At 37.8% G+C, this 242480-nt stretch overlaps 1 protein-coding gene across 4 annotated transcripts; it reads left to right on the forward strand.

The window, feature by feature from the left end:
• The first annotated feature begins 5692 nt into the window (after positions 1 to 5692).
• DLC1 (DLC1 Rho GTPase activating protein) lies at positions 5693 to 221056 on the forward strand. 4 transcript variants are annotated; one of them, XM_071432311.1, is made up of 18 exons: positions 5693 to 5955; positions 20235 to 21381; positions 57359 to 57508; positions 59994 to 60134; positions 91535 to 91568; positions 195633 to 195704; positions 198797 to 198878; positions 205748 to 205811; positions 208576 to 210002; positions 211097 to 211273; positions 213190 to 213349; positions 213591 to 213789; positions 215702 to 215915; positions 216317 to 216431; positions 217338 to 217559; positions 217998 to 218215; positions 218384 to 218557; positions 219094 to 221056. In XM_071432311.1, exons 2-18 carry the CDS (start codon positions 20347 to 20349, stop codon positions 219212 to 219214), a joined length of 4605 nt encoding a protein of 1534 aa, XP_071288412.1. In that variant the 5' UTR covers positions 5693 to 5955; positions 20235 to 20346; the 3' UTR covers positions 219215 to 221056. The 4 variants fall into 4 exon arrangements, with proteins under 4 accessions (XP_071288412.1, XP_071288411.1, XP_071288413.1 ...); XM_071432310.1 differs by lacking the exon at positions 5693 to 5955 and having other exon boundaries at positions 20144 to 21381; XM_071432312.1 differs by lacking the exons at positions 5693 to 5955; positions 20235 to 21381; positions 57359 to 57508; positions 59994 to 60134; positions 91535 to 91568 and adding an exon at positions 122105 to 122415.
• The last annotated feature ends 21424 nt before the right edge of the window (positions 221057 to 242480 follow it).

The raw sequence follows: 242480 nt of genomic DNA on the forward strand, positions 1-242480 counted from the left end.
ATGAAGCTTTAGATTGTGACAGGTTTTATTTCCATGGGGCCTTCAGTAATTGCAATTTTTGTCATCAATTTGCCAGCATAAGAAAAGGTGTGTACATCAACCAGCATCCACTAAAAGGTACACTTGAGACCTAGTTTGAGAAAAGTTTGAACATTTAATTGCTTCTATCTTTGGTGTTTCTAAAATGTTTCACTCTACTAAAACAGAGTAGTCTGAAAGGATTTCATATGAATATTTAGTGAAGAAAAGCTTTTTTAAATACTGACACAGAAATTTCTACCAATATTTGAAACTTGAAAACGAGTGACATTTGTTTGGAGCAATGGCTAACAATCCATGTCAAGGAAAATGTAACCAACCCTGACAGACCCACTTCAAATAGACTACTATGCTATAAACAAAATCCTTCTTTTGATTATTCAAACCTGAATGTTCATGATCAAAAATCCCAAAACAGGAAATGGAACAAACACTTCTAAAAATAGATAATCTTCCTGAGTGTTATCATCTACTCATTTGGGAAGTCACTGCGTTCTTTTAATCCATGTTAATCTTCATTTGGCATATTACTTTGGTGCTTGGGCCTGACTCAGTAGCAACCTCAGATTTGAGAGTTTATCTTCTGTGGAAAAGTTAGAATCTTTGAATAATAACCAAAAGGGCCAAAAACTTTCTTTTTATCTTTTAATGGCTTAATAATAATTTTCATTAATACATCACTGAGAACAAAAAGTTCCATTAATACATGCAAGAGAAAGGGTTCTTTAAAAATTATTTTACTATTTCTGTCCAAATTATTAATTCCTTGAAAATTAGAATTCAATATTCCAAATTGCAGAAATGTAATTAGTAAATTCCAAATAACTTGTTTATTGGATGTTTATTTTATTTGGAATGGGTTTTATAAAAAAAACCCAACATTATTTCTCATAGTGATGCACACAAATATTATTCCTTCTCCTAGTGATTTGGATGATGTCTTTTTCAAGCAGTTCCACTTGTATCCTGTTCATAAAGTCTTGGCAGTGAAGAATTGTGCATATAGATATAGTTTTAATATATTCAAATTAATTTCATTTTGCTGAAATGGTCACTTGTAAATTTATTTCAACTGGAAAATCATAAAGAGCTTTTTTCAGACTTCCTTGTGCAGCACATTTATACTGCAATTCAATGCACTGAGATCTGTCAAGGATATAGGAAACATGGTCATGTCCCTGAACAGGGCTAGTACATGAAACCCATGTTTCTCCTATGCCCGATCCCAGCCATTCTATTATACCAGTCTGTGTGTGGCTGATGGATGCTGCTCTTTCCCTCCACTTGCTTCCTCTTGTGTTCTATAATGATTTCATCACATCCAAATCATCTTCGTAAAATGTCTGGGCAAGAACAAAATCATATTCTTGGTACCTATGAAATGTGAAAGCATGGAATACCTCATGAAATCAGCTAATTCCACTGTGAAACAAAAGCAAACATGGCAGTTTTGAAAATAGTTTTAAAAATAGAGCTGTTTGTCTCTGTCTTGCAGTACTTTCGGCAGTTCCAGGTGTATTTAAACAAAATAGGGCTGTTTTTTATCCTATCCTTCAGTTTTTAGGGGAAATATATCAGGTTAAATATGCTCTTTAAGAAAAAAGAAAGATGTTAGTGAAAGCTTTCGTGTTTTTCTGTAAGGGATATGGCAACTTCTATTTCTTAAGGCAAATAAGAGTAGGACCTCAGGTGTTCTTTTTCCTATTTAGCACATGACTTTCTCAGCAGGATTGCTTTTTAAGCATAAAAACAGATTAGGTCTGTCCACAAACCCTGAGGATACTGTTTCACATAAGTTACTTGAATTTTGCATTCAGTAAACTATAGCTATAATACGTTAATAATTTCCTATAAACCAACTGCAAGATTTGGATAAATTCTCATTGCTTTATGGAGGGATGTGACTGGGCAACAACTAAATTAAGGAAGATCATACCACCATGCATAGTTCGAGGTCTAGAAAAGACCATCAGATCTTCAGACAAATAAAGAGTGTCTGAAAATATCCACATCTGCATTATATTAATGTCTGTGTACTGCTACAACAGAAATTGCTTGACTACTTTGAATTCCTCTTAGTTTTTTAATTGTTTTGGTAGTTCACTTTATATAGGATCATGGAAATAGCATATTATTAGTTTCTTTTTCCACAATATGTCATGGAGTGTACTCAGCTTACACTAGTATGACAAAAATGTTTAATGTTTGTGAATAAATAATATTATATATTATTTTTTTGATTTTTTTTCTACATCTTTCTTATTTAGAAATAAAATGTAGTCATAATAAGAATAGATTACAACTCTTCAACTAACATTACCTAAATGAACATTGGAGTTCTTTGAATACCTGATTTATATGGCCTAGCTTTGAGACATATGGTTTTCTGAGTTACAGATGTGCTAAGAAAAAAGACCACCTTTGTGTTTGACTTAAACTTAGAAATAGCAAAGAGATAAATTCTATCATTTTAGTATAGTCTGTCTGACCACAGTGGAAGTGCTATTAACTGGTCTTATTAGTGAATTTCCTTGTTTCTCATTAGTACTCCATTTCTCTACTACATTTTCCCATTCTGTTTATTGTTCAAGATCAAACAGAATTATCAAGATTTCAGACTTAAATGTTCTGATTTCACATGTTCTTTCTATTCTACCATTGTAAAGTTTTATTAAAGCAGCTTTTGAATAAGTATTCAAACTCTAGTTATTCCCCTCCTTTCTGCAGATGTGATAGCAGTAAAAGATATTTTGGAGACAGTCTGCCCTCAGTTTTCTTAGACAGGAAATGCACAGACAATGTTTATAATGGTCTTTTTTCCAGCTCTTTGTCAAGCCCTAGAATAATTGAAATAAATTTTCTTTTTGAAACTGTTTCACATAGCAGATCATGTTCTAATAATCTCATACCTTTTAAATATGTCCCCACTTATAAGTTTTTCAATGTCTTATTCCTTGTGACTGGCTTCTGCAATAAAAGAGAGAACACCTTATTTAATTAAAACCAAAGGTTTATGATGGAATATTAAGTGAAGTTTAGCTAAAGAAAAATAATTCTTAAAAAAATAATTAAAATTCTGTCTTGAAATATTTGTTTACTTTTTTGGAACAGTGTGTTTCAAATTTTCATCACTTTTTTTTGGGTATTATAAAGTCAAACAGTTTTAGTAAATTTTAACTGCAAGGAAACTAAAAGCTTTTTGTTTTATTTTTATTCCCATAAACATAAATTTTAAAATTGTGCAATTTGTGCAATTGCATAATTGCAAATAAAATGTGCCCCTTCACAGCTTGTAACTTATTCACTAAATTCCAAACTGAAATCTTGCAGGGAAATAGTATAAATCACACTTCACAGTGGAGTAAAAGTTATGGATTCAGAACTGAGAGTAGTCAAATGTAGTTAAAAATAATCCTGAAAAGTTATTTACCTCTGGGGCTGTGCTTCTGGCTGTTCTGAGTTTACCAGCACATGTGCTGTTTCCTTTTATGGGCTTCAAAGACCTCCGCCTTCGAAGATGCAGAGGTTAGGCTGGGAAGTCATTCCACTTAAGGCTGTCTACCTCCACTATCCATGCACATGAAAGCTACTGGGAAAAATTTCAAACCCACTTCCATTTGGGCCTGCATAACTTTGCAACTAACTTTTAAAGGTAATACTGTAATTTTAAGGCTGAAAACTGTATATATAAAATTACATGTGTGACAACGAAGACCACATTCCACAAATTTAGCAGATTTCAGCACAAAGTTCCACATGCTCAGGAACTAAAGCTTGACAAATTAGCTCCAGATATGGCCATATTACTGGGAGCTGGAGACAGCCCTACAGGGCTGGCTTTTCTTTGACTTAAGAAATGCCCTTGAAAAGATTTAATTGAGCTAATGAAGGCATTATATAAACAGTTAAAAGCAGTTGTTGGAGGCTGGTAGAAACTCATGTATCAGCAGTTAGTAATTAAGAAGATCTTCTATCTCCTTTCAGAATAAATATCCTGTCCCAGTGTGGCAGGCCTGCTGAATGCAGACTTTCTGGTCAGTAAATGTCCAGACTTATTTTGTGTGCAAAAACATCTGCAATGTGTTACCTCTGTAGCTCCCTCTCAAAGCCAGACAAAGGCCAAAGTTTCCAATGAATAACCTGATCAATAACCATAAAATCATTTACTCAGACCTAGTTTTTAATAATCAATAAAGAAAGTTTACACCAGCTGAAGGTGTCATCAGAGAGTGTGATGTATGACTGACCCACTTGGTAAGATGAATAAACTTAGCAACAGCACTACTTTCTGTCTTAAGTGTAAAAAAAATTTAAAATTATACATGTTGATTACTATTATGAGTCACACTGACTTAAATAAAATAAATACTAAGTAAGTTATTTCACCTAAATATGAAACCAGTGGCCAAAGGTGGGGGTTTGCATGTGTTTATTAGTAGAATTTGTTATGTGAATAGCTAATATTTATTACTAATAAATACACTAATTAAAGCCATACTAGTAATTTCCATTAGCTTACCCTCAAACTTCCACGGAGCTGTCCGTCTGGTTTTAATCAAAACCAAATGGTAATCCAAGTTCTCAGGCTGGAACAGCTAAGAGGAAGTCGTTCAGAGAAGGCAGAAGAAAGCAGAAAAGATAAACAGACGATAGTCACTAAATTTGTATAGAGCAAAGGATGTAGATGCTGTGGGTTACTCTGAAGACATGATTCAGGCACCCTGTCAAACTGGAACGAAGTAGTTACAAGTGTTTTATGTCAGCAAAATACTAATATGATCAAGATGGAGTCTGTCCTTTTGCTTTTGCAGAGCTGGATTTGTGTGACTCTGGAGGATTCTCAATAGAGGTAAAGCAACATATTCCACTGCCTGCAACATGACTGTGTTTAAACTATAGCATTTGTTTTCTAAGATCCTGCTTATTCTCTTGAGTAGGAATGCAATTTTAGCATTTTTCTTTAAATGGAATCTGCCTAACTGTGGATATTTGTTCGACAGAGTAGTACTAGACCTTTTGTCACTGTGGTGTGTTAAGTTTAGACCATGTTTCTCACTACCTGACGTCAAAGACCAGGTGTTTCAGAAATGTTCTTGTGTTGTTCTGGATAACTGCTACCTTTGCATGAGCGTTAGAGAAGCATAAAGTATTTTTTTAAAAGAAAAATCTAGGAGGGAGAGGTTTAAATACATTTTTACATTATGTAGCTGTAGTGCAGATTTTTTTCTTGGGCAGAAATAGCCCAGCAGTGTATGAAGCTGACTGCCTTGAAACACTCAGTCTTGACGTTTTCTTTTCCCTCCATTTCTGTGCTCTCTCCCTGGCGCAGGCAGGCAGGCTCGCTGTCTCTCTCCCTCTCTCTCTCAAAGGCAGGAAATACTTTTCAGGCAATCTGGGCCTGGTTGTTGAGGCCCCCTTTCACAAAACATCAGTCTGAATTTAGTAGACAGAAGTCACTGGGAAAAGCTTGACAGGCTCGTGCTTAGCTAAGGCTCCCTCCAGCTGCAGAGGGTGTTTTTGTTAGAATCACACATTGAGCAAAACTGCTCAGAATAGAGCAATGATCTCAGTAGCGAAATCTGAACTTTTATGCTAGCAGGAGCTAGCTGGGACTGGGCTCTTTTGTTTGTTTGTTTGCTTCTTCGTTTTGTTGTTTGGGCTTTTTTTTCTTTTAATGGCCAAAGATTTTAGGGAGGTCATGTCTGAATTCCTGATTCTCTTCATCTAGGTAAGGCTGTCTTGGAATCTCTCTGTACTTTTAACTATAAAAAAAAAATTGTTTTTGGTTTTTTTTTTTTTAAAAAAAAGAAAAAAAAGGAAAAAAATAAAAGAAGGTAAGAAAAACCTCAGGAAAGGAACAAGCAGTATCCAGCACTGGAGTGTTCTGCGTTCAGGATCTCAGCACTAGAAAGAGAGGTAAAAAAATTTATAATCTTTAAAAATATACATTTAGTTGTAAACTGTGACAACTCTGTTTATCAAATATGCCAGACCTATAAAAAAATTTCTGTACGTTTTTCTTCATCTTTTAAAAATATGCTTGAAATGCTGAACTTTATTTGCATTCTTATAGAAATAAAGCTGTATGGTATTGCTTGCATATTTTTTAATGTACATTAAATTGGAAAGTTAGGTGTGAGTGATTTGGGTTTTTTCACCTCATTTAACAACAGGGAGGGCATTTAGGGCTATGTTTTTTTTTCTCTCTCCCCACCTTCCCCTCTCTCCACTGCAGCAGTAATGATAATGAGGAGTGTTTTAGGTAGATAGATCAGTTATACCTCGCTGGGCTAGGTCTCTAGCCTTTTCTCAGTCCTAGATGAAATTTGCAATAGAAGTGGCAGTACAGTCTTAAAGGTGTATACTCTAAATCTGAAATTCCAAGGTTTATTTGTTGGCTTTAGCTAAATTGCATTTTTAGTAATGCCTTATTAGATACAGAAGTTGCTGTATGCTGTGCTAGCATTTAGAAGAGGTAAAGTAAGATTCAGTAAATGTCAGCTGACTATAATTTTTGGGAGGATGCATGGATTTACTCTTTTTTTCTTCTTAAGCTAGTAAACATGTAACTAATAAAAATAACAAGAATCTGCTGTTAAAGAGTTTATGGAGAAAATCAGGATAGTATCTTTCACTGATATATGACTGCATTTGTATTTTATGTAAAGATGTGATTTAATTATTAATTTGTTCTGGATATGAGAAGCATTTTTTTATGTGAATCTGCATAGTATTCTTTGTCTTCCTGAAAATTGTTGCCTTCTCTCTCCCTTTCTCTCTTTCTCTCTTTCTCCCTCTCTCTCAGATTGGTAACTAAAGGGAAGTCATCTGTTCATCTATTTCAATAATATTTTAACTTTGCTTTTAGTATTCTTCCAAATGATTGTTGTGGAAGGAAATGACTTTGTGGTGTGAAAAGACATAAGGATATTCCAGAATGGGGTCAAATATCTCCTCTGCTATAGACTGAGAATTGTACACTTTACTGCCATTTGGAGGAAAAAAATTGTTCAGGGTGTTCAGAATTGGCTCTGAGTTGTAAAGAGAATGCATCTTAACTGGACAGGAAACAACCAATAGGCAGTAAATTGTTCCTGAGTATATTCTGGGGTGAATTTTAATATCACAATTTCATATTTCCTTATGGACAAGTCTACTCCAGTGTTCTGGTTTGGGAGAGCTGTGAGCTGAAAGTGGTGGGACTGGGAAGTTGAGAGGAATTTGACTGAGTCTTTTTGTCATCCTTGTGAAATTTCTGCTGGAACATTGATGTCTCAAAGGATTTGGCTTTAGTGGCTTTTACTGCACTGTGTTCCCATGCTTGCTGCTGCAAGTATAAGTGCACGTATTTAGTATTAGTGAGTGCTCCAGTTAAACAGGAGAAAATTTTCCCTCTTAAGCAGTTATCTTCTGCAGCACCACTTCTGGGTTTAAAGCATATAATGACCTCATCTGACCTCACTTGCAGATGCAAATACTTGACACCTGAGGCAGTTGAACTACAGGGTGGACAACAGAAGAGAACCCAGAAAGTATTTTCTCTTTAAACTCTGAAGTTTCTTGTAGACCATAAGAAAATATAACATTGATAAATGCCTGCATTTTTGATTTAGAAGGTTTAAATGAAAGTCCTGGAGACAAATCACTATTCAGCTCCTGGTTCTACTTAGTCTGATTTCTCTGTTATGCTTACCTTGTTTGGATTTTTAAGATATGTTTGTTCAAGAAAAAGGATTCACAGAAAAGTTACAGTCTAAAAAACCTCTGAAAATTATTTTATAGATATATAGCAACAATGAACATGGAAAATGAGCATCTAGAGTTTTTTGACCTTGCTGTATTCCTTCAGGAATCTTAAAGTTCTTTGTGTGAAACAAGAAAATAGCCCAAGTAGTTGGATCAAATGACTCCCTTGAAGGAAGTAATGAATTTATGTCTGCAACCTTGAGAAAAATTAAATCAAATGGTTACATCCATGTAATAGGAATTATTCAAATAGCTTTTCTTCACATAAATTTATGTGCCTGAAAACTAATTTTCTTTTTAACTTGTACCTGTTGACCTTCATGTCAAATGCCATACTCAGAACAAAATTTTTATATTTAGGCCTAATTACAAACACCTCTGTAACACAAAGCAATCCCTCCTAAAAGAAAATTAAAAGTAAAGACAACAACCTGTCTATGCAGTTTTTAAATAGGCAAGGCTTAGAGTAATTCTTTTAAAGTGCTGGGCTAAAAATCAATTCAAAAGTTGTTCCTTAGGTGATGGAGCAATCTAAGGATTCCCCTTTTGGCTTTTTCATTAAGTCTCAAAAGTTACTTAATTTTATTTTTCTTGATTGTTAGAAGAATTAAGCCACATTTTATATAATAGTTTTCTGTTGTTCTTAACATTAATTTTGTTGCTGGAATGTATCTTCTTTGTTATAAAGCTTCCCTGAGGACAGCAGTAGCAGAAGGAGGAAGAGAATTTACAAATGTTTTCCTCTTTTCTCAAAAAGAAGCTATATTTTACAGTATTCTCCTCTTTTCTTTTATTCATCTGGTTCCATTTTCCTTTTTTTTTTTTTTTTGTCTGGAGAAACAAATAAAGCAGGGTGGGTTGTTGGTCTTCTGTTCTTTTTACAAAATAAAAAGCAAAAAGACAAAACCAGAGTAACATAAGGGCCAGAGCAATTGAAATAGCATATCCAGAAGTGTCAGATCTTGATTTCTTTCCTATTTGGAGAGAGCCTCTGGAGGTCTCTGATCCAACATGTTATTCAAAGTGGGCTCAACTAGAGCCGGTTGCTCAGGTCCTTGTCCACTAGGTCTTTAAATATGTCATCCAAAGAGGATGATCACTGTGAATTCTTAGTAAGGACTTTAAGACTGGCTGGATTCACAGGTGTATTTTTAATATATGTGTGTGTGCTTATGTATATATACATGTATACAAATGCATGTATATATGCATAAATTATACCTCAAACAAAAATTATCTAGAATTTTTACATGTCAATCCTATGTATGTCATATGTGATTATTTCATTTTAATAACTACTGATATTGAATTTCACAATGTTTAATATTTCACCATTGATATTTGTTGACGCTTTCAGGTATTATTTATTTAAGAATAGTCTGTTGGTAGATAATTTCAAATCCATTATTTCCATAGTTGCTTGTTTCCCTTTAATGAGAAAAATCACTTATGTTGAGATAAGAAATGCCCAGAGTTTTATCTTTGGTGTATTTTACATCAGTCACATCCCAAATACAGAGTTTGTTTAGGCTGTGTGTATCATTAAAACCAATTTCACTCATACTGTGTGCTCTTTACTTCTACCCTTCACTTTTATCTAGGCTCTTCTTTTTCTTACAGTGATTTTTGATACTTCCTGATGGTTATTCCATTCAAAATCTATTAGCTTTAGATTAAATGCCCTTGAACATTAGGAAATTTTACAATTAATTTTCTTACCTATGAATTTCCATTGGTTCTCCCACCCTCTTGCTCACTCTTTATCACTTGTAGAGTTTCTGGGTAGATAGGTCTTATTGGTGAGAGTTTCACAATAGGATTAAACCACTAGAAATTGTCTTTAATGCTAGAACAAATAAATGTTCCAAGTTGATCGTGGTACTTGTGGAAAGTTCACCTCTTGATAAAAAATTTTGGGATAAAAGGGAGTCGGTGGTGAGTTTGAAATAAATATCATTAGACTAAGAAGTGAGGAAAATCTGGAGTAGAATGGAGGATTGTTGCAATGTATTGTTCTGCTAAAGGAGCTAAGAGAAGATGGAAGGAGCAAGAGGAACCAGTGACAAATATGCCAGGCCAAAGGAATTGGGGTTACATTATTAAAGCTGCACCTTATTAACGAGCTTTCATAACCTTAGTATTGTATTACTAGCATCTTTGCTAAGACTATCACAAAATATCAACCTTTTTTGACCTGCTCATGAATTTTCTCGTAAATGACACAGACATGTAAAGGGCGAGGAGAACTTACTTTGGATTCACTTTTTCAGTCTGGAGCACTTAACAGTCCAATTCTTAGCAGTCCTGAGAGGCTCAACATACTAGAAGTTGTACTGTTAAATTCATTACACATTTTTTTGTCTGCAGCTAAATTGAGATATGCCTTTTCGTTTTGCTTGAATTGTTTCTCTTCAGTTAAGACTGTTTTATCAGAGAAAGTTGGTAGCTTTCAATAATGACTACAATGAGAAGCTTTTTCTGAAAGGACAGTTTCTAAGAGTTGTATCCTCCACAGCAAAATCTGGGTTTTGAGGATTCCATATACAGAAACAATTTTACACTCTAGTGCCATCAAATACCTATGTTCAGATGTCACTAACAACTTCCACACATTGAGTCACTGTCAGCTTAATTGGGTATACCATACTGGATATTAAGATTTTTTAAAAGCTTTTGCATGTTGTGAGAGAATTGGTAGGCAGTAAAGGAAATAGATCTGAATCAGTTTTAAAATCAAGGGAAAATCTCCATCTAAGCTCACAAGTCATCTGTTTTATTTTTCCTGTAGTTATGTACTCAGAAACAGCAATTTCCAGGGCTGAGCATATCTTTCCAGGCAGGCTACAGATGCTAAGTAGAAGAATATCATTATAAAATCAGGAGACCAGCTGATGAGTTTGGAATTGAGGCACTCTGGAAAATACTGCAGAGAATGTCTTTTGACTGTAGGAGATGTATTCACACTATGCCTATGAAAGTCAGAGAGAAAGGGGATATAGAGGTGAGAAAAACATACTCTGTAAAAGTCCTTTGACAAACAGGTTTCCTGAATTCCAAAATAGGAATCTTATAATGAAAAATAATTGATTTCAGAGTTAGGTTTGAATGCTGACTTTTTCCTCCCAGTTTCACCAATCTGGAGGATAAATTAAATTTTTACTTTCCCTTCCTTGGAGGAAGTGGATTTAATTAGGCCCTCAAGTGCATTTACAAAGCACTCAGTGTACATTATATGTTATTTCTCTCTCTAGTTTCAAAGAAATAGTGGTATACAGCTGCCATTTTGAATAATTTTTGCTTTTCACATCTTCAGCTACATTCCATAAATACTTGCTCAGTTTGCTCTCAGTACTTTTTCACAGGTGCAAAAAAATGGGATTCTGAATGATTCTTCTGATGGCTCATTCCCACCAAAAAGCACAGTCTCTTCAGTAGTCATTCTCTGTAGACTCTCCCTGATAAAATATTTGTCTTTCTCAATGGGAGAAAATAATTTTCAGCTCTTTAAGTACAAAGTATAGGCAAAATAATGCCAAAAATATTTTTTAGTGTCTACACTAGGAATGAAAACAGGACCCCTACTATTCAGTAAGGAGGCTGGTTGCCAAAAGTCATTGTCCGTAGCTCCTCATACTACAGAGGTTTCATAGCTCATGGCTGTAATGAGCACCAGCAACATTTTTTTTAAATAAAAACAACATATTAGAACCTTAAATCTAAAAGGCAACAGGAATACAATCTGATTAATTTATATTGTTTTCAAAAAGACCTCCTGTAGCTAAATTATTCATTTTTCACTTGAGTGGGCAAGAAAATGAAATGTCCTCTATTTGGGGGAAGGGGGAACATATTTGTGGAAAAACATTTCCTTAATTCAGGACCAAAAATAAGAGCCACAGTTTTCTGGGTTGCCATGTCCCATGGGATGAACTTTTCTCATTTGATGTCTTTTCAGGATGCTTCCAATTCAACCAGGGAGTGAGGTGTAAGAAATCTATAAATTATATTATCTTTTCTATTTTCTGGGCATAGAGAGCCCAAATGATTTGGGGGGGGAGGATTAGCAGAGCGATGAATTTTCCACATAAACCTCCTATGGAAAAAGAAGACTTTAAACCTTTACACCTTAGATTACTTTTATTACAAAGAAACAAGAAATTTAAATTATAGAATCAGGATAGTATCTATAATAACCTTCACACTACTAAATTTTTAAGACCAGCAGACTCACAGATCCAAATAGCTAGATGGGTCTAATTTTCTTCTTAAAAAGTCTATGCTTAAAACCTTTTTACTTTTGCTTAAAACTTTTTTACTTTTTAGTGGGCAGTAATAAATTTTATGGCTGTTTTCACTTTGGAATGATACTGTGGTAAAGGGGATGGATGTTCATAACTGCTAAAAAGACTTTAATTCTGATTATTACTAACCTGCCACTAACAAAATTACAGTAAAGTGGTACCATTGTGCTATAAATACTTGAGAAAATAATATTTCACTGTTGGCTATTCAAAATAGGACAGAAACATAAAGTTGGATATTTTAAATGCAGTGTTTAATTGGTTTTTATTTGATAATTAAATTGGGCGCAAACTATATAGATCTTTAGTAAGCCTGGATAACAGTGGATCAGTTTGGATCCAGTCATTTCCCCTTTCTCATCCTTGAGGAAGAGCTTTGGCTAATCTGAGGCTCAGCACTGGAAATGAACCAAACACAAATACAACCAAGCTAAAACCCACTGTAATCACATGTTGGCTACAAGTAAAAGCTCTTCATTGTATGATGATGAGCACTGGTAGTGCAGCTGCTTTTTGAGGAAGAGAAAATAAAAGAACTCCATGTTGTTTTATGTTTTAAAGCCATACATTAAGGCATATTGACAAAGTTTGGGCTCATATCTTAGGAGCCAATAATATTTTCACAAAACAAGCAAGACTTTTGAAGTCTCTGAATGAGTAACTTGCCAACTTGACTTTACATTTTGTGGTGTCTAATGTATTGAGGTCTTATAATGCCGCTGGACAGTATCAGTTTTTGTAACATGTTAAATATCTTCCAAAAGAAGGATGTTTACAAACTTAAGTGTGTTAGACATTTTCCAGTGACAATAAACTGTAATAAGCATATATGACATATGTCAGAATCTGTGAAGAAGAAAAGAAAATAGTTTGTTAAGGTATAATGAAATTAATACCTGAAGGAACAGGGAAATCCTTATCAAGTCAGAAAAACTATTTCAGGTACATGGCTTGATTAATTTCTTGTGTTGTATTTCTTATATCAGAAATAACAAACAAAAAACAAATAGAAAAAAATGAAATGTTTTGCAGTATGATGTATATTTATTATATATTTTATCTTCTATTTACTTACATGGACAAGCAAAGAAAATATTCTTTGGTGTATTTTAATATTTCTGCTTTCTATTTCTACTTTGCACTTCTGCAAATTCCTGCTGCATAAGGTACAATGAATAAATGTTCTCCTTCTTCATGATAGTATTGATTTTTATATGGTTCTAAATTCTCTCTTTCCCAGACAGGAAACTCTCGTGTATTTCATGGCCCTTCAGACAGAAGCTATACCATACTTTTTAATCCTTTCTGTTGTTTTTTGCTGTATGTGTTCCTATTCTATTTCTGTTTTTGAGATGGAATTGCCACCATTACATGCAGTTTTCTGTTCATTGCATAACAAGAATTTAGAAAATATTTTTTATGATGCCACTGTATGCTCAGCCTCTCCTTCACCTATTGTGCTACATATCTTTTAAGTATCACTGAGCTTAAAATTCAATTCCAGATTAACAGCTGCAGTGACTTAGTTTTGGGTTTGTTTTCTGGATTGGTAGATGATATAACAGAGACTTTTAATATTTTTTTTTAATTTATAATTAGAAGTATTTTTTAATCACTGGACGCCATTTTATTTAGTACAGAGAGTTTCATATGCAGTTTAATCTCCTAGTTCTCCATTTCAATTTGGTGACAGCAAATTTTATCATTTTACTTATTTTCTTGTTCTGAATAATCTAAAAACACAGTTTTTAATACCTGCCTTCACAAAACTATTAATAATCTCTCTCTTTATATTAAAAAAAAATCAGTCACATACTCTCACTTCTGGTTTCATATTTAGTTTCTGGTTTTTGTTAATTTATATTTTCATTATTAATTAGATTTTTTAGCCAATTAACTGTATATGGAAATCAGGTTTGCATGTATGTCATTCACAACCAAGTTGTCTTTTTTTTGACTTTAAACCAGCTTTTGTTTCATCCAATCATTGCTCACAGTAACCCAAGGCTAAGTGTGCAGAGAGCTTCCCCATTTCTGCCACCTTCTCACTCTGTGGAGACACCGCTCATGAGGCCTAGTAGGGAGATGGCGGTTTGAGGGCCAGAAATTCCTCTGCTTTGTCTTCCTTTTAATGATCAGAGAGAGGGGGATTGGAAAAAGTCTCTTATCGTAGAGAGGCAGTACTTCCCCTGTACCCCTACTCCAGCCCCTGCTCAGGATCCCTTTTGGCTCTGTGGCTCTCTCTCAAGTAAAGCTCATCTCTGACCCCAAAGGCATTTGCCATTAGCTTGGAAGAATGTCCCTTTTGCAGTTCCCCAGATCTGCCCTCTCTTCATGTGAATCCCCTTTCGTTCTTTAGAGAAAAGAGGGTTATTTGGACACCTTTTAGAGTTACAAGTTCAGTAATATTTCATTTGAGTATTGTTATGCAATTCTAATATTTGGTTCCCAATCACTTTATGTTCTTGGAATCTCTCCTAACAGAGGCTTCAAGAGGAGTCGGTTCCTCAGACTTATCAGGGAGGTGTTAGCAGTTGTGTGCTCTTTGATCTATAGCTGGGCAGCAATTTTAAAATCCTGTGCGGTAGGGTGTGCTGGAAGGAATGTTTGTATGTTGGACTTAGTACTGCTTGTGTCTATTTCTGTCCACTGATTCATTGCTGGAAACCAACAGTAAGATCTCATCAAAGAAAAGGACAAGTATCCTGTGAAAGGACAATATTGGGATGTATTTGTGTTTATCTGTACAAAAATCAGCAACACCTATATTAATAGTCTGTGTTCACATTTATAGGTACAACACATGCATATACATGCAAACCTGACCATTAAAAGTTATAGAAAACATTTAAATTGTTTTATTATTTCATTCTGAAGACGTACTTGTCTTATGAGTACTATACTATTTCTAATTTTTAGAATAAAGTTGTAAATATTTTTAGCATTTGATTTCAAATATTAAAGAAATCAAAAAACCTGCATCTGGTATTGACTAGATTAATACTCCACAAAAAACAATGCTTATATTTCTACTCTATGACAGCAGGGTTTAGCATGGTCCAAAACCCTGCACTGCAAATGTTGCTTACATAGAAACTGCAGACAAGGTAAGCCTCCACTTCAGTGAAATCCAAAAGGTGGTCTATGTCCAGGAAATAAGAAATGAAGGATTGCTTTTTAAAAGCAGGAGATCTTTTAAAATAAATAGCTGAGTGAAGACCTAGAGGCTTATGTTTTATCTCAAATTATTTGTAAACAACATTCTGTGTCAGAGATTGGTATGGAGTTACTGAAAGAGCTGTATGCAAGCCAGACCAGGAGATGTGAGATGAGTTTATAGGAAACAGACCCTGTTCACTTAGACTTCCTTAAACAAAGTTTGCTGACTGGGGTCACAGACTAATGAAGATAAAATAATGATAACAAAATAAATATTTCTGCTTGATCTCCATTGCTCACATACTCCTGCTATGCAAAAAATGTAATGAAACAGTCTTTCATCTTTGTTTTTGATGCTTTGCCTTTTTCTTTTTTTTTTTTTTAAGAAAAATTTGCATCCCATGTAAAACATTAGCAAAACTTAAATTCCACTGGCATGATGGTGGGGCTGTACTGCCTGGGGTGCCCTCTCAAAAACTTTCCTGCCACAGCCTTTGTGAGCTGTTCCGTGTTCTCTGCAACTTCCTTCCTTCCTTCCAAAGGTTTTCTATTTATTGCAAGGTGGCTGTTGAATATGGTGCAATGAATTGTCAAAATGGAGGAATTGGTGCAGGCAACAGAGATGTCACACCTGGGTCAGTGGCAGTGCTTGCTTTGGCCATACAGAGATGCCATGAAGTGTTCTGCACAGCAGTGTCTTACTTAGGCCTTCTTTGCCAGAGTCCTTCGCTCCTAATGGCTTGGGGTTTACTGCCTGGGCTTGTGTGGTTGCTGCTATTGCTGCATGGCCCCATGTTTCTCTTCTTATCTCTTTCTTCCACTCTGGGAAAAACAGGGCTCCACTCCGGTGTTCTGGAAGTCTGAGGGGCAAAGATGTAGGACCAGAGAGCCCTGGTTGTGTGCTTCTGCCCTTGTATTCTTGTAACTGGGATGTTTGTGTGCTCTGTCCTAAGCCCCAGAAGGGAAGCTGCTCTGACAGGTCTGCACGGCCACAGTTCCACATTTAAGTGCCTTTCCTTCCCTTTCCATTCTCCCCCTAGCTCCAAGACTCATTTCTTCCTGACGCAGCTTTCACAGGTGTCAGTCCTAGTACTGGGTTTGTGTAAGGATAGTTCTTGTAAAGTGTCATTTTTCCTTGAGGAAGGAAGCAAGAGAAGGTAAAACATATCTTGAAAAATGTGTTGCACAGACAAATTTGAATGGAATTTCATGAGGAAAAAGAAATTCTCTGTCTGTATTTTGAAAGCCTGCTGCAAGCAGTTTAATATGAGTTTTTTCTGAAAAAAGAAAATCACAGGAATTCTAATTGAGGGAAAATGTTAGACTGTCTAATTATAGAGAACCTACCAGCTCATCATTTTCCGCTTTATCAGTTGTAAAGTCACCCCGTTCTGTGAGACTAGACACAAAGTTTCCAAAAATAAACTAACCTAAAGGTTTGCCCTATTTTTCATTAATATTGTACTTTACAGTGAGATAGGCAGTAAATTATTACAAAATCCATCTAAATTAACATCTAGTTTTGTAAACAATATGAAGCATCATAGAGGGTTCTTGACTGGGCTTCTGCTGCACTCTGATGACCTACTGCTCAGTTTCACTTTCTATAGGTCAAGAATTACCTTCATTGGGTCAATGTTGGCCATATTCCTTAATTCAAACCCAGGATCAAGAAATTTTCCCAGAAGTTTTATCCTTTGTAATTTTGTTTCAAAACAAAGATTTGTTTTGTTCTTCAGAAAGTTAATAGTACTAAGCAATACCAAACACCGCTTGAAAAGTAAAGCAAAATATAAGTCAGAAGTATAGCAACAGCTGAGTGGACTGTATCATATTGATAGATGTTTTGATCAGAAGAAAAGTTGTTTTCACTCTGCAAAACATTTCAACAGACTGATGATGGTCCATCTGACAGTCTTAAATTCTGCAGAAATCAGATATAAAGGTTTCTAGTTGTGGCATGGCAAGAATAGTAAGAAAGGGGGATGCTTCTTCCCTTGGGTAAAAGTACAAATGGACTTGAAGGGGCATTTCTCAGATGGTAAAAGATGCTGCATGTCATGGGAAAAAAAATGAGTAGCAATAGCAGAAAAGCAGTGATCGAGGCAGGAATACTTTCTTCTGCACAGTGGCACTTGGTTCTCTGGCAGAGAATCTTTTCCAGAGGTCTGGAGCAGTGAACCCTCCAAGATACAGCTTATGTGCTTGCATATGAGTGAAAGGAAATAAGTTGTCCTGAACAAATAGGTAGAAAAGAAATAAATTTTCTTGTCAGCCCTTAAATGTCAAGCAATTAGAGCAGGAAAATAATTTCTGAGCTGAATTGTTTAACATGGTCTTTGAGGAGTGGAGAGGGAGCAGAAGAAAAGTAAGCTGTCACCAAGCTCTGAGCTCCTTCATGCACCATGGGAATGAAGGGATTTCAGGAGCTGCTGGTGAAGCTGCCTGGGGAGGTGACATATGTACTGTAGATTTTCATATTGAGTGCTAATACACACTCATTTGTTAGAGAACAATAAAAGTGCCCATGTGATATATTTATTTGTCTTGTATTTCAAGCTAAGTATTTTATATTTCTCTGTTTAATAATTTTTCTGCAGTCTATGAGGCAGTCAAAACTAGTGATAATGCAAGTAAAACAGAAAGGTTCCTAAAGTAAAATTTGGTTTTCATCCCCCATGAAATATAACTCACCACATCAAAAAAATGAAAAACAGTAACAGATCTGTTCTTCCACTTCCGTAAGTCCATGTAGCAGCAGCAAGATTAACACACTCCCATCAACTCAATGAGAGCCTGCCTTCTGTGCATTAATTAGGTAGGTGGATGTATGTATATCATTAGGAAGTTGCATTTTTTAGCTTTGTACCCTTTACTTCTACTATCTTTATCGACTGTTGTCAGAAATGTCCCTATATGGCTGTAGCAACCGTGTTTAATTTTCTCTGAAGTAGATTAAGGTAGTGTTCTAGTAGGGGAAGAAAGGGAATCTGCAAATGAGTTGTATCCATGTGTAACTCCAAACATTGCTCATGGAGGACAGTAGAAATCATTGAGCCCTTTCTAGTAAACATGCCTCTTTTCAAAGTTCAAAACAAAACACTATGGTGACTGTAAAATTATTTTAATTGAAAAGCTTTAGTGTCCATCAGGAAAAGGTGCAGCAGAAGTTGAAAGTATTTTCACTATTGATTTTTCACTCTGGTAATTTTGAACCCACGCACTTAGAAATAAAGATGAAATCGGAATAAGAATGTGCTGCAAATTTATACAACAATTTCACTTTATATTTTAATATATAGGGTTAATTTCATATTTGATCAGGAAAGAAGAGAGAATTATAAAATTTTATTAACTTTTTACTACTAAAATTTGCCTCTGAAAGCAGATAGTTTTTTGGCCTGGTTCTGTGTGTTATTTTCCATTTTGCTCAGCCTCCCACACACTAATGACTTGTACATGGAATTTCATATATTCTATGAATATATGTTCTTTTTAAGCAGAGTCTCCACAGAGGTGGAAAATGTGAATGTGAAATGAAGCTTGCCATTCCTAAAAGAAGGTTAAAGATCTAGGACTGCGTACAAGCCTATCCTGAAAGTCAGTTTGTCAAGGCATAATTTATGGAGGTTCAGTTGCCCAGGCATAATTCTACATTTCTTTCAAGATAAATACTTTTATACTTTCAGGCATGTGATTTGTCAAGGCAGCTTTGTGACCTGGTGGGCAATCAGAATTTGCCTTAGTGGACTGAAATGACCCAGAACAGACTCACTACTTAATCTTCTTTATTGCTGAAATCAATAACCAGATCCATGCTAAGTGCTGACAGTTCTTGTGTAGGGAGTGAAAAGGAGAAGTGTCTGCTCCTTGAACTTCTAACATCTTATGAGACAGAAGTTTTGTTTTCTTCTTTGACAGTGAACTTGTTAATTTTATTTTATGATTCATAAATTAATATATTTTCTTTGTGCTAACATACACATGCAATGACATAAGATTAATGTATTATCTCAAATGCCATCATACAGAATGCCTAATGCAGCAGTCAGTGAAAATTCCCACATAGAACCCCAAGCAGGGACAGTGGCCTCTGGCAGAGCCAGGCAGTCCAGGTGAGTAGCAAAGCTACAGCCAACCACGCTGGCTCACAGTCTTCCCTTCTGGAGAGCCCCATTCCAAATAACAGTTTTCTCCATGCCTTACACCAGAGGATCATTAATATATTCAGCAAGGGAGGGTGTACAGGGTTCAGGTTTTATAATGCATTTGAATGAGAAAATACACCAAAAACTTAAAGTGGTTTTCCAAGTGTTGTATAGGACTACATGACCTTTAAAGGTCCCTTCAAACCCGAGCTTATCTATGATTCTATGATTTATTTTTTTTATTACTACACAACAACTGATTTACTCTGCAGTTTCATGTAACACTTGTAATTACAACTTGGCCTGAAGAAAATTAATAGTAACAATAAAAATAAGAGCTACTGAATGGGCCAAAGATACTCAGAAGATAAGTAGTTTATACATTTGGTAAATTTGGAAAAATTGTTCTCTACCTCTTTTGGTAAACAGCCAGAATTCTGCACTCCACAGGTATCCATGGATGAGGAAGAAATAAAGTTACAAAGCAACTATAAGTTACAATGTCATTTATACCCATTGAAATTATTATGAGAGACACAGTTAAGAGGAGCTTGTTGTAAAATTTTGGCTCTGGAGCTACTTTCTTGTCCATGTGCCTGTTTGTAACATTTTTGTTTACTTGATATTGGAAAGTAATCAAAAAAAATGTTATACTGAATTATGAGTGCCGTCAAGTTTTGTATGAAAAGTATTAAAACTTTAAACAAAACAGTCTTTTAAATTCCTGTCCTTCTGGTCCCACAGTCTTATCTTGTTTTACACTTTTGTTTAAACTGTTCCTTCCCTTTTTTTTTTTATTTGGAGTTGATTCAATAACACAGTCTTTTTTTATTTCTTGCAGATGTTAAAATGATGAAACCTTCTCTCCCTCAGGAGCAGTGCACAGCAGCCATGACTTCTCCTCTGGTCCTCTGTGGAAGGTACATTGCAGTCTGCTTCTGAACTGTTATGACATGTCTCTAGCAATCAGAAAGAAAAGCTGGGAAGAGCATGTGACCCAGTGGATGGGATTGGCTTTGGAGCCTGAGGAGTATAATACAGCATGTCGTCACGGACTTGTAGCTGATAACTTGCAGACAAGTATGGAAAAAGATGAGGTTTTGAGCATGGACCGGAAAGAAAAATGTGCTTCGTTTCCAGAGTGCTGCTATAGTGGAGAGGTGACTGGCTTCCCTGAAAAGCAGCTGGGAAATGTTTCAAAGGAGGTGGATGAAAACGACAACCACGAGGATGAGGAACATTTTCTGGAGGCAAGCACAGAAACTCTAGTCCATGTGTCTGATGACAATGATGACTATTCTGCACTCAGCCTGGATAGTGTTAATTACCACATCACTGCTGTAGGAAGTGAACCCAAAGATGAAGGGCACAGCTTAAATGGAGCAGGCTCCTTAACACAGATGGTACCAATAACAGAGGGTAACAAGGCAGCTGAATCATCTGGAATCAGTGGAGATATAAGTGAGGAACCTAAAGAGGAGAGGAAAGAAGATGTTTGTGGCAGTATTGGCCAAAGCCTGGAGCTTTGTAATTATGAAGTCTTAAATGAAGTAGTAGATGTAGAGAAGGAAAATTGTATCAATTCTACAAATGTGAAAGAAGTTATTATGTCTGGGAAGCAGCTGCTTCATACTGCTGTAATTGCACAACAGCGCCGGAAATCTGATGCTTTCAAAGACGGGCTTGGAAAGTCTGAGTGCAATGTGGTAGAGAGTGGGATTTCTTCTGAATCATACACCAGTAGTGATGGACAGCTCTGCTCAGCAGTGCAGCCCAGCAACGGCCTTATGCAATCTCCTCCTTGCTCTTGCATCCCAGCAGTGGAAAATGGTCTGGATAAAAGTGGTGTCACAGAACCTCAAGTGGCCCCTGAAAACAAATGCCTTTCGAATGTCAGTTCAGCAGAAGACATTCAGTGTTTACATGTAAGGAATCATTTGACCACACACGAACATTCAGACAATCAAGTGAAGCTGCGCAAAAGAAAGGTAGGATGCTTCTAGACTGCTGAGTGTTTCTCAAATATCTTCCCCCAGTTTCTGATGATGGTGATACTGTGCCTAACTAACTGGAGATAAAAAGTGGTTGTTTCATTAATTTATCAGGTTCAAACAGTTTCAGGACAAATATATCTATACGACAACTAAATTTTAGGAGCTTTTTTTTAAGGTCTGAAAATGGCCAACCTATGAATTTTGATGGTACCTTATATTCACTTTATATATACTATTTTATATATTTAATATATGCTGCTCAAGGATAAATGAGTATATGTCTTCTTTTCTTCTTTCTGCTTCTATTATTATTTGATTCATCTTAGGAAAATTATTGTGTCCAGGGGTTTAGAAGCCTTATTGAAAAAGACAGTACAAGGGAAAAGTGCAACAAGATTTTAAAAGACAAAAAAAGGAGTGGAAATATTTTTTATAGTAGTTCTTTGGTCTTTAGCTCAGCCCCATGAGCATATGTTCTTGCAAAAACAAGTATTGCTGACTCTGAAACAATATTTTGTAATTTTAAAGCAACCAGAGGGTTTCACTGTCTTCACTGAGTAAGGAAGGGTATCATTACAAAATTTTAATGGAGAGATTCCTTGGCAATAAAACTCCCTTTGGCTTAAATGGAAGGAGATGTGGTGATTGTAGCACTATGGAATTTATCTTAAAGTCTAGCTTTCCCAGTTATGCTGCTTATTCTAGCTAATAACCAGTTTGTAATTGTTTACTTCTCTCTGACTTTTTTTATTTGACATCAACCAGCTTCTTTTGTCTGGGCTTTTTTTTTTTACATCTGGTTTCTTTTAATTGTGTGGGTTTCATTGTCAGCTGCAGTGCCTCAGTAGCTGTTTCACTGAAGAACAAATTCACATATCTGAAGTACTCTGTGCCCACACAGCATCCTGAGCTGCTGGCTGTTGCTTCCTTGTCTAGATCATTTGGTAACAGTAATATTAGGTTAACATGGTGAGAAGATGTAAGCAAGTTTTGCCAAAGGTTTCAGAACCCCTCCAAGCCAGTCTTCTTTTGGTAGTTTATGCAATCACAGTTAATGCAGTAACTGTTCAAATATCTAGCAGTAAGAATATCTCAGAGTTACAAACAAGAAACAAAAATATGACTACCAGTACCAGAAATGAGAGTGAAAATAGTTCAAGTTTAAAAAAAAGAAAACCAAATTGGCATTGTAGTTGAGAACTAATTGACTCTGATAATAATTTCTCAGCTGCTTTACTTTGGCATCAAATTTTCTTTTAAAGTATATCTGTTGATATTGATGTGTATATTTCATATCATCAGCAAGATGAAGCATGCTATTGTTTTTAATAGCTCTGATTTGATGCTAGTTTCCATGGATCTTGTTTTGAGGTCACATACTCAGCTTTTAAATGTACAGTCATGAGAATAATATTTAAGAATGTGTGTATGATTTGTGTTTGTGCCATTAAATATTTTAAAGGACAAATTATAAAAATTCCACAGAGACAATAGTGAGAAGAACTAAGGAAGGAGATGAGCATAAAAAGGAGCAAAACAAAGAGTTTCTTCAAGGAATTTTGAGCTGCAACAACTGCAAAATTGTGTGTAATATAAAAGGGGATGGAGTCTGTAAATCTCAAGGAGTCCTCATTGTACTTTGGTTAAAGAAATCTTTGCCAAACACTGTAACATGAATGGCAAAAGTGAAGAGATATTATCTGCTATTGTTTGTGGTATTATTTATCTCTAAGCTCACAGAACACTTCTACAAGCAACATTCCTTCATAAGGGATTTTCTCACTTATATCTAAGCATGTACTATTTTACAAAAGCCTATCTGTGTTGGTAATAGTGTGCAATAAAGAATGTGCCTATGTTTACAAACTTCCCCCGAAAGCCACTTTTGGAATTTTAAGAAAGCATTAAAAAAACTGCAGACTTGAAACTGAATCCATCCATAAAAGCCAAGTATTTGCTTTGCAGTGACAGGAAAACTTAAAGGATTGGGAATGGCATATAAAACCTTTTCTCTCAAGGTCAGCAGTTCAAGCAGTGCAGTTAAGGCCTAAAACACACCACTGTCTGATTAATGCTCAGTGTCAATTATAGTTGCACACAATCATGTGCCCATAAAGGTCAGAATATGGGAAAAGGCACATGGAAATGAATTGCTAAAGGTATTTGGGCACCCAAATCTTCAGGTAGCACCTTAGGTGATTATGGAAAGGTGCTGATCTTCAGACATTTTCATGACAGTTAAAACTTAGAACCTTGTTGATACTAAATTCTTTTTCAAATCTGTTCCTCGTTAACATATTTTAAACTGTTTTTAATTGTGGCAATAGAGCATGACCTTCCCTCTTATCTTTAGATCAGCTGTCTTCAAACCAGAGCTGAGGTGAGGTGTGGATCTGATATGCTTGCTCTGCAGACGGATGCAGGTTTGAGGGCTTAAGGGCTTAAAGTTTAGCATCTTTGACCAGCACTAACTCCATTGCAGTAAATTGCTTTAGTCATGATGGATGTACTGACACTGAAGATGCTTTTTGCAAACACATCCAGCTGTTGCAGCATTCTTTGCTCCCTCAAGTCAACAGGGTTCAAATGTTCAAAGCACAGCACCCTCTTTGCCTTCACTTTCTCAGAAAGACTTCCTAAGGCTCGGAAATGGGAAGGACCTGAATTTAATTGTGAGAAGTTAATGATATTAGGTCCAATTAAAATAAACAAAATAATCAATCTTTCCTGTTGTTCCTGATTTGATAATCTATTCAGTTCATCCACATCATGAAATTTATCGTTATTAATGGTTCCAAGTAGCAGAAACATAAACGGATTAACTGTATGTGGCTAAACCAGCTAGACCCTTCTGTATGCTTTCCTAGGTTAAATAAATTTAGATGTTAAAATAGTTACTTTGCAGAATTGTACATGAAATAACATTTGGAACTAAAGAGCAAACTGTAGTGCTTGGGGTATCAAAACAGCTCACATGTATTTTCATATGTAAAAAGCAACAGAGCTTTTAGCAAGCAGTTTTATATAAAACTAGAAGAGCACCAACTATTAAGAGAATACCCACAAAGGAGACTATTTAAATATTATGCACTGATTTGAAAATGTGAAAAAATGGCCATTATCTCATATAGAATCTGTCAAACTTTTGTGTGTGCTCCATTTATGTTTTCTCCAAGCTGCTCATCTCATCAAGCTTACGCAAAGACAGGAAAATCCTTGCTGGGGCATATTGAGAAGGTTCACAAATGCAGCAGAACTCTAAAAAATTAGTTTAAGTTCTTTTTCAACACAAAAAAGAACTACTTTATTCAGCACCAGTATAAAAAGTTGGGTTGAGGCATATAGTCTCCCAGTAAATTCTCCCCACTCACCTCCCAAGCACAATTACAGCTGTGCTGTTGCAGCCAGTGATAATCAGTGTTTTGTAAATGCAATTTTTAAAATAAGGCTCAGAAGCTCTTTTAAATGATGGATCAGTAAAGGAGTGGAAAATCAACATTGTAAAGTCTGGCTCTAAATAGTTTGAATAAAAATCCATGGAGTTTAAAAAATGTGAAATGTTTACAAACTCCACTTACAAAACAAATCTTGGCTTGTTCTGTATATTTCATTGTCCTTCCACCATCCTCTCCTCTAAAATTTTATTCCTAAAGATCATTCAACATAAATAGGAGGAAAACAGCAACAGAAACAATGGTGACTGTTCATTTCTCTCCTGTAGGACAGTGTAGTTCCTCACGGCGGTCTGCTTAGAAGCTTTCAGTTTCAAATAGATAATGTAATCTCAAAGTCATTCTTGCAAAGCCAGAGAATATAAGAGTCAGGGCTATTCCTAATGCTCATTATAATTGCTGCTACTTTAATCCAGTTTTCTAGATCAAATACTGTGTGATTTGCAAGGGATACTTAAGGACACAACCAATGTCAGCATAACAACAGCTGCCAGTGTCAATAAGAGGAAAATTAATTAAAGAGTAAGATTAACAGGAGACTGGCAGAAATGTCAGAGGAGACGTGGGTAGAAGGTTACCTGAATGATGCATGTCTTTGGAACAGTGCCTTTTACCCACAGGAAAGCTGTAAGCTTTTAAAACATGGTTTTACATTTCCTGTTTTGTTGCAATAAATTTTATTTCTTTATTTCAACAATTATACTAATGTGAGAAAGCAAAGAAAATTATTTACTTGAATTCAGACGTTTCCATCCATATTTGCCTCTTGATTATTGTGCATGTCCATGAGATGTGAAGCTTGACTCTTCCATTACAATCAGAATTACATTTTGTTTCACAATGCTAGGGCTGTGATTTTGGGGCAAGTTAGGAAGTTAGGCTCTTCCAGGAGCTTCTATTTGTATCACCATAAACTAATTTCACTGGAAACTTAGGGAGCTTTGCTTGCTGGCTCATACTAAGGTACATGAGAGAGGCAGTAGGAAAACTTCACAAAAAAACCATAAGAGGTACCTGTTTTACTGAAATTGTTTCTTTGCAACTCTTTTATGTGCCATCTGTTCTCATTGCATGATCCTTTTCATCTGAGCACTTAAAAGTAATATGATCTTCTTGTGAGCAATAATATCAAACATTGTAGGTATTTTTCTTATTTTATTGCTGTTTGTACACCAGAGTTTCCAGCCCTATCACCAGTATGTCTCTCCAAAGTCTTAATCTCCCTTTACCTCAATTCTGTCTTTTTTGAATTGTGATAATTTAATGATTCAGTTTTTTTCCTTTTTTTTAAATTAGTTTTAAAGATTCTTACACTGGTTTTGTTATTTCTGTTTTATAGAAGGTGGTTTCATAGGGATCCAACCTGTACTGTATTACTACATAAGCAGTGGGATGTAGGTTTGTTAGGGTTGCACAGCAACAATAACTCAGATCAACATAGGAAAAAAAGCATAGAAGACAAAAGCAATAAAAAACCAATAGAAATGTGCAGGAAGTATAAATTAAAAATGGAAATATGCATTTTGTTGTATTCTGATTTTGCAACTGGGAATTAAATTTACCTTTTTCTGAGATGCAGTCTGTAAACGTGTCAGTCAGAGTAAGATGACAGCTTTAAATGTTGGTGATTTTCCAAGTCAATGATCTTTAATTATTCGTTTGCAAAATATGATAACTAAATGCAGTCACTTCTCACAGTTTGTTTTCCCATTGAGTATTTTTAAAGATAGTTCTTTTACAAATATTCTAGTGGAGGAATCCAGCAACCAGGGAAGAAAACTGTCCTCTAAAATAATGATGATCTTTAGAAATTCTGAAAGTGTGGACAGTCATGAGTGTTATTTGGATGGTTGTTGGAAGACCAAAGTTTCTGTGCTTCATTATGGTCATGGAAGACCAACTCCCAGCTGCTTAGATCTAGACATTGAAAAAGAATTAATGGATGTCAGTGGAACTACTGTGTTCTTAGAGTGTGCTTAAGCACCTTGCTGAACTTGGGTGTTATAATACTTTGTAAATTTAGAGACAACAGAAGCTAGTTAGTAACTAGAGGTAATATCATAGTAAAATTCCCTTCAAATCATAGGGTTCTCTAACAATATTTCCTGTACAATTCAGACCTGCACTTATGCCAGAGTAGCTTCATTTTCATATACAGAGATAGATAATATAATCTTGGCATCTAGGACATCATTTTTCTTAGTCTTGTAAAGGACAATGGCAAGTGCAAATATTGGAAATGTGATTATCTCTTTTAAAATATGATCTTTCAAGCAGTGGAAATCTATTTTATCAGGTGTGGAATGTGGATTTGTTTTTGTTCCATTTCTGCATCTCTTGTAATTTTCAAACTTTGTATAGGTTTTTTTAAAGATTCTCAAACTTTCTAAAGGTTTTAGAGAAGAGCATGGATCTGTTTATCCAAATTCATAATGTGAATGTGAGCACCATCAAAAATTGGTGAGAGATCTTAAGCCAAAACAGTTTTTTGAAAGGTTAACTCCTACCCACAACTCAGAGCTACAGTCTGTAGTATTAGTACAGTGGGCAATTATTACTGAAATCCACAGTTGCTTCACCACAAGGAATTTGCTGCATTTGCACATTGCTATTAAATGGTCATGGTTTTGAAGGGATTGGGAAGAATCTGGCAAGAGATGCAAGTGAAGCAAAACAAATAGTAGGATTTCTTTGAAAAAAAATGAAACCTTCTTGGCTGTCATGAATATTTGTTTGTCTTTTCTGCAGTGAAAACTTGCTTTCTAAATTTACCATTTAATAATGAAAATGTGGTTCAAAACTATAGATGACTGAAACAGTTGGATTTACATTTTTTAAAATTATATGTATTTTCTGTGGTAATTAGTAGAAAGTGGTCATAAAGCACTCCTATTATTGTGGTAATATGACCACAAATTTTCTCTATTACTTTCACAAAAATATGTATCATAAATATTATCTCCATCTGGGAAGCTAAAGAATGCTTTCCGACAGACTTCCTTTATGTTTGGACTGAAGTATGATGTATTTCAAACAATGTGAAAAGTATTTAAAACAAGTTCAGAACAGGATGGGATGATTGCCAGGCCAATACAGTATAACCTTTATGCAAATTTTACTTTGGCACATTTTTGTGACAGTGTTCAGCAATAAATTTGCAAGGCAGTATTGTCTAGACTGCAAACCAAGAGACTGTTGCACATCAAATTATGCTTGGAGCTGAGCTACCTAAAATGGTCATGAAAGTATTTGTATTTATAAGCAGCTTGTAGTCACATGCTACTGCTTCACCAAAATCATCTACATGCTTCTAAGGACCAGTCTAGAGAGCTTTAGTTTCATGCAGTGTGTACTCAGAGATTTCTAGTTATGACAAGTTCTGCAGTACTGATTGGAAGAAAATTTCTAAAATATTTTTTGCTTTATTTTTAAAATTAATCTTTAAAAACTCCTTACTGGCCAATTATTTACCGTGCACTCCATAAATAGTCAATGGTAGGTCATGGTAAATGGGCCAATGACCACTTGTTAAAATGAAACTAGATTTTTAATTAACATCAAACTTTTTAGGGAAGCGAATGAATAATACATAAAACCTTTAACAAATGGGAAGTGGAGTTAAGACACTTGGACAAAACACCCTGGATTACATGACATCACTGTCCACAACACATAAAAAATTTTTAGAAAAGGAATTTGTTTCCTAGAGCTGTTCCTCTCACACTTTCACAAGAATAATGCTCACTTTGAACTAACCTTCAAGTGAAAACAGAGAGATCTAAGAGGCACACTGAGATACAGCTTCCATCCAAAAACAGTACTTATAGCAGTAATCAGAAAAGACAGTACTAGAGCACTGCTGCCTATATTAAAGGGCCTTTGATGCCATAGCAGTGGCAGAACAGCTTTTTTAAACACAGTTGTTTACTACAGACGTGACCTGTGCTAAAAGTAAAAGGTTTTTTGTGTTGCTGTGTCAAAGAAGGCGATAGAGAAGAACAGCCTACCCTGGCCAGCTCTGGGAGCTGAGGCTTTACAGCAATGTAGTCTTTGCCACTGCTAGTGGAGTACTTGACCATGGCAATTTGGTGGTGGGTTTGTCCACAGGCATCCAACCAGTTCCCGAGAACCTCTCTTGTGAGCTGAACTGCAGCAAGATTGAAGCCATCTGCAAAGCTTATCGGGGATTTTTTCTTGGTATTTTATTTTGGTTGGGGTTTTTTGTTGGGTTTTTTTTGGTTGGTGTTTATTTTTATTTTTTTGCTTCCCACCATAATGGTACCAACAATTAAAACACCTAAAATGTGTTGCCCACACTTATTTCCTTTTACTGCTCCCTCTCAAAGGTGACATAAGAGGTTTGTAAAGGCAAAGAGGTTTGTGCCACAGAAAATACGCATGGTGTATTGAATATAGCCATACAAAATGAAACAATACTGCTTCTGCTGCCAAAAGCTATTCCAAGCTCCAGTGGATATGGCCAAAAATGGTTATGAATTCAAATTTAGAGGGATATTCTTCCTCCTTTGAAAAAAATCTAGGCAGTAATACATGTGTGAGCATCTGTGTATGCTGAGGTAAATGTATGGCAAATATATACCAGATCCTTGCTGCTTTTCATAACTGTCACAGCTGATGTCTAAAGCTTTTACAACAATGGACACAAGAACTTGGTTTATGCACACAACACTAATGAGAAATTGGCTCACTGCAACATGAAGATGTCCTTCAATACTACAGCAATAACTGTCATATCTGAAGTTTCACACTGTCTTTGAGGGGCTTTTCTGCACTCTCACCTTATGTAAGGCTTAGAAGAACAAACAAAATATGTATTTATATTAAACAGAAGTTTTCTGTAAGTTGCCTCCTTCCTATTTTTTTTCACGTAGAACATCCAATTAAACAAATGTTTCCATTTAAATATCCTGAATATTTTGAGAATGAATTATCTCATCTACCCAACAGAAAAGATCCTTAAGGAGCTGATTATATTCTTGCACTGTGCTTTAATCTCTTGGGTGTTATCCTCAACCTTCTTAAAAAAGATGGTTTGCATGCACTACTAATCATTGATATGTGATTCATGTCTGTTTGATATGAAGGCATAAAAAAAAATCAACAGTGCTAAAGCTCATGGCTTGTGTTGCATGTAATTTTAGTTTCAAAATATTTTAACAGCTGACACATTTATAGTAGAGAAAATGAAAAAGCACAGCCAGAAGCCAAACTTTGGTAATCTAAATCAAACTACTTTCCTACACCCAGATTCCCTGAAAAACATTTTCCTTCTGATAAATGCCAAATTGTATTTATCCCACACAGATTTACTAGTAATTCTATGTGCATATTACACCTCAATACATCTACTGAATTTGTTCCAGCAGGTTTAACTCACCTCTTTACAAATGCTCTACTGCTTGGTAGATGATGAAAAGATGATCTAGTAGTAAATGAACACTGTACTGTTTTGGCTTTTTGAGGAAGCAAAATTGCCAGAGAGTAAATAAGAGAAGAGATAGTCTCTCAAGACCTGTCTTTTTAGACTATCTTAGAGGTGGGATAAGACTAGAAAATAAAGATGTGAAAAACAATTGATTTTCTATGTAAAGTGAGAATTCAACTCTTAATTACATGACGATTTCTCAGCTCATGAAAACAACTCCCAGTAAACCACTCTGTTCCCAGGTCTTTTTCAATATTACTAGCATCGAAGATAATTTGGGAAGTTCTATATTAATACCTTGTAGTACCTTGATTAATATTCTTGTGCGTAAGGCTTCTTCAGGACTCATAATTTATCACATTTCACGAACATTTTATTAAGCTTTTAGAAATGTTGTGCTTTAATTTTTACTTCAGCTTCTTTTGCAAGGTAAGTTTTAAATTGATGGATTGTGCTTTTGCAGACTGAAGCCAAGTTATGACAATGGAGAAACCAGCTTTCATCAGATTCAGAAGAAATACATATATTCCTGAATTTTGCTGTCCTGAGAATAGTAAAAGTAGCCTTAGATTAGAATGTCCATAATTTTTTTTCTCTAGTTCATCCATACTCTCTAGCAGACACGAAAAAAATCCTTTTTCATACGGAGTCTTCTAATCAGGGTGTTAAGAACATTAATTCTTCCCTCTATTCTTGCCTTTTCACAAATGCTTTGCTGTTTGGGTTTTTTTCCCTACTTTATGTACAAACCTGAGTGAAATATTGAGAATTTTAGATTTTGGCCATTTGGAGCTTATGTGCATGTGAAGGAAAGATTACTTGGTGACATGAAAATAATGTGTATTTTATTCCTTGCAAGTGTCATCATTTCACAGGGTTTGATTTCAAGGGAGCAGCCAAGCAGAGCTCTGTAGTCACATGCAGAGATTAGGAAGGGATTTTGAAGCTGTTGGCGAAACCGGAGTGGCTTCCATGACTCTGCTCCACTTTGGTGCGAGGGGAGAGTGGTCCCAAACACTCTCAAATGCTAGTTCTGTAGTAGTAGGAGTGGTTCCTAGACCTGTTGTCCAGCATTTATTCAGTTGCCTAACATGTGTACTCAATCCTAAATATTGTGGTTTTTTCACTGCTTCTTTAGTGGGTGGAGTCAGCAGTGACTTTGTCCCTGTTTCTGGTCTCTCTCTCAGTCCTTTCCATTACACCTCGCTCATGGAGGACAAACTCTCCTGTGTCAACAGCATTGCCTCATGAAGCATAATAATGACAGCCTAAATGTCAGCACTGTTAGTCACCGATGATTGTCTTAGGGTTTAAATGGAAATTTCTTACTTTTTAGCCACTCTGTTCAGAGGGAATGTTTACCAGCAGAAACATATAATTGTGGAGCTTTGATCTTTGCTTTGAAATGTCTTTTTGAGTGTAAAGAAAATTCATCTATGCTGAGAACAACATTAGAAGCTATTTCTGGACTTAGACCAGGATTCTGAAGGTGAAAGGACACTTCTCCAGCTCTCTCAACAAGTCCTTGGGAAAGTTAAAAATAAGTCTTGCTGAAAAAAAAATTGGCACTTGTTATTTGAGAAAATTTCTTTATTCCAGGAACTGCCTCATGTAGCAGAAATTTATTTACCATCTGTGTAGACTTGAAAAATTTTCCATCTACCAGATACACAACTGAAATAGCAACAGATTTTCCATCCCAATGGTTTCCACCAGCCTCCATTTTAAAGGAGTGTTGTAAAAACATGAAATTTTTGTGCTCTCGGAAGAGGGGTAGCTCTAGCTCACTTAATAGACCATCTGTGAAACTCTGAGCTCTGATTGTGACCTCTAATAACATCTCCTCACTGTTGCTAAAGCATGTCACTTGGGGAACATGACCTCATAGACCTAATAGCTGAACATTTATTAGGTTTTTAAATTATATTTCCATTATTAATTAATATTACATTACTGGCTTTTAAAAAAATAGTCACTTGAGAAATTTATTTACTTTGAGTACAGATGTACTTCCTTAATTTCACAGCTCTGCAACTGCAAGGGGAGAAAAAAACGTTAGAAAAGAAAAAAGGTGCCACCACCAAAAATATCCTCACTGATTCTTGAAGTAATTCTAGTCCTTTAAAATATGAAGCAACATGTCTGTAAATCTGAATATCACTTCTGAGTATTCATATCAATACACAGGCTGGAAACCAATGCAAGCAATTAGACAGAAAAAGAGCAAAGAGTTCAGGAACAGATGTCAGGGTACGCAAGCTTAACTTCTGCTTGTTGCTTCTGCATTGATTTCTTTCTTTCTTTCATGTATTTGGTGGATTCATTTTGCTTTTGTTTTTAATGCACATCAAGAATCCTCAAGAACTATGGGAGCCGATTCTTAGTTGATGCTTAGGTGGATTTTTTTTATCCCATCTACCAAAATAATATTTGTGTGATTAGAAAGCCTGGTGTTCAAGGCAATTGTCAAAAGTTTCCTCTCAATTCAGAGGCCTGATTTGCTGAAAAAATTAAAAATCTCTATCTACCATTCTTATTATAGTTGAAGGGCTTTTCTGCCTTATCTATTTTTACCTTTTTTACCTGCTGCTCTGTTGAAGGTGTTTGACTAAAGGTGCTTAATCCTAAATAGGCCTATCAAAGATGCTTTTGCTTTCATAATTCTGAGTTTCTGAACTAGCAAAATTTTACAATATACGATGTTGGTTTTTTTTTAACTAGCATTCTTATTGAATCCTTTAATCTGCAATCTGGTAATTCAAATCTGCATTTTAAACTTATTCTGTCTAATTATATCTATTTTGGATATCTGTATAACGTTTCTATTTGACTGCATGTGGTAAGGGAAGATACTGGTTTTTTATCAAAATCATATAATTGTGAAAATTAATGGATCTAAGTTTTAAACCATTCTATATTCCTTCCTGCTGCTGCTAAACTGCCTACAATCCCAAAAAGAGGAAATTACAACTTATATTATCAGCATTCAACTGAATGTTATTCAACGACCTGACCTTTAAAATGTGAGTTGCAGTTCTCAGGGAAACAGATTTTAGTTAGATTTGTGCTAGTGGGTTAAGGTACATATGCACTGTCATGCTTTAGTTTGGTCCAGGAGCATTCTTTTGAGGGGACTTTGCTGAGTGCTGAGTGACATGATATAAATCATGAGAGATGAATGATATCAGATGGTGAGATTAGTGCACGCTCTCTGATTTGATAACTGCAGGGCAGATTTTATAGTTCTAATGCATTGACTCACAAAGAAAAAATGTATTTTGGAATTATCAATAGTCAGTGAAAATTTTTCAGATATTAGGAAAAAAATGTACCCTGGAGTGTAGCAGATTCATATCTGCAGTATGTAAGTATAAAATAAAAGACACAGTCATAGCGTTTTACATTCCCATCACTTAAAATGTGAAAATGTCTAACTCTGTCCTCTACACGAAACAAACTGGTTGCAAGATACATAATTGTTATGACTTTGAGAACAATGACTACAAAAAAAAATCTTCAGAAGACAGATTTTTAAAATAGATCAGTACATCACAGTTTCCTTTTAGGTGAATTTGAAAAATATTCCTTGCTAGAAAAATATAGATTTCTAGCTATAGAATAGAGAATTAGCCTCTAAACAGATTGGGCAGTCTCTTGAGATTTTTATAGGTTTTGCTTTATCTGTCTGAAATATAACAGATGCAATGTAAAACTAGTGAAGAATATTTTCCTCCTGTCCTTGTGCTTTCTAGTTCTCTCACTAATTCCCAGTAGTCTTGTGGTAATGTGTTCATTCTGTTGGCCAGCTGTTCAGCTCTCCATGAATGCATTCTCCTGATCTGCATGTCCCAGCATTTTACAAGTCAATGTCCTTTTCCACTTCAGTATAAAACTTTTTTGAAAGCAAAACTGTGTACCATTGGGAATGTAGACAGGGAATCTAATGTAAACATAAACTCAGTGAGGAGTGAAGAAATATATATTACACAGCATAAGCACTAAAGTGCTTTTAATGTGTGTTTGAAATAGAAGTAGCAAGTGTGTTTTGTACTAGGGTTTATGTTGTTTGGCTTTTGTTGTTTTTTTTTAGGTGGGGGGTTTTTTTGTGTGTTTTTGGTGGGTTTTTTTTTGTCTCTGACAAAATTACCTTCATTTTGTTCTTATTGCCTATAGTAGAAAGGAACTCTTTGGTTCCTTTCTCTGGGCCCTTGGTAGTAGAACCCAACAGTAAAGCAAATAATATCTCCCACCATTGCCATTAACTTTGGTCTTCAGTAAGGACAGAGTTGTGAGCATCTTGTGAGCAAAAGTAAAGTTTGTCTATACAAGGGGAATAGAAAGTGTACAAGCAGACTAAAACAGAATGAACGGATTTCTTCCCTCTTGGAACATGTTCTTCACCAAAAATGGCTTGTGGGATTATTAAAGACCAAGTGTTAAGAGAACTGAAAATAGGGGTGGTTTTCTCCCTGGTACTGTTGCTAATTCTTCAAGACAAAAGAGAAATTTAGCAGCTAGAAATCACTGTACTCTCTGGTCATCCCAAGGCAGTTGGAGGTGCATTGAGTGGGGCTGTACTAATCAAAAATGCAAAGGAAATGTTTGTGCACAATGTATTTGATGAATCTTTATTTGTTTACTGTGGGGGAGCCTAACATTTCATTCATTGGTATACAGCTCTTTGATTCAATTTGAAATTTAATTCAGTACAGACAGAGAAAAACTGTTGTGTGTAGGACTCTGTAATAGTATAGTGTAGTTTTTAGTGGGTATTTTGAATTTGGGCTATTTGTCTAATTTGAATTGCTCCTTCTCATTTGACATCAAGTGGGATTTACACCCAGGCCACAGTTTCAGCAGGCAGAGAAAGTGTGGAGTGTGACTTAACTCAGTAATGCATGAGGAGGATCTGTGTCAAGAGGAATCTATGGCATCTACTTGATAACATTGTTGTTCATCCTCTGCTTGAGTGATTCCCATTACTCCATGACAAATAGTGAGATTTTTCTTTCCTACCATGACCAAAGCATAATACTTTGCCTTTCTCTGTGAGTATCCAAGTTGTATGCACACATATTATGTGGCAGTGGTTTTTTGATCATTTTTGGCAGTATGTGCAACAGTTGTTGCACATATGCAACAGTTGTGATTTTATCACTTCAAGTATTCTGTAGGGAACTAAGATAAGTGGTCACTTGTTCTATTTTTTTCTGTTCTGTATAAATGATATCCATCTGTATATTATTTGTGTTTTAAAAGGCAGCATAAGAATTGCAAGAAATATTCTTTTTAGAAGCTTTTTGTTAAAAACAGAGTATGATAGTTTTCATATAATTTCCAGTAAAAACCCTGAATTTTTTGATTTGTTGCTTAGGGAATATAAGGAAAATTTAGCAGTCTGGAAGAAGAGTTCCTGATAACGATATCAGTACAAGTATGAATAAATAGAACAAGAGAAATTGCATATTCTCAGTCAAAAGCAGAGCTGGTGTTAGAGCTGGCAGTTCCTCGAATTCCAATATTCAATGGGCTTTAAGAACATAACATTCAGGCAAAATAATTATTTTGTTATTATGCATATTTTAGGTAGTCAGTAGAATAATATTAAATATGTAACTTATAAAAGGAATATGTCAGTTGAAATAATGTACATAAACTATCACAAAGACAGTAGAAAGATAGTTTGGATGTGTTCTGGAGATTTTTTTTCCAAGTTTCAGCCTATTGACTGACCTTTTGTAGCCAGAAACTTAGGTCCTGAACCTGGGTCAGGACAATCACAAGCACAAATTTAGAGGATGGATCGAGACCAGCCCTGAGGAGGACTTAGGAGCACTGGTGGGTAAGAAGCTCAACATGAGCCAGCAATGAGCACTTGCAGGCTAGAAATCCAACTGTGTCCTGGGCTGCATCAAAAGTGTGACCAGCAGGTCAAGGGAGGAGATTGTCCCCCTCTACTCCACTCCCATGAGATATCCCCCTGGAGTACTGCATCCAGTTCTGGATGCAACATAAATATTCCCAAAATAAGAAGGACATGGAGCATGTTCAGAGGAAGCCAAGAAAATTCTCAGAGGTCTGAAACACCTGCTGTGAAGACAGGCTGAGAGGGCTGGGACTGTTCAGCCTGGAGAAGAGAAGGCACCATGGAGACCCTGTAGCACCCTTTCAGTACTTGAAGGGGATGTGCAGGGAAGATGGAGGCAGATATTTTACAAGAACATGTAGTGATAGTACAAGAGGAGTGGATTTAAATTTAAAGAGTGTAGGTGTAGATTGGGCATTAGAAAGAAATTCTTTAATATAAGGTTGATGAGGTACTGGAAGAGGTTGCCTAGAGAGGCTGTGGACTCCCCATCCCTGGAGGTGTTCAAGGTCAGGTTGGACGTGGCTTTGAGCAGATGGTTCCAGTGGAAGGTGTCCCTGCCCATGGCAAGGAGTTGGAACTGGATGATCCTTAAGGTCCCTTCCAACCCAAACCATTCAATGATTCTATGATATGATCTTTTAGGAGTGCTATGATTACTTCTGCCAGATATTTTAAGAGTTGTCTTGGCAGTTGCTGGAGCCTTCCACATTTCCTTTAAGAGAGAGTCAGAAAATATGCCTTCTGGGCAGTGAAGGAGATATTTCAGATGGGTTGTATATCTAATGTCAAATGTCCACCTTGCCTGGACAGAACATGGCTTCTAGCCACAGCAGCACAAAAACTGTATATTGGTGAGGAGGATATGGACAAAAAATTAAAAATCTGAATCGTGCCCATTTATTGCCTACTACCATACCTTGACCATTCCCATTAACATAAGTCATACAGAAGAATCCTATTCTTTGTCATTTGCTGGATTCATTGGGTATGACAAATGGTCTACAATCTGTGTATAAACAGTGAAAGGGTTTTGTGACTATGGCAACATATACTGATAGAAGGACAGAGAAAAATTTATTAAGAAGGAATGGATCTCCAGTTTCAACAAGTAAAAGTTTCATGGTTATGACAATATATATTGATAAAAGGACATAGAAAAATTTATTAAGACTGATCTTAGCATTTTATTAAAATGAGCTGCCTCATGTAAGCCAGAGTTCCTACAATTTAGGCAGTCTTTGCTAAAGTACACTGCAATGGAATTTACTAACCAGAAAGATAACGCTTGTTCCTTAAAAGAAAAACTCAAACGATTTGATAATTAGCTCTCAGAGGACTCCACTGGTTATTTTACAGCTGTGGAAAAAGCAGTAGAGACCTATTTATTGACCTAGCTATCTGATAAATCAGAAAGAGATCAGTGTCATGGAATCTTTTTGAACAGGCCACCTCCTGACACTGGGAAAGATGCAGATGAGGTCAAAACCCTCAGTTTCCTGTCTCAGAGAGGAAAAGGAGAAAAAAAAATCTGATAAACATAGAGCTAAACAGAGTTGCTTTGGAAATCTCTAGAGATAAAGGGAGCAGGGGAAAACATGAAAAAAACAAACTTCTCTTGTTAAATGTAGCAAGACAATACATGTATTCAATAAATACAAAAAAGACCCTTCTGATTTATATTTTTTTCCAATTTGATTGCACTGTCAGAACTGAGCCTGAAACATAAAAAGCAGTAATGAAACATCCCCAGCAGTCAAAATCATAGCAGACACAGTCATTACCTCACTGACCAGAGCATTAAATACACTTTCAAATATTACAACTCCATGCGTGGATCAGAGAAACAGGGTTCAAAACAGAGGGGTACTCATCACTATTACTTAGGTCAAGTTCTTCTTTAGCCTTGGGAAAATACTTGTCTTGCCTGTCATTTTCACATCTTTAAAATGGAGTTAATAATTTCCCTTGACGTGTAATGTGAGTTTAGCTGTATTAAAGATGAAAAGAAGTGTTGTAATAAGAACTTTGCAATTATCTGAGATACATACCAGGAGCCTTAACATCTTTTAGAGCTGCAGTATAACTTGTTGCACTTCCTTCTATTCTGTATTAAACCTCATGGTTTGTTCCCAGTGAGGACACGTCTCCTGTTTTTACAGTGCCTGTGCTTTAAAATCAGATTAAATTTAGCAGTTCCATGTAAAATATCTTACCGGTGTGCCCTTACTTACTCGCATGTGCTTTCTGCCTCTCTGAGGTCTTCATACAGTAACTTGAGGAAACTGCATTTTCCAATGCCTTTTTCTGTCATTCTCTGCATGAGCAGCTCCTTTCAGCTCTCTATATGTCTTTCTTCTTTTCAGAAATAATATAAATACTCAGCCTTTTTTGAGGTCGTATCAATATAAAAATTCAATTTAATTGCACATTTAGAGATATTTTTTTTCTTAAGCATAAACATCTGCAGAGCAACTGTGCCCTGGACATGAGAAAAATAAAGTTGTAGAATGAAAAGACTTTTCCAGTTTGCCCTGGGTGATAAACATAGCAGAAGGATGCAAATCAGATTGGTGACATCCTAATTTTGTTGCTAGCAAAATGTGGGTAAAACGTGGGTTATTTCACAGGGTTATTTCATAATCTATTTCTAAAAAATAGATTTTTTTCAATAGTCATCAAGTTGCCTAAGCCTGATAATAATATTTATCATCTCATGTTTTAAACAAAGAAGAGCCAAATGGTATTTTACTCCTTTTAATAAACTGTTAATGACTTAGTGAAACAGCCACATTGTCATTTATGTCTCATATTGTCATGAGTCAGAGGAAGCAGGATTTAACTAAAACAGTGATGGAACTGCAGTTCCAATTTTACTGGAAATTCTGTAACAATTATACTTTTTCCTTTCTCCCCTATGAAGAAGGATGTGTTTGATAGTAGTGACATTCATTTCAACATTAACTTTCTGTACAGGAAGAAATACTTTTAGATTACAAATGTCCTACTCTTCAAATTGAGCAATCACCAGCCCCACTCACCATCAGATGCTTTGAATACATTTGAACTCCAGAGTGTTCTCAGTGCAGCTCTTCCTTGGGGAGGCCAGCTGGTGGTGGCCTAGAAATTCACTACAGCTGGTCTCAGGGCTGGCTGTGGCCTGAGTCAGGTCCTTTCTGCAGACATGTATTTCTGCTGTGTGTTTCTGAGACTCTAGTTTCACTCTTTTGGCCTCACTAGTGAATCAGTAGCCAGAGTTTTCATGTGTTTCCTTCTTCCCCTGAGCTGATTTTGTCATGGTGTGTTAAGTCAGTAAAAGTTGGCTTATACCAAGATAAATATCAAGCCAAATAACCTGATATTAAATATATATATATAACAGTGTAGGTTTGGTAATTCTTTAATTCCTCTGGGATAATGCAGTCATACCTCATGAGATAATGCTTGATTAAATTCAGAGGAAAAAAATACTGGAGAGTACTTAAACACTCTCAAGCTGGTTATCTCAAGTTCTCTAATAGAAACATTTTGATTGTATGAGGACATATGCTAATCTGTGCCAGCTGTTCTGCAGTTAACTATTCCAAAAGTCTTATTCTCCCTTCTCAAACATTTTTTTTTTCTCTGCAGACATATTTCATGCAAAAGCTATGCTGACCTTTAAAGATGTTTTATGTTTTTGTCACAAAATATAGTGACAGTACTTACTTCTTTTAATATTAAGAAACCTCACATCTAAAATGGTTCTTTAAAAGTGTAGCAAATGTTATTTCTAGCTTTGTGAAGGGTAAATAACCATAACAGCTCTGTGGTTATTTTATATAGGGGAATATAAGAGAAATATTAAGATAGTAATGTCAATGTTCTATTAAATAGAAAAGAAGTATTATTTTTTAAGTCAGTACAGCTTCAGTCAAGAATGTATCCATTTCTTTAATTCCTCACCACATTTACTGGAAATGATGGCTATTTTTTACCTTATGGATATATGTAGAAATAATAGGTATAGAAAAAGTATTGCTCTCCTGGCTTAAGCAATTTTCAAAGATCCAACCAGTAGATATACTTTTCACAAAAATGTATAGTGTTACTTTTGCACCTTTAAGTACAGAGTAGGAGATATATGTACATGTATGTTTGAAAAAAAAATCTGTCCAAGAAATATCACCAAGGGTCACTATGTTGCACTGGGAGTCTTCTAATATTCATTTCTCTGAGGTGTAAATCATAGTAAGATCAGTCAGTTTTTAACCCAAAAAAGTAAGGGAATAATTCTAAAATTAAGAGGGGCATTTCAACTTATTAGCAACAAAACATTATTTTATGATAAAGGAAAAGCTAAAAAAATATATAACTGCTTCCATTTAGGGTATATTTTTAAACAAATGTGTATACTCCATTCTATGGTGGCTGTATAACTTTTGGTAACACAGGCTATTGTGACTGCATCCTGTCTTCTTTTCTGCATGTGGAAGCAGACAGTGATATACCCTAGGCTGTCTATTACATATCTTCAAAAGGCTATGAGTCACCTGGAAAAATCCAGCTGAAATAAAAGTATGTAAATATCATCTTTGTCTTACTTTAAAAAAAGCTTAATAATTACAATGGCATGTGCTTGTGCATGTTAAGATACTGAAAAACAGAATGATCAGACATTTCCATGCAAATATAATTATAAAGGCAAAATACTATCCAGACTTTGACATTTAAGGATATATGAACATAAAATTTTGCTTAAAATATTTAATATTTTAAGTGCATTTTACTTTACTGCAATCTACCTAAGCTGGAATATGCAGATGGGAAACTCTAATGTATACAGGCTGCTTCCTACCCCATGGCAATTCTTCATTATTCTTTGGTAATTCAGCTTACCAACAGTCACTGAATTAGTTCTACAAATAGCTGTTGTGTGTCTGATCATGATAATATCTCCATTGTCAGTACCTAGATTCCACAAACTTGAATTTAATTCACCAGCTCATATTCAGTGACTAGTCTCACTAATTTCAGTAGCACTAATGGGGAGGAAATGGAAAGCAAATTATTTTTCTATTGACTTGAAGGGTTGAACTACTGAAAATGCAGTTCAAACAAAGGCTGAGGATTTGTGAAAATCAGACCAGGTAAACTGCTGGACTTTTAAATCTCGCTTCATAGTTAAAGCAAAAAAAAATCCTTCTTACCATCTTACACTTTAATATTATAAGATAATTAGGGTATCATACTCTTAAATTAAATAGTTAAGGGCCAGGAGACATAGTTCTTAATATTACTGCTAAGCCCAGAATTACAATAGTGTCACCACTTTTACATAGCACCAGTCTCTAAATGCTTTAAATTTCTATAGTGCCATAATTCTTATTTAATGCTAACACTATATAAGCCCCCTAAAGATCTGAAACTATAATATTACAAATCCTTGGAAGCTGTGTATTTGGATTTCAAATAGCTAGTAAGGGCCTTTCCCATAATGCTCATAAACAGCAGAGAAAATATTTTTACATCCTTTACTTCCATCAGTTCTAAGATCTACTATAATCTGTCTCATCCTTTTTTAGTTACAGGAACTTTTTGCAGTGCTTGAAACATAAGTAATACTGCAGAAGCCTAAATATTTCATTAAATACCCTGGTCACTGATTTACTCACTGATTTTCCACTCAGTTTTTAATCAGCTGAGGTTTCAATCAGACACTAACTTAGGAACACATCTTGCATATTGGACCTGGGAAGAGTTTTCCTCCTGTGCCCACAATGCCCATGTTTATACCCAGCCCAGCATTGTCCATCTGTGGACAATGCTGACCAACCTGTCCTTCTCAGTCTCCATGTTTCCCTCAGTCCTCTAGTTGCCTTTGAAAATTGGCAGCGCTTCTCAGAACAAAATTTTTCTGCTTAAATCTTTCTGCAATTAGATAATGAAATTACTAATAAACCACAAATGACAGTAATACTCTCAATGACACAATACAGACTTTTCCTAGCACATATAACTCAAAGATACAAGGAAGCAAAGTAAAAATAGAAAAAAGATTTTCCTTCAGCATGTTGAAAACCGTGCTCTTGAAATTTTGAGATTTTAATAGTGATCTGCTTCATGAGAAGCATTTATTTTGCAGAAACTCTTTTGTATTTCAAACTGAAAGGGAAGTTCATTGTGCAATTCTCCTTACATTTGGGATCTCTTCCTTCAAAAGAAGAACATTGTTGTGGAATTCACTTGAGGGTAGGAAGGTTGAATTAGAAAGCCACAATTTGTGATTCACTGCCTATTAGTCTTAGAGCTTTTGCAATCAAAGTTACTCCTAGCCCAACTGGCCCTTCAGCCAGACCATGTGGATCTTTAAGGATTTTCTTAGTCAGGTGGGCTCATTTCAGTAGGAGATGTTAAAGATTTTTTTTCTACTGGCCTGAAGCATGGGTGAACTACACTATGGGCCATCTAGAATTTCTGAAAATGCCTGAAAAGAATATGTATTTTTATTTATTTACTTCTCTTGAGTTGAACTGTTGATATGGCTTTCATACCATTAGACATGGCAATCACACAATGCTGAGTTTTCCAAACAGATACAACTAAATCTAGAAGAATAAACTAAACTTCCCCTGCAACATATTCAAGCTAACAGTCTTATTGGATACCTACTCAAACCAGTAATGTTCACTATTTTTAAAATATCCCTTGCTCTTTGATGTTCATATCTGAACATTTTAACACTTCATTGATCACAGAAAACGTCAGGCAACTTGTGAAGAATAACAGAAAACCCAAAATTATGTATTTGATATTCTTTTTTTATCTTCCTGTGTTGAATGTTACTTTCTATTAGGCCTCATAAAACTGAGTTTATCCCAGTAACTGTTTTGGAGAAGAGTTTGGAATGGAATCCAAGTTTGTTGAACATTGCTTAAAATATGTGATTTAATCCTGGCCCAGATACGTTTATCTTTTTTATTTTATTGCCTCTTTGTGATAACTCTTGAACTCAAACCTTCTATTTGACTTGGTAAAGTCACACTCGGAAATAACATTGACATCTGAATCTATTTTTCCATCTCTTATATGCCAGTATAAGAAGTGTTTGTGTGCGTGTGTGTATGTTTATCTCCTGCAGTGCTGTGGGCATATTTACAATATAAATATGTTGGGTGTTAGTCAAAACTAGAACTTGTAATCAACCTCACCTCCCATTCAAATTGCTCAGCTCCTAATCACCATCTGCTGCTTCCTTTGTGGACAGACACACTGACACTGATCGACTGAACCCAGTTTGAGCAGCATGGCCTTCCTGAGCTGCAGGCACTTCTGCTGCTCTATTCCTGGGAGACAGCAGCTGTGAAAGGAAGCTGTCAGTCATCAGCTCACCAAACAACAGAGAGATGTGCAGGCATGTAGAGGGGCTGTAGGCTGAGCTGGGAGGGAAGAACTCAGCTCCCAGCTGGGTCCAGAGCAGGGCACAATGCTTTTCCTTCCTCCAGGCTGTCAGAGCTGAGCACTAATGCCATTACCTGCTGCAGCCTGGATGAAAATGTCAGAGACAAGAAGAAAAAGGAAAAAGCTGTGGCCACGACCAGGTCTCAGCTGGACTCAAGCCCAGGTAGGGCATCTCTAGTTAACTTCTCCCTGGGGGTAGGGGCTCAGGTTTCAGCTCAGGCTGTCATTTACTGCAGTTGCTCCTCATTACTCCCTTGATTGACAGTGTTAACACAGCCTATGCTTTTCAGATACAGGTTAAGACCTTAGGTATGATACACAATAATTTGTCACATCAATATTACTTACATGGTTATTTTCCTTTAATATCTTTTCCTCAACTCAATACATCCATGTGAGATATTTTCAGATTTTATAGTAAGAAAATCTGAGTTTTCCTTCTAATTCTGGTGCATACAATTTGGAGTCATATGTTTTGGTTACTGGTGACAGAGAAAGTGAAAATCATCAAACAGTCCTAGTATATGTCACATAATACTGATCATATCTGAGCTATGTTGGGAAAGAAAATAATAAGGTGATAACCCCAAGGAATGCTATTGGTGCTGAATTTTCACTTTAGTCACCATAAATTATGGGTGCTTTTAAAAAGACTATAGCATTCTATTTGGTTTTGAAGGTATTTTTCTTATCTTCCAAATAAGATTATTTGTCATATAATGTAGTATAATTCATTTGCTGGAAGGAATGGCTCCAGGGTATGACTGGCAAGTATACCCTGTGTGTGAAGGCCATAAGCAAAAGCAGCAATATCTATCCAACAGCAATACAAGCGCTAAGTGGAATAAAGAGGTAAATCACTGAGCAAAATGCTTAGCTGCATTCAGTTACAATACTTTCTACCCAACCTGATTTCACCAGTAATTTCTGTAGATAATAATTAATTTCCATCCAGAAATGAAAAAATTCAAGACAACCCTAGTATCTGGTTGGAAGGGTCCTCAGGAGGAGTCTACTGAAGCAGGAATAGATTTGAGATCAGACCAGGTTTCTCTGAACTTTATCCAGTTGGATCTTGAAAGCCTCCATGGATGCAGCCTGTAGAACTTCTCTCCAAAGAAAGTTTGGCTATATCAGAGTCATTCCTGGCAATCAATCATTCATCTCACCTGCTTGTTGCTACCTGCATGTCTCAGTCAGCTGCCAGCAGTTTTGACCTCATTAATGCTGTGAGGTGAAATGGCTTCAACTGACATTTATTTGCTGTCACAAGAGAAGAATGCCCTGAGAATAGTGTGCTTTTCTACTCCTAGAGATGTGCTTTTTACATCAGAAGGCGGAGGGTTTTGCAAGTTGCTCTTCAGGAGGAGAGTCCAAGAGGCACTAAAGAATTGATGTGAGAATGGCCAGAGATGGAAGAATGCCCCTGCACTTGCATTGTAGAGGGAAAGGAATGCACCCGAATGTGAGGATGGAGGGAACTCAATATCATTTCCAAGGAGAATAAATTTTTTAGGTTCTGCATTTCCATGCAGAACAAAAATTGATAAAAATAGGAATTGATAAGTTCAAGCTAGAGAAAGGTTGTAATTCCATGTTAGAATTAAGCTTTTAGTACTAAGGAAGGCAACACTGGAATAAGACTTTTTTGCTTGAGTCAGTTTTGGTGGTTTGTAAGCAGAGCTGAAAAACTATATATCAAGTATGATAGCCTTGTCATTGAAAGACAGATGACATGACATTTCAAGATCAATTCCAGTTGTATATTTTATGATTCTATGACTTTCTGTTGTTAGCTCATGAACAGGGTATGTGTAATATTTATTATTGTGTAATATTTCAAGCAGTTAGCGTTGATGATTTCAGATTAAAATAGTCACTAGTCTTGAGAAGCTGAATTTACTGCTGAAAAAAACAGTGAATGTTAAAAATTATAATACAAAATGTATTCATTGAAACATCTATGGAAAAATTGCTGAAGTAGCAATTATGTGGTGCAACTTTGGGGATTTAGGATCCTCCTGAGGATTTAGGATAGAAATGAAAAAGGAAAATGAGTACTTAAAATGAATGACAGAAACGTATAAGCCTCACACTTTTAGGGGAGAATGAATTCAAGGATTCAAAAAGGTAGTGGCAGAAGAATGAGGCTTTCAGACTAGCTTTGTCTTTTGGTTCTGTGTTACATGGGTTCTCTCCTTTGATGTGAATGGAGAGTGAACCCTAAAGGCTCCTCAAGGCTGTAGTCTACAGGCCAGGGTGTGTGTGTCTGAGCAAGCTCTCAATGCTGGGCACTGTGCACAGATCAGTCCCCTTGAGTAACATCTAATAGCTAGAATAATTCCAGTGTGCATAAACATATTTCAAAGGCATACATGAAATAGCTGAATATATTATAAAGAAAAGCGGAATTCCTTGTCTGAACCACAGACTTCTCCAAAATTCCAGTCAACCGCTTACCACATGGTCACTTAGCTTTGATGAATTTCAGACAACAATATCCAGAAGACAGATGCTATTAAGGGGTCTCTGAGGTAAACAAGGGAGTTTTGGTATTTTTTAACTAAATTTGGGCCATTATCTGCTCTTCAGAATCATCTCTGCAGAGATGATGCAGTAATTGTTGTAGAATTTTAGAAAAGCTTGCGTGACTACAGCATCTTGTTTATTTATTTTAGGAAACATCTTAATTGTAAGATATGGTGTGTGACATACAAAGGGTGATTCAGCTTCCTTTGATTCTGTATTTTTCTCAAAACCTCTAATTATCATTCATTACTATTTGCTAAGAATTCAAAGTGTGAGAGCAAACTTGCTTTTCAATGATTTTTTTTTTTTTTTTTGAGCTATCTGGATTCTGTCTAAATGTGGCTGAAAAGCAATAACAATTTCCTTGATCAACATTTCCACTCCCGACATGTTTGATCCCAATCCCAGTTTTGGGGGGCTTGTTTTGTTTGTGACTAACCTTTCATGTAGTTAAACTAAGTCTGATATGAACATCTAATTTTGCAATCCTTTTGTTGAAACCCTTTTATTGAGGCAAGTTCTGAACATTCAAGTTTATTGGGCATTAACCCAAACCTGAATGTCTTATTCACAAACTAAAATGTTATCCCCATTCAAGATCCAGAGTTTTGCTACCACTTCATCAGTAGCCAATTAAAGCTCTCATAAATATCAGTGTGCAGTGAATTGTGATACAAAAGTAACCTTAGTTTAAATCTCACTGTGCAGAAGTAATTTAGTAAGAAGGTGATTGTCACTGAGACAATCCAATTTTCACATGGGAAAACCCGAGCTCTTTCCCAAGAAAACAAAGCACTGAAATTTCTTCCTCTGAATATACAAGATTAGCAAGGGTTTTTCTCATGCTATCATGTTCTCTTACAAACGTCTGACATAAAAAAAAATTTCTGGAATTTCTTCAGCTTCATAGGCCAGCAAAGCTAAAGAATAAATGGGTGAATTAAGAGACAGAGAACAGCAGTTTGCTGCTGCTTTTTGACAATTCACCTCTCTTTCAGACCCTCAGCAAGTTACTAATGTACACACTCCCTAAGTTCTTTGTTTTGGTATACTGAAGAAAAACATTTGAGAAGATGTCAAGACCCTACAATATCTGTAAAATCAGCTTAACCGCACCAGCAAAAAACAAGATTACAGTTAAGTAATCACTTTGCACTTCGCAATTTAATTACAAGCTTTTTGCAAGAAAAAATAAAAGTCAGTACAACTTTTTGTCCTGCCTTTTTTAGTCTTCCTTGGCCAGTACTGATATTTTGGGGTTGCACAGGAGACCCTGATAGGCACTACACCTTTCCCAGGGACTGTGTTCAGCTGTACCCCCAGTCGCTTTCTGGAACTTTCTGGAAACAAGTACTGATACAAGGAAAGCTAAGTGATAGGTTGGGCAAATAGATGAGAGAACAGGAGTTTGTTAGAACCAGGAATTTGGGGAAAATTAAAGTAACCATGTAACCATGACTTGTATCAGATAATGATTTAGATATCTACTTTTTAAAACTGAATTTGGAGTACAGCTATAAACAGACCAAAATTCAAAGTTGCTAAGGACTTATTTTCTGATCACCTCTGATTTTTGAAATACTAAATTGTTATCAATATCATGTAAGGTGAAAGTATATTTTTAGTCTACTATAAGATTTTATAGAGGATTTACTATACAGTAGCAAACATCCACTAGAGTTTGTCTGGCAATAAGAGAGTGGGTTGATTTTCAGTGCCTCATAGCAATAATTTACAGCTCTGTAATCTCATACACCCAGGATGCTTATAACCTAAGAGTATGAAACTCTGAATATTCTGATAAAAGTGCAGAATAATGTCTGGCTTATGTGAATGTTGCCTTTGCCTGATATTCGGTATCTCGGAGAATAAGCAGAGTAACCTGAAGTAGCTTAGGGGATTCAAGAGACCTCACTCACTCCTCTATGTTTGGGGTTTATTTTTCCTGTTGTTTTCTCATCCCTCTTAGTTCTAGTGACACATGTACTTTATGGATAAAGGATGTATTTTTCTCAGATTCTTGTCTTTCCCCTCAATATGCTGTATGCTTACTTAGGTGTTTGTGTCACCATCCCTGGAGATATATAAAGGATGTGAAGATGTGGCACTTAGGGACATGGTTTAGTGGTGGACTTGAAGGGGTTGGGTTTATAGTTGGACTTAATGATCTTAATAGTCTTTTCCAAGCAAAATTATTCTCTGATTCTAACTAAACCAATTGTGTCATTCAAGGTCATATGCAAGGGTAAGTAGCATTCTGAGAATCTGTTATGGTGGTTTTGTGGCAGAAAACATTCTGCCTCTGAAAGAAACAGTGCTATTTTGAAGTTCACTGTTTCTAAACAAATTCAGTTATTACAGAAAAGTTTAAATTCTCATCTACTCTATATGTTATGAAATGTCTGCACAAGGAAAACACAACTGTGCTATAACTTCTGCAAGTTTGCAACAACCTTTATCATAAATTGCTACATTTGCCACAATAAGAAATTCTTTTAACAATTCTCCTAGGTCTCTTACATGCATTTATAAAAATCTTCAGTTAGTGCTTTGTTTTTGGATCAAATTAACCAGATGTAGCACCAAAATATTTAAAAATATTTCCAAACAGCTCTGCATGGAAACAACTGTCTCTCTACACAGGAGTGCACGAAAGTTTTGCAGCACAACAAAGAACTAAACAAAACAACCACCCCAAATTATGTCTTACATTTTTTCCACCTTGACAATAGGATCATAATCTCATCTTGCCATACATAGAACACCCCCCATTTCATCACATAGACTCACCTCTTTTAGGCTCCATTCTTAATATAACTCTTAACACATTTAGGCATTTTAACCATCTAAGACAATAATTTCTGCTTCTCACCTGAAAGAAGGGAGAGCGCTGAGTGCTGAGTGTTATGGGTTTTGATTTTTATGCTTTGATACTTTTCCCACTGAACAAAGTTGGTCCTTTCTACAGTAGAGCAGATTAACTGGTGGCACATTAAAGTAGGTCTTATGTACCTAGTTTGATACTTTTTCTTCCTTGATCTTGTGTGTCCCTTCAGACACAAGATTGCTTCAGCTCCCTGAGATTCAATATGGTGGTATATACCTTTCTATATCTTCTAGATTTCCATACAAGAACTTATCCCCTCCTTATTTTTTTACCACCAACTGTGCAGTTCCATTTTTTATTTTTTGCCTCTTTACAGAGGTGTTCATAATCTAGTCATGCTTCAGGGTACAGGGAGGAAAAGATTCCTTGTTGAATGCACCATATCTTAGCTTTCCTTGATTCCTTTTTTTCTTCTCATGGCCTCCTCTAGATATGAGATGTATTGGAAAATGTTATGTTTGGCACAGAAACCTAGTGAATCTCTCATGTAAAATGCTAACCTGAGCAAGCTTACTAAAACCAGAAGGATAAATGCAAACTTTTCTGTTTCTACTTAGATAGCTAATTAACTTACATAAGCACTGGCCTGATTTCAATATGTTGCAGGCTATGACAAAATCTTCCTGCATTTTATCATTCAAGGTATAAAAATTCTCAATCAACTCCTAATAATGAGCCGACCAATCTCTCTGGTTAAGTAACCAGCTAAACCCATTCCTCTTGTATGAAGAATTTTTTATGAAATTTTTATAGGACAAAGAAAAGTGAATAAAGGAAATTTTCTGTAATGTGTTAACTGAACTTGAAACACTCAGTGGTGAATCTTCCCCTTCACCTCACCCCCACACACTCCCACACATGAATAATATTGGACCCTATTGTTAAAGTATGAGTATTGTTAATAATCAAATTTTTAAGGTATGGTTAACAGGGGCATTGTGTTATGTATTTTAATAGGCTGTTTTTTTTCATTTATTGATGTCACAATCATATGAATGAAAAGATATCTTACCTAAAAAGACAGAGTTGACAGTGCAACCTGTATTCTCAAAACTCTTCATTTACTAGGGTGGCATGAAAACCATTTAGGACAAGAACTCCTATTTCTCACCTATTTAGAATGTGCAGAGATTTCTTTTAATTCTCATGTCTGTATTAGGCCTGATTCAAAGTCCATTGCAATTGTGGAAAGAGTTGGAATTGTTTTAAGAGGCTGCTCAGTACTAGTCTTGCTCTGTCTTCAGGTATTTCAGGGTAGAGTATCAGTAATAGAGTTTACATAGATACCAAGCATTTCCTAGATTCTATGTTTTCACTGGTAAACTGGAGGACAAACTAGGCTTTGTATTTGTTCTTCTTCCTCTGCTCCCTTTGTGCTGTGTTCAGTGCAGTGCAAAACAGAAACTATTTGGTTTGCTGTCCATTTGTAAACAATTCCTCACTTCCATGTTTGAAATGCACTGAATTATAAAGACATATAAAGTGTAAGTACCATTCACTTATTGGTGTATGTGTAACACATGCCAACAAAGATGTATCAAAGCTAAGTTTCATGTCACTGATGCTGATTTAATTGCTGATTAATAGAATGGTCTCTATTTTTCCTTGTTTCAGTCCTTGATTTATAGTATAATAGAAAAGAAACAAGATCACTGAAGCATTTTCTTGCTGATTTTTGCACAAAATTTCTAGATCTGAGATACTTTTTCAATAATAAAAAAATGTACCATCAGTTATCTATCACTCACATTCACATCACATTTCTATTTAATTACAGTGTTTCTCCAGTCTAATAATTAGTGTTCAGATTACTGTTAAAATATTCTTCACAGAGGAGTCTTTCCACTCACAGCAAACAGAAATAGGGTCCAATAAAGGTAAAGATATGATTTTTTGCTTACTTTGTAAGTCATAATCATTAAATTATAGTCATAAAAGATGATTTTAGAATAATTACAATGCTAATTTAGAGAATATCAAGAAAAACAAAGCTCAAAAGTAACCGAATTTGTTTATGCTGGAAAGAGCATGATTAATTACATTATGTTTACTGATACTTCTTTCCACCCAGTGAACAGAAATTACATTCATATTGTGCTCTATGTCTCTATGGAATTTGATTTCGGCAAATTTCTGTAGTCTTAATCCTGGTATGATGCAAAGTCAAGGATGCCTGCTGGGAGCTGGATGTCATCAGACTGGCTACTGTAATCAAGTGTAACTCCAAAGACTGCAGGATTTCATATATCATTTATACTTTATGAAATTATAGTGAAAGTATAAGATAATTAGTTTCTACATTGGACAGGATTTTCCATTTTGAGTTGGTTAACTTTGCATTTGTTTTTGCTTCTCTTAGTTACTGGAACTAGTGCCACCACTTATTTACATTAATATTACAGGAAAATTGGTATAATTCTAGTGTAGGAATGGCAGTCTGAGAAGTGCATGTTTTCCATTAATAGCTACCTGTGCTAATAGAGCATTAGCTAGAAAATCATCCTGATTGAGTTAGCTTAATACGGAGCTGTTCTGCTTCAACAGCCACTTCAGGAGCGACTGCCACGCCATCCCTGCTGAGTTAACACAGCTGTGCAACAATGATTCCTCAGATTGTTTTGCACCAAGGTTTTTGAGTGGTTTTCCATTTCATCAATAGCAAGTTGCTAAATTTCATTATTAAAACAACATCTCTGCTAGACAGTTTACTCTGCTGACATGAAACATGGAAAACTAGAATGCTAAAAAACCCCTAAAATTAGTAAATAGTCTATGGGTTGTGTATGTGTCTAGCAAAAAAAACAGCTGTAGAAAGGAAATTACTACAAAGGAAAGCTTTTGTTTGGATTAAATTGGCTTTGAATATGAAAGATGTCAAGTTTTTGCAATGGAAATCGGGTTAAGTTCAGGAGACAGTATCTGTGAAGAGCACATGAGTTTGAATGACTTCAGAAAAAGTTAGACAAATTGAGATGCTGCACCTCACTTCTAGTGTGGAAATTTCCTTGTTCCTATAATTTACCACTTGGGCATATTTGGATTTTTTGTTCTCTGTCACTTTTCAGCATATTTTATTCTTTTTCCAAGAGTGCAGCACTATCACTGCAAGCACTCTGCTCTACAGAAGGAGACATATTTTTTGCTTAGAAGTAGAAAAGGCATTGGTTTTCTTGAGACAACATATTGTTCAGAGATTGGTTTTCTAATGTGGTTGTGTTTTTTACTTTTTTCTGAGGATACAGTAGTGAAAATCAAAATTAGGTCCTAACATAGAAATCAAGGTCCTCTGAAGACTTCACTTTTGCAAACATCACTTATTTGTGTGTTTAACAGAAGTGAAAAAGCACAGGTATACTAGTGCTGTAGAACACTTTATATTTGGAAAGACTGATCAGTGATCTAAAGTTCTTGCAAGGAAAATGAGAAGAGAAGCTTTTTGAGAAGAAAAGCTATTCTCTCAACAGCAAGTGTGACTGTGTAGACGAAGAGCTGCAGGAATATATGAGCATGTCTCCTCACCTTTGGTGTGTACACAGGTGTAGGCCTATGTTGTTGGTTCCATTTTCAGTCTGCTCTATCTATTAGTTCAAATATTATTTATAATAGTAATCTTACTGTGATTTTTCTGGTTTCTAGGCTTGTATCTCATGTTAAAAAGGAAGAGAATGCTTTACCATGGGTTTTAATGTTCTCTGCCTGCAATCCCTCCATAATGAACAGGACTCTAATCACAGAATCATAGAATGGTTTGTGTTTGAAGGGATCTTTAAGATCCTCTAGTCCCAAATCCCCTGTCATGGGCAGATATATGGTACAATATAGCATAAAATTTAGAAAAAGATAAAATTCTTAGGTACTTTTCAAAGTTTGTAAACTCTACAGTTCTTAATGTAGAAGGATGAAAATTACAAATTATTTGCATATCTGCTAGTAAAAAATCATCAGACTAAATTCAAAACTGCATATTTTGCATCCTTCAATTGTTTCTTCCCATGGAAACCTTTATAGGATTAAATCAGTGATATATAATAAAATTCTCTTTTTTCAAGAAGGATTTTTCTAGCAAGGAAAGACAAGAATGAGTAATTTAATGCCATCTGAAATATATAGCATTAATATAAGATTTTAACTCAGTCCAGCTGGGTGCAGATCAAGAATACCAGGCAAAACTCAGCCAGCTCTTTCCATAAATGATCTCTTTCTTTTGTGGGTACTCCAGCTTGCCTTGTCAATTGTGTAAAAATCTTTCCTCTGAAATCCAAGTTTTCCGTTTCAAAGCAATGATGAACATCTTGACTCAAGAGTGTCAGGAAGGAGGTGGTGCCCTGATGGTCCTAGTAGGGGAATGTTTGAGTGGGATATTCTCTCCCCTCCTTAACCACAGAGGACTGCACTGGCACTGGGAGGGTCTGCTCAGTGTGGAAATCAGCAGATGCTTTCAGAGGGAGAACCTCCAGGGAAGGAGGGAGTGACTCAATCCCCCTGAAGGTAACATCAAAGAACACAAACTTAGTTTTTGAGTACCAATTTTTTTCTGTACAAAATTTTTGCTATGAAAATTAAAACAGGTTTTGCACTTAACAGTCTACACCCTTTTCAAAAGGTGTCCTTTGCTTCAGCTCTAGTCAGCCAAAAGAGGTGTGTGGGAAAAGAGACTGCAATAGGGACTGTGTGTGTGATGTAAAACAGTGGCTAGAGGGGGAAGGCAAAAAACACTTGGAGAAATACATGGTTTAAGACAGCAAGGAAGTGAAATACATCCAGCTCCATTTTCCCATGCCTGGATAAAACAGAATAGATGTATTAAATCCAAATTTAGGGTCATACCCTTTAATTGGTTTCTTCTGTTTGAGTTGGTTAAAATAATTGTAATGTATTGCTAGTATGGGTATGAAATTCTTGAAACCATAAATAAAAAGGAGGGAGTAACTTCTTTCTAGAGATACTCTGTTTAATGCTGCCTTCATACAGGGGTTTTTCTTCATCAAGTGTTTAAAATAACAATTATAGTATGTGTAGAGAATATTATATTCAGAAATTTCCAGGTCTTCTCACATTGCAACTTGGTAGTAAAAAGACACACAAGCACTTGAAGATATGGGAGTACATAGTGGGAAAATGTAGTGTTATTCTTGTCAATAATGATATGAGCTCCAAATTCACAAAAGCTAAAAAAACTGGCTAAATCTCATTTGCAGGCATGTTCTCAAAAATATTTTCATTCTATCAACATTGTTTACTGATGATAGCAACAGGACTTATAGACTGTTTTCCTCCTTGTAAAAACATTTGGGGTTTTATAATTTAGGCAATAATTCAAGTAATTCAAGCATCCTTCATTCTAGAAAGAGTTACAATGTTTTCTGTTCTAAACATATGGATTTATTCAAATTTAATTAGCTTCTTTATCACACCAGTGAGGATACAGATTAAAAGAAATATTGTTTTTTCCAGTTCATGACCTAAACTATTTCCTTCTTGTGTGGAGACATGTTAAAAATAAAATCTCCAGACAAATAACATATCGAGTTTGACCTACTGTTTATATTTGTTCTTCATGCCTGAATTGCCCTATGCAAATGTCTTAAGGCAGAAATTAAGGTTGTAAGGGCTTTCTTTGATCAGACATCTTCTAATGGCCAAGGTTTGACTTCATAATGGTAAAGGTAGGATTTCTGTATAATTCTATAAATGTAATTTATATTTTTGCATTCTAATTTGCAAGGTACATAGCTACCAGTGGGAAATAATGTGAAAAAACTGGAAGCAAAGGAAATACTGTGTTTTCAAAAGAAAACAAATTATTGCTAATACCTTGCTGGCTATTGATCGTATCATACATCAGTAATAAAATCTCAGAATATACACAAAAGGGAGATACAAAAAAGATAGGAAGGTTATAAAGCTCATGGAAATTCCTTGGAGACTATCAAGGCTAAAACTGTCTAAACATAAATTAATGTTATAGTAAGATTTGTTCTATGTGTTGTAATGAATTTCTAACTCAGGATTAGCCTTTTTTATTTTATGTGTTAATTGTTTTGTATGATGCTTAGACTTGCGTATAAACAAATTGATAGTGACCCAGCAAAAGAGGTGTTTAGTAAGTTGTAAAAGCAGAAAGTACAGTAAAAATGTTAATTTTCTTATGTTGATGTGAACATCAGCCAGAACCACAAAGTTAGGACTTCTAAACAGAATACTTAAATTCCATAATGATAATAATATTGTTTTCTGAAAGCAGTGTTTTCCTGCAAGGCCAGCACGTTATGTCAAGACTGAGTATCATTTTCAGCAATATTTTGCCACCTCTTCATTTCAGCAGATTCTTGTCCAGCACTCTCAATCTGCTGCATACAAAGCAAGTTTATACTATTTTGGCAGGATGAATCAAACAATTTCCTAGGGGAAAATTCCAGAATTTTTTTTTTTTTGTCTTTGAGTGAAATACCTCATATCTCTCTAGCCTGAGAAAAATCAAAACCAAAACCAACCACAAAACCAACAAACTTAAAACCCCCACCCAGCCACCACCACTTCTTTTGTTGTGGTGTTGCAGTGAATTTCTGGTTTTTAATTCCAGTGTCAATATTAGGTTGATTAGCCTTTACAGTGGTGTATTTCCAAGCAAAACCAATAGAAATAAAAACACCGCGAGGCGACTGTGTAGGAAGCCATTTTAGTAACAGCACTGGCATCCTCTGGATGTGTAAACTGGCGACAGTCTTGCTCACCATGGAGAACATGGCCCCTGTCACAAAGCAGATCATGTCTACTCTGTTAGCAGACACTCAGCTGCTCCACTGGGCTTTCTGTACACACTTGTTCTGACATTTGTAGACCTCAGGTATCAATTTAACATCAGTCAAAATGAAGATCCATGCAGTGGCAATGAATCATTTGGGATATTGCATTTTCAATTTGGAAGAAAGTGAAACTTAGCCCATTTTGGTGATTTCTGAGGTATTTTTAGGTGATATTCTTTCACCATCACTCTAAACTCAGTTCAAATTCATTGGAGGCTCCTGCAAACTCAGCAGCTTTTTTAGAAACCCTTTGCATTGTACATTGTTTAAAACTCTGCTATGGACTGACAGATTTGTATTTCTACTTTTCTAGGACTTGGTTAAGTAACCATCACATCTGTCTGGACCTAAAGATCATGTAGAATGTGGTTTATATGACTACTTCATCTGTACATATCCTTTAATTCTAGCAGGAAATACCTAATTCATGTTTTGCAAGGCCTTTGAAGCAGTCTATGAAAATCCTGCTAATCCTACCAAGAGAAGTCTCTATATAGTCTGAAAAACAGTTTAGTGACTATAAAATAAAAGGCTAATTTGGACACTTAAATTGCCTACTTCTTGGGCACAATGATGCAATTGTAACATCTTTGCATCCATTTCTTGAGAAGGATTTAAAAAATATTATCTCAAGTTAATGAAACTTCATATTTTCTAAATTCAAATTATGAAAATCCATAAAGAACTAGTAGGGGTTTTCACTGTCCTGAATTCTGAGGCAGGCTAGTTATCTAACTTTTGTGTTAAGTCTCTATATAAAAGGGAAAGCGAGGAACTCCTTGAGAGCATTATTTAGTCCATCTAATTTAAGATCTTGCTTTGAGTTGCACTTTTGAGGACCTGCTCTGCCTCCTTTTTCTACAGAGTATAGGGAAATTAGCCACATAAACTAGGTGTTTGGGGCTGTGATGTGAATACCCCCCCCCCCATCCAGCTCTCTTTCCAATCAGAGGATGTCTGATGCTGTGTTCCCTATTACCCGGATGTACCTCATGTATATCAAGAATTTCCAACTAAGAAAGAAATCTCTGCTACAAATCAACAGAACATAGTTACACTACTGAGTTCCATGAAGAAAAGAAGTTGGGGTTATTGTCAGCTGGAAAATGGCCTCTTGGAACTTGTCTCCTGTTTCCATCGCAGATTAATCATCATCAATTGTAATCATCATTCAACAATTTGTACTTGTACAATCAAGTTAATTAATTTGGGGTGAATATTTTGAGGACTGTTTAGAATCCACAGCTGTTTTGAAAGTATGTGTATCCAGGTAATGATGCATTTATTCCAAACAATTGTGCTGTTAAAAAATTTAATTGCTATAATGGATGTATATAAAAAATTAGTATAAAATATTTTTTCAGCAGTTCATTCCATCAATACTCAGTAAGATGGTTACAAAAAGCATTATTAAAAAAAAAAAAATTCTGCTCATTATTTAGTGTGCTTTCCTGGTAAATAAAGAAAAAGAGCTTTCATAATTTAAGATTGTTCTTTCCAACGAGTACCATTTCACATTTAACAGTTGTATTTTCTGTTCCATAGGAAATAACAGAGGATCGGGATCGTTCACGACTGGATTCAATGGTGCTGTTAATTATGAAACTGGACCAGCTTGACCAGGATATTGAAAATGCTCTCAGTGCAGGCTCTTCCCCATCCAGCACCCCGACATACAAACGGAGGCATATACCTGTAATCAAGTTTTATTATTATTATTCTAAATAGAATCTCTTTTTGCTTCACCTTTTTCTTTCAGTCGTCACATTTTTCAGCTCCTTAATTTAGAACTAAAGCTCTTTTTGTGAAGAATTTGACTTGTATTTTTTTTGTTTGTGTGTATGTATGTACCTGTTTTGAAGGCAATAATATTGCCATCCATTATTTCCTTTTGGCATCCTCTCATAAATGAGAGCTTCAGAACTCCCAGATAAAACAAAAGGAGATCAACAAGAGTCAGAAAATGTCTGGCTCTCTAATTATCACCTACTACAAATGGAGAGTCAGCACAGGCTCAGGGTCACACCAGTCTCAGAACATGAGTATGTGTCATTTGACATTACATAGAATGAAAGTAAGTCTGACCTACAGGTCTTGTTTTTCTGATAGGGGAAGGAAAAAAGCCCTTAGTCATTCAAAGTAATATTCTGGGCAGAACTTGAATTATTTAATGCAGGGGTTTTTTTATTCACTTAAAAGGATCATTCTTTGCTGAGAATAATTCAAAAGGGGATGGTACAGCTTACAAACATGACCGATGCATTCTCTTTTTTTCTGTAAAATGTTTATACATGTAACTCTGAAGAACATGAAATGGCTGATCCAAGGTACTCTTGTGCAGGCTTCTTGTTAATTTCACCCACATGTGCTGCAGCTGTTTTTCAGTTCAAGAAACTTGAGAAACACTGCCCCAAGATCTCTAGACTAGCATTCATATAATTTTTTTTTTGTTAGTGATATTCTCTTTTAAATAACAAGGAGTTTTTCCTTTGAAAGCCAGGCTTCATTATTGCTAAGTGAGTGGTCTGTAGGTGAGAAAAGCTGTATTTCACTGGGTTTGAGCAGCTGAAAATTACATAATGTGTCATTTTTAGAGGAAATCACATAATTTCACTTTCCATCGTTAAACATTTTCCCACTGAATATCAATGTTCTCACAGAATCTCCTTAAACACACTGATGACACAGGAAACCTGAAATACAGTGTTGACATCTGTTCTCTGTATCTCACCAATCCATGCCAGCACTTTAGCTAATTTCTTACAGCAGTAAAGGGAGCAGAGGTAATGTGTATGAGTAACCCTGCCTGACAATCAGAGGTGGTGCCTGCTCCCATGCTGCAAAGCCCCTCTGCAGAAAGACTGCTTGCATCAAACATGGAATATATGCTATCTATGGACAGTGATTTGCTAGGAATTTTTGAACCTTTGATTGTTGTGGACCAGAGGATCAAAAGATCTGTTTTTCAAGATATATAGGTATTGAGTTCAGGTTTATATTTATATTATAGTAAGAAATCATTTGAATATGATGTAAAAACCTGGGTGATGCAGCAGAGATCGTAGTTCTGCACCATGGCAGCATAGCTCTGCTAACTAGAAATTTTTGAGAGCAGCTGTAGCCAAACTGACTGCTACAGAGGCTGCTCCATGGCTCTGCTGCATTTCCCAGTGCTTCACATTGCAGATGACTCACTGGCAGGAAATATCTGACTCAAATACATGGTCCTACCAGGAGTCCAGCCTTGTCCCTGATTTCTATTGCTTTTCAGAACACCACACTCTCATGTACATGGCATATAGGCACCTGTCTAAATGGCAGCTTTGGCTTGGCAGACCAGAAACTTAACAGGAACTAACAAATCAAAGGGTGCTGAATCTTTGCAGATGAGGAGCAGAACCCCTGAGATGACTCTGCCTCATATTTCACCTATTCTAGGAACCTGGCATAAGGAAACTGAGGCTTTGTCTGCAAGGAGCTTTCTGGGATTAAGGGTTCAGGAGATTTTTTGCATCCTGTGTAGCTGCATTCATGCAGGCTGCACCTCATCTAAAAATCCTGACAGCATATGGCTGGTTCTACACATAGCCAGTGTCACAATTTATCTGCAAACAGTATAATCCCTTGCCCTCACCCTATGCAGTAAATCAAGCATGTGCTAAATTTTTACTTCCTCAACAATAAAATATACTGTATATCTTCTTTTTATTCTCAGAAAGAGGAATGTAATCAGTGTCATTAAAAGTAAGGGCATTTTAACCAGAAATGGTATTTGGGTGATAAGTGTCTGGTGATTCAAGAAAACTGAGGAGCTGTACCTCTGAATTGTATAAACTGCTGGAGGGTGAAGTCATTTCGTCTGCGTAATGGCTTACAGATGTTCACTAGCCTGCAGTGCTGCAGAGACAGAAGGTGGGAGCACACAGGAAATACTGAATATCAGAGAAAAATGCCAAACTTCCGCATCCCTTAACTGATTTTTCTTACCTTGCATTCTACCATTTAGCTTTGATGTTAGTAGTGATTTATAATTTCAGAACAGCAACTAATGCAAATCACCACATTGAAAAATACAGCAAGCATATATATTTAAGTGAGCTTGCCTAAATATTTTCATTATTTAGCAGAAATATGATTTTATTTCACATTTACTAAAGAGAGTTGCAAAATTTTTCTACAGGACGTTGAATCTGGTTCTGAAAGTGGAGTGGATGTTGCTTCAGTAAATCACTCACAGACTAACTTGTCTTCTAATATCCATGCTCCTGACCTAGCATCTCCCTCTTCAGTAGCCAGCTCTGGAGCTAAACCAAAGGCTGGGGTGAGTACAAAGGTTATATTTTTTTTTTTAAACTTCTCTCATTATTCCAGATTGGAAGTGAAGTTAAAAAATATTACACTATTCATTACTTGGATTGTACAACAGAATGTGTGTGACACTTAGGAAAAAAATGAAAGAGGTCTCAAAGGGCCATTTTAGTAGCTAACAATACTAGAAGTTTCACATTTAAATATACACTATTAACAGCTAATGATTACAATAAGCTGTGTTTTTACATGAGAAAATAATTTAAGGGAGCAATGCTGTTTAGGAAGGTAAGTTTTTCTTGAAGTGGTATCACTCAAAACATTTCCTAAATCTCATGAAAGGTTCTGCCAGAGAAAAATTGTGGCTGATTTATGATGTTCAAACCCAGTCATCCTGGTCCTCTTGAAGGTATCTACTACCCTACTGATCTGAGAATGTCATTCTAAGGCAAAATTTGGTGAGTGGTTCCAGGTGCTTCCTTGGGACAAAGGGGAACCTCTGAGCCAGCAGAGACTTTTCTGCTAGTCCCAGTGCATTCTAGGTGGTGAGGAAAGGCTGGCCTGAGAGTTCAGATATGGCAAGGAACCTCCTTCTATATTCATTCATAGATACACAAAACTATTAGAAGCATGGTTCTTTCTTTTGCTGTTTTCTGTCTTTTGAAGAATTCTTCTTCATAATGTTTCAGCCATCAACATGTGCAGAAATGCTTGGATGTCCTAGGAACTCCTGGTACACTGTCTGTTCCCTCTTGAACTTGCTGTTTCCACTGCTCAAGAAGCATAGAAATCTAGACTTCTAAGTTTTGCCTATGCTGAAAAGTCTTAGCATAACTCCTACTCCATCTGTTCACTTACTGAAATGTTTCTGGTTACCAGACCAGCAGAAAATCTAGGATAAAATATTAAAATGAAAACGTAGCTAGCATAAATATATGTTTAGAGCAAGTCTATAAAAAGTAAAATAGAAGCCACCTGCCACTTATGCTACAATAATAGCAAGTTAACTAATGCCTTAGATTGTGGCTAACAGAAGTTCTAATAAACATTTACATTTGGGATTGTTCACTTGTACAAAAATAAATTCACTTGTAATTTATCATCAGTGCATAACTATAGCAAATAGAGAGCTCTGCACTCTGTCACTGCATATATAGCAGCAAATTCTCAAATAAGTACATATGTTATTCTGCAAGGTGATATCCCTTTTTACCAGACCCTGAGAAGCACCCAGAAACTTTTTCACTTTTTAAGGTATTAAACGTCCCTTTTGAATTTCTGTGTTTCTGCTAGTATTTGGAGAACTCTTGATACCTGGCTTTGCAGAAGTGTGGGTCACTTCCTGGGAGTTAGATATTATGTGTTAATTCAGCTTCAGCAAGTATCTTTCTGACTTTTGCTCTGATTAATATATCATGCTGAGCATATATCCTAATGTTATTATATAATTTTATAATTTTTTATGAGTGAAATTAAATTTTTTCCAAACACAGCTCTCTTCTAAAGTTTTGCATTCTGCAACTCCTCCTACCCTGTAGCAATCCATGTAGTGATCTCCTCTGAAAATCCACAATGTGGTGTTCTGTCTATAAAGGAAACTTTTGGAGTTTGGGGAATTTTTTTTGTTTTGTTTTTGTTTTTCTAGTTTTGATTTGGATTTTATTTGGGGATTATTTTGTCAGACTAGCTATAGGAATAAAATTATTCTGCACTTGAAACTCAGTGAGCTACTTTTTAATAGGAATGGGCTTCTTCAAAGATTTTGCTCCCTTTTTGGAGTTTGTAACTGCCGATCTCCAAGAGTTCCAGATGCTTAGACTCCAAGGACAACTTCTTTTGTTGTGTTTATTAATAGTATGTAAACAGGAGTGCAAGGGTGATTAGTTATATTATGGAATGATTTGTGGTATTTTTAAACAAACTATAACAAACAGTTGACTGCATCAAAGTCAGACTGTAAAGTTAAACACCACATCATATCCAGACCTGGGTAGTGGGAATACCAAGGCAGGGCAGGGGGACATGAATCTGGATCTAGTTCCTGATAAAGAACTTGCAAAAGATATTAACTACACAGGATACAGTAATTTTGTGCACAGACAAACCATGTCCATTCATGTTCATTCAGCTTTATATGGATTTAAACCAAACTGTTTCAAACAGTGTGAAAATGTGTTGGGATATCTATAAGCATAATTTGGTTTGATAGTCCTAGTGGAAATTATTGACTCATTGGTTTATGGAAAGCAGGATATTTTAAATTTTCACGAGAAGATTTTATAAAATGCTAAACAAGAATCGCATTTAAAATACAGTGTCAATTAGAATATTCTATGCAAATTAGTAATAAATATTATTTTAAATAAAACTGAGGTTATGTGTATATATTTTCATGCACAAGTTGTTTAACATTTTGTGAAGGTTCACTTTGGATAGTCAAACCCATTCTTGTCAGTGTAAATGCCTGTGAACTGTACATATCCATATGTGCAAGCACCCACCTGCATGCTCACACACACAGAGAAATCCTTACTGAATACAGGCAACACAAGGAGAAACAGGATTCTCCACAGAGCATGGTGGAAAGGCTTCTCTAGGAGTCTGCAGGGTGCAGCAGGAAGGCCTTTGATATGCAGATGTACTTGGTATTTTGGGCTTATGAGAAGCACACCGCTGAATAACCTCCATCCTAAATTCAGGATGCCACTGTTATATCTCATGGTCAGGGTGAAATAGCAACAAGTTACCAACAGGGTGTTTGAACCACAACTCGTACATGTTTGGAAAGGTGCTTATATGTCAATCCTGGCAAAAATAAGGATTCGTGTGACTGAATAGATACATTTCCTACATAATTTAGGATGGGAAAGTAAGAAATGGTTTTGGCATCCTTATGTTACTTACATTTACAGAGTAAAAAAAAAAAATCATGCTGCTATAATAAGCACATCTTTATGTTCTGGGGATTTATTAATCAGTCTCCAAAATGAACAAAGATTTTTGTATATTAACATTGAGGATATACACTTGGCTAGCACTAATCACATGAGAGTTGAAATCAGGCTAAAAAAAAATAAGAAATCAACAGTCTTTTGCCCCAGTGGCCATGAGAAACACTGGAAAAAGAGTGTCTTGTCTGGATTTGGAGAGAAAGGAATGTAAATATTCTACATGCCATTGCCTTCCACAAACCAATGCTATACATTAGGACAATTAAAATATTCTTAACAATAAAGACCAGAAATTATTTATTTTTAAATGTGGTTTTATTATTATAGAAACAACATGGGACTACAGTACTTAGAATGTGTTTTAATTACTAAAAGCAAGTTACCATATCCTTCTCCAATGCCCAGTTAAAAGCTAATCAGTTAAGGAAAACTTGAATCAATTATCATTGTCTTTTTTTTTTTTTTACTTCCTCTGTACAAAAAATTGGCTAAAGGACAACAGCAACTAAGGCCTAAAAGTTGTGGCCAAAATCTTGTCCTTGAACATCTGCTCTGCAAAGCCTGTTTATTTTCTGTTCAGGTGAAAAAAAAAACCAGCCATGACTATTTTCTACTCCTTGTCTTGGCAGTTTTATCCCTCCTGCTTCAACAGTGTCCAAGTTAACCTTAATCACACTGTACAAAGGTAATCAGGCATCTATTATCACCAGAATAGCTGGTACCCAGGAACAGATTGTTTCTCAGATTAGCTATAATGACTCATTTAAGATGCATTCAATTCTCAAAGTGATTTAAGACATCAGTTGTGCCTGCAAGTATAAAATTACCTAGTCTGGCTGAGCACTGGAATGGGCTTCAGGCATAGCTGCTGGTATCCCTGAAGCCTTGGCTGAGCTCAGGACTCCACTTTCACAAATCTTGTTACTGGACTGGGACAAAAACTTGTATTATCTAGATGACAGATTTGCAAACTTTTAATTTATATACACTAAAATAATTTAAGCAAGTGTGCTTTTGATCCATAATCATGTATTTTAAAATTTGAGTCTTTTAAAAAAAACGAGCTCATTTTGTGAAAAATAATTTTGAGATTTGTAGATTAAGAAAGAGTTCAAGTTTCCTGCTACTTAACTACACTTATTTTTAATTATGAAAGAAGATAAAATTTATTGTAGGTACAAGGGAGCCTTGATTTAAAATTAAATATTAATGACAGAGAATTATCAAATTATTCCAAGGATTGAAATGTTTACATTTCCTACTGCATTAGGCTATACCATAAATTCAGTGAACTATGAGGAACATACAGAATATGTCAGTGCATTTGTGCTGACAAATCTTTAGCAGTGGGTCATGCAATTTGAAAAGTGGTAGATTTTGGTCTCTGAATGATACTTTTATGCTATATTTGCTTATTTATCCAAGTCCTCTTATAACTTTTCTAAATTTTCTACCATTATAGCATTCCTTGAATTCTTATTTTACTCATTCAGGCAAATGGAATTAACTGAAATTTAATCTGGTAAGCATCAGGGAGAAAGATCCTTACTGTGCAACATTAATTCAAATACTCTTTCTTTAAAACTTGATTATTTTATGAATACAAGATGAGAAAACTCTTCTCAATGCCTGATCAAGTTGATTAATTTAGTATTGTCTTTCATATCTATGTTTAAAACAAAGTGTTTTAGACAGCCAAGGTAAGGGAATTATGGAATTAAGTTTTCACACAATCACAATTTCATTTGAATGCTAACAACTTGTTATTTTAGCACACAAAAGGTAAAAATCCATGAAGTTACATTTGCCAATCACGTATAAGAAAACAGCAGGATTATACTGTATTTGCTGTATGAACTTCTCAAAAATTTTCTTTGACTTGGTATTGTTCCCCAAGGAATCTGTATTCTAAGTATCTCTTCCTATGATAATCCTAAGTGTACTTATTTTATCTCAAATGAAATGACAGAGCTTTTTGTTCTGTGGAGTCTTTTAAGCACTGTAAATCTTAAAGGTGAGCTTTTTTTTTGGGAGGGGGTGGGGGGGGGCTGGTTGGGGGTTATCCTACAATTTGAAGGAACATCACTGAATCCAGTTATGACATCTTTGACAAGGTGTCACCTTTGCTTTGTTCAGGGACAGTCTCTCTCTCTCTCTCTCTCTCTCTCTCACTGGTCACTCAGGATTCAATATTGAGGTTTCTCTCAACCTCAGTATTGAATCCTGAGTGGCCAGTGTAAATTCACAATGCAATGAAAGGTTTGCAATTTTATCCAGGTACAGCATAGCCCAGGAAATACACGTATTAGGCTATCTGCTCTCGGTTCCAAGTTCAACCCCAACAAAATATTGGTAATCTAAATAAATACCCAGCTTCTGAAGTGCTAAGCATGAGAACTTCTGGGACTTTCCAAGATGTCAAGTTGTACATTTACAGTTCTGTCTCTTCTTGCAACTTGTTTATAGCAGCTATGCTTATATACCGGGGTTTTTTCTCATGTTTTCTGGCTTTTGTAGAGTTGCTGACACTGTCTTCAACACTATCTCCATCTGGTTGGTTTTGATAATAATTTTTTATAAACTGAAGAAAAAGTTTATGACTTCTTCAGCTGTAACACCACTAATTGTGCTGTTAGAAATGTAAAGTACATTTTTTCACTGTCTGCTGCCACCTGGTGTTTTGCTCTTTTAGATGAGGGGCACTGCACAGGGGACATCAAGCACTTGGGCATAGGCAGGTATGTTTTTGCAGAATTAGGATATTATGCCACAGTTAAAAGGTTTAATGATCAAAATTAATTAACATAGTCTATTTTTAGTTTATATTTAGAAATTACATATTGCAACTTTGATAACAAAATGCTTCGAAGTGAAAATTTCTAAGTCACTTACTGACTTAGAAGTTGTTCCAAAGCAATATTTATATTGTAAAAGTTAAGAAATATGCAGAGATCAATTTGCAAGTGGGGAAAAAGGTTTTTTAATCTACTATGCAAGGATAAAATAACCTGTTTAGTTATTTGCACCTCTTTCCAGCAAATAGATGCTTCTCATGATGACACATAGATAAGTCTGCTGGCAGCCTTGTCTTCTTCCAGTGGTTTGTGGATATGCCTAAATCTCCTTTAATGGAATCTGTCTCATTTAATGGAATCTTCCAGGTGAAAATGACTTCTTCTAAAAGCTATTTTGAACCATTAGGTTAAAGGGTTAACTTAAATATTAGGGTATTAGGGTGATGTTAACAGCGGGTGGACAACGATGTTCCCTTGGTTTAAGACAAAGAGCCTAAAGAGCTTTCAAAGCACAGCAAATAGCAAATTTTGGATGGGCCTGCATTAACACTATGTTGAATATTCTGTTTTATCACACACACAGTCTGATTTTGCAGACTAGCATTGTTGAGGACAGGCATTCAGCCTCCTACATTAGATATACACCTGAGAAGGAAGAAAGCAAAATTATGCTGTGTATAAACTTAGGTGTACTTGCACTTAAAAAAAATTTAATTATTCTTCATCAATAAACCCTCTCCTCTTGTGAAATCAACAGCAGAAGGCTCAGTTTCTCTAGACATGGTAGGTTTGATAGAGTGTCAGGATATCAGCATTTTTTTAGTTAAACAACTCTCATATGAAGCTGGTCAAGCCTGAATTTTAAGAGTTTGCTGGACTTTATTTTCCATGATAATACGTTCTGAATGCCAGACACTACATGAAATGTTCCCATTTGTTGTCCAATTTTAATGCCTGATAAGTTTAGTTCAAGTCTGTCTTCTGTGCTCTTCCATATGGATTGAGTTGAATCCCTACCAAGTTTCCTTTTTTCCCTGAAGTTGCTTAAATGTGTTTAACTGTATGTCAGTATGAAATTTTAACTCTTTTTCAGCACCTGCCAAGAAAAGCATACATGACATTTATATCACTACGTTTTTTTAAAAAATACTTTGTAAATTTTCCCTGTCAGTATGTAATCTATATAGTGCATTTCTGCATTGAAGAATTTCAATGGCATTCTTGTTGCATGCATGTGGAAAGATGGGCAAAATTCTTAAATCATTTTCAATTAGAAGGCTGTAAGTGCAAAATTGCTGAAATTTATGTAAATTGCTTCTTAATGTCAGTGGCATTAATAATTTATTTCTCTGAAGAAAACCAAAATCCACTAAGCACTGAAAATTTTTATTAACAATTTGTTGTTGTTTAAATTGCTACAATGCAGAGGTGTATACATCTGTATGGAATTGCATTATTTTTAGTATCAGCCAACACTTGTAAAAATTATCACATCAGGAGATGGTGATTGGAAAAGTGAGGTACACAGCAAGTAATCTCTACTTCTTAAAAACAAGGGACAATTTTTTCAAGGATTAAATCTGTGAACATCACTGATATTTTGGAATTTAAAAGTAAATTGATCTCAAAACATGCTCAGGGATTTTTCTGGGAAAAAGTTTATAACCCATCAAAACAACAGATGGTGCACATTATCATCAGTTATCAGTTTGTCATTGGGATTTCCATGGTTTTGTTCACATCTTCTAGTCTACTGCAGGTCTGGGGAGTGGGAAGTAGCCTACATGGATCCAACACAGCCACAGACATGCTCTGAACCACTGACAGCTGTACATGGAAGCCCTTACTGGGCTATTTCTCTTACATGGAAGCTGTTTCTCTTGCACTGAGTTTTATCTCAACATAAGTTCTCCTAGTGACACATGCCTTCTCTCTTTCATGCCTGATAGAGCCTTTCACAGCAAGTAATAAATGCCAAACATTTCTGGGAAACTGTTGAAAAGAAGGAATCTGAAATTCCCTGTTAAAATTGTACTGAGATATATTGCATGAGTTATTACATCTGTACATCTCACTTTTTTTAGAATTCTACCTCTTTGAAAGGAAACAATTGGAGGATATAATGGGGGGATTAATTATACCACATGCAGAATAGCATAAGGATTTTAATGATGTAATTCCTTGAAACAGCATTGAAGATCTGTGCCGAAATGAGAAAAAAACTGTTCTGTGTGAAAGCCTTTCATAAACACCATAGAAAAAGAAGTATGCATACATTTGTGATTGTTTCCATCCTGTTCAGAGATAGCTCAAGATACCTTCAAAATCACCCGGAGTAGGCTTTCAGAAAGGGTCAGTAAGTCCCCTTGCAGGACAGGATAAAGGGATGGAAAGCAAGAGAACTTGGAGACTTGCAAGTTGCAGAAGCTAGGTTACAAATTTACTGAAAACTGAGGATAAAGGGCATTAAAGCCATGAAAAAAAAATGAATGTTTTGCCAACAGACCAATAGGTGACGGCTGCAACTTTATGCAGCCCAACAGTGTTGCACAGCACTTCCAGCTAGGACAAACTGTTGTTGGATGCTGAATTGTTCGTTACCTCATAATTTGCCAAGGACACCTTTAGTTTTAATTTTGGGTTGCTCTATGAAGAAATCCATTGTATTTCTGTCAGACTCTGTGAGTATTATTTATTTCATCTCCAAGGACTTAGATCACTGGGAGAGAAGTAGTCAAACTAAACAGCATGGATTTAAGACCATCTTGTGACTGACCTTATCCCTGAGCAATTCAGGAGAACAGAAAAATCAGAGTGTTTTGAAGATGGGAAAAAACAGTGTCATTTCAGGAGTTGATTTGTAAGATAATGCTTAGGTTCAGTGGTGCAGTTGTTTCTGTCTCCTTTGTGTGATTCGAGGAAGGAGTTCAAACCACCCAACTGTCCCATGCAGTACTGCCATGTAAAGCAGGTGAGATACACAATGACAACAGGCAATCTTATCTGAGCTGCCAAAAAATTACTGAGAAACCTACTGCTTTGAGTATCTGGTGTGCTAATCTCCAAAGTGTTATCTATTAGTGACCATGTAAACTAATATTAAAAAAGTTGGCATGACAAGATAGGAATTGTTCTATTTATTATAAAGTAGTGTTACTGTAAAAGTCTTTTTAAGTAATCCTCTATTATTCATATCCAAAAGTTTGGTGCTTGATGGGATTTTGGCCTATATTGAGATGTTATGAAATTTAAATCCCTTTTGGCATAGTTGTATATATAAAAACAGGAAAGATCATAATTATTTTAAAATTATTATTTACTTAAACTTAACTATGCTCCTGAATCACTAAAGCGTATTTTTTCCTGTTTCTTCTTTTTGTTTTTTTTTCCCTTTTTCCTTTTTTGGTTTCTTCTTTCTTTCTTCTTCCTTCATCCTTTATTCTCTTTCTTCTTTTTTTTTTTCATTTTCTCCTGTATTCCTTTTATTTTCTTCACATTTTCCACCTTTCTGACTTTTACTCTGGCTCTGCATCTTGCCTAAAGTCACTATAGTTACTTTCACCAAATTGTACCAGCCCTGCTCCAAAGTACAGTTTGCCTCCTGCATATTCCATGGCTGTCTTTCACCAGATCACTCCCAATAAGGTCACTGGAATGGTTGTGGAATGAGCAGCCACAATCTTGCTTATTTCTATAAGCATCTGAATTTCTTCTCCTCTAATATACAGCTGGACAACCAGCCTACCTGTGAATTGAACTGGGTGGAATATTGGCACTTTGTGCAAAGATGGGTATGTGATGTTTTCCCAGCCATGCACTGAGGACCAGCGCCCCTGGGGGACAAGTACACCACTAATAATTGTTTACACTGTCAGTCTTGCTGGTATTGAATTCAGACTCCATAAATTCACGTCTCTGCTTGCAGTTGTGGTTATTTTAAGTGTGATTTGGGGAGGAGGAGAGGGGGAGGGGAATAATGTGTATTTAGCTGAAGAGAGAATATGCAAAACCTCAAGAAAGGAAAGCTGTATTAAAGGGGAAAGAAACAATGTAATATGTAAATATGTCTTTTGTGAGAATTTCCTGTGTTTTATCTAAGAAAGAATTTCAGGCTTGAGTCCAAGACAAATAAAGGAGCACAGAACGAGGGAATAAAGACAGAATTTGAGTAAGAAAAACAGTGACAACAGTTTAATCTTTCTGCCAGTAGATGGAGAGCACAGGAAAGCAGAAGCACTCACATAAAGAAAGAAGGAAAAAACCTTGCATCAGCTTCTTTAAGGGAGTGATAGATGAGAGAAGAAAAAAGCAAGAAGCAGGGTGGGGGGAGGGAACAGATTGTAAACCAGGAGGAAACTGGGGAAAAAAAATGGATTCTGAAAAGTAAAGAGGAAATGACAATTCCTAAAGTGTCAGCTCAGCTTGGTCAAATCAGTTTGTTGGTGAATAAATAATTATCTTCTTTCATGCCTTGTACACTGTACTCTTTACTTCTGGAACATGGTTTGAAAACGTGGCATGAATAGTTTGCATTACTGAAATGAAATAAATCCATGTCTGCCTTTTCAAGTACTTTTCCAGACACAGACATGCTGTGAGTGACATCATGGAAAACCTTTTCTTTTTGTCCTTTACATATACCTCTCTTATAAGGAATTTTCTTCCTCCTGAGCTCTCCTTCTTCCTGTCTCTCTCTCACTCTCTTCCATGTCTCACTTCTTGCTTGCTTGCTTTCCCTTTTTCTTTTCCTTTTCTTTCCTTTCCTTTTTTCTTTTTTTCTTTTTTTTTTTTTTTTTTTTCTTTTTGACTTCAAAGCCAGGGTGGAAGCAAGGAATTTGGTTAGCTCTCTGTTTAATAGTTGAAAGAGCATGGTTTGGGGTTTTTTAATGCACAAAATTCCTCTCAGTGAGACATGCCACACATTCTGATCCCTCCCCTTCAGGCAGTTACACACTATTAAATATGGGGTTGGAAATGACATGCGTCTGGAAATACAGAAATGAAACAACCTTCCACTTTCTGCAGTGCACTGTACAATGAAGGTGTTGTAAATTGTTAATTGAATGGCATGGGCTTCTAGTTAGTGGGGCTTTCTATAAATAGAAACTGTACATTCCAGCGTGTTGCCACTTTTTTATTTTCTTCAGACTAACTGAGGAACCTTTCTATGTTACAAAGAGATTAGCAAAGTTTTATTTTGTAAAATACATAGTTTGTGCTCTGAAAGTTTGTTCTATTTACCTTCTCTTACCAAACTGTCTTTATGACATTTTTGTACTATCCCCGTTTTAAAATAGAAGTAAAATCAGGCAACCTGTAATGGTACTTGATACTCCCTGTGTCCTACCACCCAATAAATGGTGAAATATGATTACTGTATTTTAAATAATACTCCACATATTACATAGAAAATAAAAGCAAAGTATTGCCATGAAGAATACAAAAAGGCAAGCAAGGTACTGCTTGAGATGGAAAGATGAGAGATCCTTTGACCTCCCAAAGTTATGAAAGTTTTGGATTTCCTCTCTGAGAAGAAAATGTTGCCTGTATGTGAATGGCACTGGACTGGGAAGCTTATTCTTCCACAGTAGTTTGATAGGTGACAAAAAACTGCACATGGGAGATACCTAGTGAGGAATTATAGGCCATTGAGTCTGAGGAGTGCGATGTGAAACTGAAATAGGGTTTAATTTCATAGAAGGGAGTGGAGTAGATGATTGAATTAATCACTCAGTGGTATGTGATCCTGCAGAATGCACTTTCTTTACAAAGCCATCACTCTTAGTCCAGCATATTTTAACTGCAGTGCTATAGCCCTAGGAATGTGAACACAGCTTACTAGTATCAATGTGTAAATGCAAGATTATGTGGGATTAAATATACTGCTCCTTTGAAATGTGATGAGTTTCAAAACATCTCAAAAGATTGACTGAGATAGGTGTCCTTGGAAGACTGATTGAACTTTCATATAGCAAAATCTTAAATTTAAATATTTAATATTTAAAATTGTGAATTTTCTGCTATTAAATTCAACAATGCAGTATCTGGCTGGAGAATCCATGGGTTGATAGTTTTAAGGCAGATAGAAAAAAACATGACAGAAAGTGATAGAGCCAATTTCATATCCAGCTTTCAAACCATTAAAACAGAACTGTGTTTGCTCATTTTAGAGATTTGTTACACAGTCACATGTAACTTGTCTAATTCTACTTTTGCTGCTTTGCCAATACAAAAGCAATTCAAGAAAGTTCTAGTTTTGCTGTTGCCAGCACCGAGTGATGTTTCAACATACTTAGGGATTTCAGGGTGTATTAAAACCTCTATTCTTAGGAAAGGAAAAAAAAAAACTTAGCAGATTTCTCACACAGTTTGACCCACCCTGTGGATAATGTCTTGGAAATACAGAAATTACAGAGAAAAAATTGGAGCATTTGGATTCTGTATGAGGAAAAGGTAGACTTTTTTTTTTCCCTAATTCAAAGAACCTGTCTACCTAGAAGCCATTCTGCACTTCAGGAAGACACGTGATTGTCAAATTGTGAAAATATTGCCAAGAAATAAAGGAATTTGGGAATTTATATGTTCTCTTCCTTGCACTTTTAATAAGGAAGAATTTATAATTTCTTCCAAGAGCCTTGAAAACACAACAAAATTTTCAGAAGTCTAGTTAACTTTAAGCTAAAATTTCTTTTCTGTAAGCAACATAAATGTTTGGGAGTCAAACTTCCAAAAAGTATGTTGCTCTTAGTTCTTTTTCTTTTCGTGTCCCAAAGGTATTTGCACTTTTCTGAAGTATTTGTTCCCTTCATCCATCTGAACATAACACACAGTACTGAATTCAGTATAGTTTTTTTAGTCATGGGCTGAATTTTGTGCATACACAGAATGCAGGTAGTTTTTCCAAAGTGCTACCACAGAGAATCTCTGATAATTTTTCCCATTATATTTATACCTCATTTTTTATATAGTTATGCAGATTTTTTTTTTCTTTTTTTTCCTTTTTTTTTTTTCTGATGGGTCCTTTGACAGACCTATTGGAAAATGTTTAGCTGCTGATAGATGAGATTATTTGCCAAAGGAATTTTGAAGACCAAGAACTTTTGAAGACCAGGACCTTGAGTCACTGAGACAGAACCGATATGTCCTGTAACCTTATTCAGAATTTCACAATCCTTGCTAAACTGCAAGATAAGGGGCCAAAGGCAACAAACCAGCAGGAGCCAACTCAGAATGTGCCAAAGTTCATAGAACAGTTGCTTCAGGCTAAAGTTTGTTGACCCTTAATCACCGGGGGTCATCAGTGGTGCTGCTGCAGGGCCCTGCAGAACGTGAGCCCGCTCAGATCTCCCGCTGCTCCTGCCCGGGCGGCCGCTGGGCCACGGGGAAAGCTGGGATGGGATACACGGATTCCACGGCAGCGCTTCAGCCGTGCCTCCCTGCAAGAATGCTTCTTTGGGTCACCATCCTTCAGTAACACACACCCCTGCAAGAATGCTTCTTTGGGTCACCATCCTTCAGTAACACACGCCCCTGCAAGAATGCTTTTTTGGGTCACCATCCTTCAGTAACACACGCGTCCTCTGATTCTAAACTTCCTTAATCTCTTGCAAATGGTGTGGGTGGGGTTCATCACAACACAGGCAAAATATTCCTTCCAGTTAACATACCTTGTATGCTTTAGGTACTGTGTTTTGTCATTGATTGGTATTAATGTAAGCACATACGTGCACAGTTTGAGTTTTAAATCATTTTCTGTTAAGTCACAGTGATAACATTGTTGAGAAATGCCCTTTTCCTGTTAAGTTTCCTTTGTTAGTATTACCTTCAATAGCTGCACTACAATGAGTATGTTACATTGCTGCATAATCCTGTGAAAGATGTAGAGAAACAACTGGCATTTCACACTCTGATCTTTCAACAAATTCAGCATGCAAGCGTTCACTGACAAAAAACATGATTTGGTCTTGTGGTCTGTAACAAGATACCCAGTAGCAGCTACTAATGAGTAAACGTAGCAATGATGCCATCCATGATATAGTAAAATCTTTAATGCATATTTTTATGAGCTGTACTACATATTTGGACAGTTCACAATTTTTCTACAAATGTAATCTTTATGACAGTGATAGAACTTTAGAAAATATCTCATTCTAGCAAGACAAAGGCATTTCCATATAGTCCATGAAGAACATAAATTGCATTAAAAAGTTCTTCAAAAGCTCTGGAATTGTCAGTGATTCTCATCATTCTTTTGTATACGAAAGTAGAAAAAGAGAAAGGGCATATGTACCCCTGGAGCAGCAGTGCGTTGAAGGGGCTGAATATTTTGGAAATGATGATCCTCTTTAGAAGGAAAGTGGAAATGGGGAAATGAGAAGAATAACAGCAGTTCATGTTTCACTAAAAATTAAAAGACTAAACAGTTGATGAAGAAAAACCATCAAAATATTTTAGATCAAAAAAATTCGGTATTTTGTAATGTTCAGGATTATTGAGAGCCTAGATGCTTCAGAAAAATACTCTTAGGGTAAGATTCACAATTGTGAGAAAAGCCAAAACACAGGAGGCTGGAATCCTTCCCATTTTCCTCATGAGGGTCATGCCCACATACATCAGCAAAGTTTTCTCATTGACTGTTCCAAGTGCTTTCAGGACTGTACTCTTTTTCTGGGGTATCCGAAAATGTTTGATATCAGTCAAGATCCCAGTGTTCCCAGAATAATTAGAATGTTATTTATGTGACACAAATGATCATTTTCCTTGTACTCCCACATCAGTGTGAATGAGGACTGTTGCTTTATGCTGGTTGCATTCCTTCTGGTGTATGGGTAATTCTTCTGCCCTGTTTGTGCAGGATCTTGCACAATGAGGTTGTGGTCCCAGTCTGTGGCTTTTGAGTGCTTCAGTAATACAGATAATGTTGTCACTACTTAAAATACATTTGTGAAGTGTAATCATGTCTGCTCTCGATGAGAACTAAAGCAAAAACACTATCAAGCTACCAATATCACCATTATTTTTATTTTTTCAATTGCTGCAAGTATGGTGTTTGATTTCAGTAACAGTCCTGTTTGAAGAAGGTTTCAGTCTAAAGACCAAGGTAAGGCAGCTCACACTAAGAGAGACAAAAAAACCCCCACAGAATTGTTAATGAGTAAAACATTTTAAAAAATGCTCTCTCATTATCTTGTCTTCAAACAACAGTGGGCTAGGGGCAGCATTTGACATGGGCAGGGACACATAAGTCTTTGGGGAAATAATTGTTGGATGTAATGACTGACTGTATTTGACAAAATAAGCCTGTAAACAAGGCATCTATGGGCATGTTTTTGATCCAGGAAAAAAGGTATACTGTGAGAAAGAAACAAATAAGCATGGTCACAGCCTTTGTCAGAGTTCAGATCAGAAGCAGGGAATAAAACAATAGCAATGAAGGCATGGATTTACACTGTGTTAGGTGAAATATGAAGGTGATGATTGATAAATTTTATCTGAAATTGGTGGGTGTTGACTATCTCTACAAATGAGAATCAAAACAGTTTTAGACAGCAGATACAATGAATAATTTATATTTAACATTATGGAAGTGGCATAAATATATATAAAAGCATCATTTGAGAAACACATGTGATATGTGGCTGTGATGGGAAAGTGTATATGAAGAATTAGGTTAAAAGTTTAAATGCAAGACTTTTTATTGATACATGATGGATTGAGAAATTTATTTTAAAAAAATGTCTGCACATAATTTTCCTAGTATGAAGGGGTTTTTTAAAGATTCCCTCTCCAGCAATTAAAAAGTGGATTTTTTTCATTAACCTATGTGAATAAATTATGCCTTTATCTTCTTCCACACATCATTGTCATCTTCTGGCAGATAGTCTTTAAGATTTACTTGGAAAAAAACCCCACAAATTTGCATTTTTTGCTGTCTGGTGATCTATTAGCAAATTATATCCCAAAAACACTATCAAGATCACCTTTCAAAATGAGAAATTGACTCAGTTCTTCCCACTGGTAAATCACCCTCCTGTGCGAATCCACATGGAATATGCAACTTCCATAAAAATGCATGGGAAATTCTTTCTTAATTCCTGCTGAGGTCTGTGTGGTTATCTGAAGTTCCCACAGAAGCTGTATGAGCTATTAAATCTCTCCTTACTGTTTTCACTGAATTCCAATAGCTAGACTCAAAGTGGTAATCACACTGTTGCTGTGTTTTTGTCCCATGGGTTGTGTATGTGCATGTATGAAGTTCCCACTCTTGCAAGCATTGGTGCAGGTCAGCTGTAACATCCAGCACTAGGAGCTCTGGTGTTTACCAAGCCCTTCCTTTCAACCTCTTCAACAAACACATCTGCTCTGTCAGTTTTTAGATACTCTGGAACTGACTGTCTCTCAGCTAAATAAGATTTCCCCAAATAGTGCAGCTGCCCTTCCACTAAAAGGCAGTACCTGAGGAAAATTTTCCCAGTTCTGCCTCTCACTCTCCCAAGTCTTGGCCCCATCAGCTGCTCATTAAAACCACACTGATCCCACAGTGCTAGAGAGCTGTGTTCCTCACCTGCAGGAGGAATTCATCCAAATGAGAGAGACATTTAATTGTAGGATTCCTGCTCCACTGCCTATTTTATTTTGGACTAAAGTTATTTTAAAAGATGTTGGTAATTTCATTGATAGATAATAAGTAAGTTGTTAACGCATATACACATATACAACATATGTGTTGTATAAAATATAGAAAATAATTCCATATAATGAGACCTTAAATTACTCTGAAAAAATTACTTTCAAGTAGAATAATAGAATCATTAAGGCTGATCATCTAAGATTCAACCAGGAATCTAACATTGCAAGTTCCCCCACTAAACCATGTCCCCAAACACTGCATCTATATTTTTTTTGAACACCTACAGGAGTGGTAGTTCCACCATTTCCCTGAGCATCCTGTTCAAATGCTCGATCACACTTTCAATGTGGATTTTTTTTCCTTTTCTTCAATCTAAACCTCCCTTGGTGCAACTTGAGGCCATTTCCTCCCATCCCATTGCTTGTTATTTGGGAGAAGAGGCTGATCCTCACCTAGCTACAGCCTCCCTTCAGGTAGTTTTGGTATCAGAAGCTGTATAATGCTACTAGGCATTTTAAAAATAGCTTCAAGATTTCTTTTAACCTGGTTCCTCCAACTAAGCACTACAAAGGCTAATTAATTTTTTTATGACTCCTTTCTATAGCTGGCAGTAGGAAATGTACTTTGTCTTGTTGGATTTGTGACATATGTGACAGAAGTCTTTCTGAGTATGAGGTGGCTCAACAGTTTGCTTCCTTCTCACATGAGGTACGACATGACACAGGCATATCATGACCCTTGTTTGATGGGGTACATTCAATTGGTTCTCAGGCACCAAAATTGGTTCTCAAACTTTATTTCAGTAGCAGGCTGTAAAACTGACAGGGCAAATAAAGCATCTAATGAAAGTGAGATTGAATGGACCAAAGAAACATCCACTTCTTTAGCATTTGAAGTCAGAAAAGATATAGGAAGGTAGTCTTCAGTGATCTAGGAAAGGATTCGGTGCTTGCTGAAGTCAAGGAAGGCTTCCCATTGGTTTCTCTTAAGTTTAATTAACAAAATTACTGTGGTAGATCTGTGTTCAGGGTTTTACTTGGGATCATGATCAGTGATAATTCCTGGAAAAGTTCATTTATCCACAGTAATTCAAATTAAATAAATACTCACAGATGGAATTGAGGTCAATTCTGTCACTTCAGAAGTAAATGCTTTTATAGTATATCATATCTCTCATTCCTGGCAAGCACTTGGGAATCAGCCCAAAGTATAGCAAGTGGTTTGATAACTGTGTGTAGGAATGTGGAAAGGATATCTAAGAGTGACTGGCTTTTAAGTCTTGCCAGCAAAGGCATAAGAAGATTGACTCATTTGCTACGGAATGCAATTGAAAGTTCAACCTTGTATTACCTTAATGGCAAAAGAACAGTTAATTGTGACACCATATATAAGGGAAAGTTGCAGATTGGAATCATCTCGAGTCTTTAAAACAAATTAGGTTACTTACTAGGGAACGAGATTGGATCCATCTTTCCATGTCTTTGGAAAGATGCATGATGATTTCAGAAGTCTCTCTTGTTCCAGCAGTTCCCATCCACAGTAATTTCTTTCTTAGGTTGTGAAAAGTTTGTTCATGAATCAGTATGTGGGCAACTTCCTTGCTTTAGTTTTTCAGGAAAATAAGAACTAAAATAAAAGATCACACTTTATTTCATCACCTCTAGGCATTGGAACAGAATGATTATCCCTGGCTAGTCAAGGGTTTCCAAAGCACAAAAGACAGGCTATACTTTTGTCTGGAGCATTCATCACAAATAGAAATACAGTACAGACCAGAGAAGCCCTGGGATGGTACGAAGACTCTCTTCTGTTTAGCATGCAATCACATTATTGAACAAATCTACAAGATACTCACTAGATACAACCAGCTGAAATACTGATTTATTTTTCTTTCCCTTCATCATAATGTCCTACACAAAATTTTCTTTCTTTTTTCTATCTGGCTTATTTAAATTAATTTAATAAATTAAATTAATTTAAATAAAATAAATTATGCCAAATACTTTTGGCCTACAACCTGAACCCTCTCCTGAAGACTACTTCTTTGATATGCATGGTAGATATTTGTCTATAGGACGTCAGAATAGCTGCTCTCTTCTACTTTGTTTCATGCAATTTTTGTGAGAGGGGAAGAAAAAAGGAGAGGAGAGGAGAGGAGAGGAGAGGAGAGGAGAGGAGAGGAGAGGAGAGGAGAGGAGAGGAGAGGAGAGGAGAGGAGAGGAGAGGAGAGGAGAGGAGAGGAGAGGAGAGGAGAGGAGAGGAGAGGAGAGGAGAGGAGAGGAGAGGAGAGGAGAGGAGAGAGGAGAAAGCTAAATACATTGTTGAAATCCTTTAAATTTTACAATACATGAGTATGTTAACTTGAAAAAGAAATAGGAATAATAGGAAGTAATAATTTTCAGCACTTTCAGTACTTTTTGATCAGTGATGGTCTGAACAGTATCTAACTGCTTTCAGAACATTTTTCTTTTTAATACAAGCCAAAAATCTGTACCTGCAGCAGCTTTTCTAAAGCTTTATATGAGAGAACAGAATAGTTGTAGAGGCTATTCTGAAGAGCCCCTCTAGTAATGAAATACTAAACCAATCTTTTGTGACATATTTTCCTTAGTCTCAACTTCCTAATAACTTAACTATGGAATTTTCAGTATAGGACAAAAAGAAATATCAGGAAACTTGCTGCAATATATTTGTTTGTATGCCAGGGTTGTTTCTACGTGTATAGGAACAACTTATGGTTTCTCCAGAACTAGATGCTTCTAGTGCCAGGATTTCAGGACTGCTCTGTTAGGAATATTTAGGTTTCATAACACTCACACCAATCAGGAGAGCAAGTGTTAAAATATATGGTATTTTGTGTGGTGTTTACTAAGCTGAAAGTTTGGATTGTTTAGTCCTGTTCAAATGTAGCTTTGAAGCTATGTACACTTGTAAATACTGTCACATTCTCACAAACATAAATTTAACAGATTGCTTGGAAACCCATGGAAATTTCTTATTACTGCTTATGGCAACATCATCTCCTTCTGCTACCATTATTTGTTTTCTTGATATCTGTGAAAAATACTTCAAGACAATCTGTCACATCTGCAGCAACTGTAAGGTTATATTTTGAGCCACCCTCTTTTTCCTGCCTGGATTTCAGGCTTGAATTTGTGCATTTCTTTGAAGTCTTCACAAGAGATTCTTACACTTTGTAGGACTCGGTGCACATAGTAGGAGATTTATCAGCTTCCAAAGGTTCCCAATCCTTGGCATTTTAGGGAACTCCCTGAAATATCACTGATTCTGGTTTTCATAGAATTTTATCTTTTCTTCAGGCTGAGTGCAGAACTGCTCTTCTGTGTTCAGTGATGTTTGGCATTATCTTTTCAGCCATTTTGTCCTGCATCTAAAAGGAGCATCCAGATTCCATTAGGAACTCAGAAAAAATTTGTTCTGCCACATTCTAAAAACTCTAAGAGACAAGCTGGTTTTGAACTAGATACCTTAGCTAAAGATGTCAGTTTTAATGTATTGGCAATTTTGAGTTATGTTAGTCCAAACTGCTTTCAACCCATTTCACCGTCTGTTCTTCCAGCTCATACTTCTAGTTTTCAAATGAGGCTGCTTTGGGAGACATTGTAGAAAATCTTCTGAAAGTTAAGGTATATTATCTGCTCTCTTCTTGTCCACATAGCCTGTGATTACATCTTGAAAGATAAATCAGGTTGGTCAAGGATGATTTGTTCTCGATAAATTGTTGTTTGCTCCCAATTGCCTTCCTGCAACTCATGTCTTTGGTAATGGATTCCAAGGTCTGTTCTGTGGTCTTACCCTGGTCTAAGATGGGCTTACAAGGTTAGAGTCATTGCTTCTTTGCTTCCTTTGAATAGAGGTGTAAGTCTTTACCAGCCATCAGGAGCACCCCAGAGCTGTCATGGTTTTCCACTGATGTAGGTTTCCTTGCGATCATATCAGCCATCTCTTTCAGCATGCCTGGGTAGATTTCCTTTAGTCTCACAGGTTAGAATACATTCAATTTCTCTAAATAGTCCCTAGCCTGTTGAGTCCTCACATCTGGATGTTCCTCTCTTTTCTAAAACATGCTGAGATTGTGAGGTTAGGGAGTAAGATTGGACTGCGAAAAGTGATCAGAGTGGCGCAAATTTTGACTAGACTAGAAGTACAAAACATTGGAGAAATAGGCATTAAAAAGGCAGACTGAAAAATCTTGATCTAATTTGTCTGTGGGTTAGCTTATCACAGCTATCACCAAATTACTTTAAAAACAGGCAAATATAAATAAAACTTTCATTTTATACTACTGTTTTGAGAGACACAGCAAGTTTTGCAAGCTGCTGCATGTACAGCCCATTCCTTCCTGAACTGAGTTCAGGTCTCAAACACTTAGTTTGAAGGTCTAAAGTACATGGGTGGCCAGGGATATTGCATTCTCCCATTCTTTCCAATGAAAAACAGGCACTCATACAAGAATTGGTACAGTATTGTTGTTTTGTTTGTTGGTTGGACAGTTTATTTTCACTAAGCCACATTTCTGCTTACTCTGCTGCCAAGACAGAAATTGGGTTTTTTAAAAGAGGTATCTACACTTCCTGCAGCCAGCCTGTAACTTAAATTTACATGCAAAAATAAGAATTAAGATGGGTGGATACAAAATTTTATATTTATTTTACGCATATATATCTTCCCACAAAATCTTCCTTATAAGAAATACAGCACTTTTGTCATAAATCTACTCCACCAGCCAGCAGACTATCTGCTTTTTAGAAAGAACCTCTTCTTTTTGTGTGATGAAATGGGATTTACAGACTTTTACAGTTTTTTGGACTATTGTAATGGTTAGGAATTTTAAATGCTTGTGAAAATTTGGTTCTAGAAGAGTTGAGTGTGAACATAAGATTCAGTCAAGAGTGTATTGGCAGAAAATACTTCATATTTGTAATAGTCCCTCTTAACTAAAATACAGAATAATTCCAACTCTCCTCAGGGAACTGGTATTAGTATGAAAGCAAAAGTATACTTGGACTCATGTGTGCTGTTTCCCTCTGGAAAGTTTTGAAATCTTAGAAACTGTGAACTATATTTTTGTAATACGCCACACAAAGTTTGGGAAAGTTGGAAAAATTCAGGAGGAAACTGTACTAGCAAGGCATGATCCTGGGGAAACACAGGAAATGCTCAGCACTTCACAGAATTGGACCCTCTTCATACTCTCAGGATCTGCAGTGCATCTGTCTGCACGCCTGAGTGAGATTTTCATGGGAATAGCGTGGGAACACAGACATTGATGAGATACTTCTTTGCTCAGAAACCAAAAATAAAATTCAGAACAAAATAAATAAAGCAATCCTGAAAGAACAATTTTAGAACTTCTGGAAAAGAAAGGAGTTTAAAAGGGCTCTCTTCATAATAAATTTAGCAATTAGAAAAAGTTTTGATAGAAATCCTGTGTTTTTAGAGTAGATTTTTACCTTTTATTCCTATCCATATGTGCCTACCCAGAACTGTGTCTTTAAAAAGGAAACAGACACAACACAGACAGGAAGATTATGAGCCAGGTTGCCCCATCTTGAGGCTTCACTTACTACAGTTCTGTATTGTGCTCTGTATCAGTAACAATTTCTTTTTCCCCATGAATTAGAATCTATATCTGATATTTCTATATCTATATATATGATATTTCTATATCATGTATAGAAAACAAAAATGTTTTGAATTTATGTTAGATAAATGAATGGCAGTATTGAATCATCTCCAACTTTTGAGTACATCATAAAAGAGTTTATAAAATAAGGATTTTTCAGATAAATCATATCCTTCACCAGCTCTACTTGGCCATTCTTTAACTACAATATTATTATACCTGTTACATAAAATAAAAATTGCAATATCATTTTTATACATCACAGTGATATATGGAGCTGTGTCTACTCTAACTCTCCCTGATTTTAAAAATCAAAGTCTTATAAACAGTTGAACTAAAATATGGAACTTCTTACTGGAAAACATTTTGATATCAGAATGCAAGCTACAGAAATACAAAGCATGCTAGATCATTTAGAAGAGAAAAGCTTAGTTATTGTAAGAAAAAGGTGTATATGTTCAAAAATAAGATTAATTAACTTTCTTATTTGTAAATCTTACAAAATACTACACTTTTATGCATGAGACATAGAAAAGTCTATCATGTCAATCAGAATATTTGCAGAATTGTTTTTTAGGCACTCAAAAGCCCCCAGACATTCCTTTTAATGTTAAAATATTATTGTTCACATTTTAAAGATGAGAAAAATTAGATGTTTGTAAGATTTTTAAGTGGCAAAAAGGATTGTCAGACTATTGATGTATTAGGGGCAGACCATGACTATCGCCAGTAGTCCTGCTTTAAGAAAAGGAATAACTACTCTGCCATCTTACCCATGCAGTGAGCTCATCCTAACTTTACCCTGCAGCACATATAGCTGATTATTAAGGTGTTGAATGGAACCCAGAATCCCCTGCAGTCTGTTGCAAAGCTCCTCCTTCCTCCCAGATTTTACAGTATGTCAGTAGCATGAGCAAAACTTCCCAGATGTATTTCTCTTGGTTTCTGCGGTTTTATGGCAGCAGAGATGCCGGTTTGGCAGACGGTGCCTGAGAATAAAATGGAATGACTGCAGAGATGGAAGACATGTAGGGTGTGTGTTGTCTGGGCTGGGGTCTTTCCATGTAGGTATGTACCAGGAGAGGTTGGTTCAGGCATTACTCAGTTAAACAAGGTGTTAAAAGTCCCTGAAGACATGTAGTAGGACTGATCACATCACAGACCTGGAGTAGTCATCTCACAGTAGTACTTCCTGCTGAGGAAATTATATGGCAGATGAAACATATATTTCTCTGATTTATTAACTGTATCAGAAGAACCAGGTATTGGGGGCTTTGAGCAGAGGAAATTTGATACTCAGTTTGACCAGAGTTTAGATATTAAAATAAAAATGGCTATAATTGGATTTTTTTTCTCACAGAAAGGAAAGGAGATTCGTTTTTTAGCATACAACCGCTATGCTGATGAATAATTTGTTTTTCCAAAGAGGATTTTCAAGGGCTTGGGGTATTTTTTAGGAGTTTCATTTTTATATATGGATTTTAAAAAGCTACTTTGCATCCTTTCCACAGGCTCTCTTTGGAGTCAAAGCTCCCATTTCTTTTCAGAAAAATATAGTTTTCATGTTTACTTGTTACATGATTTTGTTTCTTTTTTTCTGTCATTGGGCTGTTTTCATACATTTCTACTTTTCACCCAAAAACTGTGGATTTGATTTACTGACTCTGTTCCCCAAAACCTTGACAAATATTTAAATGTTAACAGAAATGGTATGCAAAGAGCTAAAGAACTCGTTTCATTTCATCTCTTTTTCTCTTGAATGACCTAGAAATATACTGACTTAGTAAGGTCACAGTATTGGTGTTTGGTTATTTTTTAAGCTTATGCTTGTTACATGTGCATGTTGAAGCATGAACAAGCTGAGATTCCAAGAATATGGACAAATATGTAAATAAGGTCCAGGTAACATGTTTTAATTTTTATTCCCCTCCTTTTTACCTCCACCTCCTGCCTGAGATAAAACCATTTCCATCTTGTGTGCTTCTTGTTCTTGTCATTTTTCTTCTCATTGTAAAAGAAAATAGGGTGGTTTATGTTAATCTACATTTCTCTATCTTTTAGTAAACCAAAAAGAAATATGATTATTATCACATTTATCAGGGTTGGTGATAACTTACTCGCTTATGCTCAGCCCTGCCACCTTGCAAAGTTAGATGTACTTTTTTCCTCAATCAAACACTCTCTTGATGCTCCCAAACCCATCACTGTTTCTGTCAGCCATGCTCCTCCTTTTCTGTCTCTATCATCCCACAATTAGCATCGCATTTTTGTGACTCTGCAGCTTTCTGACCAAAGAACTGTGAGGCTCTGCAGAAAGTAAAGGTTTCATCATCACAGAAGAAATGTAACTTTTGTAGTAATTTATTCTTTTAGGCCTGAAATAAAGCTCAAGATCAAGAGCTTCCTGAAGGATCTGCTTTAGATCCTTTCCCAGCTGGTCTAACAAAAGTAATATCACAGTGACTGAATACCCATGAGACTGTAAGCATCAAGATTCATTCCAAAACATACATATCATGTTTTAAAAGCTACCTTCTTGGGATTTGCTTTTTTTATTTAGTTAGTTAGAGAACTCCAAACAGTTGTAATAGACTGCTGTAGCTAAAAATGGGAAGAGGCTCTGCAGCTGGGATTATCTGCAGAGATTCAAGAGCTCAAACTCACACAAGATGAATCTCAGTAAATCTCAATAGATGCTGCTCTCCCAGTAGGTGTCAGCTGCTGCAATGCTCTACAACTGATTTTCTTTTGCAGAACTTAAAGCTGAACACAGTGAGGTCTCTTAAATACCAATCCTTCATACATAATATTCCAGAAACTATTGCAGTTATGCCACTAACCTCAGTGATATCTGAATCCAGGAGAAAAACATTAGTGGAATACAAAAAAGTAGATAGCAATCAACCACTGAATTTGGGCTGAGTGTCAGAAAGATTATTAGAATCAGATTGCTCACTTACATCCCTGATGATTTCTACAGCTAACCTTTTTTCAATTAGCTCATGAAGATGCAGCATTGGTGTTATAGATTCTGGAACTTGCAGCCACGAGGTGAGCTCCCTCATTTTCATATCTGAACCCTTCAAAATTAGTAAGAGTGACTTGCTTTTATCAGGATGAAGGGCAAAGGACTCCTTTGTTTTCTTTGAGGAGGCTAAGGAAAGACAGGAATTGCAGGATTTTAAATTCTATTTATTCTGCAAGTAGGTGCTCACAGTTGATTTGTGACTTGGACTCATCATGTAACAGATTTTAGCTTCTATCATCACACGATACTATGAATTTTTTATTTATATGAAACATGTTCTAAGGTTGTAAGTATTATACATAAGGGGATGAGTAAAAACTGAAATCACATGGGATTTTTGTCAGCCACATAGAAGCATTCCTCAGACTCCAGGGCTTTAAGACAAAATCACATTTGTAGACATTACATGATGTTGAAGTTAATGTGAAACTTGAGACTCTAAATATCTTTTACTGTTGTCTCATAGAGCTGCATGCCTTCTGGTTCAGTTTTGCCAGTGTTGCAGGGTTTATTGATATGTTTGTTATTGTAAAAGGTTTTATAAGATAAATATTACCCAAGAAGTTACTTGTGAGCTTGGGAAAAAGCTCTCTGTGTAAATGAATCTTAATAGAACAGCTGGTGATTGATGAAAAGCATGAGCACTCTTGGGGCCGCTCCAGTTCTAGACATAGTGTGTCCCATCTCAGCTTTGGTGTTAACATTCAAGTTATGGGTTTTTTTAGGGAAGAGATACCTATGTTTGAGGGAATGGAAGGAAACACAGATTTTTGTTATTACCAAAAGCTATATAAACATTCCTTAACATTGAGTTAAAATGTAACTGACCCCATTTTCAGGTATTATATGTCCATCCCAGAAATTAGAGGGCAGTTTAAGTGGAAATCAAATTCCTTATTTCATTAACTCCTGTGAAGTTTAACCTTTGCTTTTATTTCAAGTTGTGTCCTTATATATAAAGAACTTGAGGTTTAGAAATTGCTAATTTGAAAAAAAAAATTGTTTCTCACAAAATGTGACAGTAACTCTTGGGCTATTCAGGAATCCCCAGATGTTGCTGTGAAGTCTTAAGTATCCCTATAAAGAAAGAAATTAATTCTTTGTTATGGCCAAACTCTACTTAATCGTCTGGACAAGGTGCAGACAGGCTTTTGGCTTATCTGTCATATGAACCAGCTTCGTGTGGTCCTGGCAGATTTCAGAGCATTGGGAGCTCACCCTGGCCCTGGCAGATTTCAGAGCATTGGGAGCTCACCCTGATCTATGGGAAGCCTATGATAACACCAGACAGAGCACAAGGCAGTTATCCTGCATGGTTGTTCTGTGCTTCCAATCCAGCAAGTCACACTCTGCCAGCTGAATGACAAAGGCAGAGGAAATTATCAGACCACCCCAAATGAAGCCTCTTGGCAATTGCCTCATGGAAGGAGAACTGCCAACCATCCAGCACGAATTAAAAGTGGTCTCTGTGCATGACCTGAGTGGCATAAAGAGGCTCAAGCAAACTGAAATATCTAGGCAGAAGAGGAAGTATAGGGAGACTGGAGGACAACACATGCAGGCAAGCATACAGCTTTGCACTTCAACTGGAATTGAATTCATAGTGTTGTCATAACCTTAGCTAGACACATCTGAATGTGACATTAATTTCTTTTTAAAATGAGATAATTGATGCACCTTTATTGCTGGGTGGACTTTAATTTCCTTCCGTTCTACTCTTCTTCGGTAAAATTAAAGACCATAAAGAAAGAACTTGCTAAATTCCTCTTCTAAAGCTATTCTATCCTGAAAGTTGATGGTTTTATTTTTTCTTACCTCATCCAGATGGAAAAAAAATAAAACTTAGTTTCAAAAACTGACAGTTTAATAAAATGTTTTGTAAATAAGTCTGAATGATAAACTAATCATTACTGGGTTTTTTTCCATAGTGTTTCTACTATTTCTATTCAATGCAATACTAAAATATTATGGCACTTTAAATTAATTAGAATTTTTGATAGGGTTTTCTACGTGCTTACTCTCTTAATCTGATTCATTAGCATGAAAGGCTTTAGTTTCAAAATATCAGAATTTACCAGTAGAGATACTTATTCAGTGTTTTGGTGTAATGGGGATATATTACTGAGAAAAATTCTGCTTATGGACTGCAGTATTTCCCAATTCCAAACCATCTGATGACCATGGATTTTTTTTCTTTTGTAAAACAGCCCAGTTAATTTTTAATTGCTACTTATCCAAATCTTAAAAATTGGCATATACCTTCTAAATAAAATAAAATTAAAATTCTATTAATCCAGAACATACTCTGTTTAATGATAAACTGAATAATGCTTAATTTTCTTTTTTCTGTCTGAACATTTTTGACATCCGTTTTCAGCTACAAACTGCATCTTGTTTACTGAAATAGAATTCTCTGTCTGGGGAATGGACATATCAAGAGCAGTCCTGCCAAGAAGGACTTGGGGGTGCTGGTGGGTGAGAGGCTGGACATGACCCAGGCATGGGCACTCACAGCCCAGAGAGCCAAACGTGTCCTGGGCTGCATCCAGAGCCCCGTGGGCAGCAGGGGAGGGAGGGGATTCTGCCCCTCTGCTCTGGTGAGACCCCAGCTGGAGCACTGTGCCCAGCCCTGTGGTCCCCAGCACAGGAAGCACATGGACCTGCTGGAGCCCAGACCAGGGCCATGATGATGGTGAGAGGGCTGCAGTACCTCCCTGTGAGGAAAGGCTGAGGAAAGGCTGGGATTGGTCAGCATGGAGAAGGCCTCATTGTGGCCTTAAGTACCTAAAGGCGGCTTGTAAGAAAGATTAGGAAAGATAAGGAAAGAAAGATAAGGCTTATAGGAAAGAGGGCACAATTTTTGGCAGGCATTGAAAAGAGGGTGGATTTAAATTAGATATGAGGAAGAATATTTTTAGAATGAGGATGGTGAAATACTGGAGCAGGTTGCCCTGAGAGGTGGTAGATGCCCCATCCCTGGAAACATTCAGGGTCAGGTTGGCCTGTGCTCTGAGCAACCTGAGCTAGTTCAAGATGTCCCTGCTCATTGCAGAGGGGTAAAATCTAAATGTCCCTGCTAGCCCAAACAATTCAATAATTCTATAATTCCATAATTCTATAATTCTATAGCATTTTACATACACTTTACAGTCACATTTGCACTCACAGTACATTTTCAGTGACACAGTTGCAATACTGCAAGGATTGCACACAGTGACACACTGCAATACTGCAATACTGCACACAGAAATTTCACATAGTGTTTCAAGTAGGATTTTCATAATTTAAAAATCCGATCCTCTAATTTGGAAGAAAAGGCTGAATATATTTCAGCAGTGGTCTAGTTTTTTCCTCTTTTTCTCTCCTTTTTTTTTGCTTTTCTTTCTTGGTGCTGCTAAGAATGCATACTATTAGAAACATAGAAAGGAGCCTGAGTTTGGGAGATGTTTGTTTAAATCTTTGAAGGGTATGTGTCTGTTTTTTACTAAAACACATGTGATCTGATCATACAGAAATTGTTAGTCTAGTTCTTCAGTTCTATGGGGAGAGTGAGAAATAATGTGAAGTTACAGTGAACCCATCTGGTCAAGCAGGAAAATCCGGTTTAATTGCTCTATTGCCAGAAATGTTAAATCACTTCCTGGGAATGCAATTCATTTGGAACATATGGAACTCATTGGAAGGTCTCCAGTGAATTCAAAACTGTACTGAAGATGAGAGCATTTCTCATAAGTAACAATCATGTTTTCCCACTGGGCAGCATGTAAGCAGCATGTGTAGCTGTATTAACAAAAAACTAAACAATAGGAGGACTGTCTGAGATCTTGTTCAACAAGATTTACTCATAGTTTACTTTAAATTTTCAGGAGATGCTATGTCCATTTAGGCTTCTTTCGTTCAGCATTTGAGCAGCAAAAGAATGGCCTGATGAAACTTTTAGCTCATTTTACGTCTTAATTGAGAAGCACTGCACTCTAGAAAACAGATGTTTCAAAGCAATCTACCTCACTCTGACTTTCAATTTTCTGGTAAAGTGCTTCTTCATCCTACTAAACAGAAGTAGAAATTTTGTGACTTCCACATCTGTCCTGAGGCTTGATGATTTTATGTATTTCCTCCAATTAAACCCTGGCAACCTTTAAGACTGCCATTTAACAAATTCGCTAAAATGTATATTTCATTGTACATCAACAGGTTTTAATGATCATCAATTATAAATACTGTATATTTCCAGGAAATAAATAGATGTGACCAATGGCATTATTAACAATATCTAAATCTGATATGCCAATATGAAAAATCTACATGTTGATGTGAATGACAATGACAGCATTTTAGGAACAGTTCATTCAGGCTAAAGGCACTGCCAGGGACTCACAGTGCAGTTATAAACATGACCAAAGTCCATTCAAGTCTATCATAAAGCCAGCAGAAAATTATCTTTTTCTTTGTCATTACCATATCCCCATGAAGTCCTGAAACTGCTTCCCCTGAGCTGTTCCTCTTGGCTTTGCATTTAGAGCTTCCAGAGGCTGTCCCCATCAAATTGTTATCTCTTTTCCATGACAAAGCTTATGATTTCAGTGCAGACACTCTTGGTTGCCACATCTTCAGCCACTTCAGTGTTCTCTAAGCTTTTCTGAGAGGAAGCCATCATACCTTTTGTAGCTAACAAAACTCAACAGTAAAGTGTGATGTTAACCTGTTCCCATCTTTCCTCCTTTTGTCCTGACCCTCCCATTTGATTCACACTAATTTTTTCTCTTTCTTTCTTGTGCCATTAAGGGTTTTTTTTCCTGTTTGCTTGTTTCTTTCTCACCTTCTTCTCTTGACAGAGTTCTGTCTTTAGAAATTTCCTTCTTGGACTAATGTGAATAGTAAATCTCAGATTTTCTTACTTATCTTAGCCAGTGAAACCACTTAAGTGTGAAAAGAGAAGAAAAATAAATACTCATTTTCAAAGTTATATGAACATTTTGTAAAAATTCGTATATTATACACTTTTTCTTTCTTGAAACTAAGACCTTGATTCACTCTGATTTTATTGTTTCTTTGGCATGTTAATTTTCCTCAGTCTGTGTTTCCTCAGATTTAGTTGCATTACTCATTCTTTTTCTGAACAAATATATGTTTGTAAAATGCAAGGAAAATGCTTTGCCAGGAAGAGAATATTTTTGGTTTGAATAATATTAGTCTGGTTGTGTAATATTTTTGAATGTCAAAATCAACCAACACACATTTAGCCAGACAGAGTACAGGTGAAAGAGAAAAAAATCACAAAAGGCATATATTAATGTATAGCATCTAGGACATGTTCTAGTAGAAATTCTGCTGAAATTTGATCCAGAAAGTTGTATGAAGCACTATTGTATATAGCAGGACAAATCAAATGAAATTAAAATTGCGAAGTCTGTTTTGAGAAATTCTATAGCAAGTCTGAAGCTGGTTGCTTTATTTCTGTCCATCTCTACTCTTTTCCTTTTTCTTTGAATCTGCAGCAGGAAAATCTGCTGAATAAAGGCTAGGATAACATAAGTGGAAAGGAGGTAAAATTGATATGTTAACTCAGTAACTCGGTGTGCAGTTCTGCACACATTGTATACCCAATCCAATTTCTCATCCAAACTTTCTTACCTGTATCCTATATGCACATTTCAAAATTCCTTCTTTTGACATATAATTTTCACTTTATAGTTCATTCAATCTATAATCTCATTTTTTTAAGGAAAATACACTCAGAAAGTTCTTCTATATTAGTCTGAAAGAAAATTATAATATGAAACAAAATTGGCATCAATTGCAAAAAAAGAAGTCTCATACAATTTTCCAAGTCCAGAAACAATTACAGCCAATATGAAAACAATTCTATTACTTGTCTCTGAAAATTTACACAAAAAATAAGAAATTGCTATATTATAGAGCAGCACATATTTGAGCCTACAGAAGAGAAATTTGGCATTTCTGTCAAATCCTCAGCTGCACAGATTTTGTCTTCCTCCCTCAAAATTATGAAGTAATTTCCCAGTGGAATTTTGTGATTGTGTGTTCTTGGGATGATTTTTTCAAAATGTAATCATAAGAATATCTTATTAACTCCATCTCCTCCCTTCTCTCCTAGCCCTTTCTAGTGGTAATTACTTTTACAATAGATTGTAAGACACTCAAATGGGAACTGTATGTTTCTCTCCAGAATGCTTAGCACGGTGAGACTGCAGTTTTTTCCAGATCTTCTAGACACTCACAAAATTTACCTAAGGATTTCATAATGTTTCCCTAATATTATTTCCCTAATATTCCCCCTGGTATTCCCTAAATACTCCCTAATGTTTTTTAATAGTGGTATTTTTTTTTTTTTCTTTCAGGCTATGCCAGTTATTTCAGAGAAGGAGAAGGCTGGTGAGTAAATATTTACTCATTTTCTCATTTCCTTGTTGTATTTGTTTTTGGAATACCCTGTTACTTAACTAAGTGATAAAAGACAGGCTTCAACTGTGGGCTTTCAAACGTATAGGATTGCAGATTTGACCAATGTCTATGTAAAGGCTATCTGTTGTTTCCTGACTAGGGTAATTTCTCTTTCTAAAATGCAGTCCAGTTTTCTGTGTCATATTAATAAGGATGTTTGAGACTGTCCTACAAAGTTGAATTGCAGCTCCTCCTTACACGTCAGTATTCCTGTAGTTACTAACTTGTTATTTGGTGTTAACAGGTATTATGATTTATTAGATGTCTCAATTAACAAACATGGGTGCAAACAGGTTTTCTCAAGTCAATTGAATTTGACTTTTGATTTGGTGTAAGCTTTACTGTCTATCTTTATATATGGCAAGAAATTTCAGTTACCTGGAGTATTTCACTGGAGATAATAACATTTGTTTTGGCTAAGTACTTCTAGAATATTGAAAAATTGTTTTTCTGTTCTTTTCTGTTACACTATGTGCTTTGGTGTTGCTACGTGAAATCTATTACTGATTGCCTGCTAGACACTGTCAAATTCTTGTGATAAACACTAGGGAACTCAGCACTATTGCTCTCAAGAATCTCTGTTGGTTGCTTGTCTTTTAATTTAATTTATAATTTGCTACTGTACTTTGAATATAGCCTGAAAAATACCTCAAAATATCCATATGCCACATGGCATTCAGATTTATGTCTGATTTTTATTGTTGATGTTTTCTTGTATTACCCTGGTTCAGATTGTTTCTTTTCTTTTGCTTATTAAAGGAGAAGAATAGGTTAAAAATGTTTCAGAGAAAGTCCACAGTAACAGTCAGTGCTGTAAAAGCTATGGAGCTGTCTGCTCAGCATGTTGTTACTTTAGCTGTTGATGTTCAGAAGAAATTCCCAAACTCTGACCATATTTAATAAGATTTACTTTATAGATTTCATAGGAAGCATTATTTGGTGTTTCTTTTTCTGAGGTTGTAAATTATGTCAAAACATACTAACTGATTATAGTTATATATAACTGACCATACCATTTGTAGCTATTTTCAAATAAAACTCAAAGATCTATGCTTCATCTTTTGGCGTCAAAACTACTATGATATAAGTGTTGGTAATAATATAAAATGAATGTATTTTTTACATAGAATTTTTAACCTCTACATATGCATATAAGCATCTCTCTCTTTTCCTTCTTTCTGGTCAGACTCCTGCGCTATGTTTTTCTGTGGACAGTATTATATTCAATATTAAAAATATTAAGTGGAAGTTCATGCCACATGATGTCAGTTTTTTCACATTTCTGTGCATATGAGCACAAGCTAAACTGAGAATGAAGATATGGTTGCCTTTTAATCAGTTTTGGCTCTCATTTAACTCTACAGCTCAGGAGATCCTGAGATTATGATGGGTTATTTTGCAATATTGAGAATTCATGAGGGAGATGATTATTAAGATCAGACCTAATCACTTGGTTCTAGGAGCAGGAAGTGTTATTTTATTTAAGTGCAATTGGATCTTGATTCAGACAGTCAGATCCCACGTTTTGCAAGGTAACTTGCCAGTGTTTGATCATTGCTGCTTTCACTTCACCAGAATGACATTATCTATAGTCATGAATGACAAAAACATACCTAAGGTGTGAAAACCTTCAAAATAATATAACATATTTTCTTGTCTGCTGTAAGAGAACAAAAGAAATACTAATTTTGATATTTATTTGGAAATACCAACAATCTAAAATTTTCTAGTTTATATTACCACAAACAAACTAAAATGTATCACAAAATATTAAAGAACAAAAAGAAGTTGTTTATTTTATTGCTGGCAAAGCTAATAATTTGCAAGTAAAGAGACTGAATGGCATTGTAATACAATTGGATAGAAATGCACTCAGAATTTCTAGCAAAACATCTTTTCTCATTTTGAGAATTTGAACTAATATTCTCTTGTAAGTCTCTCTTTTCTACTTACTATTTGATTCCATCTGGGGCTGGAATAAGTAATACAAAAAGTAAAGAGGTTGTTATTACAATGTTTCTGGTTTAGAAATTTTATATATACAGAAATAAACCCCTGTTTTAACAAGACTTTTTATTCTGTAGACTCCAGATATCTTGATATTTTCAAATGTTTTTCCTATAAGCAACAAAACATTTGGATTCTTAAATGGACTAAGCTGCCTAAGCAGCTTAGAAGTTCACACATTACTGATTATGTTTATAGCATTTTTTAATCCTTGAAATGAAATATTTTTTCAATTTTATATATTTTCCAACAAGCAGTAAATTTTGACATCAAACGCAAACTCCATAAGATGGAGTGCTTATCAAAAAAACCAAAACACTCACATACCATTTTTAGATTTGGAGCAAAGCCAAACATCTGAAAACATTGTTGCTTTTGTCAATTAATAGCTCAAGAGTTGCATAACAATTTTTTTTTTTTAATAGTGGAAAGTGCTGTAAAACATGCAATTGCAAAGTGCCTTTGGCAAAAATCTATAAATGATCAGTATATTGAGCAGAACATTGGTCATGCCTAAACACCAGCCCAATTGCTTCCACTTGTGTGAATTGGGGCATTGTAAATGATGTACTGTGGCATCAGCTAGGTCTGAGTAATGCATTTTTAAGAAGTCTCAATATTGTTGACATTTCTGGCAATGTTGAAAAAATAAATCTTTCAAAATAATATTTTGAGGTAGAAGTTAAGATCAAGCAGTATGCACAGTCAGAGAAAATGGTGGTTCAAGCCAAGAGATGACTCAGGACAAGTAATGCTGGCACCTACATTAAGAATGCAAGCCAGAAACCAAATTCAAAACACTATTTTTTCAGATTCATCTGTTTTTCTTTTGAGTAAATTACATATTTGCATGCCTTTGCTCACCTTGCTGACTGTTGTGATTTATGTTCTCCAATTCTGTACAAAAACTGTGAAGATATTTGAAGGATGGAGAGTTTAGCACACCTGTCAATAATGTGTCAGAGTTTGTAGTGTTGACTCCATTTATAGTCTAAAAATAATCAGCATCTGAACCTTTGGTTCACATGACTGTAAATCAGCATCTGTTTTACTGATGTGATTCACATATGAGACTTCATGAATGGTATCAGTTAACTCTCCTCTAACTGCAGGCTTGAGACAGCTCCTGACACACATACCAATATTCAGTACAATGAATCCACTGTGAGCTTCCTAATTCAGGGCTAACTTCTGTTTCTGGAGTAGTGTTCCCAAAGCAAAGGTGAAATGACTTTAAGCCAATATTAGAATTATTGCCTAAGCCTCTTTGTGTACCTGATTCATGCTTTCCCAATTTATCCTCAAATATTTGTAGGGAATAGTGAACTCTGTGGCTTAGAAACATTGCTACAACAGTGGGAGAGGCAGAGCAAATATCCACACCTGGTCACAGACTAGCACAGCTTATTTCTCTTGAGGTGATGGAGCTATGTGCTATCAATAAACAGGGCAGAAGGTTTAGTCTAGCCCTAAACAAATTTTAAGTAAATATTAACACCATTGGTCCATAATGTTCAGCATTATAATAAATAATTTTTTTTTAAGTGAGAATAGGAATTGAACATACTTTTGAGTTTTCATGACTCTATCAAAATATTCCCTTGTGCTTTAAAAATATACTGTGGGAAAAGTGCACAGCCTTTTTGGGTAAATCTCAGTATTCTCTCTAACTATCAAGTTAGAGAGATCTACTTCAGCACAAATAAAAGTGTCAGACCATGATATGTAGTACAACAGATTTGATAGCCCATTTCTCACTGTGTTTTGATGATCAGCAAGACAAGAAGAGGATAAAACATGAAGCACAGTAAAAAATAGCAGCATCAGTAGATCTCTTGCCAGCATACAGTTCTTGAAAGCTCCCCAGTGTCAGTATTAAAATATGGGCCTAGCAGTGAACTACTCTTCCTTTTTTTTTTTTTTCCTTGCATCTATTCTAGATTTCTGGCAAAGACACTATTTAATGAAGTACAGGCTCTATTCTCCTTTGGTGTTAATTTTCCTGGTTGTCTTTTGATTCAGAAGGAAGATAATACAGAGATGATTAAAGAGGCCTTAATGAGAGGGTTTTTCCTCTCACAGGCTCTTACTGTCAGTGTCAGGCAGCAGAGGACACTGGGTGCCCAGCCCCATGGTGAGATGAGCTGCAGAACAGGAGGTGATGGAGTGATGACAAGGTGGGTCGGCTGTCTGTGAGAACTCACAGCAGGAGGACCTGGAAAATCCAGTACCACGGGTTCACTATCATGTAACCAGGCACATAAAAGACCAAATGCTTGGCTCATTAGGTAGAGGTCTTTTCATTCCATTTCATTTAACTGCAGTTCTAATCAAAAGGAAAAAAAAAATTAAATCTTCACTAGATTTTACAAACTTATTCTAGATCCAGAGAAAGCAATTCTTTCTGCAGTATTTCTGAGCAGTATTCACTAGATGCTCTGTTTTCATTAAGTCATTAAGAGCTCATGCATATTATAAACTGTTTTGAACCTAGAGCAAACATTACAAAATTCAATTTGGCTACAAGATATCAATTTCTAAATAAACTGGATAGATATACAAGGTAATTGGCACAGTTACTAGTTTTCTGGCTGCCTTACAATAACTCTAGCCAGTATTGTAAAATAAACTAGGCAAAATGAATTATTAATTGTTCCATTTAGCAAGTGTTTTATCTGGTTTTAGAAGAACAGTCTTACTAGAGTTTTTGTGAGACCTTAGTATGAAGTACTAGCTTCTAGTTAGGTAATCCTTTTTTATTGTCAATGTTGCAACAGTTTTAAAATTTGGTGTTTGTTTTCTAAATAACAATGTCAGGGGAGCACTCATACTTCAATCTGTCATAGTGAAAAACAGTTATAGAAGCTCTGCTAGAAAATGCATGGATGGCTGCCAAACACTAATAGATGTTAATAGATATATTTTTATTCCATTGCTATTCATTTTATTACTAGAAAAAATGATGATGCCAATAGATACTGAAAGCTGACCTTTCATGCTAATTTTCCTAATAATTTTTGGTTCTTTGGTTTTCTTTATTTTTTCCTAGATGCAGTAAAATAGCTGATGTCAGGATTTTTGGTATTTGATTTTTAGTGGTTTATTAACCACACACTAGTGTAGTTGTTCTTCTGAATAAATTACTTCACTTTTAAAAGTCATACCATATGAACTGGCATGTGGACATAAACATACAAACTTCAAAATCCACATAGAACTGTGCGAAGCCAAAGGTGCTGTTGCAATTTTCTTTATGTTTTGGAGGAACCAGGAGGTCCTAGGACTGCAGCTTTATAAAAGCCTTTAAACCATGCTAAATGCACTAGAAGCAGGATGATGCCTAAAACTCCTCATGGTTGCCTCTAGTATATCACTTTTGCTAGCCTTAAAGACTGTGGGTTAGGGCCAAGTAGTGTGAATGTGGTCTGAGGGAGCCAGTGAAAAGAAGGCTGTGTACCATTGGAGAACACACAAAAGTTCAGGTACCAGCCTGGACAGGAAAACAGGTGTTTTGTGGAATTTAAATAAAACTATTTCCATTAAAAAATTTTATAATGATTAAGTCCATCTGCAGTATCTGGGAACAAGCAGAACCTGTTGTGCATAAAATTCCTTAGTAAGCTTCTATTTTCTTTTCCCACCTGCTTTGTGGAGAAAGTATGGGCCATTAGTATGGACCTGCATTCACATTTTTTGGAAGAGCTTCTTAAGTCAAAATATGCTGTTGCTATCTTCAAAGAAGTTTAGTTTTTTCATATCTTTAATATAATCTCATTTACTTATATCTTTAAATGCTTAGAAAAAGAAGCTTAACTGAATTATTTCTGGCTAGTAACAAGACTAGGCCATTATTTTTACATTGTATTATACATACATATATTTTATCATATTCTTAAGAGATTTTTTAGGTATAATAGCTTTCCAGGCTCTTTGATGATTTCATTAATTGTGGAAACAACTTAAAATATTTATTTGATAAATATTCATATGTCCTTTTTCATTTTAGAGGAGATAAGCTGTGCCCAAGTGTCTTATATTCCTGTGGTGAGCAATCAAATCTTGATTTCTCTGCCAGTTTAATGTATTTTCTTAAGTAACAAAATTACCTTATTCAAATCAAGATAGTTCCCTGGTAGGAATAAAACTTTATATAATACCAGCTGAATGATTACTGCTCCCAGCTATCATGCTAAACCTTTCAATCCAATGTGTTTCTAAGGCAACATGTGCTTCCCTATTTAATACAAGTAGTTTTTATCACAGAAATTACGTGACTATAAAAAACTCCAAGAATTAGCATTATTTTAAAGATATTTGATATTAATAATATTTAATCACAGATTGATATATTGTAAGAACAGACTTCATCACCTATTAGTGAAGCACAGTTAAACAAAGAATAACTCTCTTCAAGGAGTTATTCAAATAACTCTCTTTGGATATTCTTTCTTCAACTGTCTGTTCAAGCAGGCCAGCCCTGAGTTCAGACCAGATTGCTCAAGTCTTAGTCCAGTCCAGCTTTGAACACTTCCAAGAAGAGAGCCTGTGCAACCTCTGTAGGCTACGTGCTCCTCTGCTGTCTTGTCTTCACTGAGGAGTCATTCTTCTTATGTCCAGCCTGGTCCTTCCTGGTTTATGCCTCTTGTCTCCTCTGTTGTCATCCTCACATGCACAATATGAAGAGCCCAGCTCCATCTGCTTGTTGCCTACTGTCAAGTCCTGGGGAGCTGCTGGTAGGACCCCAAAAGCCATCTCTGCAGGCTGAACAAGTCCTGCAGCCTTAGCTCATGGGCCGAGCGATCCAGACCCTGACCTGCTTGGTGGCTGTCCCCTGCATGTCCCTTTTATCAATGTCCTTCTTGTGTTGGGAGGATCCTGAAACTGGACTCACTGTTACAGGTGGGGTCTCACAAGCACTGCATAGAGAGGGATAATCCCTTCCCTCCACCTACAAGCCATGCTTTTATTGATCCATCCCAGGCTGCTGCCAGCTCGTTTTACTGCCAGGGCACACTGCCGGCTCATGCAAGCTCAATGTCTGCCAACACCCCAGGGCCTTTTCCATAGAGCTGCTCTCCAGCCAGTTTTTATCATTTATTTATCCACCCTTACAGACTGTAAAATCCCAACTTACAAAATAAAAATATTGTGGAAATTGTGCTCTTTGTTGTCAAAACAGAAAATAGAGCAGGAGACCCACAAATTTGTTACTTGCAGCAAATTCAATTTTGTATTATATTATAAGTAATTGTAATATGTTCAGATTTTAGAACACCATCAAACAGATTGTAAACTGGTACTCAGTATATTCTGGCTAGTGTCATATAATTAATTTTAATCAAGTAGCTTCTCAGTATAAAGTTAGGTATCAGTTTCACAGTGACTCGGTAGAATTTATATTACCCAGGCCACATTGTAGTCTCTTTTTGACTTGGACATCAGAAACATTCTAAAAGAGGTAGTCCCTGACCAAAAATAGCTTTTAAATCAAACATGATCAAGTTGTTCTTTCTTCCCTTTTTTGGCTATAAAAAGTGTAACAGAGAATGCTGATAACCAATTAATCAAGTTATTTCTAGGCTAATTTTCTTCAGACTGAGTTCATGGCAAAGACATGTGTTGATTCAAATGAACTATAAACTAGTTCACTTGGTCCTAATTAATTCTGACATACAGTCATTAGGTCATGGTTTCTAAAGTAATGATGTGACTGTTGATTTGGAAATCAGGTGATGGTCTTTCTTTTTCAGTGTCCTAAAACAGAGGCAGTTTCTGAAAAGATGAGATGCCAACAGCCAAATCTTAAAATTAACTTTTGACTAAATTTTAATAGTTATTCAGGTACCTGAATACGAAAAACAAGCTGCTAATTTTGCAACAATTTCTTGTCAAGGTTACTTCTGGCAGTAAAGCCTGCATGTGGCACAAAATAATGATGACACCTAGTCATTTCTGAAAAATGTAAGATGCTCTTCTTTGCTTCTTTGGATTCCTAGACAACATTCAAAACATCTGGAATATATTATGCTCCTGTGTTCATATTTGAAAGTAGGACTTGAACTGCTGAATTGTTTCATTGTTGAAGATGAACAAAAAAAAAAAAAATTTGAACAATTTTAAACCACATTTAATATGAAGAACTTAAAGTACTTAAAATTAATTTTTACAAGATAACTTCTTTTTTTGTGTGATAAAAAATAAGGGAAAGAAATGGTTTCAGTTCCAAACACTGGAACATGAGCTTGTTTTTTGTTCCTTATACCCTTGAGGTACTTAAATGCTCACTTTACTAGAATAAAAAGTTACTATTCAAAAATTCTTAGGGAAAAGAGGGAGGCTTTCATGTCTGATGAGAAGGCATGATTATTTATCTGTGATTCTGTGACATGATTATTTACATTTCTTTAAGGACATCCTGAAAACTCAGGTGAGAGGCACCCAAAAGCACACTTTGGACAAGGCACACCTGGAGGCAAAGTGAATTCCTGATGCAGAACCATCCTTGCCAGGACAATTGTAGGTCTGGATGTAACTGCAGTCTCACAGGTGCCTCAGACTGGGGTTTCTTTTTTCCTTGATGGAAATGTCAACCTGTGCTCTGTCTTCTGCTATAAAAATTCATGTTTGAGAGAATTGTGGCTTCTGCCCATAGTGTGTTCAGCCTGAGCAGCTAGACCTTTTATTATCTATAAACTGAAAGGTACCAACTACACTGACAAGAAGTGTTTTTCATCATCCTGAAGATTTTAAATAGCTTGTAATATCTAGTCATCAACTTAAACCATTTTTTCAAATCTTCTCCCCAAACACTCTTGTAAAATTAGATTGCTTTTGCACATATCAGGAAATGGCAATTAAATGAAATGTTGGTTCTCTAATATGTGATAGATTCCTATGGTCTTTAAAATGCACCAGTGTACAATTCTTATATGCAAAGTCAGTCACTTGCCTCATGCTTTATTACCTCTGTCAGTCTACCTCTGTGTTAATTTTGATTGTTAGTGAATTTCCCCTCCATGACTTTTTAGGAAAGAATCAGATTACTTGAAGTGGTTGCTTAATTTATAAGTATTACAAATCAAGAAGTAACTGGAAAAAAAAAAAGTTTATTGATAGAGAAAATTGCCAAATGGTTTCAAACTATAAATCTACAAGGAGTTATTCCTGCAGATGATCATTCTAATCACATGAGTTTGGACTAAGCTTGGAAGCAGAGATTTGCTAAATCCCAGTCTAAAATGATTTTTCTGAAAGTTTCTCCATGTGAATATTCTCTTTAATTCAATTGTTAGGTCATTAATTTATATCCCAGCCAATTCTGGATTGAGTTGCACCTGCTGCAGTATGTTGGCCTAAAAGAAAGGAAATATTTGGTAACCAGTTTCAGAGTGTTAGCCAGGTATATCACATGTTAGTAGCTGCCTATGAGCAGAATTGAAAGGCAGAGAGGAAAGTAACCATGGATTTTAATACATATCAAAATACAGGCTTGAAATTAGAGAAGAACAGTTGAAATATCTGTTAAAAGGCAAGGAAAAGAATTAAATAAGCCATGACATCTTCTAGGCAGGTGTCTAATTTACAGAGTTATCCTGGAACATGTTTTCAAATTGCACATAAGAAAAAGACTGAGATTTTAGTCAAGAATTCACCTATCAATTTGTTAACATAGAAGACTGTTTACAGAACAATCCATCAATACACCAGAAATATTTTTCTCATGTAGTTACCATGGGAGGCTCTCAAAACAGGGATGAAACCACAGAATGCTCAGAGAATGCCAAGGCTTTGTTTTGGTGGTATATCTCACATTAAGTCTGTGAGTGGGATAACATTTTTTGTGTCAGCACAAGTGTGCCTTCAGCAAATGTCTGCGCCGCATTTGTAACCCATGTACCTGGTCTGGTACAACTGTAGAATGTGTATCAGGTTAATCAATTCTATCAGCCATAAATTCATCATTGTCAGTGAAACCAAAGCTATATAGTTTTCTTAAAATTTCCTTCTTTCCCCCTTCTAGAAGATCTCAGACTAGTCCTTTTAATACAGAATGCCCTTAGGACTTAAGTCTGGCCCTGTGTTTTGAGCCATGGATCCAGCCTAGCATTTGTAGGAAAATGTCTTTTAGCAGTCATTCAATGAGCTGTTGCAGGATCGGACAGTAACAATGGATGATGAAGAAGACACTGTTCCTGGCAAACTAGAGTAGGATTTTCTTCTCCAAGCTTGGAAGTAGGACTGGCTTTTTTCAGTCACAGATTTAATACCTGCTGTTCCTTTCAACAGTTAGTTTTTTGCACCTCATCTTTTTTTGTCTCCCAGTACAATAGATGTCCATGTTTTATCACTCTGTGTCAATAAACATTTGAATTTTATGTGCAATTGCTTGTCTCTTCCTATAAAAGAATGAGAGGACATCAAACAGAGGTGGCAGATTCAAAACAAACAGGGGCAGGCAATCTAGAACTGAGCTGTGGAGCCCCTCACCTCAGTAGATTGCAGATGCTAAAGTTGTACACAGCTTTAGAAAATTGCTAAACAAACTAATAACAGAGAAATTAATTCATATAACCCTTTCTTCAATAAAATTAATAAAAGTTCTTACCAATGACTTTTGCAAGACTTAGCCAAATCATATCCCTCTATATAACAAACCAAAACTCGCCTGGAATGCCAAATTAGTAAGGCAATACAGTCTCTAAGTATTGAGTTTGATTTTAATGAGTCAAAACTGGTATGTTGTAGTAAAAGTATACTGAATATTCAGTCCTAATATGTACATTTAATATACTTTTATTACACGAGTGTTTCTTTGTTTTCTAAGAGGCATGGTTTTCCCCCAGGAAACAGTACTGATTATCCATCATCAAATTAAGAATACTATATAACTTATGCAGCAACATCAAAAGATGTCCAGATGTTAGGAAACTTTCTATCAAAAGCAAGAAGGATCTTAAAATTTGCAGAAAACCAACCAATGATCAGAATAAAGTAAGTCAATGCAATTCTTCACCTTAGTAAATAGCAAAGAGAAAAATATGAGTGCATGTCATAAGAATATAAAAACACAAACATAACCAAAGAGCATACTAAAAACTGTAAAGACATACATGTTACAGTTGTCATCAAAACTTGGCATCATTTTGTCTTTAATGAGGAAATGGACATTGGAAAACCAACCAATAAAGTTTCAATCTAAGAAGTTGCTACATGTATTAACTTTTGCAACACATTTCAAAGGCATTTCCAAAGAGGCAATGTATGCCACATTAGGCAAACTAAGATGAATAAGAAACAGACATCTTTTCATAAAGCAAATCTAGATAATAATCTTCAGCAAAGTAAATTGCATTTATTTCTATTAAAAGACTGAGAGATAAGAAATGAGCCATGTTTTGGTTTTGGTTTTTTTTTTTTTTTCTCAAAATAATCATTATAGCTTAAGTAAGTTAAGCTAACTCTACTGATCCATAGAAAAAATTCCACATCTGGAAAATCTTTGCTTCATCTGTGTTGGGGTTTCATGCTTTTTGGTGCTTTGTTCAACAGCTCCCATGACTCTAACTTAAACCTCTCCCTTGGGAGCATTCCAATTCCAATGGAAGAGCATTCCAATTCACTTAAAGATATAGTGACCATTTCATTCACTTAAAGATATAGTGATAATTTCCTTTCCTGTTATTTAAGCTTCCTTACCTGTTTCCCTAAACAAAGCAAAATCAATCCTCAAAAATAAAGCAACTAAAAAAAAAAAAAAAAAAGAAAAAAGACAATATGTCTTTGTAGTATGCTGCAGTATGGACAGTTATTTTAATAGATTGAAGTGAGAACAAAAATTGTAATTGTCAAAGATAACACAAAGGTACATTTTTTTTATTGTAGACTTCTAGCTGTTTTTAGCAAATAGAAGTAAGTTTAGACACACTCCAGCACCAAAATCCTCTATTTGCCATGAAGCAATCACAAGCAGCACTGCTGAAAATCTGAATTAAGTATCCACCAAATGCACGCAGTGCAGGCAACCAGAAAATAATTGCCTCCTGTATTCCCTTCTGGCTCTTTCCTGTATAGTGCTACACAATTGCTTACGAGTACTGTTTGCCTCTCTATTTAGAAATCCAGGAGATAGATTTAGAAATATAATTATGACAGAAACAAAGTAGCACAACCAAAGTACTTCCATAATTGGGATTTTTTTCTCTCTTAAAGGAGCTGTGGGCTGAGTCACAAAGGTTTTTTTCATTGTCAGAAGAAGATATGGGCTAAATATCAAAATAATTTGAAGTGCACACATCCAGTCACTAAGGCGTAAAGGGCACCTGTTTCAAGAACACAGTCACACAGCAGCATCTGAAAAAACAAATTAAACAAGAGAAGAACTCAAGTACCAGCACAGAGTTGTCACAATTCTTTAATTATTCTTTCTGCTTGAGTTTTGGCCCATGTCATCCAGTAGTTTTCTAGAAAAGACCCATGAATTCTTGGAAGATAAGAAGATCCAGGGAGTGTGTGAAACCAGTAGTGGTAGGAGATTCACACTTACTGTCACTGAGTGGTCTTGATCAAAAAGGTCAAAGAGATCAATTCATTCTGACATCCTTTGTCTACCCCAGACTTCTCCAGGTTTAGTCCTTTCTTAGAGGATTCAAATCAAAATTTAGGAGCAAATCCTTCTCTCAGTGTAAAGATCTTTAGCCTCTTGTAATTCATGGAAAATACACTTCAGTGAGATTCTAGCATAAGAACTTGAACCACTGCTTTCACCTACCTCTGCTCTCTACTTTCTCTCCTTCTGAAAAACTGCCTTCAAGAATTTGTGTTTGAACTTCTGCTGCAAAGGAGATTTGAGAAAATAATTTTTTTCTTTACAGACAACTGGATCTGATAACTGCACTTTTGCCTTTTAATTGTTTACCTATCATGCAACAGTTACTAGTTCAGGAGGGAAAAAAAAGAAAAACCAGTGAAAATAAGCTATATTGCTGCTCTGTTACAAGTACCTGGAAAGTGGGGCACAAATGATTTTCAGCTGCTTGTCTAAATGGCAGGGCAAGGTAATCCCTGGCATAACTGTAAAGAAAGGTTTAGCTGACAGTGAGCTGGTAGGCATTAACAGCTGTCCCAGATTATGCTCCCTGTAGAGCAGCTTTTTGTACCCAAGCTTGCTGCTCCAACACTCCCCCTCCTCTGGGACAAACCTGTGCAATGGGCAGAGTCGTGCTGAGCTGTGCTTAGCCCTGCATACTCATCTATCACTCCCAAACCATGCTGAGTTATTGGAAGGGGTAAGTGGAAGTCACTGTAGCCATAATTATACCTTGCATGCAAATTGTTATCTGCATGAATGCTCACTCTATCAGCAACCTAACAACAAATTGATGAAAGTTGAGAAAGCCTTACATGTGTGTGACAGAGAATAAAGAAGCTCAGGTACAGGGCTCCACATTAATTCAGTAGAAAACCACCCCACTTTTAACATCCTGGCCCTATTAACATTGAGGAAGCATTGCCTTGCCAACGGCCTCACACAGCAGGAGTCAGGGTGGAATTTGCTTTTATTTCTAATGGACCTTTGAATGGCAGATCTCACTGATAAGAAGCAGAAGATTTCATTGATTCAGTCAAGTGACTTGTCAAGTGAACTCAAAAGCATATTACTTTCCTGAGCTTGCAGCAATTAGACACTCATCCATTCATAGAACAGTCCTTAAAGAAGCAAGGAAAGTGTGCTGTGTTCTGTGGTTTATGCTATAAATAGTAAAAATTTTGAAGCAAGTTACCTTGATCAAGAAAAAGTTAATTTATATTCCCAGACATTAGAAATATCCCTATGCTAACACAGAGACCATCAGCTGACCCTGTATAACTGTCACTGAGGGATAAAATAACTTCAGAGGAGCACTTAAGACCAAACTGACATTTAAAAGCTGCCAAAATTTAAATTAAGGTTTATTCCTGAAGAGCATCCAAGTAGATTATGGTAAGAAAATCAAAGAGGCATATTTCTGCTCTTCAGTTACATCTGAAAATAGGTATACCATTATGATTAAACTAGCATCATTTCTGTAATATCCAATTATCTTTACCTGATTTTGAAAATGCAATACAGTATTTCTTCTTTGCTAGTAGTGTGTGTCCTTTCAGGGTTAGATATCAAAGGATAGACACTACTTTGTAGCTTAGGCTGAAGTGCTTCATGTTGAGAGCAGTATTAATTCATGAAGGAATGAGCTAAACCTTGTAGGTCACTAATTCATTTTTATTGAGACTTGGTTACATTTCCTATGCACCCTTCTAATTTATTCTGGACATTTTGGGACTTTTTGGATTTAACACCCAAAGGCATTTCATGAAAAATAGGGACTTTGTTCCCAATTTCCACAATCAGGATTGAGCTGGACTCCTGTTCACAGGCCCTTCAACTCTATGCTCCTCTCCAAGCCATTCTGTCTTCATTGTCTTGCCCCAAACATCTCCTGATGGATTTTCCCAAGGAAGGTCTGTGCTGTTTCCAGCCTCCAGTTCCAAAGCTGACCCCAACAAGCTTGCCAGACCTCTGACTGTGAACTCACATCTTCATTCTAAGGGACAGTTAATTCTTCTAGGCTAGCTAAAGTTTTTACCTGAACCAACCAGTTTTTCATAGCGTGTCCAGTATTTTTTAATAACATTCTTTTTTGTTAGCTTACACAGAAACAAAAATAACAAACCCAGCATTCTTTTTCTTGAATCACTTTCCTTACTTTTGTGATATATACTTCTGGCTTAACTCCAGTCATCTTGAATAGCTCAGGATCTTACTGTAAGTCATGTTGTGGCACTTGAATAGGGCAGTTTTTCCAGCTCATTTTTCAGAGCATTTTCATATTCACTAGCACAATCATCAGAAAGCAATGACTCAGTCTATGATAAACTGTCAAAGTAAGTTTGTCTCTACCATCTACTGCTAAAGTTTTCTTGACAACTATTCAACAATTCATTTCATTCATAGTTTCTCTTTGACAAGTTTCCATTCCTTCAAGCCTTTTCTTCAGAGCTAGGAAAGAGATCTAGTTCCCCTGGGGCTATTTGTCATAAAGTCTCCACCCAGCAAGAGCTGACCAGAAAGCACACTTAGAGTCTGAACCAGAGCCTGGAATGAAACTTCCTCATTCAGTAGCACCTACAAAGGCTCACAAGCATGTTCCTCTGTTAGCATAAATAGCAAACAATAGTCTACTGATTCTCATAAAGTGGATGTCTTGTATCCCTTGTCTACCTTTCCTCTATGCATTTTTTCATGGTTCTTTTAGAGCGTTCATTCAACAGGCAACCAGGTGAGCACACTTAATTATCTCATATTTCATATGGAATAGCTCACCAGTTGGAGAACATGCAGCTCTTCAAGGGAAGTTGAATACTTTTCTCCACATTCTTGCAATGTCTATACTTCATTTTTCATCTCTTGGTGTTACAGCAATCAGCTGTAGTATGTTCAGTCACCACTAGGAAGTCTATCTACCTTAAATGTTGAGATAGGCATCCCTAAAAGTTGTCCTAATTGTTTAGCTACATATCTCAATGTGGATTTGTGTTCAACTGCATGCTGTCAGTTTTTAAATGGAATTTATAGTCTGGCTCACAGTTCAAGCAATAATTCCTGGGTTTCATTATGCATGAATCTGCAATGTTTGCAAAATAAATATATCCCTCTTCATGTATTCAGTGGGCCAGACTGTGATTCACCTGAGCACAAATAGATTGAAAGTTGTAACTGCCTGAAAGAGAGCTTTGTTTTGAAGGTGAGTCACAGTGTTGCATCCCCAACTTTATTTCACTGCCTTCTAAGTTCAGGAATTCAACCATTTGCTGTAAACTGGATCATTGAAATGATTCATATTAGGTCTATTTTTTAGCCTATGTTGTTTTAATGAGCTGACTTTCAGCAAGCTGTGCAAACATTTGCCCCAGTACCATATGAGAGGACAGTTTGGTGCAATAAGGGACACAGGCAAAAAGACTTTGAAGAATTAAATATTTCTTGTAGCAGCCTTCTGCTGCTAGTGTCTTGGGAAATAAGTGCCTTAAAGAGGCTGCAGAAGACTTAGAGAATTTGGTATAGAAAAAGTATTTAAAAACTAAAATATGCAATTCTAACTGACCAAGAATTAGGACTATGTGTCTACACAGCCATTCAGATGATACTACAGCAGCCTCTGCTATTTAGCAGAAACTTTGGAGTCCCTTCAGAAATTTGAGACTGTTACAGACTGTCCTTTGCAGACTAAATATCTCCCCTTCTACCCTTGTGTTTGCTGTGCTGGCAAACACAAGGGTAGAGATGCACAGACATCTTCATCTGGACTCTTGGTACATGGGACTTGCCTCTGTTCCACTGCCTTTTGTGACTCTATGACCTGTAATGTGCCCATGGCATTGGTCCCCCAATCTGCTCCAGCTGAACTGATTTTTCTGTCAATCCTTTAGGATTTCCAAAGTTATATCACGCAATCAAGCTATGTCTTTACACAGACTGTTGATATATTACCATGCTCTTGTCCTTCCTCTTCTTGCCAAGGGCTACCATTCCTAAGAGAATCCCCACCATTAACATCTTTTATTACCTTTCAGGCACATAAAGATCATGTAACCTTGGTGCAGAGAGTGCTCTGCTGGGAACTGTAAAAGCAGTGTGTGTTTACAGTAACACTAGACACTGAATTTCTGAATAAGTCAGCATTTTTTGCCCAACAGGAATCCAGCACATTGGTTCTCAGGCAAGGAGGAGCAGAGTGGACCTAAGGTCAGCATGTGCTTGCTGTTAATGAATAGTTCAGTTCTTTGTTTCCAGAGTCAGCCCCACACTTACCTGGCCTTTTTTGAGTTTCCTTGCTTGGTAGATGTTAGGAGTTAAGAGCTGGTCTCCCCTTATTTTTCTCAGAGCTCCTTTCATGGGGCTTTCAATGATAAAATAAATATAGTAACTTTAAAGGTTTGCATGACTTTTTTTGAGTTCCATGGATTCATTCATATCTTTACAAACCATGCACAACAATGTGATGTGGTCCATTTTTCCATATAAGGGTACAGAAACATCTAACTTTCAACAGATTATGAAGTTTTGCAACTAGCATGAAGTTAGATCTGACAAGTGAGCAAGGCATTTATAGAAGAAATTACAATGTTTTAAAAAATTGATACAATCTAAACTTCCTTGGTCAAATAGAGAAGGCTTCTTTTAGATATATTTACATTAGCTATGTATTGCCTCTTAGAGAGAAAAACCATATCTACTGAGGATGAAAATATGCAGGGGATTTTGGTGAGCTGTATATGTTTAATACATCATAGGTAACTATGACACCTTGTTTTGGTTGATGATCAGTAGTACTTTACTGAAAACTGTACGAAATGCATGGCCACAGATGGACAATGCACATATGAAGGTCTTCTGTTGAAATTAGAGTGAAAACACTTTCTGAAGTCTTCTCATTCCAATGGTAAGCTTTAAAAATGGCATTATTCCTCTAGATGAAGACTAATATAAGGTGTTTAAACTTTGAAGGCCAAAATCTAAAATCTAACTTATCTTTGATCTAAAATAATTTTCAATATCTGTCGAGGATGTATTTAAAAACTTTCTTGAAATGTATTTTACATGATACATTATTATTAATCCCGGGTGCTAGAGTTTATTTTTTAGTAATTTGGTTGTCCAGATGCTGAAATTTTACAGTTGTTACATAGAGGAGGAGGTTTTCAGCATAAAATAACCAGGTTAATTAGGTTGAAATTAAGTTAATAAGTAATAGGACTGAATGGCAATTAATAGGACTGAATCTAGTCCTCTTAATTGACATTCAGAGCTATCATGACTTGATAGGGACAGAGTTTTTCAAAGTTTAGTATTGAAGGACTTAAATTAAAACCTGGGTTTTAGTTGTCCCTTTGGTTTTTCTTATGCATTTTGATACACAGTTTAGATTTAAGTCTTGACCTTTTGAAATACATTTGTTTTATTCCTGACTTGTCCAGGCAGTTACCGAAGCTCAATTTTTTTTATCAGTATACTGATAGCTGCTCACTTCAAATTTCAAGTAGTCTATTATCATTCATTTAAGAAAAGTACATCAAGAGTAGAAGGCTATACTTGCTTGTTGTACAAGAGTACATTTTTTTCTGTAACTTGTTGTGGAAGTTTTCATTGAATGTAAAGAAATATTTAATGCCTCCATAAGCAATTTTTCTAGTACTTGACTAAAGAGTACTAAGTTTGGATTGAAAAAATTTAGCAACATCTAAGTTTTGACATCTAAATATACCATCATTTCATTGCATCTTCTGATGAATTTTAATCTTTCTCCTTATTTTGTTTCCTTATGCATAAAGTGCTACAGAGCACATTAAAAAAAATCTGGATATCTTTCAAATGTCTCCTAATGTCACATTTATTCTTTATGCCTTCAGAAAGCTGCCAGTATCAGCAAACAGGGCTGAGCTGATTTAAACCATGAAAAAACATCCAATGATGCTGTAATTAAACTTCCAGTTATGAATGAAGTTTTGATATGACAAATTTTATGTCTGAATAGCAGGTCCTTTTCAGGGAAGGGGTAGCAGGTTATCAGGGAACTACAAAACTTTCTGAGCAAAGCAAACCTACTTTCAGAAGATGTTCTTTCTAAAGAAGTTATGTTCTGTGGTACTGATATATATTTCCCCTAACATTATATTCTGCTCATATGTCATATTTAATCTTATTTTTCAATTTTTATCTTTCTGACTCCTATGTTGAAATATATACTTCATTCAAGACTTGCACTGCAGCTGATAGATGTGTCAGTCTGTTTTACATTTCCACAGGATTTTTTCCTTTGTTCATACGTAGTTTTTTTGGTTGGGTTTTTTTGGGGGTTTTTTTGTTGTTTTGGTTTTTTTTTGGTTTTTTTTTGTCTGTACATAAACTCCACAGATTATTTAACCTTAGTTTGGAGGAAAAACATACACAAACACAATACTCTCCCCAATACCAAGTCAGTGTTTTGAAACCTTGCACCACTTTAAAACACGTCCACACTTTCCTTGATGTTCTCATGCTTTAAATACTTGTTGGCTCTTATCATTACTCTTCCCTTGTGTTATTAGCTGTCATTTTGCTGAGCAGAAGAGATTTTCATCTTTTCTTGAAAATCAAACTCTCTAGCCCCTTAATAATTTTTGTTGCTGTTATCTGAATTCCTTCAAGACTTATGTCTTTGTGGTACTTGAGAGACTAAAACTACATGCTGCATTTGAGAAGCAATTCATTTGTGCCAAACAGAGTATGGCTGGTTGTTCTTTATGGAAATACTGAGAAAGTAAATAATAGTTATTTTTTTATAGTATAGATGCATAAAAAATTATGATGAAAACTTCAGAAATAATAAAGAAGAAATTACATATATTTACCACACTTCTCAGTCAAATATTTGACATCCTTTCCCCACTACTGCAATGCCTTACTTTTAATAAATATGCCTTTAAAATATTAGTTTAACCTATCAATCTCAGGTGTAAGCCTCGTTTTCTTGTCTGTTTTCTTCCTCAGCATCTTTGGGAGTGTTTTATTCCCTTCTTCCAAATACCACATTTTTCCAAGGAATTTCTACATCATCTACTCATAAATATGAAGTAACTTCTCCTATATTTCACCAGGTCTTTCATTGCTTCCCTCCCCCCTTCTGCTATGAATCACTTAAAGAACCACTTGTACTTACTTGATTCCAGTGCACATCAAGATCTGTAAGTAGTTTTTCCATGTATGTGTTGCAGCTGCTATTTTAAATACATTTTTTCAAGGCCTAATTTGGACTCTTTCAGAGCCATTAATATCTTTCATTGAACCTGAGTACAAAATTCATATTTCTTATTTTATTTAAGAACTGCATAAATTCACTATTGTAATGACATCTCTAAAAACTTTAAGTTTACAGAAGATAAATAGAATTTTGGGTAAATAGAATTTCTCCTATAACCCACCTCATCAACTAGACATATTTTTAACAAGAAATTACAAAAGTATGTTCAGACTGCAGAAGAGCAGAGCAGATAATTTCCATCATATGGGGATGCCACCATATATGTATATTTTCAAAATTACTTGACAATAGAAAAATATTAGGTCAGATATAGCAAAATACAAATCGGGCTGCCAGCCCTACAAACACAAGGTTCACATTTCACCTTGCTTTTGAGACTGTGAAGTGCACAGTTTGCTAAACATATACCGATAAAATTACTTACTAAAATAATTCAGGGGAACTTGCCAACCAGTAACTAGTCTCAGGACATGAAAGACAGACTAAATACTGCTGTGTCCTGTCAAGCTCCTTTTCCCCAAACCATCTAATCTGAGCTCACTATTTTTCTGCAGCCAGCCTTCAAATACAAGTGTCATAACCTGAACTCTAAGTGAAGATTTTCCACGTGCTGCAGTGGGACTCCAGAGTGCAGCTTTGTCATGGCTGAAAAGAGATGACAGCAAGAACAGCAAATTTCATGCAGAAGCAATTTTCAGTGATTAGTTGTGAAATAAATTAAGTAAAGATATGGAGAAATCCAATTCCCAGAATATCAAACCAGAGTGTCTTATTAAAACCTCATTTAATAGTGTGGCTAACTTCATGGAGTAAATTTGAAACATTAGCATCTAGTAATACCTTTAGCTACAGTTTTAGATTTCCTTTGTTATTTGTAAGTTTTTATGGTGTGCTGTGTACATTCAGTATTCACAAGACTTATGGAAAACAGAATGTATGTTTCAGTTGAAATGATGATTGCTTTAATCTTCCAGATAATTATATTTGACATAGTCCCCATAAAGCTTCAGCTTGCATCTGTGATATATTAAACTTAGAAAAGGTAAAGCAAAATATTGGATTCTTTATCTTTTAAAGGCTAGGCATTAGAATTTGTAGTCAGCAAGATTTCAGTTGAAATAACAAACCCCTGAAGAAAGACAAAATCACATTAAATACTTGGAAAAATCATGGATTTGCTTTTTGAATTATTTTTTTTTTAGAAAAAGTAATCTAATTGCAGCCAATTTTCTGAAAAAAAAAAAATCTGTTCAGTGCAAAAAAGCCAATTGTTTGAAATTATGTTTATTTAGTTCCATCAGAGCAGAACTCAAGGATAAGTTCTCACTAGCAATGTAGTGGCTGAATTTTAACTCCCAAATAGGAGCATGCAATTAAACTACAGTAGATGACAGATATTCTCTTCCCCTTGTCTCTTTCCCTGTGTTCTTGTCTCTCCACCAAGCAGTGTGTACCCATCTCCCTCTTGACCCTAGCAAAACTTTCTCATTCTGCATTAACATTTCATGAGGGACCAACCCTTTTCCAGCCTTCTGTGAAGTGAAGGTGGGGCAAGTAAAAGTCTGGGAGAGACAGATTCTCTCATTCATTTTCCAGGGCTAGCAGCAGCCTGCACCTGTGCTTACAAATACTTCCCAGGTGAGGAGAAAAAGTATCTTCTGGAGAGAAAAATATCTTCTGAGCTGTTGGTCACTAACATCCAAGGTTGCAGAATTGCTGTGAAATATTATTTCTCAGAGGCTTGCCAATGGCTACAACAAATGAACTTCCAGAAAACTGAATGTGTCTGCAAAAAAGCAAATTGTCTTACCAAATAAATATCAAGTATTTAGGGATAACTTGCTGGAATTTCTCAGTGTCAGGAAAATGACATATCCTCACATTCATTTCCCAAAAACACTGCCTTTAATATGAATACACAGATAAAGTACCTCAAAGAAGGCATGCCACAAACAACTCCAGGACAGAGTTAAAGCATGGTGGATTCCTCAAAGAGAAACCCAGAGTCTGAGGAAGTCCCTTTAAAAATAAATTCCCAATTTAACTATGTAAACAAACATTTACACAAAAAATGACACAAGGAGAAGTTACCATTAACAAACTGTCCAGCAGTGCATTAACTAGTGAAATCTTGAAATTTATTGAAGGTTTTGTCCAATACCTATTTGAAAGTTTAGATTCACTTTACATTCAGATCCTACTTTCTATGTCATTGCTCCCTATGAAAATTCTATTTTTTTCTGCTGTTTTCTCTACCAATGAGGCCACAAACCAGCAATTCAGGGATGGTTATTACATCCTGCCTGTGTTCATAGTAACAAGCCTTCTGTAGAGATTGTGTTTCACAGTGCTGCAGTGGCAGCAGCTGGGATGAGAAGGCAGGAAGACAGCTCTGCCTCTCTGCATCACTTAATAAAACACACATTACACAGGGCAGAGATAATTGAAGATGACTTACATGAGACCCCTAAATCTCACTAAATCTTCTCAGGAATAAGCATTTTCCATCTTTCCCTGCAAGCACTGAGACTTTCTCTTTGATTTAAAATTTCTTGCCGCTCTTTGATCTGTCTGTTCAGAACGATCTCTGAATTATCTCCCTGCTCACCCTCTGACTTCCATGAGTCCAGCTCACATAACACTCCTCACTCTCCCCTTCTGCTCCCTGCTCTCTGCACAGACACCAGTCTGCCACCATTAGATTATATAGAACTCATTGAACCATATCTGCTCTGTTCACAATCACTGTTCATGCTGGTCACTGCAGACAAGCTCAAAGGCTTTATTTCTTTGATATTTTATTGTGCCATTTTGTACGAGAGATGTCTGAAGAGGAAGATTTTTAATTGAAGGAATTTACCATCTTAGTGGTGACCAGGTAGACACCATCTTAGTATGACCAGGAGGGACAGAGAGAATGGAAAAGAGAAAAAAACAGAAGAGAGGGAAGGAAAATTTCCAATTATGAAAGAAGATGGTAGAGAAGATTTTAAATAGGGAGCAACAATAGTGAGTTGGGGGGTTTTTTGGAAGTTTTGGGCTATTTGTTTTGCTTTGGGGTTGGGGGATTTTTTTTTGTGGATTCTGCACTTTTCTATTACTGCAATTTCACATACAGCCTAATTTGCATTTCCACTGGAAAGAAAGAAATACCTTCTGCCATGCCTTTTATTCTATGAAATTGCACTCATCCTTCTCTAATTCCAGTGATGGGACCAGTGAAGCTGTAATGTATTACTCAGCTAACAAAAAGCTATGTATGGGCATTTTGCCTGTCAGGCCACTGAAGGAAGGAGGAACAATGCTGTTTAATACTCTTCTGCTGTGGTGAAGCATAACGCATGGCTAATGCTAAAACTAATCTCAGTTCACAGCTTATTGCCATCAACCATTCTATAACCAAGACAGTTCTGTTGCTCAAGTTTAGATATTTGGAAGTGTTTGGACACTCCCATAGATTAATACTCCCATAAACTTCTCTAAGCAGGTGCCTCACATATGGCTAAACAGAATGAAGCTTTAACACTTCCTTTCTCATTTGAATTTTAAACTATGGCACAAGCACTAATGTATCTTTTTTTTTTTTCTTCAATATGCAGCACTTCAGAAAAGATTTGGCTGTAGGGGCAGAACTTGTGGGTTGTTTTTTTGTTTTTTTTTAATAATGTAAGAATAGTTTATAATCAGCTACATTAAAAACAGGTTAAAATGGAATGATGTGAAAATGAAACTGGAAGTACATCTTTCTTTCATGTTATTCAGTTAATTATTATTTTGTATTTATGGCTGTGATTAGGAATGCTTTCTGCATTCCTGTGTTGGTTTATTTATTATTCTTGGAGCACACAGTGATAGTGAGACAGCAGCTCAGAAACAGCCAGATAAGCTTGCACTTTGAAGTGCACAGAGCTCTAATTAAGCAGTGGGGCTGTTTACAAAGCAGGGCCATAATCACACCATGGAGATTGTTAATATTTATTTGAGATCATGTTTAATTTGAGACTCATGGATGTGTATTAGAAGGCTACACTACTCAGTTTATATAAACCCATTAGTATGTATTTGACTCACAACAAGAGCTAATTAAGGTAGATATTTTGACAAGAGCTTCTCAGTGTTCCACCAGAAGAAAGCTTCAAGGTTAAGACAGTTAAAAGTTCATGAAAACAACAACAGCTGTAGTTTCCATCACGTACTGCTGCTGGGGTGAGTGGATTTTGAGCATTTCCTTTCTTAAAATTATACACCCTTGTTGTTCAGAAATGCAGATCTGGACCATGGCATGAGGTTAAAAAGCATGTACATCTTGCAAAAGCAGTGTGTACAGAGGCAATTGTGGTCACCTGGAGAGGAAGTGATTGTCCTTGGAGCTTCTCCACCCCTCTCCTACCACAAGGAAGGAGAAGGCAGAGATGCCTGGCAGTGCACCTTGACATCATGGAGGGCACTCAGGAGACTTTCTCTGTTGGTCTATTATCTCTTCTCCAGATTGCACCCATTTAGCCCCTAGGCTGTTCAAAGGGTAACACCAGGGTGTTGACAGGAGTCAAAGGGGCACTTTCCTGAATGCAAAATATGGTGGGACACATAGGATTCAGTTCATGGACTGATAAATTGCCCAGATATTTGCACAAAAGGACACCTATGTGCTAAATGAAACTTCTGGATATTTTTAATTTACCTAATTGGAAAACAGAGATTTACAAAAAAAAAAAAAAAAAAAACAAATCCAAGTGAATCAAAATGTGGCTTTTTCATATGAAGAATTTCACTGAGATTTGTCAAGCTTCTACTGAAACGTTTATGTTCAAACAGAATACATTTTATTTCCATGTCTTTCCATAGGAATTTCTCTAAACCTTTCCAGTTCACTCTGATTGGTGGCTGCTTCTGAACCTGCTACATATCAGATTTCTCAGATACTGCAAAAATTGCAGAACCAGATTTTCTTTTGGAAAGCAGCACAAGTAAAATTCAAAATTCAAAGTGCTTCTTTCCCAGCCTGGTCTCCTAGATAGCACTTGGAGACATCTCCTGAGACAGGAACCAATGACATATGTCATGTGCCCGGCAGCCTTTTTCAATTAGATCTAAAATTCTGATTCTGAATAATTCTTTTGTTTTCTGATACTTTTGGAGAATTATGGAATTGGTTTTTTTGCTTCTCTAACAAGGGGAAAGATGTTTTCATGCATCAGATCAGGCAGGCTGCATAAACCACTCAGCAAAGGAGCTCTGGATCTGCCACACTATTTGTTGCAGTCTGTAGATAAGCCACAGCAAAGTTCAAACTGGCATCATATTTAAAAAATATGTATCTCTGATGGCTTGTGCCTTTTTTGCATCCATACATCCTTCCAGACTCAAGGGGCCAGAATCACACAGAAGAGCCAGAGATATACATCAGAATTTGCACATTGATGAAGAGTCAGAAGGGAAGTTGTTGTATTTTAGAGCAAGGTTTAAGAGCATGTAATTTATTTCCTGAGAGCTGGACTCAGTTGCCAGAACTAAAAACAATATCACCATTCCTGTCCATCCTAGTACCCAATGCATTTTGTCTGGTCTTTGGTACTATGTTTGCAGACCAGAGCATGGATGGAACCACTAAAGGACAAAAAACAGATAGGTTTGACAAGTGTAGGTCCTTCAGCTGGAAGTGCTGAGCAAGGGTAAGGTTATAAGGAATTAGCCTCTGCCTCCTGCCCTTGGCTGGTTTGAGAATTATGTGTTCAAGAATGACAAGCAGCACTTTACAAGTAGATTCAGCCTTGAAAGGAAGATTGGAGAGGCACAGCTTTGCTTATGCTGACAAGAGGTTTCTAAAAATATTTCCAAAACAAGAAGTGGGAGAAGTCAGTGGTTGCAGTGGCAAGGCAGGCTAGGCCTGGGGGACAGGAAAGACACAGCCCTGGGAGAGTCAGGGGTGGAGCTGGTCCCAGCTGGTGGGAAGGCTGGCAGGGCAGGGAAGGTAGGGTCTGGTCCCTCTAAATATTTGCTTCTGGAATTACACAAAGACTCTTCCTGGGCATGCATGATGCTCCTCATGCATGAAGTGGGCAGCTGTCTCTCTCCTGAGGGTGTACTATCACCTCATCCCCCTAACACCAGCTGCTGCAACCCCCTCGTGTCTGCAACAGAGCCCTCTCCTTCAGATTCCCCTCATATTATTTTTGGTTCAGCACACATCTTTGTTGACCCATCCCCTTTTTAAGAATTTACTCTTTTGGGATTTTTTTATCTCAGCTATTAAATAGAAAACACTAAATAAAACGAAATTATCCTGGAAGATAGCTGGAGTATTGACTGTGCTATGACTGCGGTCAACCCAAAATTATTCACATACAAAATTATTCAAATACAAAAACCTGCGTCTGATTGTGGTCATTCTTAAGTTTCCAGACACAGGAAAGTCAAAAGATAGAGCTGCATCATAGACTTTACCTAGATGGTTGATGATTTAGGACTTTGCTTATTTTTGCATGCATTTTGCTGTAACATCTGTATCCAACTAATTGAATTGCAGATGTAAGACATGGAAGGGTGTGTTTTCCCTTTATAGAAAGGGTATTTGTTTTCAGGAGATTTTCCAGTACACTGTCAAATAGAGCAGCAAAACATTTTCCATTTTCTTTAAAAATACATTCCTTGCCAACCTGTAAATCTCAACATTAAAACCTTTTGCCCTTAATGTCATTCGCAGTGCTCCAGTTTAGCTGTCTGGGTTAAGAACAAGTTAATCTAGTGCACTCATGTTGATCAACATCAAAGATTCACCTGGTGAGGTCTGTACTGTGTGTACTTGGTACCAATGGCCCCCTCTCTCAGTTCAGACTGTAAGCATGAGTTTACCAGAGAAATGGAGGAAGTTCTTCCACACAAAGAATCTGCAAGTAACTGCAGGCCTGTGATTCAGGTAGATGTGAAAACAGCTACACCTTCAAGGGGAGCAGGAACAAGCCTGAGCTGAAATGGAAAATATCTCCACATAAGCAGACATTGTTTGGGCAGTAGCAACGGGGAACATGGGGGGAGCTCGCCTGAGATTCAGAGTAGGGCTCTCAACAAGAGTATCAAATAATGGCACAGTAGTGGTGGCAGCTCAGCAGCTTTTCCCTGAACACATGGGTGTTTTCCAGCACAGAACTCCTTGTCACTGTCCCCCTAGTCCTGCTGCCATCAGCTGCCTGTACACTGGGGTCATGGATGTTTTTCAGTATCACATGGGTATTGAGAGGAGCTGAGCAAAACTGAGTGTATTGTTCTTCAAGGGGTGTTTTTAAATGATGCAAGAATGGAGATTGCAGCACAGCTCTGCCCTGATACCATCTTTTAACATGATTTTTAAAATCCTTTAAAATCATGTGCTTTCTTATTGCATGGCAAATTCTTACCTCAATTTTTTGACTGCATTGGATATCATTAATCTCAGATTTCCTTTGCTGATCATATGTATTTGCTTTTAACTGTATTCTCCATCTATATCTCTGTCTACTCTTTTCTAAAATTAATGTCCTTAATTTTATATCCATATTTCTAGCATATCTATATCTAATTATTTACATGCACATGACCCATTAAAAATTTTCTGACATTTAATTCTTTACACAATCTTACTTAGATTACCTATTTATTTATGTTGAAGCATCACACAAACAAACACTTTTAGCAGTATTTCTCTGCTTCATTGCAGTTTTGCCTTCCTTTGCCCTTTACCATTTTCCGGACCATTTTGTTGAGCAGATTGTAAGAAATATTTTAAATATATTTATGTCAACATGTGTAATATAACTCACAGTAACTCTCAAAGAATCAAACCCTAATTAGAAATATATGTATGTTGCTGATTTTATTTTTTAATTCTTTAAAGTTGTTTTAGCTTCTAAAATGAATAATGGTCTACCTGTTTTTATTGACATTGTAGCCTGGACTAGGCACATGATTTTGAAAAGGTTCCCCCAACACCACTCTTTGGTTCATATCTCCAAGCAGTCTTGGAGCACGTGAATTGGATGGGTTTCAAATGAAACCAAGCCAAAAGATGCACCCTGGTAGTGTGCCAGTGATCTCCAACCCACTCATGAAACCCCAAGGATTCATTCAGGTCACAAGATGCAGGTAGACATAGTTCAAAGTAAGTCTACTTTGAGATGTGTCAAAACTTTGGTACCATTTATTTTGCTGTATAAATCCATTCTTTCTGGGCCATGTTGCTGGTAACGTAGACATGGCCAATAGTAGTTAAAACCATGTTGAGACTGTGTTCACCCTTGTTGCCTTCTAAAATAGAGAAATTCAGCTCCTGATTAAGTTATTGCTTACTGCATCTTCATTTAAAAATGAATAATGTTCTTCTGAGCTGTTCATTAATAGCAACAACAGCAAATCTCATCTGAACAGAATGTACGTGTTTCAAAACAGATACTCTGTGCTCTGGTCATTGTGTCACCATTTGCCTATGTAAGCCTATGTCAGGATTTGCCTGTGCAAGCATTGCATTTGCTCTACCAGGAATTTTTTTAATAATAATTAAGAAAAAAACAAAACACACCAAAAAAAAAAAAAAAAAACAAAAAAAAAAACAAGGAAAAAAAAAAAAAAACAACAAAAGAACCACAACCACACAAGAGTGTGTTATCATATTGAATTTCTCTGGAGAGTTGGCTGCTTCTTTCTCCATCCGGTCTCAAAAAGAAGGAGGGGGATAATGAGGAAAGCAACAGCAAAATATAGAGATCACTCACTGCTGTTTTGTTCAAAGACACACACAGGACATTAGTGTTTGCAGATGCTCTATAAAGATAAAAGACTAAGGACTAGATGGGAAGAAATTATGATCTGCATTAAATGGATGATGAGCCAGTTATTCCCTCAGTTACACTATGGCAAATCTAATAAATTTCATTTCATTGTCAGAACGAGATAACAATTTCTCTTAAAGGAAATGATGACTAGTGAAAATGAAGGGAACTGAGAAGACACCAGAAAAAAAATTACAACAAATAAGAAATTGTGAGATAAATTATCTAATGTTATGAAAAGAAAAACTGTTGCAGTGTGATGCAATATCCTGCTTCAGTTATCCCAGTTCCTTTCCCCAGGTGTGCCAATACCTTCTCCCTTCCCCTCCCCTTGCCTCCTGCCGAGAGCTGTCCGTCAATCTTAACATTTCAGAAAGGGCGTCGTGTGATTGGCAAAGTTCAAAAGATGCCTCTCAGCCCTGGGGGGCATTGGGTCATTCAAGTGCCACTTGTCCCCTGAGCCTTCTCCCCTCCTACCTGGTTGGTGGCACACCTACCCCTTCCCTCCCCCTCTCTCCTGGGCTTAAAAGACATGGGACCACGCGGTTCAGGATTCTGTTGGAGCTGTTACAAGATTCAGAGATCTGTGACCTTGGAATAAAGCTCTGGATTAAACCCTCTGGCAGAATCCATCTCCTTTTCCCTTCAACATCGCCTATGGCCTTTCCACCAGAGGTAAAACTGAGTTCCTGCATGCCTGGACCTGTTCCAAGTGCCGAGCTGCAGCATCCAGCCAGCAAAAGGTGTCTCTGAGGTGAAACACCACAGCTGCCACCTTTGGTCCAGCAGCAAGGGTCAAAAGAGCCCAGGCAAATTCCATCTGGTAATATTGGGATCGTATTCCAATAAAAAACTGTTTTGTTTTAGGAAGAAATTCAAAGGGAATGAAAATCTCTTTGTTAAGGGTTAAAACTCTCAGTTCTGTAATTTGGTCTCTCTATGCCAATCTTGCAAGAAGTTAATCAATTCTAATGATAGTACTTCTAAAGAAAATAATGGTATCTAATATTAATTACTGTAGTTGCTGTAAAAAAAAGTTAAGGACTACCTGTAGAATGAACATGTAGACAACTTTATTTGACAGGTTTTGCTTTCCCATATAATAGAGGGGATTAGGTTTTTAAACTGGTATCTCTCATCTCTTCACACATTACCACATAGTATTAAAAAGGGAAAGAGAGTCTCAGGCACTCCTTTATTCCTCCCTTTCTCCCTCAGGGAAGCCACAGGACACAGTAATCAATTAAAAAGGTCAAAATAAGCAAGGTCAAATGGCTTCATTTACTGTGACTATTAATCTCAGTTACATTCGTAAATATTTTTCATATGGGAACTTATCTTTCCACTCAGCAAAGTGTGGGGGCTTAGTTCCCTCTCCATTTTTATTATCTCCCCTCTTCCTCTCATTTTTTTATTTCCTTTCATTAGTGTATAATCATGAAGTACTAAATATAGGGAACTCAGAATCAGGCCCTATTCTCTGCCTTAACTAGGGTAAAATGCCAAAAAAAATATGGTGACAAAATAAAATACCTGATCTCTAGATATTTAAAATTACTTTATCTCTCTTCTATTTCTTACCTTTTTCATGTCCAAACATGAAAGATTACCTGAAATATCAGCTAAGCAGGGAAATATTATCCTAATAAATGAGCATGCAAGTATGTGCCTGGTAAGTTATTTGATTAAACAGGAAGCTAGAATCCTATAGATATCCACAAATAAAGCCCCAAATCTAAATGACTGTATCGTTAGCTCATTTGTAAACTGTTCCAGATGTAAGATTTTGGCAGCTTTCCAGTAGGCTGGCTGCAGTCTGAGCTTTCCTGCATCCGCAGTGAGAACTGCAATGCCTGACTCTTCAAGGGAAAGCTCCACAAGGCTGATGACAAATTATATAAAGTAACAACCTGCCTGCCTGGCAAAGAGGAATCCAAACAGATCCCCGGGCAGAGAATGCCCTTTTTCCTGGGGCTAAGCTACAGCCGTTTGACCTGGATGTGTGATCGATCTGCATTATGCATCACCCGGTGAAAGCCCCTCTGAGGAGATCATTTAGTGATCATATCAGGGACTCCACTGCTAGAGCCTTGGATGTTATCTGGAAAAACACGAGAGACAGACGACTGGCAGGTGAGAAGGACATTACATAAATATATTTTAAAATTCATAAGGGATCAAAATCTATGACAGTAATTAGTGGTATCATTTGCATATGTGTCGATGTAGCCTCTGAGTGCTTCTCCAGCCTTTTGTTTGTGTGTCATGTTACATCTGTGCTGTGCCTAGGGTGGAACTGTGTGTGCTCCTCTAACTAGATGAGACAAACTTCGGTTAAAAGAAGAACAGCAGTGAATTTTGGTTCAGTATTATGGCACAAATTCCTCAGACTAAAGTGTGCTGAAGCATTTTATTTTGCTGTTAGGTCAGACCTTGTGCTTCACTGCTGTGATGTGCTTCAGTGAGTTGCGTTACGGAGCGTTTTGTAGCCAAGGAGTGTGTCAGTTGGAATATCTGGGCTGTGCACTGAGCAATTACTGGTATTTCCTCTGGCAAGGATTTCAGTGCTGTGAGCTCCAAGTGAGTATCAGGTATGCCAGAGCTAGGCTTCTGAGATATAAATTACCAGCCATCTATATACTTTCAGTCCACATTTTTATTTTGACTTGCAAATATTCAAAAACTGGGGGGAAAACATAATAGAGGACTGGAGAAGAAGATAATTTAACTCACTTTATTTTTCTCTTCTATTATTGTCTATTAGAGGAATGCTTCTCATTCACCCTGCTGAGGTTGTTACTTTTATTTTGCAGCATTTAGAGGTTTCTAAAAAGGCTGCAGAAATGCACAATGGGTGTGACTGCCAGAGGGATTGTTTTGGTTTGTTTGTATACTTACAGTGGGGGTGGTTTATTCCAGGGGGAAGGAAGGAGGGAGGAGAAATGTGAATAATGATAAGATCGGATGAGATGACCAAGAGGCAGACTTTATGGCTTACTAATGTAAACTGAACTTTTACATCACTCTCCTGAGTTTACGTTTTACAGAAATAAGAGTAGCTAAGTGCATAACAGACATTTGGTTGAGTACTGATTCCAAAACTGATTACATTGGGTAATCAGGCAGTGAGTGGCCATTGCCTATAAAGAAACACGTGGGCAAAATCTGCTCTGAATTAGACCTACTCATAAAAACCTTGCTTTACCCACGTGTATAAGTGACTGGATTAATTCTGTGCCTATTCCCATAGATGGCAAAGGAAAGTGAGTTTCCTAGGCAGAGGAATTCAGCTTTTCACTCTTTTACAGTAAAAGCTCATGGTCACAGGAGATGGGGGCATCATATTTACTTCAGTGCTCTGTAGGTGGCCATAAATATGGCAGTGTCATAAAAGCACTAGACTTTAACCTCTCTTCACAGCAAACAGAATGGGGCAGACAGTCCACTTCATCTCTCAAAAGTGTGTTATAAAACTGGGATTCTTTTGTAGCCTTAACCACTGCAAAACACATTGCAGCAGTCACAACACAGGTCCTGATGTTCAGGGCAATGCTGGAACTCCACTGGAAGAAGCACTGAAAGGAAAGAAATTCTGAGAGAAAAGGCATGCATATTACACAAATCTATAAAAGGGAAGCCAGTGGGGCCAAGTCAGCCTTTGTTTAATCTGCATGTTGCCTGGTCAGCTGGACACTTGTTTATCCTGAGATTCTTTGCCATTCTACCTGCTGGAGATGTTTATGTGAATGCTTTGAAGTAAGCTTTTTAATTTATCATTACGTTCAGAATGGCATTTGCATCAACAGACTCCAAGTACCTCTGGCCTGTGTCCACATAAAACAACTGCTACCAACTGTCTTCTATAAAATTGTTTCCCTCTCATCAGCTGACATAGGAAAGCATTTAATGATATGTAATTTATACCTTCAGAATGTGACCTACATATGAAAGTATGCAGATTTTATCAGGATACAAAGAGAACTTGATAAATGTATATATTTAACCTTGCATATGATTATCAAATATTTGGAGGCTAAACAGCTGCTAATTATATTTCTGGAGACTCTGTCACATTCCTAGAAACGGGGAGTGAACGTGAACCCTTTAGCCCCTTTAGCTGCACTGATAAGGGTCGGCATGTTTTTATTCTACTTGGCAGCTGGTTATGAGCCATCACATTTTTTATCAATACAAGGCTTAGATGTTAGAGGACCCTTAAAAACTGTGACAGTTTCATTTTCCAGGCTGTGCTGTTGATGTAGACTTGTCAGTCCACTAGTATATTTGGGCTGCTGTCAGTCAGATAACCTAAAAATCAGGCTAAAATCCCAATAAGAAGTATGTCGTTAGAGTAGATATCAGGGTGTATTCCAGAAAATACTTCATGATTAACAGAGATTCAAGGAGAGAAACAAAACAGCAAGTTGTGTTGCTGTTCTGTTTGTTCTCTGGGATATCAGCAGTTTAAACTGCTGACTACCTGAAAATGGTCATGAAGGGTCATGACACTGAAAGAAGAAATCCTCTTAGATCAGCAATTTGTGTTATCAGGACACGCCTTTAAAAAAACACATTCTTTGCAAAAGAAAGAAGAAAATCTGAAATATGCATTCTTCACGACATATTCAAGACAAAGTAAATGTTTTGCCTTCAAAAAATCCTTCTAGCCTGCACACAGAAATAGCACTTCATGAAATGTAATTTGATATAATCATCAAACAGGGAGTACTATCTACATCCTAAGTAGAAAATATATCATAGAAAACGTTTTTTCCATTAGATAAGAATGGCTGGAGAAGAGAAGACTTTGGGAAGACCTTGTAGCAGCCTTCCAGTATTTAAAAGGGGCTTACAAGAAAGCTGGACAGGAACTTTTCACAAGGGCATGGAGGGAAAGGACAAGGGGTAATGGACTTAAACTGAAAGACAGTAGGTTTACACTAGATGTTAGGAAGAAATTCTGTACTATAAGGGTAATGAGGCACCAGCACAGATTGCTCCCTGTCCCTGGAGGTGTTTGAGACAGGGCTGGATGTGGCTTTGAGCAGCCTGGTCTAGTGGAAAGTGTCCCTGCCCATGGCAGGGGGCTGGAACTAGATGATCTTTAAAATCCCTTCCAACCTAAACCGCTCTATCATTCTAGGATTCTATGATCATATAGTCTTACTGACACAAAAGAAAGTCAGCAATAGGCCTGTACAAAAGGTATCCGAAATGTTTGAGATGCTGTTAAAATTGCATGGAATTAATTGACTGTAGCTAAAAACACTTTGATTTTGAGTGGGTGCAGTAAAGGAATGCAAATGAATGCAGACTGCCTTCTCAGGTCACCTCTGTGTGCTCTCCCATACTGGGCACTGTAGAGCAGCATCCTGATGCTGCTTTCAAACCCCAGCACCAGGCCTGAGTTGCTGCCTGTGCTGTCTCATCACATGGCAGGGCAGCCTGTGATTCAGCCTGCTGGGGTGGAGCACACTCATATAAATATGGTATATTATTATACCATATTATGGTACATTGTTACTGTTGTATAAATTTGGTATAGCATATGAATATGGTAGACATTTATAAAATACCTGTCCTGAGGAGCGGTGAGCTGCAGCTCATCGCAGCCACATCATAGCAGCACAGATCATGGTTTTCCACTCTGTCTTTTTTCCTCCTTGATTTACAGAGAAAAAGAACCTCTAGACAAATGTATATAGTCATATCTGGAGATCTTAAAATGTAGAAAATTATTCACCAGGTAAATCATTAAATATTTTCAATTTCTGGGACATCTAAAATGCCCACTAGAAGTGAGAAAAAATTTGGGGTAACAGATAATAGAATAAACAGCAAAAAATAAGGACTAAGGAGAGAAGAAGACTTAAGTTGACAGAGCCTCTAAATACCAATATAAAAATGGTAACTTTTCCTGTTACTGCATTCACAAGAAATAGATTTGGAGTTCCCAGTTAATTCCCCTTGCTAATGTCAGACCACATCCTCAGCTGGGAAGGAAAGAACATTCTGGCTTCTTCAATGGACAGACCTCCCAAAGAGACCAGGATTTCATGCACAAAAGGTAGCAGCACAGAATGAGCTTTCCCAGAACAGGAAGCATCATTCTCCGCTCTCAGATGCACACACCCTCAAAACATTTCAGATAGATTTCTCCTAGTGCCTTCACTGTTCTCTGAATTTACATCACCCAATGTAGCAATTATCTGCATTGTACTAAGAGCCATTATGTGCACCGTACAACGTCACTAAAGATCCTGGTTTTTACATTTTCACCGGCATATTTTGGAATGCATGAATACAACTGACTACTAATGTGCCTGTCTTTTAAATAAGGGGCTTTTTTTTATGGTGCAAAAGTTACATCATCTTCTGAAATTCTGGTATTATAGACAAAAAAAAGAATGTGTAGGTGGTCTGAGGTTGGTGAATTACTGATAGTTTTGCTGCAGAAGCTTAGCCATTGAAAGCCTGGGGTAAAAAATTTGTTATTTGGTATTTTAAAAATAAACTTTCAGCTATTCTAGTTAAAATTATATTGTTTATTTACCTACTTACAATGTCTCATGTTCGTCTTTTTTTTCTAATTTAAAGATCACTAAAATTTCTCAATATTGTATTTACCCCATGAATGTATTTAATTTGTACCTTCTAGCCTACTTAAGTGGGCTTTTGCCGCCGTTGTTTTTATTGGTTTTGTTTTCTTTTCATTGCCAAAGAAATTAAAATTACTCAATTTGCAAGATCTGTTGCAGACCAATTCTCATTATGCCTACTTTGCTAGTACTTGAGTCATCCAGAAAGATTCTGTATGTCCTTGTAAGCTATTGCTAAAGATATAGCCAAAGAGGGAACTCTGGGGTTGGTTTAAAATTAATCCCATCAAACAATTCATTTCCATTTAGATTACTTTTAGAAGATTATCAGTCAACTTTCATCTAGTTTTCATGGTTTTGATATAGGCTGGGTTATTTTTGAGTCTCTTAATGAAAAATTTTCTGCAAGGCCCTTTGGGTAGATCTTTTATTCTTTAATTTATGATCATTAGCTAAAACTATACCACTATTTATTTTTTTCTTTCTACTGGCCATTATCAATTTGTTGGACTTGTCAAGGAACATTGTGTGCATCTGCTGCATACTCTCTCTTCTTGTTGATGCCTAATTTGCTCTCCATTATCAACATCTCTGTATTTCCAGTGGATTTATAATTGCTGTTTTCTCTTACACTTTCCTCTCACCTCTGATGCCTTAAAACATACTCATGTACAGATTGTGAAATCTGTGAGTATATATATCTAATAATTCTTAAACATTTCTCAGATATTGCTTATACTTCAAAGCATGTCTGTAGCTGTCTATAGCAAGTAAAGGAAGGAAAGAAAGGAATTTTTATCCTTTGAAATTTTTTTAAGCCCCAAGTTAAGTGAAGAATTTTGCACTACATTTCAACTGTCCTCAAAATTTATGCTCATGCAGAAGAGAAATTACTTCTTGAGGTGTTTGCTTTGTTCTGAGACTGGAGAAAGATTTACAGTGTGTGTAGGTGAAATAAGGTCTTAGAAAATGGATACTTTGCAGAACCCAAGACCACTTGAAATATAGCTTCAGATATATCACTGTTTGTCTCTATCAGCATTTTTAGAAATTACTCACCCCCAATCTGGAGAAAATCTACAGGTTTGGTACTTTACTCAGGCTATTTTATAAATACTAAACCTAGACACCTACCATGATGTAGAGCATAATCAACTATTGATTTTATACATATTTGTAAATAGAGCATAATTTATGGAAAAGAAATAGGAAAACAGTAAATAACAATTGTCTGATAACTGAAGGAGCTGCATCTATAATAAAGCAAGAGTAGCACATCCAGTGCAAAACATATGAATAATTTATTTTGGTTGAATGGTTAAATATCATTACCATATACAGTTTCCTCCCTTTGAGAGTGCTCATAAGCTTTGCTGCTATCAATATAATTACTACAAAAGCTGATATTGTAAGCATGTTTTTTGAGAAAACATCAGTTTCATTCTTGTAGTTTATTATTCTTCACATCTTTCAAATTCAGATATCAAATGCAACCAGAAGTAATACATGTCATAAATAGTACATGCTTGTCTAATTTTTGAAAATATTGCCACACTAAATTCCAGTAAGATATTTGGAGCATTGTATGCCTTTTTTAGCACTGGTGTTTTAATCATGGAATGACTGCAATTCATTTAAGGCAAAGACCTTCAGTCAAAATACTCACTCAAAATGGCATTGGGAATTAAATGCATCATTGGGTTCTTATTCCATATTGTTTCTCAATTTCTTATTCTCCATATGAAAATGTAGAGAAGTGCCAAAAAGGTTGTAGGTGCCTGTAGTGTGAAGCTGGTGTTTATTTTCAGCTACTTGTTTCCAACCCTCTCACACTTCTAATTTGAAGTCTAATGCCAAAAGAGGTTGAAGCTCTCAAAGAGAAGAGTATGTGTGCATACTCTGTCACCTTGTATATTTGTAATAGATATTTTCATACAACTGAGCTAAATTGCACTGTTGGGAGACTGGACAATTGGAAAGTTTTATATATGACTTTCCCATTTTCTCCATTAGTGAAATTTTAAACATTTATCTCATGGAGCTCCACCATCATTTCTGTAATCAGGCAACAACAATGGCACTGTTTAGTCCAAGTTTACAATAAGAAGAACACAGTATACTAAGCATCTTGTAAAAATGGTTGCTACAAAATCCTCATGCATTCAAACTACAACAGCTGGAGAGGATTATGGAAATACACCCTTTTTTCAGTGTTCTGGTGTTTTTTTGTCATTTTTCTGGTTTTTTTCTGCAGTCATTGTAGTCAATTCTAGGACTGCAGCAATCAGCCATCAAGCCCATGTCCTGTCCTGCCTCAGATTTTAGGGATGTGCAGAAGAATCCATTCCCCAGACACTTCAGCAATTAGGAAGTTTTAGAAATAACTTCACTGTTTTTGTGGGGACTCCAAACTGATTCTTTATTAGCATGGGTCAAGGAGGAAGGGAGCACACCCAGAGCCATCCACAAATCGTGTCCAAGAGGAACTGAGCAATTGTGTAACTCTGCACATGGAGAATGAGCACCCAAATGAGAAAAATGTCACTGTTCCATCAGGCAGCTCTGACAGGAGTGGAAGGAAAGATGCAATACACCTGGCAACCACCTGTTAGGAAACCAGCCTCATCATTTATATTTTTCAGCATGCAGACTTATATGTGGTACACGTTGTCAAATGGGGATTAAAAATGAGTGAGAAAGATTAAAATTATGGTCTGCTCTCTCCAGGCCCAGTTTTGTAATTCATCATTGTGGAAATTGTTAAACTCTAGTCTTAAACACTGGATAGCAGAAGATAAGCAGCATTGTGTCTCTGCTAGAAGTCTGTGCTAATGACAGACAACCAGGAGGCCTCATCCTCTCCTGCTCTTTGAACATTCATGTGCACTTACCAAAAGCAGAGGCTCACAATCCCCAGACCCAGCTCCCCAGACTGTGTGTTCTTTCAGCACTGAGCAGGCCTTTTGCACATCTAAAAGACCACTATGTATTTGAAACATTCCTAAAAACTGCTGAAAGTGCTGGATGCTTTGTATCTGATTGTTTGGAAGGAGTCTTGCTCACAAAATATTTCAACTACTACAGTTCTGCTAACATCTGGACATTTTCCTTACGTCAGAGGTGGATGATGAGATCCAGATGCTATGACTTACTGATGTTTTCATTAACTTCTTAGCAGTTTTGTCTTTGTTTTGTTTACCAACTGCAACTTCTTAAATCCAACTCACATATGTGAGTGTTACTGGGGAGATGGGGAGAAGAACTGGAAAGGAGGGGGGCAGCCAGAAAAATTAAATTAGTTTTTGGCCCAGATCCAAAAGAACTGATTTCTCTTATTACAATACTCTGTTCCAGGATATGCAGTCTGTGGGAAGGTCAGCCCCAGATTATAAGAAGCATTTCACGAAGCTGCTATTTTCAGTAAAAACGAGCTATATGATTTGCTAATTATGTTCTATTTTAAAAGTAAACATGTTAAGCTATGAAGACAACAGGAAATGAGGATGTAAGATAATACTAAAGGCAACCTTGTGAACTTTGCATTTACAATCATGCCTAAACCTAATTACGATATAGAGAATATTTATTACTCTGAGGGAATGCCACTATTGGAGCAGACACAGGAAGGAGCCTACTTATATTGTAGGCTACACATAAGAAACTCATTGACTCATTGAATAATTCTTTAGCAACAAACAGTGTAAAAAAAAAAAAAAATCCAAACAAAAAAACACAGAAAAAACTCCAACATACCCAAGAAGCTGTATAGTATCTCTGTGGATACAAATGCCTTATATTTTCTAATTATACAAATTATTATCCTCTACATATTACAGAATTGCTTTTATAAGAATTTAAACTATTTCCAAAGACTTGTTCCTTCAGCTTTTTATCACTGAAAATAGAACTAATGCTGGCAGAACAGCTTTCTATTCAATGTACATCCTATTAAGAGGTTGAAGTGAATTTTCAAAAACTGGCTAAACTTGCATTTGCATTTTATGTAGCCATGCACTTAGTTTTTGGGATTGAAACAGAGAGAAACATCACAGCACATTGATTGCCTGACTGATCAATATCCTTAATAATAAATGTTGCAGCACTGTGAAAGAAATTGAGATCAAGAAAATCCTGTTTTGAAGAGATTATAATCTGTTAAACAATCACTGTCAGTGCTCAGTAGGAGAGGGTAACATCAGAATCCATAGAAGTATGTATTATGTATGCCAAACAAAAAAGCAGCAGCCACTCAGACCAGCACAGTCAGAGACCTTATCAATCCACTGAGCTTCCTCCTGCACTGCCATGTTCACAGCTTGCAGGAATATGGGAAAACAAAAAATGGGCCAAATTATTCCAGTGCAGGAAGTATCTCCCTGTATGGAGTTTGCTCAGTGATATCAGTATTTCCAAACTTTAGAAGATCAATTAGCAGTATGGCTTCTTTTTTGAGTTATGGATGTGTTTGTTTAAGGGTGCACATATCTGTGTTAATCTTATACAGAGGCAGCTAATAAAAATAATAGGAGAGAAATGTTTAGGCAGATTCTACTTCCAATTGGTAAATTAAACATACAAAAAAAAGAATGAACAAAAGAAATTTATAACAGCTAGCCAGTCAGTCAGTTAGTTGGGCAGCAGAAAAAGATACAATAACTAAAGTAGGTAATAAGATCTGAGAAGCTATTTTCAAAGCAATATATTAAAAAGTTGTGACCAGATGTGCAAAGATGTAAGATTTTTTTTTACTTCATCCTACTTCACACCCATGTCTCTTGTGATTTGACTTCAAACACATCTTTGATTTCTCATGTTCTCTTATGTGAAAATAGAATGGAGCCTATCCATTGCTGTACCTTTTGGATTATACTGTATTAGAAATTAGAGTGGTTTATGCTTTGCAGTTTCTCACAAATAGGGATGAGAGTTTGGCACATCTTTCTGAGGGACCTGAACTAAAAGAAACTGATTGCAGGAAAGGCATAAGGAAAAAGGAAATCTGCATTCTGCTTTTCTCTTCTTCTTTCACATTTTGAGGTCTCTCTTGTGTACCAATACAATTTCATTTGGCAGAGAGAGATAAGACAGAACCAATACAATTGACAGAACCAACCAATACAGGGCTGTTCAGCTTTAGATGATCTTTTTGTTGATGGTCCAAAAGGCTCTTAGTCTCTATCAGTATTCAGTTCAAATTTCACAGCATTCTTTCAGAGTTTCTGCAAGAGCTCCTTGATGATGAAGTTCTGTTTTGGCAGCCATCCTGCAGTAGCAAAGTATCTGCCATGTCAGCTGAAGGAACAACTGGCCTGCCCTGATGAGCCATGGGCAAGGAGAGCTTGGTGGGTAACTGCCTGTCACTGCCAGTCACTGCCAGCAGAAAATATCAGGGCTTTAAGCTGATGCTGGTCCATAGGACTGAGGAAAACAGAAATTTGTATTGTCCCATGTATAGTTCATATATCATTGAATGTACAATGTCTTTTTTGCTTTTACTTTGCTCATTAATCTGATAGTCTTCCTATCAGATTACGTATTTCACTATCTGTGAAATACATAAAAGAAAGTATGATTTCAAAAGGCCAAGTAAGCAGTTCACTTCCACCCAAGGCTTTTATATGACATCCCATGCTTTGAAATATTATTTGTCCATCTTTGCAGTCAGTATTCAGAGCTGAGGGACATTTCACATGACTGTGAAATGTTCCCAGAAGGCTGGTGCAAAAGAAGCCTGACCTCAATCCTCTATTTTCTCTCCATATCTGCTACTTGTCAAGACATCTTGATTTTTCCCTCTGTGAGGTACACAGGTGCTTTGTGTGTTGTGCTTTCCTTGATACACTAGCTCTTTCCATGCCTACTTCTCCTCATCCCAAACACATTAATTTGAAGATGGTAAGTTAAACCTTCAAGTATGTGATATTCATCTGCCATGATGTTACCTCTGATCAGTAGTTAATCAAATATTCCTGTTTTTTGAACCCCACACAGAGACAAAAAGCATAAAGTTTTTCATTGCAGATGAAAACAACTTTACTGAGCAACCTGATGGAGAGAGTGCTTACTTTACCTTTACTTTACCTTATTAGTTGTTAAGAGTGCTTAATATCTTGGGGGAGATATAAATTTGAGTGATCTTGCTATAAAAGAGTTTAGATTAAACTGAAAGTTTGGTAGGTTTCAAGAAGCTAAGAAACCCTGGATAATAATTTTGAGGACGGTTGCTGAAGTCAAGCAGAACACTGATTTTGTTTCCTTCTGCTTTTAATTGATGGCACAGTGAATTAATTTCATGTAATGGATCTGAAGAAGAAAAACTCTTCTCTTTTTCCTAACACGAGAAGGTGCTGCCTAAAAAGGTCCTATTGTGCAGAACCAAGGCAAACAGGATTGCAATCAGATATTTATGTTGATGAATTTGTTTGTTTTTCTGTGCAAGAATTTGCTGAATGGACATATCCACAACTCCAACTTCAAAAACAGAAGTGCTGACCATACTCCTCTGTGCACCACACATTTTAGAAGCCTGAGAACCTAATGAGGATTACAGTATTGATAAAATCCTGACATTCAATCTTTTAGCCAGAATTGGAGTGGTTTTGTTCACAGTTGCATCGACAAAGAAAAGGAAGATCATGTTTCCATATGATTTTTCAATTAGATATTTTTACATACACTGCATGCATACATACAGACACACACATATATATGTTTCTTGCTATGTTGATTAATCTCCTGGATTTCTACAATAAAGTGAATGAGATAGAATGCTTAAGCAAAAATAATCTCATAGTCAGAATTTCTCTAAATATTTCTAATAAAGTTCTCTAATAAGACTGTTCCTTGGCTTTAAATCTAATGTTGGGGTCAATCCAGAATTCCCGGAGAGCTGTTTACTAGTTGACTGCCAGTTCATCATTTTTGTGTCTCAGATCATATGGAAAAGCCACAGTTCCTTTTCTGAGCCAAAAATAATATTATGACCTGCAGTTCTAACCTTCTACCTTATAAATCTCATAAAATCTCACACAGTAACTTGCACATTTGATAATTCTATATGGTTCATTTTAATTTTTAAGTTCAGATATCATTTTCTCAATTTTCATACTCTAGTAGTAACCTCTATAATTTGATTTTGAATCTTTTGTTCACTGGAAGATGAAATTATCTGTAGTCTGTTAAGACCCTCAAACAAGCACTCAGATACTTCAAGCAGGAAAGAAAATTACTGCACAAATATTTATCACTGGCATCAGCACAAGTATTGTAGAAACACAGATTCCTTGGCTCACTTCCCAGCCATGGAAGCTTTTTAATATAACTTGAAGCCACTTTTCAGTTTGGGTCTGTCCTTTGAAAGTACTTGATAAAATCTGTTCCATTTCTTATGGGCATATGTTGTCATCTATAGGCTTTAAGGGTTTGGCCTGCAACCTGACATAGTAAAATATTACACATGTACACTTTGTATAATTTCAAAAGAAACTTCCTTCTGTACCCCTTAGAAATGTGGTAGTGCAGTGAAGTATATGTGCAGTTATGTTCCATGGTGTGCTAACCTTACTGAAGCTGGCTGGTGCATATCTGTGTTATAATCCTCTGGAGATTTTTTTCTTCAACTTAGCATGCAGAACAGTTAAAACAATGGACACTCAGTGAAAGTGGAAAAATGAGATATTAGGTTAGAGATGAAACCTCTCAATTTGCTGATCAAATATTACATATAAATGTAGATATTACTAATGAATTTAATTTGGGAAATTTCTTAAGTATCTTGTAATAGGTTATTGTATGTGAAGCAGTAAAATTAGATGATCTCAAATTGGAATACTTTCTCATTACAGAAAATTTAAGTAGCTTTTTACTTATGAGGAGTAAGGAATTTTGCTGATGTGAAAGCAACAATAACTTCACTGAGGAAAGAATGTAGTCCAACAGAATATCCATGTATTGAAGATAGGTATTTTGATGAGATTTCAAAGACCTATAAAAAGATAGTCCACATATCTCAATCTTTCCAGCTACCATGAGAAGTTGAAATGATTTAGCAAACCTAAGTAGAAATGCTTGTAACATGTTCCCTTACACTTTACTGCCATTGCAACATTTATGGATAACTATAAAACCTAATTCCTTTCCCACTATCCCACTATCTGAATTCCTATATTGTTCTATCATCCATCAGGTCTTTGTGTTTAAGAACAGAAATAATGACAATCTCCTTTCTTTATTTTTTTCTTCAGACTGCAGAAAGCAAAAACGATTGCTAAGAAACTTCTCTTATTCCTTTCATGAGTTCATCTTCTTCTTCCATGTTTTAATTAGTACTATTTATAATAGTTCTTTTGCTCATAAGACATCTTATATTGTAATGTCATTGGGGTTAGCATCCTCACACAGCCTGTTTGAAAGCTGAAACCAGTAGTTTCTGATCCCTGAGAGCCCACCACTGCTTTTAATAAGATCTACTGAAGCTGTTAGGAATTAAAGGTCATTACAGCTTTGTGTATATTTGGGCTATTTGGCAAAATTAGCTTGCCATGGTGGCCTGATGGGTAATGATGAGCACATCTGGTTCCATTTCTTCAGAGCTACCACAGCAAGATGTAATTTCAAACATGAGGTTTCAGTATTTACCACCTGGGGAAATCCTCACAGGGATTTAACTCTTCTCTGCCCACTTTAAGATCATTTACTCTGGTTCTTCCTTTGTCTTCAGAGCATCAAACCATTTAATTCCCACCATTTCAGTTTTCTGCCAGGGGCCAGTTCACAGTATGAAGTAAAAGATTGTTTGTGACAAGGGTAGACACCACCATATGTTCATGCAATGCCTGGAACAGGTGCTGGGCACACTCTAACTTATACATCTCTCCATAGAGTGACAGTGCTGAAGATGAAATTTTGCTTTAGGACAGAGGGTTCACAGCAATGAGCAAACCTGACTTTTTTTCTAAATGGCAGAAGGCTTGCATTCTGTCTAATATGTTGTAAGAAAGAGATCAGAATCAGACCACCAGGAAAATTTATCTTTAATAAGTAAGAGTATTTAAAGAAAATATTTCATTAAAAACATTAGAAACTATGATTTTTCTTATGTTTCAAAGACAGTTCAATTAAAATTTTAAGTACCGTACCACAAAAGGCATAGCAAAAAAAAAAACCCCACAGATGATTATAGTACAGTTTCTTAGTGCTAGAAATACATGCAATTACCTTTATTACAAAAATTTTATCATATTTAAAATATTACTAAAATATACTTTTCTGTACATCTTTTTTTTTTTTTTTGTTATTTATTTTGCTGGTCATAATTCATTAATTTCAAAGGACATGAGTGGAAATGAGGAACAGCTAAACAGATGTTTAGCTACACACAGGAGTACACCAGACCTTCCATTGTTATTTTCCTGTATTCTCAAAGTAGATAAGGTTAGATTACACACCTGCCTGTTTTACCATTAATGCTTTCTAGAAAGGATGAGAAATTATAATAATATATTATTCAGAGGTATAAGAGGATTTTATAAAACCCAGGAATAGTTCCATGGGACAAAAATTATTTTATAGTTATAATTTATATTAATTTATAGTTGTTAATTTTCATTAATTTATGGTTGTTCTTGAAAAGCAGACTGCATCTTTACATCCAGCAAGTGTGGGCTTTTTATCTTTTGTCTCAATTATTTGCATCTTTCTAAATCATCATGAGAGCTGAAGAGTGGAAACTCCTTCTCCTGTAAAAAGTCTCTACATGGATTTGTTCTCTTTTTCTTCCTGTTTGTATGAAAGCTGGCATATAATGAAATTAAAGGCAAGACCAAAGCAGGTGCTTGGTCTTGAAGCAAAAAGCAAGTAGGGTCATCATCACTCTTAGGCGTAAGCCCATAAAAATAGATTTGACTTCAGGTTCTTAATTGCCATCAGACATCTGACTGCTTCTGGAATGTGGCAAAAACGTGGTGCTTTTAGCAGAAAGGTGCCCCAGCATAGCTTTTGAAGAAAGCTAGAACAGAAGATTGGTAACTCATTAAAAAAAAAGGAAATGGAAATAAAATTCCTGTACTGAGACTGAATCTTATCTGCCTGACTGAGACTTGCTCTCCCATTTGCCTAATACTTTTCAAAAAAATTCTCATGAAACATCTGCAACCTGTTCAAAAAACTAGTCTGGAGGAATTTGTGTCATCATCCTAAAAACACTTCATGTACTTATGACTAACACAAATAAATCAGTATACCAGAACTAATTTATAATGAGAAAAAAAATCACACTTCCCCCCTCCCCTGATGTTTAACTTGTTTACTAGATGAAATCATTCTACTAAAAACCAATACATTACGTAAAAGTACTTATTTTATGGGTACAGAATAATTAGCACTTGGAACTGGTGAACTGGGATAAGCAGGAAATAAACTTTGCCTTTTCATTAGCAGGACACCAATTTCAATCATATTTGAATTTTCTTCCCCGTTAAGGGATTTTTAATACAATTTACAGCTTAACTGAGGTTGGGAATATCATATGATCCAATATGTTGTGTTGAATATTGCAGGGAAGTCCTACTCCAAAATATTTTTCCTATTCCCACAGACTCAATCTGAAGCATGCCATGCACCATAATGTGGCTGAACTGGTTTTCTTGTCAAAGAGAGCATTGTTAATTTTAATGGAGTTACCACAAATACTCAATAGCAAAGCGATACTAACACCAGAAGAGACCCAAAATACATGCACAAGTCTTCCTTTTCTCTTGTCCAGAACCAATACAGAAAGCCCCTCCATGTTGGGAGCCCCATGTGTAGTTCTGCTGCCATTCCAGTACTCCACATCTGTACACAGTAATAACACTTCCAACTCTGAAATGCAATTGTCCAAGGAAAGGTAAAGAGAAAAATCTGCATATTCAGCAGTTTTGACCTTTTAAAGCTAATGTAAGCCCACCCTTTCCAGAAGAGTGTTCCTTGCAAATTCCACACTGTTCAGCAGGACCTGCTTTCTCAATGCTTTCCCTGCAACATGCATATGTAGTGACATCAGCCCATAAAAATTCCCCTGGCTCAGTCTGCTCCCAGTGTAGGTGTGCAGGATGTGAGTACAGCCACAGAGAGCTCATCTTCTCACATGAGGGTAGAGGAAATTTTGTAATGCTCTGTCCTTTAGTTACTGTCTGTTACACAAATTAATTCAGAGGCATTTTCGTGGGCATAGTGGTAAAAGGATTCAAACTTTATTCTCACTCACACTTGAGCCCTTGTAGCAGTGCTTAATACCCTGCTTCTTTGAAGTCCCTTTAAACTCAACAGGCTGATAGAAATAGCAGTGAAATTCCATGCAGCTTTAGAAACCATTCTTCTCTCTGCTCAAGGTGAGGATAAGCAGTGCAACAGTGGCTGAACTGCAGCTTTTTAGGCAGAGTAACTCCTTTTAAGAAGAAAATAAAACTGCTGAATCTCTACAGCCAATCACAGACATGCTCAGCCGGTAGAGACTATGCCTCAGTCTTACCCTATTCTTCCCCCTGTGGGGACAGACTAATGAAATTCTGGTCTCTTGGTCTACAAGCAGGCAAGCATGAAGGTGGGTTTTCTGCTTTTTTCCCTGCAAACTCATGGTGAGCTGATGGGTTTACCACTGAATTTCTTGCATGCAAATGAATGCATCCACACTTCACTGGGTATAAGAGCCTTAAGATGGAAATAGCCTTGCATAAAAAAAAAAGACAGTGGAGGTCAAAATCAAATTTTATAGTCAAAATATAATTCCACTCTCTAGCAAAAAAATAGACTTCCAGGAGAATCAGTTTGCCACTTGTACCTTAATTTTACTTAAAGCACGTTTTAAATATTACTGTAGTGTTAAATAATTTGTAGTAAATTGGAATGTCACTATAGGTAAAAAATAAAAACAACAAAAAAAAATCTGCTGAGACATACCTATTAGGCAGTTTTGATAATTAAGAGTGAAAGGAGAAATTCAAGAGCAAAGCTCAAAATGACATGCACAACACAAGACACAAATGGAAATCATCCAGCATTGACATTCATTGGAGGAAAATTAAAGGAGCTCACTATTTAACTTCCTACTTTCTGTAAAACCTTGTGAAACAGCAATAAAACCAAGAATCTAAATAACCCATCTATTTCAGCAACAGCTAGTAAAGTAAACAAATAGCAACATGGATGAATCTTATTTTGTCTGTCTTTGGCATGACTCTTCAGTTTCTTAGCAGCTGCTACATGAAAGAGCACTCCTGAGAGAATGGCCTTTGAGTCTCTGCAAGTGTCTTTAAAATTCTGAACTTTAAAATTGGCAGACTCTCTTCAAAAAATATTTTGTATGCATGTCAGGACTGTCATGAGTTTGAGACACTGTGTGTGGTCTTATAGGTCTCATTAAATCCTGTGACTAAGTGAGCTAACTACATGCAATATACTATACTGATAAGTGTAATTAATAGGAGTAAATGGGACCCCCTTGACTTATGCAAATAAGGCAGCATTAGTTTATTCAGCCATCTGTTCTGATTTGAGGAGGCATTTCTCAGTATGCCAGAAATTACACTCACTTTAGTTTTCCTCATAAATTATTATTAGTAATTCTGACTCATTCTGAAGAAAGATTTCTTTCTTCTCCCACCTGAGTTCATTCCTTACAGATAAGTAAAGATCAGCTCTTCTGACAGGGGATTACCTCTGTCCTCACCATTCACACCCTTAAAATGTCATCAAGAAATCATAGCAGCTGTTTCCAAAGGTATTGCACTTAAGGCAGTAAGTGACACGAGTGCTTTATAGCTCCATATTTACAAGATATCAAAGTGGTTTCTTAGAGAGTAGTGCAATTTCCCTTCTGCTCTGGGTGCATAAAATCAGTGAACCTAATAAACCAGAAAAGCCTCATTAATGGAATCAACTGTCCTTTGTAAGTGAGCAGCAGAAGCCAGCAGATCAAAGGTGCCCCACTTCCTTCAGTAGTGCCTGCACATCTGTTTTTGTTAGATCAAATATGTGGTTAAGCTTTCTGGTTGACAACAACAAAGCTTTTTGCTATTACTGTTTTTCTAATATATGCTGACTTCAGTTTTCAGCCCATCTTTTTCTATAAATACTTAAGTGTTTTAACATGAAGTTATGGGTCTGATTGATATGAGCTGTGTCTAAGTTTAGCTACAGAGTTAGAAGAGATCTGATGCCCCTCATCTGGCTCATGTAAATAAAAAGATTAGACGTCACTTTGCTGGATTTAAGTTTCCTTCAAAATAACACCAAATGCTGATACTTTTTGCATCTATATCCTGCTACAAACAAGCCCAGGACTGGATCTGCTATTCCATCAGTAGGTGTGCTCTTGCTTTTGAAAAACAGATAAAAATCATTAAGAATAACCTCTGCATAGTTTAAGAAAAAACAAAATAAAATTATCAATTTTTAAGAACATATTTAACTGGGACCAAATTTGAAGAGCTGAGTACTAGTAGATAAAAATCAAATTGGTTTCCTTTTCTTTTTAATAGGAGAGAACCTGTTGAAATACTAAATACTAAATTTCAAAATATTTTTTTTAACAGCAATCTCTAAGAAATGTTTTCTTTTTGACTTTTATCAAATAGAAAAACCTTAACACTATCAAATTAAAACACCGCCTACCCAACACCGTCCTTACTCTCTTTTGTATATTTTTCTACAAAAGATTTTGCAGTAGTCATGCTTATTGAATAGCACCTATATCCTATAAGCCTAGACTGCCCCATCATATTAGATCAATAATTGGAAACTACTAGAAGCTACTTTGTGAACAAATGTTTCAGTTCTGAAAGTGGCCATGTATATATATGTGGCTAGCAGCCCACTGAAATTGTAAAACCCTAATCTGATTGTGATTAACAGGGACAAAAAATGTGAGGAAAAGGCTAATCTAGTAATATCCTTGACAAAATTTTCTCCGAGAGGACACTAATGGGAGTCCTTGAAATTGCTCACTCTCCTTCCATCTGGCATGCAGAGCTGAGGAAGTTGATCAAAGAAAACAAAAAATGCCACATATTTTTGTGTGGTACCACACGCAAAAATGTCTGTTTAAAGGCAGTGCTCAGTGCCTGATGCTGGTGTGACCCAGCGCCCATTGGAATGCAGTTGACTCCTTCCTTCTGCTTTGGAAGATAGGTGAAACAGTATTTATAAAATAAAGAATACTGCAAACCCCTGAGTTAGTCCAGCCTCCAGTCCAGGAGGACTCAGTCATGATCAGGGTGATTGCATTACTCACCAAAAAAAAAAAAAAAAAAGAAAAAAAAAAAGAAAAATTAAAAACAAACCCTCCTGTTTATCTGTTAGAATGCAGGAATGATCTGAACAACTTGGAAAAAAAAATAAAACGTCAAATCTCATGTAAAATATGTCAAGAAACCCTTCTCTCTACTCAGGAAGGAAAACAGATAATTTTAATTCTAGTGTTTCTATTTGTAACCTAACATATTTCTTTAGCAAAAGGAGACAAGCAGTGACTTTAAATAGGTCTGCTTGTTTCCTCTTGTTCATATCACTCCTCAAAGTGCTCTCCACCCTATCCTTTTTTGAGTGATATCCTTATTCATTCTTATTTATGAAAGTTAGGTTCTCCAAGTCACTTATGAAGTCAACAAGGCAAGTTAATCAGGGCTTTAGACCAATAGCAAGTGTTACATTTAATATACCCTAAGTAAAAATTAGAAATAGCATAAAGATAGATTTATAGGTTTATAAAAGAAAATAGATTTATAAAAGGGTTCAAGGAAAATGGATGTATGAAGAACGCTTTTTGTATGCTTGTTTATTTTATTTCCTTTATTTATTTCCTTTTTATTTGTTTGCTTTATTTATTTCCTTTGTTCACAGATCACTTGGTATTTGTTTAAAACTATACAGTGGTTTGATTCTTACCAACTTCAGATAGCAGAGCAAATATGTTTATATAAAGCTGAATTATCCTCCCCAAAGATGGAAATTACAGCCAAAGATTATCCTAATGGAAAACTGAGCTTTTACAAGATTTATTCTTTACACTAAGAACGAAGTATGGAAGATAACAAGCATGCAATCCTAAATTTTCTAACTGCACATAATTTTGCATGCTTGTCTGATAGTGAGTCCAGCAGGGTCTGGGCTGTGTGAATCTGTATATAGAATTTAGAGCAGGATCATAGAATATGTTGAGTTGGAAGGGACTTATCAGGATCATTGAGTCCAGCTCCTGGCCCTGCACAGGACATTCCAAGAATCACACCATGTGCCTGAAAGTGTTTTCCAAACACTTCTTGAACTCTGCCAGTCTTGGTGTTGTGACCACTTCTCTGGGGAGCTTCTTCGAGTGCCCAAACACCCTCTGGTTGAAGAACTTTTTCTTGATATCTACCCTAAATCTCCCAGAACTGTTTCATGCTGTTTCCTTGAGTCCTGTCATTGTTCATGAGTGATCAGTACCTGCCCCTCCATTTCTCCTCTAGAGGAAGTTGCAGACTTCAATGAAGTCTCCCCTCAGTCTCCTCTTCTCCAGGCTGAACAGACCAAGTTCCCTCATCTGCTCCTCATGCAGCTTCCTCTCAAGGACTTTCACCATCCTTATGCCCCCCCTTTTACACTGTCTGAGAGCTTAATGCCTTTATGTTGTGGCACGCAGAACTGCCCCCAGCACTCGAGGTGAGGCTGCCCCAGTGCAGAGCAGAGCAGAGCAGGACAATCCCCTCCCTTGTCCAGCTGGTGATGCTGTGCCTGATGCACCCCAGTACAGGTTCACCCTCCTGGCTGCCAGGGCACTGCTGGCTCATATTTAATTTGCCATTGACCAGGACCCCCAGGTCCCTTTCTGCAGCTCTGCTCCCCAGCATCCCATTCTTCAGTCTATATTCAGTCCAGGTATGCCCTGGCTGCAGAATCCAGTACTTGCCCCTGTTAAACTTCAAATGTTTGGTGATTGCCCATCTCTCTGATTTGTCAAGATCTCTCTGCAGGGCCTCTCTGCCCTCGAGGGAGTCAACAGCTGTTCCCAGTTTAGTGTCATCAGCACAATTACATAATATTCTTGAAGTATTCCTTCAAGTTTTGTGTCCAAGTCATTTATGAAGATGTGGAAGAGCACAGGGCTGAGGATGGAGCTCTGCTGAACCCCGCTAGTGACCAGATGCCAGCCTGATTATCACACCATTCACTAAAACTCTTTGTGCCTGACAACCTTGAGCCAGTTGCTCACCCATCATATGATGTGTTTATTCAGCTAAGTGCCAGATATTTTGTCCAGAAGAGAGAGACATTATCAAAAGCCTTACTGAAGTCCAAAGAGGTTACATCTTTCTTTTCTACATTATCTAGGTGGGCTAACCTGTTGTAGAAGGTTCAATAAGCAGGACTTTCACCTCGTGGAGCTGTACAGGCTGTGACCAATGACTGTGTTGTACTCCAGGGGCTTTTCAATACTTCCCAGAATAATCATTTCCATTACTTTGCCAGGCATTGAGGTGAGACTGACAGGTCCGTAGTTTTCAGGGTCCTTCTTCATGCTCTTCTTTAAAATTGGGATAATGTTTGCCAGTTTCCAGTCCACTAGGACCTCTTTGGTCTCCCAAGACTACTCAAAAATCATGAAGAGAGGTTCTGGGACAACATCAGTTAACTCATTGAGGATTCTCAGATGAACCCCATAAGACCCCAAAGATTTCTGGGGATCCAGCTGGAGAAGCAAATCCAGGGTCTGGGATTTGATCATTCTTGCAGCAATGATCTTCCAGCTCAGGGCACTGAGACCCCCTTGGTCCTTCATGGAATGATGTTTGCTGAAGACAGAGGCAAAAAATGCATTAAACACCTCTGCCTTTCCTTGTCCCTGTTTATGAGGTGTCCATCCTCATCCTGTAACAAACTGATGTTACTTCTACCTGACTTTTGCCATTAATATATTTGAAAAAAACTGTTTTTATTGTCATCCACACTTCTGACTAGCTTCAACTCCTGTTGAGCTTTGGCCACATGAATTTTCTCCCTACAGTAGCAAGCAGCATCTCTTATTCTTCCCATGTCAGCTGACCCTGTTTTTGCTGGGTGTACACCTTTCTTTTTCTTATTTCCAAGAGAACATCCCTATTGAGCCAAGCTGGCTTTCTGCCTTGTCTGTTTGACTTGAGAAATTTGGGAATTGCCTGCTCCTGTGCCTTAGGAGGTGTTTAAAAAGTAAAAAGCACTGAAGGTAGTGTCTTACAAGCACAAAGCTTACCCTACAAAAAATTTGAGCATGGCCTACATGTATCAAATTGCTCACAAACAGCAATTTTAAGTCATCAACAAAATTAGACCAGAACCTAAAAGTCAGTAAACTAATTATTGATGTGTTGAAAGTACACATTTAACAATCTGAATTATCCAGTAAAGAGCATTTATTTTCAGCTATAAGTGTTAATTCAAATCCATAAAATTTCTGTAATCCACTTTTTCATTTCAGAACTGACCATTCTTATTTATACCTAAGTGATGGTGCTAATGGATAGTTATCCTTATAGCAGACTAACAAATAACAAGACATTGTTTTCATGAGGATTTTTATGTAATTGTTTCTTACCCAATTTAGGCTAATCCCCATAACAGATTAGCAATATGTCTTGGATAGCAATGTAGTAACATGTGAGAAAGAAAACATGAAGATTTTTGGTGTAACATAAGGGTATTTCTAGAAAGTAGCTTGTGTTCCAGTAGTGGTACTCAGGACAAAACTCTCTGTTCTCTCTTAGAGATTTTCTTAGGATCTTAAGAGAACAGACTCCCTGTCTTCAGTCTTCTCCAAAAAATATTATTCCAAAGTAGTCTAGTTCATGATTTTTATATCTATCAGTGTGGTTTAGCTGAAACCCATTCTCAGCAAGGGAATCTCCATATGTCATCTACTTCCACAAATGTGCCAGTCTAGATATTGCCTGGCAGCACTGATTTTAGATGCCAAAAATTTCCATTCTTTCTCTAATGAAACATTTAATTTTAAACCCCGTTGCATTGAAGGAAGTGGGAGTTTTGCCAGGACTTCATCCTATCTGCTTTCTGAAAATGTGCTACATCATGGGACATTCCCAGCACAGCATTGGGTAGGCTGTATCCTGCAGAACGACATCTTTTGTAAACATGATTTAGAAATCTTGGAGGGAATTTCCTGCTGCTGGTCAGATTGTTTTGAACACCATTGACCTTGCTGCAGATTTCTATTCTAAGAGCAGCTATTCATCTGTGTCCCATCCAATTGCTTTGATGACAGTAACTGCTGGGAAGGTGGATAAGGAAATCTAGAGACACTCATTCCAGTTGTGAGGCCTGCTGATAACCCGGCCAGACTGTGCTCTGGCTGCTCTATACCAATTTAAACAGTTTGGAAGGAAATAACTTCACTGAGGAAGGAAGCAAGGGAATGCGGAAAGCAAACCAAAAAAATTCCAAGTACAGTGCTAACCTAGACCACATGATTTGCCATCATACTACCAACATTCCCCATCAAAACACAGGGCCACCATGCCTCAGACTGCATCAAAAGTATATTTCTAAAATGCACTGGCGCTCAAGGCATTCTCAGACACTCTTCAGACTGCTAAGCAGATAAATCTGCACCATTTGTTCCTCCTTCACAAAAAATGTTACACTCCTTAACAAGAAAAAATATTTCATGCCCTTCGAATTGTAATGACCCATTCATGGATTTTTTTTCTGAATACAAGAAAAAGGCACAAAAGCCAAACCACAGGGAGAAAAACTGATTTATTTAGCTTCATATCTTCTAAGTCAAAAAGTCTTCTATCTTCATCTCTCCTCTATAAAAATGTATTTGTAAGAATTATGTTTTAGTGGACTTAATTTCTGGATAGTATTCTTTTCTTTGGTCTCTTTTGATGGTATGACTTCACAATCATAAATTTGTTTTCATGTCTCAAATAATTCAGAGGTCTCAACAACTGAGGCCTCTCCAAAAGCAGTACCTAATCAGATCATAGAAATTTAAACTAAAAAAGAGACAATCAAAAATTGAGTTGATCACACCGCACGAAGAGTATCTACTTAGCAGGGATGGTTTCCCTAGACAGTCTCAACATTTAATAGGAAATCTTTCCATTTTCTGTTTTACTATATAATAAAGAGCAGATGTAGTCTGAAATAGCCTGAAATTATTAGAAACATTAAACAATTTCCATAGCCTACATAACGAGGATCAAAGATTTAGTAAATATTACATATCATCATTTGATATTGAAACCATCAAGTGTATTACATAATTTTCAGTACTTTGGATTTTTATGGGAAGAATAAAATTATTTCTATATGGCGACTTACTAATAGGTCTAAAAGAACAGAATGGAGACTCAAGGTATCAGTCTATGTAGGTATCTAGAACTGGAATCCTGATTCATATAGACTAAACTTCAATTTAGTATGTTTTGTTTTATGTTTAGTGCATTCCTGAATGCAAATGATTCATTAGCTCTTCAGGTTCTTGATTTCAACAGAATTATATGTCTTCAAACAGTTGCAATTTTTACTGGTAAAACTTGCAATGTCTTCAGAAACCCTCCACCAAGAGTTATGTAATGACATCCCAGCTTTAATATCATATGTAAGATATGGCTCAAAGACTCACTGAAATAACTGGTCATATTTCCACTGACCTACAATTTAAGAGAGTGGCAAAATTATGTTCTAAGTTTGCACATCTATGCAACTTTGGCTGAAACAGAACAAGAAGTTTTACAGAACTATTTATGGTCCCAAATGATAGTCATCTCTGAAATTAAAAGTAAATAATACAAACAAAACAGCTTAGATATAGCTTGAAACTTATAGGGTACAGCATGCAAAAGGTAGGTAAAGAGAAATTATATTTGATATCCATCCTGAAATTAAGTACAGAAGGATAAGGATAAAAGATTACTCATAAAATGAAGGAGAATATTCTTTTATTCAAAAGCAGGTATGCAGAATTTATAATCTGGACTTCTTATTCTTCTCTCACATATAAGAATACTAGAGAAATACAAAACAAATTCAAGATACAAACAAGAACATGATTCAGAGCAAGAGTGATGGAATGATAAAGGACAGCACAATAGCAAACAGCCTATTCCATTGTCATCCTAATATTTCAGTAAAGAGTCAAACATTGAGGCTGTATAATGTTTTCCAGTTTTGGTTAGGAGAATAAGTACCAAGTTCAAGCCTGTATCACAGTTGTCCCAGTTGTTAAACAAACAACAGGTCAGAAGAGTTCCTTGTGGATGCAATACAGATTTTCCTCTTAGGTCTGCAGAATAACCAGTTTCTGGTGTGACTGAGATTTCTGTGCCCGTGGACCACATGCTTTAAGAAGAGTGCTTGACTTCTCTCTATACAAGTTAGTGGAGCCTAGGCCTTAGGGCATGATTTTGGTCTGCATTTTCTAGAAGGTTTAGCTACACAGTCAGGGGAACTCATTTAAGATCCCTGACTAATAACTGGGTTTTGGCTTGCTTTCTCACAGACAACTGCACTGTCCTATGGCAGATACAAGAGATTATTAGTGTATGATTTTTCTGAAATTACTGTTTAGAAAATTTGATTTTCTATCAGTTTTCATGAATTTTTTGGAATGGAAGCTGAGCCTGATCTTGTCCTGGTTGTGCATTTAGCTGTCTTTGTATTGGGGTTTGTATCTTAGGCTGAAATTAATTTAATCTAATATTAGAAAAAATAACTGACAGTGCACTCCTTGGATGTAACTGCATCAAGCAGGTCCCCACCACACTCTTGAGCACGTCTAATCCTCCCTGTATCACCATGCCATTTACAAGATATGATTTTTTTTTCCCCTCACAAACCCTTATACTAAGAACAAATGGCTTTCTAGACATCATTGTTCCAAGGAACCTTTTTTATGGTAGCCTTACTGAAAAAAACCTTTTTTCAGTAGCCTTACCACAGTAAGGCTACTGAAAGTTTAACCTGTTTTGAAATATCTTCTACTGTTAGAATGCTGCACAAGCAGGACAGAAAAAACCCCAAAAAACACTTTCTACACTTTCCTCTATGATGTTTCCACCCCAATCTGAAGCTCTCTGTTAGGCTTACATAACAATCAGCTATCACCTTGCCTTGTTTCTGTGTTTCATCACTCAGTGTCCCTCTGGTCTTGCTGACACTCCTGACACACCTTCCTTGCAGTCACTTGCATGTCAGTCAGCAGCTGCCTTCTCACACATCCCAGCCCTGATGATGTGCTTGTGAAGTACTAGCAGATAGTGCTGTGGATGAAATTCAGTAATATAATCAATCAAAGGTTGATCAAACGTTGCAGGGCTGTAAGTGTTAGTGATGTCGGGTGCTGAGCTGATGTAGGAAGAAGAGTTTGCTCAAAATAAGGGTTATTGGACAGGGAGTTGATTTTTCTTTCTTTGTTTGTTTGCTGTCAGATTAGGGTTAGTTTTTAGCCATGGTAATTCCTGATCCAAGTCTTTGTGTAGTTTCGTGATCTTTTGCGGTAGAACAAAGGCTGGAATAGGAGTGCATATGTGGGGATGGAAAGCAAAGGGAAGATGCAACATTTTAATTCTAGCTCTCTTTTATATCAGCTTTAAATTACTTTGAAACCACAATCACCTTTACAGAAGTAAAAAAATGTCCAGGACACGAGCACCACTGATGAAATGTTACAACATTTGTCAGAAATGCAAGCTAAATAATCCTTCCCATCCCTGGCCTCACCACTACCCAAAGATCAGTATCAACATTTGTTACCAGGAGTCAGGATCTCCTGCATCCTATGTCATCCTCTTCATTCTTCATGTTATCCATATATATGCATTACTTAAAACAACCATTACAAAGAATAAAATCTATGCTACAAGAAGATCCACAGTTACCCTGCCTTAAAGCTACATTATTTAAAGTAGATGTTGTAGTCCTGTTGCAAATATCTTTGAAATGGATTTTGTGATGTAATACAATGTATGTGGCCTGTCATGAGCCCCTGCTGCATGAGCCTAGGGTTGGGAGGTTTTTTGTATGACTTTTTTAAAATGTTCTAAATCAAATAAAGAACCCAAATAATTCCTTTTCTTTTGAGAGTATTCATAAGTCATTTTTAAGATAATTTGCCAGGCAAAAAGGGTAATATAAGTGGATAGAAAATAAGATATTCGTCATTTCAATCCTCACTCCCAAAAGTGGTCATTAATCAGTTCTGTGCTACACAAGCACGTTGTCCTCGCATTAGAGAAAATATTACCAAAGTTCCTCCAATGTGCACCAAACAGTACAAGGCTCTTCAATTTTAATAAACATGCACAAACACACTTGATATGCCAAGACAGGAGGCCTGGAGTATTTGAGACAAGGCGGCAGCACCACCAACAATAGTGCAGTTTGTACTGCTGGCAGCACTGGCATGCCACTGGCCAGAACTTCAAAAGTGTCCAAAAGACCAAAGAAACTGCTGCAAACAGAGAGCAACTTTAAATGCTGATGGAGTGCTTTGAAGTGATTATTAACAATGCATCCCATAGCCCAAGGCATGCACAATGTCTGTACACCAGGCTGCTGAATGGAACAGGATTTGTTTATCAGCCCCTCCACCGAGACCACAGAGGCTCCCTCTGAAACCATTTATTCTCCCCATCTCCTGCAGCTGAATGTGCTCACAGGCATTTTCTCTGGGACAGATTCAGCTCATAAATGATTGGGTCAGTGCAAGTGGTAGTAAGTCCTATCTGGAGAAAGCTGTAGACCATACCCCACACCAGAGGAAAAAAGGCCCAAAGACAATATTGTGTGCTTGTGTTTGTGCTCCACTCCTGGCAACACTGATTTGACTTTTTGTGGCCAAATGCAATTTCTGTGCAACTGCTGGCTCCCTGGATGTGTTAGGTGGGCACAGAGGTACCGGGAGAAGTCATCTGACCTGTCACAAAGGGAGGAGCAAGGGACTTCCACTAATTACTGTTAAGACTGGTGCAAACCATTTTCCTTCTGCAGGCTTCTGTTTTTCTGCTAAACTGTGGCTGTTCTACTGCTGTCATGCAAGCTAAAATTGTGCCTCCACCATTTGTCTGTATGGGTTGTCTGTCTCTTCCTGGGACAAATGGCTTTCTGGGCATGAATGGCTGCTTTGTTTCCCTGCTCTGAAGAGATCTTAGGCAAATGTAGTCAACTCCAAGTTTGGTAGAAAAAAAAATTTCTGGCCAGGTTTGTAGCCTTCAAACCCATGGTTGAATACTTTGAAGTTAGGATAGAATTTTTCCTCATGTCTTCTGTTCTCTGTGAAGAAATTACTTTGTAGCCACTCTTCACTGTGTGGCTAGGAAATAATAGTCAGGCATGAAATAAGAAAATTACTATAAAAAGGATGACTTAGGACCTCATTCAAAGTGAATATATCCTTTAAAGTTCAGTGAAGCAAATAATGAAACTAAGAAATAGGATTTATTGCAGAAGCTGAAGTATAAAAGACTCATTAATGACAATGTCTGGTTTTGTATGTCTGTCAAATATGTATTCATAACCCAGTTGCCCTATGGATAGGTACTGTATCAATATATTTTTGGCTAGAAGATACAACCAAACCACAGAGCTGCACTGCATATTTCAGGAAAAGAGGAATTGTTTGCATTTAGCTTGCAGTGTCTCTTTATTCTTTAAGACTCTTTTAGCTGCCTAAAAGCAGAATCAAGTTTTTTTATTAGAAGACTAAGTTCAGCTTTTGCCCATTTATTTCAACATATTTCCAAGAGAAGCCAATAATCAAGGTTTAAACTCCTTTTTATTTTCCTTTAATAGAAGAAGTTTAGTTAAACAAATATCCTGTTTTAATATGTGCTGCTACACTGAGGTCTGAGCACCTGAAAAGATTAGCTAAAATAAAATGTCAGCATTTGGTTTTGTTCACTGGTTACTAGTTAACAATCAGGAGTATAAACTGATTTCAGCTGCATGCTCTGGCTAAAATGAAGCTCTGACTAAGAGGAGTAGAAAAGATATTACAATCCAAATTTCTCAACTAAATTCTTTCCAAGTAGGGGAATAACAACAAGAGGGAATTCATCCTGTATCTAGTGAAGTATTTTGTTCTAACCCCAAATAACTGCTAACTCTTTCTAAACAGTAGCATAGGCCGTTGTGAAGCTTTACTCCCCACACCACTTTTCTCATGCCTTGCCTAAAATCATCGCCCACCATGTTTTTCACGGTTTCCCACAATCTTGCAGACTAATATGGTTTTTAACTTTCAAAGAAAAGCAGCAGGAGGATGGATTTTGAATAAAACAAAATAACAGTTTGGGGAGAAATGTCTGGTTTATGCTAAAACAGAAAGACTTCCTTCACTTTGAATCAGAAAATGATTTTTGTGTACCATAGGCATTTCTAACCATGCTTGTAAAAGCTTCATATGAGGCATCACAAGAACGAAACAGAAAAGAAGGCAATGGTGGCATTAATCCCAAGTGCTTTTCATCAGTAGCCCAGCAGTTATGGTATTTATCTAAGATAATTAGGACACATGTACGACTTCTTGCACTGCACTGTGTGGTTATAGCAGCTCAGGGCAGCACAGCTCACACCTCTGCACCACTTCCCACCGGCTTCCCAACTTCAACTCCTCACCTTCCAAGGAGGGCAGAGATGGGTGTCAAGTTTCCAGAGCCAACAAGCTGCAAGTTTCATCCTCCCATGAGCCATGCAGCCCCCAGTGGGATCACCCAAGCTGGCTGGTGTGGTCTGAAAGCTGTGGGTCCCAGTCCTGTCAGGTGACAGAGTGAGCAAACTGACACAGTCACATCACATTCTTTTTAATGCACAGGGGTGTAGGTGAGCACTGCTCGGCTGAACTCCTACTATGCACCTCCATAAAAAATTGATCAAATATCTCTCCTGAGATGTGGAGGACTGAAACACAGCTACGTATTCTTTTGCTTAAATCAGTAACATCAGAGGGCCTATGACTTATGACTTGGGTTTACAGGGAATTTGCAGCAGCTGCAGATACTGTATTTAATTTGGCTGTTTGGGACTATGTGTAAGGAGCATGTACTTCCTCTGGCCCCCAGTGCCCACAACAGTGTGCTGTAGTATGGATGAATCAATACCTGGCATGATAATATTAATACCATTCACTAACCAGTGAAATTCCCTGTGGGACTGACTTGACTTTCCTACTTTATGTTGAGGCTGACAATTTTTCCTTTGAAAATGGGTATCAGGCAAGTGGCAAGTAACAAATTCTAGGTTAAATTTGCAGCTTGAAAACAGCCAAATGTAATAGCTAGTTCTGAGCTAAGCTTGATCATCTACTCACCCTTTTCAAAATGTGTTTAAAGAAAGTCTCGTCCCAAATTTAGCTCCTAACAAAGCCCCTGTTCCTTTGAGTGGCATACTTTTATTCATGGTTCAAGTGTGGCTCTAATTCTGCTAAATGATTAACCACCACAGGGTTTAACCATATGAACATAAGTGTGTGGAACCCTTCAAAGGCCTTCCAAGTTGTCTTCATCCTCTGGACAAACCCTCAAGGGCCAAGTCACCAAAAGATGTTTTTGTCTTTCCTTCCCCACCCTTTGCCTTTTTTTCCAGTTCTAAGCAACCATAAAATATGTGCTACACACTTCTGTGATGCAGGGAGAATAATAAGTTGCCCTGGGCCAAGTCACATACAGAAGCAATAGAAGAGTATTTTAACTGAGCAGGAAGCTATTTAAAATTACTTATGTTTAAGCACACTTTAAAAAATCTTCTTCTCTTGACCAAATCAAAACAAACCTCCAAACACAGATGTTCACTAAGTATCCAAACATGAATAAAAAATATTCAGAGAAAATTGTGGGAAAGAACTCAGAATCCAAATCCGAAAGTCCTTACACAGATTTTATTCAGTCAGAACTTGCTCTTAATTAATTGAAGCTAAGCAATGAGTAAAGCTTTCAGAATTTAACCATCTCCTTACATAATTGCATTTTTTTAATTAGGCTTCTGATACTTTCATACAGCATTACACCAGCAAACTCACAAACTATAAACTGTCTCCTAAAAGCCATGAAATTGAAACCAAGAGCTTTTGACTAACTTGAAATTTGCTGTTGCAAGGGATAAACATGCCAGATCCTAGTATGTGGGTCACTTGTTTTGCCTGACCATTCAGTGTATGAACAGATTTGTACTTCTTATCCTGAAGAGGGCAGAGAATAAGTGTTTTCACCATTTTACAACCTTTTGTGTTTTACAAGTAAATGCGCGGTAATAAAAAACTGGAATGTGGAATTAATTATATTTAGATCATAACAGTGAATTTTGTCTTTCTTAACATCCGTGCTGTCATTACCCATCCTAACACTTCAGTATGCACATTGCAACATCCACCTACTGCTAGAACTGGCAAGAGTTGGCTGAAGAGTATGGATCAGTAAATTGAATTACTGCCAAAGCACATCAAAACAGGCTAAAAGACTGTTTGGAGGGCATTTTGAACAAACTTGCAGGGCATTTTGAGCAAACTTGTATAGCCGCTGCCTCTGCTTTTCCTCTCCTGTCAGCAAATGCAGAAATTCAAATACCAAAGCTCTCAGTAAATTTCACAACTGATAAAAAAATCTCATAACTGTGGTTTTAACTCTCTGTGCACCACAATAACACACAGTCTTATCTTTGCAAAAGGAAATTTTCTTAGGATCATGAACCAACAGTATCATTTCTTACTCATGTAATATGAGAGCACATCACATAAATACATGGTCTGGAAAGTATGAATCTGAATCAAATAACAACTAGGCTAAAATTCTCCATAGCCCAATTACAATAGCTAATTTTGGTTTTTATTTCCCATTTTCCTTAACAATTCATTCTGTTGAGCATTAAGATTGCACTATAGAAAAGGCTTTCTACAGTCAGACCTTAAGAAAGCAAGATAGGAAAAGTTATGGAAGAATCTGGTTGATGTAATGAAAGAATTGATGAAATTTGAGTTCGTTAAGCATACTTTTGTAGAAGCTTGGTTTGTTTTGGTTTTTTGGTTGGGGATTCGTTGGGTTTTTTTTTGTGCTTTGTTTGAGTGAATTAGTCCTTTATTGCCTATCATGCACAGGGCAGCTGTTCAGATTAATAGTGTTGAGGCTGGGTTATTCAGATATGCAGGGGTTTTGTTTTCAAGTGCAGTGTTTCTGTGCTTTAGTTTTTGAATGTGTAACATGTGATTTTTGTTAAAACCCTGCTGTGGAATGCTGACACACACAGAGGATTATTTTCCCTGCCAGGGGTTCATATAGATTTATATGAAACCTGAAAAAAATGCAGACTCAACTTTTATTTTCCATTCAGAAACACAGCTGTCATGTTGGTGACAAATAGCTTTTAATTTTAAACTTTTGGATGAAAGGAACAGGCATCTTTCCTGACCACACTATGGCAGGATAAAACTCACTACATCCTATGAGTTACAAACCACGTACGGTATCTGTAGGAAACCGAATATACCATTTTGCCAAAAACTTCAGACAAGAGCTATTCTTAAGGTCAGCTTTCCTAAAACCAGGCCATGAACACTGCTTCCTCCTATAGTGGGGATTCACTGCTCCTCCAAACCTATCTGTCATTTCCATCAATGAGTACAAAGCAAAAAGGAATAAAAACGAAGATTTACACAAAGATTGGGAGTAAGGCATGGCCGTCTAGGTCAGAAGCGAGTAAAAGCAAATGATTTCTTTGGAAGAAAACTCCAGGCTAAGATATTGTCAGTGGGAACATTTCACAGGATAAATACTCAAGGGAAGGAATTGCTTTCTCAAGCCTTGTATTGCTTGCAGGGCCCGTCAACAAGCCTTGCAGAAAATGGTCTCAGTTGCAGGGTATGCTCTCTCTGAACTAACTGACACGATTTCTGTAGTAATCCCCTAAAATCTTGCCCTTGCTGGAGGGTTTGCACCTGTAGAGTGCCAGATTTCCTTCTTTGTTCCTTCTTTTAAACCCCCACCCATTCAATTTGCTGAGACAATGCAGTGGCAAGACAGCCACAATAGAGCACTAGGGTGGGGAAGAGAAAACCATGTGTGAGCCATCTGTAGGGCACTGGGCTCCCCAGCATCTGCTACCCACATTCCAAGGTTATATGGCCAGATCATCTCCTGAGGTCCATGAATGGGATGTTGCACAAGGAAGGGAGTGCTGCTGCTGCTGTGCTGCTGCTCTGCTGCTGCTGCTGTGCTGCTGCTGCTGCCTCTGCTGCTGCTGCTGTGCTGCTGCTGCTGCTGCCTCTAGCTGGGAGGCTGGATGAAATAATTCTACCCTTCTCACCACAGGGAAATAGGGTTTCTGTAGCTTTTGTTGTTTTCTGTTTTGTGGTGCAAACCCTACTTTGATGTGGTTTTGGGGTAACCACACAGGCTGTTTCCCTGTCTGGGTGGCTCTGGGGGACCACAGCAAGAGGAGGCATCTGGGCATCAGCCCTGTGACTCTACACAGAAGAATCCCTTGCTGGGGTTCTCTTATCCCCAAAAAATCTCTCAGTACTGCTATAAGGAATATTTTTCTATCTGCCTGTCTGTCTACCCTCACCTGTACTTAAGGGTCTCTTGTCACTGAAGGAAATCAAAGAGATTTCCTGGCTCAGAAAGTTAGTCATTATAAATAAATGTGTTTTCTTTTATGATGCTGGCACTTTGCCACTTCACAGCAGCTAAGATCTGTGCCTACTATTCAAGACAGATAGAAATGTTTACACAGTTTATTCCCAAGCTAAAATTTCAAAATATAAATAAATATAAGTAAAATATAAAATTATTCCGAATATATTAATATATTATTGAGCCTGAGCCTGAGCAAGGAATTGCAGGGTATTTGTCTTGTGTTGGCTGGAGAGATTTCTCTGTAGCACTTGTAAATACTATTTTTGCTATGTGGAGTTAGGGAATTTTCCTGCACAATAGATAACTTTAATTAATGAAAATGAAATTTAATTCCATTGCCACCACACTCACATCAGGGGGACCATCCAAACACGAGACACAGTGAAGTGCAAACAGTTTCTTTGGTCTTTTTAGAAGTGCATCTGCCCCCATCCAATCCAATTTCATGTTCAAAATCAAAGCTTAATTTCTACAATAGAATGCAAATTAATTAATTTATATAAATAATCATAGTAGTTTCCCTACCTCAGAAAAAAATTACAGTGGGAATATTATCTATCAAAAACTATTCCAATCTTTTGTGGGACTAATAAATAAGTTAATAATATGAATGAGTGAATGTGGTAAACAAAGCATATCTAATAGCCCTTTAAAAGCTTTCCAATTGTCTAAAATTCCATCTACCTGAAATTTTATTTTACTCAAAAAGTATTCTATCTGTAATGTAATAGGAACTTCAAATCATTATACTTTTTGAGTAATCCTTTTTTTTATTAGCTCTAGGAACTGAGCAGAGTATCTTAAATGAGAGGAAAATATTGCTCTGAACTTACTCCATCTCTGGCTATATATTTCTGGGTAAAAAGTCAAAGGAAAGGAGTTTGAGCTTTAACCTATCTAAACTTATCTTCAAAATATACTCAGATGTAGTTTGAAAGACAGAGACAAATAGTGTGTTTAACCTTAGGAGGTGCTTGGGTTTTCCCTAATCTCAGCCTGCCACTAGCTGAAAGTGGAAGCCTTTGAAATGTTTTTACAAAAATATTTACTTTTTTTAAAAAATTAGGGATGGAGAAGATTAACAAGGCTTTTCCTCTCCCTTTCTTTTTAACCTTGCAAACAGTTTAGTCATGAACCTCTGCAGGCTAGCATGTTCTGTTGTGTTTATCTGATAGTGACAAAACAAACTTCAAATACCTCAAGGGCTCAGTTTAATCCGTTGAGCACAGAACAGACTTTTATCTAAAGATGTCTAATTAATAGATCAGTCATTCAGCAATGAGCCCTGCATCATGTTAGTTTCTCTAGGAACTTCTTCATTACAATTATACATTTAAGTAAGAGTTTATATACTAGTATAGTTTGCTACTTATATGTACTACTCATTATACTACAAAATGAGTCAAAACTGCAGAATTTGACATCCTGAAATCATGTACGGCTTAAAGTCTGAATGCTAAATACACTGTGCATGTGCTCCCCTTGCTGATATATTGACTAACCCCATGAGCTGTTGATGTTGAGTATTTGGGTCCATGTACTGGGAGAAGGAGCCAGCACCCCAGCTCAGCAGTCTGAACCACACAAAACTCTCCTTGATCCCAGTGCTGCTTTTCAAGATCCTCAGCCTAGATTTGCTGCCAAGTCAAGTAAGGACAGGAAGAATGAAATTCTCAGGACTGAAAAGGGCAGTTACCTTGGTAAAGAATAAACTGGAGGGAGTATGCAGGAATTGTACAACTGGGTGAAAGAGTAAGAGTGCCAGCACTGGGGCACAACCTAGTAAGGACTGTACGACTGCCTCTTTACACAAAAAATATCTACAGCTTACTGATTCTGTGTTGTGAGCATTTTTCTAGCAAAAGGTCAGTTCCTATTTAGTGTGTTCAATTGTTAGTAAAATCTAAAAGTGCCAGAACTAAAAAAAAAAAGACAATGCAGGCTGAAAAAAGGAGGAAAATATCTTTTTTCTTTAAAAGAAGAAAAATCTATTGACAGCAAAATAAAACAGAAATTTGACACTACACTCAGTGCATCTTCATAGGCAATAACCACACCACAAATTAATGACACATTGAATATTTTTGGCTATTTCAGTTCTTTTTCATAGCCCCATTGACACTTCCATAAGCCTCTTGGCAGCAGAGTCAATTTTTCTGCATTCCAGTTTGCCCCATTTTAAGAGTGCATTTTCCTGTTCCTAATCATCCATAATCTCCCATAACCCTCACTCATTACATCAATCTCACAGCCAGCACAAGGAGCTGATGACAGTGCACAATGTCTGACATCTTCATGCTATTCCTAGATGCAAAAATCATCTTTTATCCCAGCCAAAACAACAAGTACTAAAATGACTGAGAAACAATTAAGTACAGGATTTGATACCCAAGTAGATGGTAAAGCTTCAAAAGTGTGGAGGAAAGCTTTAAATTTCTAAACAACCGTGGTTTATTTTATTCAACATTCTTTTCTTTCTGTTTTAACTCCTATTGAACCATGATGATACAGTTCTTTATGAACCAAAGAAAGTACTGTATTTGAGGCTTTCTTTCTCACAGAAAAACTTCATTTTCTGTTCAGTGATGAACACACAGGTGGCTTGTGGAACGATTCACTTGGAAGCACCATTAAGTTGGCCCACATTTCTCACAGAACCCTTGACCTGAGGACTCCCTGCTCCAGCAGCTTGAGAGGAATGCATTTTCTAGTGCTGTTTCCTAGCATTCATTTTGTTGATGAGGCTCTTGAGCTATGTGGAGGACAACTTGAACTGCAAGTCAGCCATGGATACACTTGTCTTAAACACGTTAACTCACTCCCACAGTAATGACAAAAGCCCAAGCCAGCTGCTAATACATATTAAATAAAGACAGGTGGTTGAGTTTTATATTCAATTTACTTACTAGTTTATTATGTGGCTTAAAAATCTGAGAAGAAATTTTTAAAGGGTTTGTCTCAATTACATAGGTTTAAATACCAAATAACACCCCTTTCCATCAATAATAGCAATCATGAAATATTTTCAAGCTTTTTCTACATTCTATTTTTACAAAATATACTTAAATGTAACTAGTTAGTCTGGACAGATACAGAAATAAACATGAATTATCTAATAGGTGATAGTAACAATAGCAGTAAGCTTTAATCAACATTATTTGGGCAGAAGGCTTTGGTTGCCAATGGAAGTTTTAAGGGTATACTTTTTCAACACAATTTTCTGAGGAAATGTGGCTTATGGGAGAACTTTGGTCCTTCGTTCATCCATCCATTTGTATCCATTTCTCCAACTGGATATTAATCTCAGAGCTTACATGCAATTTGTATAGCCATTATTTTCTGTATTTAGGAGTACAATATTTGAGTCATACTCTCAGACACAGCTCCTCTCTTTACATAATCCTCCTACTCCTTGTTGCATCCCCCAGTGGAAATGATAGCCCATCTTGGTGGGTTATTCACAAACATTAAGAAGTTAGTCTTGTTCCAAACAGGACTCAATATTTCTCTTAGTAGATCGACTTCAAGTCTTCCTCACTAGGAGGGTGGTCAGGCTCTGGAACAGGTTGCCCAGAGAAGAGTTTAAGGCCAGACTGGATTGGGCTTTGAGCAGCCTGGTTTAGTGAAAGGTATCCCTGCCCATGGCAGAGGATTTGAAACTAGATGATCTTTAAGGTCCTTCCAACCCACACAATTCCATGATTCTAACTGATAATATATTTCAGGTCTTTCACAGGGCAACGTTTCTACATTTTGTACACTAACATGGCAGATGGGTAGTAATCTTAGAGAATTAGGTATCAACCACATGGCCAATATTGCATCTAAGGAAACTCTGAAGAAGTTGTTGTTTGTTTTTCTAAAAAAATATAAACTAAAGCTGCATATTTATTTGCAAAGCAGTAGCATTGAATTGTTTTGAATAAGTAGGGGACTCTTCTCTATACTTTTGTTATTAACTGCTCTGCTTTTTAATTAATTCTGTTTTGCAATATTAGATAATAGGTAACACATGAAGAGTTCAAGATCTTCCACTGGCTTTGAAACATGGAGAGCATGGAGAGCATATTGCTCTTGTCCCCATTGTGACCAATTAAATGGGAGGATACAACAGTGGGAAGATACAGAGCTTACTTGAGTGGTTTCCTCCGTACCTTGGGCAGAGCTCATTTGGCAGCACCTCCTCCTGCACCAGGACAAAGTGCAAAACTTTATTGTCAACCACATGCCAATAAACAAAATTTTAGTGGCTGCTTCTATTCATGGCTGCTGACTGTGGAGGAACAGGTAGCTCAGCATTTTCAAACCACCCTGAAAATGAAGCTATCTGCTGGTTATAGCTAGATCTGAGCTGTGGAATGGGCTATGCTTATTTGCACAACACACATAATGCTACCCATGCTTCACAGCCTAACAACAGTGTTTTCAGTGGGATTTATATTACCTCTATGCTAACTTGTGTTATTGTACCACAATTCGCACCACTTCCATTCTGTAGAAACTGGCAGATAATATTTTAAGGTCAGATAACCAAAGTTATTTGATTCTTCTTTGTTGTGGAGTTAAAATATACTCCTCAATTAAAATTCTCTTTCTGCTATATGTATATTCAAGAAATATCCAAAAACATGGGTCGAGCCCTGCAAGCCATTATTCACATGAGTTAATTCCCTAACTTTATGGAATTACTCATACGAATGCTTCTTTTCCAGAACGTAGTCCTACAATCTCTGAGAAAACACAGCCAATTAAAAAAAGATTAAAAGACTGTTTTTTGCCAAAAACACAGAGTTTATTTGTGTTTGTAAAAGTAACATTTATTATAGTTTTCACAAGAAACATTAAAATTTTAGCTAAAGCAAGCAGTGGTTTTACTTTCTTATTTAATATCTTTTGGGGAAAAAATCTTGAGATCCTGAAAAATTCCAATAGCATCTTGTATTAAAAGCGTTAAAACCTGAATTAAAGAACATAATTCAGATGGAGTTCTAGTGACTGTGCCAAAGATTACATCGTTGGCTGCTGACTGCATCCAGATTTTTAGAGCAGGTGTGTTGACTCATTCTCTGAGAAGCTGAGAAGAAATGCTGGCTTCACTCCAACCCCTTAAAACAGGGCTAACCCAGCTCCATCGCTGCTTTGGGACAAACCATTGCTGTCAGACAGCACAATCTTCATGGAAATGCAAAATATGGCTTTAACATGATATTCCAGAGAGATTAGCAATTCTCTGTATGAAAGCTGGAGAATGATTTACATCCCAAGTTTAGTCACTCCACTGCTAACAGCTCTTGTGTATTGGGAGGTTTATTGTTATTGCAAAAGCAGCAGCCCCTCAGATGGCCATTTTTCCTGAGAAAGTTGCTGAATGCTTGGCCTGTGACTCTTAGCTGGTTTTGAAAAACACATGCCTTTTCCAACACATTTTGAACATTGTTGCCATTTCTATTGGAGGTTGTCCATGCTCACTTTGGTATTTAACATGGCCTCTGTTACCCGGTGAATTGTCAACATCACCACATTTTTCATCTTGCTGGCAGTTCCCTGCTTACCTTTTCTTACCCAAATAATGTGTGTTACAGGACACAGAGATAGTAAGCATTTTATTTTACAAGTTATTTTTGTTTAATAAAAAGATGCCTTTTCAGCAATCTGAGGAGCATATTCGTATGCTGAAAAAAGAGTTCAGAGATAATATCTGCCTCCTGTCCCCTTCCCTCCTTCCTTGCAATGTTTGGAAGAACCCATAGGCCTTATAGAAATATCTCAAAGCAAAGAAGAATAAAGAAAAAGATGCCTTTACAGAAAGCTTTCCCTACAGCTAGCTCCCACATGATTAAATACAACTGCTATTACTGTCACTGCCTTAATTATTTCTAAAAGCAGCAGTTGTATCTACCCAAGGTGCTAACATTTGGGATATCCAGTGTCATTACAATTAAAGCCTCAAGAGTTCAACAAGTACATCCAGTTGCACAGAGAAGTATGGTGGAAACCAGAGAGCCATTCTCTGGACTAGCTGAAGTTCATGGTGTTTCTTTCTACCTATTTGGAAAAAAAACAGGTAATGAAGTAACAAAACCCTGTATTACAATGTTGTTCACATTTGTGTATAGGCAACAAAAGCATGCACTTGCAGAGTCTGTTGGTACGTGGCAGACTAAAATTGAGCAAATAACAGCTCTCTCACCTTCACTGACAACCATAGCTGACAACATCCTGGGTCTGCTCTCTAGTTTCATTAAAAATATGGAGAACTTCAATGAAAGTCAGGAGAATGATGGCAATCATTTAGAAAACTAAATTTACTTTAAACAGGGGAATTTGTTCTAGCAGCCTCATGATAGCAACAGAGTAGGACTCGGTTTTCTGGGCAGATTTACACAGCCTTTGCAGATCTGTCAGGTAAAGAAACAAGACTTTGTGCAGAATTTGCAAGCATTCACCTTTCACCCTTAATCTGATTATAAAAAATAAAAGTGCCTGGAAATACATCACTGTTGTCCTCAGTCATTCATTTTGAGAGTTTTGAATTGCACAGAGGAAACCGCCCTTTGAAATATATATTTTAACTGCTGAATATACATGATTATTTTATTCAAGGTATCTACTTGCTCAAGCAGTGCTTTCCAACAGTGTTTTACTTTTTTTTTGAGGACTAGTAAATTAAAAAACAAACAAAAAATGTTTAGTAGGCTGATTCTACATTAGGCTCACCTTCTATGCTTGCTCTGAGTCTCCTCTCCTTTGCTTTCTTTTTCTTACACAATTCATTTTCCAAACTCAACAGGGGTATTTGAAATGGGAAATCAAGACGTGGGAGAAGATGCCTGGTGTGGTCACTGCATGGCAACCCACATTCCATCTCACAGCTAATTACAGGCAATGCTGACATCTGAGAGCTGGGGAAAACTGGGATGGTAAATCTGCTTATTTGTACAGCAAAATCTTTTCCACAAAGTATTATTTTACTCCATGGAGCCAAGGGCAGTCTGCAACATCAATGCTAGCAGAAAGTTAACGTTGTGTTAAAAGGGGATGGTAAAAGACAACGTAGCTTTAATAACTTAGCATAGAGATAGACCATGGACCAAAACATTAATCATAAGCATTCCTCTATTGACCTCCTGAAAGGCCAGACTCCTCTAGCTAGGCTTATTAATCCCCATGAGAATAATAATATCCCATTTCAACAGTGAGAACAGAACACTTGTCTTGGTTTTAGTTGACGGATGGCTTTACTATTTTTACTTTTTTTTTTTTTTTTAGAGACAAATAACATCCCTCTCCTTTTTTGAGATCAGACAGCATGGTTACAGGCAGAGCCTGAGAATATCTGGTAGATGGGATCATTGCTGATGTACTGAGTACTCCCTCTCATTGATACCAAGTTTTTTTTTTTGCTGGGCAGTTTATTTTCTTGATGCTATTTCCAGCATATGGAAAGCTCATTGTCTAGTACAGTGGGGCCAATACTTCTCCCTCCTTATGTTGTATCCAAAAGTGATCTAAACATGGTGAAATAATAACCCCACATTTAATAATATTGTTAGGCTATCAGCCAGCTGCAGCAGATTTTCCAGAGGGTATATTGACATCTTGCATATGTGGTTGCAAATATACCATTTTCAGCTTCTCTAAATTATATGCATTCATGACTAAATCTTGTCAGAGAAAATACTCATAGCCTACTTATTTTTGCCAATGTTTAAAAGAAGTGAGTTCCTGGGTTTTCTGGAAATGTGGGAGAATCAGATTCTGCTTCCTCTAAAGCACTTAACTGATATATCAGCAAGGAATGGACTGGCACAACTCTTCAATAAGTCATTTTCTGTTCACTTTTTCCAGCTGTCTCTTTCATAAGATAAGAGAGCAAAAGAAAAAGAATACATGCTGAAGCCTTTATCTTCTGACATTTACATTTAAGCAGTCTCCTTGTTGCTTTTCTAGGATCATTATTCCAGAGAAATAATTTTTTTGTTACTTCATCTGTTCTTGTAAAGCATTTCTGGTTGCCCTTACAAAAACAACAAAACTGAGCACAGGCTACAGAATAATGTTAAGATCAAGCTTTCTTATTAGCAAGTGTATTCAGTTCATTGTTTATGAGATGTGACAAACAACATAAGTTAGATCCTCTCCCAGGCCAGTGGGACATAATAATGAGTTTAAATTATTCCTTACTTCTGGACATGTTTAGAATTATTACAGCTATTAGAAAGCTTGTGTGCACTTTGCTCTAGCCCTCAGAAGCTCACATCCCTGTGATTCAGGAACAAAAAAGAGATTTCTTCTCTTTCCCCGACCAATTACCATTCAGTTTCTAACCCGTGGCCATCTCTTGGCTGGTGACAAGGGATTATTGAATGTGACCCTTACCTAAAAAATCTCACTTTTAATCTAAATTGTTTTGGATATGCAATAGACAGTTCAGGGGTTGAACCCAGCATGTTGCCCTGAATAGCAGAATAATACCTGAATGTATTTTATTTACTCTGCTTTTTCCTACTCTTTTATGCATGTGTCATATCCTGTTACATCCAGTTGGAGAACAGACATATTTGCATCAATTTTCATGCATCCCAGCCCTAGCAGAGACTCTTCATTTTCTTCTCTCCCCATGCAGAAGGCAGTATTTTAAAAAACATTTAGCTAGGTGCCATGAGATGACTTCATGGAAATCGCGTGGCTTCACTATAACCCTGAGCACAGACGCAGCAAGGGAGAAAGGCATTCCTCTTGCTATCCAAGTCTTGGGAGGGTGGAGAGTGAAGGCTGGAGGTACAAATCCAAGCTCCAGGATCAGTAAATCAGTCTGCTGTGCAATATCCCTCCCTCCTTTCTACGCAAGCCTTCTGGCTGAAGTAGCGCCCAGAGCTCTCGGCCAGTTCTGTGGTGAGAGGACCCTGGGCAAAATTTCAGACTCCCGCAAGGGCTCTGGGGGAATTGCAGGCTGTCAACAAAGTTTCCTTGGAAAACAAAGCAGAGTATGAATAAGCCACTTCCCTTCTGACAGCAGAGGTCCAGAAAGAGAGAAGATTTTTCCAGCAATTAGGCTGTGAGAAGACTCTGCAAGCATGACAGCAAACATGGCTGGGAAGCAGTGCCTGGAGGGGGCCACTTGAGTCTGGAGCAAATCAAAAGGCAGGTTCTTAAGTCCATGGTAGATCATGAGAGCAAAAGACGCAGAACCTGTGTTTCCCTGCACAATTCAAAGTAATTATTCATTCCTATGTCTACTCAGTGCGTGTGCCCATCCCCAGCAGATGTTGTGCATGCCATGAGTGTGCCTGCTGCCATGGATGACCCTCACACAGAGTTTCTACAGGCTATGAATTGTGAAATGAATTGTGAAAGCCTTTTCCTCTGTTTGTCCTACAGGAAATGCTTTCAGTGTGCTTCCTCATGTCCTTTAAGCTGTCATCTAAAGTTCTTTCTGCTGTTTCCATCATTTTGTTACCCCTTCTTTCACCCCAGAGAGTTTCTGCAGTATTATTTTTACTCTGTTTTGGTACTGCATCAAACAGCTAATTTCATTTGTTACCACAGGGTGCTTGATGCTTTTTTGTACAAGCTCAGCTCTGAGAAAAAACAATTATTTGCACTTTCACAAAAATTTTTGCAATACCTTTTGCAAGTCTTCACTCACTTATTCGCATAAGAACAGCCCAACCAAATACTGCAACATTAAACGAAGTAAAAGTGGAAATCTTGGAAAGGAAATCTTACAGAAAAGTCAAGTGACTTCAACTGACTCCTTGAACAAAATAACAGCTGCAAAAAGGGAATGACACAGACTTTAAATGTTATCATTGCAAAACCATGAAGAAATTGTAATTTAATTATGTTCAATTATCTTTCATTAGAAGAAAAAAATATGTGCTACACAGCATTTCAAATGTAACTGCCTCAGTAAGGCTTTTATTTTGTGGAAGTGTCAAGATGTCAATTACACATTCATAGGTCTATGATGAAAAACTGATTTATCTATGCTTAATCATTCAAGATGATATGTGTGTTCAAAATCAGTCAAAACATATGAAAATGTTTTGCTGTCCTACTCTCGCAAAATGGAGCAATTCATGTTTTCCTAATACTTGATGTCACTGAAGTTGTTACTAAAAAATCTACTTCTACAGCCTGTGCTCTTCCCAGTTGACATGGGTGAGTAGTGTATAACAGGAAGGTTTCCAACACTTTAAAGTCTTCTTCAGCCATGCCTCAAATGAAGTTCTTTCTGTTCAGTTGTCTTCCTGAGAAATACTATAATCAAGGCAAATTTGAACACCTCAGACAATCCTTATTTTATTTCAAAACCAGTCCTTGGCACCAGAGTCTGCATATAGGTATTTAAAAGAGATGCAGCTCAATATATAAGCAGTCTGGTTTTGAGTTTGAGAAAACTTAGCTCTAGGAATCTGAGTTATGGATATTAAGTTTAAACTAAATGGACGTACAAACCTTTTGGAGATTTAGCCATTGCTGAATGCCAGAAAATATGAAAGTGATCTATCTTAGAGTACTTTGTGTTCCTAACAGGGAGTTCTGGGGACTCACTGTCTTATTGCATAATATTGAACACTAGTAACCAAACATCTGTTAGCAGAGAATGGAAGCTGCAGATAACTGTGGTTTTAAAAAGACCAAGAAATAGATATCCTTGGATATTTAAAATTACTTTGGTTAACTGGTACAGAATAGCTACACTGGCAAGATTCTGCCTTGCATCAAGAATTGCAAATATCACAGCATAAACACTAAGGTTATCCCTAGATAAGAAACTACAAAAGTTATTGATAAGGTAAGAGAAAACCAGGTGAGATGCATACTTGAATACATACCTTGCACCAGATACTAGTCCATACATCAAAATCATTCTGTATTTTCTCCTTCTATAAAACAACACAGAACTTGAATTTTTCATGGCATACTGTATAAAACCATTATATTTAATGGTACCCTCATGACACTGTCTTGCATTAGAAACAATGTGCAGTGGAAGTGTCAGAAGCAGACTGAGCACAAAAACTTCAAGCAATTTTGAGTCTAGTACTGGATCAGTAGCACTTTCTTTCTTGCTACAAAGGTGCAAAAGTGAGGCACAAGCCAGTCCTGGAGTGTATGGGATGCTGTGAGTGGTACCTAAGGGTAAACTGCAGAAAAGGGCAAAAGACTGGCAGGCTTTGTTCACAATTTTCTCAGCCAGTTCAGAATGTAGCTGTGGAAAATGCCCATATCTTCCTGTATGCTTCAGTCTCTCTAACTGTAGAGTGAGAACACCTGCATTAAAATTACTTTGAGACTAAATCATTGTTTGCAGCATGCTTTGCAAACCTCTGTTGAAAGTTGCACAGTAGTGCAAATGTGTGCTTTTTTCATTTAGTTCTGTAGGTACCATCATGAAGGAATAGCACAGACAGAGAAGCATGTTTTCATCATCTTTTGCTTTTAAATTCCTAATATACAATCAAACACAGAACAACTCCCTTTTCTGAACTAAAATTTTAACTGTAAACAAAAAAAATTGGTTTTTTTTATTTTCTTTTCCCTAGGGAAGCTGTAAAATACTTAGGTAGGCAATAGCATTTAGGCTGCTAATGATCTCTAAGAAATTACTGTCAGTAATTATAAATTAATGTTTTTCTGGAACATATAATCAGCAATCAGAAACTGCTAGGAAAAACAGTGGTGACTTGAAATCAGTCACCATAATGTGTTTTGACAAGTCTCCTAATTAAGAAAATAATTACCCAAACCACTAAATATGTAGGGAAAAATATATCTTGCAAGTCTGGCAAAAGATGAGCATGTTCCTTCTAATTTTCATCATTTTTTTCTATGAAATGGAAGAATCTTCTGCAATATCTGTAACTGGAACTAAACTTCCAAAGGGAGGTTATCCAAGATTGTTATTTCTAGTGCCAAAAGAAAACAGATAGTTGGCAGTCAAAGCACACCCGCTTATAAAGTACATTTTGGTCAAAAGTAGGCAATTCCATTTTGACTCCAAGGCTCACATCCCATCCTTAGCTCATCACAGATGGGCGCCTCATCAGTCACAGCTGGCTGAAACACCCAGATACCTCAGGCCCAATGGGAGTGAGCAGATTGCATTGTTTTTTGGTCAGCATGAGCTTGCTTTTTTTGATATCTCTTTTCTACCTTCATATAACACTAACCTGATTTCTAGCATTGTTCGGGATTTTCCTATTTTAAATCTCCAGTGGGAGATAATCCCTAATTTTCACTGCAGAGTCAATCACTAGGCAAGGGAGTCCATGTAGTTTAGGATTTTTGTGCCATTCTTTTATCTCTTCCTTCTTCCTTTTCCCATGTGATTTTCTACATATGTAGAAGTCATTCCTCACACTCTTCACATCTTGGCACAAAAAACAAAAATCAAAGTTGTATCTGACTTGGTTAATCCTGTCCTTGGATTTTCCGAGGGCTCAGGAATGAGTGAAATAGACATCAGTGTCATCTAACAAAATAGAATTAACTTGGAGCTGTACCTCTTCCAGCTGCAGATGCTATCAGTCATCCATATCTACCTGTAGCATGTTTCTGAAGATCTTTCACATGCACAGATGTGATGTTTCACCAGGTCTGGCTCTTCTTGTTTCCTCCCGGCAGCACTCAGCCATAAATGCACACAGCAGCCCTCTCAGGTGAAGTGTCTCTCTGGTATCCTATTCTGGATATCTTTAAATGCTAGTAAGGAAAAAACACAGCCACAAAAACAAAATAGAAGACAGTAACAAACTGGGAAACAATAAAAATGGTAACATCAAACAAACAAAAAAGAAACCAACCTGGGATCAAACCCTAATCAGGGAAAAAAAAGCCAGCTGTGTCAAGGTTCTCCCTAAGAGTACAAAAAGATTCCCATCCATCAGCTTGCCATTAAGCAGAAGTCAATCCTGGAAGAGTTTAGAAATGGAAAATTATTGGGCAAAAAAAAGCTATTTCTAAGAAGATGAAATTTTTATGCCCAAATGTTAAGTAAAAACTTTCCACCTAAGGCAAGGATTGATTGTGGGTTAAACACATGCAAGACTCAGGAAATGGGATGCACGTTCCTCTGATATGGATGGCCTCAGGCAGTGCTGTGGATATCCTGCTTGTTTTTGTTCAGAGGGTTATAGCAGTACACACATATTTTTTACACATTTTCCTGCTGGTTTTGTAGAGGGCAAGAAGACAGTTTTAATCACAGTTTGTCATTTGGCTGACTTACATTTTAGATATTTTCATATTGGCTGTATATAAAGGTGTTGACAGGTTACAAATTTGCACAATTCAAAGACTGAGAGGGTCTACTACATTGTCATTTCCATTCCACCTGAAAGGCAGGACCATCTCTCTTGCTCATTTCCCAGCAACTTACCGGGTATCTTGTTCAAAAAACTCTTCATTCCACTTTCTTTGTGAGTTCAATCCATAGTTGAGTGGCTAACATTGTCAGGAAGTTAAAGTGAACACAAACTGGACCTAACAAAACCTCTTCTTGAGGATCAAAATAGTTCTTTTTATTTTCTTCAATATTCATGCATCTCTGACTTGCTGATTATCTCCCAAAAGCAGAAGTTCCAAATTTATTTCTAGGACTTTTCCTGATCCACCAAAAGCAGAAGATACAGGAAATTATACAAGAAATGTCCATGTATCTGTCACCATGTTTTCCAGGCTGGGAAATGAGAAGAAATTTTAAGAAAATCGAGTGGTTTCTCTGAATGGTTTTTCCTCAGTCTCATGCATGAAAATGATACTCTAAATAGCTTTGGATATGAGTTTTGCAGTTAATGTTACAAAGGAGTACTTTGACATTTTTATGGTCTATTTTAATTAAATGAAGCAAAATCTGCTCTTCTGAGTGATTCATTTATCCTATCAACCTTTCTATTTTTGTAAGATTAAATCAGGAAGTTCGCATTAAGCTTCCTTTCCTGGAATTCCAGTTGAACATTATTACCCTTTGTTTAGACTGTATCACTTACTCGGCTGATAAGAGTAGACTATTCCACTGGAGAGACAGAGATTCAGCAATTTAGATCCCTTAAAGAGCATTCTGTATTTTACAGTAAATGACTATATTACATGTTTCAGGAAGCTACTGAAAATTATAGCATTTTTTACATCTGCAGACATGAAACTGTATACTAATGCAATGATGTGTCTCAGCAAAGCACACATAATATTTTTTGTCCTTTGACATTAGGAGGGATGTTACAGCTTTGCATCATTTAGTTCTCATTGCAATCCCACAGCTTGATTATGATCTCCAGGACAATACAAAAGAACACTGGTGAAAAACTAGATTCTAAGGGGATAAAAATTTGTATTAAGACACAGATTATAAATTCTGAAGTGATTTGTCATGTTTTAAACCTTGAAGTTGTCATTTGAAATCTTAAAATCAAGGGGCATTCCTAAGGGAGACAGTTTAAAATGCCAGAGATTAAACTTAAAGCAGGAAACCTAAGCAAGACTTGTGGTTCAGGTCATTACAATGATCTTTAAAATCTATGATCAGTGACGTAAAAATATATACACACTTTAATTCTGGACTGTTTTCTGAAATTATGATGCCTACATTCTTTGACTATTATGTTTGTTTTACTCTGTAGTATCCTGAATTCTGGTGAAAACTGCCTAGATTTAGAATGTATTTAAATATTCTTATTAATTTGTTTTAGTTTTTTGTGGAGATGGTTTTTGGTTTGATGGGTTTGGAGTTCATTGGTTTTGTTTGTTAGTTTGTGTTGCTTTGGGTTTGGATTCTTGAGGGGTTTTTTGCCTAGTCTCATTTTGCAAACAAATACATTTGTTCTTAAACTAACACCTGAATTTCTTGTTATGTTTGCACTACAAGCAGATAACAATTAAGTTATGCTTCTAACTTAGTCTAGCTGAATCTCAAATTCTTATTTCCCGGTGTTTCCCTTGGTGCCTGGATCTAATTTGCCTTTCAGCATGAATTAGAGTAAAAGGCTGCATCTCTCCACAGCCCGACATATTTACTGATATTCATAAATGAGAGCATTAATCTATACCCTTAATGCAAAGTGCAGATTTTCCAAAACATCTAAACTAGAGGGAAGCACAGTGTGATGAACATTCCTAAATTGTTAGAAATAATATATGTATATAATTATATAGTATTTATACAATGGAGACAGACAGACAGAAAACAGATCTTTATATCTTTTTATGTATTTTATGTTCTCACATTTATAAAATATGACGTAAAATTAAATCTGAAGAAAAAAATACTTTTCATCTTCCCCAAATCTATCACTATCTAGTTCCCTTGCATATTAGGCAAAATCTCCATAAATTAAAGCAAATAATAAAAACTTATTAAATGGGGTTGTTTGCTTAGGTCAAATAGCTCATATTCATATTAACGAAGAGGGGGCTAAACCTGAAAGGGTTCATAAAATAACTTAGTGTCTAACCCTAATTATTGCAAACAAAGATCAAAAGAAAAGCTTATCAGAAGTGGAGACAGTTTATTTCCATCTTGGAACAAAGGACAAAAGACACAGTGTCTTGTCCTTCCTTTGAGGTTTCTCTGTCAGCTCCTTTCCACTCCCTTTCCTGATAGGTTGAAATATCTTGATGGCTGTTCTGTTGATTAAAACACAATAATCAATTCTGGGGAACATGTCAGCTACTTATTTTTATAACAGGAACAATGGAAATAGCATCACATTGTTAATAGAGGTAAAAGTGATTAAAAATACCCTTTTGAGTTTTCCTTTCTAGTTCCTATCGTCACAATGCATTGGAATTGATCCAGAACAAACTAGGACTGTAGATACACACATTTTTACAGGAATCAGAGAACTTTGATTCATCTTTAGTCTATGAAGGAATGCTTGTTTTTTAAAGCTGCTGCTGTATGAACCAAGAATAACTACTTTGCTTTTTTAATGTATATATTTATTTTTTCAGATTATTATTTCAAATCTATAGCAAAGAAGAGGCATTTGTCTCAAAATTAGTCTTAGAGAGCATATTTATTTCTTTACAGTATATGCATAGACAGTTGCAGCAGGTTGATCACTGGCCCTTTTTCCTCCTCACCAAAAATTCAACCAAGGCAAACCCAGGACAACAGTCTATGCCAAACTGCTACAAAGAAAACTGACTAAAAGCCTTTATTTGCCAACACTGCAAATTGCAGAGCTGCATTCTGGGGCATCACATGGAGTTTGCATAGTGCCATGTACTCAAAATGATACCTAGTAATTAACTTAGTAATTAAATGATACTAAGTAATTAAATAAAATGATAATTAGTAATTAAGTACTGACTGAAAAGGACATCATGTTCATCGATAGCATCTTCAAAAGATATATTAAACTCATGCATAAACTTCATATTTGCCTGGCTTAAAAAAGTTAGCATTAATTTCTCCAAAATTTTAAACAGGCACAGAAAAATTTGTTCCCTGTGCAACAGAGAAATGCTATTGAGCACACCAATGTAAATGTCCCTACTGTGGTTTTATTTCTTTATTAAAAAAATAAATCCATGTGTTGAAATTCAGGATATCATATCCTGAATAAGCCTCTTGATATAAAGATGGCTAAGAAAAAGATCATTCAAATAGGTGAACTCTATTTCAGAGTTACAAAGATCAGATAAGCAGGGCTTGATGCACTCCGTTGAGACAAACCACTCATTCAGTGCCAAGTATTATTAAAAATTCATTTTCTTAGCTGACACATGGAGTTTTCATGCAGAGAGACAATTATGAAAAGCCGTGCTGTTCTGATAATCTGTACTTCGATTTCTGGCATTATCAGTCAGATCAGAAATAGTGGGTACAAGTGCCCAGAGGATAAAGCATCAGCTTTTCATTCTTGAGGAGATATGCTTAATGGAATGAGTTTAAGAGTTTCAGATGAAGAGAACATAGAAATAGAGTGGCTGAGAACATAGAAATAGAGTGTTAAAGATCCTGGAAATCCATCACCAAAAAACTAAGCACATGATCATGCAAGCATTTATGCACTTCAGTTTCAATATACCCTTCAAACCAAATCAAATTGCATACACGAATTTGTAAAAATGACATTTAAATTCCTTTCCATTCTGAAATAAACAAAGTCCTTTTTAACCAAGGAAGGAGATCTTGTAAGCAGACAAATAATATTGCATGTCAAACAGAGCAACCCATCACAATTGTCTGGGCTTTCCATAATGCTCTGCAATACATTCTAGAGCAGCTATAAGATGTTAGGTAGCTCTCATATTGGTTTAGGTTATACTCAGTGTACTCTGATAATGTTTGTCCTAACATAACTAATTGCTATATAAAGCAATTTTAGCAGAAATTCATCAGGATACTTGAAGGCTATTCTCCTTCCTCCTTCATTTAGTACATCTGTTCATATCCAAGGGTGCTGAGCACTGGGTATTAACTGGCTCCATGGAAGCATTAAATTAATTGCTAGATTTGTGTTACTACAATTGCAGATACACTTGGTCACAATTCACTCTGTGTGGCAGTGATCTTGTCTCTCAGTCTTCCAATATTCACATTTTGAATTGTAGATTCTCACTTCCTCCTAGGGAATCTAGAAACTCATTTGTCAATTCCTCCTTTTGGTCTGTATGCCTTTCCCTCATTGGGGATAACTGTCCAACAGCTCTGGACCTAATGTTCTGCCTGCTCATTACCTGGGTTGGCCAAAAGAATAGAAGATAAGGAAAAGATCTAAGGGAGGCATTTCTGCTCCTTGCAACTGCTGTTAGTAGAAGCTATCTATAAAAGGAAAAAGAAGACAAAGACAGAAATGGAAAGGAAATGGAAAAAAGGAAATGGAAAGGAATTTCCAAAAGGAAATGGAAAAAAAAGAGGTGGAGAAGCTGCCAGCAGGTGAACTAAATATCCAGCATAGGTGCTACAGACATGAAGATGAGAAATTCTTATTCAAGGTACAAAGATTTTTATATGGCTTAGTGGGGAAAGGGTGCTATCATAAGGCAATGCAGGAAGTTACTTGGCCCTTTATAAACAGATGGAGCACCAAGAATCCCAGGTTAGCTAAAAGGTTACCTTGGTAGGCAGTAACTCACCACCTCAGAAGCAAATCTAAGGATGAACTGCCCCTGTTCTCATTCTGTATGCTAGCCAGAAAGTTTCCTTCATGGCTCAAATCTCATCATGAAGTCAGCTAACTTTGTGAAGTGCAACAGAAATAGCAAAGGAGATAAGCTACTGAGCCTTTCAGATACCTGTCTAACATAAAGGTGAACACCAGTTTGGGGATTTGGCTCATTTCTTACATATTTACAATCATATAATCTTCTCATATTTGATATAAAACCACATGCAAAACAGTATATGATTTTGGGATATCAGGCTCATATAAGGCACATAATTTTTTGTCAAGTGGGATTCTTGCACCCTAGGCCAGGTGACATGTGGCTTTTATTTCCAAATATTTCCCAAATACTTCAGTTCACTTGTTCAGCTCAGAAATTCCATATTCTAACCTCTTAACAACTAAATTTTCAGGATTTTTTAAAATGGTTTTTCTTAGTGGTAACACTGGTTTACATTAAGGAGCAAAGAGGCAATCTTAGTTTCTTAGATCTTAAGTTATTAAGGTCAACATGACATGCATGACAGATTATAAAAATATACTGATAAATCAGATGGAAAGTTCTGCCTTTACACCTTTTCAGTCATTGTTTATACTTCCTGACTAAAAATCAAAGGCCAGGAGCAGGGTTAATCTTGAGATTCATGGTTGGAAAAATAAAGATTCCCCCACAAAGAAAATTGAGAATATTTCTTTACTCCAGTGCTGCTCATGAGAAATACAATTCTACTGAGTGATGTAAAGGCTCTTGTTTCAAAGGAGGGAAAGTTCTGGTTTAAGCATGAAAGGTTCAGGATGTCCTATCACTGTTAATCACTTGCACCATTGATCCTAGCACAGGTATGTCCCTGGCTGCCTTGAACTCTCTGAAGCTGTGATCAAACAAAAAGCAGATTAGCTCAATGAATTTTTTCCCCCATATTACTTTTCTCAAAATGGATCCTTATCATTTTCAAGTACTAGACCAGAAATAATCCAAACCCTTGTTACAGCATCCTGTAAATAATGTTGTTCATAGTTTTAACTTCATTTTCCATGAAGAAATAATCAGGTTCCATATCTACTTCAGGATTATTATTTTCTACCACCCATCATGTGTATTAATGAATCTTCAGTAAAATCAGTGGAAACGAAAGTTCCAGAAAATCCAATGATAAAACCAATTTTAAACCATCAGAGTATTTGTTCCACGTATGTAACTTTTCAGATGCCCAGAGAGGGCATCATATCACTGGTGCAGCTGGCCACTTGGTGGTCATGGAAAATTAGAGGGGTTCTTCAGAACATATTTGCTATACTAAAGGTGTCATACAGAAATGTGAAACATTTGATATAGAATGGAATAAGACAAACTTTGCCTGTTACCAGTTTCTCGTGTCTAACAGTAATTCCAGTAGATGCATAGCTCTTGCAAATTACTGAGCAACCACAGGCTTTAAAAAAGACCAGCTATCACAGGAAGGAATCTGTTTCATAGCATGCTTGCTTTAAAATTATAGAAAACAAGTATAGGGATTACTTTGTTGATCTAGTGACAGAACTGTTGTAAAATTTAATATAACAGTATGGTAACGTCAGTTTATCAGGTGTACTGGGCAAATAGATATAGGTTAAAGCATTCTCCAATCACTGCTATCTGTATTTACATTTTGAAGTTGAATGCAAAAAAAAAAAAAAAAAGACATTTCAGAATATGACAGGATCCTGATTTTTTTTTTTTTAACTTTAATAAAAATAATGCTTTTTCATATATTCCCAGTCATAAAAAATAGGAGTTTGGGTTTTTATTTAATTCAGACAGTAGGTATTCAAAAACTGCTCTGGGCTAAGATTACATATAAGAGATTTACTTCTCTCAAGAATTAACTAATTTACCATATGTCTTTGTAAATTGATATGAAGACAAAAGTAAAACCTCAAAAACAAGGAGAGTAAAATGGTAGCTCTTCATAATGTGACAGAGTTGAAATATGAAAGCATACTAACCACTCTCCATGTTTCTTTTTCTTGTGGTCATGTAACAGAATATAAGACTGTTTTTAAAACATGAAAGTTCCTATTAACATGTCAGTCACTTTTTTGCATTGTATCATGTTCACAAATAACATCATGCAATACTTTTACTCTCAGACCTACTGGCCTAAAAAGAGAAATGTAGCAAGAAGGAGGAGGAAGCATTTTTCAGCTAAACTGACCATCCATTTAGAATTCATAACCCTAAATTTTAAGGTGATGAATGAGCACCCCAACAATTCTGTTACTCCTCCTAATCCTCGTCAGGTCTTGAATCTGTTGACGAAGTCCAAACAGCCCCTTCTTTCTGCCTGATCCCCTCCCCTTGCTATTGCTGGCTCTCATTCAAGTCAGGATCACATTTATCTGAGCAATATACACCTAATAAGTCTTCTCCAACTCAGTCTGTTCTTGCTGGCACGACAGCTAGCTTCCCCCTCCACTTCTCTTGTCTTTCCTCAGACATCATTGTGGGTGTTGACACTCTAGCAAGTTACTTAAGGTGCTCTTAAATAACTGTCTGCATGTACACATCTCCCAGTAAAAGGCAAGGTAATTGCTGCTATAAGCCAGGTAAAGAGCATGGGCATGGACAACAAAAGAAGCAGCCAAACTAGCAATCTGCATGAGGACTTTTATTAGACATAAATAAAAAAAAATTCACAGAGAACTTTTCACAGTACTTCTCAAACACTTTGCAAAAAAGGCATGTACTATTGTCCCTAATTTATCTAAGGAAAAATGAAATATGAGAAGGGTAGAGTAGATTGACCAAGGCTGCCTGATAAGTTAAAACAAGACTGCAGATAGGTATTCTGGGTCTCAGTCTACTGTGCTGTCAAGAACAGGACCAAGGATTATGAATCTATTATGACTTACACCAGACCTCACTTTGACCACTGGGCTTACAAACATGTGTTTTCCTTCTTCCCTGTCTCTGTAGCTTCACATGATGTTAACAATAGCGACTCTCCATGCTGTAGTACCAAGCTAGTACCTCCCCTGATGAATGCTGATGTGAAATTAGCCATCACAATGTACATGTTCCAGTTGCCATAGTTATCATGCTTTACAGAGACATGGGTTTAAAATTATTTCCTGAGTCCTGGAGATTTCCCCAAGGCTAAAACAGCAACAGTCTCTCACATAATGGGTCAACTGGTCCAGGTGGGTGCATGTGCTTATTTCCTCCAGAGGAAATAAGTTTAATGAATATAGAGCTCATTTAGGTAAAAAGCCTTGGATCTCATAAGATGGAAGATGGAAGTAAGAAAAAATTTGAAAAGAAATTTTTCATTGTTCATAATTTTTTTACTCAATATAATTAAAAATACCCCCAATTAGGGAAAAAAAAAACAAAAACAAAAACAACAACAACAACAACAACAACAACAACAACAACAACAACAAAAAATTTTTCCTTTCCCTTTACTCCTTTTAATTCCAGCTGGGTGCTGCATGGCTGACACAGTCATAGGTCTTATGCTGAAAAGTCTAGCATCTTATGTGTAACATAACAACACAGCTGCTTCATAAACCATTTTATTTTTGATCACTGTTTTGACATGTTCAAGGCATCAGTCTTTCAGTTTTCATCTACTTTAATGGGCAACTTACATCTTACATCTTGTTTAATGAAAGGTTACTGTTGTCTCTCTGTAAAAGCTGACCTTTTTTCTTCATCAGACTGGAGGTCATGAGTGAATAGAAAATGAGGTTTACAGAAATGCATCTTAACATTGGAATGCCTTGGAAACTGAGGGTTTTAAAGGTGGAAGGTAAAATCTACTTGCTTTAAAAATGAAGAGTGATGAGCAGATGATTCAGTAATGCTATAGCTGCTGTCACAAGAACACAAAGTGAAAACAAGAGCATTGTTCTGAAAAAAAAAATTGCCAGCCAACATAAAATTGAGCTTTATTTCTTGCCACCATTTTACACCATCATCAAATTGCTCATCTTTTGATCATTTTGTAGTACATATTTTGAGTAAAAGAATCCTTTGTGCCATCTTCCTCTCACACTTGATTGCACACTGTGATTTGTAAGCACAGAGGAAGAGAACTGGGGTGAGACTTGGGCACTGATGTCTCCTTTTAAATGACCCACAAAGGAAGGAGAGGGCTTGGAGATGACTCCTGGTGCCACTCTGCTGCCACACAGCCACCAAGGCAATTACCACCACTAAACCTAGGGATGGTGCCTTGGCCAAGACAAACCTTCATTACAGCTTTCTCTAATGTAGTGTAACACAGTCAGTCCTCCTTAACTTGCATATTAATTAGGTCTCACTTACACAACCATTTTGACCACATAATGCAGAGGTTTTAATCCTGACAATTTCAGGTTAAGATTCCATTTTGTGAAGAAGCAATCAATTACAGATGCTGTCTTTATCAGTATAGTGCAGTTATTCTGAATTTTTCTAAATATAAGGAAGAAGAACTTCTATGTTGAGATGATCTTCTGGATCATCTCTGAGCTCTCATCACAGGTTGGAAATTCTAGCTATGCTTCTCTAAGCACTTCTTCTAGATAAGGTTTAGTTTACCTACTTTCCCTACTCTCTTGAACATTAAATTCAGTTGGTTATTTTTGCAAAGGTGAATAGCCTTTTTAAGGAAAAATATAGCTTTTAATTGAAGGGAAGGTTGACCCATTAACAGCAGAAAATTTTGCAGTCTTCAAAAATAAACCTTCATCTGTGACAGCATCTTAACCACAATATGAGAGAGAGACCCCACATCTCCATCAATTTCTATAAATCAATGGTATTCCATGTAAGCTAAAGAGCTTATCCTCTCTGCTTAAAATGGAATGAAAATACTGATTTTCTCCCCGATTTTATTTTTCCATATTTATATTTTATCATATTGTATCTTTGTCAATTGATTATATTTTTGTTTCTTATTCTCTTTTACCTTTAGAAATAGAGCCTTTCTTAAATACAATGTTAACTTGGTTATTTCATTTCCAGCCTGAACTGTTGAACTCACAGTGTTTGATGGCATTCAAAAGTAGGCAAAAGCACAGAGCTCTTACCTCTTGTTTTAAAATAGCTGCTTATATGGACCATAAAGAATAAGCCAAGGTTAATTATCTTTATTGTTTTTTTGCTGTTTAAAAAAAGGGGGGAAACACCCAACTGGGTGGGTGGGAATGTTGCCTGGGATCAGCAACAAGAGTCTAATATATATGACAAGCTGGTAACATTTCCAATAGTGTTCATTTTTATAGGAAGATTTCTAGACCAGAGAGCTCATAAATTAAATGCTGTAGAGCAGCACCTCTGTTTGTGCAATATAGTGAATTTACTATGTATTTTGTGAAAAAGCATTTTGGGTAGATGCTTTCTTTCCTTTTGTGACTCTCAAGGAGGTGAAACCATTTCTTTCCTTCTCTGGAAGCAAGGCCCTGTTAGTTTCACTTATCTCTGCAAAGTGATAGTGCAAACACTTTGTCAAGAGGCCTGAACAATTACAGACTTCTTAAAGTAATTACTTTCAGCAAAGTCAAGTGCTAGAAAATTCAGACTTAATTATTTCACGGGCAATGGTTGGAACATGAAAGTGCTTTGGATTGTGGAAATACTACATACAGATATAGCCCAGTCGAGAAGGAATCCAAGCCCAGAACCAGAGGCCTGGAAACTCAGTTTGAAAGTGCTCCATAATCTATCATGCTGTTGCTAAGAGGATATTAATACTAGCATTTAGAATTGCAGTCATGTGTCTGACAATCCTGTGTTTGTACCAGCAGGTCAGTTGACTAATTGTGAATTGGAACTTCTCTGTGCACTGCACTATTTAGAAGAAAAAGGATGACAGGGGTACAGTTAACCATTAAGGCATTTGGGCCTGGGAGGGAAAGCAGAAGACAATCAAGTCCTTATTATTAGATGCCTTCCTGCAAATCACTCCCTTATGCAGTTACAACAGAAGGAGAATTCACCTTTTAAACTGAGTAATTGTGCCTGTCGGGCAACCCTTTACAATTACTTTACCATCCAGCAAGAGCTCATTGATTGCATTAAGGATAACAGTACTCCACAGAAACAATCCTCTTAGGCAGGCTACTTCCAAAACCCTGTGTCTCTGTCAGGCAGCTGCCTGCTCTTTGAATAGCCAGAGAGATAAAGAAATAAAAATATTAAAGGCCAAAGCTCTTCTGATTTCACAACACTCTTTAAAGCCGGATGAGTGATTAGGGTGTTTGTAGCCTGTTAAACACCCATGCCTCAGGTGGAATGTTCCTCTGAGCACGTTTTACAGCAAATGTGAGACTGGTGTCTTGCTTCAGCTCCAAAAATACGCCTGCTTAAGCAGCCCTATAGAATTCCAAGTTAAAATGCAAGCCCCAGTGACTGTGTGTCTTCAGCAGTTGATAACAAACTACAATCAAAGCCTTTCTCTTTTAGATTACCAGCAAGAATCTAATCCAGGTCAGTGATAATCCTCCAGCATCTATTCAGCAATGATCCAAACAGACAGACTGTTCCATCACAAAAGTCACTGTTTCTGACATGGCTGCAGAGACTGAATGAGGATGGAGATTCCTCCTTTACTGTGGAAGCTAATTAGATTTGCAAGTAGACAGGAGTGCTGAACTAAAGCACAAGCATAGTGTTTCATTGTCAGCATCATCATTAAATAGCCTTCATTTGCTATTTAACAGAGTGGTAGAGGGGAGAATGATAACCCTTGATTTAATTACTGAGAGTTTCCCATCTTCTGTGTCTGGGACACATTTGTCAAGTATTCACTGATCTTATCACTCACCCCTCTCAGAATCCTCAAATGAATCTCTGACTTCAAATTCATGATTTGCTACTATAACAAAACCCTCTCAATTTGGATTTTACTTCACTATTGTACGTGTCTCATCTCATTTTTAGATTTTTTTGAGTTCCCTTTCACAATGCCAAGTTGCCCCAACCTTTCCCATTTTTTCTGTGAAGTCCATTCTCTCCTCCTTCAAAAGCTTCCTGTGGGTCCTATACAAAAGCTTCCTATACAAAATGAAGGCTTGGTCCAGGAAGCAGCCTAGGCAGTCTGTGTTTACAGGAACAAACCCTGATTTTTACAGAGGGTATTAACTTGACACTTGGTGGTCTCCTGGTTCCAGCCTTATTATTGTGATAGAAATGCCTTTGGACCAGCATGTTTCCCTATATGTTCTTGGTAATTTTTTTTTTTTTCATTTCCCCCCACCCACTTCCTTTTGAGGATATTTATTGGAGAAATTTCTTCTCCTTTTTTTTTTCCCCTGGAATTCAGACTGAAAATCACACACAATATGCAACCAGTATATTTCATCTCATCAGGACTACTCTGACACTTACTAGTCTACCAACTGCATAAAATGAAAGACAATACATACAGAAAGCCAATTAGATTGGGATTACTTTGGCTGTTCAACAGCTGGGGCATAACATATGTCTGTTTTCCCCATGGTAGAGTTAGGAATTAACATTTTACGTGCCTGACCTATCTAATCAACATATATCCTGACCTTACAAGAAACATTCAAAAATGAAGGTAATGTGGCTATGTCAAAAAGTGCAATAAGCCAGGTTAGATACGAAGAGGTAATTGATTAAGCAGGTAACATATGTAAAGTTAAGCTTGAAGATATAGTGCATTTCCATCCTCTTCTGGGCTATTAAAGTAAATTAATGATCTAGAGCTGTGTAGGGGTTTCCAGAAAAAACACTATAATGGCCAGTTGGCCACAGTTTACAGCCTCCTCCTCCTCCTAGAAGGGGGAGATGTTTATTCTTCATCTTCAGGAAATTGCCAGCTCAAGCTTCTCACTATGTATACTTTATATCTGAATTCATAGTGCAGAAATGACAACTGAACATTAGAATAACACCAATGAATACAAAATATGATGTTGGCTTGGAAGAAAATGAACCAATCATAATCTTTGACAGGGTCCAGATATTTTCAAATTTTCACAATACTTTTTTCCATGCTTATAGTTTGGCAGCTGCTCAAAAGTACCTGGTTTGTGCTGTTTTACAGTCCTGCATGTGTCAACCAAGCAAAAAGAATTTAAAAAAAACTTTGCAAAATACAAAGGGGAATAAGTAGTGTAGGCAGTGACTGCCAGACACATAGCTATGAAGCCAGGCTTACTTCACTATCTCCAAAACTCGCCTATCACTGTTCTGTGGTCCCCATAGGAAAAATGTTTTCCATCCAGGTTCAGACTGAGTCTTTGATGGTGCTCAAGAATTCTAAAATTTCACAGCACTCTTCAGCATGCTGTGTGGAGAGGGAGGGACTGGCATGCCCTGGTCATCCTGCATGGCTTGCTTCTGGCTGAAGGCTCAGCATCCCCCATGCCTTGCTCTGCTCGGGCCGTTCCAAACCTCTCCAATCTGTAACACCAACGAGCCATGATGCCTTTTCAGTCAACTCTCCTCTCTGTGTTTCCTGGGAAAAGTATTGAGAGCTTTGCTGACTGCTTTTTATAAACCTGGCCACCGCAAGAGCTGACAGCCATTAGAAACCAAAGGAACAAAAGGCACAGGAGCCTTTATGCCGTTTTTGAGCGCGTTACCTTTGGTTTGTGTCATTCCCCTGGACTCCCCAGACGTGCAGTGGAGGGACAGCGGAGTGGGGTGCGTATGTGTGTGTGCACGTTGGTGTGCGTGTGCATGTGTGTGTGTGCGTGAGCATGTGCAGGGTGCGTGTGCGTGTGTGCATGTGTGTGTGTGTGTGTGCGTGAGTGTGTGCAGGGTGTGTGTGCATGTGTGCGTGTGCGTGAGCGTGTGCATGTGTGCCTGTGCGTGAGCGTGTGCAGGGTGCGTGTGCATGTGTGTGTGTGTGTGTGTGTGTGTGCGTGAGTGTGTGCAGGGTGCGTGTGCGTGTGTGTGTGTGCGTGAGCGTGTGCAGGGTGCGTGTGCATGTGTGTGCGTGTGCATGAGCGTGTGCAGGGTGCGTGTGCATGTGCGTGTGTGTGTGTGTGCGTGAGCGTGTGCAGGGTGCGTGTGCATGTGTGTGTGTGCGTGAGCGTGTGCAGGGTGCGTGTGCGGTGTGTGCGGTGTGTCTGCGAGTGTCACCATTCTCTGCGGCCGCGTGCCCGCGCTCGGGGGTCTCTGCGGGCGCGGCGGGGGCGCGGAGCGGGGCCGGGGCCGGGGGCGGGCCGGGGGCGGTGCAGGGGCCGGGCGGGCGGGGGCTCGCTGCTCCCGGCCGGTGTCACTTGCGAGCCGCCGCCGCCGTGCAGGCAGGCGGGCAGGCAGGCAGGGACGCAGCCAGCCGGCCCCGCAGGCAGCCCCGCGGAGCCACCGCGGCCGGCGGAGACCATGATCCTCACACGTAAGCTCGGCTCGTTTTGGGGGTGGCGGCTCCGGGAGGCGCAGCTCCGCGCATCGCGGGCGGCGTTGGCGGAAAGTGCCGCGGGGCAGCGCATGGGGCAGAGGGGGACGGGATCCCGCTGCTGTTGTCCCGCAGCGGCCGGGAAAGCAGCGCTGGCAGGGGGCGGCTGCCCCGTCCCGCGGAGCGCTTGGCCCCGCCGCCCGTCCGTGTGCGCGGGTGAGCAGCGCCGTCGGGGCGGCGGCAGCGCCAGGTGAGACGGGAGCGCTGCGGGAGCCCGGGGTTGCTGCTGTGTCTGCGGAGCACCCGCGGGGCTGTGCTCGGGAGCGCGGCCGAAAGGGTTAACAGCGCAGGAGCGGAGGCGCGGGGGTACCGCGGGCGCGGAGCGCCGCTCGGGATGCGGCCGCTCCCTGAAGAACCCCGTGGCGCATCTTTTTCGGTGGTTTGGTTTTGGTTGGGTTTTTTTGGATTTTTTCCGTTTCCTCTTTCCCCCCCCTATTTTAGTCTTTCTCTGTTTTGGGTGGCTTTTTTTCTTTTTTTGGGAGCCCTTGCGAGACGGGAACCGTCGAGTTCCTTTTGAAGTTTTCCGTAATTAGCCCGATGGCCTCCAGGAGCCCAGTGGCTCCTCCTGTGCGGCGGTGGCCAGCCCTGATGTCACCCCCGGCGGCTTTGATCCCGGTGGAGGAGCAGCACCTCCTGCCAGACGGGCTCGCCCCTACCCCCCTCTTCCTTTTTCCCTTCTCGAGGAAAACAGAAAGCCGATGCCGTTTTCCAGTCGGTCAGTTTTACGTTCCGTGTCACCCTCCCTTTCTCTGCAAACCACAGCAATGACTTAGTTCCACCGAAACCGTGAAGTTGTTGAGCGATGTGTTGCCATTAACCTAATGAGCTCTCTTGCCTCACAAGGCACTTACTATTGGTACTATTGGTACTCTGGGTTTTTTTGTCCCCTCATATTTTCTTTGGGAAAATTTGAAGAAATAACTACATCTAAACAATGTATTTAGCTAAGTCAGAAGGCTCTGCTGATGTGTCATAGTACTTAACACACCTGATTTGAAAGACTGAGGAATGCACTTTTATCTTAGCCCTCAATTATTTTATTTTTTTTACAGGAGTAAGTGTGATCTGTTTGAATTGCCCTGCCCTGATCAAGAAATTCCTGACAGCAGTTCAATAACAATTCTCTGAGTCAGGTTATGTTTTAAGGCTATTTGTAGTGAACTTAAGGAAGATAATAGGCAGATTTCTTGTGAGCCTCTGAGTATGAATCTGTCAACAGTTCAGTGCCAGACTGATTCAGCATCTGTCTGGCAAGCAGGCCATTGCTGTCTGACAGCACATGGAGTTGGTATTAGGTGTGTCTGTTGATGCCACAGCTGTAGCCTACAATAGAGTATCTATCAGGTGTTATTACTGCTGTCCCCTAGGCATCCTGCTCTGCATCTCCAGTAGAATCAACAAAAACAAAAAGGCTGACATGGCCAGGAAGTGGGATGGATGTCCCTCAGATTAATGGGTTTGGGTTACTGCTTCAGTTTGCTGATGGGATCATAATTAGGATTGAGATTCTTTGATTATGGAACAAAGTATATGTAAGAGAAGATGTAGATATTGTTTTGACAAGATTCTTTTCATCTACAAGTTCATAGAAATCAGAGCATTTGGAGCTATGTGACCTCTAGGAATTCTTGATCCCATCTTCTTTTAAAATAACTTGGGTTGCTAACTGTCACTTTTTTTAATCAAAAGGAAGTGCTAATACATTGTTTTAAACACCACAAGGCTTTAACTTCCTACATGTCATAAAATATTATTTCTAAGTGGTAATGAACAGCAAGAACATATCTGGTGGTTTTATTTGGTTTTATTTTTCACTAGTGTAGACTCAGTCTAGGAATTTTAATTCTTGAGTCAGGGTCTTCCCAGCTACTTCTGCAGCTGCCCTTGCTGGGCCAGAGAGGAAGACTGATGCTGCTCATGGAAACTTACAAATGCCCAGTGTATTTTGCCTCTGGTGGGGTGTAGGAAAAAGGTACTGTAGTTGTACTCATTCACTGATGTTGAATGCTTATATTAAGATTCCTAGAAAAAGGAGATGAGGTGGCTCGGTTTTACTTTTCTGGTTCTTCTGTTTCATTACATTCTAGGCAGTGGTTTGTTTGAGGCATGTGAATTTATGAGTTCCGCAAATATTTAGAGATGCAGTTTGCACTATAAATTTTCTTTTTCTAGGCAGAATACCACAGTAAGTTATGTTTGGGCTTCTTGAGAGATTCAGACTTCTCTTCCAATTCTCCTCTGATGGGAGTTTTGCTACTGGCTTGAGCACAACACAATGCACCCTCGGCTGGTTAAAAGGAGACAGAGGAAGAGAACTCATGTGCTTAACAGGATGGTCCTGTACAGTAAACAAGCACTTTTCATGCTTAACTATCCTTCCTAGCGACAGGAAGAAGGAAATGAGGCTATGCAAAAGGACCCTGACACATTTCAGACAATGCCAGACCCACCCTAGCATTCATACAGTATAGCCACAAGACTTGGGGAAATAAAAATAACTTCAGATGTTTCCCCTTCCTTCCTGTGCATGTTATAGAAATACAGCAATCAAATGATATGCAGTTCACAGAAAATTTGCTGGTTTGATCTCCACTAAATAAGGACATGATGCCCTGTGTAATTTATATTCTTTGCATACCATATTGTTCTGCTTACGGTTTGAATCTTGGTGTTTGAAGGTGAATTAATTACAAAATTCTATATTCTATACAGTAATGTAGTAGGTGTAGATATACAGCAATTTTGGTAATTTCAGCAATTCCAGGCATATTTCTTGCTTGTATCTAAGAAATCAGTAATTCTCCATGGCGCAGGGTATCAGGGTCTTGCATGTTTTTTGATTTCCAAAGTTTTTTGCAAAGTCTTTTTGTTGTTGTTGTTGTTGTTTTCATTTTTAATAATTTTCTCATCTATTTTCCCTCCTCCTGTTCAAAGGAAAAAAACAAATTCTGTCTTCAATGATGAGCAATTTTAATGAAAGGCACAGGACTGGGCTGTGAGTGGAACTTTCTGGTTCTTTTTACTGGACACTTACTTGGCCATTCTTGCTGACAGTGCTACCCTATCCCACTCAGCTCATCTTTGAAATCAGTAGATCTGCTAGTACAGTGTACCATTGGCAAAATTGGCAGAACCAAAAGAGAGTTGAGAATGACTTGGCCACCTGGCTGTAATTCATTCAGTTTCATTATCTGAAAGTTATAGAGTGTGACAAGCATTTTTATTTCTTAGGATGAATATTCTTTCAAATATTGTCTAGTATTTGTTTCCCTTGGGAAGGACTGTGGTAGGTGAGACAGGATCAGGAAAAAAAGGTTATCTGGTCTCTCCTTATAAAGACACAATAGGATGGCTCACTTATTTCTTGTGGGGCATTTTTTTCAAAGTCTAAAGGGTGCAGAGTTCTGTAGATCTGGGTTTAAATATATTTTTTTATAGTTGTCTAAATCTTTCTATTCAAATGCAGTGGTCTGTACTAAGAATGATTCCTGAGTAGATGCTTGAAAGACAGTTGCTGAAGCCAATGGTGGACACAGTTTGACCTTCCCAGACCTGTTCTTATAATTTACTGAAGTTTCAGTAAATTATCAGATTATTCAGTAAATTATTTAGATTATCAACAATACATGCCCCTCTGCCCTCCTCTCCCATCGCATTTTTGCATTTTGGGGATGATGTCTCTGTGACCCTGTGGACCCATAGAATTTGATGTCCTGCTGGCCACCCTTCCCTCTGTTCTCCATGAATTGTAAGAACAGATTTCCTGTGCACATAAGACAGAAGAAACTTTCCAGTGTAAAACTTCATAATCTGTTTTAACTTTCCTTCTTCTTCCATCCATACAAAATGTGACCATTAGATCTTGTATTGAGAGAAGCATTTTCAAATATGCAGTATCACAGACAATACTGCAACTGTCTCTACTATCTAAAAATAGGACATTCATAGTAATATTTGCTTTGGAAAAATCCATGTTTACATCTTTAATTCTGCATCAGGGAAGAAGGCATTTGTCTGTGATGCAATTAGCTTTATGCTGGGCTGTTCACTGTCAGTGGTATTTTGTATCAAGTGTTGTATCATCCCCACAGGATGATACGATATAGTTTGGGACTGGATCATCAATGAGGTTAACTGTAAATGGTTGTGATGGAAAGGCAGTCATTCTTCCATACAGTTCTTCCTATATGCATGGATAGTTTTGAGGTTACAAGCTCAAAGAAGTAACTGTCTAGAAAATCTATTTTCTTTTGTAGGAACTATTGAGCCAGTTCAGATCAGTTCTTACAGCATTGTTATTTCCTAGATCTGAACAGGTAGCTCACATTTTGTGCCTGTTTTAGATGAAGTACCTGTCATGCTGGGCCTGCTTACCTTTGCCTCCCTCTGGAGCTGAATGAGCCTTTGAGCTGAGCTTTGCACACCACAAGCTTGCAGGCAGGGGCAATTGGTGCATTTTAGTGCTGGGCATGGGACTAGCAACAGTTAATGTTTGCCCTTCAGTATGTTCTCAAAGGTCATGCTGACCAAGTAATTTCTGAGAGAAGAGAAGGTTAAAGTCATCTTCTATTTCCCACTCTTTGGAGGAGGATTTGGTTCTCACTCTGGAATCTGTCAACATGACCTCCATCAGAGGATTTGACTAACTGCTTTCTCTGCCCCAAATAATCCTCCTCCAAGACCACCCTGTGTTAAGCAGGCCAGATAAATAACCCACGTGCCCAATTATTTCTTGAGGGTTTTTTAAGTCATTTGACATCTTGTTCCTCTTCATCTGTGAACCTTCTTAAAAACAAGATGGGAGAAGAACATCTTTAACCTATAAAAAGAGTTGTTATATGACAGGAAAACTGCCACATCAAGCTACAGTTTTCTGATTAAACAAAGTTAGTTTTTATCTTCAGATCAATTGGTTTTTAAATTTATTTCAGACTTCTCCTGTATATGCTCAAAATGTAAAAAAAAAAAAAACCCAAAACAACACAAAACATCAACAAAATAAAACAAAACCCTATATAGGAATAAATTATTCGCTTGCAGTGTAAACTAGGAGTTGTGTGATTCTTTTGTGTCCTAGAGCATGCTTTCCCAAAGTCTTCAACAAGGTAGGAAGTAATGCAGCTAACCTTAGGCAGCTAGAAGCATATTTAGTGGTGTGAAAATGAGCAGTAATTGCAATCTGTTACAGAGTGTATAGGGAAAGGGCTTGACAGACACATGGGGAATATCCTTTATTTCGGTGGCCCTTTATTAGATCCTGAAATGATGTTGATTTGGTGCTTTTCAGAGGTAATCAGTTGTGCTTGGTCCTCTTGACAGAGGAAAGGACCTCTTGCCAGCCAGGGCATGCTCTGGAGGTGGTGGTTGTGCCTCTCTGACCTCCTGAAATAGGGCACTGTCCTTTCTTGTGCTCTGATAAAAACCTCGGTTTCTCTCCACGCTAAAAATAGCAAAACTGACCCCATTTATTCCTGCAAAAGCTTTGCTGGGTTTTAGAGACCTGTGGGTCTAGGGATCTGTGGATCCTTACTGGGCAAGTCCTAGTTAAGTCCTCTGAAATTTACAGAGGCCCCCATTGATTTTAACAAGGGTAGTCTCAATCTCTACATGTTTGATATACTTTCAACAAATATTGTTTCTCTTTTTATGTTGTGAGCTGAAAAAGTTCTGAAGTGATTTTGATATCCTGAAGACTATGAAAAAGAGGTTCAAGTTTAATAATTAGATTTTGGTCCACAAAAGCAGTATTGTGCTTGCTGTGCTAGCAAGAGTATTAGTGAGCAATTAAAAGTACTATATTCTGTAATTTGGCATAGTTGGGAAGGAGGGAAGGTACATACAGCCAACATACACCTCTGTAGATATTTTGGAAACCAGTCATATTCTTTTTTTTAAATTTTTATTTTTATTTAGCTTTCATCAATAAGGAAATAAACAAACTGAAATCTGATCAGTGGAAGTAAGCCATTTGCTTTTTTCAAAAGTTCTGCTGACCAGAAAAAAAAAGGGGGGGGTGTTCAAGCTTCCTGCTTTTTTTTTCAGAGAAAACATCAATATATGATCTTAAACATCTGTTTCCTTACTTCTTCATCTGTTCCCACACAAATTCCAAACATACTCTGTTTCTTCTCCCAGTGTCCTGTGGTTTATACATAACATCAACTGCATAGTTACTGTCTTGCTTCAAGGCTCTGTAACTTGAAAAAGCCTGTCAGTCCCATGTTTAACCCAAAGCCAGCAGGAGACAACACAAAGAGAGTATTTTTTTAGTCATCATCATATAGCTGTGGAATATCTGAGTAACATTCATCACTGTTTATAGGGGTTTTATGACTAGGAAGCAGTATATGTATTTGGTGTCATATATGGTTTGCCTTAAGAATTTGTGAGTCCCCCTCTCCCCATCCCTCTGAAAGTTTTTAATAAGAGGTATTTTCTTAAAATTGCACATGCATCCACACTGGCTCAAATTGATTGCTGAGGCAGGCAGCAGTAAGTGGAGGTTACAGGATGTGTTGTTTGACTGTAGAAGGTAAATTGAAGCACAGTGAAATAGAGGAGCACATCAAAAAAGGCAGCTGCAAATGCAAAATGTAACTTGCACTTTAAAGGTGAAAGGAGAAAAGTTACTCTCTTGGGAAGGTGGTTAGCTTTCACTTCAAAACCAGCAAGCTCATAATGAGTTCAAAAGCTGTGCTTTATATTCTCTTGATCTCACTGGTTCTTCCAGAAATGCATCCTTCATGGACTGAATGTGTCAGACTGTTATTCTAGAACAGTTGTATATGATTAGATGGTTCTCCTAGAAGTAGAAGAAATTCCACGTGTGTTAGAAATTTGGCAAGAGCTTTTAATGGGATTTTCAGAATGCTGTCGTTTTTAGTGGTATAACATTTATTGACAAACTTCCCAAGTTTGTGTTTGAGTGCATTATCCTTATAAAATGCTGTTCTTCACTAATTATATTTTTGCTTTCTTTAGTCCTTGCTATGTGCTGCTTTCTTGAAAGGTGTGGAGCACTAAGTTAATGATACTGCCTAAGGAATATTAAACGATATAAGTTTGAGAAAAAACAGACTTATGAGAAGGAATTTAATTATTTTCAAGCAACAGTCGCATATCTTCAAAGTGGAAACCATCTGTGGCCCTGGACACATAACAGGCTTACTCTTAGGAAGTCAGTCATACTGTCCCAACTTTAAAGGGCTGCAGGCATATGACATTACACAGAGCTGATTTATCATTTTCAATGCCTGCACTGCTCATTTGTAGACAGCTGCCACAGTGCAGTTATTTCCCCAGTTTGTCTCAGATTTCACATCTGTGTTCATGTATCTGTAGACTGAGTGGTTGGGTAGTCTGATCAGATCTAATGTTGGGACCACAATTCACATGTCAGGGATTCAAGCACTAGGAAAAATGACTGCTTGTACTTGGGCAGTGGAATTCTATCCAAAGAAGAGTATTCTCACATATACCACAGCTGGTCTTAAAAAAAATGATCCTGAATGATCTCAAGTTTCTTATAGCTCAGTGCTTTGAGTTGAACAAAAATTTTGCAAAGCACCAGAAGTTTCAGAGGGATGTCACAGGTAGGGAGAGGTAATTTCTGATATAGACAGAAAAAGAGCATGCCAGCTATTTGCAGCCATTAAACTGGACCATCAGCCTGGATGGGAAGAATCCTTTGTGCTTTCTGTGCTCCCTGTGCTCCTCTGTGCCTCAGGAAATACGCAGATAGATTATGGAGTTTTAGACATTGAAGTAAGGAGATAGTGTGTTCATCTCCAGCTTTCATGAAAGTCTGGAATCATTCTGTGCACTGTATGTGAGAGCCTCTCCAGCAAACTAATTCAGGAAGATAATTTTATATTCAATTTCTACAAGTTTTTTTTTTTTCTCTCTTCTGAAAGAAAAGTCAAATAGTGAATTTCAACTAGAATAACTTACTTAAAAATAAGGACCAAGATGCAATTAAGAAGCTCAAAAAAACCAGTTGCTATGTAGGACATTGAAGTGAACCTTCAGAAGTGAAGCCCATTTTTTTCTTAAATTTGATTTTGACAGTGCTGATTTTACCAGTTTCACTACAGGTTTTTACGAGCTGCTCTCTTAACAGAGCCAAAAGGTGAGATGGGTAGAACTGATGTGTGGAGGTGCTAATATGATTGTAAAGGTGGCTGAGTTGAGGCAAGAGGAAACCATCTGCTTGGAAAAACTGTTCATAAGATGTTTAGCACTTAGGTGAAAAGTGAGTCAATGCATGACTGTACAAAGATACATCTGCTTTGCACCTTGTCCTGAAGACCCTGAAAGAGCTAGTGTTTAAATTGCATGTTATTTCATGGAAGTGAAAAAGAAGAATGAAAGTAAATGTTGTTGCTGTCTTAACTGGACTGCTATGATGATTTTTTTCTGAAAGAATGTTATTGCAGCATCACTGTGGGGTTTTTCTTTTCTATAGGAGAGAAGGTATCATAAAACAAAAGACTATAGGCATCTTACAATTCTCCCTTCTGCAACTGCAGTTTCAAACAAGGTGTTAATTGAGATATTTTTACTCTGAAGGTCTAAACTTGCAAACTTACAAGGCCAGGAACCAAGACTAACCAAAGTTTAACAAAAAGGGAAGTTAGACTTTTCCATTTTCATTTACTACTCTGGGGAAGAATTGAGGTCTCCTAATCCCTCTGGAAGTGGGTAAATAAGGACTAATGGCTCCCAACCATACACAAAAGGAACTCCTACCCTTGATTTGAGTATGGAGGACTGCTTTGTAAAACAGACTAACAAATAAAGATGGTTCCAATAAAAATTTCCTGTTTCCTCTTTAACACATTTGCCTGTTGTTTGCTTACACGACACCAAGAATAAAGACTTCATTGTTGGTTTTGGGGTTTGTGGGATTTGGGTGGGGTTTTTTTAATTTGTTTTGTTTTACTTTCTAAGAGGTTTTTTGGGTTTTTTGGATTTTTTTTTGTATCAGGACATTTAGAAATAATAGCACAATTTCTTTCTTGCCAGCGGTTTTTTGTACAAGAACCTCCTGCTGCTGGGGGAGGGCACAGGATGCACGTCTGTGCATACATTTCTTGCTTGGAATGTATACTGAGTGGTAGTTTATTGTAAAGGTTTTAACTGGCAAGGATGTTAGATTCAGAAAGGAAGTGGCACTGCAGGGATGGAGTGGGAAGGAGGGAGTGAGACCAGCCTGCAGCAGCTTATCAGTTCAGCTGCCAGGTCTTCATCAGAAATTGCTTTGCAAATCGTGGCTGAAGTAGGACTTTCCTAAAATAGGTTGGAAAGCAGTGTAGAGTTCCTCTGCAAGTTTCCTCTCCTCCCTGTGGCTATTAGCTGGCCCCAGCCAAGCAAATGCAGTGAGTTCCTAGCTCAGATAATTATCTGTAACCTATGTCCCCTGGGATACTGAACAAAGGCTATTCAATGCTCTATCCCTTCTAAATGTTTTTAGAAGTAGTTGGAAAGTCTGATTTTGGAAGACCTGTTCTTCTTTCTTTTGTCTCTTATTATCTTGATTGCCACTGATCAGGATGACAAGGACTTGCACATAAATATTCTCATGTCCACTTGGATATGGAACTGGCAGCTAGCAAACCAAGAGTCCCAGAGCTAATGCTGCTGAGCTGGAAGATGGAATTTGGAAACTGTGGGAATGAGCTTCTTCCTCTAGGGTAGTTTAAATGATTTGGCCAGAACCTCAGGTTTAACCATGTGTATTATTCTCAAGCACAGATTCCAGTTAAGCTGCATAATGAACTTTTTACCTAGACAAGCTCTCAGCTGTTTAAATTTGTATCTCATATTGTGAGGAAGCTTGTTCAGTGTACTCTGCTTTCTGTGCAGCTTATTCAGTGTAGCTTGGGCTAGATTCTCCCTCTGACTATATTTTGGTCTGCCTGAATTTCACACACATACACAGTTTTGTTCATACTCTGGCTCATCAGTAGCCAACAAGGTTGAGATAGGAAAGCTGGGTTAAAAAATTACCTTTCCCTTTGTCTGGTCACACCACAAAGGAGTACAGTCTAGGAGGAATCCTGAGTTTGGCCAACCTGAGTTGAACAAAAGGAGCCACTTTTGGGTCCCACCTCCCCTCTGTTACCAGTACCCATCATGTCCTTCTCTTGGCCATGCTTGTGTGGGTGGAGATGGGATGGAGAGAGCCCTGGCCTCAGGGCACTCCCTGGCCCCTTGTTCAGGAGAGTACTCCAAACCCTTCACCCTTTCAAGGGCTTGCAACAGGACTTGCAACCCTTTGCACTTCCAGGACTTGCAACTTGCCCTATGAAAATGGGGCAAATATGGCCTTTAAACACTTAGCACTGTCTTGTACCCAACCCTAGGCATTTACATACCCTAATCGATGGACAGGTGCACTTGTGTTTTATTGTTCTCTGCAATTCTTGTGGACAGATAGGAAAAAATCAGGTGTTTCATTGCCTAAACTTCTTGGGAGCTTCTCAAAGGTATTTTGAAAGCAAATATGCTCTGAAAATCCCAAAGGCCCGTGACAGGTGGGTGCCCATAAAATGTAACCTCAACGTCCCTGGCACATTTGCGAAAAGATACACAAAGCCTCTGTAGAGAATGGTGAAAAAAGTCCAGGGAATGCATATTCATAATTTTCTAGCTCTAGAAATAATTTACAGGCCATACACCTGGGGTGCTCAGTAAAGGACCTGTGAACAAATATTTAAACACATTGAAAAGTGCCTGTAGCAGTAAGGAATCTGACACTTTTTTTAATTGCACTGCAAGCATCTCCCTGCATTTTTTGCCAAGTGCTTGTTATCTAGGATAATTTTTTTCCTGTTTTTAAATCAAGCAAAATTCTCATTCAATCCAAGCACTTCTGCAGAATGCAACCTATAAGATATTGTGTTTTATTTTAAGCAGTCTTAAAAATTTGTTGCAGATTTTTTGCTTTGCTACTTTAATTGCTTCTGAAGTATTAATCTATTGTCTTGTTTGTTCTTGCTTTAGCCATACAAGTTTCAAATATTTTTTTCTTTATTGAATTTCCCACATATTTCCTTAGCATACTGAAATTGAAATACTACTTTAAGCAAAACTTTGTAATAGTTTGCAATTGGAATTGAAGAATGCCTTGTCTTAATCAGTAGCTAAGTCAATACGTCTGTACGTGCTTGTTCTCATGTGGTGCCATAACCCAAAGGTGAAGCAAACACAAGTTGCACAAATGCCTGCTTGTCCTGACTTCAACAGGAGTGGATTTTTAGATGTTTATTTATCTGGAATGTTGTGTTTTGGCTCACCTTAACCCTTTGGTTTGGATATGTGTCTTAGCAAAGTAGTCTGGCAAAGCACAAATATTTTAATACAATTGTAGCAATTTGGAAAATGAGAGTGGGGTTGCCGTAGTTTTCGAGACGCTAAAATGTGCCTGCCATTTCATCCAATTTGTGTACCTATATCTCACTGAGACTACTTCTTAGCATGACAAAATCTTGTGATATTTTACTTACACTGTGTTTGGCTTTTTAATGCCCTGTAAGCAGTAACCTGTATTTGGAGTAATTCTGAGCAGGCCCCTTTCTGCAGCAAGTAGCCATCGTATCCTCTCCAAGTAGGTGGCAAAATTGTGTACTGAGATGTGCATAATGAAGCTTTTGTTTCCTGGTCCATCAGGAATAGTGAATATAATGAAAGCCAGACAAACTTTAATTCTTTCTGATTTCTCATTGTTTGTTTGATCAGTTCTAAGCAGGGAGCTAAATTGCCAGTAGCACTTTATTGAATTTTTTGAAGAACATAATTAGCCCAATCCATTCCTTCAACACTTGGAGAATACCCTAGGTACCTTTTATATTTTCCTAGTTTGAGCTAATAGGATACCATACTCTTTATGTATTAAGTAGCAGATGAATTTGAATGTGGTTTATTCACAGACTAATACTCCTTTCTTTCTGTGTAACATATATGTGTATGAATAATTTCATTTTGTGACATGCTGTTTTGGGCAGTGTGAGGAAAACCTTCCTGTAATACACCAAATAACTCATAAATACCTCGTAGACTTCCAATGAAACTAGGTTCTTGTTGGGTAGTAAATAAGTGCTTGAATAAGCTGCAGTACAGTGTGTCAGTTGTTCTTGGACTTGAGTCTGTCAGTACTATCTACAAGGTGTTAAAGTGCACAGTAATGCGAGCTCTGCAAGGAATTTCTGTCAAGACAAAGGAGTTGTGCCAAGAGGACCAAAAGATTTGCTGAACAAGCACTACTCATGTTGATTGCAGATTGTTTTTTCTAGTGTTAACAAATACTGTACAGGATAATCCATAACTGCTGCAGTTTTCATTAGTGCCTGTTTCTCTTACCATTAAAATGATGAGCTGTTGATAAATAGCAGCTGAGCATTAGTGACTTTCCAGAATCTAAGATATGTTTGATAGCAAGAAGAAAAGCAAACGGGGAGAAGCAAATGTGTGTCTCAGTTCAAAGTTTCTGGAAACCTTTGTGCTTATTTTGCAGTGGGGATAGTAGAAGTGGTGGAGAAGAAGCTTTTTCTCTGCAGATCACTAATCAGAGGGTGATTTGTTTCTGTCCTCTTTCAGAAATCGAGGCCAAGGAAGCTTGTGACTGGCTGCGGGCTGCTGGGTTCCCACAGTATGCGCAGCTTTATGAAGGTAGGCACCTGAACTCAATCCTCCCCCAGCAACTTTTGGACAATAAGATGGAATATTCACCAATGAATGTGATTCAGGGGCACCACTGAAGTTCCAGTACATGAGATGACTTTTAAGGACTGGGCTGCTCTCTGCCACCCACCACACACACAGATGTAACAAACCCAATGAGACTCTGAAGAATGCAGGAGTTTTGAATTTGTTTCAGGTTTCTGTTTTAGTCTGAATCTTCCAAACATCATCATAGAACGAATGTAAAGGTTACCACTGCGGTATGTTCCCTCTGGTTAAAACAGAAAGGAACATAGTCAGCCACTGCTACAAGCCCAGTCTTGGAGAAATACAAAAGCTCCACTGGCCAGCTCTCCTAATGGAACAGTAGTAGGAAATTCTACATATGCATGGATATGTCTGTATGCCTCATGATTCCCAAGTCCTGTGTGTTTCTTCAGAATGGTTTGGGTTGGAATTAGACGCGGGCTCACTGAGAAGGGAAAAAGAGCATACAAGCTGTGGTTGTGCAGATGCTCCTCAGAGGAGTGGCTGCCTCCTGCAGTCACTTGTCCTTCTCTGGGATGCATTCATTTTGTGTCTGCTTTTACAAGGTTTTGCTCAATGAGAACTGTTTTCTTCATTGCCTCTCCAGCCTACTAGAAACCTGCAGGTTTAACATACAGTTCTTACGCTCTGATGGAGAGTAGCATATAGAAGTTTGTTTGAAAGTATGACATGCTTTTTATATATCTATATTATTGTTCAGAATTTACCCCCACACTACTTAAAATTACTTTCACTGCAGTGAAATTATTATGCACTCTTTACTGCCTCTTCATTTTTATGAAGCAAACTCCAGCTGCTGCTTGTAAGAACGAGCATAGAAAGTTCATTATTACAGTGAATAACTGCTGAAAATTACAGCAAATGCTGAGCTGACCTTCTTGAAAAATGATCTTGTTTAGCTTTGATTTGCAGCTGCATTTGCAATATGAGATGATAATAGCACTTCCAAAAGCTGCACTTGGCAAAACTTTTCTTTGCCTGTTCAGAAATTAAATTTCCTTTTATTTTTTCTTTTTTCTTTCCTTTTTTTTCTATGCTAATGGAGATGCCAAGATTTTCTTGGGATATGGAGCTGGAACTGTACTTCCAGTTTTTGTTACAACTGAGACAAAACTCTCAGTTGAATAGGTGGGTTTATGGATTTCTTATAATACTGAGACATAAATCCCCTAAGAAATTACTTGCATTCAGAAAACATGTCCTACCTGCGTAGGACCATTGCCCTACCTAGAGATTCTAAACTTACATGAAGTCTCTCTTGTAACAGCATGTCCTGCCTAACATCAAAAGGACCATAGAGGTGAGAGAGAAGCAGTGAGAGCAAGGCCAGTCATACTCATTGAAAGGACAGCTGTCTTTACTGAAAAACAATATACCATTGTCCTTTGCAAGCCCCCCTGGCAGCAGCAACAACAAAGCCAGCAATAGCATAGATTAAGCATTAAAAAAGGGTCTTGTGCAGACTATCAGCTTCTTTCAAGTCACCTCTCTCACTTAAGTTCTCACACGTTCTCCTGTGGACATTTTAAGATATGACTTTGCCAGTGGAAAAACTTACATCAGCACTGCTGAAAAATACAGGCTGAATGTGCTCACTCTCTTTGCTTGCATTTTCTACTTAAAACAGTGAATGGGAGGCCTCTGAAGGAGGCCTTGTACTATACCAAGTGGCTATAGTACAAGAGTTCTGAGAAGTTACCTATATGGAGTATTCCCACGCAGTGTACATTTAATATGGGAGATTAAACATTTGCCATTTGCTTTGCTAAAACCACAATTTGCCATTTGCTTTGCTAAAACCACAATTTTCTGTAGAAAATACAGAATTTCAAGCATTTTGCAGAATATGTTATCATTTGTATTCCTGAGGCAGTTCTGGAAGCTGTGGATAGCCTGTCCCTCAAAGTGTTCAAGGCAAGGTTGGGTGGGTCTTAGAGAAACCTGGTCTAGTGGAAGGTGTCCCTCTTTATAGCAGGAGGCTTGGAACTAGATGTACTTTAAGGTCCTTGCAACCCAAACCATTGTATGATGCTATGAAAATAAGGATGTAAAATTCATTTCTGTTGCTATAGAAAATGAATTAATTTCATAAAATTCATAGAGTTCATTTTCTGTTAGAAAATACCTTTCTAGAAATTAATATCAGTCTTAATTATTTTCCTCATTTCAGTTCATTCTTCCTAGTCTATAGAAATTTAAAAATTCATAGACAATTACTTGGATCAGGGAAATTGTGTGTAACTGCAGCAGTCTGCTCATAGATTGACCTTGTATTTCTGTGCACCCTGAAGAACCAGCAGCTTTGGGTGGGAGTTTTAGCTGTGCAAGGAATGCCAGATCAGGACCTGTATGACAGTCAGGAATCTGTGGAGTACAGTAAATGATATATATGTGTTTGCTGCTTCAGAGCTGTAGTAAATTTTCAGCTCTCTGCCAACATTGTTTCCTCCCCCTCACTCTCCCAGTTGTTTACCTAAATAATCTCCTTAGGAAGGAGGCGGTATGGTGTCCAGGCAGCTTGGCTTGCTTTCATTTCAAGCCATATCTCATTAATGAAACAGTGTCAGACTTAAATAGCTTGATTAAAGGCTAAGGAGATTCAAGGCTTTTTTTTTTAATTCTTTCACAGAATTTTGGCATTTACTGGCCTTTTTTCTTTAATGTGAGATATTAGTATTTTGATGGAGATTGCATATTTGTTTTAAATAAATCTGGCCTGAATCAGTTTATACTTCTGATATCTGATAGGGAAGCTTGCATTTACCTTTTTCCATCTCCCATTGTTTCATCTCTGCTTTAATAATTTTTCCTCTATTCTGTGTATAAACTCTCAGTTATCAAGGCTGCATGTCAAAAGTTTGTAGATGAAAAGGAAGCACCTCTGGCATTTGAGGTGATAGCATGTGTTTACCTAAGCACCAGTCACTGGCATCTTGATGAGCTCAGCTGCAGGCAGCTGAGCAGTTGTTTGAAATAACGGGTCACTGGGAGGAAGCTTCACTTTGGTTTTTGATCTCTTTCTCTTCCTGCAGATCTCCTTTTTCCAATTGACATTGCTCTAGTCAAGCGAGAGCATGACTTTCTGGACAGAGATGCTATTGAGGCGTTATGCAGGTAGGTGAATAAAAATCACACTGCATTTTGAAACAAAACCCTTCCTGTGTAATAGAAAGGACCTGGGAAAAGCACAACCAAAAAAAAGCACACAAAAGTATGTGGTTTTTATTAAAATACCTTATTGGGTTAAGTAATGTTTGGGGATCTTATTTAAAAGAAAGTTGGGAGGAGAGTGGCAGGAATCTTTGTGAAAGGGATTTCACAGGCATATTTTTTTATTATTCCCCTTTCTTTGCTCTTTCCTAATTCCCAAGTTGGGCATGTGAAAGCAGAACTGTGCTGGCTATAGCCATCAGCACGTGCAACTGCAGCACCAATTCCCACACAGGAACTGGGTTTTGGAAGCAGTATCAGCAAAGCAATGCTTTGCACTCCATCACTCTCCTTTCTTACCTTGGTGGACAGCTGTGCATACAAACAAAATGCTGTGTGTATAAACAAAGAGCTCTATATACAAACCCTCATGCTGGCCTCAGTGCATTGCCCTGTAACGTGGTATGGCTGAAAGGGACAATGTAAGGGAATCTCTTAGTTTATCACTACTCCAAAGACAGCTCTGCCCTCAGCCACATGCTCACATTAACTCAGCTTTGTTGTTTATGGGCTCCTTCCACAAACCAGTTCAACTGGCCCACCCCACAGAAAGCGTCTTGATAGTCCTTTTCTAGGTTAGTGAATAAAATCAGTGCAAAACCATAATGAAGTTCATAGTAGGTGTGATGAACGGGGCAGGACCCCACAGCCAGCAGCAGAAGGAGGAGAAGGGATAGGTAGAGAAAAAGAGGGAGCAAGACTTGCTGGAGTGTGGCAGGGTGGTTTTTACAGAACTACAGCCTCAGCATTACCAGTTTGGTCATAAAAGCAATAACAATGGCCCCATCTGACATCATCTAACCTTAATCCATCCATCAGTTACCTCCTCTAGTGCGAGTCCACAATCTTAAATGGCAAAAGAAAAAAAGCTTTAACTTCTCATGTCTCCTCTTACCTAGAAATAAGTGCAGTTTTATGGCTCTGTCCTTCAGTATGGCAGCTTTCCAAGCTGCCTGCAAAATGAATGCGTTTGGATACTGCATGCATGGTGTGTGCAACTCTAAATGTCAGTAATTCTAATGAATTACAAAACCCTTTTAAGAACAGCTTTAAGTTTATAGTGTTCTCATGCCATCACTGCCATACTTGGAAGGGAAAGAGAGAGACTGGAATTTAAAGTTCTTCAGAAATATTTACAGGATTTTCAAACTAAGAAAACAGATTTGTTGTCCAGTCATTAGGAGGGGAAAAATCTCATTAATGTTAAATTCATGCAAGATGTGCCTTCCTCAAATGTGGAACACCTATTCCATGGGTATTTAAATATGATACATTGGTCTACTTATTTATGTGCTCTGGAACTTGTGAAGTCATTGAACAGAAAGCACAGCAATGCAAATTATTACTGATTCCCAGAAGCATGGTCTTCCCTCGCCAGGAAAACAAAATACAGTCAGGCCAGCATATTTTGCTTTTGGTGCTCTCCTCCAAGAATACTTTTTAACCTGGGATTAATTAATTATACAAGAGAAAAAACGTAGTGGATTGTTTCTCACTGATGAAAATAGCAACACACACTCCGTATCTCTATGAGACAAAGATTTTAAAGGTTGAACTGTATCATTCTGAAGCCTGTGGCTTATACATCAGAATGATCTTTTACAAAATAACTTTAAAACTGACACTGGAGTATACCCAGAATCATTCAGATCCCACCTCAAAATAAAATTGAAGTAATTCAATGAACCATCTCAGATGTCTGAATTTGGCCTTTTATCATGTGTGTTAGCCAAAAGCAGTTCATTATCACAACATTTCCACCTTTTGATTTTTTTTCCACGCCTCCATGTTTGATTTTGCAAAGCTCATTAAAAACTGTGGAGAAGCACATAGTTTGGAATGCTGCCTTTCTGCCTGCAGTCTGGGTTTATTTCGACTCATGCCACAGTCAGTGTGTAAACAGTAAAGGGGTTTACTCAGTAAAGGCTTTGAGCAGTTTCACAACTGTAAGTCTATCGCTATTTCTTGACTGAAAATCAGAATACTATGGGAGTTATTTGCACTTTCAGCACAGAGCTAAGTGAACATTGTACACAGTGGATGGTAACAAAATAGTAAGAGGTCTGTGCTGAGATTCTGCTATTCTGTGTAACAGCCAGTGTTTCCCAGAAGTTCTATTTACCTTGTTCTGATAACTGTATGTGAAACAATAGTTTTAAAAAGACTGTAGAAATCACAGTGGCAGGGATTTCTTTTTTAAGTTTGAAGCATTTTAAATGATAGCTTACATCTGAACAGCATTGTTAATTATTATTTAATAATCTTATTAATGTAAGCAGAAAAATTAAGTTAACTTTAACCCACCCCATTATGTTTTTTAAGGAAAATTTTCAAGTGAAAAGTAGTTGAGACTTGAACTACAAAGATAGCATATGGCACTCAGTAAGAGATGGCTAAGAAATGTCATTTAGTGATCTTACCATGAAATGTAGGGTTAAAAATGTAAAAGTGATGACCATATTTTAATTTCCTTGGATGCTTTCTTTAGTGACTGTGCAAACCAGTGCTGGCCTTGGTTTCATAAAACTTTATGTAGATTAATGCCTGGGAATTTATCTCCAGTGGATAACTGGATGCATCATGTGCTGATGAAACTAAGTACTGAAACATGCTTATCCTAGAGGTTGTTGCTAAGTACAAAATACATAGCAAGCCATAATAGAAATCCTTTTAAATCTCCTTATGCATGGCTAGGAATCTGTTTCACTATATATGCAAGAGGTTTCTTAAATCTTTTGTCATCAGGATTTCTCATCCACAAAATTGGTTATAATGCATTCAGTGTTTGTATCATTTAGTCTGTGGAGAGCTGACCTCCTTTGCAGAAGAACATGCAGACAAAGCCCAGGAGCCAAAGTAGAGGCTGTCCACTGAGACAAGAAGGCCATTGTATGACAGTTTGTTACATGTATAATGGAGCTGGACTTTATCAGTGGAATTATGAATTTAAGTCCATCAAGAAAATATTTTAAACTTTAAAGGTAGAACACACAGTTCCTCAAATTCAAAATCATAATTTAAAATCCATAAATCCAGTATTCTGCATTGCTACTACTTTATTTGGGTGCATGGGGTGAGAGCTTCTGTTAATGAGAGCATAATTAATTACCTGGTGTTATACCCAACATAGAACTGACTAGTACCTAGTTTAAAAAAGACTTCACATCATAAACCACATTTTCATTTAGAAGTTAGCTGTTCACACTACAGTTTTTCATAGTGATTGTCCTGTTCAGGCTGCCTCTCTTAAAAGAAGTTCAGGCTAAACTAGTTTGTGTGGCATTTCTGAGAAGACTAATAAAAATGCATCATTTGCTCATTTCTGAGAGAAGCTCCAGTCCCCCATGTTTTGGGTGCAGCAGGTTCAGGCTGTGTAATGGGCACACAGGGCTGATATGGACTGACTTGGGGTCTAGGACAGAGAGACAGGTCCTGCTGCCTTGGTCACCCTCAGGAGGAAGGGATTTGCACAGCTGGGGTAAAAGAGAATGAGAACTGAGGTAGGAGTCCATGGAAAGTGAAGAAAAGTGATGTCTTGAAGAGAGAATGCTCCTTGGGAGTAAGATAACATCTGGATGTGAAGATGTATAGAGAGGGTTGGCTCAAAGACATTTCTCTAAATGATGGGAAAGAATATTATATTGTCATCCAGACAGGTATCTAGAGAGTGGCCAGGGTAGGAGGCATAGCTGGAATGGAGACTGAGCCAGCCAGGCAGTGAAAGTGGCTGTGACTGCTGTCTGCAGCAATCCTGCCCTGTCCCTCTGTCTCCTATCTGCTCTTCAGGAAGGTGTCACTGAGACAGGTTTGGGCAGAGTAAGGTGGACCTAAAGAATGAGGCAGGTCTGCTGACTGTCAGTAAGGAAATGATGAGTGAACCTATACCTGGGAGTGGAGTTAACAAAGGAGAAGGTCCAGACCCAGAAGAGGAAACTGTGGTTTATTAACTAGCATCAATTTGATGAGATCTGTAGAAAATGGATATGTGCTTATAGGCTTAAAGAGTATTGCAAACGTATGTGAAGGTTAATGACAGTTGTATAGCTAAATCTCATCTTGACAAACCAAACGGTAAGCTTAGATTTTAAGACACACTAATGTGTTTGGAAGGCAGTTTTGCATATTGTACTGTATTTTCAGTGGTGTGTAGTTCAAGGACCTTGGCACTCCTGAATTTGAGCAGAAGTTGAAGCAGGATGTGTGATGTACATAATGGAAGTTGCAGACCTGATGCAATTTCTGCAAAGCATTTAAAGTTTAAAAGGGAAATTGGTTTTGAGATGCATCCATGTCAAATATGTATTAGAGACTTTATTTGCCTCACTGCTATTGAATTTAACCTCACTCATTGGAGGTTACTTTATCTTGCCTTTGTACTAATTTTTGTGAGGCGTGTGCCAGGAATTTTTTTTAAATACCCTCTGTGAAAATAAAGGTCTTTGCTCTACCCTTTCCCACCTATTTCAGGGGTTTTAGTTGAGTAGGAGAGAAGTCTGGGGATGTAATCTTTGTGAAATCAGAGATTGTCTTTATTAGTGGTCAGACAGGCTGGAGCTAGATAAAGCCTGATCCAGGGATTCAGTGGTAACTTCTCTCTGCATAAGTCAAAGGTTGCAACACTGTGAAATTTGTAAATTATTACACAACATAGAACTGAAACCAGTTTAATATTTCCTGGTCTTGAGGTCCAGGACTTTGAGAGGAGAATGTGTTTATAGCAGAGAGGGAGGCAGCTTTCTGATTCTTGTGTGGCCCCTTGAAAAAAGCCAAACAGTTTTGTGTCTAGCATGTAGATGGGACATTCACCCTTCACCCGCACCATAAATACAATTCCTCTGAAATCACTGGACTTGTGCATGTACCCGCCAGCTGCAGCCTGCAGGACTGAGCCTTTTGCCTTCCAAATTCAGAGCAAAGATGAAATCTGGATAAAAAAGAGAGATCTGGATAACTTTTGTAACCTGCCACTGCCCTGCTATTTGACCCATGGCAATTCTTCCTGTTTCTCTTCTTCTCTGCTGTGTTGTGGCTGGGTCTAATTATAGATCAAACTGCCTTTTCTTTTTTGCTTTATGACCTGCAGCGAAAGCATCAGTAGCAGCTTTCCCATTTTCTTTGATGGCTTCAGGATCAAGCCCTGTGTAAATACCATCTGCAGGCAATCCTGTGCATAAAAGGCAAGGGAAAAGAGAAAAAACTAGTAATTCTCCCTGTGCACACATTTTCTACATCCAAGTACAAGTTTCATGAATCTGAGAAAATTAATTTGAAGCAATAGGGCATGTCAGCATTTCTTTTCTTTTTTAGTTTTTCAAAACTGCAGATACAGGCTCTTCTTTGCACTTCACTCAAATGAATTTGTATGTGCAAATTACACAACTTCCTTTGGAATGAATTAGGCTTTTTAAAGCTCATCTTTGCTTCTGTTGAATTTGGGCTGTGGTCCAGTTTAATGAAAGGGGCAGCCCTACTCCTGTGCTTCCTCCCTGCACACACTACTCTTCATGCAGCTCAGGGTACTGGCCCAGGGGAAATTCAACTCCAAGATATATTGAAAGATTGGTTTTCAGCTCAGTTAGTTTCCTCATCCAACCCACAGTACAGCCTCATGAGCAGAAGTATTGACACAGGGCTAAACTATCACTTCCATGAAGCTGCTGCTTCAGTTTTTCTGCCTTCTGCATTGTGTCCAGCCTGTTTCTTCCTTTTTCCTTGCCATAGCACTGGCAGTTCTCTAACCACACTTTACCAGCACAGATTTTAGTTGGACCATGTCCTTGGAACAGTTCTTGGGAAGGTGGAGAAGGGCAGGAGAGCATGGCAGACTGCTCTTAGCTGAGCCTAACCTGCCTTGGAGCTGTGTCACAAATAGCACCAGCTTTTGCTGTGCTTTAAGTTGCTTGTGCTCAGTCCTGCACTCTGAGTGACTGGAGAAGAGAGGAGAAGAAAGATAATTTTTTGGTTGTTTTAGGAATACCTACCAGATGACCAGATTAGCTCACTGAGGAATAGAGGAATGCTCATAAGTATTCATACAGTACTTCAAGATATGTATCAGACTGCTGTCACATTTTACAGAGAAGCTGGTTAGCTATTGCTGCTACAGCAACTTATTTTTGTTTAAATTTTAGTCCTTCTGAAAAATATTTTTATATATGAAAGAAACTTTCAGTTTAGGAAGCAGAAATTGGGTCTGTGTTCTGGTTGAGTTTTTGTTTAAGCTGACAAATGATCTTGTCCCAGGACTGTATTGAAAATAATCATTGTTCAAAAGCAAAATAGGCATCTAGTAAGTGGAAAATAAGTTTTCATCTGGGAAGTTTCAGCTTATAAAGTACAATTTTAAAGCAGCATGCTTTTTTTAATATAGTCACATTTTTACAGTGTCAAACTGGAAGACTTTTCAGTTATTTTTAGCCTGTCAAGGTTGAGTGTTTTAGGGTTCAGATGTCTGCTATTTAGAACAAATGTAATGATTACAATTTGTAGGATGTGATGTACTTCTCAATTTAGTCCAAGTTTCCATTAACTTCTCTTTACTTGGATTCAGGTAATTGTGACAAATAGTCGTCCTTCTCTCCCTCTGAAGTTAGAGTACAGCCAAATGTAATGGGTTAATAGTTAAGTAAATTAGGGCTCTAATTGAAACTATGCTTGTGGCTATTTGTATGCAGAGCAGTTTGGGGACAGCCTTCACAAAAGCTTTGAACTGGAATAGCCTATGTCAAAACACTGGAGTATTCTCTTAATATGGTTTCCTTTGCTCTTTGCAGGCGCTTAAATACTTTAAACAAATGTGCAGTGATGAAGCTAGAAATTAGTCCCCACAGGAAAAGGGTAAGTTCATTTAATTCTTCTGTTACAGCATTATGTGTTAATAAAACTGAAAAAAAAAAAAAAAAACATCTAGCAGATTGTTTAGCTTTGGTTTAGGATTACACCTGAGTAGAACCTGGCAAGGACACAGAAAAAAAGTAAAAAATCTGCTTACATCTCTTTTTGTGGTCTCACTGAGTGAAAAGTGCAAGGCTTGGCAGTGGGTAAAGGTTGTCTAGAAAACTTTTCCCTGGGATGCTGCTTCCAGTGTGAAAGGCACTGGACTTCTGTGCCAGTGAGGTTGTTGGTGTTGATGCCTATTGCCTGCACTCAGGCAGGATTTTATAGAGTAGGCTTGATGGCCACAGTGAGCTGACCTTAATGTTAGACCATCATCTTGGATGTCATCTTTACTTTTGGTTCTCTGCCGTCACGTTGGAGTTGTATTATTTTATTGTGATGTAGACAGGATCAGTTAGACTGTGCCTAGCCTGCAAAGGAAAGGATTAGGCACATTGGTTCCTTTCCAGTATATTTTCAGAATACAACAGCTACCTTTTCAGAAAGTTTACATGTTTCCAGGGAGCTCAGCAAGAATTAAAAGTGTTTCCTGAATCTTCAGGATTCCTGTGGAGCAGGGTGAGAAATAAGAGAGCATCCACTGTAATTTCAGTAAGGTAGTACCAACTTGCTAATAAGGTACCACTCAACAGCTGTCTTAAAACTCTGTGTGTGTCCTAGGAGGGATCAGTAATTGATACCGTCCCCTGGGATATGACAACTGCAGATAAAGATGACTGAGTTAAGGCAATACAATGCTGCCCTACCCCTAACAAGAATGCATACAAATGCTCTGAGGTTGTTTACCAGGAATTAATCCCCTCTTTCCCTATCTGTTAGAGGTATGTTGGAAAGAGCATCCAAGCTCCAGAAGATAACACTCTGAGGCAGCATATGTAGGAACTCCTTAAAAGTAGGGGTAGACAGCTGGATTGCCATTTATGACCACCAGAAGATTTCTCATCCGTTTTCCTGGACCTTGTTAACAGTGGAATGATCAATGTTGATATTAGAGGTCAGACCAGACCTGACTTCAGGTCCAAACCTCAGATCTTCCAGAGTCTGGATGTTAGTTTTTGTTTCAGTCCTTCCTGAATTTCATTCACCACCCATGTTCTGGCAGATGGACCTGGGGCCTATTCCCTTTTGTTATTGATGTCAATAAAATCAATACTTAGCTTTTAAAGCTTTTTAACACGAGGGAAGAATTCTGCTGGCAGAAACATGTTTCTTTATGTTTCCACTGACTTCTTTGCAAATTAAAATTACTTCTTTTTTTCTTCCAATGAATCTCATTCACCCCCAAACCATCATTATTATCCACTGGCAGTTTCAGATTACTTTTCTCCTGCTGAAAACTTTAATAAGTAAGCCAGAATTCTTGGGTTTTCATCTGAGTCGTGGACAAAAGTAGTTTTCAGTAGTTAGGAGGCAAAGAAAATGATGCTTGCTCTGTGTCTCATGTGTATTTGGTCATAAGAAGTAAATACAGTATTTCACTTATTTTCCTGAGCTGATGAAATGTTCTATAAAAAGAAAAATGTAAAAGTAGGAGATAATCAGGATCTGAAGTATGCATACATAAACTACTTGAAATATGAATAATTTACTTGTTTTTCAAAGAATGAATGTTTGTAGTCTTGGCACACAAATAGTTATATTTTGGGGCATTCATATGTGTTTGTTTTTAAATAAAAGCAAGTTAAATAAATGAAGTGAAGTTCATAGAGCTGGGTTGCAATTAGTGTTTCTTACTCTAAACACCAAAGATTACTTTGTGGTTTCATGGTGTCATTTTAAAATATCTTCATTGGTTTTATTCCTCCAACGTGAAACTTTCCATATATTTGGAAGACCAAATAGGTCAAGATCATTCCCTTTCAGTATTTAGATGAAAAGATTGTAGGCGTACAGTGATGTATGTGTAATTGTACTCCAAGCATTACTCATACATCAAACATGTTATTTACAATTTACTTACGTGCTACACTGTCAGTGAGCTCTTGCTGCTCACTATCTACAAGTGTTAAAGTTTGCCTGAAGCTAGACTGAAGTAGAGAATTCACAGAACATTCTTAAAATGTTAGCTGCTAGCCTGTGGGAGGAAGAGTGGACCAGGTAAGAGCCTTCACACTCTAGCAGTGCAGGAGCTTCTTTTGCTGTCTCATTAGTCACAGTGAGGAGGCTGTTCAGAGTTCCCAAAGGGGTAAGGAATTAAGCCACTAAAATTCAGAATGTATGAGAAACATCTCATAATTGCGAAGAGGAGTATAAACATATAGCCACTATCAACAAAGTGTAGCTTTGGAGAGAGTCCAGAGGGACCCCAACCCCCGACTGACTCCAGTTTAAAATGTTATGCATGCCAGGAATTTCCATTGATGTGAGGGCTATCCACTGTGACCAATTAATTAAGTCTATGGATACTAGGGTTTTTTAAAATAGAACGATTTAAAGTAGATTGTATTGTTTGTTTCTTTTTATGAACAGTATATCTTTTGCATTTAAAAACAGTTCAAATATATTGCCTGTACCATGTTATCTTTTCCCGTGACAGGCTTTATGGCCTAATCTTCCTCTCCCTCAAATAAAAGACTGTTTTCACTTTAAATTCAGTGAGAACAAGGTCATGCTTAAAGCACTTTAGTGGACATTGTATTTAAATGCAACCGCCTTTACTGTTTGAGTAGTTTGCAAGCAATACTTTCATGGTTCTTCTATGCAGAGTGAAGATTCAGATGAAGATGAACCTTGTGCAATAAGTGGCAAGTGGACTTTTCAGAGGGACAGCAAGAGGTGGTCGAGGCTTGAAGAGTTTGATGTCTTCCCTCCAAAACCAGACTTGGATATCCCGTCCCCAGAAGCCCCTCACCTGACGAACGCGGCAAGCCGGGAGAGTGTGCTCACAGACCTCAGCGAACGCCAGGAGGTGGCTTCTATTCTGAGCATCAGCAGCACCAGCAGCCACCAGCCAACCCTGCAGAGCGAGGCGTCTACCACCAGGACAAACTCAGTAGTGAGCGTCTGTTCATCCAGCAATTTTGTAGCCAACGATGACTCATTCAGCAGCCTGCCCTCACCCAGGGAACTGAATAGCTTCAGCTTCAACACAAAAGCCAACGAGAAGAATGCCAAGTCCAAAACAAAGAGCCTGCTGAAGAGAATGGAGAGTCTTAAAATCAAGAGTTCTCACCATGGCAAGAGCAAAGCTCCTTCAAAGCTTGGCCTGATTATTAGTGGGCCAATCCTGCAGGAGGGCATGGATGAAGATAAACTGAAACAACTTAACTGTGTGGAGATTTCCACCCTCAATGGCAATCACATCAACTTCCCTATGGTACGAAAGAGGAGCGTCTCCAATTCCACCCAGACCAGCAGCAGCAGTAGTCAGTCTGAGACGAGCAGTGCTGTCAGCACACCCAGTCCTGTCACACGAACACGCAGCCTCAGTGCCTACAATAAAAGGGTGGGCATGTACCTGGAAGGCTTTGACCCCTTCAATCAGTCAACGTTCAGCGATGTGATGGAGCAGAACTTCAAGAACCGGGGCAGTTTTGCAGAAGACACCGTGTTTTTTATCCCTGAGGATCATAAGCCTGGCACTTTTCCCAAAGCCCTCTCCAATGGCAACTTCTCCCCTACAGAAAACAACACCTCTGTGAACTGGAGGACAGGGAGTTTCCATGGACACGGCCACCTCACCCTCCAGAGGGAGAACAGTGGCGACAGCTCTAAAGAGCTGGGCATGGGAAAAAGGCGCAACTCCTCCAGCTCAATGAGCAGCCGCCTGAGTATTTATGACAATGTGCCAGGTTCAATCCTGTATTCCAGTACAAGCGACCTGGCCGACCTCGAAAATGAAGATATATTCCCAGAACTAGACGACATCCTATACCATGTCAAAGGGATGCAGAGAATAGTGAACCAGTGGTCAGAGAAGTTCTCAGATGAAGGGGATTCTGACTCTGCACTCGACTCCATCTCCCCATGTCCTTCCTCTCCAAAGCAGATTCACCTTGATGTAGATAATGATCGAAGAACACCAAGCGACCTCGACAGTACAGGGAATTCACTGAATGAAACAGAAGAGCCCGCAGGGATCCAGGACAGGAGAGACTCTGGGGTTGGTGCATCGCTGACACGTTCCAGCAGGTGAGATCACCAAGCGTTAGGACTTGGGGTGGCCTGGGGATGTCCCCTCCAGCCCGAGCAGCTCTATGGTAGCTGCACCACACTTAATTAAGGTGCAGTAGAAGGTGTGGGTGTTCAAGCACACATGTGCTGTTCCGTTGTTCCCCAAAACCATTAGGGGCAAGAGAAATGCTTGGGCAAGAGTTTGTGGTTCCTACAACTCATAGCTCTATGTTTGTAGGTTCAGCCTGAGTTGTCACTGAAAAAGCAATGTTAGCACAGTTTTGGGGCACAATAATTCTTCAAACTGAAATGGTGCATGGGAGGGGAGGGCCATCAAGTAGGATTAAACGCTTTTTAAGCTGGCTAGGAGAACCAAGAGTAAGTATGTTCTGGTTTGTGTCAGTGTGTAGTAAAAGCCTTGACTTTTAGATTGTTTCAAAAAATTGCATTTTTCAGTAGCAGGCTGTTTTTAATAGCATGCTAGGGTACTAAATCTGTGGGGAAAATGAGGCTTTATTACTTTCTCTTGATCATTGTAGCACAGTGGGAGACTGGGGGAGTTCCAGTGGCCTCCAGATTCTGCTGGGAGTTTTACCATGACTGTATTTTGTATTGTGAGTAGAGCAAGGATTTTAATTCTTTCTAGCTTTGTTTCCAGTTTTCTTTTAAAAGTAATGCAAATCATTTAGTCATCTACAGCTGTTTGTATAAACTTAATGGGACTTATGGAAGCACAGAGTTCCTATTTGATATGTCTTAAAAATCATGCAATTTTTTCTTAATGGAGGTTTTGAATTCCCATTGCCCCAATACTGAAAGGACTTTGGGAGAAGGGCGTTGGAGCCCTTGGAGGATATCTGCTAGGGCAAGGTTGTGTAGCTAGCACTGAGCTGTGGGTCAGCTCAGAGTGCACATTCCCATGTGAATCACCTGCCCGTGCTGCCTCACGCCAGGTGAGGCAGAGACGCCGCTGGCTGACGCCTGTGAAATCTCAGAAGAATGCAGCCGCCAAGGGCAGGGATCTCAGCAGTGCATTTGCATTAATTCCTACACGTGTCTTGCAGAGACATTTCAGTAACCTGCCCTTTCTCTGATTCCCGTCTTCTCCACAGGCACAAGCTAAGGTGGCACAGCTTCCAGAGTTCCCACAGGCCCAGCCTCAGCTCGGCGTCGCTGCAGATCAACTGCCAGTCCGTAGCACAGATGAACCTGCTGCAGAAGTACTCTCTCCTGAAGCTGACTGCTCTCCTGGAGAAGTACACACCTTCCAACAAGCATGGTTTCAGCTGGTAAGGACACAGTGCTGTGTATAGAGAGCCCGACTATGCCAGCATGACAGTTGTGCCTGTCCCAGGCACTGTTTGGAAAGATGTAATGCGTCCGTCCAATCCCTCTTTTTCCATATTTGCACTTCTTCCTCCAGCCTGTGCTGACAGTGATTTATGGTTTCCTAAGATGTGGCTAAAATCACTAACCCTTTACGTAAGTGTAATTGTATTAGGCTTCAGAGATGTGTTTATGGGGACATGGGAGAGAACCAAAGCAATGAAGTACAGATCAGCTTTCAGAAGAGGAAGATGTTCAGTATCTATAGCAAAAGAAGGACCACTTGTTTATTGAGGCAGTTAGCAAGCAGTGGCACAAATTGCAACCAATCTTAATAGGCTTGCTTTTCTTCAGTTATCCTTAAATATTTGCATTATTTCCTTTACATAATTATGTAATTAAATAACATAAATTTCTCTTAATTCTAGTATCTAGTGGTAATAGCCAATATTTTGTTTTCCCTTTTTAAGGCACTATAAATCGATTAGCAAAAGAGATGGAGAGAAGAAAGGTTGGGAGAACCATGGAGTTTTTTGTAGGCAGCAATTTCTGGTGTGGCCAGGTGTTCGCAACCCAGTTGAATATTTTTTTGTCAGAAAAATGAAATAGAAAGCTCTTTTATTATTATATCTACAGCCTGTGTAACCTTCAGGAGGCAAGGGACGCAAATAAAATTTTTCTTGTCCCTACCACAGGCCAGCCTCCTCCCTTCCCCAGGAGTCATAGAGAGTATTTAGCTTCAGCATCAAAGTACCTCCTGTTCAAAGGCTGTTATTATGTCAGTCTTTCTAAATACAGAAGTTGTTTGTTCTGAAAGACAGAAATAAGTATTGACCAGTTATCCCTGCATGCTTCAGATTCTCAGTGGAGATCGCAATGTGTTTTTTCACATTCCATTGGCATGTTTTTTGACAAAGCAAGTATTATTCATACATGTATCAATAATGCCCTAAACTTAACTATATGGCAATACAAATTGGGCTGTTTTACTGCGTAACAGATTAGTCAGCTGTAAATCCAATGCACTGTTTTTATAGCTGTAGTGTAGGTTGAAATAGTAAATGTCTCCCTGTTTTCAGTGCTACTGTGTCCTATTAGTTGTTACAGAGGACATTAGCTTTCCTCCCTGTTTAGGAAAATGACCTCAATATTTTCACATTTTAGTGCCTTTTTTTTCCCCTTTATAATACCAATACTCTGGGGGACACTGGGGTAAATCATTCCTTTGTGTTTAGTAACTTTTTCCTTGGAGTCATAAGCAGATGGAAAGGCCTCTCAATGAAATTGGAGTGGGAGGTGGGGGTAACAAAAGTCACTGGCTGACAAGGAGAGGGGTCCCTCAAAGGGGTTGTTTATAGAGCTGTAGTTTTTAGCTGACAAACTCAAATGTATTACATCAGTTTCCTGCTGTTCTGCACACTGGTGGGTGGTGGACCCAGTTTGAGGACATTGCAGAACAAGTAGTTGACGTACAAAAGCTCATTGTTTAAATGCCCATCTTTCCTGAAACCTAAAGAAGCAGTGTTATAAGGGGTCACTGACCGCAAGATTTATTTTGACTCTTTTGCAATTCAATCTGGCCCCTGCAGTTTTACCCTGTAGCTTTCGTCCTCCTAATATTGATGGAGTAGCACCACATTAATACTTAGAGGCAGCACAGTGCCCCAAATGTCAAGCCTTTCTCTTAGAGAAACTCTTGTTTTCTTTCCTCTCACCCTTTCCAGCCCTGAGTGGATTTAACTAATTTATACTGTCACTATTGTTCGTGTTACTAAAAGTGTTTCACGTATTTTCACTTACCTTCCAAATTACTGGGAATACAGAAGATAAATAATCAACAGAGGTTTAATTAGATGTGTCATTCCCTTTGCTTAAATAGGGCAGTACCAAAGTTTATGAAGAGAATAAAGGTGCCAGATTATAAGGACCGAAATGTGTTTGGAGTACCCCTGCAAGTGAACGTGCAGCGCACGGGGCAGCCTCTTCCCCAGAGCATTCAGCAAGCCATGCGGTACCTCCGCAACCACTGCCTGGATCAGGTGGGTTTGTTCTTCTCTTGTTCCACGTGCATGCCCCACCCAAAGCCCAGCTTTCCGTTCGTTTTTATTGTTCATGTGTCAGACTGAAAAAAGTAGACTCAGAACAGGACAAAATAGGTAATTAATGCATGGAAAGATTCCCACAAAATTATAGCCCATGTGTAAGAAGCTAAAGAGCATGCTTACATTCCAGATTTTCTAGATTCCTTATAAATGTATTTACTTTTATATGTGTGTTTAGGTTGGACTGTTTAGGAAATCTGGAGTGAAGTCAAGAATTCAGGCTTTGCGTCAGATGAATGAGAGTTCTGCAGACAGTGTCAACTACGAAGGCCAGTCTGCCTATGATGTAGCAGACATGTTAAAGCAATTCTTCCGTGACCTCCCTGAGCCTCTCATGACCAACAAACTCTCCGAGACCTTCTTACAGATATACCAGTGTAAGTAGTGAGATTCTGCAGCAGATAGCAAGTGGTCATTTGTGTAGCAAGGGTGGAACTTTGTAACACTGCTGTCCTGGGCGCTACACGTGTTTCTTATGTCGGTCTTTGCCCTTCCCCAGTAGCTGTTACAGTTCAGGCCACCTCTAATCAATGGATTTTTTGTATTGTAGTTTTATAAAAATTTATGCTATAAATTCTTTTAATTTCACCTTTCTCTCTAGTTCAAGAACAAATATAAATCCTTCATCACCTGCTCTAAATTTTCTTCTCTTCTTTGAGCATACTTGATACTATGGTTTGAAAATAAGCCACATCTAATGTGGCTAAGTAGACGTGCAGAACAAACACTATATGAGCAGAGTTTGGGGCTTTTGAGGGGATTGGCAAAGCTACCAAAAATTTTTACTTTCTTATAGTTCATTTTCTGCTATCCTTCCCCTCAGCTGTTTAAAAACAACCTAAGTGGCAAGCTTTTCTGTTACTGACTTGTAGTTACTTTGCAGATAAGTATCATAAAGTTTTCAGAGTAAATCACATAACAAATGGAGTTTATCAATGCTTGTGAAAAGAAATAAATACAAAAAGGTTACAGGAATTTCCATCAGAGCTCCATAGGTGGAGATATGTTTTAAAATATCATACAGACCATTTTTTCAGTGCAAGCATTTTTGTGTGTGTGTGTTTGGATTCCCAAACATGTTTATGGAGAAAATTAATCAGACTCTCCACTTCCATGCATAATAAACAGCAGCTCTGTGGGTTTACAGCCAAAAAAAGTTTGACAGAGCATTGCAGAGTTTCTATTCCTTTCCTTTTGCAGGTGGTAGGTCTGAGGAATTCCCAGAGGTGGTCGGGAAGTATTATCTCTGTGTAAAGCAAAGAGCCTTAAAACAGCTGTAAATTTTGCTTCCTTGCAAAGGGAAAAATTTCCCTTTGCTTTGGTGCTATGCACTAGGCTGCACACTGGAATGCACGTGGCTTAAATGCGCTTTGAGCTGATTGAGAGGAGAGCATGGGAAACAGTAGATTTTTGCTTAAAACTGCTTTCTAAACTTGCTGCTAGCCTTAAAAAGTTGATGAAGCCCAAAGCAAATACCAATTAAGTATCTGGGTAGCACCAAGTGTATTATGAGAGATGCAGTGAGGGTGGTAGGCTGCTAATGATGATATAAATGCTCCAGGACTCAGGCTCTGATGTTGTCTTCAGAGGTGTCTTATTGGAAATCCCTTTATAAGAAGCAGATCTGGTCTGGGTTATTTCATTTTTCCTTTCAAGTTTGTAGGAGAAAGCTTTATATAAAGAGACATCAAATCTTTCCAATGGCTGTTTGTTGTTCGTAACCAAGGAGCTGTTTAATGGTATGGGGCTTCTCAGCGTGGACTTGCTTTTTCCACCGCATGACTTTGAATGATCTGCTCAATAAAGTAACCCTCTCTGTTCTGTAAAGCACTTTCTGGATGTTTTATGACATCACTGTTGAAAAGGTTTGCTAGCTAATTTATTTAATTTACCTATTCTAAAATGCATTCATGTTTTAAATTTCTTTGCAAGCCAAAGAACTTCTAAATTGGCTGGACTATGTTTGCTATGTTCCCTGCCTGAATCCAGGTTTCTGTCCTTTTAGTGCATCTGCGGGAGCATGTAGCTGCTGAAGCTAAATCTAAAATTAACTCTGGCCTAGGCACAGCTTCTTGCTTGCATTTCTTGTGAGGCAGGAAATAGCTGAGGGTAGTTAAACCAGTGGTTTAAAAAACATTCCTTCATGTTTCCTACAAATGGTATGCATTCTGAAGGAAGTCACTTCAAACTCGAGTCAAATATTTGAAGCTGGAGTTTGCTTTGGGATGTATTCATGCTGTGTGTGTGGAAAATCAATGGGCTGATGAGAGAATTACTAATATTATGCAGATGTGCCAAAGGATCAGCGTCTCCAGGCTATCAAGGCTGCCATTATGCTTTTACCTGATGAGAACAGGGAGGTCCTCCAGATTCTTCTCTATTTCCTGAGTGATGTCACAGCTGCAGTGAAGGAAAACCAGATGACACCAACAAACCTGGCTGTCTGCTTAGCACCTTCCCTCTTCCACTTGAACACTCTCAAAAGAGAGAATTCTTCCCCAAGGTATGTTTTTGGGAGCAGGGCTCACTGCTGCTGGTCCCATAGCACAGCTGGCAGTGATGTGCAACAGGCACAGTCTGGGATTGATCCTGCCAGCTGTGATCACCTCAGAGAGCACCGGCTGTAGAACAGTTACGGGAGCTTACCTTTTGTTGGAGATTTGTTAAATTATAAACAAGCTCATAAGAAAGAAAAAAATGTTTGTAGGGAGAGGGGTTTCCAAAGAAAATGCTTAGAAAGAGTTGCAAGAGACGTTGGCAACACCATGCCAATGTTTGGTACCAGGCAGCACTGCTCTAAATCACCAGCAGATGTGGGAATCATACTGTTTTCTTCCCAAACATGTCTTGCTCTGCAACAAATAACTGGATTTGTGTATGTGTGTACTCTTTTCCCCTCTGAAGGGTGATGCAAAGGAAACCAAGCCTGGGCAAACCCGACCAAAAGGACCTAAATGAAAATCTGGCTGCAACCCAAGGGCTAGCTCATATGATTGCTGAATGCAAGAAACTCTTTCAGGTAAAACACTTGTTTACAAAACTGATGGCTGGAAAATTGATTAAGATGTCTTAGATCTGCTGTATAATGAAAAGCTAGGAATGTCTCTTTATTTTAATGATGTTTAACACATGATAAATAGCTTTTTAAAAACCTTTGCTTCCTGATCTCTGTGCATACATGAATTGCAAGCGGTGCCAGAAGGGAAGAGAGTTGTTTTGTTGGCACTGGTGCTCTCGAGTCAGGAGGCAGTTGTGGGGTTTGGCACATTTTTGCTGCATCCAAGCTGCATTTGGAATACATCTTCAAATTTTTATTGTGCAGCCATGAGGGTCTGTGGACCTCAGCTCTAATTACAAAGCAAGAAGCTATTTCCAGGAATTTCAGTGCTTATTTTGTACTAAAATTCCCGAGAGTTAGCAAGACAGGCCACAAAAGCATCCTGGAATGTAACACTGTCAAACCATAGGTTGAAGGATCTGTAGAAACTAAAACATGCTCCCTCTAGGGCCTGTGATGGAGAACCAGACAAGTAGAGTCCTGGTTTTTCTCACTGTCATCAAATCTTTTCAGAGCCCTCAGCTGAAGACATGCCTGTCTCTTTTCTTGCAGCTGACAATGTTCCCTTCTTCCTTCAGTTTGCAGGATAAACTGTGCTGTGGGAATGAATCTAGTTGTGTAGTAAAGGGGGATACTCCACAGAATAAAATAAGACACCCCATAAAAGAGAGACTAATTTGAGTTAAATCAAAGTCACAAACTTAATTTTTGCATTTTTTCATATTGAGTGCTTATCCTGACACAAACACATCCCATCACTTACAAAACTATCACACACATGTCCCTGTGGCTACTGAGCTGCTAGACTAATGCAGTGATCTGGGGAGAGAGCTGCAAGAGGATGATTTCACCCTTGTCACCCCTCAGATACCAGAGGAAATGAGCAGGGGTCGGAACTCATACACGGAGCAGGACCTGCGTCCCCTCAGCCTGGAGGAGCTCCGGGGCAGCAGCAGCAACACTGAGCCCTCTGACTACCACTGCTACCTCCAGGACTGCGTGGATGACTTGCTCAAGGAGATGAAGGAGAAGTTTAAAGGCTGGGTCAGCTGCTCCACATCAGAGCAAGCAGAGCTGGCGTACAAGAAGGTACGCACCCTGCCACTCACACCACAGCCCTGGGTTTTAGCTCACTTGTGACACAGGATATCACAGAAGGTTCAATACACACCTTTACTTTGCAGATAGATACTTAAAAAAAAGTCTTCATCTTGTGATGCAGTTGCACACCATATAGAAACACCATGTCTTTCAGCAGTAGTTTGCCAACATACACTGATTTGTGTTCTTCTGTTTATTCAGCCCAGGAATGTTCACTGTATTGAATTTACATGCCTTCACTCACTCATGCAAAGCCTTAACAAGCTGAGTCACTATGCAGACAGTAAGAAAGATATTTCTCATCCCTGATCTTGTACAGCTCAGAACTACCAGATGGAGAAGTGTTTCAATAAGATTCTTAAAAAATAAACTTGAAAAATAAAGTGTAAGAAGAGTAAAATTAAGGGCTCTGCTACTTTTCCCCAGGTGTGTGAAGGTCCCCCACTCCGATTATGGAAAACTACCATTGAAATCTCAGCTACACCAGAGGATGTTTTAAATCGTTTACTTAAAGAGCAACATCTTTGGGATGAAGACCTTATAGAGTCCAAAGTAATCGAGCCTTTGGATAGCCAGACTGATATATACCAGTATGTCCAGAACAGCATGGCACCTCAGCCAGCCAGGGACTTCGTAGTCTTAAGGTGAGACATTCCTATATTTATATCCTACACATATGGCAACCTTGCTTATTTCTTTATCATATCAGCTATATTGTTAAATATCTATTTGTGCCTAATTTGAATTCTTATTAGATGCTTGAGTTACTGTTTGTCAAATAAAAGATTTTTGGTTTTCTTCTTTTTTCTTAGGACATGGAGGACAAACTTCCCCAAAGGAGCCTGTGTGCTTCTAGCAACCTCAGTGGACCATGACCGGGCTCCTGTGGCAGGTGTTAGAGTCAATGTGCTCCTGTCGAGGTATCTGATTGAGCCCTGCGGGTCAGGAAAATCCAAACTTACCTACATGTGCAGAATTGATTTAAGGTAGGAAATTCCATTTTGTCCTTTGTATAGTTGTATAGTTCTCTTGTATAGTTTCAGTGTGGTCAGTGGAAAACTTGGACGGTTCAACAGACGTTAGCTTGGCCAGTAGTACACCTTTCCCAAAGGCAAACACACAGGTCTCTGAGATGTCACAGAAAGTTGGATGAGTGCACATCTGGCAGCAGTAACTTGTTGCATTAGAAGCCTCCAGTACGCGCTCCACCATCCCTGTTGGTATGCAACCCCACCCTTTCCTCTAACAGGCATATTGGATACAAGGAAATGTTAATTTTAATACTAAGCTAGTAAACAGAACCAGGTTGTCACAAAACTTTCCATAACTTTTCCTTACTGAGGCAAACTATCTTTTTCAGCAAATCTATATACTAGTAGGGTTGAGCCATGCAGTAAGCAGTACTAAGGAGATTTCCTAGTCAGGCATTTAACCAGGTAGATACAGATTTGATTGTGAATAAGAAAATACATACAAAGTCACTGGTACCTTCCTCATCATTCCTTTTTCCTCCACCCAACAGGGGCCACATGCCAGACTGGTACACCAAGTCTTTCGGACACTTGTGTGCATCAGAAGTTGTTAAGATACGAGACTCTTTCAGTCAGCAGAGTCCTGAGAGCAAGGAAGTAAAATCCAGGTGACTACTGAAGAGGAACAGCCATGCAGGCCCCACCTCAGCAACATAGACCCAAAACTGAGACTTGCACGCTGCAGACCAGACCTGTGTTCCACCTGCAAGTCGTGTCATGGAGGGATGGCAGCGTGAGAGCTTAACTGTGAGCATTACTATAGGACTGTGGCCATACCATACACTTTAAAGCTGCTTCCTGTCTGTGTAAGGTCTATAGTGTAGGCCTCGACTGGAATACATAGGAGAACTGTGCAAAAAATAAAAATCTAAAAAAAAAAAATATAATTCCTATTAGATGGTTTGAGTTGCTTCTGAGAAGCAAATTTCTTTAAATGCAAAATATATTATGAAATATGGTGAAAGCTCATCATTCCCATGTGAAATACTTAGCTTTATGTACATACTCATGTCATTTTATTTGTAGTGCATTGAGGGACTGGTGTATCCACTGGAATAGTTGGTACTCTTCAATGTGTTCTCACTGAGATAAGCAGAGAAAGGTTTGCACAGAGATTAAAGTGTGAATGAGTGTGTTAATGGTTGAAAGGATAGAAGAAGTTGAATTTGAAATGTGTCTGGTACACTGATAGGCAACCAGAATGGATTTTAGTATACTGGATACAGTTCAACCTAGAATAGGACTCCCCTGTGGACCAGGAGTAGCCATCCTTCGAATGTGCTAGTTCTGCCTTTTGCTCAGCTCTAAACATGTTGAAAACCCTAAGCAGATGTTACAATAGGCTTGCTTCAGCTACTGTCCACTCCTTATCCAGATGATCTTTTAGGAGTGATGAGCAATTCTATAACAAATTTAAGTAAATACACTTTTGAGCAATGTAGCAGCTTAGAAATGAAATGTCTGCAATGGTGAGGAGAGCCAATAACATCAGTTGTTAAGAAACAAAAATGTCCATTACTTTTACTTCTACCTGCTTTATCTATAGGTGTTTTAATGAGCTTTTATATATTTTATTGTATTCTAATGGCTCAAGAGGAAAAAAGTCAACACTGGAGTTGTGGTGCCAGGAGGTGGCAGGACTCCTGCAGTAGCAGCTGGGGTGACTTGGCTAGAGAGAGTCACACAAACTCTCTTACTCGCCCCCCCCCTTTGCCTGTTTTCCTAAAATCTGCATGTTAACATGAACAGAACCTGCATGTGGGCAGTTTGGAGGGTTATATTTGGAGGCAGAAAGGAGGGTGCAGTTTTGTCTTCAGTTTTGTTGTGTTTTAGACCCTTTGGGATATTCTTCCCTTCTTGAGAATCAACTTACATGAACAGTAGGAAGTCCTGAGGTCCTCTGGAAAGATGTCTTTCTGTAGGTTTTACTGTAAAGGTAAAGATTTGCTTTCAAGGTGCAGTATTAAGTGATAAATGTATTTTGTGGCCAGAGTATGAATGAGTTGCAAGATGGAATCTTGACTGAGACTTTTTTACCATTGTCAGTATTATTTTAAGCTTTTTTGAAGAAGATTTTTTTTATAAATGGCAAATAATGTAGTACTTCCTGTAACAATGTTCCTCGTGAGTAGGAAAACCTTGTATATTCTTCTACATCAAACACTTTTGAATTTGTAAAATTGTATGTTGTACATACCATTCTATTGTAAACATGTATACTTGCCCACAGTGTACTGTCAAACATAGATTAAGCATGATAAAGATTATTTAAAATATACCTGTATTTATACCTCAGATATTCTTTTTGGGTTTTTGTACCTCAAGTATGTTTTCTATTGTAAATGTGCTTTACATGAGTATGATCTACGCGAGAGAAAGGAAAATGTTTAACTTGCTATAGATGTCTGTACAGAATATACTCAATAAGTGCACTATTAAATGTTTAAAATTGGATATTCATAATGAGTTTTATTTTATTTTGCATTCATCCTTCCACTCTCATGCCAAGAGGAGGAGGTATTTTTCTTAATTCTGGTTCTTTACCTACTACGGCCAACAGCTGAGCCACCCCTGCCCTCTCCCAGGCTGATATTTGTAGTACTGATAAAGGCAGGTACCAAAGTTTTCTCTCTTTCTTCAAAGTTTTTGGCAGACAGGACATCACAATGGCAGATAGCTGGACAGAAGCATTCCTGAGTCAATTGCTTCATACTTTTTAGTGAGAAGAAACCTCTGGTTTGCTGCAGTATTGTAGAAAGGTATGCTTGAATTTAACAGGGTGGAAAGCAGCAGTATGCAATGCTGGAAAATAATTCATTGCTTTCCTATTCTCTAAAGAGAGAATGAGGGCATGATGAGTTGTAGAGTCAGAGGTTTGCTTCAAAAAATGCAAGTGTAAAAGTAATTGGAGAAAGTTAAAGCATGCACAGCAATAAAATGAAGCCAAAGAGGAGGCCAGGAAGATACACAAACAACTGACTAAGGTGAAAAACCAAGCCAAAGACAGCTGTTAATTCAAGCAACTTTTCAAAGTTTTTAAAGTCTTAGCCAACAGAAATATAATTTGGGCATCTGAAGAAGGGTTTTGATTTGTGAGGCTTGCCTGATACAGCAGCTGTGAGAAGGCCTGCTGCCTTTCAGTTACCAACATCATCCTATTGTTTCTCTGCCTGAGCATCCCAAAGTCCTGATGGTTATCACTTCCCACTTCATTCCCCAGGGAGCACTGAGGGATGCTGCTTCAGAATCTGCCAAAAGCAAACCTCTTGTTGCCACGGCATTAGTTCTCACACACCAAAGACTTTTAGAGAACCTTCCTGATAAAGGACTGTCATTAGTTTGGCTGTTACAGAATGATTTTTTCCCCAAGTCAATACTTAAAACAACTGAACATTAAAAAAAATACCAAACAGATTTATTCACAGTTTTGGGCCCTTGGAACAAGCAGAGTTAGAGCTATTTTTTTTTCTGTAATGATCGTTTTGTTTGGATCTTTAAGCACACTAACCCATGACACTCCTCTGGCAACTTAAGGATTTACACTGCATTATGTGTAAAATGCATTAGTTTAAAATGCATTTAGTTTACTTCCAAATTATCATTTTCCTAAATATTTCTACAATATGAGTTATTTTTGAATCTTCTAAGTAGTCTCAGCCTCCTGAATGTGTTCTTGGCACCTTCATTTGCAGATGTCCATGTTGTTGCAGAACAACAGAATTCAATCTTCCATGTCTGTGGATTTTTTGTCAGCTGTCACTCAGGGCAGCCCTGGCTCCTCTTGGGACATTCTGCTTTAAGCAGGAGTTGCCACAGAGGAAGGGCAGGCTGGACCCCTGTTCCATTCTGTCCAGGTGCTGCTATGAATAACTGTGTACATCACATCCCTGGTGTAACACAGGTCCAGTCTACCCTGGGCTTCAGCCATGCTGACTTTCAGTGCTTCCTGACAAATTCAAACAGAAAAAGTCATATCTCACTGTTGTTCCTCAAGTAACGCACTCTACAATTAGATATTTATGAAGCTGTAAATAATCAGTAGCCTTCACCTTAAAGGCCAGAGGTGTCACTAACACACATGGACAGTCTGGGAAACAGAGACTGAAATGATGCAAAGCAGTACCTCTGCAGTCTGGTACAAGACCTTGAAAAGAGCAGGACCTGGTATCCACAGTAGGCTGTGCCAGGAGAAAGTTAGTATGAAAACAGTATCCATGACTTGGGCTACATTATAAAAAGTGGATATTTTCACTTAAGGTATATGAAAATTAACTGTTATACACAAATTTGCTAAGTGCTGGAAGCAGTGCCCTACAATCAGGAGGAATGAAAACATGATACTGTTTTAACAATGCACAAAGAAATACTAATTTCTTCATCTCTATTATGCCATACCTTCTCAATATAACCCTTCACTGCATCTCTGAAAAGTTACTTTTATCTATTTCTCATCTGTCAACCCAGATTATTTTATATCTCTTGCAAGGAAAGGTATCAAATTCTAAACCAATTATTTTGTAGCACCAGAGATTAGGGTGAAAATATGATGCTAATATGCAATGCTTGCACCCATGTGGCTTTTGCATGGAGCGCTCTCCTAAGCTCTTGAGACTTGCTAAATTTCTCCTCTGCACCATCCTACTGTATTTTCCTGTATATTCTGAGGTGTCCAGATTACTTGCAAGAAGTGAACTTGCAAGCTGAATCCAGAGACAGTAAAATGGAGTGAAGTATAGGAAAGAATTCAAAGAAGAAAAAAATTCCATCAAAAGAGATTATGGCACTGAAGGGGCACATTTATAAAGAGAGATTCAAGACACAGTCTGGCCACTAGACAAGAGGGATGTAGTAAATGTCTACTAGCACTAGAAGGTCATAAAAACCCAGAAGATGAGTTCAAACTAGCTGAGTGGGTGTACAAGATGGGATAAAAATTTGTTAATGGAAAATGTGAGGCAGAAGGGAAGGAAAAGGCATTTTCCACACAGTAAGAAGTCTTTGAGACTGTGGGACAATCTTTCCCTGAGAAGCAGCAAGAGCATAAGTAATTTTAAACTGTGCATGCTCAAACCCTGGAATCAGTGCTTCCTAGCTTCCATAAAGCATCACAAAGACATAGCAAATGTCCTGTCTTCATTATTTGCCATGATTACAGGACTTACAGGCTACCAGTTTTGACCTTTAAGCACTGTCAGATAGCACTCTCTTGCTGAGCAAGAAAAAAATCTGGTGTCAAAAATAAAATATCTCAATTATTTTGGAAGTAACTAACAATAGTTCTTTCTCTAAGAATTACATTTCAGGTTGTGGAGTGCAATTTGCTTAGACTTTATTGAAGTAGACTTTCACTTAAATTAGAAGATGCTGTGCCTTCCCAACACGGGCCAAGCGCATGAAGATCAGCATGAGGAAGTTACCACACAGCTGGGAGATCTCTTTGATTTCCTAAGTTTTACTCAAAGTCCAGGAAGATCCATAACTGATTAGCATGATTTCCTCAGCATAGAGGGAATCAAATCCATTCTTCTGCAGGCTCTTACTACAGTAAGAAAAAGACCTACAGCAAGTGTGTTGGGCATGTTTTTCCAGGTACCAGTGTTCTGCTAGTCACTTCATTAGCTCAGGTAATAAAAGGGTGATGTGGTGGGTCTGAATATCACAGTTGCTCCTAACCCACACAGAAATTTCTTAAGGCTTTATAACACTAAAAATGGAAAAGCCCCTTAGGAACAGAATTCTCAGTGAATGAAAGAATACTACTATTCAGAAATAAAATATTCAAAAGGTAGAGTGTTAAAAGGACTGGTACAGTTATGTATGCTTTCCAGGGAAGGAAATTAAACAGCTTTTTCCATGATATGATGACATAAGCATGTTACAAGCTGGTAGACGGGGTGATAATAGCCAAGATGGCTCTGATTTGAGGGAGCTTATACCTTCATTTGTTAGAGACATAGGAAGATGGTTATCAAATGAAAAGGGAGTTTCAGGAAAGGGTGGCATCAATTAGAACACTTGAGTGTTGTTTGAGAGAACTGTCATTTTTTAAAATAAGCCAGCTAGCAGCAGAAGAAGATTATATTCATAAAACAGCCCAGACTAAAATGGTGTGCAAGGTGTGCATAAGAGAGGAATGGTTCTTCTAAGGTTTTGGCTTAACACTTCCAACATGCTTAGTGACAGCAGCCTGACAGGTCTATTTAGAACAAGCAGGTCATCTGGTAAGTATTTGCCTTTTTTTCAAAAACAACTAAAAGAAAATAAATTTTAGTTAAGGCACTGTTATGATCTGGTTCAACATGTCATCTTCAGCAAGTTCATAGAAACACTGACAGTATGGTTAGTGAAGATTTTAATAGGCTACCTTTTCACCCAAATCTCTGGGGAACGTTGTACAATAGAGTGTTTTCTAAGTAGTCCATTTAAACATATTAAAAGGAATGCAAAGATACTAAAATATTTGTTTTAACTCAATCATCTAATCTCTAGCAGTCTACTCTTTTCATTTCTCTCTTTCAACAGAATGTCTGAAGATCACACATGGGCTTTTTTGCTTCTTATTGAAGCCTTTGTCACCTACGTAATTTATCAACGAGAGCTTCCAAAGCACAAAACAAGTAATAAATCATACAATAATATAAGCAATAGTCCAAACTGAATTTGAATATCACACCTCACTGATACCTCACCTCACCTATAGCCTACAAAGCTAGAACAACATTAAAGTTGGTACTAAAGGAAAAGGAAGAAAATGGCAAAATTTTGCTGCCTACAAACAATTTCATTCAGCAGCTAACAATGACAACTGATTTAAGATACATAGAAAAGCAGCTTTGAAAGCCTTCTAGACCTTCTTAAAAAGAGAGGGGGATTCATTAAGGTAATGTGTCTGAAGAATGGCACCTGCCCTCCCTCTACGTAGGTGCTTTTACTCCATTACCTAAGACTGGGAGAAGTATATACCAATTACTAAAACTGAAAAACTCTGGTGGTGCCTCCTGTCATCCTCAGCAACAGTGAAGCACCTACCTCCCCATGAGGGAAAAAGCAGATGAGGATGGATGATTCATACCTTCCACGGTGAGAACTGATGGTAATTCTCTTCCCCTAAGGGCATCCCTGTGCTACTCATCAATTCAAAGTATGCATAGAACCACAGAATCCATTTGGGCCAAAAAGACCTGTAAGATGGTTGAGTCCAACCATTAATTCAGCACTGCCAAGCCCTCCATTAATCAAGTGCCCCATCTACACATCTTTTAAGTAATTGTGGGGATGGTGACTCCACCACTTTCCTGGCAAATCAGGGAAGCCAATGCTTGGCAACCCTTTTCACAAAAAGATTCATCCTAATATCCAATCCAACCCTCCCCTGGAGCAACTTGAGGGCATTTGCTCTTGTCCTGTCACTTTTTCCCTAGGTAAAAAGACTGACCCTCCCCTCACTACAGCCTCCTTTCAGGCAGTTGCAGAGAGCAATAAGGTCCCTTCTGAGCCTTCTTTTGTCCAGTTTCAGCACCACAGCTCCCTCACCACTCCTCAGAAGAACCATGCCCCAGACTCTTCACCAGCTCTGTTGCCCTTCTCTGGACACACTCCAGCAGCTCAATGACTTTCTTGCAGTGACAAGCCCAAAACTGAAAACAGGATTTGAGGTGCAGTTTCACCAGTGCCAAGTACAGGGGTGTGTAGCATAGAAACACATAGTCCTTATAATGCAGGGCAAGTATTCAATAAAGTAGAAACATTTGGAAGGGGTCACAAGTGCTCATGAATTCCAGAACTGTAATGGTACCCACAGCAGCACTAACACAGCACAGTGCTTGGACTGCAAGTTCCCTTATTTGGCTTTGGAGACCTCTGAAAACAAACTAATTTGCATTCGAGGCCTTTTAAGAATGACCTTGAGCAAGTAGAAGAGCCAAGATTTTCTAGCTAACACCTGAACCACAGTCCAAAAGAAATCATATTCACATTCACTGTCTCCACTCTTTCAACCTAAGATAAGAATAAACAATTGTGTATAAAATTATCACATAACTTTCTAGGTAAAGCACTGGCCTTGTCACGTTAGCTGTAAACAAGATCAGGCAGAGCAGCTGCTGAACTAGGTTCAATTCAGCAGACATATGGGACTGGGGAAGGAGGGGAAGCTATGTCCCAAGCATCCTACTGGCAAAATTGTTGAGGGAGCGAACAACACGTCAAGAGCAGTGATAGAGTTCAGAGGCCCTGCTGCTGAGGAACACAGAGGTTTAAGCAGGCCTGTCATGGCTAACACACTAACAGAATTAAGGTATGGATTTGATAAAAACCTAAGCAATTAGCAGACCCTGGGAAGTTTTAAGTATCTAAAGTTTTAGGCTTGCATAGAATCATATCCCCAGTTTACTGCTAGAAAAGAGGCTAGAGACACTGATTCAAAATCCCACCAAGTGGTCTGAGGAAAGAAGGCAAGACAAGCTGTTTTCTGGCACCATCCACTCTATTATAAAAGTAATTATCTTCGTAATTTGGAATTTCATAATTTGAAAATCTACATTTGGAATTCACTATCAGTTTTTTGCAGAGCTTTGAGAAAAATATAAGTATCAAATTTCCTGCTATTTTTCATTTCTGCACTAGGCACTTGGACTTATTTCTGGATGTATTTTTCACAAGAGCCTGCAGGAGGTTTCCTGTGCTGGTGTGCAAACGGCCTTGCAATGTTCACTATCAGAGAGAGGATTTGTTTAAATTGATCAGCAGCACAATCTGGGGCATAACATGATATTTACTATGCTCTTTTTTTATAATGCACAATGTAAAAAGTCAAGCTTGTCATACTGTTTGATTTTAATTCCTTGAAAACCACCACAAACTTTTTACTGTTTAAACATTCCATCTTACTGATGTGGAGATTTTCTCTGAGGCTTTATACAATTCTTCTTTTTTAAAGCTTCTTTCCTTTGCCTCCTCTTCCTATCCTGTTAAATAGCTAAAACAGTTTCCAGAGCCAGCCGCTCCATGCGGTGGTTTGCTGGTTTGCGATGACAGAGCTGCTGCCAAATTTTATAAAGAATGTTCCCTGGGGCACAGAGGGGAGGGAGGTATTCTTCATGGCCTCTGTTTTCTTCCCATATTGTTTAACAAACAAGCAAAGTCGCTCTGACCCCTATTTAGACATATCCCTTTCAGGCAGCCACACAAATGAGCTAGGAAGGAAATGCCGTCACAGCCCTTAGAAAAGATAGAGAGAAATAAAGGCAAACATTGTGTGTCTAAACAAACAAGCTCACTCTGCTGCCCTTCTCTTCTGCCTAATTCTTACAGAAACTAGTCCCTCAAGTAATATTTGGGGCATGAGCACTTTCCATATTGTGTAGGACTTGGTTTACCCACCCACCATGCTCCACTGCCCTGCCAGGTTTTGTCCCAGCCTCAGAGACGAATGAATAATCCAAAAACCTTTGGTATAAATAGGAACTCAGCCCAGGCTCTTTGAATGACTTAAGCCTGTCCCTCAGTAGGCTTTCCTACATGAACTTCATGCCCTCTGTGCCTTGCCTTCCCTAGTTAGAATTCCCCAGAACACCAAGAGGGAAAAAAATATGATTATTTTGCTTTAGTCATCATAAATTAAAAGTGCAAGTATTGCAAGAAACTGAAAAAAAAATATCTAAAGGCCAAGCTAAGAACAAACTTTCCTTTGAGCTGCTTCTTGTCTATACAAAACTCCAGAGGATTTCTAAATCAAATTACTTTTGGTAGACAAAAGATGAAACAGATGTGCTATCAACTACGTTTTGAGATGGGAAGCTAGAGTATAAAGAATTTTGAACTAGAGATGCAAATAGAATATTTGAACCTTAATGTGTTGCATGCTAATCACAGGAACAAGTTTTGACATATCAGGGTCGATAAACTTCATTAAAAGAATGCTTAGATAATCTCGAGGGTAAAAGAAAAAAAGTAAATACTGTCATTTAAAAGGTTACAAGTATGATTTTTAAGTATTGACACATTTCCCTGGTAACATACCTTCATAGTAGTAACCTTAAGGTGGTTACAGAATTTGAAGCCAGCACTGGATAACAAAGACAAGTCTTGCTGCAGGATCATGACACTGCACAAACACTGCATCACCCCACACCCCCTGGACTGCTGCAGGTGATCTCTGCTCTGCAGGGCTCTTCTCAACACAGCAAACCCTGGGGCTGCTTTTGCCCAGACATCAGCTTTAGCCTGAGTGAAAGACAAGAAATCCATTTTCAAACAAAATGCTGGGCTGATTGCAAGATTGCAGTCTTATATACAGTCTACTCTCCTGCTAAATCAGACTGCAAGATTCTGTTTAAAATTTGCTCGAGAAGTTCATAGGACAGCAAACCCCAGCACTTGTGAAGGATTTGCCAAGACTATTGCTTTGCCCTTGCTCACAGCTCTTTGTCGATAGCGCCACGCAGGGCAGACAGAAAACAGAGCTGTATCTGGTCGGCATCACGCACCGACTGCGATATGTGTGCATTTGTGCCTGAGGAGCTACTTATCACTGTGATGAATGGCATTGCATTTAGCCAGCTCCTTAAAGAGATAAAGTGCTGTATGGTTTTGTTATCAGTTGTGCCCAGATTTGTACCATTAAACAAAAAATTGGATTAATATTTTTAAACAAATCCGATTAATGTTGCGTACCCATTATCATGCTCCAGGGGATCATAAACTGGGATAAGAATATATACATATAGTTTGCAGTTGTTTCAAGCCGTGAAACAGAGAATAGCCAAGGAGATGCCCTTTGAAAGGATATATTTCCTAGGGAGCTGCTGAAAAATACTGATTTCTTTCTCTACCTTGATTATTAATCAAGCATATTGTATGTGATTTAAAGATGCACACTTCACAAAAGCACCACCAACCCCCAAATGCTTCCAAATCACAGAGAAAATATTCTGGTTGCTCTCTGTTGAACACTGCAGGAGAAGTCAAGGCAACAACAGTTTCTGAGATCATTCACTGCTGCTGCAGTCCTCCTCTTTTCTCTATGGACACTTTCTGTTCTGCAAACCTCCTGTTAAACCCTGCAAGCTTTCTTTTACAATCAGTTCTACACTCCTTGTGTGTTTTGTCTGCCTGTGACATTCTCTCCATCATGCCAAATCCAGCACTGCAGTCAGGTCAGGCTCAGATCCTGGTATCTCATTTCCTTCCCCCTTTGCCCACCCTGATCTGATACCAAACCTCTCACAGGCCTATGCACAGCTCAGCCTGGGTGCTTAGGTTGCATCGTGCTCAGCAATGCTCCAAGGTAAGGAGCCTGTCACCACCCTCTTGGGGAGCTCAAGTTCTGAACAACCAGCCTTTCCCTAAACTGCATGCATTTACATAAGAGGAGGGACTGTCTCGGAGCTTCCCTGGCTGGGATAAGAGAACTTGATCGGACTTTGATCTCTTTTAAGATACTTGACTATTTTTGTCCAAGAGTAAGAAATCTTTAGCTTCTCATGTGTCCTGTACCACAACCTACCTGCTCCTGGTGAACTGAGACCCACTCTGGCATTGAACTGGCTGAACATACTCTTCTGCCAGCCTGGAGAAACAGCCATTAAAAATTGTGGCTAAAGCTGGTGTCTTCAGGGAAGTCAGCTGCCTCACTCTGCATTGCTTCTGGTGGCAAGTATTGCACCCAGTCACTTTTCATCAGGACAGAGACCAAACTGTGAGAGCACAGCCTCTCTGGATCTGCTGCCTACAGAGAGCATTCCAAGTGTTTGAGATTCATCCACGGACACTTCCCAAGGAGGAACCAGCCACTATTCAACATGGTATCTCTAGGCCTAGTAAAAATTAATTTGGCTTTCATTCATCTCTTTGGCTGTCCTATTTCCTGTGATGCATCTGTGATGGGTGTAAAAGTACCAACTTTCTTTCTTGTTAAACATGAATGAGCCTAACCCTTATGCTCCATGGATGGCACTCTCCATTGTGGCAACTCTTTCCAAATTGCCTCATCCTGTGCTTTGGGTAGTCACCTATGCATTTCCTCAAGGTCATACAGTGACCTCAGAACAACAATGAACATACTGATCTCCTCATCAGGCTTTTTAAACAGTTGCATGTAACATTCTTCTCCTATTGCCTTTAAAATGAGGGAAGAAACATGGGAGAGAACATTCCATGCTAGCAGATTTCCTCTGGGCAAACACTCTCCGAGGGCCAACATCAAGTACATTTAAATTGTTTCCTTCCAAAACCTCATTCACTGCAATATTTTTAACTTTCTTTATTCAGATTGATATCTACACACCCCAATTCCACAATTTGCTTCACTGCCCTGCTCCCTTCTGACATGGGAAACCTACCTGCAGGTGGGACAGATGCCTGGCTCCACAGGCAGGGAGAGTGGCTATCGTGGGCAGCTTTACTTAGATTTAACTTCTGAAAAGATTTATTATTTAGCACCAGACACATACAATGACAAAGAAGCACAGCTCTTGTTTCATCTTCTGCTTTCCCTGCAGACAAACTCTGCCTCAAGACACCAATTGTCCCCTAGCTGCTTGCTCTGGGACTGCTGGGAGGTTCACTTTCAGAATAGTGAGGGACAAAGCTTGTTGTTAAGAGGTATCCCAGACTTTCCCTTGGTCATTATTACCCATCAATGCTCTACAGAGTATAAGAAATATGTCCCCTCTGAGAGTCCAATGCAGTACCTATAAATTAGCCCCAGTCCAGATAAACCCACTGAGCTAGCTCAGGGGATATTTATAGCTGAACATAGCTTCCTCAGGGAGTTACAGTCTCCAAGTCAGTGCAGTTGTTCCAAAAAAAAAAAAAAATCTGAGAAAAGCTGCTTCTTTCTTGGTCTCCTCAAGTATAGTAAGTTCCTTTCACTACAGAACTGTCAGTATGAAACTCACTCTAAAATGCCATCAACTGGCTGAAATAACTTCTGTGTGTAACTACAATGCCATATCCAGAAATCCTGATCATCACTAACTACACAGCCACATTTAAATGATAAAAATTTGGTGGCATTAACGACTTGTGCTGGCATGCCTTCCCAATTGTTGGGACTTTATGTAAACATAGAACTTGGCCTACACATTTCTTTCAGAGACTTTTATATCTGATTATGGCTCCAGGCTGATCATTATCTGTACAGACACTGTAATTAAGGATCAGTAATTCTGTCCAGTGGCCAATAGTCCCTAAAGTGAGAGGCACACGATGGGTTTTCAGCTGCTCAACATTTCAGAGTTTCACTGGAAGTCAGCTATTAGAAAGCTGCACTGTACAAGGACAGAGCACCAGCCTCAAGGGAAAGCAGCCAGAAGCATTCCCATTCCAGCATCTCAGCAGGAGAAAGCACTGTCCTGAAGACCTCCATAGGAAACAGTTTAACTTGGGTATCTGCACAGCCGCACATGGAAAGCCAGAGCTCCCACGTGTCCAAGTGAGGGCAGGCTCTGGGAGCCAACACTTCCCTCACGCCTCCACCTCAAACAAATCCACAGCCACACTCGTTTCTTGGGAACCAGCTGGAAACACACAGAAAAACAAAGGAGGGTTCTTACATTTCTGAAGTACGTGTCATAGAAATAGAAAATAAATAAAACATCATAAATAAAAACATTTTTCTGTAGTGATTTCACAGAGGTGAGAATTTCAACAGCAAAATAAAAATTGGCTGCAGAAGATCCTAGGTTTTATTCCCACACTTCACAGCCAAGGTTTCTGCCAGCTGGGAGGAAAACACAGCTGAGCTAGAAATCATGGATGTTTGTGAATAGCAGGAAGAGAACGCAGTGTAATAGCAGCACTGATTCCCACACCAAAGACATCACTCTTGAGTAGACAGGCAATTTTAACAGAATCAGCTAATGTTGTTGCTGTGTTTTGGTTCTTATAGGTTTGTTATAGGCCAAGACACATGGATAGGCAATTGTGAAATCTCCCATGGGCACTCCTGGCTCATCCTGAGACCACTGGCTCCTTCCCCCAGCCCTGCACTGTCACAAACCAACACCCCTGCATACATAAGGTCTAAGAACCTTTTGGCTGGAAGATTTGTATGAGCTTGATTTGAAACACATCAGACAAAAGAAAGAAAAGTATGAGACTTAAATTAGAAGTATGCAAGAGCTAAACAAGAGTTAGATATCTGGGGCTGGAGGGAAAGGTGAGGCTAAGCTACAGCTAAGGTACAGCCTCAGGCTCATCTGGAAGTGCCTTCCCTAAGACACAGGTGACATTCAGGTCCTAAAACTCCCAAATTTACCATGCCAGGAAAAAGTACCTCCTTTTGGTTTGCAGCCAAGCTATTCAGAGGCTCACAGCTTAGTGGAAGGATGGCAGAAGGCAATTCCAGTGACTTCCAGAGCATAGCCTATGTTGGATATATGACTTTAAAAATTGTTAGCATTGGTCTGCTATTAATAAGAGCACTTGAATATGTTTCTTGGCAAACACTGAAACACACCTTCCAAGTCATGTGTTTCTAGAAAAAGTCTTTCCATGTCTGATCCAATGCAGAAACTTACCCTTTACTTCAATACCATAGGCAATATGAGAAAATTTAAACATTCTTTTTCAAGTCCCTGAAGTTACACTATGCTGCTGCTGGTGTTGGAGCTTGAAAGCACACTGTGAAGATATGAACTGATTTTATTTTCATCCTCCACGCAGGGGAAGCTGAGCTGAATGAGGGTGCCTGAAGAGGGTTGCTGAAGGATAGCACAGAGACCTACCTTGGACAGCTGGCTCCCAGCTCATCCTGCAGAGCCTTGCTGCTGCTTCTCCCAGCTGGTGACCCAGGAACCTCCTGGCTCCCAGGCCATGCTGCCTCTAGCTGCTCTGCCAGCTCCAACACTGGCAGGAGGAACATGGACTGGTGTTGGTTTTCTTCTAACCACCTCAGGCACAGTGGATTCACTCCATCTCTTGCAATGTAAAGTAAGATACAGCTCTGGGTATTCCAGAGGGAAGAAAAGCAAACCAGGAAGCCTGAAGGATTTTTGTAGCTGCCATTGAATCTGCCCATTCCGTGTGTCTTGTAAAATTGCACAAACAGACCAGATTCAGTTCTCTCTCTGTTGTACCATAACCAATACTTAAGCCACAGAGAAGAGCGATGCAATAATAAACACAATAAACCAGTTGTTAGATTTTGGGGTGTAACTGTGTTAAAATACATCATAATTCCTCTACCAGATTATTTCAGTAACATTCCTATGACATTAATGGCTTAATGGCTGGGTGAATGGGATAACTGCACTGCAGTGAAATGAGGCAGTCCAGCACACGAGAGCAGTAACTTGCCAAATATCACACAGATGACAGGACACTGGTGTCAGTGTAGAAAATGCAGGATGGACAGTAGAATTCCACACTGGGATCTTCTGAACTCCCAGATCACACAACCCAGCAGCCACAGACCCAAAGCAAAACCAACTGGCTCTCTGGGCAGACTGGAGAGACAGCTCTGCTCCCCTGCTGTCCCTGTGGACATTGCTTACCAATTCCTCCAGAGAGGGCTTCATCTCACATGAGCACAATTAGTCTTTGACTCTTTCCCTGGTGGACAAGGGATAGAAATTGAACTGGTGTCAGAAAACTGCTGCTCTCTTTTAACAGCTACCTCAGACATTTGTATGGGCCCCTCAGATCACTGTTTCCAAAGGTATCCTGCCAGTCTTTGTGTGGCTGGGGTAGAGAAGGACCCTTGCAGCTCTCAGACTAATGATTTTACAGGGGATTTACACTCTGGCTTTACACAACTACCTGGGACATAGCAGACAGCCTCAGGAGCCATAGCCCATGTGAGTGCAGCCTCCTCAGGGCAGGTGTGTATGTGAAACACTGAAAGCTGTAGCTGGGACACAGGTACACACAAGAGATGGGCTCTTTGTTTTTATGAAGCTGGATTGAAGACTCTTGCCTTCTTTCTTCTTTTCTTTAAGTAGCAGCATCTGGCTCTCTTTGTCCTCTTGGCAAATGTCCTGCTCTGCACCATCACTTTTCTGACCTTTCCTTTCCTGGATGTTCTTTGGGTGCTGCCTTCCCAGAGCAGCTCTGGTCTGGCCAGGTCTGGCAAAAGAAGAGTTTGATTACCTTCAATTGCCATTAGGACCAGCAATGTGGGGCCAAGGCTACCATTAGCAGGGCTATGTCTGCTTTCCCTTTCCAAATCCATACGGGCACACTCCTCTCGTGTCTATCTTGTCTTCTCTTTTCCTGCACAGATGTTTCTGCACTCTTCCTGCACTCTCCAGACTTTTCCCAAGGACCTTATCATGCCTTGCACTGGGAAAGGTGCCATCTCCTTTTAGTGCAATGGCAGTTCAAATGCTTGATGCTTTGAAGCTGTCTTGAGAGGTTTTGGATTCTGCTGTCTTGGGCACCCTCCCCTTGAAAGGTTTAAATCCTGCTGCTGGCTCAGGACCAACATGAAATAACCAAGCAGAGTCTCCACAGTGAAGGCCAGACTGCTCATTCTCTTCCTTCCTTCTCCTCTGTTTCTCTGGAGCAGTATCAGGGTTGTGGGAGCTTTCTTGACTGCTGTTAAATGGAAAATGTAAAGCAAAAAAAAAAAAAAAAAAATAGAGGCACAATTAAAATTAAAAAGTCATCCATTTGGTCTCATTCTTTCCAAATACCTCTGTTTGGAATTCACAAAAAATGTAACTATTTTTATGGCAGGTTGGCATCAGCTTTTTGCTCTCAAATTTCTTCTGCAGAGCCTATTTAACCAAAGAAATAGATTTACTGACACCTAGTGGAAAACTGAAGATTTTCTTCATCTTATTTAGTTAAGTGAAACACTTAGTATTCAATTGACCTTGTACATATTCCCATTGTTGTAGAAAACAATATTATTACTGGGTCACCTGTATTTTATCTCTATTTCATTAGTGTATTCAAATATTCAAGAGAAGCACAGACGGGGAAATTTATTTTAAATATATTCACGTTCTTTAGTTAATGAAAGGACCTGGCTGACGTGTTAGTGATATTGAGAATATCAGTAACACATAGCTCTGGAAGCCTATAAAGTAATAATAAATAAACATAAATTTATTCTCAAAACTAACAGTCTCCTGGAGTTGTTGTTTCTACCAAAACAGAATCATTGATTCCCTTATTAATAATTTATGTGTAAATATTTAGAAAGTGAAAAGTGCATTTTTATTTCTAATGACCTTAGAAAAGTTCACTGTATGTTATCATCAATCTGACTAACAACAAAAATATGAAGACAATTTTGCTTTCTCATTAGGATTCATAGACATTTTAGACTCTTGTCTCAGTGCTCACCTAATGTTCAGCATCTGTGAAGTGATTTTGCAACACCAGAAAAATGCCAAACCCATCTGAGCTGGCTGCAGAGCTCCCCCAGACCGAGGCAGGTACTGCCCCACCCCTGCTGTGACTGATGGCTGGGATTGGTGCAATGCTGAGCTTTGCCAGCCCTGCTGAGAAATCACAAGGTCCAGCTGCTGAAGAATTAAACAGAAGATGTTCTCTTATAGGCAAAAATCTTTAAATACAGTTTCCTGGTTGCAAGAGGCTTTTGCATTCACTTCATTAGGACAGCACTTCTGTTTTCCCAGTGCCTCTCTCTGTACTTTTCCAAAGTATGCTATCTAAACAGTCAGATCCATATTCCATGTTCTTCTGCCTTGCTCCTCTATCTCAAATAAGTGGCATCTGGGTCCTGAAAGATAGTCTGACATGTTTGGGTTTCTTTTAATAAGAAGTTATATAATAAGTAGCTTAGAATAAAATTTGGTACTACCAGCAGTGCCATTCACACCCAAATCCCACAGATCTGAGTTTTAGGTTTGATAATGATTACACAACTTGATCTGAAGTGACCTTAATACACATCTAGGTCCTGAGAAGTTATTTGTAAGTTGACTCTGTTTATGGCACTGTTACCCAAAAGCTAATTTTCCAACACAAATCCCACACTAATGATCCCATAAAAGCTTCTGCAGTCCAACCATATGGTGATCAGGTCTTACTTTTAAATTTTTATATTTCTCAATTAAAAAATATGTTGAGAAACTTCCTATGGTCCTTTGAATAGACTCTTAGCTGGTTTACATGAGAAAAACACTGCCTTATATTTCATGTTTACATTTTTTCTTCCTTTCCTTTAGTAATTTTTTAACTTCTTCATTTAACATTTCGTTGTTAACTGTGATATTCTCCAGCACTGTTATGAATATTCCTACCTATTGTCTCTTTCCTTCTTCCATTTCTGAATCCTTCTGACTTATTTGTTCAAACATTTGCACTTGTTCTGAAGGTAAGCCAGCACACAAATACAGGAGACCCCTATGACACTGACAGCAATGATCTCTGCCTTGGCAGAAAATGTCATTTCACATTATTCTCTGCACACAACCAACCAATCCAGGAACAATCCAGCTTTGGCACACACAAACTGCAGGGATCAAACCAGATGAAAAGTAGCCCCAGATCATGCCCTGGTATCTCCTTGATTATGTTACTCCCCTTGTATTTAAGAAAGAGCATGAGCCTGTATGTATTAGAGGCTGCAGTGATGACTTTCACACTGTCAGCTCCATGTAACCAAGACAGCCCTCAGTGAATTGACATCTCAGAGAAGCCACCCTGCCAAATATCCCCTGGCAAAGATGCAGCTCAGATATGCACCACAATGGTGTAGGAACATCACTGTCATTCAAAGTTCTCCTCAGCATGTGAGGAAGGGACTGGAAGTGTCACCCAAGAGTGACATTTCCACAGTGATGTAAAGTGTGATAAGTGTTGAATTTTGGGAATGTGCACTCATCTCTCCCTTTTCTTGATCCTCCTTCCATTCCATGGTTTCACATAGGCATCTTATAGCCTGTTACACATAGGGAACAACTCTTTTGACCCATGTACATGAAAATACAATTTTTCCTTACTTCAGTTTCATTGCCAGAATTCCATTTTCATGTCACCATTCCTGAAATCTCCATATTTATTATCACCAAATCGCTATCGCTGCGCAACTTCTTGTTTATTTCAAAGTTCAATGTTAGAATGTTGAAACTGTCTATGTAGTTGCTGTATTAAATCTGTTTCTTGTATTTATCTACTTGAGCATGGGTTTTTTGATACCCTGTCTCCACTTAGTTCTCCTTTAGGCTTCTCTACTCTCAATAAACCAGAGCCTAATATGTTACCACAGAGACATCATCCAGCTCAGACTGAAGGGCTCCTGGGGTAACCTGCTCACAGACACTAATGGTTTGTTTATCTCATAGACATGTCAGTTACAAATTCAGTTCACAGTCTAAAGGCTGCTTTGCACAGCACGACATCACTTGTATCTCCTCTAAGGTCTTTATGAGAACTGAAAGGCAAAGCTGCATCTGAGGACACATTGGGGTGCCTACAGCAGGCATGCACTCTGTGTGGCAAAGTTCCCATTTAGGAGGTTGACCCAAACACTAGCAAAATCAATTGCTGTAACTCAGAGCAAATTTAGGTACAGAATCACTGATTTTTCACAGGTAAGTTTTAAAAGTTTCCTTTCACTTCAGAATGTGGTCTCTCCAGACAAGCCTTAGGTATTTTTCATGACAAATAAAAAGGAACATGCAAAGTTTTGGGGCTTTGAATACCCAGGTCAAGGAGCAGGTGAGAACATGTCACCCTAGTCTGCCCTTCATGCACAGATTTTTTGGTTTTACTTTTATTTCCTTATGAATCTCAGGTAGAGGCAGGAAAAAGAGTTGGATGTGCCTGTGGCTCACTCTTCTGGGGACTATGGAAACACTCATGTGAAACTGTGGACAAACATTTGTTCCCTTATTAAACTGACTGCTCTACTTTATATTTAAACATAAATTAAACCTCCCAGGGACCTTTGTTTCTCCTCCTCAACCACAGAAAGGAAAATCCCAGGGTAAACAGGCATTTCTGAGAACAACCAATACAAAAACCAGGAAAGTCAATGGAATACTTTGGATCAGATTTTGACGTAATTTTTTGCCTGAATGAGGTCAGATTTCACAAGCTTGAGAAACTTTTTGTCATTCTCTTTAATGTGATTATCCTAGCACCTTCCCTTTCTTTCCTACTACCTCTATCCAAACACGCTCTGGCTGGCAGCTCAGTTGTACTCATGGCTCAGTCCTTTCTTCATCACTGTCAAATTGTTGCTTCCCTTTCTGAAATTGCACCAAGGGCTACTTACCACTGTATTATAATGTAACTAAAGCATTTTTTATATATGGGGGAAAAATAAAAGGTTGCATTAAAAAATAATTATATATGTGATATATGTATAAGGAGATAGAGATATATTTGTATCTGCTCATTATTTAAACCTATGACTCAGGAGTTAGACAGATATCTTTAATGGTCCAGTGGTCAGTGTTAGAACACCAGTCTCTGTAAAGTGGAGAAGGTAAGAGCCAAGAAGCAGTGAGCACTCTTGATGGTTATTGATGTTGATAGTTCCTGCTAGTGCTCAGTACAGGCAATGACCTTCATCAGGCTGCATCATGGAACAAAACACAAATTTAAACCAGCCTGGAAATGCTGTGTGCAATTTGCTCTCTATTTAATTTTTCATTGTCTCATCTCTTCCATTCCCTTGGACATACTGGAATACAGCTTTGGCCAGTGACCACAAAACATTCCATTTTCCCTTTTTTAAGTAGAGAGGTTTACCCTTGTCTGGGGTATCTGTCCTTTCTCTGCACCACAGCATTTGTTCTGCCCAAATAGCCAATTCCTCCTTTCACAAGAAACACTTTGCTCACAATTAAACCTGACTATCCTGTCAGTTCTGTGGTAAGGAAGCAGAGATGTGAAGGGTCAATTTATTCCCAGTAATTCTGACATGTAGCATAGTGTCTTCTGCAAAGATGCAGAAGAGAGACACAGAGAAGGACATGATGCTGCCTCACCAAAATGCCTCTCACAAATGACTTATTTTTAGCCTGTGCAAGAGGAGCATCAGCTTTCAATCTGATTGTGTACACACAGAGACTTCTTTGTTATCACATGTGTGTAAGAGGAGGTTTCTTCAGCTATATATTTTATCTATTTTCAAAGTGAAATTGTCATAAGAAACACTTTCTTCATTCAGAAAAAAAGAATTTGAGATGCTGTACAAAAAGCAACAACAAACTGAAAATTTTGCAGAAGTCAACCTACTTTGTCACAACTGAAGAGGGCAACCTAATACCATCTCACTGTTCCTGTGTCCACTGTCCCATCCATAAACCCCTCGTCAAAGCAGAGCACAGCACCTTGCCAACAAGGCTAAAGGGGATGCAGAATTTATATCCAGAAATCTTTTCAAATCTAGGAGTGCCACACATAGTATCTTTCTTTTCTTTTTCCTTCTTTCACATTTTTATTTCTGCTTAGATATGATCATAATTGCTGAATCACCCCTAGTAGGGTTTTTTTTTTACTAGTGGTGGTTTTGGTGGGGGGTTGGTTGCTTGCTTTTTAAAACATAGGTCAATTTGTATTCTTTTTAAGAGACTTATCTCTGTTGAGCACTGGGAGAAGAAGCAGGTGCAGGAACTGAATTGCCACAAGAGCAACAGAGGCATCTGCTGTCCTCAAGCACCCCAAACTCTAGGAAGATGTAGAGATAGCTTAAACAGTTCAAAGGCAGAGATTCCCTGCTCCACAGCAAATCCCTGTGCATTCCTGTTCTGCATTGTGTCCATGTGGTCTAACTGAATGAGAAAACAGCATTATCACAGTCTTCTCAAATTTGACATTCATTAAGACCTCTCCAGACACAGATTTTCAGGGGCTAATATATTTATTAGCTAATGTGAAGACACAGAAATTTTGTAGAGAATTATATTTTAACCAAGTAGGATTTATTTCTGTTGAATACTAAAGAATAGATTCCATGTATGGACACAGAATTGACTCCAGAGCAGTACCTCAGCATGGTTTTCACCAGCAGACTGGAAGACAAAATATGGCTAACTGCCAGAATTCATATACTGTGAGAGTAAGAAATGCTGAACTCACACGAGAGAGAAGCACTTGTATATATTTACACTGACACACTTCATTTTCCTCAAGTACTGAAGCAGTCCCAAATCCTGTGAAAGTGCTGAGCAAGAAAATGGGTAGTGCAGCAGAATGAACATACTGTCCATACTAATATAGCCCAACAGTGCTATGGATGCAGTCTGATGGAGACATGACACAGCAGAGAGGATGCAGGAACACAGCTGTTATTTCTACTCAGAGCCTACCCAAGGGTTCACTAGCAACATTTTGCTGGTGGAACACACACAACTCTTCACTCAGCATTTTGGACTGTGCCCATAAACAACCTGTATAAAAATAAGTACCAGAAAAGTCTGCTAGAATGTTTTTAGCTTTCACTCCTCAACTGTGGTTTAAAATTCCTACAGGACGAGCTTGGAAGAAAGTAAGTTAGTCACTGTTAGTACCAAAAAAATTACACATGCTCATTTCTAATAAAAACATTTATCAATGATTACAGCTGCATTAGTTCTGGAAAAGTCAGTCTGTTCAATGTATTTTTACTGCAATTGTGGTGCCAAGCCACAGGATGAGAGGCAATGAGCAGAAACTGATTCAACTTCAGGTGGAGGTTCCACCTGAATTAATTTTGTAAGAAACCAGGGCATCTTTGTCATGTCATCAAAACTTCTCCATGTGCCACCTAGTGCCACATGAGCATCTTAGGAGCAATCCAAGCCCACTAAGGCCAGAAGCAAGTTTTTTATCAGCAGAATTGAGACAAGATTATTGCCCAATATCAGACAAGCAATGTAAAAACATATTTGCCTTTTACCTTATAGCAGTCAGATCTTTCAGTCTTGACATTGCCAAAAGTTTAAGCATTCAAGGACAGCCAGGTTTCATTTACTCATTCATTCATTTACTGTACTTTTTAGTGGTGTATCCACCTCTCTGAGCACATTAACTTTGTCTGTAAGCTATTAAAGTCTAGGATCACATGGATTCTGCTGGAAATTACCTTTTGCTTAAAGTGTGTCTCCTCAAAACAGAAAGCACTCAAGAGAGAAGTTCACCACGCTCTGAGTGAGGTAATCTGGTTTATGAGATGATGAAGCTGTTACTGATCCAGGCAGGCCCCATTAATAGATGGGAGACTGCCTCCAAGAATAAAGGGTCGCTGTGCAGACTACACAGTCACAACCTCAGCTGACTGACCCCATTCCATAAAAATTACGTTGCATGGCGATGACACATCCTCAGAAGACAACTGAATATTTGGAGAAGAAAAAAAAAGCTGCTTACCAAACCTCCCCTCTCCTTCTCCCAGGAATTTATAAGAATACAATTCAAACCCAGCATAAACTCAAAACATGAGAAAATTCAATACAGAAATAAGTAGTTTGTGAAAAGCATCCCTGGGTAAGAACCTCAAACCAAATAATGCATGGAAGGTCTACAAACACAAAAGCAGTTCAAAATACTTCAGCAGCTTTGAGGGGACAACTGTTATTCAAACAGATAGAGCAAGAAGTATTAACTGGAGCCTGACAGAGATTCAGCCTCTTGCAAGGATGACAAGTCTATATTCTAAGAGAATGGACATCTTTCCTTTCTCAGTTTACCCCAAATTTCATCAGTCTACTTAACTACACACTGAACATGCCACAGTCAGACTGTAGACATTCATATAACAAAATTGTGATGTTCTTTCTCCCAAATAACTAAACTCAGCTGTCAATTAAAATTAATAATACTCAATAATTTTTTAATATGTGTTTAATAAAGTTTCTGCATGCTGGCATTTAGGGATGAAGTTTCAGAATTGGATATAGCATGATAATAATTTACCTCTTTCTTAAATGCAGCCCAAATTCCAGGAGTGCTGAATATCCACTAGCCTACT

The sequence above is a fragment of the Agelaius tricolor genome, unplaced genomic scaffold (genome assembly GCF_023055355.1).
Source record: "Agelaius tricolor isolate 1412-34295 unplaced genomic scaffold, bAgeTri1.0.p SCAF_8, whole genome shotgun sequence".
Classification (NCBI taxonomy): Eukaryota; Metazoa; Chordata; class Aves; order Passeriformes; family Icteridae; genus Agelaius; species Agelaius tricolor.

Coding starts and splice junctions, on each gene's coding strand:
- DLC1 (XM_071432311.1), top strand. CDS start 20,347: ATGTCTCTAGCAATCAGAAAGAAAAGCTGGGAAGAGCATGTGACCCAG. Junction 215,916..216,316: donor AGAGAGAATTCTTCCCCAAG/GTATGTTTTTGG, acceptor TCCCCTCTGAAG/GGTGATGCAAAGGAAACCAA. Junction 218,558..219,093: donor ATGTGCAGAATTGATTTAAG/GTAGGAAATTCC, acceptor TCCACCCAACAG/GGGCCACATGCCAGACTGGT.